Source organism: Hemitrygon akajei, chromosome 1 (assembly GCF_048418815.1).
Source record: "Hemitrygon akajei chromosome 1, sHemAka1.3, whole genome shotgun sequence".
Taxonomy (NCBI): Eukaryota; Metazoa; Chordata; class Chondrichthyes; order Myliobatiformes; family Dasyatidae; genus Hemitrygon; species Hemitrygon akajei.
This window is the reverse complement of record NC_133124.1, coordinates 81,046,586-81,334,943: the sequence shown is the minus strand read 5'-3', so window position 1 is coordinate 81,334,943 and position 288,358 is coordinate 81,046,586. Positions and strand designations below refer to the sequence as shown.

Genomic DNA, 288,358 nt, shown 5'->3' with positions numbered 1-288,358 from the left:
TCCCTACTACCACCAGACCAGACTCTGCATTCAGCAGTTCATGCTCCCCAGTTTCAACATCTTCAAAGAGGTTCCAGTATCAGTCATGTCTTCCTCTCTACTCCCCTTCCAGAAGTTCACTGAGTCATACAGCAGGGAAACAGCTGGTCTATGCTGCGATATCCATCTAAGGCTAGTCCAATTTGTGTACAATTGCTCTGAATCTTTCCTATCCACGTACTTGTCCAAATGTCTTTTAAATGTCATTGTAACAGCCTCAAATTCTTCTAGCAGCTTGATCCATATATCAAGCTATCAATCCTGTCCATCCCAGGGTTCTGAAAGAGAAGGCTGAAGAGACAGTGAAGACATTAATAATGATCTTTCCAGAATCACTAGATTCTGGAATGGTTCTGGAAGACTGGAAAATTGCAAACGTCACTCCACTCTTCAAAAAGGGAGCGAGGCAGAAGAAAGGAAATTATAGAGTAGTTGGTCTGATCTCAGTGGTTGAAGATGTTGGAGTCGAGTGTTCAGGATATGGTTTCGGGGTACTTGGAGGTACACGATAAAATGGGCCATAATCAGCATGGTTTCCTCAAGGGAAAATCTTGACTGACAAAATTGTTGGAATTCTTTGAAGAAATAACAAGTAGGATAGACAAAGGAGAGTCAGTTGATGTTGTGTACTTGGATATTCAGAAAGCCTTTGACAGGGTGCCAAACATCAGGATGCCTATAAAGTTACAAGCCCATGGTATTACAGGAAAGATTCTGACATGGATAAAGCAGTGGCTTATTGGCAGGAGGCAAAAATTGGGAATAAAGGAAGCCATTTATGGTTCGCTGTCGGTGACTAGTGGTGTTCCACAGGGGCTGTGTTGGGATCAGTTCTTTTTATGTTATATGTCAATGATTTGGATGATGGAATTGATGGCTTGGTTGCAAAGTTTGCAGACGATTTGAAGATAGATGGAGGGAGGAATAGTTTTGAAGAAGGAGAAAGGGTACAGAAAGACTTAGATGGGTTAGGAGAATGGACAAAAAAATGGCAGATGGAATACAGTGTCGGGAAATGTATGGTCATGCACTTTGGTAGAAGAAATGAAAGGGCTGACTATTTTTTAATTGGAGAGAAAATACAAAAAACTGGAGCACAAAGAGTTGAGAGTCCTTGCGCAGGATTCCCTAAAGGTTAATTTGCAGATTGAGCCTGTGGTGAGGAAGGCAAATGTGGTGTTAACATTCATTTTGAGAGGACTAGAATATAAAAGCTAGGATGTAATGTTGAAACTTTATAAGGTACTGGTGAAGCCTTACTTAGAGTATTGTGAGCAGTTATGGATCCCTTATCTGAGTAATGGTGAAACTGAAGAGGGTTCAGAAGAGGTTCATGAAAATGATTCCAGGATTGAATGGCTTGAATTATGCAGAACATTTGATGGCTCTGGGCCTGTATTCACTAAAATTCAGAAGAATAAAAGGTAACCTAATTGATACCTATCGAATGGTGAAAGGCCCTGATAGAGTGGATCTGGAGAGGATGTTTCCTATGTTGGGAAAGTCTGAGATCAGAATACACACCCTCAGAAGGCTTCATTTTAGAATGGAGATGAGGAGGAATTTCTTTAGTTAGAGAGTGGTGAATCTGTGGAATTTGTTGTCACGGACATCTGAGGAAGCCAGGTCTTTATGTATACTTAAGGCAGAGGTTGATAGATTCTTGATTGGTCAGGGCATGAAGGGATATGGGGAGAAAGTAGGAGATTGAGGCGGTGCAGAAAAATGGATCAGTCATTATGCAATGGCGGAACAGACTCGAAGGGCCAAATTGCCTATTTCTGCTCCTATATCTTATGATCTTATATCCACCACTTTTGGTGTGAAAAAGTTATCTCTCAAGTCCCTTTTAAATCTTTCTCCTCTCACCTTACATCCATGCCCTCTATTTCTTGATTCCCTTTCCATGGGAATAGGACTGAGTGCATTCCTACCTATGCCCCCATTGATTTTGTACACATCTATAAGGTCAACCCTCAGTCTCCTATAATCCAAGGAATCAAGTCCTACTGGGACTCTTCCCTTTGTGATTCCCTGATTCAATCTTCCATCCCCGCTTCTTATTGACTTTTCCTACCTTAAGTACTGCAAAATGTATCCTTTCACCTCCTCCTTTCCCACTCTCCAGTGAAGCAGCGACTCCCTTGCCCTGCTTCCATACCAGCAAACTGCATTTGGTGTTCATAAAATGGCCTCCCCTAAGTTGGAGAATACAGGCGTGGACTGGGCATGCAGAGCACACATGTTCAGTTTGTAGGAGTGTCCCTGAGCTTCCTGTTTCCTGCATCTTGAATTCTTCATCCCATTCCCACTGTAACTTAATGGTCTGTGACTTACTTCACTGTTACAATGGCCCAATGCAGGCTAGGGGAACAATATTGCATCTACTGTCTGAGCATCGTGAAGCCTTTGGCACTCAATATCCAATTCTCCAACTCTTTCATTTTTCATTGTATCAGTCACCCATCTGCGATATTAGTGTTTAGTTTTATTTTGCTTTTCTTTCTTATTTCCCTCTGGGAGTGGAGGACATGTGCACCCTGACCTGCTGGACCTATCTTCCTGCTCTGCATTTTGCAACTTCGACTTTCGTTTGCCTATGCTCTCTCGCTCTAACCATTCTCATCCACTCATTGAACAGACAACCTCACTTTCAGTTTATCCCATTGGTCACTCTGGCTATACCCTATCAGAGACTCCCCTCGTCCACCCCTCCAAACACCTCCTTGCAACTGAATGAGCTTTTGTCTCCTTCCCTGTTCTGACAATGATGTGAAGTACTAACTCTGTTTCTCTTCCCACAGACGTACCTGACCTGCTGATGGTTTCCACACCATAAACACCATCCTTTTGTAAAGTGCTTTACAGTCTCCTGGTGTTCTGAAAGGTGCTATACAAACACACATGCTGTATATGGTGGTCACCTGGTTAGATTCTCAATGTGTGCTGGTAAGATGTTCATTTTTTTCATTTAAAATGAGTTTCAGGTTTATTGTCACCGCCTTTTGTTGTGAAGTTTGTCGTTTTGTGGTAGCAGTACAGTGCAAGGCATAAAATAATTGCTTTAAGTTCCAAGAATTTTTTTTAGAACAATACTAAAGAGGAATAGCAAATTGCATTCAGAAATATGATAGCAGATGGAAAGAAGCTGTTTGTAAAATGTTGAGTGTGGTTCTTCAAGCTCCTGAACTTCCTCCCTCATGGTGGCAATGAAAAGAGAACATGTTCCGGGTACTGAGGGCCCTTAAAGATGGATGCCACCTTCTTGAGCCATGATCTTTTGTGTTTATAGCTAAGCTGTGCTAACTTAAGAGTCATGTTTACTTGTTGACCATAGCGGCAGCTTTGTCTGCAGAGTGACATTTCCAGCACTTATCTGAAGTCAAAGTTCTACTGAGCATACACGGGCCAGGAACACATCCAAACAGGTTGCATCCAGAGAGCAGATGCAAAGGACAGTAGTTCCTAGAATCTGAAGTGAAAAATAAGATGCTGGAGGAACTCAGCAGTGTGGCAGGTTCTGTGGATGCAAATGGACAGCCAATGCTTTGGCTTGAGATATATCACCAAGGCTGAAAGAAGAGTGGGGAAGTAGCCACTCTCCCCTCTCTATTCGCCTATCACCCCCTCACCTCTCCATTCTGGATATCTTTCCATTGGTCTTGAAAACCACATGAAGGTTCTAGTCCAGAGATTTTGACTGTTAATTTCCTTCCGCAGATGCTGCCTGACCCTTTGAATTCCTTCAACATCTTTAATTTTGCCCGGTCAAAGAGTGGCGATCTGCTTCTGCTAAAGCCCAAAGGCTCCAAAGAGCTTTACCTCGAGGACCTTCATATTGTTCCACTGTTATTCTTCCTCTCCACACTCCCTCCCCACTACGAATACCCTCAGCATTCCTCGACCATCCCACCCTCCCATCAAAAATCATGACAGCTTTATCGGCCCAGAGGAGGCACTTTGGTCCATCATGTCTATGCTTGCTCTAGGCAGAATAACCCTGTCTATTCTATGGTGCAACAATTAGTCCTCTGGAGAAACTCCATGGGTTTCTGTAGGGGAAAAGGACTGTTGAAGGTTTGGGTTGAAATGTTGCATTATGACTATGCCAATTGTTTGTTGCTCCAAATTCCAACACCTGTGTCTCCTACACGTTCTATTCCTTTCCTTGTTCCCCTGATCTCTGCTAATTTTCTCGCTCATTATCCATCCCATTCCCTTTTGAAAGCTCGGATAGCCACTATATCCACCATTCTATAGGGAGTGAATTCCCGCTCTCTTCTTTGACTTCTTTTCTCATATCATCCTTTTACCTTTTCAACTTCAATTTAAATCTTAATATTAATCTATTAAATTTAAAATATTAATTTTAATATTAGCCACAGGTTTCCTCAGTCTGCTGGATCTGAAAAATTCAAGAACCTGTGCACCTCTATCACATCTGGTTGACCAGAAATAGGAAGAATTTCATTAAGCTGGAAAAGGAGCAAAAAAGATTGACAAGAGCGTTGCTTGGACTGGAAGGCCTAAATTATAAGGAGAGGGCTGACATTAGAGTGGTTTGTAAAATCATGAAGGTACTGATAAGGTAGATAGCACAGGGTAGGGGAATGTAAGACTAAAGAATATGTGTTTAATATCAGAGAGGAAAGATTTAAAGGTTGAATATTTAAATGCTATAAAAGAAAGATTATAAAAGTAATTGGTATGTATAATTGTCACAAGTACTGAGATGCATTGAAAAGCTGTTGTTTGCATGCCATCAGACAGATTACATCTGAGGGGTAAGTTTATCACACTGAGGGTGGTGAGTTTATAGAATTAGCTGCCAGAGGAGTTGGTAGAAACAGGTAGAACTACAACATTTAAAATACATTTTGACTACTACATTGATAGGAAATATTTAGGAAAATGGGGCAAATGCAGGCAAATTGCATTAGCTAAGATAGGTAAGTTGGTTGGCACAGATGAAATGGGCTGAATGGGTTGTTTCCATTGTGTGTAGCTCTATGACTCTATGATTTAGCCGACCAGGTAACATCCTTGGAGAGGAAAAACAGAATTAATGACCTCACATGTGAGAAGTGATTGTATGAAATTATTGAATTTAGTGTTGAGGTTACAAGCTTGTTTTCTCCAAGGGGGACAATGTCATCTTCTTCAGTCTAACCCTGAAGCTGAAATCCTGAATGGTCTGTTCACCATTCTTGTACAATGTTCCTCAAACCTACCTCTTTTGTTCATCTGTCCTAATGTACCACCTCATTGGTTCAATATCAAAGTTTGTTTCATTATGCTCCTGTGATGTACCATGGGATATTTCACTGAGTTAAGGGTAATACATAATGCAATTTACAGTGTGTCTAATCTTAACAACTCCATTTTCAGGTTGTGTTGAAATTCACGGATTTTAAAAGCTCTTCTAATCACAAGTGGCTGATGTTCAAAGCTAATATAGTTGCAAGCCTATATGATTTACTGAAAAGCTGATACCTTAGTGAGTCCCTGGAAATTTGCACTCTGTGTTTCCTTCAGTTGTGTTCAGTCTGTGAGACTAGCAATATTCTTGTTTCCCGTGAAAATGAGCAAAAGTGCAAGGCGCTGGCTATGTCTTGGACCGAGATGTTGACAGCTCATTTCAACGGATGCTGCCCGATCTGCTGAGTTCCTCCAGCATGTCTGTACGTGTTGATTTGACCACAGCATCTGCAGTGTACTTTGTGTGTGCTGGCTATGTCTTTTTGCCCAACATTGCAATTCCCTTGTCAGGAGGTTTCAGCTTCAGCAGCCACTGTGCGTGTAATCTAGACAGACTCTCAATGTGCACTGCTCTGTCTGAGTTGCATTAAACTATCTTCTCCAGTGAAAGAGTCATGAACACTACAGGATTCATGAAGGAAGCCCTTCACCAATGAGCTTCCCAGAATCCCGGCATCTGAGAGCTCTTTCTGGAATCAAAGTATTGTGCTGTCCATTTCAAACATAGAGCAGTACTGCACGGATATAAACCCTTCAACCAATGTTCCCTCTAATGACCAGTGTGTGCAAAAATCTTGTGCTGTATAATTTTTTGCCCAGTGACAACAATATGTGTGCACTGCATTTTATATATAGAGGTGCTCATTTTAACAGCGAGCAAAACACTGTCAATAAGAACTTTGATCTCCTCTGGCCTTGATCGCTTTTGCTCTCGTTCATCTGCACTCTCACAAAACATACCGTAAGTAGCAGGCCTGTAGTGGGTAATGAAGGATTTTCTTGCTGGAGCTTTTGCACACTGTCTATACTGTATGTGATTTGCTTGCTAAATGACATATCAAAAAATCAAGTTTCCAAATATTACTCCATTTCTTCCCACTTGTAAATTCTCCAACAACTTTTGGATCACGACAATACACACAGGTAACACCAGTTTCTGTATTGTACATAAATATTACTCCTAGCTGCACATTTCTGACCTCATGAGCTTTCAGTGTAGCATTTGCTACTGTTTCATTAAGCCATTCTGCTTTAAATAAACTAGCAGTTCTTTTGCGCTTCACACCATTTGCTTCTTTGGAATGCAACATAGTGAATCAATAATTTCTTCAGTAAAAACAGTACTGTATAAATAAGCCAGTTCTAAAATCTACAGACAAGTCATCGCAAATTCCATGTTGTCAACACCATCCGCATCAAAACCAGAAAAGTAAGTGTATGATCGTGAAATATATTTCACCTGCCAAAAAGGTAGAGGGTGACAACCTTTTGTGCACAGTTTAAATTCCCTTGTGCACTAGTAGCAAAAGATGTGTGAATGCACACATGTGCACATCTTAGAGAGAACATTGCCTTCAACCCATGTCGTGCTGAATCAGTTGAATGCTTAACTAATCTCTCCCACCTATACAATGTCCATATCCCTCCATTCTCTGCACATTCATAGAACATAGAATAGTACAGCACAGGAGCAAATCCTTTGAGCCACAATGTGCCAAATCAACTAAATAAATTATTAAATAATCAAATAACTAACTAAATTAATCCCTTCTGCCTACACAATAAATCCTTCCATTTCCCTCATGATCATGTGCCTAACTAAATGTCCCTTAAAAATCCCTAATGTAGCTACCTCTACCACTACCCTAGGTAATGCATTCCAGGTACCACCACTCTCTGTATAAAAAACTTGCCCCTTGTATCTCCTTTGAACTTACCCCCTCTCAATTTAAATCAGGCCCTCTGGTATTAGACATTTCAACCCTGGGAAAAAGATACTGCCTGTCTATTCTATCTATGCCTCGCATAATCTTACAAACCTCCCTTCAACATCTGTGACTCCAGAGAAAATAACCCACATTTTCCCATATTCCCATTATAGCACATACCCTCTAATCCAGGCAGTATCCTGCTAAATCTCTTCAGCACCCTCTCCAAAGCCTTGACATCCTTCCTGTAATGGGACGACTCGAACTGTATGCAATACTCCAAATGCGTCCTAGCTAGTGTTTTATAAAGCTGCAACATTACTTCCTGACTTTTGAACTCAATGCCTTGACTAATAAAGACAAGCACGCCATATGCTTCTTTTTAACTACCCTATCAACCTGTGTAGCCACTTTCAGGGTGCTATGAAGCTGGACCCCAAGATCCTTCTGTCTCTTTCCATTTGAAGAACCAAAATGCAACACTTCACATTTGGCCAGATTAAGCTCCATCTATCAGTTCTACACCCATTTCTGCAACTGATAAGTATCTTCCGTTTTCTTTGCCAGTCTTCTATGCTTTCCATAACACCAACAATCTTTGTATCATCTGCAAACTTACTAACTCACCCCTTTACATTGTCATCCAGGTCATTTATATACATCACAAACAGCAGAGGGCTCAGTACAGATCTTTGTGGATCACCACTAATCACTGACCTTTAGCTAAAATAAGTCTCTTTGACCACTTTCCTCTGCCTTCTATGGGCAAGCCAGTTCTGAATCCAAATGGCCAATTCACCATGAATCACATGCATCTCAATCTTTTGGATGAGCCTCCCAAAAGGGAGCTTGTCAAATGCCTTACTAAAATCCATGTAAATACCATCCACAACTCTACCTTCATTAATCATCCTCAAAAAAACTCAAGCATTTTAGTAAGACATGACTAGCCCCATACAAAGCCATGCTGGTTCTTGTTGCCACGAGCGACTGTGGAGGCCAAGTCATTGGGTGTATTTAAGGCAGAGATAGATGGGTTCTTGATTAGCCAGGGCATCAAAGGGTATGGGGAGAAGGCAGGGGAGTGGGGATGACTGGAAGAATTGGATCAGCCCATGATTGAATGGTAGACTTGATGGGCCGAATGGCCTACTTGTGCTCCTATATCTTATGGTCTAAATCCTGTCTGTAAGAAAGGATGTCTATGTGACTATCTGATAGCCTCTTAAATGCCTCTGTCAATTCTACCTCCACCCCGCCTCTGGCAGCGCAAACCAGTAACCCACCACTCTGAGTGAAAAACTTGCCCTGTACAAACTCCTTTGAACCTTCCTCTTCTCACCTTAATTGATGCCCTCCAGTATTAAACATTTCAATCTAATAACTGTCTGGAAACAGATAATGATTGTCTACTGTTTCTGTAGATACTAATGAACCCGATCTTTCCTGGAATACAAGAAAAATGCAGGAATAACTTCAGCCACTGGAGATGGCCTTTACGACCTCACTAAAATCTTTGTCTCCATCATTTGGGGTGGACTGTAGGACACTCTCCAAAGATGTGGCTACTCAATGAAATGCATCTTAATATTTCACTTGTTTCATGACAGCACACAAACTATGATTCCCACTGCAGGATCATCAGCAGAGCCAGCTAAATGCTTTGGGAACTTGGTGGGTTGAGCAACATCTGTGAGCTGTCGATGTTTTGGATTGCGACACGACTGAAAGTGGAGAGGAGAGAAGGCCAGTATAAAGAGGAGTGGGGAAGCAGTGATACAGGTTCTAGGACAGAATTAAACTCATTGAAGACCAGCACCAAATAAGGCAGTATCATTGCCTTAACACTTTGCTCAGTCTTTCTCACCGCAATGTAGTACCTCAGCTCCAGCAATCCAGGTTCAATCCTGACCTCAGGTGCTGTCTGTGCAGTCTGCATGCTCTCCTGATAACCATGTGGGGTACCCTGGGAGTTCCAGCTTTCTCTCATATCCCAATGACTTGTGGCTTGGTAGGTTAATGGTCCAGCATAAATTTCCCCTGGTGTATAGGTGAATGGCAGCATTTGGGGGAGATGATGGGAATGTAAGGGCCATAGAATGTCAGTACCTGCAGATTTACAGAGACTTGATAGATCGAAGGGCCTTTTTCTGTGCTGTATAGGTCTATGACACTAAGACGACACTGAAGAAGAGCAAAGTAGCTTTCTCTGGTATGCTGTTAATTTATGTCCCTCTATTGACATCATTGCTTATGGTAACAGTCACAATGGAGACACAAGAGGCTGCAGATGCTGGAATAGAGAGCAAAAAGTAAACTGCGGGAGGAGCTTACTGGATCACACAGCGTCTGTGTAGAACAGGCATTTGATGTTTCGGGCTGAGAGCCGTCATATGTGAAAGATAGAGAGGGAAGTGTGGAGCAAGAGCTGGCAGACAGTAGGAGGATCCAGGTGGGGAGGGGATGTGATAAGCAGATGGAGGTGGGAAGAGTGGAAATAGTGACAGAGGCTGGGAGGTGATAGGAGGCAACAAAGAGCTGAAGAGGGTGGAGTCTGGTCTGATAGGAGAGGAAGGTGGAGCATAGAACCAAATAAGAAAAGTGGAGAGGGCAAATGGGAGGGAATCCAGTGAGAGGAGTGTTGTGCTTGTTGGACAGCTGGAGAGGGCAGAGGAAGGGAAAGAGACAGGAGGATAGGTGTAGTGGTCTTGGACAGATCAGGAGGAGAGAGAAAAGGACTGAGGGGTAGCAGGTTACCTGAAATTGCAAAACTGAATATACATGCCATTGGGTTATAGAGTACCAGGTGGAACACAAGGTGCAGTCTGTTATTTTATCTGTCTTACTTTGGCACAGAATCCAGTTTCTATTGTGTTCCTAATTATCACCATCCTGCATCTGCCTACACCCTCACCTGCCCCACCCCTCACTTCACTCCAGCTGCCATTTCTTTTCTCTGCATCCATACATCACCTCATTCCACCTCTCCCTCCCCTATCTGGCTTCCCCTCTCTCTGTCTTCCAGCTACCTCTGTCTCACCTCTCCATCTCCTCTCTGTACTGGCTATCAGCACTCCCCTCCTCCTTAAGTTCAAATTCAAGCTTAACTGCTATTCACCCATACATGAATACCCACAAATACTTAATCCTGATGTAGGGGTTTCGACCCAAAACGTCAACCAATCCTTTACCCCACAGATGCTACTTGACCCACTGAATTTGTATAGCAGTTTGACTGTTGCATCTGCAGCCTCTTTCAGTATAGAATCTGCATCTCAAATTATTCATTAGAGATGACAGCCACTGTATCAACAGAAAAGTGACTGTTTACTAATTGTTGCATCTGCAGCCTCTTTTAGCATAGAATCTTCATCTCAAATTGTTCATTAAATATGATAGGCACTATATGAACAGAAAAGTTACTGTTTACTAATGAACAAGTAGTAAAATATGTGCTTGAAAGGAATGTGAAGAAGGACACTATCTTGTAAAAGGCTTTGCGACATCTGGAACACTTGCGCTTTATGGTCTACCTGCTCTGCACTTTCTCTGCAGCTCTTACACTTTATTCTGCATTGTGATAGTTTTATTTTGTTTTATCACAATGCACTGAGTAATGATTTGATCCGGATGAACAGTATGCAAGACAAGCTTTTCAATGCATCTCGTTACATGTGACAATAATGAAACAATTCCAGTTCCAATATACCTTAATCCCCTTCCCAAAATTGGAAAACAGAAAACAAGCCAATATCTGGGAAACATGAGATTAAAATGCCCTAAACTGGATGTTTATACAATATATGTTGAAGTATGTCCCTTGAAATATGAATGCATTCATTATCTGTTTTAGAATCTAAGGAAATTGATTTTTATTTTGTTTTGCTTCACATGTCGGTCGCGGTAAAGTCAATTTTCATTTCTTTTCAATTGGACCAAAGTAACTGAAGTATTTAGTTGAATGTACATTGTTGTATTTAGTTGAATGTACATTTTTAACTATTTTCCGTGGTAACATTATGCTTCTGACGACTTTAGATTGCAGTGCTTCGGGTACCTTGGAGATATAATTATGCTCTCTGTCATTGGTGACAGAGTGTCCCTGACCAGATTCATTAAAGCCAGTAACTGCTTTATGCACCATTGCCTCTTCGTTAGGCAGGACAGAGGTGGAGGGGGGCAGAAGTGGCAAAGCAGGAGGAGGTGTAAAGGAGGAAGGGGAAGAAGAGAAGGGAGGGATAGATGAGGGTAGGAGGATGGGGACAGGAGGATGTGAAAATGGAGAAAGAGGGGGGTAGGAACAAAAGGAGGGAGAAAGAACAAGAAGAGGGAAATATTAGAGGAGGAAAGGGGTGGAAAAATGTGCAGATGGAGTCACAAGAGACTGCAGATGCTGGAATATGGAGCACGAGACAAACTGCTGGAGGATCTCAGTGGGTTGGGTAGCATCTGTGGAGGGAAATGGGCAGTCAGCATCTCAAATCTTGTCAAGTAAAGTCGTTCATTGTCATTTAACTAAATACATGTATATAGAAATGAGGCAAAGTTTCTCTGAAGCAGGGCGCAAAACACAGTAGTACACATAACACACATCACACATGATAACTCATGAAGGTGAGGATACAGTCTACAGACGAAACACACATAAATAACAAACTAAAGTGCATTCATAATAAATATTGCACTGGAACAGATTAATCAGTGAGTTCTTTCATTTTTACTGAAGGAGTAAGCAACATAAAGAAGTGAGGAGAAGTGGTGGGGCAAAAGCTGGTGAGTGATGGGTGGATCCTTGTGAGGAGGGGTGAGGGAGGAGGAAATAAAGAGAAGCTGGAGGTGACAAAGGACTGATAGGAGAGGAAGGTGGAGCATGGAGTGCTGAGGGATGATGGGAACAGTGGGGGAAGGGACCCAGTGATAACTCGATGGAATTGGTGCAGGTGGGGAAAGAAACAGGGTAATGGGAGGATGAGGTGAGTATTGGGTGGTGCAGGAGGAACTGGGTTAGCCAAGAAGAGAGAGAACGGGATGGGGGAGTGGGGGGAGCAGGTCACCTTGAAAGGGATTAGTCAGAGTATTAGGAGGAAGGGAGATGAGGAGAATGAGATAAGCAGGGAACAGGAGGAGAATGAAAAAAGAAGGAGGGGAAGCGGTGAGGCAGGTGAATAAGGAGGAGGAGTAGGAACTGGAGGGAGTGCGGACAAAGGAGAATGGGGAGGACGGGAAGTGAGGAGAGAGAAGAAAGGACATAAAGTAGCAGAGGGAACTTTGTAAGGGAGGAGGTAGGAGGGAAAGATAGGAGCAAGGAGGTCTAGGGAAAGGAAAGAGGTGGAGGCAGAAGAATGAAAAAGGAGAAGAAAGATGGAGGGGAAGATTGAATGAAAAGAATGAGCGGCACACAAACACATTAGGACCTTTGCAGGTCAGGCAGCATCAATGGAGGACAATGAACAACTCATAGTTTGGGCTGAGATCATTCACTAGGACTGGAAGGAAAGAGGAAAGATAGCCAGTATGAGAAGTTGGGGTGGGGGGGATGGGTGAGTGAGGTGGAGCAAGGGTTGACGGGTGAAAGGTGGACCAGTGGAGATCACAGAGTGGTACCAATGAGGGATGGTCTCACAGAAATCCTGGGATATCATTCGCCAGCTCTTCTCCAACCCTCCCCTCACCTTTTTATACTAGCTATCTCCCCCCTTCTTTCCAGTCCTGATGAAGGGTCTCAGCCTGAAATATCTACTGTCCATAGATATTGCTTGACTTGCTGAGTTCCTCTGGCATTTCATGTGTTACTCCAGATTTCCAAATTCAGCAGTCTCTCTTGAGGAGCTGGGAGGAGGGGTGAAGAAGGGTGGAAAGGGACAAGTGAAATAGGTTGGGACTTATCCATAAGCTTCCTGTAGGAATCAGCAGTGCAGTTGTTGCATTTCAATAAAAACTTGTCCCAGCATGTGTTCCAGATGGAGTTGTCACTAATGCGATGATGGACAATCTGCACCCTTAATAACTGCTGTATGAGCCAGCTACTGTTCTGTGTCGGGCAGGACCCACCACTCTCATTGCTGAGTATTTCCCCTAGCTTTTACTTTTAAACAGCAGAAGACAGCCTTCTAAAAAGAATGTGACCACTGGGTGGGGTGAAAGTACAGAAATCTCTCAGCCCTGCAATCGAAACAAATGGAACCTTCAGTACTTCTTGTTTTATCCTTCCCGGCATTCCGACTAAACTGATCGGATTAGCAGAGAGTGACCCGCTGCAGAAATGCTGATGGCAAGGGCACAGGCTGAGTTAGGCTCAAGTTAACGGGTATAAACTTGAAAAAAAAATACTTGCAGAAATGTAGAGAAGGAACAACAGGCTAAATCTGGAGAAATGCAAGCCTTTACGGTCTGTATTGCACTGCCCAAAAGGTAGGTGAAAGAAGATCTAATTTCCCCCTCGGGTGGGTACAAAACTGGCAAAACATTGAAGAAAAGAGAGATCCACTACATTGACCTCACTAAAGACAGAATAACTCATTACAAGTATATGATATTGGTATTGGCTTAATATCACATATACCATGATGTTCATATCGATCAAAACATTAAATGTTTGAATAAGGTAAAACACTAACAATAAGGAATAAAGTGCAAACTCTACCAAAACAGTAGGTGGGGTATTTGATTATGCTGGTTTCTTTTCTGAGGCAGCCTGAAGAATAGACAGAGTTCATAGAGGGGAGGCTTGTTCCTGTGATGTGCTGAACTCTGTCCACAACTCTCTGCAGTTTCCTGCATTCATGTTCATGTGTATGCATCGAGGCAGAATGTTTTCAATGGTGCATGGATAAAACTGGTAAGAGTCGACAGGGGCATGCCAAATTTATTTAGCCTCCTGAGGAAGTAGAGGCATTGGTGAACTTTCTGGCTTTGTTATCGATGTGATTGGATGAGGATAGGCTACTGATCATGTTCACAACTAGGAGCCTGAAGCTCTCAACCCTCTGAACTTCAACACCATCGATGTAGACAGAAGCATGTGCACCACCTCCATTCTGAAATCAATGACCAGCTCTTGTGCTTTCTTAACATCGAGGGAAAGGTTTTTAACATGATACCATGTCACTGAGCTCTATATCTCCTTTTTGTGCTCCGACTCATTGTGGCGGAGGTGTTACTGCCTAACCTTATGGACTGCAGTGTGTTGGTCAGGAAGTTAAGGATCCATTGGCAGAAGGAGATGAGTGTGATCTGGACTAGACATGGTGCACTGAGAGGTCTCGTTCTATGTCAATTAGTCACTTCATGCTGATCACGAAAAATAACTGAAATAGCATAAATTTAAAAAAACAAAGTCAACATTTAGTTTATTGTCAAATATGCATTTGCACTTATTGGTACAATAAAAAAATTATTTATTTACTTAGAGTATTGCACGGAACTGACCCTTCTTTCCTAACAAGCCACACCATCCAGCAACCCACCTATGTAACACTAGCTTATTTTACAATACAGGGCAATTTACAATGATCATTAACCTACTAACCAGTATGCCTTTAGCTGTGTTAGGAGACCGGGGCATCCAGAGAAAACCCAGCAAAAAATGTACAAACTCTTTACAGACAACACAAAAATTGAATTCTGAATTCTGGAATGCCCCGAGCTGTAATAGCATCATGCTAACTGCTATGCTACAGTGGCAAGTAAGTGAAAAATTTACTTGCAGCAGCATCACTAGAAAATCATTATTTATATACTATTTTTAAAATAAAGAAAACAATTAGAGCAAAAAAAAACACAAGTCCATTTTAGTACAAATTGATCAAAGTGGTCATAGTGTTGCTAATCTGTAATGATTGGAGTTCTGCTGTTTATTTCAAGAACTGAATGGTTGAAGTGAAGTATTTGTTCCTGAACCTGAGAGCGTGGGATTCCAGTTTCCTGTACCGCCTGCCTGCTGGTAGCTGCAAGAAGATAGCGTGGCCCAAATGATGGAGATCTTTGATAACCATCCATTGAAACCACGGCACTTGCTCTTTTATGGTCTTCTTTGAATAAGTGCAGTTGTTCAATGAGTGGATACAGATGGTCAGTACAATTCTGTGTCTGTGTGTTACACAATTCAACTTTCAGCCACCAATGAAGCATGTTGTGATCAAAGACATAAATGCCCTCAGGTTAAGTAATCTTCTGAACCAATCAAAATGATCCCCAAACTTAATCATTCAACCATAAGCAGACATATCTTCACGTCGGTAATCTAAGTCATGGAATTCCTTACCTAAATTCCACTCTGCATCTTCAAGCCGCTTCTCAAACCTATTTCTTAAACTACATGTTTACTAATTTTTCAATATTTTGTGTGGCTTTGGTCAAATTTTACTTAATAATGCTCCTTTGAAGTGAATTGGTTTATTTGTACTGGTTTATGTCTAGAGCAAACTGCACATTTAATTGTCCAAGCAGTTTATTATGGATTGCTATTCTGTACTATACTGTAAAACTAAAGACAGAATTACATCTTATTTAATTTGTCTTAAAGGACCTTTTGCCATCCTGAATGTGGCTTGCCAAATGGAAAACCCATGTCAAAATGCAAGCTGTCATGACAACATCATTACCTAGCATGTCATTCTGTTCATCTCCAAGGTAACTCTTTGAAGCTGTTTGCTACATCTAAATGGCATTGTCACTGTTGGCAACTGAATCATTTGACCTAACTAGCTTGATGTGGAATCTTCCCCTTCACAGGCTCTAAAGAGCCCTGTTAATGATCCTACGAAATTCTTCAGACTTTCACCAATTTCACTAGCTTGTTTCAAATTTCTTCTCCTCTCATGAGCTGCACACTCTTTATGCATCCAGCACTTGAAATGAATTACTATCCTGCAGTGCTGGCTGACTAATACAATTAGTTTATAATCTTCAGTGCCTAATAGTGATGGGGTCATGGGAGATTTTCATTGTATAAAGACAGCATATAAATGCAATGAAACAAGTCTGCTGAAGAAACATGGCAGGTAGAGCAGCATCTGTGATGAAGGGTAGTGGGGGGTGGGAAGGAATTGCTGATGTTTCCAGCTGAGACCCTGTAGCAGGACTGAGAATGGAGATGGGAGAGGTTCCTTTTTGCTTACAGACAGAGCTCAATCCCATGAGTTCCTCCAGCAATTTGTTTTTCATCTCAGATCCCAGTGGTTGCAGTGTAATGTATGGCCATATAAATGTAAGCAATTGTTTAATGGGACCATAAGACCATTGGAGCAATTCAGTCCACCAAATATGCTTCACTATTCCATCATGGCTAATTAATTATTCCTCTCAACCCCATTCTCCTGCTTGCTTCCCATAACCTTTAATGCCCTTATTAATTAAGAACCTATCAAACCCCACTTTAAGTACTGTATACCAGATACTTTCTCCTTAGTAAGTCCCTTCTGGCCTCCGACCCTCTTGAATTTCTGGCATATTGCTAATGTATTTCACAATGAAGAATGACACAAAATAATTATTGAGTACGTCTACCCTCATTACCCTCATTATTACCTCTCCAGTGCCATTTTCCAGCAGTCCAAAATCCATTCTCTCCTGTCTTTTTATATATTTGAAAAAAAAAACTTTGGTATCCCCTTTTATATAATTGGCCAGCTTATCTTAATATGTTCATTTTTTTCTCTCATTATTTATTTTTTATTTGCCTTATGTTGGTTTTTGACAGCTGCGCAATCCATTAGCTTCCCACTAATGTTTGCTATTTTGTATGCCTTTGCTTTTGTTACATTGTTTTTGACTTTCCTATCAGCCACACTTGCCTCATCCTCCCTTTAAAATACCTGTTCTTCATTGGGATGAATCTATTCTGCACCTTCTGAATTGCTGCCAGAAATTCCAGCCATTGTCATTCTGCCATCATCCCACCAGGTGCCCTTTTCTAATCAACTTTCACCAGCCCTGTAGTTCCCTTTGCTCCTCTGTAATACTGATACATCTGATTTTAGCTTTACCCTCTCAAACTGCAGAGTGAATTCTATCATATTATGATCACTGTCACCTAAGGGTTTCTTGACCTTAAACTCACTGATCAAATTTGTTTCTTCAGACTGAATATAAGACATATTGCCAGTAAAATACTGCATTACTCCTGTATAGGCCAATTGGCTCAATTGGCCATATTAGTATTTATACTCTACTCAATCATCCTCTTGTCCTTCCTAATAAACTCCTGATCTCCCAATCTACCTCACCTTGGCCATTGTATTTTATCTGTCTACCTGCATTGCACTTTCTCTATAGCTGTAACACCAAATTCTGCATTCTGATTTCTACTCACTATCTAAGTACATAGATAGGAGAGAGTTAGAGGGCTATAGGCAGGTAGGTGGGACTAGCGTGCTGGGTAACACAAAAAACAGAGGAGTTGGGCCAAAGGGTCTGTTTCTGTGCTGTAAGTCTGTACGACTGTATAACATCGATCTAAACATGCTTGAGATGATCTGTCTGGATGGCATGCAAAACAGAAGCTTTTCACTGTTTCAGTTCATGTGACAACAATGAACTAATTATTATAATAATTATTACATTAACATAACCCTTCTTTCCCCTCTCCCTCCTCAGTTGTCTATGATCTCAGAGATAACCAATGCCATTTACCCCAATCACGCTCTATGATAGTCAGTTCCTCATTCTCTCTATCCTCTGAGCAAAAAAAAAACTTCCCTTGCCAGATTTCTTGGTGATTTATTGGAAGGTGTTATAAAGGACAAGATATATAAGTATTAGGATATACAGGGCCTGATTAGGGATAATCAACATGGTTTTCTGTGTGGTAGGTTGTGTCTAACCAATCTAGTAGAGTTTATTGAGGAGGTTACCAGGAAGGGTGTTGAAGGAAAGGCAGTGACCTTGTCTACATAAAGTTTAGCAAGGTCTTTGACAAAGTCCTCCATTGGAGGCTGAGCCGGAAGATTCAGTCACTTGGCATTCTCAATTCAGTTGTAAAATAGATTCAACACTGGCTTAGCAATTGCTAGGGAATGAGAACGGATGGTTGCCCCTCTGATTGGAGACCTGTGACTAGTGGTGTACCCAGTGATTGGTATTGGGTACGTGATTGTTGATCATCTGTATTCATGACTTGAAGGATAATGTGATAAACTGTATCAGTAAATTTGCAGATGACTCCAATATCGGGAGTGTAGAGGATAGTGCAGAAGTCTGTCAAAGCTTGCAGTGGGATCAGGACTAGTTGGAAAAATTGGCTGCAAAATGGCACGTGGAAATTAATGCAGACAAGTGTGAGGCATTCTATTTTAGGAAGACAAACCAGAGTAGAACTTACGCAGTGAACTGCAGGGCACTGAGGATTGCAGTAAAAGAAGGGATGTGGTAAAGCAGATCTCTAATTCCTTGAAAATTGTGTCTTGAGTAGATAAGAGTCAAAAAGAGAGCTTTTGGCACATTGACCTTAAGATATCAATAAGATTGACAGAGTACAGAGCAATTTTACAAGGATGGTGCTGGGACATGAGGACCTAAGTTATTGTGAAAAGTTCAATAAGTTAGGATTGAGGGGAGATTTGATAGAGATGTACAAAATTATGAGGTCTATAGATGCAGGATTTTTTCACTGAGGTTGGATGAGACTTCAACTACAGGTCCGAAGTTAAGGATGAGAAGTAAAATATTTAAGGGGAATCTGAGGGGGAGCTTCTTCACTCAGACGGTGGTATGATCATGGAAAGAAACTGCCAGCAGAAGTGCTGGATGTACGTTTGATGGCAGCACTTAAGAGAAGTTTGGATATGAATGGGAGGGGTAGGGAAGGTTATAGTCCAGGTGCAGATTGATGGGACCAGTCAGAATAATAGTTCAGCACAGATTGTATGGGCTGAAGGGCCTGTTTCTATGCTGTAGTGCCTGATGACTGTCTTATACCTATGGCTGTTCCTTCCCACAATGGAAACATTCTCTCTGCTTCCACAAATTTGTAAGATACCTGTTAACCTGAGATTCATTTTCATGTAGGCATCCTCAATAAATCCATATAATAATAAACATTACAGGATCAATGAAAGATCGCCCAACTGGGGCATTCCTCCAGAGTGCAGAAGACAAAAAACTGTGCAAATACAAAAATAAATAATAATAATAATAAATAAATAAGCAATAAATATTGAGAACATGAGATGAAGAGTACTTGAAGTTGAGTCCATTGGTTGTGGGAACATTTCAGTGATGGGGCAAGTGAAGTTGAGTGAAATTATCCCCTTTGGTTCAAGGGCCTGATGGTTGAGGGGTAGTAACTGTTCCTAAACCTGGTGGTATGAGTCCTGAGCCTCCTGTACCTTCTTCCTGATGGCAGTAGCGAGAAGAGAGCATGTTTTGGGTGGTGGGGTTTCCTAATGATGGACACTTCTTTCCTGCAACAGCATTTCATGTGGATGTGCTGAATGGTGGGGAAGTTTTTATCTGTGATGAACTGGGCCGTATCCACTATTTTTTTTGTAGGACTTTCCATTCAAGGACATTGGTATTTCCATACCAAGCTTTGATGCAGCCAGTGAATATACTCTCCACTACACATCTATAGAGGTTTATCAAGGTTTTAGTTGTCAGGTTGAATTTCCACAAACTCCTAAGGAATTAGAGGTGCTGCTGTGCTTTCTTCATCATTGCATTTACGTGCTGGGTCCAGGACAGATCATCTGAAATAATAGCACAGAGGAAATTAAAGTTGCTGACCCTCTCCACCTCTGATCCTCCAATAAGGACTGGCTAATGCATATCTGAGTTCCTTCCCCTGAAGTCAATAATGAGCTCCTTGGTCTTGTTGACATTGAGTAAGATGTCTAACGTGGAGGCTGATAGGTTCTCGATTAGTAAGAGTGTCAAAAATTATGGGTAGAAGCAGGAGAATTGAGGTCAGTAGAAAAATTAATCAGCAATGATGGAATAGCAGAGCTGACTCAGTGGGCTGAATGACCTAATTCTGCTCCCCAGTCTTATGATCTTATGGTCCTATAATCAGAAAACATTCTGCAGATGCTGGAAATCTTGAGCAAAATGCAGAAAGTCTGGAAGAACTCATCAACTCAGGCAGCATCTGTGGAGGGGGCTAAACTCCAGTTCTGCACGGTGGCGTGTTCCTGCTCTTGGAGCTCACCAATCGATCGTGTTTTCAATACTTCCAGGAGTGGCCTGAAGACAGGTGCCTTCAGGTTGTGGCCTAGTGCAGCCCTGTGGACCCAATTTCTTGCTGACTTCGCAAACTGAAACATTGTGGGGAGCTGAAACAGAGACAGTGAGTGCAGCAGTCGGAGACCTCTGCACTCGAGTAATTGTTCTCTCTCTCAATGATGAGTGAGTCAGGAGAGCTTGAAATAAAAGCAGCTCTACAGAAAGACTGTAACTTTGAAACAGCAACTGTTTGTATTTCCTGTCGAGTGATATATCTCTCTCCCTCATTGCTGAGAGTGAGAGACGGAAGGATGTTGAACTGTTGGAATGAGCAGTAGTTTTTGATGGACTGTAGGCCATGGCCTCTCTTCAGGGCTTTGCTGTTGTTTGCATGGTGGGTGGTGGGAGTGCTGATGATTTCTGCTGGAATGGTGAGGGAAGGGGAAGGGTCAAAGGCACTTGTGCATGGGAGGGGCAGCAAGCTTTTGGGTTCTTTCTTTATTTCTGTCATTCATTCTTTGGGGTTTTTTTTCTGTTTGAAGGCTGTCTGTAGAGAGAAAGAATCTCAGGTTGTATATTGTGTGCATTCTCTGATATTCAATGAAACAGTCGACTATACCCTTTCAGGGAGGGAGTTGTCTTTCTGGTTTTGTTTGTGGCTTTGTAGTGGTTTATCACAACTGAATAGCTTGCTATGTCACTTCAGAGGACGGCTAAGAATCGGCCATGGTGCTGAAGTCATGTTGATGTGTACAGCAATCAACTCCAGTCATCATTAAAGGTTGTATCACCTGAATTCAAATTGTTCATATTCTGCTGTGGTGGGGTTCGAACCAAGGTCTCCTGATTATTAATGCAGTGATAACACCACAGTGCCATCACCTCCCTCTCTGCGGTGTGAGCCTCCCCTGCTCTGATGCCAGCTGCCACCAAATATCAGTTCATAGGGAATTCCTGTCACCGAGAAGTACTGTGTATTTTTTTAGGATTAACTGGTAATTATGCCATAGCCCATCATTTAAAAAATGCACCCGGACGCCTTGTAACCCAAGTAGAAAATAGTCAGGTATTTCGTCTTGAAACTAGTTTGTTAGCCACTTGAATCCACATGTTAACATGTTTACCTGGGAGAGCTGCCAACAGCACAGTCTGTCGAAAAGTGTTGGATCGCTGACAGTGATGACAAAATTTTCTGATCAAACTTTACATCTGTGGAAACCATAACCTTGCTGCCATATCTACACAGTCAAGGTGGTGAATGCAAATAATTTTGCCATTATTACTGCCACAAAATCCTGACCAATATATCCCCAGATATTCAGACGGCCCTGGAACAGATGGCATTGTGCTTCCCTCTGTCAGTTGGTACATTTCCTTCTGCCTATTACTGTGCTTTGCTCAGTTCTTCTCTCTTTTGTCCTGTCCCTTTCTCTTTGTGCTGCACTTTCTTTACCACCCTGCTCTAGGTGTGAAATTTGGTGTAACTCAATAAATTATACAACATCGTTTCCTTCTGTTCCCTGTGGAGATATGACTATGAAACTCCAATGTCGATGCTAGTACTGTTTTGAACGGAAGCATGTCTTAATATTGAGTGTATCCAATCTAATCTTACGCTGCCATTGTGACATAGCCCCAGTTGGTGCTGTAATTTTGTTTGCTATCATTCCCGAGAAAGGGGTTCCATTCCACGCTTCGTTTTCTCTGCTGTTGTTCAGTGTGAGGTGGGGGGGGCCTCCCTTCTGTTCCCAGGCTGGTGGCTGGAATTGCCCCCAATTTGTTCCGACCCTCTCCTGCCAGCCACAGAATGCAGAAGGAACTCGGGTCATTAGGCTGAGCAGGAAGCCTGACCCTGGTCTGAATGCAGAAGGTTCATCCTTTCAGCTGTGCCAATCAGGCATGTGTGTGAACACATTTACTATGGGGAGGCGGGGTAGAGGCATCCACTGGTTCAGTGATTTAAAGCAAAATTCTCTTTTTTATGTCCCTCTCCTTTTTTTATGTTCTTCAGTTGTTTTTTGTTTGGCCTGAGAGCAGCTCCACCAGCATCTGCCACCTCTCAAGCAACTGAGGGTTATATCTTTTTAAAGAACTGGCAGTAATTCAGTGGCAGAGAATGGATTCTTTCAAACTGAATGTTGTAGCCTTGTCTTAAAGTGCATGCACACACACACACACACACACACACACACACACACACACACACACACACACACACACACACACACACACACACACACACACACACACACACACACACACACACACACACACACACACACACACACACACACACATACTGAAATAGACAAGAATACACCAAGTTTGATGGCAATGTAGTCACAAGCACGCACACAGCCAGGTATACAGATACACAAATGGAAATAAACACACATGAACACAGACGTACACATACATGCAAGCATGTATAGACCCACTCTGAAACACACAGAGACAAAGGTATACTTACCTCCTCAGTGAGCAGCTTAAAATCAGTTCTTGTGCCAATGGATCAAAGCCTTGATAGGATTTACCAAGCAAGCAGGATTGAATTAGTCCTGGTGAAGTCACTGCAGGAATTCTATGCAGGGTATTGTGCTGCAATGTTCATTCAAGGGAGTTTAACATCTCTTATCTTACCACAGATATTTCTGTCGGCAGAAAGCTGCAGCAAAACATGAAGATGGTACCGAGTCTCCCACTGTCATTTTAACTACAATATACACCCTTCATGCTATGGGCAGGACATGGTTCAAGTATAGAAAGTGCTGGAAACACTCAACAGGTCAGGTAGCATCTGTGGACAGAAATATGGATTTAGCGTTTCAGTACAAAGACTTCTGATGAAGATTATCCACCTTGAAACATTATTTTTCTTTCTCTCTCTACGGGTATTGCCTGACCATCTGAGTGTTTCCAGTATTCTCTATATTTACTTTTGAATTCCATGTAAAAGGACAGAGTGGTAGAGAGAGCATATGGCATGCTTGCCTTCACTGGTTGGGCACTAAGTATAAGAGGCAGGAGCTCAATGGTTAAGCCACACTTAGAGTATTGTGTGTAATTCTGGTTCCTTATTACAGGAAGGATGAGGAGGGTTGGATAGGGTGCAGAAGATCCTGGTTAAACATTCTCTATACTGCTTGGATTAGAGGGTATTAACTTTAAGGGATGGTTGGACAAACTTGGGTTGTTTTACATGGAGTGTATATGGCTGAGGCAAGATGTGATAGAAGTTTATAAAGTAATGACAGGCACAGATATACAGTCAGAAACTTTTTCCCAGGGTAGTAATGTCAAGTACTAGAGGACATACACTCAAGGTGTGAGAGGAAGGTTTAAAGCAGATATGTAGGGCAAGTTCTTTACACAAAGAGTAGTAGTGTGCCAAGAGTAGTAGTGAAAGTAGATATGATAATAGTGTTTAAGAGGCCTTCAGATAGACACACGGTTATGCAGGGAATGGATGGATAGGGATCATGTAAAGGCAAGAAGAGATTGGGCATAATTTGGCACTGTGCTCAGCCCAGACATTATGTGCTGTGCTGTGCTGTTCTATGTTCTCTCTTCTGTTCCAGCAGGGGTTAGAAGCAGCCGACAGAGTCAAGCAGGGAAAAGCTAAGTGTTTATATTCTCAAGACCAATATGACCAGTTGTTAGCCAGCACAACGTGAAAACACATTGTGGCATTTCATCATGATAAAAATGAGGCAGATGTGAGGTTGGTCTTGATGGGCAAGTTCCTCCTTCTTCCAATTTAACACACGTGTCAGTGGTTCGGTTCTGTGGACCCATGTCTGTGAAGAAAAACACAAATATCATGGAACTAGGCCCACGACCCTAAGGAGAGATGAGGCAGGAAATGTAATCTTATCCAGCTGGGGATGTAATTGAGATAGATTGAGGTAAAACTTTATTATTGGTAACAAACAATCTGTGGAAGAGCTCAACCTTTCAAGCAGTATCTGCACGGGGGTAAGGACTTCTCAAAGTTTCGGCTCAAAATCCTTTATCAACACTAGTTCCTTTCACCCTACAGATGTTGCTTGATTCACTGAGCTCCTCCAGTGGATTGTTTGTTATGTCGGAATACAGCTTTATTATCCACTTGTTCAAAGCTAAACTTTCAAAATAAATTTAATATCGAAGTATGTATATGTTACCATGTACTACATTAAGGTTCATTTCCTTGCAGGCATTTACAGAAAAAAATGCAATAGAGTTTTTTCAAAAACTATACATAAACAGCCAAAGACTAACAAACAACTAATGTGTAAAAGAAAACGAGCTGAGCAAATAAAAATAATACTGAGGACATGAGTTCTAGAAGCCTTAAAAGAGAGTTTAACTCATATATACAATCTTATCGCTAAAGATATAAAAGGGACCTGCACTTATATAGTGCCAGTCCTGACAATGTGAGGATATAAAGCACATATTGTTGAAGGAATTGTGGAGTGAAATCACTCCTGTGCTATGAGAATTGTGATAGGAAGTTCCCTGCTGGCAAGCTCTCACAGACAGTAATATTATATGACCATACATTATGTTCTTTTGTGAGTGGAGCCACAAGATGTTCTTCTAGGTGTTAGCTTAAGGACATTATGTTCAAGAGACTCTTAATGTCATGGGTAACATGTAGGTAAGACTGGAGCCACAGGTGTAGTGCCAGATGACTGAAGGACAACAAATATGGTACTTTTATTCAAAAAACAATAAGACCATAAACATAAGAGCAGAATGAGGTTATTTGGCCCAATGAGTCTGCTTGCCATTCCATCATGTTTGATTTATTAACCTTCTGAAATCCATTCTCCCGCCCTCTCCCATTACCTTTGACACCCTGATGAATCATAAACCTACCAGTTTCTGCCTTAAGTATACTAAATATCTTGGCTTGCACAGTCATCTCTTGCAATGAATTCCACCGCCCTCTGGCTAAAGGAATTTTTCCACATCTCTGTTCTAAATGGATGGCCCTCTATTCTGAAGCTATGCCCTCTAGTTCTAGACACCCCACTATAGGAAACATACACACTACATCCACTCTATCTTGGACTTCCAAGATTCAATAAGTTTCAATGAGATCCCCCTTCATTCTTTTAAACTCCAGTGAGTACAGGCCCAGTGCTATCAAACACTCCTCAATATGATATGTTAACTCTTTCATTTCTGGGATTATTCTCATGAACCACCTCTGGACACTCTTCAATTTGAGCACATCTGTTCTTAGATAAGATGCCCAAAACTGCTCACAATACTCCAAGTGCAGTGTGACCAATGGCATATAAAGTCTGAGCATTACATAATTGTTTTTATATTTTGGCCCTCTTGAAATGTATGCTAAAATTGCTATTGCCTTGCTTCTGCCCCCCCCCCATGCCTATCTTTGTATTGTCTGAAAACCTTGCCACAAAGCTATCAATTCCTTTGTCCAACATGAAACTAAGTAGTCCCAACAATGACCCCTGCGGAACAACACTAGTTATTGGCTACCATACAGATACCTGTCCCTTTATTCCCTTTCTTTGCCTTCTGCATGTCAGCCCATCTTCTATCCATGCAAGTTTCTTTCCTGTAATACTAAGGCTTCTTATCCTGTTAGCAGCCTCATGAAAATTGAAATAAACAACATGCACTGTCTATCCAGCCTGTTAGTTCCTCAAAAGAATTCCACTGATTTGCCAAACAAGATTTCCCCCTAAGGAAACCATGCTGATTTTAGCCTAGTAACACACACAAAATGCTGGAGGACTTCAGCAGGACAGGCAGTATCTATGGAAAAGAAACGTCAGATTTTCTCTTCTTTATGATTTAGGCCTACTTTGTCATGTGCCTCCAAGTAGCCCAAAAGCTCAATCTTAATAATATTAGACTTCACCACCTTTCCAGTCACTGAGGACAGACTAACTGGCCTAACATTTATTTTCTTCTGACTTCCTCCCTCCCTTCTTAAAGAATGGAGTGACTTTTTGCAATTTTCCAGTCCTCCGAACCATTCCAGAATCTAGTGACTCTTGGAAGGTCATAACTAATGCCTCCACAATCTCTTCAGTTGCCTCTTTCAGAATCGTGGGGTATAGTTAACCTCAAACTTTCCCGCTTCAAAAACACCTTCTACTTAGTAATATTAAAGCTACTTAGTAATATTAAAGTCACACAGTTCTGCCCCCTGAGACTCACGCATTTCTGACGTACTGCTAGAGACTTCTGCAATCAAGACTGATGCAAAATACTTAATTAAGTTCCTCTGCCATTTATTTGTCCCCCGTTACTACCTCTCCAGTCTAATTTTCTAACAGTCTGATATCCACTGCTTGTATATCTGAAAAAAAACCTTTTGTATCCTCTTTTACATTATTGAATAGTTTATCTTCATATTTCATTTTTTCTTTCTGGCTTTATTCATTGCGTTCTGTTGGTTTTAAAAAGCTTCCCAATCCTCTGTCTTCCCACTAACTTTTGCTATTTTATATGCTCTTTCTGTTCCTTTTATGCTGTCTTTGACTTCCCCCATCAGCCACAGTTGCCTCATCCTCCCTTTGGAATACTTCTTTATCTTTTAGATGGATCTTTCCTGTGCCTTCCGAATTTCTCCTAAAACCTTAGCCATTGCTGTTCTGCTATCATCCCTGCTAGTGTCCCCTTGCAATTAACTTTGACCTGCTCCTCTCTCATGCCTCTGTAATTCTCTTTTCTTCACTGTAATACTGATACATCTTACTTTACTTCTCCTTCTCAAACTAAAGGTGAATTCTATTGTATTATGATCTCAGTTTCCTAAAGATTCCATAGAACCATAGAACACTACGGCACAGTACAGGCCTTTCAGCCCTCCATGTTGTGCTGACCCATATAATCCTTAAAAAGAAAAGTATTAAACCCACACTACCCCATAACCCTCCATTTTTCTTCCATCCATGTGCCTGTCCAAGAGGCTCTTAAATACCCCTAATGTTTTAGCTTCCACCACCATCCCTGGTAAGTCATTCCAGGCACTCACAACCCTCTGTGTAAAAAACTTACCCCTGATGTCTCCCCTAAACTTCCCTCCCTTAATTTTGTACCTATGCCCTCTGGTGTTTGCTATTGGTGCCCTGGGAAACAGGTACTGACTATCCACCCTATCTATTCCTCTCATTATCTTGTAAACCTCTATGAAGTCCCCTCTCATTCTTCTACGCTCCAAAGAGAAAAGTCCCAGCTCTGCCAACCTTGCTTCATATGACTTGTTCTCCAATCCAGGCAATATACTGATAAATCTCCTCTGCACCCTCTCCATAGCTTCCACATCCTTCCTATTATGAGGTGACCAGAATTGAACACAATACTCTAAGTGCAGTCTCACCAGAGATTTGTAGAGTTGCAACATGACCTCTCTACTCTTGAACTCAATCCCCCTGTTAATGAAGCCTAGCATCCCATAGGCCTTCTTAAGTACCCTATTAACCTGAGCAGCAACCTTGAGGGATGTATGGATTTGAACCCCAAGGTCCCTTTGTTCATCCACACTCTTAAGTAACTGACCATTAATCCTGTCCTCAGTCTTCTGGTTAGGCCTTCCAAAATGCATCACCTCACACTTGTCCGGATTGAACTCCATCTGCCATTTTTCTGCCCAACTCTGCAGCCTGTCTATATTCTCTTGTAACCTTCAACAACTTACAGCTCCATCCACAACTCCTCCAATCTTTGTGTTGTCCGCAAACTTACTCACCCATCCTTCCGCCTCTAAGTCCAGGTCATTTATAAAAATCACAAATATCAGGGGTCCCAGGACAGATCCATGCGGCACTCCACTAGTCACCGACCTCCAGGCAGAATACGTTCCTGTACCTTAAGCTCCCTAATCAAATCTGGTTCATTCCAAAACACGCAATCCAGAATTGCCATTCCCCTAGTGGGCTCAACCACAAGCTGCTCTAAAAAGCCATCTTGTAGGCATTCAACATATTCCTTCTCTTGGATTCCAGCACTAATCTGATTTTCACAATTTACCGGCATATTGAAATCCCCCATGACCATCACAACACTGCCCTTTTTACATGCCTTTTCTATCTGTCGTAATTTGTAGCCACATCCTGGCTACTGTATATAACTCCCACCAGGGTCATTTTACCCTTGCAGTTTCTTAACTCTACCCACAAGGATTCTATAACTTCTGATCCTATGTCACCTCTTTCTAAGGATTTTATTTCATTTTTACCAACAGAGCTACCCCATCCACTCTGCCTATTTGCCTGTCCTTTCGATACAATATATATCCTTGGATGTTAAGCGCCTATCTATGATCTTGTTTTAGTCACGACTCAGTGATGCCCATGACATCATACCTGCCAATCTCTAACTGAACAACATGATCATCTGCCTTATTCGGTAAACTGCATGTATTTGAATATAAAACCCTCAGTCCTGTATTCATCAGCCTTTTCAATTTTGGTTCCCTGCTACCTAATTCATCCTATTTACTTTAATTTCATCTTATCATCTGCCTTTCCTTCCTCACAGTCTCACTACATACTGCCTTTGCTTGTATACTGACTGTCCCAACCTTAGTGCTATCCCCTTACCAAATTAGTTTAAACCCTCCCCAACAACTCTAGCAAGCCTATCTGCAAGGCAATTTGTCTCCCTCGGGTTCAGGTGTAACTTGCCCTTGTTGTACAGGTCATACCTTCCCCAGAAGAGATCCCAAAGATCCCGAAGTGAATCGTTTAAATATTACAGACAAAGACTGACAAACAACAAATGTGCAAAAGGAGACAAACAGTGCAAATACAAAAGTAATTATAATAATTAAGTAAATAAGTAAATAAATAAATACTACTCAGAACATGGGTTGTAGAGTCCTAGAAAGTCTAGACCATAGGGTGTGGAATCAGTTCAGAGTCAAGGTGAGTGAAGATATCCACACTGGATCAGGAACCTGATTGTTGAAGGGTAATAATTGTTCTTGAAACCTGCTGAGTGAGCTAAGGCTTCTGTACCTCCTTCTCAATGGAAGCAGCAAGACTCCACCAGGCTGGTGGAGTCCTTGATGATGGATGCTGCTTTCTAGTTGCAGGAGACTTGTAGATATGCTCAGGGTTTGGTCGTTGCTTGTGACGGATGGGCTGTATTCATCACTTTTTGTAGGCTTTTCCATTCTTGGGCATTGGCATTTCCATACCAGGTCATGTTGCAACCAGTCAGCATACTCTTCACTGTGCTTCTGCAGAAGTTTGTGAAGTTTCAGATGACATGCCGAATCTGTGCAAACTTCTAAGAAAGTAGAGGTGCTGTTGTGTCTTCTTTTCAATGGCACTTACAGGTTGGTTCAAGCATAGATCCTCTGATATGATAACACCAAGGAATTTAAAATTACTGATAATCTACACTTGTAAAAAACAATGATTAATCAAAGGCAATCAATATGACTTTGCGAAGGATGATATTGTTTTACCAATTTGTTTAAATTTTTTGAAAATGTAATAATGCGAATCAATGAGGACTATGTGTTGTTCATGGAGGCTACATGGACTGCAGTAAAGCCTTTGCTAAGGTCCCGCATGGGAGATTGGTCCGAAAGTTTAGAGCACATGGAATCCAGGACAAGTTGGCAAACAGGATCCAAAATTGCCTTGACAATAGGAGGCAGAGAGTGATACTGTTTGTTATATTCATTGAAGATTTTGATATGAATGTACGAGATATGGTGAGGAAGTCTGCATATGATTTGAAAACCAGCTATTTATGCTGCAGAAGGTAGTCTGAGGCAACTGATATTGATGAGTTTATTGATTTATTATTGTCACTTATACCGAGATACAGTGAAAAGCTTGTCTTGCGTACTGTTCACACAGATCAGACTATTACGGTGCATTGAGGTAAAACTAGTTAATAGATTAATACAACACAGAAACAGGTCATTTGGCCCATCTAGTCCATGCTGATAGAATAATAACATACAGGATGAAGTGTAACAGCTAGACAGAAAATTCAGTGCAGGTAAACACAAAGGTGCAAAATCATTATGAGGTAGATTGTGAGGTCAAGAGTCCATCTTATCATACTAGGGATCCCTTTAAAAAGTCATTTAACAATGGGATAGAACCTGTCTGGTTGTACATACTTTCAGACTTTTATATCTTCTGCCTGTAAGAAGAGGCAAAGGAAGTGTGGAGAAGATAGAGAATTGGTAAGCTAGATAGATCAATGGCAAGTAGAATTTACCTTGTTGTATCATGACCATTAAAAATCATATCATAACCTCCTTGGTCTTGTATTCTAGCCCAGACTAATGGAAGTTAATGAATGCAAGTATGTCTTAAGCTTTCTTCACCATATTATCTATGTGTGCTAACATCTTCATGGATTCTTGGACTTGTGCCAAATTAAATCTGCCTTTCATTACTGCACCGTGATTAATTACCCCTGTAAATTGCTCCTGGTGTCATTGGGTAACCATAAGGATCTGGGGAGATATGATGGATTGATGAGAGAGAATTAGTCACAGGGAAGTAAACAGGGGAATGGGACTGATGAGTCTGCACAGAGGCGATGGGATGAATAGACTCCTCTATTCTAAGAACAATATGAGCAGTAGGGTAACAGTAATGTAATGGTTAAATTGCTTAGCTAGTACCCCAAGGCTTACACTATTGATCGAGAGACAAAAGTTCAAAACCCGCCACAGCAGCTGGGGAAATTAAATTCAAGCCATTAAGTAAATTTGGAATTTAAAAAGCTTGAAACAGTAATAGAGATCATCAAGCTACTAGATGGTTGTTAAAAAACTGTCTGGTTCACTTATGTGCTTCAGGGAAAAAAATCTATCATCCTTACTCAGTATGACTGACACTCAGCTGGAGGATATGGATTTCCTCTTAAAGTAAATTATGGAAATCTGGAAAAAAAAATGGAAAATACTGAAGGTGATCAACATTTCAGGCAGCATCTGTGGACAGATGGGTAGAGATACTGTTTTAGCTCAGCAAATGGAAAAGTTAGACATTTTATGTTATACTCTGAGTGGGATGATGGAGAGGGGGAACAAAAAGAAAAGGCTGGAAAGACATCCAGAATATCGTGTACAGTTGGTCACGCTGTTGTAGGAAGTATGTCATTAAGCTGGAAAGAGTGAAGAGAAGATTTACGCGAATGCTGCCATGACTCAAGGGCTTTAGCTAAGGAAGAGGTTGGGCAGGCTTAGACTTCACACTTTGGCACATAAGAGGCTGAGGGGTGATGTTATAGAGGTGTATAAAATAATGACAGACATGGATAGGATGAACACACACAGCCTTTTTTTTCCTCAGAGAAATTAAGCTAAAAACTACAGGGCATCAATTTAGGATGAAGGGGAAAGATGTAAAGGGAACCTGAGGGGCAAATCCTTCATTTAGTAGGTGATGGGCATGTAATGAGCTATCTGAGAAAGCAGTTCAGGTAAAATAACATTTAAAGTCATTTGGATAACTGCACGGATAGGAAAGGTTTAGGGGGCTATGGGCCAAATGTGAACAATGTAATCAGCTTAGGTGGGAACTTGGTCTGGCATGGAGAAATTGGGCCAAAAGGTCTACTTCCATGGTGCATTATTCTATGGCTCTGGCAAATTAACTGGTGGTGCTGGGTGAAATGTCCCAGCAAAGCATTTAGATCAGCTGCAATTGGGAATGGGCTGCAAGTGCTGGCATTGACAATGAGTTTATGCTATAAATGCAGGCAATGATTGTGCCATAAATATCCTGTGAAGAAATAAATAAAAAAACTAAATTAGCCAGATAATTTGTTTTACATAAAATAATGTTTAACAGAAAAAATACCTTTGAAGAATCAGCTCTTGCATTTTTTATATTGAACTTGAAAAACAGATGACACTTTAACCTTCTTCCAAAATGTTGCACCTTTGGCAGTGAGGTTCTCTCTCAACACTACAATGGAACATCTCTGCAGATTTTTGGGTTCAGGCTGTTGGAGATGAATGTTAGCTCCCACCCTTGGGAGTCACCTCATTATCAGAACAAGAGAGCCCAGAATAGATTGGCTATGATCACATTGAATGGTGGGGCAGACTGAAGGATGGAGTCACCTACTGCTGCTCCAATTTTCTGAAAGAGGGTTATTCAAAATATGAAATTCTCAGCAGATCTGTTGGGATATCATTACTGACCAATAATTTCATTTCAGTCATTGGATTCTTATCAGTGGGTGTAAGCTTTTAACTCAGTCCAATCAATGTGTTCTCATTTCAAAGTTCGAAGTAAATTTACTATCAAAGTATGTACTGTATAAGTCAGCATTTACTACGCAGGAGTCATTTCTCGCAGGCTTTCACAGCAGATACAAAGAAATGCATTAGAATCAATAAGAAACTACACACAAGTTCAAACAACCAACCAATGTGCATAAGAAGACAAACTGCAATTACAAAAAAACAAATAACAATTATAATAAATAAATAAATAAATAAATAAATAACATTGAGGACATAAATTGTAGATTCCTTGAAAATGAGCCTATAGGTTGTGGAATTAGTTCAGTGTCAAGGTGAGTTAAGTTATCCATGCCGGTTCAGAAGCCTGCTGGTTGAGGGGAAGTAATTGTTCCTTAACCTGGAGGTGTTGAACCTAAGGCTCCTGTACCTCCTTCCTAATGACAGCAGTGAGATGACCTTGATGATGGATATCACATTTTTGTGGCAGTAATCCTTGTAGGTATACTCAATGGTGAGGGGAGGGCTCTTGTTGTGATGGACTGGGCTGCGTTCAGTACATTTTGTGGGCTTTTCCCTTCATGGGCATTGGTGTTTCCATACCAGGCAGGATACCCTCCAATGTACATCTATAGCAGTTTGTCATGCCAAATCTGCACAAGCTCTTAAGCAAGTAGAGGTATTGCTGTGTCTTATTTGTAATGCTACTAATATGCTGGTGCCTGGACAGATCCTCGGAAATGATAATGGCATGGAATTTAAAGTTACTGATCCTCTCCATCCCCAATCCCCTAATAAAGACTGGCTCATGGACCTCTGGTTTCCTCCTCCTCTAGTCAATAATCAGCTCTTTGGTTTTGCTGACATTGAGTGAGGGGTCGTTGTTGTGGTACATAAATTAACTGGAGCTTTCCTTGAGAATGGAGGGGTTAAGGTTAAGTTAATGCAAGAAATTGGAACTGCTGATTCAGAGATGTGTGTTTGAATTCTACTGTGGCACAAAGAGAATTTAAATTAAAGTAATTAAATAAATCTTGCCTGAAAAAAATAAGCTTTGATTTATTGTGACGATGGAAGAACTACATTGTAAAAAAAAAAAATCTGGTTCACTAATGTCCTACAGGGAAGGAAATCTGTTGTCCTTACCCCGTGTGGCCTGTGTGCGCCTCCAGACCAGCTAATACAGTTGATCTTAACATCCTTCTCTTAGGTAAGTAGGGATTGACAACAGATACCACAAAAATTCCAATATCCCATATTATTTATTTATTTACTATGTTATTGGGATGTTTATTTCTGACAAAACTAGAATTGATCATCCATCCCTAATTGCCCTTGAGAAGATGACGGTGAGCTGCTGTCCTAAAACACTCATCCTTCTTAGGCATCTGAGAAAATTCTACAAGTCCACAACTATTCTTACAAACTTCAACAGACGCATTGTAGAAACTACCCTGACGGGTTGCATCTCAGCCTGGTATGGCATCTGCTCAGCTCTGGACCGACAGAATCTGCAGGGAATGGGTAACATCACAGACTCGTTACTTTCTTCCATCCAGTTCATCTTCACAGTGTGCTGCTTCAGGACATCTAACAATGTCGTCAAGGATTCCTGCCACCCTGGCCATTCCCTTTTCTCTTCTGCCTTCTGGAAGAAGATACATAAGCTTGAAACAGCAGACAACCAAATTCAAGAACAGCTTCTACCCCACTGCTGTCGACTCGTGAACTAGTCACCTCTTCCACATCTCCTACCTGGTGTTGCTGCTACATTCTCAGATTACTAACTCTACCTTTTCCATCACAGTAGAATTTCGTTTTGCACCACTACAGTTTGCACTACTGCTACTGCTACGGCTACGGTCAATTATGGAAAACTCTGAACATCCTCTACATAGCACCATCCAGAGACAGAGAAGCAGTTTCAGCGACAGGTTACTATCGATGCAATGCTCCTCAGACAGGATGAAGAGGTCAATACTCCCCAATGCCATTAGGCTTTACAATTCAACCGCCAGGACTTAAGAACTTTTTAAAAGCTATTATTAATGCTTTTTGAGATAGTGATTTAGATGCATATCATATTTTTTTACTGAGTTAAGTATTGTATGTAATTAGTTTTGCTACAACAAGTGTATGGGACATTGGAAAAAAGTTGAATTTCCCCATGGGGATGAATAAAGTATCTATCTATCTATCTATCTATCTATCTATCTATCTATCTATCTATCTATCTATCTATCTACTGTACTTTGCACCATTCCATTGTTTATGCACTCATCATTATATTTATTATTGTGCTTCTTATTACCATGTATGTTGTTTACTCTGGGAGCTTCATGCAAACATTGTAGTGTTAATGACAATAATGTAAACTAATTAACCAACCAAGATCATAAAGCCATAGAGTTCTGGAGTGTAGAAAGAGACTCACCTGTCATCCGACAGTTTATCTGCAGCCAGAAAAGATTTAAAAATCTCTGTCTGAATCCTTCTTTGCCTCCCGTGACAGTCTAGGATGCATTTCATTAGTGCTGGGGATTTATCAGTGCAGCACAGGATCAGACCCTCAAGTCCACAAAGGTTATCTACCCTTAGGCCCACTAAGACAGCTAATACCACTTCTTATGAATAGCACCCTCCCTTTCCCCCAATTCTCCAACTACAATATCCTTCTCAGTGGTTACTTCAGATGATGTTTTCATTTGAGACATCACTTACAGCCTCTGTGTCCATACACAGACTTCGGTCTGTAATGGGTTCCTCTATTCCTGGTTATTCTTTTGCCCTTAATATATTTATTAACACTTTGGGATCCTCATTATTATTTTTTAATCTAAATAGCTACTGAGAATATCTACATTCCTGTTGAGACTTGAACCTTTAACACTATTTTTCTTTATCTAATCCCAAATATCACTTGACATTAAAGGTTCCTAGGTGGCCTTACTGTTTTCCATTACGAGATCATGGGCACTATGAACTCTTACTACTTTTGATTAACTCCTTCTTGTCAGATGCAGACTAACCTGCTAGCAGTTTCTCTCAGTTTAATCTTGGTAGACAGTATGATACTGAAATTGGCTGTCCCACAATTCTGGTTGATCCTTGATGTTTTCTGTAACTACCTCAACTTCCAGGGTCATTGTCACTATCTCCAAAATGCTCACCCACTGACACTTCAGTCACTTTGCTAACTACATTCCCTAAGATTAGGTCGAGTACTGTCCCTTCTCCATGTGCTGGCTCTTATACAGACTCACTCCTGTAGTGGTGAGCTCTGCATGTTCAGCACTCTCTGGATAAAACAGATCCTGCTGTATTCCCCATTGGATTTATTACCATTTGCTTTATATTAAGGTCTCTGTCGTCATACGAGTGAGTCAGCTTAGAGGAATGACTCACCATTGATAGTTTGATCATGAGGCGTCAGCGCTAGTGAAGTCTTTGGTCACTTTTGTCTCAGTTGAACTTGCTAAGACTGTGGAGAATACTAGGTCTCTATGCCGGGGTGGTAGACTGCCCCTGCATAGTGGTGCATCTCACCAGTGACCAGGTCCAATCTTCACTTCAACTGCCATCTGCATGAAGTTTCCCCGTTCTTCCAGTGACCATGTTGTGTTCTTCTGGGTGCTCCAGGTTCTACCCATATCCCAAAGACATGTTGCTGGTGTTCTCCTACATTGTAAAGACATGCAGGTTAATTGGCCACCATAAATTATTCCTAGTGTGTAGGTGAGTGATATTAGTTTGGATTGGCATCATGGCTGGCACTGACATTGTGGGCTGAAGAAACTGTTCCTGTGCTGTCCTAACAGCTATTCAACCTTAAACAAGGAGAACAAAACTGTCAGTGAAATCTTACTAATGTTCTCTATAACTAAGCCATAAATTCCTCTTTTGTGTTAATTTCCCCTAACAATACATAATAATGTAATTTTTTGTAATTATTTTCTGTATCTGTATACCTGCCTTTCTGTGATTCGTCCATCCTGAGTATATCTGTTGGGTCTTCCTGGATCCCAAATGGGATTTGAATCCAGAACCAACAGACTCGGGTGGTTTCCTGAGCTACCACCAGCTTTTTACAGGTGGTAGAAAACCAAAGTAGAAACATTTAATAAATGAAATCCTTCTTGTATGAGCTTTGCAAGTGGGATTGTGAACTGTGAAAGAACATGAAAATTGTGTCTGTGTATATGTTCCTGTAGGTGCCAGACCAATAAATTCACGGCCTTGCATTAACTCCCTCATCCACACCCCTTCCGGGTGGTTTTCCTTGTCCTACTCCACATAAACCTGAGATTATTCTCTACTCCCCATGTCAAACTCGTGTCAAGTGTCATTCACCTATCATCCCTTGCTCTCCCAACAATGCTTCAGCAACAATCATAGACTTCTCATGTTTTCAGATTCTTCTGTAGTCTGGCCTTCCTTCTGTCCCTGTCATCTCCTACAACCCTACAAACAACCTCGTCTATCTCTACCTCCTAAACAATTCACCTTTGCCTTCAGTCCTGTAGTTCCTAATCTGGGAAATATAAAAGCACAGAGCAGGAGTAGGCTATCCAACCTTTTAAGACTGCTCCACCATTCAATACAATCATAGAGTCATAGAGTTGTACAGGTCTGTCGGCCCACTGTATCTGAGCTGACCATCGTAACCATCTAGACTAATCCCACTTGCCTGCATGGTTCAATTTTGCCGCTGTCTGTAAGGAGTTTGTATGTTTTCGCTGTAACCATGCGGTTATTTTCCGGGTGCTCCGGTTTCCACCCAACATTCCAAAAATGTACAGGTTTGTAGGCTAATTGGTCACGTGGGTGTAACTGTGTGGTGCAGGCTCGTTGAGCCAGAAAGGCCTGTAGCTAAGCTGTTTCTAAAATAAATAAATATCCCCTTATTCCCTTTTATTAAAGTACCTGTCTGGATAGCTATTAAATGTTATTGCAGTTCCTGCCTCTACCATCTCCACTGGCAGCTCATTCCAGATACTAACTAGACTTTGTGTGAATATATAGCCCTTGGATCTTCATTAAATCTCCTCTCTCTCATCTTAAACAGACACTGACGATTGACCCTATTTGTGCTTTTCATAATTTTAAATACGTCTATCATGCGATCTCTCAGCCACCTTTGCTCCAGGGAAGACAGACCAAATTTAGCTGAGCTTTCCTGATAATACCAGCCCTATAATCCAGGTAACATTTTTATGAATCTTTGCACTCTCTCTGAATGATCCACACCCTTCCCATGGTATGTGACCAGAACAACAGACAGTGCTCCAAGTGCAACCTTACCAATGTTTTGGACAACTGCAACATGACTCTTGTACTCACGGATGATCACTGATACGATTACTGTGTCCTTGGACTCTCCCCATTCTTCCTTATGCCTTTTGTGTTGAGAAATCCATTTTCCTCCTTCAAAGGTGAAGAATCCACATTCTCCACAAGTCTACCAATCTCAGTTTCACCTGCTGAGACTGAGATCATTTTCAACAATAAAGATGCCCATCTATGGTAACTGGAGAGAGGTCTCCTGACTGCTTCTCAGAGGTAAGGCCATGCTCAGCTATCAGTGACCGATGAGCTACTCTTGTGAATTCTATCTGTCCAAAGGCAGAGTGAACATGATCTACAGGGTGCAACAACTCCAAGGCAATGGCAGGGAACAGCACCAATTAAGATATATGGTCTTTGACTACGTGGAAAGCACACCCCCCCCCCCCCCCCAGATTGGTCTACCCACTGAAAGTTTTCTCCATCTTGCACCTAGAGCCATACATCACTACAGCATGAAAAAGGCTCTACAAAACAAATGGTCCACACTGACAAAGATGCCCATCTCAATTAGTCACATTTACCCATGCTTGATCCATATCCCTCTAAACCTTTCCTCTTCACACACCTCTCCAAGTGCTTGGTACTGGAATTGGCTTATTATTGTCATGTATACAAAGATATACTGAAAAGTGTGCCTTGCATATGGTTCATACAGATCAATTCATTGCACAGTGTACTGAGGAAGAACAAAGTGAATCAATAAAAGTGCAGAATAGAGTGTAGAAACCACAGAGAAAGTGCAGTGCAGTAAGACAATATGGTGCAAGATCATAATGAGGTACATTAAAAAGTCAAGTGTCCACCTTATCATACAAAACATCCATTCAGTGATAATAGCAGGATAGAAGCTGTCCTTGAGCCTGGTGGTGTGTGCTTTCAGGCTTTTGTATCCTGCTCGATGGGAGAGGGGGGAAGAGAAAATGTTCAGGATGGGTAAATATCTGAATATCATTTTTAAAAATATTGCCAAAGTACCTGTCTCCACCAATTCCTGTTCAGAATGTTCTGAGAGATTCTAATTAAATGCAGATCTTGTTCCATATGGAATGATTGGTAGATAAATTCAATGACCATTCTTCCATTTCTACTTGGGCAGAGGTTCACCACACTCTGGGTGATGATATTTCTCATATTCGTTCCAAATGTCTTATTCCATAGCATGGAACTCTCCTCTCATCACTCTCCTTATTGTTTACTTCCCTTCTGATGCTCCTTGAAACATAAACCTAATATCAAATTGCTTGTCATCTTCTGTAGATTGTCAATGTGGCTCAGTGGTGGCTTTGTTTGCCTGCATCCCTTAAAACACCTTGGGTCATTTTCTTGTAATAAAAGGTGCCCTATGAATAGAAGTTGTTCATAATCCTTCCATAAATGGCTGAACACACTGGTTTCTCCACTGAATTCTGCTGTAGCCTATAATTTGAAAGTCATTACGATCAATGGAAATGCTAGTAAACTGACCGATATTCTAATAGTCACAGTGGTTTCCTGAAATCATTGAAATGGTTTGTTGAATTAACCGAGAGCCTGAAGACCCACAGTCAATGATTCGGAAACTGGTTCCTTCCCTATGCCATCAGATTTTTGAATGATCCATGGACACATGCACACTATTTTATTGTTCCTTTTTGTTTACACTATTTATTTTTGTAATTCATAGTGCTTTTCTATCTCTTTGCAGACAACAATTTCCATGCCAGGTAAGTTAGTGATAATAAACCTGATTCTGATTCTTGGAGGCTGGATACAGAGAGAATGGTTTGCATTTACTATATGGAACATCTGTTGGAAAATGCAGTATTCTGCTGGAACCTGGAGTCAAAAAATAATTCACCTCCTGATGCAGGATTTTGACCTTGAAACGTCAACAACTCCTTTCATCCTGCAGATAACATTTGACTCTCTGAGCTCCTCGGCAGATGGTTTGTCATCCTAAAAATCCTTACAGCCAATGGGAGGAGTAGTCACTATTATAACATAACAGCAATAATGCACACTGACGATGTACAAAGGGAAAGTAATATGTCCAAGGGGTTGGTTAGGGGATTTCTACTTGTTAAAAGAAATCTTGCTGGTTGGAATATTTTCCATCCAAACAGAAGGCTCTTATTATCATTTATAAGAGAGAACATCTCTACAGTATCGACCTAAATTTAGCACTAAATGTCACATGAGTGTTCCATGATATCTGTGCTGACCACGATGCCAAACTAGACTAAACCTAATTGCTTACATTTGATCAATTTCCCACCATTCTTTGTATGTTCATGCACATGTCTGAATGCTTCTGAAGATAGAAAAACCTGAAAGCACATACCACCAAGCTCAAGGGCAGTGTCTGCTCCATTGATATCAGACTTTAGATTGGACCTCTTGTACAATAAAAAGACTCAGCCTCAAAATCTACTTTGTTAAGACCTTGTACATTATTGTTTACTTGCACTGCACTTTCTCTGTAGTTGTCATAATTTATTCTACATTCTGAATATTGTTTTACCTTGTTCTACCTCATTGCACTGTGTAATAATTTGTTCTGTGTGAATGGTATGCAAGACAAGTGTTTCACTGTACCTCAGTACATGTGACAATAATAAAACAATTCCAATTCCTACTATTATGTCTGCTTCCACCTCCCTTGCAGGTCATTCCAGATGCCTACAACTCGCTGTGTAAAAATTTACTCCCACACAACCCCTTTAGAGATCCCACCTCTTACGTGAAACCTATGCCCTCTAGTACTGACATTTCCAACCTGGAAAAAAGACACTGTCATTCTAGTCGATCAATTTTTCTCAAGATCTTCGAAACTCTATTGGGTTGCCTCACAGTCTCCGACACTTCAATGGAAGCATGCTAATTTTGTCCAGCCTCTCATTATAGCTCATAGTCTCAATTCCAGGTAAACCTCTGCTGCACCCTTTCCAAAGTCTTCAAATCCTTACTGTAATGAGGGCAATCAGAGCTGCACACAGCCCTCTTAATGTAGACTCACCATGGTTTTATACATTTGTAACATGACATCTTGACTCTCATATACTGAATGGACTCATCGATACAGGCACACATGCCATATACATTCTTTTTCATTTTGTCTACTTGTGTTGCCGCTTTCAGAGGACTATAGACTTGGAGCCCAAGATTCCTCTGTAAGGGATCTGCCATTATGCTGCTTCTCTGATGTTACGTTGCTGTGATGCTGCTGTAAGTACATTTTTCATTGCACCTGTGCATCCATGTACTTATGCATTTGAGAATGAACTTTGACTTTGATTTATGATGTGATTTATGGTGACCTCTCAAATGTCAGCCTTCGATGGAGGAGGCAGAAATAACATGGATTTGCCAATCAACACAAGAAAAAAAAAACACAACTTTGACTATTTGAATGGAGATTTGAAGGTGACCTATTTTAGGTAGTTTCAAAAGGGTGCAGAGCTTGGCTGAGAATGGGCTTCAGAGCTGTTTTCAAATAGACACTAATGACTTCTGTATCTTGAGCTTTGCTGTAAGATTCACAGGTTGATCAATTGTCTAGGAATCCTGAATGCTAATGATACATTCTCCCACAGCAACACCACCTTATTACAGACTACCATTAATATCCTGAGGTGTGCCATTATCAGTCCAAACTAAAAGTAAGATTTATTATGACAGGAGCCCATCTTCTGTCACTAAGCTAGAATCTGTTGCACGTCACCCAAGTGAGGAGAAGCTGATGTTCGGTGGTAAGTATGGATCAGAATCAGATTCATTATCACTGACTCAGATTAAGTCAAATTTTCTGTTTTGTGGCAGCAATACAGTGCAAAGGCATGCAGTAAAATTACTATAAATTACAAAATAAATAAATAGTGCAATCAATTTCAAATAATAAGGTTCATGGACTGCTGTATTCAGAAATGTGATGATATAGGAGAAAAAACTGTCCCTAAAACATTGAGCGTGGGTCTTCAGGTTCCAGTACCTCCTCACCGATGGTAGTAACAACAAGAGGAATGATTTGGGTGATGAAGATCCTTAATGATGGGATCTATCTTTTTGAGTTACTACCTGCTGAAGATGTCCTTGATGATGGGGAGGATTATGCCCATGCTGGATTTGGCTGCATCTACAACTCTCTGCGGCCTCTGGTTATCCTATGCATTGGAGCCTTAATACCACCAAGCTACATTAAATTTTTGAATGTTAAGTGGTATGAGGTAAATGGAAACTCGTAACTTGCATGTTGGCAATCTGGTGAAACGGAGGAAGTGGTTGGATCAAGCACAGTTATTTTGAAGTTCGTGGGGTCTAAAATTGATACATTCTTGAAATTGTTTTGAAGTCTTTTTATTACACACAATGTTTTGTATCCTTGATTCTACCAGCCAAAGGAATCACAGTGAAATACACTGTGACCATTACTATAAAGATTGGTCAATTTGAGATTCTTTGCCACAACTGAAATGGAATGAAATCTCCTAGAAAGCTTTGTATTTTAAGCACTTGGCAAGATTACATGTAAACAATTAGATGCTTTGTGGTCAGAGGTTCAATCACTGATGGTTTCCTTTTGTAGCTGGAAGAGGCGGCTCTGTACCATGTGTAGTAGCATTGTGAGTAAATTTGAAGAGGCTTTCTAATGCATGATGATACGAAATGTGCTTTGGATTTCTCTGAAAGTAATGACCAAAAGAAATCACTCTGAATTCACTGTTGGGAATGTGACATGTTAGACACAGCAAACCTATTGCCAGATTCTTTACTGCTCATTCTTCATTAAGCTTTTCACTGTTAATTGAGCAATAATTTTATTGTAACAGCATACATTTACATTTAGATGGAGTCTTTAAGGAAATGTAATGCCTCAGAGGACTTGACTGAAGTGATACCAGACAAAAAATTGACACCATGCTACATTAGGAGATGGTCAAAACCATATCAGTGAGGTAGACCTTAAAGAGAGGATCAGGAAAAAAATTGTTCTAGAGACTTAGGCCAAAGCTCTCAAGCAAAAGAATTGAAAAGCAGACTTCAGGACAGATTCTGTCCTGTTCTAGAATATGTTTCTCATCCACAAAATTTAAGTTCCTGATCCCCAGTCTAACTTGTCATTGCTTGTTTACCCACTCTATGGTTGGTACACTTTATTCTGTTTTCTGTGTTCCTTTTCCTCATGATCTGCCCAGATGGTATACAAAAAGCTTTTCAATGCATCATTGTACACATAACAGCCATAATAATAATAAATCAATTCAAATCTTATTCCAAAACCTATAAACCATTCCAAAAACTATAAACCAAAAAAACCTACAGGTAACAGAAATCAGGAATAAAAGAATACTGAAAATGCTGGAGATGATCACGTTCAAATTCAAGTTTATTGTTATTCAACAGTATACATGCAGTATGCATTGCCAAAGGAAACAACATGACTCCAGACAACACAGTACATGTAACTTACACACAACACATAAAGTAATATTATCACAAATAAATTAACAAATAATAAGGTGTATTTATGACACAAGTTAAAAAGTATATACTATACTGGATGTAATGAGACCTGTCTGGAGGCAGGGTGTTCAGTAGTCTCAAAACTGACAAAGTTGTTTCCCAACTTAAAAGTGCTTATCCTGATCCTATGGTCCCTCCTGCTTCATGGTAAGAGGTCAAAGAAATTGTTGGATGGATGGGAGAGATCATTGACATTGCTAAGGACCTGTATATGCATTGCTCCTGATGGATATCTCAGATGCGTGGAAGAGAGACCCTGGTGATCCTCTTAGTAGTTCTCGCAATTCTTTGTAGGGTCTTGTGGTCAGATGCAATTTGCATACCAGATGGTGATGCAGTTGGTCCGGACACTCTCAATGGTGCTTCTGTAAGAATTGGTTGAAATGGAGGTAGAGAGAGCCACACTTGACTCAATCTTCTCAGGAATTGGTGTGCCCCCATCAGCATCTGTGAAGAAGGGATCTGAGTTCACAATTCAGCTCAGTGGTCTTTGATCAGAATGGGGAAAGTAAGAAACCAAAGACATTATATGTTGCAGAGAGGGGCAGTAGTAGAGATCTGTCTGTGATCATCTGGAGAGCAAGATTGTTCAGGTGACACAATGCTTCCAGTGCTGTCTCCTTGCTCAGAGGTAATCTGCTCCCAGACATCCACAATCACATTCAGGGATGCAAGTAGGAGGTATCCGTATGGGCTGCTACTCCACACCCTCCACTTCCTTGCCCTCACCACCATCCCGACACGCCATGCCGGGCGGTCTTTCCACCTGGAGGTGAGGAGGGTCCCCACTGGAAGTCCCCTTACGAGGGGGTTCTTCCCATGCACTTGGAGGATCTTGGCTGCAGGGTGCTGCATAGAGTGGTGCCCTGCAATAAGTTCTTTAGTTTGTACATGGATCTCCCACCTGCAGGTCATTTCTGAGGGCTAGAGGAGACCGTGTACCACATGTACCTGGAGTGTGCGAGGTTGCAGCCCCTTTTTACATATTTGCGTGGGCTGCTTTTGCCTTCTGGTTGCATTTTAGCCCCACCCTATTTATATATGGTCATCCAGTAAGGAGGGGAGCATGGAGGGACGAGGATGTCCTTGTTAACTTGCTTCTGGGGCTGGCGAAAGCAGCCATCCATGGGTCTTGGAAATGGGTGGTGGGAAGATCTGCCCGGGCAGATCCTTTAGGGGGTATGTTCGTACTTGGGTAAATATTGAAGAGGAACACGCGCAGTCCACAGTGACCTTAGAGGTGTTCTGGGACCATTGGGCTCTGTGGGGTGTAAATGCTATCACTAATAGAGATGGGAACATTTTGGTTTAATGTGTATTGTCTATTTGTAGTGAATTAATTAGGTTAGTCACTGTTTTGTATATATTGTATTGCTCTGATATTTGTAATAAAGGAATTTTGTAAAAAAAAGTGAAGAGAAATGAGGGCAGTACAAGAGAAAAATTTTAAAAACATGAAGATAGTGGATGAGCAAGATACCAGAACAGGAGGATGCAGAGATCTTGGGGGATTATTGGCTGGAGGAGATTGCAGAGGTAAAAAAAGGTAACTTGAGGTAGGCAGGCAACTATAATTAGTAATTGCCTTTGTTGTAGTGGAAGTGTTCTAAGAGGTTTCCATGGGATATAATTAGACTACATGCAAGTCAGAGTTTCAGAAAACACATTAGTTGACCAAGGGAGGTTCTAGAAGCATCTTTGTAAGGAAGCTAGGGCAGTGAGACAGGATATATAATTTACTGCATGAAAACAGTAGGAAACTGGTATATGAAATTTGCCATAATTTCTACCACTCCCAAAATAGAATCCCCATTTCTTTCCTTGCAAGCTATTGCACCATTTACATCCTCCTGTTCTTTTGCATCTCCTTGAACATTCTAGCAGTTCTACAAGCTCTGCCATTCTTTTGTGTACTGAAAAAAAGGTGTGTGACAAAGCTAACCTAGCTATTTCTACACTCCTCAGCCTTTGAGATGGCTGACCATGTCATTCCCCTCCATCACTCCATCACCCTCTCTCATATGGCTGAGAAAGGACTGGTCAGTTTCCATTGCTCTTCATTCAGTAGTGGCCGATCCTGCAATAACTTGTCCTCTCCATAATGTATTCAATGATCCTTTTAGTTCCCTCCTGTCCCTCAGTAATACCATCTGAAAGCATAATATCATCTTTACATGGACACTGAAAACACCAATGCCATCCCAAGTTTTCCTGTATCCCCTCCATCTCTGAATAGTCAGACTTTAGGATTTCCTCATTCAATTGCACCTCTCTTCACTGTGCTGTTCATTTTCTGCAATTCTGCTCAGCCGTAACAAGAAGAATGTGGAAACTTTGGAACGAGTACTGAAGAAATTCAGCAGACTGCCTCCTGGAACAGAGGGTATGAGGTATAAGGAACAGTTCAACAAACTTTATAGATTATGACAGGCAGAGATAGACAGTCAGTTTCATTTTTAAATGTGAAGTACTAGAGAACAAATATGAGGGGTGATTGATAAGTTTGTGGCCTAAGGTAGAAGGAGTCAATTTTAGAAAACCTAGCACATTTATTTTTCCTGCATTTACCCACTTAGTCCAGCGGTCGTGGAGCATACGGATCCCTTCTTTGTAGAAGTCGGCATCTTGGATCTCCAAAAGTGGTCCACAGCATGGGGTGTTGATAAGTTTGTGGCCTAAGGTAGAAGGAGATGAGTTATTAATTTCAAACTTCCTGCATTTTCACTCAAAGAGTTGAACTGCATGTGCATGTAATGAGAGCTGTATAACTCATCTCCTTCTACCTTAGGCCATGAACTTATCAATCACCCCTGCTGTGGACCACCTGGAGGTCCAGAATGCTCTCGTTACATGCACGTTCGGTTCAGCTCTTTGAGTGATTGTGCAGAAAGTTTGGAGTTAATAACTCATCTCCTTCTACCTTAGGCCACAAACCTATCAATCACCCCGGCTGTGGACCACTTCTACAAAGAAGGGATCCGTATGCTCCACGACCGCTGGACTAAGTGTGTAAATGTAGGAAAAATAAATGTGCTAGGTTTTCTAAAATTGACTCCTTCTACCTTAGGCCACAAACTTATCAATCACCCCTCATATTTCAGGTAAGAGGGGGAAAACTTATAAGATACATGCAGGGTAATTTTTTTTATACAGTGTGGTGGGTGACTGGAACAAGCAGCCAGGGGACTGGTGGAAGCAGATGTAATAATGGCATTTAAGAGGCTTTTAGATAGACGCGTGTACAGGGAATGGAAGGAAATTTAATATGGCACAAACATCACGTGTCGAAGAGTCTGTTCCTGTGCAGTACTGATTTATGTTCTCTGTTCTATGTTCCTCCTTTAAAAACAGGAGAAATGAAAAAGAACCCATGAGGTTTTCACCCGCTCAATGCACACAGCTGAGCTTATCTTGTCTTCAACTCCCTGTTTGTTGCCCATGACCCTTGACTCTTCCATCCACAAATCTACTTTGAATATATTTTTGACTCACTTCCACTGTTCTTTGGGGTTGATAATTCCTTTGAGAGAAGAAATTCTGCCCTGCCTCTATTTTAATTGGGTCTTCTCACTTTAGATTTCCACACAAAGGGAAACAGCCCTTCAAAATCTTCCCTGACAAGGCCCTTCCTCATTCCAGTCTCATTTAACACTGAAGTCAGTTATAAAGCATTATAGCATAGAAACAGGCCATTTGACCCATCTAGCCTATGCCAACCAGATCACCTGTCGAGTCCTATTGACCTACACTCGGACCATATCCCTCTTAACTCTTCCCATTTATGTATGTATAACTTTCTCTTAAACGTTAGGACTGAAGCTACATCTACCACTCTGCTGCTGACTCATTCCACACTTGCACCACCCTCTGAGTAAGGAAGTTTCCCCTCAGAAATGTGTAAGAATTTATTTTCATAGAGGACAGTGAATCTTCAGAATTATCCACCTTAGAGTCATGGAGGCTACATCTCTGGGAGTACTTAATCAGGTGTAGATAAGTCGACAGAGATCATTGAATGGAGTGCTACAAGAAACTGGCACAGAGGAGGGGATGAGTTGTAGGGCAGATCCGCCTTGATTATACTGAATGATAGACCAGATTTGAGGGGCCAAATGGCTTCCTCCTGCGTTCGGTTTTGTTTGGCTGTATTCATGAGAAATCATGTATGGCTGAATGACAATTAAACTTGAATTGAACTGAAGTCTTCCGAATTTTCCCCTGAAGAGATAGAACCCAGAAAAAGGCTTTTATATTCAGTCTACACCGATTGTCAACGACTCTCTCACACTAATACTACATTATTCCAATTTAGCCTCTCACCTTCTCATCAGATTCTGCTGCTCGCCTGGGCACCTCCACACTGGGAGCAATTCACACTAAGCAGTTAAGCTACCACCCTGCACATCTTTGGGAAATGGGAGGAAACCAGAACACCCCGGGAAAAGGGACACAGTCACGGGGAGCGTGCGGACTCCACGCAGACAAAATTCAAAGTTGAATTTATTGTCAATGCACAGATACCTGCATGGAAAGGTACGCACAGCAGTGAAAACTCACTCGCAGCGGCATCACAAGCACATAGCATCTGATAAGCAGCATTCAGAAGAACACAAACATAAATTGTATGTAATGCTTTTTACAAGACCTGAGGTCAAGATCTGAACACAGGTGTCAAGTGCTGTGAGGTTGTGGCCCTCCCAGCTCTACCACAGGCACGTTATGTTTCTATAACGTGTAGTTTGGAACAAGCCCGCGGAGAAAATAGTTGAAGGGGATACAATAATATTTAAGAGACATGGATAGGAAAGGGGAGCACAAAATACTCTGCAGATGCTGGGGTCAAAGCAACAGGCACAACACGCTGGAGGAACTTAGTAGGTCGGGCAGCATCCCTGGAAACGAACAGTCAACGTTTCGGGCCGAGACCCTTCGACCTGCTGAGTTCCTCCAGCACGTTGTGCGTGTTGATAGGAAAGGGGATACGGGCCAATTGCAGGCAAATGGGACTAGCTTAAATGCAGATCCTAGTCGACATATACAGGTTGGTCTGAAGCGCCTGTTTCCCTGCTGTATAACTCTGTTACTCTATGAAATTCCTCTTCAACCGCTGCCCCAATCTGAACTGTTTTGGATTCCTTTCCTGCAAAGCCCCTTGGACTATTTCCCTGCATTATATTTGTCGAACATATTGCTCCAGGAGTCAGCCCTTCCAATGCAAGGAGGAGCTGATCTAGATGAAGGTGGGAGGGAATCAGTGTCAGTCAGCTCTGCAGGTAAACGCATCTTCTCTTTGATATGGATTTCTGTTTAGCTCCTGGCTGTAGGAAGGTAACATCAAGGGAAAGGATCAGGGTCATGTTGTAGACAAAAGACAGACATAGTCAAGTTTGTTAAACCAGTGCACCTAGGCAGGGCAAGCGGTCTTTACAACCCGGAAGATCACCCCCTCCCCGTCACCAATGCCTCTGGAAGAACGGGAAAGAAAGGGAATGAAGTTCTGGGAGCGGGCAACCTGTAAATCCCGATTAGTTATGTGACTTTGACTTGCATCCCTCAGGAGTTCAATTCATCACTTGTTCTTTGACAAGTTGTTATTTAAAAAAATAAAACTTATGGTCTTTGTGGTGGTTAGATGCATTCAAATGCAAATAACCTCCCCCTTTCTCTCTCTCTTTCAATCCTTCCTCAAGCATTGCTGATCTTCGAATCCATCTGTCTTCGAGCTGACGGACTTTCTCCGAAAGCCTTCTTTTATTGGGTCAGGGTAGCAGATTAAGGGGAAGGGGGCCCGTCTGCTTCTCGGGATCCATCTCAGAATCTCCACCCCCCCCCTCCACCCGTCCCTCCCTCCTTCAAGAAATTCTGTTTGCCTGGCTGAGCTGGTTAAAACCGTCGCCCGCTCCCACACACACACACACACATACACACAGCGGTCCAGCTTGCCGCGTAGTGCGGCTTAACACGGGGCTCAGTCCACCCGGCGCCAAGTTGCAGGCACCAAAGCGCAGCCCCTCGTCCACACTTTAGCGGACAGACGAGGCTGAAAGGAAGCCGGGCGTCCAAGCCAAACGCCTCCGCCGACGCTGTTGATACTTAGAGAGAGGCGGATAGAAGGGGGTAAGACGAAGCTGATTTTAAACCACTTTCTCCATCTATCTGACTGATGGCTTGCATGCATAAATCTCTCAGTTCCTTGCATTAGTATTCTGCTTTCTGCAGTGTGTGTGTGTGTGTTTGTGTGCGCGCCCTATACATTGACTGAAAGACCCTCCGTTGATTTAGAATTCCTCTAGATCCTCTGCCTTTCTCGGGCACCCGGCTGAACAACCGTACGCCTCTTACCCAGCTCGGATACGCAGCCATCGGCTTATTGACCCAATACAGGTGAGTGCGTGTGGGCTTCGCTCAGGAAGTTAAGTCAGCTCGGCCATTCTGCTAATCATTTTAACTGCAAACATCAATTAGTTTCCCACTACCGGGCTGTCAGTCACGGGGTGAGAACCTCTGTTAAACAGGAGCTAAATATTATTAAGAGTATCCCCTTCTCAAACATGCACACTTGCTAACTCTTGGACTCAGGGGGCAGGTGTCCTTTAACATCACCATCCGAGACTTAATGTTCCAATGGTCCGATGTGTTGCAATAAACCGAATGTAGTTGTGCCTCTGGTTGTCCGACTTGGCTAAAGATGGGCAAGGGAACTCGTATGTGATGTTGCTGTGTGAGTGTGAGTGTGTGTGTGTGTGTGTGTGTGTGTGTGTGTGTGTGTGTGTGTGTGTGTGTGTGTGTGTGTGTGTGTGTGTGTGTGTGTGTGTGTGTGTGTGTGTGTGTGTGTGTGTGTGTGTGTGTTTCTGCTTTAGATCATGCGTTAGAAAGGGTTCATCCACGCCGCAGCCTGCGAGAAATAACTCAGTAACCATATGCAGCTTCCTGCTGCAATCATTTTCTGATTTTTTAACAACATTATTCGATTCATTATTACTCCCATAGAGTTTGGAGCCCGTCTGTGCTTTGCAGAGTCTAATAATGTTGGGGAATTTGAAAGAAAGCCTTTTGGAGTGGTTTTAGAACCCAACTAGCTACAAATGGATATTTTTCAAACTGCAGCTGTCCAGACCACTTTACCTGTTTATTGTCCCTGCTTGTAATATCTGGAGAAAAGTCCTCTCAGGTATTTCTGACACTGAATAGCCTCTAGGACAGTCAGCAATGTCACCCGTTCCATTCCCCTCAATTCTTCCACTACCTTTCCAATTCCTCTTCGAGATTCCAGATTGATTCTGATTGATAGAGGCAGTGGGTTTCAGGTCATAACTAATTACTGTACAGGCACAAAATGTATACAAACTATTTCACTAGAGAAGTGGCTATTCATATGGCTTGTGTTAGCCAGGTGCTGTTCCACTGGTTCACAGAGGAAACACATGTAATGTTCTGTATTGACTTGATTGCTTTGTTTGTGTTGTGTTATCAGTGTAGTGTTTGCCTGCTGCATAGCTATCAAACTGGTCATCTGGACATGTAGGCTGTTCTGCACAGTGTGCACATGAGATAGTTATTTCTGGAGAAGTTTTCACCCATGATTTATTTTGGACCTCATGTTGCTTAGACACTGCCTGGTGTGGGAGTATGGCTGGTGAAAATCAGCCTCCATGGGGTATAAACTAATATCAGTTTTACAAGTGGTAATGTGTTGACTGATGTACAAGGCAGTTGGTATGTTTTCTAATGTCCAGAAAGCTGCATTTATGAGAAGTATTAGTTTTTGCTTGGGGTGTGCTGGTACAGCAATCAGCCAAGTGTGGGATTAGGCATATAGGAAAAAGGGTCTCTCTGTTCAGAAGGAAGGCTGAGGGGGTGGCCTAATACGGGTCTTGAAAGCGTTGATGCTTTGTATGGCATGGATGCAGAGAATGTTTTCACTTGTGGGAAAGAATACAACCAGAGGCTGTTGATACAGGATGGTTATTGAGAAATTCACAGGGAGTTCAGAAGTCCCAGCCCATCCAAAGGGTGGAGGGAGAATACTTTAAGAGGGAGGCGGAAATTTGTAAAAGGGAGAAGGGAACAGAGTGTTGAACTGATAGAATGAACTGAGGAATAGTGCTTCATATGGACTGTAAGTACCAGCATGAACTGCTTGGGCTGAATGGCCTGTTTCTGTGTTGTATATTCTTCACAGTGCAATGTAATAATGTAAGTGCTGTGCCATTTTATAAAAGGGAGATACATATAGAAGAAGGGTGTTTGATCATCTATGCCTATGCTTCCCACTCTATTCTTTGGCTGATTGACCTTTATCCCCAGGTTACCATCCCTCCAACTAGTGAAAATATTATCTGTCATCGAGAGAGCAATCCAAGAATCTAAGCTTCACCACTCACCACTCTTCCCGCTTAAGGCTCCTTATGTATTTCTGCAAGTCACTTCTTTACCTTCTCTTTAATTTCATCCAGAACTGAACAAAGCACAGTACTCCAGCTGGTAAATTGATAAATTGGTTTATTATTGTCATATACACTCAGTGGCCACTTTATTAGGTATAGTAACCACTGAGTGCTTGTTCATGGTCTTCTGTTGCTTCCACTTCACGGTTCAATGTTCAAGTTTAATTGTCGTTGAACCAAATATGAGGACCCATGAATACAGCCAAACGAAGCAGCAGTCTTCCAGGGTCAAGGTGCAAAACCCAGTACCAACAGTCATACACGGCAGAAGGCACATATAGCACATATAAGACAGCAGAAAGCATCCAGTTGCACAAAACGTATATATAATATAGCCCAGCTCCCTGAGTCTATGAATGTTATGGCAAGCGCTAGCCCTACAGCAGTCTGCAGCAGAATGCAATCCAACTTGTTTTCCACCAAGTGAACACTGGAGGGCAGCACCCAATCCAGCAGGGACGCTATGCCACACCACCTCCGGCATCACCTCTCCTGGACGGCTGCAACAGGTGACAGTGCCGCTTGAGGCCTAGTCTGTGCTATAACTGAAGCCATGCAGCTCCCCCACCACTGGTCCTGCCAATAAACCAATGAGCCAGACTTGATTCTACATTACCAGTGTCTTGTGATTAAAAGAAAAATGTGCAAAGCAATCACTCCCCGTTAAACTGCACACTGCCCTTGCACACTGTTCCCTTTTTTGTCACATTGAACCAGTCTGGTCATACTCCTCTGACCTCTTTCAGTAACAAGGCATTTTTGTCCACAGAATTGCTATCCACTGGATGTTTTTATTTTGTTTTTGCACCATTCTTGGTAAACTCTAGAGTGTTGTGTGTGTAAGTTCCAGAAGAACTACAGTTTCTGAGAAAATCAAATCACCCTATCTGGCACCAATAATCATTCCAAAGTCAGTCACTTAGATCACATTTCTTTCCCATTCTGGTGTTGGACCTGAACCTCTTGACCATGTCTACATGCTTTTTCACATTGTGATGCATTAGCGAGCAGGTGTACCTAATAAAGTTGACACTAGGTGTATACTGAGGTACAGTGAAAAACATATTATTTAATTTTTTATGTTTTATTTTAGTTTACATTTTAGAAATATAGCAAGAAAACAGGTCCTTCAGACTTAACGAGACTGCGCTACCCAAATGATACCCATGTGACCAATGAACCTACTAACGCCTATGCCTTTGAAATGTGGGAGGAAACCGGAACACCCAGAGGAAACCCATGTGATCAGGAGGAGAACATACAAACTCCTTACAGACATCAGCAGAAATTAAACCCAGGTCCCTAGCGCTGTAATGGGTTGTGCTAACCACTGTGCTACTGCGCTACCTGTGTTTTGTATGCCATCCACTCTTACCAATGTCACTAAGAAGGGCAAGAACTTTAGCTCCAGCCAGCATTTATCCCTCAATTGATATTAGTGAAAAGCAGAACAAAGGAATTCAACATTGCTATACATAGGAGTTTGAACAACACACACAAAATGCTGGAGGAACTCAGCAGGCCAGGTAGCATCCATGGACAAAAGTTAGCAGTCAACATTTTGGCCCAAAACTTCTTCATCCCTGATGAAGATGGTAGAGTTTGTCATTGAAACATCAGGTAAAATCGATACTTGTACCTGTCTGGAAGCCGAGAAGAGTTTATTCAGAATATCCACACATTCTAGTGACCATATAGGAGGTAAAATTAACTTTGTATATTCTACCTAGAGCTGGTAGAAAGTGAGGAAAATTGCTGTTTAGATAACCAGAGCCAATAGGTTATAAATACAATTTGATAGACAAGGGTTCAGCAATTAGTACAGCAGTTAAAAGGAGAAGATGTGCATCAAAATAAATCACAGTACAATGATCGGGCTGGAGGCTTTGACTGAAGAGGATCAATTCATAATCATTATTAAAATGTGTGGCTGCAGTGACGGAAACAAGTGACAGTTGAGTAAGAGAGTACCAATCTTACTTCTGCTGAACAGACCCCATCTGCAGTTCTGGCAATCTAATCATAGGAGGAATATTATACTTTGTACTGTGCAGTTTGGCAAAGGTGGCACCTCAGGCTGAATCCTACAGTGTCTTGTTAACAACAAGCAGCTTGGAAGAGAATCAAGAGGAGATGGAACTTTTAATTCCTTCTGCATAGAGAAAAGAGGTGGATGTATCCAGTTCACCATTCCCCATATATAGAGCCTTGGTCAGGTAAAACTATCGCTGTCCAAAGAAGTGAAAATTTTAGGTAGGATGTTTCAAAAACTTAGTGGAATAAATAGTTGGAAAAATCCTGATCTAGATCTGATCAACGGCTGAAAGCTAATGCTGGAAGGTGAAGTAAAAGTGCTGGTAATTTTAATAGTTTGTAATTAGTAATTGATTTATTACTGTTGTATGCATACATTTATGGAATGATGGAATGAGCTGCTGGAGGATGTGGTTGAGGCAGATGCAATAAATCGGTACAGTAAAATTTTTTGTTTTGCATGAATTTTACAGACCGTTTCATCACAAAAGTGCTACGGGATAGTACAAGGAACAAGCAGTAACAGAATGCAAAATAAAATGTTACAGTTGGTGTTAGTGCTATAGTTTAATCTTTATTATGAATAAATGAGATTGTTATCCTTGTAGAAGGGAAAGTTGAAGGAATCTGGATTGGGTGTTCAAAATCATTAAGCATTTCTGGTAGAAATAGATTCTTCAAATTGTTGCTTATGCAATTATTTTGGGGGATTCTGTCTATTGAATCTATGCTGGCCCTGAGAGGTTTCTAATAATGCCATTGTCCACTTATTTTCCTATAAACTATTCCTTCTCGTCTTCCTTCTAAATATCTAGTATTCCAAGAACCCACCTCCTTAATCTTGGTGTGGGTTATAGCAGCCAGAGTACCTTCATATCTTTAACATGTGTGAAGGAAGTGAAGCAGTTTCCAAGAACCGAAATGGCCATAGCCACTGAACAGACAGAATCAGAATCAGATTTATTATCACTGACGTATATTGTGAAATTTGTATTTTTGCAACAGCAGTGCACTCCAATACAAAATGTTTACTATAAATTGCAGTAACAATATAGAAGAAATAAAAATCGTGCAAAAAGAGAACAAAATAAGTGAGGTAGTGTTCATGGGTTTATGTACCATTCAGAAATCTGATGACAGAGAGGAAGAAATTGTTCCTAAAATGTTGAGCAAACACGAGGAAATCTGTAGATGCTGGAAATTCAAACAACACACACAAAATGCTGGTGGAACACAGCAGGCCAAGCAGCATCTATAGGGGAAGGGTCTCGGCCCAAAATGTCGACAGCGCTTCTCCCTATAGATGCTGCCTGGCCTGCTGTGTTCTACCAGCATTTTGTGTGTATTCCTAAAATGTTGAGTGTGTATCCTCAGGATCCTGTATCTCCTCCCTGATGTTAATAATGAGAAAAGGGCATGTCCTGGATGGCGAGGCCAGTATCGAGCCCGGGTCACAGGGACTGTGCGAGAGTTGCCCTGTCTACTGTCTCCACTTCATCAAACTTTAACGAAATTAGGTAAAAATTTCAAGGCAGCGCAATGACAGGCAATTGTTCGACTTGGTCAGCTCTCAGCTGTGATGCTGTTTGAATGTGTACTGCTTGACAGGTAGAGAAAGTGGAAGTAATAATAACTTTCAAAGCTTGGAAAAGAATTGGGATGCAGGGTGGGGGAAAGTGAAAGTAAATGAAACTGATTGGTTTGACTTTCAAAGTGCTGAAACTGGTACGATGTGCCAGTTGATCTCTTGAAGTACTTTGTTGCTTTACAATGCAATAAAGGTCAGTAGCTGAGGATGAAAGGTGTTCCCATATGTTATGATGGAAACTTACTTTGTGACCTGCAATGTTATCAGATCCCGAGAGCTGAGTTTAACTGCCAGCCCAAGCTGTTCCATTATGAATGCGAGGGTCATGGAGTAATAACAGGCCCTTGGGCTCAATTAGTTCATGGCATCCAAAATATCCATTTAAGCTAGTCCTATTACCTGCACTTGGCCCATATCCATCTAAACCTTTCGTCTCCATGTACTTGTACAAATGTCTTTTAAATGGTGTTCCGTACTTGTTTCAATGACTTCCTCTGGCAATTGATCCAATATGTAGTGAGAAGAAGTTGGCCCTCAGATCCCCTTTAAGTCTTTTGCCTCTCATCTTAAATTCTTTGCCCTTTAGTTTTTTTTAATTTCATCGGAATAAACGTTTGAATGCATTCTGTCTGTCTTTGCCCCTCATGATTTTATACACATCCATAAGGACAAGCCTCAGCCTCCTGCACTCCATGGAACTAAAGTCCTAGCCTGCCCAAACTCTCTGCATAACTCAGACCCTTCAATTCTGGAAACATTCTCATCAACTTAATGACTCTTTCCAACTTAATGATATCATTCCTATAACTGAATAACCAAAGCTGTACACTATTCTCCAAATGCAGCCTCACCAAATCTTGCAAAATAATGTACCAACTCCTACACTCGCTGATCAAGGCCAATGTGTCAAATGCTTTCTTCACCAGTGTTGCTTAAGGCTCAATCATTCTGTGAAGTGGGGACGGCTGTGCTCTGGAAGGCATAGACTGTTTCCCACGTTTGAAGCTGATGTACTGACAGCACGGTGAATAACTGGGCTAGGAGAGGGGATCGGTGCATTTATCGACATTGTGCTGCTGCCACTGAATGACTTATCAGAGCAGCAATGACGGAGATTCTTAGCTCCGATGTACAATACAGAAGGAAGCCATTCAGCTTATTGTCGTGTCTGGAAAGTTGCAGCTGAGCCTAATCCCTTCTTCCAGCACTGAGTCTATTGCTCTGCAGGTCATAGTTCTTTATGTACACATCCAGATACATCTTAAATCTGGTGAGTGATTCTGCCTCTACCAATATCCTCGGCAATGGATTCCATACCCATATCTTTCCACCTTCTAAATCCTTTTTAACTTCTATCCTCTGCTTTCTCACTAAGCTAAGGGAAGTAGCCTTTGTCCAGGCCCACCATTATTTTACACAAGTCAATTAAGCCCCTCTTCAGGCTCCCTTTGCTCCAAAGGACACGACCTTAGCCTGTCTGGTCTTTCTTGACAGCTGACATTTTCTGCTCCAGGCAATATCTTCATAAGTCTCCTCTGCACCCCCTCCAGTACAATCACTCCCTACCTGTAACGTGGTGACTGGAACTGAACACTCGCTAACTCAGAGCAAGGAAATAATAAAAAGGTTGCAAAAACAATCTGGATATAAATATAGATGATATTTTCTGAGACCAGATATTGTGCACTTCATGGAAGTATTTTGTCTTCCCTAATTAACCAATAAGATGACTTTGTATAATTCTATAGAACAGAACAAAAGCCTTCCCTCCATAGATACCTTAGTTAATGACAAACATAACTGGAAACTTATAAAATTAAATAACAATATCACACCATATCTATCAGTGATGCAGCAGTTAGTGTGAGTGTGTTAGTATTGATCTGCACCTGGTCTTAATGTGATATTAATTTGTCTTCATGTTCATTTTTTTCTGGAGAGATCAGAGGCTAAAGTAGCCCTGTTCCTACTGCATTACCTTATGTCTAGAACTGTCTTGCTCTTTCACATCTTTTGAGTGTGTACATGTATGTGCATGTCATGTTTACATGTGTGTATATGTTTGTGTGTGTGTGTGTGTGACCATGAATTGCAGAGGCTGACTCCAGTATGTTTCGTCCATTTAAAGGGATCTCAAGCAAATACTCAGGACAGTTATCACTTGGAGTCTGCAGCCCAAGTTGTTGCTGTGCCATATGGCAGGGAGAATTAATAGTGTTTGATCCCACTGACTCAAGCTAGTATAGTTGTACTCTGCTGATATCTTTTGTCCTGACCTGTCGCTAAGTCAGGCAAATAAACACTCACTCTCACGCAAGGGAAGGCAACTTAATTTCTTACAGTAACAATGCTGTAACAATCTCTCTCCCCTCTCCCCCTCTCCCCTCCCACTTCCCCCCTCCCCTCTCCCCTCTCTCTCTCTCTCTCTCTCTCTTCTTCCCCTCCCTGGTATGGCACAGTGCTCATGGTATAGTCAGAAGAATATTTGAAAATATTGCTGTAAAATACTAAACAATCACCTGTGAAAATGAATGCAAATATTGATTTCTGATCAGTATTTCCCCTGGGATCATTATTTACTGATGGAATTCTATCTTGTTTACCATAACATTGGAGAGGGATAGGAACAGACAAGTTAGGAAAGCGTTTAATTGGAATAAGGGGAAATATGAAGTTACCAGGCAGGAACTTGGAAGCATAAATTGGGAACAGATGTTCTCGGGAAATGTACAGCAGATGCATGGCAAATGTTCAGGGGATATTTGCGTGGTGTTCTGCATGGGTATGTTCCAATGAGACAGGAAAAGCATGGTAGGGTACAGGAACCGTGATGGACAAAGGCTGTTGAAAATCTAGTCAGGAAAAAAAGCTTACGAAAAGTTCAAAAAACTAGGTAATGATAAAGATCTAGAAGATTATAAGGCGAGCAGGAAGGAGTTTAAGAATGAAATTAGGAGAGCCAGAAGGGGCCATGAGAAGGCCTTGGCGAGCAGGATTAAGGAAAACCCCAAGGCATTCTACTTGTATGTGAAGAGCAAGAGGATAAGATGTGAGAGAATTGGACCAATCAAGTGTGACAGTGTAAAAGTGTGTATGGAACGGAAGAGGTAGCAGAGGTACTTAATGAACACTTTGCTTCAGTATTCGCTACAGAAAAGGATCTTGGCAATTGTAGGGATGACTTACAGCAGATTGAAAAGCTTGAGCATATAGAAATTAAGAAAGATGATGCGCTGGAGCTTTTGGAAAGTATCAAGTTAGATAAGTCACCTTGACTGGACGAGATGTACCCCAGGCTACTGTGGGAGGCGAGGGAGGAGATTGCTGAGTGTCTGGAAATGATCTTTGCATCATCAATGGGGATGGGAGAGGTTCCAGAAGATTGGAGGGTTGCAGATATTGTTCCCTTATTCAAGAAAGGGAGTAGTGATAGCCCAGGAAATTATAGACCAGTGAGTCTTAATTCAGTGGCTGGTAAGCTGATGGAAAAGATCCTGAGAGGCCGGATTTATGAAGATTTGGAGATGCATAATATGATTAGGAATAGTCAGCATGGCTTTGTGAAAGGCAGGTCGTGCCTTACGAGCCTGATTGAATTTTTTGTGGATGTGACTAAACTCATTGATGAAGGTAGAACAGTAGGTGTAGTGTATATGGATTTCAGCAAGGCATTTGGTAAGGTACCCCATGCAAGGCTTATTCAGAAAGTAAGGAGGCATGGAATCTAAGGGGACCTTGCTTTGTGGATCCAGAATTGGCTTGCCCATAGAAGGCAAAGAGTGGTTGTAGACAGGTCATATTCTGCATGGAGGTTAGTGACCAGTGGTGTGCCTCAGGGATCTGTTCTGGGACCCCTTCTCTTTGTGATTTTTATAAATGACCTGGATGAGGAAGTGGAGGGATGGGTTAGTAAATTTGCTGATGATAAAAAGTTTGGGGGTGTTGTGGATAGTGTAGAGGGATGTCAGAGGTTACAGCAGGACATCGATAGGATGCAAAACTGGGCTGAGAAATGGCAGATGGAGTTCAACCCAGATAAGTGTGAGGTGGTTCATTTTGGTAAGTCAAATATGATGGCAGAATATAGTATTAATGGTAAGACTCTTGGCAGAGTGGAGGATCAGAGGGATCTTGGGGTCCGAGTCCATCGGACACTCAAAGCTGCTGCACAGGTTCACTCTGTGGTTAAGAAGGCGTACAGTGTATTGGCCTTCATCAGTCATGGGATTGAGTCTAAGAGCTGAGAGGTAATGTTGCAGCTATATAGGACCCTGGTCAGACCCCACTTGGAGTACTCTATTCAGTTCTGGTCGCCTCACTGCAGGAAGGATGTGGAAATTATAGAAAGGGTACTGAGGAGATTTACAAGGACATTGCCTTGATTGGGGAACATGCCTAATGAGAATAGTTTGAATGAACTCGGCCTTTTCTCCTTGGAGCAACAGCGGATGAGAGATAGAAGTGTGTGAGGTGATGAGAGGCATTGATCGTGTGGATAGTCAGAGGTTTATTCCCAGTGTTGAAATGGCTTAACACAAGAGGGCACAGTTTTAAGGTGCTTGGAACTAGGTACAGAGGAGATGTTTTCTATGCAGGGAGTGGCGAGTGGGTGGAATGGGTTGCTGACAAATGTGGTAGAGACGGATTCGATAGGATCTTTTAAGAGACTCCTAAATAGGTACATGAAGCTCAGAAAAATAGAGGGCTATGGGTAACCTGAGGTAATTTCTAAAGTAAGTACATGTTTGGCACAGCATTGTTGTCCAAAGGGCCTGTAGGTTTTCTTTGTTTCTATATTTCTATGAATTCTGGGTTTAATATACGCTTAGAAATGTTATCCTACTTGGAGTCAGTTCTACAATTTTTGATATTCCCTCAATGATGAATATTTCTTTTACTCTATAGAATTCTTTGTTCATAGAACACAAATTAAATTTTCACATGTTTTGTAAGTTAGTATTTTAAATCCAGATGTATCTAGGTTTAAATTCTGACTTCAGTGTCGTACTCTGAAAAGGAAGTGATGCATCCTTTCACCCTGCAGGTTCAACTGCTCAGCTTTGTAATTCATCAAACAGTGATATTTGTTGGCATTTTGTATTCTGAAATCCATTCATATCTTGTCATAATCTGTGGTATAAAAGAACAGCAAATCTGTTAATCATATAGCTTTCTGACTGAAAGGAAATGACTTAAATACACAAACCACCTTTCAGTGCATTCCAGATGGCTTCCCATTGTGGAAGTGCATTAAGAAGGTAGTCGGAGTTGGGTGTAGAAAAGTAGGAAATATATTAGCCAATGTTGACACAACCATCTCCCAGAAGCAGCAAGGGATAATGCAGAACAGACAAAAATAAAAGGGTTTCAAAAACAATCTGAATATAAATAAGGATGATATCTAGCAGCCAGATATTTTGTACTTCTTGGAAATACTTTGTCTACTCTAATTAACCAAAACGGAGTCTGAAGCAATCACTTTATCCCAGGAATTTGGCTTCATTTTAAATACTGGTCGACGCACCAGGAATATTTCCCAGCTGAAATGCAGTTTTAGTGTCATACAGTAGGAGTCAGCCCACTTGGCCCACTATGTTCCCACAGACCAGAGGAGTACCATCCGTATTAATCATTTTTCCGGTGCTTAGCCTGTACTTTTCTGTCTGGTTGATTCAAAGTGCCAGTACAGACATTCATAAATGCTGCCATAGACCTTGCTTCCACTACTCTCTCTGGCTAAGCACTTACTGCTCTCTGGGGGAAGAGGGCATATTTTGATCTCTGCATATTTTACCTCTTATCTTCTGGTTTTATTTGATACTGGGAAAAGTTTATACTACTCAAAATGTTACATACTGTACCCCAGTGACATCCCTTCTTAACCATTCCCATTGCAGGTTGAGTAGACTCAAACTCTCCGAACACTTACTCCAGAGAGCAGAAGGGACTCAATATCTCATCCATGAAACAGCACCCATGATTAGAATCAATTTACTTGGGCTCAGTAGCACCCGACCAACACTGTCCAGCTTGTGTTGGCTGGGTTGGGTGAAAGAAGTATTTCAAGTATGTGAGTTGGGTTTGGCTCAATACTCTTTAATGCTGAAACGCATGAACCATGTCTTAGCAGACCGTAATGTTGTGTGCCCGGTGTAGAATCCACTAGACAATTGTGGTTATGGTATTGGTCAGGTTTGGTATGGCAACTGCTGTGCCAGAGACCCGCAAGAACCCACAGAGAGTTGTGAACGCAGCTCAACACAGCATGAGAAACAACCTCCTTTCAATAAACTCTGTCTACACTACTTGTTTCCTCGGTAGGTAACACCCAAAAAATTCCACCAGTCCTAGGCATTCTCACTTGATCACCCTCCCATGGGACAGAAGTTCGAAAAGCCTGAACGTATATACCACCGGGCTCAGAACAGCTTCTATCCTGCTCTTCTAGGACTACTGTGTGATCAGATGGACCCTTGACCTCTCAATCTACCTTGTTGTGCCTTGCATCTTATTGTCTGCACGGACTACACTTCCTCTGTATATTGTGCTCTGTATTGATTTTCCCTCAACACACTGTTGTAATGAAGCAATCTGTATGGATGGCATGCAACACAAGTGTTTCACTGCACCTTGGTGCATGTGATGATAATAATAGCAATTTAATTCAATTCTAGAAGCCAACTCTAGTCAATATGTCCTGATGAGACAGACCTGTCATCCCTAGAACCAGCTTGAGGACTTTGTTCTCCCATGGCAGACTGAAATCTCAATCTGAAATCCTGTGTTTCAGAGGCGGGACAATATTGTACAGCAAGGAAGAGTACCATCTGACTCATCAAGGCCTTATTAGCTCTTCGTCGAGACCCCATCAAAAGGAACAGAAAATATACTGTAAAAACACAGAACTTGAAATGATCGGGGCATATTCCTTTTAGATGCTGGCTGTGTGTTTCCTGAGCTATCCTAATTTACAGATTCCTGGCATTTGTAGTTTTGGTTATGATTCCTGTTCAACAAACCTTGAGTGGTTTGGTAGAGGAATGCTAGTGTTTAATGAGTTAACATCTACTCAGGTTTGAAGGTACAAAGAGAAAACTGCACTGAGGGAAAAAAGCTCTAATGCAAGAAGAATCTTCAATCCACCTTCCTTCAAACACAGTGGTGCCTTGTCACAATAGGTGGTCCGTGAGTGTTATTTCCTGAGGCATTGTCACAGGCTAACCTCTAATGAGACTGCAGTAAAGTAATGTCTGCTTATCATAACAGAAACAGATGAATATTATCTAGTCACCTTCCTTATCAGATTTGCATTCAGTGACCTTGGGATTTTTATTTCACTTTTTGAAAATCTACACAATTAACCTTTATAGTTTTGTGAATAATTTCCAAGGGGAAGGATGACATTTTAAATAAAAGATAATTAAGCCTTTATACTTAAGCTATTGCACACATCAACATTAATTTTTGATTTAAAGATAAAATGTCTAAGTCATACTCTACTCGGGGGGGATTTAAAAGGATACACTTCCTATTGGTGTTACTGATCACATTCTGATGGTACATTAAAAACAGGTATTTCTATTGTGTCTGAGGGTTAAAAGAATTTTCCATTCCATCATCTATCATATTCACAGAAGAACTCTGATGACGATTTTGATGATTTGTGATGGACCTGGTAACATTTTTACTGCACCATCAGAGAAAGTGGAGCTAGCATATAATCTCAAAGATTTATGTAGAAAACACAGGCTACTTGGGTCATCGTATTGAGGATCAATTGTGCACCCACATGAGCTTCCTCCCCACCCTATTATCTCATCATTTCTGCCTTGGGCTCTGTCCAGGTTTTTCTCAAGCTCATATACATTTTTACTTCAACTACATCTTGTGGTTGTAAGCTCCATATTTTGGTACTGGTGTTAGTTTATTATTGTCTCATGTACACAGAAGAGATATAGTGAAAAGCTTGTTTTGCACACTATTCATACAGATCAAATCATTGCATACTGCATAAAGTGAAACACTAACAATGCAGAATAAAGTGTAAAAGCTACAGAAAAAGTGCAGTGGAATTAAATGATAAAGTGAAACAGTAAAACAAGGTGCAAGAGTCTATTTTATTGTACGAGGTCTGTTCCAGAGTCCGGTAACAGTGGGATAGAAGATGACCTTGAGTTTGGTGCTTTCAGGCTTTTGTATCTACTGCCCAATGGAAGGAGGGAAAAGAGGAATTGTCTAGGTCAGGTAGGTTCTTAGATCATGCTGTCTGTTTTATGGAGGCAGTAAGAAGTATGGGCAGAGTCCATAGAAAGGAGATTTCCACACTGCGGAACTGTATCCACAACTGTCTGCAGTTTCTTGCAGTCATGTGCAGAGCAGTTGCCATAAAAAACTGTTATGCATCCAGGCACAATGTCTTCTATGGTGCATTGATAAAAATTCATAAGGATTGGCGGGGGCGCGGCAAATTTCTTTAACCTCCTAAGGAAGTAAATGTATCGGTGAGATCTCTTGGCCATGACATCAATGTGATTGAACCAGGACAGACTAGTGGTGACGTTTGTACTTTGGAACCTGAAGCTCTCCATGCTGTCAGTCTGTTGAACAGATAGATAGATAGATAGATACTTTATTCGTCCCCATGGGGAAATTCAACTTTTTTTCCAATGTCCCATACACTTGTTGTAGCAAAACTAATTACATACAATACTTAACTCAGTAAAAAAATATGATATGCATCTAAATCACCGTCTCAAAAAGCATTAATAATAGCTTTTAAAAAGTTCTTAAGTCCTGGCGGTAGAATTGTAAAGCCTAATGGCATTGGGAAGTATTGACCTCTTCATCCTGTCTGAGGAGCATTGCATCGATAGTAACCTGTCACTGAAACTGCTTCTCTGTCTCTGGATGGTGCTATGTAGAGGATGTTCAGAGTTATCCATAATTGACTGTAGCCTACTCAGCGCCCTTCGCTCAGCTACCGATGTTAAACTCTCCAGTACTTTGCCCACGACAGAGCCCGCCTTCCTTACCAGCTTATTAAGACGTGAGGCGTCCCTCTTCTTAATGCTTCCTCCCCAACACGCCACCACAAAGAAGAGGGCGCTCTCCACAACTGACCTATAGAACATCTTCAGCATCTCACTACAGACATTGAATGACGCCAACCTTCTTAGGAAGTACATTCGACTCTGTGCCTTCCTGCACAAGGCATCTGTGTTGGCAGTCCAGTCAAGCTTCTCGTCTAACTGTACTCCCAGATACTTGTAGGTCTTAACCTGCTCTACACGTTCTCCATTAATGATCACTGGCTCCATATGGGGCCTAGATCTCCTAAAGTCCACCACCATCTCCTTGGTCTTGGTGATATTGAGACGCAGGTAGTTTGAGTTGCACCATATCACAAAGTCCTGTATCAGTTTCCTATACTCCTCCTCCTGTCCATTCCTGACACACCCCACTATGGCCGTGTCATCAGCGAACTTCTGCACATGGCAGGACTCTGAGTTATATTGGAAGTCTGATGTGTACAGGGTGAACAGGACCGGAGAGAATACGGTTCCCTGCGGCGCCCCTGTGCTGCTGACCACTGTGTCAGACCTACAGTCTCCCAACCGCACATACTGAGGTCTATCTGTCAAGTAGTCCACTATCCAATCCACCATGTGAGAGTCTACTCCCATCTCCGTTAGTTTGTGCCTTAAGATCTTGGGCTGGATGGTGTTAAAGGCACTAGAGAAGTCAAGGAATGTAATCCTCACAGCACAACACAAACAAGATAGGATCATGTGTACCATCCCCTCCCCTTTTTGAAGTCAATGACCAACTTTTTTGTTTTGTTGATAATGCAGGAAAGATTGCTGTCAATCTATCTCCTTCCTTCCTCTAGTGGAAGGTGCCATACTTCTGATGTCATCTGAAGCAGTATATTCTATATTCTATCATAGTGTTACCTCAGGGCACTATTGGAATAAGATGATCTGCATGGATGGCATGCAAAGAAAAGTTTTTTGCTATACCATGGTACGTATGAAAATAATAAAACCAATTTACCAACTCATTAAGCCCTTATCATCTTTGTAGGTGTCCCCATATCCACTGAATAAAAGGATGGTCAGAAATTCAGAATCAAAATCGGGTTTGTTATCATCGGCATGTGTCGTGACATTTGTAAATTTAGCAGCAGCAGTTCAATGCAATACATAATATAGAAGAAGAAGAAGATATATATTATATTTTTTATATATAAAAAATACATAATATATAAGTAAATCAATTACAGTATATCTATATTGAATAGATTAATAATTGTGCAATAAACAGAAATAATATGTATTAAAAAAGTGAGGTAGTGTCCAAAGGTTCAATGTCTATTTAGGAATTGGATGGCAGAGGGGAAGAAGCTGTTCATGAATCGCTGAGTGTGTGCCTTCAGGCTTCTGTACCTCCTATCTGATGGTAACAGTGAGAAAAGGGCATGCCCTGGATGCTGGAAGTTCTTAATAATGGACGCTGCCTTTCTGAGACACTGCTCCTTGAAGATTTCCTGGGTACTTTGTCGGCTAGTACCCAAGATGGAGCCGTCTAAATTTACAACCCTCTGCAGCTTCTTTCGGTCCTGTGCAGTAGCACCCCCTGCCCCCTGCCCCCATACCATTCCAAGTGTGGCTTGTATTATATTAGTTGAATATAATTTCTTTGCTTTCTAGTTTCACTGCTTTAAGAAATGAATTCAAGCCCTTTGTTGCATTTTTGAAACCTTATTCATTTGTTTCTATTTGGAGTAATTTATAAGACCGTAATACCCTAAGACAAGGGAGCAGTATTAGACCATTCATCCCATTATGTCTTCTCTGTCTTTCAAACATGGATGATTTATTTTCCCTTTCTATCCCATTCTCCTTTTCCCCCATCCCCACCATAACCATTGATGCCCTTACTAATCAAGAACCTAACAACCTCTGCTTTAGGTATACCCAAAGACTTAGCCACCACAGCTGTCTGTAGCAATGAATTCCACAGATTCACCACCCTCTGGCTAAAGAAATTCCTCCTCATCTCTGTTCTAAAGGGACATCCTTCTGTTCTGAGTCTGAGCCCTCAGATGCTAAACTCTACCACTGTTAAAAACATCCTCTGTCTAATATTCAGTAGGTTTATCCACTGTCTATAAAACATACTCACACCCCTTGGAAGTCTTCATGTTTTATTGTTTTACAACGTTGCATTGCAGTGGATTTCATTTGGTTTTTTTGACACTGATCAACAGAAAAAATTTACAAAAAACAAAAAATAAAAACAGATCTCTACAAAGTGATCTTAATTAATTACAAAGATAAAACACTAAATGTTTTATGGCAGAAATATTCTACTTGCAGAAATATTCACCCCTCTTTACTATGACACACCAAATCATCACTGGTGCAGCCAATTGGTTTTAGAAGTCACATAATCAGTTAAGTGGAGGTCTGTCTTTGGAGACCTGTTTGCAGTCAATGTTTTTCAATTGATTGCAATAACAATACATCAGTATCTGGAAGGTCCAACTGCTGGTAAGACAGTATCTTGGCAAAATCTACACCATAAAGACAAAAGAACACTCCAAACAATTTCATGAAAAAGGTTATTGAAAAGCACAAGTCAGGAGATGGATACAAGAACATTTCCAAGTCACTGAATATCCCTTAGAGTACAGTTAAGTCAATCATCAAGAAATGGAAGGAATTGGCACTGCTGTAGATCTGCCTAGAGTAGTCCGTCTTCAAAACCTGAGTGATCGTGCAAGAAATGGACTAGAGATGGAGGCCACGAAGAGACCTATGACATCCTGGAGGAGTACAAGCTTCAGTGGCCATGATGGGAGAAACTGCGCAAACAAGACCTATTGCCCGGGTGCTTCACCAGTCGCAGCTTTATGGGAGAGTGGCAAAGAGAAAGCCACTGTTGAAAAAAACTCATATGAAATCTCAGCTAGAGTTTGTCACAAGGCATGTGGGAAACTCTGAAATCAGCTGGAAGAAGGTTCTATGGTCTGATGGAACCAAAATTGAGCTTTTTGACCATTTGACTAAATATTATGTTTCGTGTAAGCTAAATACTACACATCATCAAAATCACACCATCTCTACTGGGAAGCATCGTGGTGACTGCACCATGCTGTGGAGATGCTTCACTGCAGCAGGCTCTGGAAGGCTTGTGAAGGTGGAGGATAAAATGAATGCTGCAAAATACAGGGAAATCCTGGAGGAAAACCTGATGCAGTCTTCAAGAGAACTGCAACTTGGGAGAAGGTTTGTTTTCCAGCAAGACAATGACCCCAAGCATAAAGCCAAAGCTACACAGCAATGGCTGAAAAACAACAAAGTTAATGTCCTGGAGCGGCTAAGTCACAGTCCAGATGGCAAACCAATGGAGAATTTGTGGCTGGACTTGAAAAGGGTTGTTCATTCATGATTCCCATGCAATTTGACAGAGCTTGGGCAGTTTTGGAAAGAAAAATGGGGAAAATTGCAGTGTCAGATGTGCAAAGCTGATAGAGATCTATCCACACAGACTCAAGGCTATAATTGCTTCCAAAGGTGTATCTACTAAATACTGACTTGAAGAGGGTGAGTAATTATGCAATTATTTTGTGTTTTATATTTGTAATCAATTTAGATCACTTTGTAGAGATTTAAAAAAAAACTTTAACATGAATTAGTGTCAAAAAAGCCAAATAAAATCCATAGTCATTCAACATTGTAAAACAATGAAAAACATTTCTGGGGGGGGGGGGTGTGAGGGGTTGAATACTTTTTAGAAGCTCTGTATAGAAGAAGAAGAAGAAATTGCCTTTCAACTCACGAGAGAGCATAGGCCATCAACTTTTTTGCTGTTGATGTTTCTGTAGCAGGTAATTTTTTTTTATGAGGCCGAGTTGCTAGCTCGGCACACAACCCAGCATGGATGGAAACTATGCACAGGAACTTGCGACCCTCTGCCCAAAAGTCCTGCGCTGATGCCACTACGCCACCAGCTGGTTACTAGACACTGTATACTTTGTGTATATCCTTCAAGGATGTGTGCAGGGATAAGGGGTTGGAGAGTCATCTAAAACAAAACTACAACAAGTTCTTCTTATGTAGTGTTATATTTTGTAACTCCAATACATAAAACTAATTGAAAGAAAACATAGAGCCAGGAATAACATGTGTACTCTAGTTTCGTTTTTACTACAAGCAAGTTGTGCACATATGACGTGGTGGCATGATGACGTATGCCATTCACGTACTTTTACATATAACACATAATGAATTATTTAAATGAACAAAGCTTAATCAAACAATATACTTACAATATTACTCAAGTATTACTGAAATATTAAATGCACAACCCTCTTCCTTGCTTCACTATAAACTCCAACTCAATATAGAATATATCTCAACTATATACACAGTTTACTATATAATAAAACAACAATATCCACATCCACAGCAGAGTAAATTTTTAACTGTCCATTGAAGTCTAAAGAGTTAGTTGCTGTGGAGGATTTCTTACTGTTATGGGATAACATCTTTCTGACATGGGGGATCACTCTGCTTAGCAAGTGAGACTTGTGACTGTGAAACAATCTCAGGTTTTCTACATAATGGTTGTAGGAGTTGACTTGTGGACTGCAGGAAGTGGTTCTGACAGCTGTGGCCACCTTTCTTGTCCAGCAATTGTCTTTGCTCTCCCCAACTGATCAATGTGTTGTCTCCAGGTGACATCAGATGCTCTCTCTCCTGTGTAGGGGCGTGGTCCTATTCTATCCTTAATCTTTCCGAGTACCCACTTTTGATTGACTCTGTAGTCCCTCTCAAGGATTGCTTGTCCAGGAGTGAAATGGCAAACCTCCTTGTTTGAGGAACCCTCAATTCGATTCAACTGTTTGCCCAGCATAGATTGGGTTAGAGGTGATCCAAGCATAAGCCCAAGGACAAAACCAGAAGCAGTGTAGTTGGTGCGTTGTTGGTTGCACAGTGTGCTGCATTGTGATATGCAAGGAGGAAATTGGTGAGCTTCTGATTCAGTGTCAGTGTAGTGTGTTCTTTAGACTCTGGACAAATCTTTCTGCCAAGCAATTCGCAGTTGGGGGGTATGGTGTATGGTGCAGATGTAATATGTCTTACTACTTTCATTTTCAGGAATGACAAAGTGTTCCATAACAAACTGTGGTCTATTGATTGTCACTAAGCATTCTGGAATACCAGCCCTTAAGGAGAGGCTTCTCAACACATCAGTAGTGTGCCAACCTGTAGTGGAGGCTATTGAGAACACTTCTGGCCACTTTCAGCTGCATCCACTCCTACCAAGAAATTTGTGCCCTTAAGTGGTCTATAAAAGTCCACAAGAATCCTTTACCAGGGCAATGCAGACTATTCCCTGGTATGGAGAAGTGCCGCTCTTGGCATCTTCTGAATGTGCTAGCATCTTGAACAGTGCATGGTGAGCTCCTCAATTTTCTGATCTATCTCAGGCCAACAAACGAAGTGGTCAGACATTTTGATCACTCTGAGATGACTGGCATGTAGCCCGTCCAATGCTTTAACTCTCAGCTTGGATGGCACAACAACCCTTAATCTCTACACAAGGCAACCTTTGCCAAGAGTAAGTTCATCCTGGAGCTGGTGAAAATGGAGGAACTAGAATTTCTGCTGCATATTCCAGCTTTTTTGAGTTGCCATGAAGAGCTGAAACAGTGTGGGTTTTTTTCTGGTTTCCCTTTGGTTCATCTCTGCCATAGCAGGGAGACTTTCAATTTTCGTTAGGGAGAATACGTCAAAGGGTGTGTCCTCTTTTGAAAATTTTTCAGATATTTCCTATTCCAAGGGGTAAATGGCACAATCTATGAGCACTTCTCTTGCATTTGATAATGTAATTGTGTCCTCCAAGAAACAGAGTCCATCTTTGCATTTGTGCTGCTTCTGTGAATGGAACATCCTTCTGTAGTTTGAAAATGGACTCTAGTGGTTGATGATCAATAAACTCTCTCCCTTTTAAGTATGGTTGAAACATTTTACACCCTGAACCAAACTCAAGGCCTCTCTGTCAATCTGTGCATATTTTTTCTCTGGAGTGGTAGGGGAAAGTGATACAAAAGCCATGGGACGTTCACTTCCATCACTCATAATGTGAATGAATAAATGAATGAATTGACTATTTCTTACATCCTTCACTTACATGAGGAGTAAAAATCTTTACATTACATCTCTATTTAAATGTGCAATGTGCAACCATAGTAATCTATAATAATTTATAATAGATAGAGCAGTCAGTGTAACACTCAAATCAGCGTGAGTTAATCAGTCTAATGGCCTGGTGGAAGAAGCTGTCCCAAAGCCTGTTGGTCCTGGCTTTTATACCAAACTTCCTCAACACAGTCATAGGTATACAGGGAGTAAAGGAGGGGACTGAGTACACAACCCTGAAGGGCACCTGTATTGAGAGTCAGAGGGTTGGGGGTGAGGGAGCCCACTCTTACCACCTTCTGAAGATCTGACAGCAAGTCCAGGATCTAGCTGCACAAGACAGGGTGAAGGCCGAGGTCCTTGAGCTTCCTGTCGAGCCTGGATGGAATTATGGTGTTGAATGCTGAACTGTAGTCCAAGAACAGCTTTCTCACATAAGCATTCTTCTTCTCCAGATGTGTAAGGACAGTATGTTGAGCAGTCACTATTGCGCAGTCTATCAATTGGTAGGTGAATTATAGGGGGTCCAGTTTGGGTGGTAGCAAACTGCAGATAAAATCCTTGACCAGCCTCTCAAATCATTTGGTTATTATTGAGGTGAGTGTGACAGGACACCAGTCATGCAGGTACATTACCTAGGTCTTTTTTGGTACAGGGACAATGGTGGATAATTTGAAGCAGGAGGGCATTCTACACTGGGAGAGGAAGAGATTAAAAATGTCAGTAAATCTGCCAGTTGTGCTGTACACATCCTGAGTACTTGCCTTAGGTGCTGTCTGGTCTCGCAGCCTCGTGACTGTCCACTCATTGGAAACATCTGCGTACCTCAGCCTCAGAGATGACCAGGTTGCAGGTTGTAGTGGTGGCTTTCCTCGGAGGCTCAGAGTTAGCGACATCGAACCGAGCGTAAAAGCGATTGAGAGGCCGTGATGTATAACCCTCACCATAAGTCAAGTGTGCTATTCATTGTGAATCTTGACTCAATCTTGTCCCTGTATTGTGACATGACTGCACCTATACCATAAGGTGAGGTATCTCAGGCAAGCTTCAGTGAATGATGTGGATCATAACATCTGCATACAGTGTCAGAGGTCCTTTACCTTTTGGAAAGGCACCTCACACTGTTTTGTCTATTGCCATTTCTTCCCAATCTGTTAAAGGGTTGGAGCACAGTAGCCAGGTTTGCCAGCAACCTGTTACAGTAATTAACATGTCCTAAAAAGGAGCTTTACTCTGACACATCCTTTTGACTTGGGGCATCCATCACTGTTTGAATTTACTCAGCACACTGTGTAAATTCTTGGGTATCAATAGTGTGACTGCAGTAAGTGATATAAGCTTAAAAAAAAACACTTGTTGCAACATGCACTGAGCCCATAATCTTCTAATCTTTTTAACAGTCTGGAGATTTTGAACATGTTCCTTGCAACCCTTGTGAGTAACAGTGATGGTAACACTGAGTGCCTGGACAATCTTGTAGCTCCTGTTTCATGGCTTTCTGCCAGACTGCAGGTGTGGATGCTTCTCCAACAATAAGCTGATTTTCGCAATAAAGTTCTTTGTGAGCACTTACGGTGAGAAACACTTTGGACTCTTCCAACTCCATCTGGAGGTAGGCCTCAGCTGAATCCACTTTGCAGAAATGTTTCCTTCCAGAAAGATTCACATGATATCCACGATCCTGGGCAGAGGGTATTGAACTACTTTCAGTACTGGGTTGATGGTGACCTTAAAATCACCCCAGATCCTTTTGGCTACTGGGACCACTGACTTTTCCCATGGGCTCCACTCAGCTTTGAAAAGAATTCTTCCACCCTCCTTGCAATGGGTACTTTATTATAAGGTACCGGATGGGCTTTGTAAAACTTGTGCTTGCCAGTTTCATTTAATGCTATTTTACCCTTGATATGTTTGAGCTTAAAAACGCCATCCTTGCACACTGCTGTGGCATCATCCAGTGCCTTTCTTAATTCGTTTTGAGTTGACTCTATTGCAGGGGATGTGGAATGAAAATGGTAGATGGATCTCCAATCAAGTTGTAGGTGTTTCAGCCAATCACAGCCCCACAATGCTGGTCTCCACTGCTTTTACCACATACAAGCTCAATGTGGCTTGTAGATTGTTGTATTTCACTGTTACGGATGTCATTTCCATAGGAGTTTTTTTTTCTCCAGTGTAAGTTCTTAGTTGGATATCTGCAGGCTTCAATGCAGTATCTATGAAATATTGTTCAAACTCATTTTGTGGAATGACTGGAACAGCTGAGCCAGTGTCCATTTCTATTTTAATTAATTTGCCACTCACTTCTGGCATATGCCATATTGCTTGTCTATTGTTAGTTTTCACATGTAAATCTCAAGGCTACCTAGTCCTGTGCAACTCAAAAAATAATTCAAAAATAAATTTATTATCAAAGTACATACTGCATACGTCACTGCATATAACCCTTAGATTAATTTTCTTGTGGGCATACTCTATAACTCCATAGAATTATAGCCATTACAGAATCAATGAAAGACCTCACCAACTCGGGCATTTAACTGGTGTGCAAAAGACAATAAACTGTGAAAATAAAAAAGAAAAAATAATAATAATAAATAAAGAAGCAATAAATATTGAGAACTTAAGTTGAAAAATCCTTTAAAGTGCGTCCATAGGTTGTAGGAATATTTCAATGATGGGGCAAGTGAAGTTGAGTGAAATTAGTCTCTTTGTTTCAAGAGCCTGATGGTTGAGGGGTAGTAACTGTTCCTGAACTGGGTGGTGAAAGTCCTAAAGCTCCTGTACCTTCTTCCTGATGGCAGCAGTGAGAAGGGAGCATGTTCTTGCTGCTGGGGTTCCCTGATGATAGATGCTGCTTTGCTGCCATAGCATTTCATGCAGATATGCTCAGTGGTGGGTTGGTTGTATCCTCGATTTTTTGTAAGATTTTCAGTTCAAGGGCATTGGTGATACAGCCAGTCAATATCTCTCCACAACACACCTATAGAAGTTCGTCCAAGTTTTAGATGTCATGCTGAATCTTCGCAAACTCCTAAGGAAGTAGAGGCATTACTGTGCTTTCTTTGTATGCTGTGGACAGGACAGATCCTCTGAAGTAATAGTTACTGACACTCTCCACCTCTGATCCTATTGATGAGGACTGGCTCATGACCTCTGATTTCCTCTTCCTGAAGTCAATAGTCAACTCCTTGGTCTTGCTAACATTGAGTAAGAGGCTGTTGTTATGGCACCACTCAGCCAGATTTTCAATTTCCCTTGTGCTTGCTGATTCATCACTGCATTTGATTTGGCCAATGACAGTGGTGTCATCAGCAAACTTGAATATGGCACTGGAGCTGTGCATAGCCACACAGTCAAAAGTGTGCAGCAAGTTGAGCAGAGAGCTAAATATATAGTGTTTTGGTGTGCCTGTGCTTATGGAGATCATAGAGGAGAAGTTATGGCCAATCTGAACTGATTGGGGTCTACAAGTGAGGAAATCAAGGATTCAGTTGCACAAGGAGGTACTGAGGTCAAGGTCTTGGAGCTTATTGATTAGCTTTAAGGGAATGATGGCATTGACTGCTGAGCTGTTGTTGATAAAAAATATCCTGATGTATGCATCGTTGCTGTCCACATGTAGGGTTAAATGAAGAGCCACTAAGATAGAATCTTCTGTAGACCTGTTGCTCCAGCAGGCAAATTGGAGCAGATATAGGTTGCTTTTCAGGCAGGAGTTGATGTGTTTCATCACCAGCCTCTCAAACTCCTCATCACTGTGGATAGAAGTGCTGCTAAATGATTGCTATTGAGGTTGGTCACTGGCATAACTGAAGCTTGCTTGAAGCAGGTGGGGGGTACCTTGGACTGCCAAAGCAAGAGATTAAAGATTTCAGTGAACACTCCAGCCAGATAGCACTCATGTCATTATCATATTTTTCATCAACAGCATGCAGATTAATGCTCTTTTTGAAAATCCAACTTGCCTTTTTATATTTTCTTTATCCTGTGCAGTACGTTTATTTTTGTCAACCAGACATGCTCTTTGTATGTGTCCTCCTTTGTTGCGTTTTTTTGCAAGTTTCATCCTTAACTCTGCATTGGTCTGGTGTATGGGAGCCCATGTCACAATGGTAACACTATTTGTTTGGCCAGGCAGGTTTCTGTTTAGATGTTGCAATTTTGGTCACACACTTTCATTCTGACTGCAACACACTGTGTCGCTGTCTGCTCTTTCTATTGATACAGCAATTTCAACTGCCCATTTAAATGTTAGTTGTGTTTCAGTTAGGAACCATTTTCTGAATTCTTTCTTCTTAGATTTCATAAACTAAATGATTTCTCAGTGCATCATTAAGCCCACTACCGAACTGACAATGCTAAGACAATCTCTTCTATTCAACCATAGAAGCTGAAATAGACTTCCCATCTTTTTGATTCTATTTATGAATCCTAAAGTGTTTTGCAATCAACAGTAGTGTATGTTCTGAATGTTCCCACATTACTATCATGATATCAGCACAGCTCATTTCGGTTGGTTTGGTTGGAGCAGTCAAAGTTCTAAGCAAACTGTATGCTTTTCCATTTAGTACACAGCACAAAACTAATTGAAAGAGAAACATGAAGTCAGGAATAATGTGTGTACTCTAGTTTTTACTTTAAACGGGGCACGTACATGTGACATGGTAGCATGATGATTTACGCTATTCATGCACTTTTACATATACCCTGTAATGAATCAAGCAATATATAAAATATTACTCAAATATTAAATGCACAACAGGTTTAATTGGATCTAGTGATGACTTGCTTTAGTATTGTGGGTTCTGAGGTGACTGAGGTTAATGTGTGAAATCACAGAGACTTCCACTGAGGGGACAGAAGGATAGTAGGAAGTAAGGTGATGAGGTCCTGCAACCACTTATGATTATATGTGTGTAAAAATCCTCCTAAATGGTGTTAAGGAAGAGTATTGTGTGTTGGCCTTCATTAGTTGGGGGATTGAGCTCAAGAGCTACAAGGTAATGTTGAAGCTCTATAAAACTGTGGTTGGACTACAGTTAGAGTGTTCTGTTCAGCTCTGGTCACCTCATTATAGGAACGATGTAGAAATATTTAGAGAAGGTGCACAGGAGATTTATCAGTTTCCTTCCTGGATTAAAGACCATGTCTTATGAGGAAAGATTGAGCAAGCTAGGGCTTTTCTCTTTGAAAGAGGAGATGAGAGGCAACTTGATAGATGTGTACATGATGATAAGTGGGGATAGATAGAATGGACATCCAGCATCATTTTCCTAGGGCAGCTATGGGCAAAACAAGAGGACATAATTCTAAGGTGTTTGAAGGGAAGTTAAGGGAGGGATATTAGAGGTTTTTTTTTTACACAGAGAGTGGTGGATGTGTGGAGAGTGCTGTCAAGCTGCAGTTAGAGGCAGACATTGAGAATTGAGGACATTTAAGAGACTCTTTGGATAGTCACATGGATGAAAGAAAAATGGAGGGCTATGTGGAAGGGAATGGTTCGATTGATCTTAGAGCAGGTTAAAAAGTCAGCACCACATCACGGCCAAAGGGCTTGTACTGTGCTGTGCTGCTGTATGTTCTATGCTTTAAACTGATTGATCAACACAATTGAAAGAAAACAACAGTACTGAAGATAAAGAATACAACCTTTGAAAGAATGGAGAACATTCAGTGTAGCATTGTGAAGGAGTAAATGAATATTCTGAAGCAAGATAGGAGTAGCTAACTGAACATGCATTCTTCCACTGGCACTTAACACAGCAACATCAAAGACCAGATGGTTTTATGCCTGGAGAAGAAAACACATCAAAATAAAGTTAACTGGCCAGATCTTGCTAGAATGTGGCATTTCACAGCATGCCCTGTTAATTAAACTTTTATTTCTGCATCTTTACTGTTCAAATGTACCCTTGTTTCAGGAAGTGAGAGATGATGATGATAGCAAGGGGCCTCCCAGAAAATGACAGGAACAGACAGCTAATTCCTTAACCATTGAGAATGGAGGACTATCAGAGTGGGAAATTATTTGGGAATGTTGAAAACAAATTGTGTATAAATATAAAGAGGGAAGGAATTGAGGGCTCTAAAGGAAAGCAGAAAGAAAAATGTTAATTAAAATGTGCTATTTTTTAAAACAAATCAGAAATAACAAGTTACGGCAAGCAAGGATAATAAGCTGTTTACTGTAAATTGTTCCTTTTCTTGGCCCAAAAGTTTTGATGATACTGAATCAGAATCAGGCTTTGTAGTTACTCGCTGGTGTGAAATTTGTTATTTTGCAGCAGCAGTATAGTGTAAGACTTAAAAATTACTATAAGTTGCAATAAATGAATAAATAAATAAATAAATAAATAAGTAGCGCAGAAGAGTAATAATGAGTTTGTGTTCATGGGCTGTTCAGAAATCTGCTCAGCTCCTGTACCTCCTCCCTGAAGGTATTAATAAGAGAGCATGACTGCTGTGAATTAACAATTATCACATTGGTTAGCATTAGATTCCAGGTGAATTTCACAGACAATTGATGTACAAATCTAGCAAGCTATTTCAAATTTTATAGGGTTGTAGGTGCGGGCTTTTGGGAAGATCGGGTAAGAGTAAAAGCAGAAGTATTGACCAGAATGGTGTAAATCGAGCAGCATGTTGTGGAGATTTACATCTCATGGTTTTCCCTTAACCCCTTGAACTTGCTGTCTGGTTTGAGCATAAATAACGGCTAGTATCATTAACACACCCACATTTCTCCAAAAGATTCAACACTGTGCCAAGTTTCTAATAATGTATTTCATTTATTCCAAAAATCCTTTGAAGGCTTAATTAGAAATGTTTAACATACCAAATTTAATTGAAATTAAGTCGGAGAGAGGGAGTCAAGAAGGTGCAACAAGAATGATAAATTCATTGGAAATTCATCCCCAGTAGAGCTATGATTGCAAGCAGATTCTGGAGAAGCTTGTCAGCTATTTTTCCCAAAGTCAGGTATCTCTCATCATCTAATCTCTCATTCACTCAATAAACACATGATTAACAACCACGGTGCTGGGTGCTGGTCACCAGTCATCTAAAAAAATGTTCCTGTAATTCTTTGAAGATTCCCCTGTAGTGGAAGACTGTATAATTGTACACCATAACCAACTCAATGGGATTTCCCCCACACATCTGCTGAAATGTGGTAAGAAGTGGCGAGGGTGCCAGGCATTCTTGGAACTGTAATGAGACAGAGGAAAAGACAAGGAATTTGACAACAGAGAAGATTAGACATGAGGGATACAGATTCTATATGCTGTAGTGGGCCCGATTCTACTAGGTCAGCCTGCTGCCCAGACTCATTGCTTGCTTTTAATTGGGGTCAGATGCAACAGAGGATGTAGTGGATAGAACAGGAAACTTGTGTTCAGTTCTAGTTGCCTCATTATAGAAAGGATGTGGCAACATTGGAGAGGGTGCAGATGGGATTTAGCAGCATTAGAGAACATGCCTAATGCCTTATGAGGAAAGGTCAACTGAGCTAAAACCTTTCTCTTTGGAATAAAGGATGACAAGAGAGGACTTGATGAAGGTCTATAAGATGATAAGTGGCATAGATAGAGTGGACAACCAGCACTTCTTTTCTGCAGAGGACATCCTTTTTAGCTAGTGGAGGGAAGTTTAGGGAAGATGTCTGAGGTAGGTTTTTTACATAGAAAGTGGTAAGTGCCTGGCGTGTACTGCTGGGCGTGGTGGGAGAAGCTGAAACTTTCGGGACATTTAAGACAACTTTAGATAGGCATATGGATGAAAGGAAAATGAAGGGTTATATACTGTGTAGGAAGGAAGTGTTGGGTTGATCAAGAAGTAAGGTAAAAGGACAGCACAACGTCATGGCCCATATTGTGCTGTACTATACTATCTCCCATGTTCTAGTGCAGCATTGGAACAGGCCACGTGGCCCACGATGTTTGTAGAAAGCATAATGCCAAATTAAACTAGTTTTCTTTCATCCATATCCCTCTCTGCCTCCATGTTTATGTACCAATCTAAAAGCATTTTGAACTCCACTGTTGCATCTGCTTCCACCACCACCCCTGACAGCCTATTCCAAGCACTCAGCACTCTCTGTGTGGAAGAACTTCACAAATGTAGAATTGAAAGTGGTTGCCTTTGAATGCCTAATTTCACGTTTCCTTTGGAAGGTCATTTCCCACTTTTTCCTTGGGAAAAATACTGTATGCATTCACCCAAACTGTGCAGTTCAGAAGTAGTTTTCTGGCAGAATACCTGGAAAAGATAGATTGTCTTATGTGGAAAGTATAGGCATTTACCTGGACTAGGCACTTTACCTGCCAGTCCATTAATGTACTTTGTCATTGTGGGCAAGTTTGCTAGAGCTGTGGAGAGCGTTTAAACTAATTTGGCAGGGGGATGGGAACCAGAGTGATAGGGCTGAAGATGCAACTAGATGCAGTGCGTAGTGAGACTGTAAGGAAGGCGCAGGAAAAGTACATCACAAGGATTCTGAAGGGAGAATGAGGCAACCGTGGGTGACAAGGGACATCAAAGACAGCATAAGAGCAAAAGAGAAGGCATATAACTTAAAAATTAGTGGGAATGTAGGGTATTGGGAAGCTTTTTAAAACCAACAGAAGGCAATTAAAAAGCCAAATAGAGTAAAAAGATGAAATATGAAAGTAAGCTAGCCAATAATATAAAAAAGGATACAAGATTTTTTTTGGATATATAAAGAGTAAAAGAGAGACGGAAGTGGATATCAGTCCGATGGAAAATGAAGCTGGAGTAGTAATAGGGGATGAAGAAATTGCGACGGAATTTAGAAGTATTTTGTATCAATCTCCACTTTGGAAGGCACTAGCTGTATGCCAGAAATGTGAGAGTGTCAGGTACCAGAAATGAGTCCTGTCGAAGGGTTTTCGGCTCGAAACGTCGACTGTACTTTTTGTTTTCCATAGATGCTGCCTGGCCTGTTGAGCTCCTCCAGCATGTTGTGTGTGGTGCTTGGATTTCCAGCATCTGCAGATCTTCTCTTGTTTGTGCCAGAAGTGAGGGTTGTTCCATTAGTAAAGAATAGGTGCTTGGAAAGTTGAAAAGTCTGAAGGTAGGTATGTCACCTGGACCAGATCGACTACACTTCAGGGTTCTGAAAGAGGCAGCTTGAAGAGATTGTGTAGGCATTAGTAATGATCTTTCAAGAACCATTAGATTCTGGAATGGTTTCTGAGTACAGGAAAATTGAAAATGTCACTGCACTCTTTAAGAAAAGGAGGCAAAAAAAAGGAAATTATAGGCCAATTAGTCTGATTTAAGTGGTTGGAAAGATTTTGGAGTATATTATTAAAGATTAGGTTTTGGGTACATGGAGGCCAAAATCAACATTGTTTCCTCCAGGGGAAATCTGTTTGAATTCTTTGAGGAAATAACAGGTAGGATAGATAAAGAAGAGTCAGTGGATGTTGTTCATTTGGATTTTCAGAAGGCCCTTCATAAGGTGCCACATGTGAGCCTGATTAACAAGCTAAGAACCCATGATATTACAGGAAAGACACTAGTATGGATAGAAGATTGGCTGACTGGCAGGAGGCAAAGAGTGGGAATAAAGGGAGCCTTTTCTGGTTGGTTGCTAGTGACTAGTGGTGTTCCGTAGGGGTTGGTGTGGGATTGCTTCTTTTCATGTCATGTGTCAATGATTTGGATGGATGAAGGAATTGATGGAGTTGTGGCCAAGTTTGCGGCCAATACGAAGACAGGTGGAGGGGCAGGTAGTGTTGAGGAAACAAGGTGTCTGAGGCAGATTGGGAGCATGAGCAAAGAAGTGGCAGGTGGAAGGAAGTGTAGGGAAATGTATGGTCATGTACTTTGGTAGAAGAAAAAATGGCATAGACTCTTTTCTAAATGGGGAGCAAATTCAGAAATTGGAGGTGCAAAGGGCATTGAGAGTCCTAGTGCAAGTAAACCTTATAAGTTGAGTTAGTAGTAAGGAAGGCAAATGCAATGTTAGCATTTATTTTGAGAGGACTAGAATGTAAAAGCAAGGATATGAAACCGAGGCTTTATAAGCCATTAGTCAATCCGTTTGGAGTTTTGTGAACAGTTTTGGGACCCTTATCTAAGAAAAGATGTGCTGGCATTGGAGTGGACATTCATGAGAATGATCTCAGAAATGAAAGGGATAAAATATGAGGAGGGTTTGATGGCTCTGGGCCTGTATTCACTGGAGTTTAGAAGAATGAGGAGGATCTCCTTGAAACCTATCGAATATGTAAAATTTTGGGTAGAGTGGATGTGGAGAGGATGTTTCCTATAGTGGGTTATTCCAGGAAGAGAGTGTACAGCAGAGGGCCATCTATTTAGAACATAGATGATGAAAAAATTCTTTAGCCAGATGACGGTGAATCTGTAGAATTCATTGCCATGGATGGCTGTGTAGGCCAAGTCACTTGGTGAGACCTGACATACACTAGGGGAAAGCTTTGTCGAACACCATTGTTCCATCTGTTGCAACAGCCAAGGTCTCTTGGTGGCCAGCTATTTCAGTTCCAATTCCCATTTCCACATGACTTGCCTGTCCATGGCCTTCTCTGTTGCTGTGTTGAGGCCAGAAACCGACTGAAGGAGCAGCACCTCATATTCCGTCTGGTAATCTCCATTCTGATGATATTAACATCAATTTCTCTAACTCGTAGTAATCACTCTATGTTGTTTCCCCCACAAACCCCCTCCCATTTCACTTATCCATGTGGACCTGTTAGTCCTTCTCCATTCCCTCCCTCACCTTCATGACCTGCCCATCGCATTCACCATCCTCATTTATTCCATGGTCCACTGTCCTCTCCTATTAGATTCCATCTTCTTCAGCCTTTTTCTCTTCCACTTTTCACATCCCAGCTTCTCACATCATTCCATTTGTTCCCCTTTCCCTACCTATGTATCTTCCCCTTCTCACCTAGACTCACTTATCTCCTGCCAGCATGTGCTCCTCCCCTTCTCTCCACCTTTTTAATATGGCTTCTGCCTTCTTCATTTCCTGTCCTGATAAAGCAACTAAGCCAAAAATGTTGACTGTTCTTTTCCCTTCATAGATGCTGCCTGACCTGCTGAATTTCTCAGAATCAGAAGCAGGTTTATGTGATGTGAAACTTGTTAACTTAAGTTCAATGCAATATATAATCTAGCAGAGAAAAAAAATAAACAAGTAAATTAATTGCAGTATATGTATATTGAATAGATTTTTAAAAACAAGCAAAATACTGTATATTGAAAAAAAGTGAGGTAGTGTCCAAAGATTTACTGTCCATTTAGGAATTGAATGGCAGAAGGCAAGAAGCTGTTGCTGAATTGCTGAGTGTGTGCCTTCAGGCTTCTGTACCTCCTACCTGATGGTAACAGTGAGAAAAGGTGAAGAGACAATTTCGAATGAGGTTGGAGGTGACATCGGATGCACAGCAACTCTGGCAGGGTCTGCAAGACATTACTTCCTACAAAGCGAAACCCAATAGCATGAATGGCAGCGATGCTTCACTACCAGATGAATTCAATGGCTTTTATGCACACTTTGAAAGGCAGAACACAACTGCAGTTGTGAAGATCCCTGCTGCACCTGATGATCCTGTGATCTCTGTCTCAGAGGCCAATGTTAGGCTGTCTTTAAAGAGAGTGAACCCTTGCAAGGTGGAAGGTCCTGATGGAATTCCTGGTAAGGCTCTGAAAACCTGTGCCAACCAACTAGCAGGAGTACTCAAGGATGTTTTCAACCTTTTACCTCTACGGGCGGAAGTTCCCACTTGCTTTGAAAGGGCAGTGCCTAAGAAGAATAATGCAGGCTGCCTTAATGACTGTCACCCGGTAGCACTCACATCGATTGTGATGAAATGCTTTGAGAGGTTGGTCGTGACTAGATTGAACTCCTGCCTCAGCGAGGACCTGGACCCATTGCAATTTGCCTATCGCCTCAATAGGTCAATGGCAGACACAATCTCAATCGCTCTCCACACGACTTTAGACAACCTGGAGAACACAAATGCCTATTCATCGACTACAGCTCAGCATTTAATACCATCATTCCCACAATCCTGATTGAGAAGTTGCAGAACCTGGGCCTCTGTACCTCCCTCTGCAATTGGGTCCTCGATTTCCTAACTGAAAGACCACAGTCTGTGCGGATTGGTGATAACATATCCTCCTTGCTGACAATCAACACTGGCGCACCTCAGGGGTGTGTGCTTAGCCCACTGCTCTACTCTCTATATACAGCAGCTATACTTCATCAGGAATTTGGAGAGATTTGGCATGTCAACAAATACATTCAAAAACTTCTATAGTTGTACCATGGAGAGCATTCTGACAGGTTGCATCACTGTCTGGTATGGAGGGGCTACTGCATAGGACCGAAAGAAGCTGCAGAAGGTTGTAAATCTAGTCAGGTCCATCTTGGGCACTAGCCTACAAAATACCCAGGAGATCTCTAGGGAGCGGTTTCTCAGAAAGGCAGCATCCATTATTAAGGACCTCCAACACCCAAGGCATGCCTTTTTCTCACTGTTACCATCAGGTAAGGGGTACAGTGTTTTGTGTGTGTTACTCTAGGTTTTAATTACAAGAGTTGACAAGTGAGAAAGAATGACTAAGGTAGGCAGGGTCTGGAAGGATTTGGATAGGGTGAGGATAATTCCTATCATTGTAGAACCTGGAACCTAGCATGGTACGGTTGCATAGCAGTTAGAATAATGCTTTTCAGCACCAGTGATCAGAAGATCAAGGAGGAGTTATATGTTTACCCTGTGACTGAGTGCATTTACTCCAAGTGCTCAAGTTTCCTACCACATTCCAAAAAGATGTTCTGGTTAGGTTTTAGTAAGTTGCATGCTTTGTTGGTGCCACTTGTGAGCTGCCCCAGCACATCTTCAGGCTGCGCTGGTCATGAATGATGCATTTTGATTGATTTGATGTTTCCATGTACATTTGACAAATAATGCTAATCATTAATCTTTATCTTTAACTAGGAGCTACTGAGTAAAACTAAGGGGTTGTTGGCTAAAAATAAATTCCAGGCAATTTTTTTCTCTTAAGTTGGTTGCATGTCTTTGGAACTAAGTTTACAATCAGATCAGTCACAAGCTTATTTAATGGTTTGATAACCAGAATAATATGAATTTATATGCTTGTATGTTCCTGTGATATATTAACCCATTGTCTTGTCTGAACAGATACCATAGACCGTGTGAGAAAGAATGAAGGTGCTCCGCCAGTCTCTTGGCTAACACATAAACCAAATGGCATAGGAGCAGAATTAGGCTATTCATCATATTGAATCTACTCTGCTACTCAATCATGGCTGATTTATATTCCCTCTTAACCCTTTTTCCTACCTTCTCCCTGTAATTTTTGATGCTGTTACTAATAAAGAACCTATCAACCTTTGCTTTAAATTTACCCAGTGGCTTGGCCTCCAAAGCCACCTGTGGTAATGAATTCCACAGATTTATCACCTTCTGGCTAAAGAAATTCCTCCTCATCACTGTTCTAAAATGACATCCTAAAATTCTGAGGCTACGCCCTCTGGTCCTAGACTCCTCCACCGTAGGAAACATTGTCTCCACATCCACTCTAGTTAGGCATTTCATAATTCAGTAGGCTTCAATACCCCCCCCCCATTCTTCTAAACTCCAGTGAGTACAGGCCCAGAGCCATCAATAAATGCTCCTCATGTGTTAACTCTTTTATTCCCAGAATCATTCTTGTAAACCTCCTCTGAACCCTCTCCAAAGCCAGCATAGCTTTTCTTACAAAACTGCTCCAATACTCCAAATGTGGTCTGGCTAATGCCTTATAAAGCCTCAGCAGCACATCAAGGCTTTTATATTCTAGTCCTCTTGAAATAAATGCTAACATTTCATTTGTCTTCTTTAATACTGACTCAACTTGCAAGTCTATCTTAAGAGAATCCTGCACCAGGACTCTCAAACTTCCAATTTCTGAATTCTCTCCCCATTTAGAAAATAGTCTATGCCATTTTTCCTTCTACAAAATTTCCTTGCACTGCGTTCCACCTGCCATTTCTTTGTCCATCCTCCTAATCGGGCCGAGTCCTTCTGCAGACTCTCAGCTTCCTCAACATTTGTTGCCCCTCCATCTATCTTTGTATCATCCACAAACATGGCCACAAAGCTATCAATTCCATTATCTAGTTCATTAACATAAAATGTAAAAAGTAGCAGATCTGATGCCAACACCTGAGAACACCACTAGTCACTGGCAGCCAATCAGAAAAGCCTTACTCCCTGTGTGATAGCCACCAAGGCAGACAACATAGTTTGGGGTGGGGGCAGTGTGTGTGGTTGTGCTTGAAGTAGTTGCTGCATATCCAACACAATTGTACTTCACAGAGTATGAAGCACCTTGTAAAAGGAATTGCAACAGCCAATGCTCTGTTCTTTGGCAACGGGCATCTGATTGAACAGCACTCATTTTATGTTTTTAATTGATCATAAATAAAGGATTGAATAGAAGGTACCAAATATAGAGTTGGAAGACAGTGTCCTGTGAATGTTTGATTTAATTTCAAAATAATACAATAGTCTATAAAGTGGAAAATTGTTTACCATCCCAGGACTATACAATCATTTAACTGGGCTGAAAATATTGGATCACTGTTCGATTTGAACTTATTCCAGAACTGATGCTCCAGAAGATAATTGCTGCAAGACCAAAAGACCATGAGATATTAGGCCATTCAGCTCATTAAGGCTGCTCCGCCATTCAAATGACTGATCTTTTTTACAAAAGTCCCATTCTTTTGCCTTCTCCTGTAACCCTTATCATCCTTACCAATCAAGAGCCTATCAAGCTCTGCCTAAATTAGATCTAATAATGTGGCCTTCACAACATATTTAATTCTAATTTAAATTCAAAGACAAAGGGGATATTTTGATAAATAACTTAAATCTGTACAAATCTATATGCAAAACAATGGTTATACAGTAGATGCTTGCAGGAGATGAGACTTCATTCCCTTCCTCCCACTTTTTTATTCTGCTATCTTTCCCCTTCCTTTCCAGTCCTGATGAAAGGTCTCAGCCCAAAACATCAACTGTTTATTCATTTCCATAGATGCTGCTTGAACTGCTAAGTTCCTCCAGGATTTTGTGTGTGTGTGTTATTTTCCATTTAAAATAGTTAGAAAGTCCAAATAAGTTTCCCTGAAAATGGTGAGGAAGAATTATCACATCACTCAAGACAATGAGTTTGGGATGTTATGACTTAATTTACAAGATGTTGGTGAGGCCATATTTAGAGTTTTTGATACCTTGCTAGAAAAAATATGGCACTAAGCTGGAAAGGGTGCAGAGATATACAGGGATGTCGCTGGGACTTGAGGGACTGAGTTATGGAGAGAGTCTGAGCATTTACTGGAGTATAGATGAATGAAGAGTGATCTAACAGAGGAGTATAACATCTTAAAGGTCATAGAGTGAATGTACAGTCCCTTTCCCAAGATCTAGAGGGCATAGGTTTAGGGTCAGAGGGGGAGATTTAGATGAAACATGAAGGGTGACTTTTTCACCCTGACAATGGTCTGTATATGGAGCAAGCTACCAGAGGAAGTAGTTGAGGAACATACATTAATAATATTTAAAAGGTACTTTTACAGGTACATTGATCGAAAAGATTGAGAGTGATATGGATCAAACATGATCAAATGGGTCCACCTTTGATGTGCATCCTAGTTGACATAGATGATTTTTGTGCTGTATGACTATGAGTCCTTGGGTTTGGGAATACACTGGATGCTGGGAAATGCTTTCAGGAGTAATATTGAAAAGGAGTTGGAACTGCACAGATGTTAATGCTGCATCTTTCCAGATCCAGCGATCTAGGTTTGATTATAATGTTCGGTGCTGTCTGTGTGAAGACAGCGTATTCTACCTGTGACTGCAAATGCTTGATATTATCTCAGTTGGTTAATTGTCAGCAATGATTGACCTAAGGTGTAGATGGGTATCTGGAGAATTAGGCTAGAGGTCCAGTTAATGGACATGTGAGAGAGAATAGGGTACAGAGAAATGGGTAGAAAGATAGGACTAAGAGATAGCAGAGACTGAGAGTTACCATATGGACCAAATGACATCTTTGTGAGTAATTATGGAATGATACTGCATAAGACTGTTGGCGAGCAGCTTCAAGTTCCTGGCATCAACATCTTAGAGGAGGCTTCCTGGGTCCAAGATATTAATGCAGTCATGACGAATGCCGCTCTACTTCATCAGGAGATACAGGTGATTTAGTATGTCACCAAGAACTTATGCAAATTTCTAATCATCATTGAGGATATCTTCATGAAGCAATGCCTCAAATAGCTGGCATCTATCACTAAGGGCCCTCCCTACCCAGGATATGACCTCTTCTCTTTACTATTATTAGGGAGGAGGTGCGGGAGCTTGGAGATCCACACTCAACAATTCAGGAACAGCTTCTTGCCTTCCACCATGAGATTTCTTAACAGTGCATGAACACAGCCCTACTCTTCCAATTTTTGCAACTTTTTTATTTTAAGATTTTATAGTAATTTTTATGTGCTGCTACAAAACAACAAATTTCAGATCACATGACAGTGACAATCCTAATTCTGATTCTGATGACATTCCAGGGTATGGGGAAAACAATTATTGTTTCTTCAAATAGTTCTCACATACACAATTGTCCCCTTCTGTGCTGTAGTCTTCTGAGATTTCATGGTGCATACTTTAATAGTTTGAATCTTCCGCATCCACTGATATCTTTCAAGTTATTTTTAATGAGCATATCTGTAGATTTTTCTGCCCATACAGTGGTAACTGTTAAAGGGCTGAGTCTTAGAATAAGTCACTTTAATGGCTGTGATATGTTTGTCCATGTTTCTGTCAAGCATATCATAATTTAAGACAATTTTTTTTTCAAAAGAAATGTACTAAGCCTTGACTTGGAGTGGCTAGCTGGCTATTGGCAGTGTATGCCACTATACACTAATTCTTTGACAAACATTTTGACACAAGGGAGGGTGCCATTCAATGCAGTGTAATCCTGCTTAGGGCTCTAGGCAGATTTCATGATAATTGTTGTGTCTGTGCACAACTACATGTAACACTTACCCAACAGGCTGGTATATGTCTAGGGGAAAAGGAGATCCAGCCACACACCAACCCACCTCCCGTACACGCAGGTGCTGTGAGAATCGCGTTTATGCCTTGCGCCCGCCAATAGTATCAAACCCACAACAAATACCGGTATGAAAAACACTTTAAAGAGTTTACTAAGATTAAAAGAGTATTAGGCAATACAATATATATATATACAAGAAAAAAACAAAAGTCGCCAACTTATCAAAGTTCAGTCAGTTTAGTGCACTCGGTGGAGCTCATCCAGCGAACCGTTCGACTCCTCTTCACTTGCCCTCCCGACTTCCACGTCTTCCACCTCGGACTCCCCGGTGGTCTTCCGAGTGCACGTCCTCCTTCCTCGGTGTCTCCCTCCGGACTCCCTTCACCCCCAAGCCCGCACAACCCCTCCCCCAAGTTCCCAGCCTCACAAAACACAATAACATTCCCCATTGATTAACAAGTGAATACAATTACCATATCAGCAATTCTAAAGCGAAACAACGGCGAGAAAAACATTTAACAGACAAAGAAACATTCCTACTCGTAACAAACCAAAGAAGCCCTTTTTAGTAACATACACAGGACATTGTACATACATATCAATTAAAATAAAAGTACACACATGGAGATGTCTATATCACATTGCAGAGAGAAAGAGAACAATGAGCATGCATGGACAACAGCGCATGCACAGACAACAGATCAATATGTAGTGCCAAGGGGGGGAGAGACGTCACTTTTAAAGAAATAGATCCATACATTACACTTCCTCCCCCTTTAGATTAATGCAACATAAAACTGTATATGTAACAAAACATTAATTTTCCCTTTCATAAACCCATATTCCCAATAAGCATGCTTTCACAGTAACAGTCCATAACTAACTTCACAGTTACAGTCCATAACTAACTTCACAGTTCTAAGGTTCAGTCTTTTGGGTGACCCTCTTTTTCTTTCAGGATAGCACCTCTGGACCTGTGGAATGGCATCAGGTTTATCAAGTGTCTTGTCAATGATAACATTCTTGTTGGGCCTCTGGGCCTGTTGAGTGGCAACAGGTTTGGTACGTGTCTTTTCTAAAACAACATTCTCAGTTTCCAGTGTCACGTTGCTGTCAGTGACATCATGACAGCAACGTGACACTGGAAACTGAGAATGTTGTTTTAGACACCTAGAGGTAAATCTGGTAACTAATGTGTCTGTTTTGTTGGATGCAGTCGACTCAGGTATGTTCTTCGGTTGAGCACCCAGCATCTGGTCCATATGGCGTCTCCACGTCTGATGTCCAACATCCACTGTGTAAATCAGTGGTCCAGTTCTTGTAGCTATCCTACCAGGTGTCCACTTGTCTTCTCAGTAACCATGCGTGAGGACTTCCTATCCAATCCCGAAGCTCCTTGTTGCTTCACTTGGCACCTGGTTGAACTGTTTGGTTGTTCCCTCTGAGGTCTAGTTTCAGGAGGTCAGTGGAAGATCTCAGATTCCTGCTCATGAACAGCATTGCAGGTGTTTGATTTGTCATCAACAGAGTTCTGATACACAAAAAGGAAATTGTCCATCTTGTGCTGTAGAGAAATGTCCTCCTTGTCCATCACATTAATAGACATCATGAAGGTTAGGCTCAGTCTTTTCAGCTAACCTGTTCGTTGCCGGGTGGTGAGGAGTTGACTTGAAATGTCTGATGCCATTTTTCTTCGTAAACAGTCGGAATCTCTCTGACATGTATTGTGGTTCGTTATCACTCACAGTTTGTTCTGGTAAGCCATTTCTAGCGAAGATAGTCCTCAGAGCGGAGACAGTCTTTGCTGAGGTGGTTGATATCATTGGTACAACCTCCGGCCACTTAAATGAGCATTCACAGCAATCAGAAACATGGAGTCCGTGAATGACCCTGCAAAGTCAATATGTACTCTTTGCCATGGTGATGACAGCCATTCCCATGGATGTTATATGCCTGTTGGGGTGCATTTTGAACTTTTTGGCATCCTGAAGAGCTTTTACCCAAGTCTTAAATCTGTTCATCTATTCCTGGCCACCACATTTAGCTTCAGGTGAGACTCTTCATTGTGACTGTATCCAGGTGTCTTTCATGCAGATTTTCTGACACTCTGGTGTGAAGCTTAGAGGGAATGACAACATGAGATTCGCACATCAGCATTTTTTGACATATCGACAGTTTGTCGTGTCTCACTGAGAACTCTGGAAACATAGGGTTACCATGAGCTTGACAACCTTGCCTGGTGATTTCATAACCTTTTGATAATGTTGGGTCATCCTTTGCTTCTCTTTGTATTTCTGCATTTGTTACAGGCAACCTTTCGACCAATGCTGTGTGAAACACGTCTGCTGGGTCACAGTATGCCAACAGTAGAAGACATGACATGCCATCAGTGTTGCTGTTTTATTTGCTTCTCTATGTCATAAGAGTGGGCTCCTAGGAACAGTGCCCAACATCATAACTGGTTAGCAGTCATCACTGGAATTCCCTTCCTGGGATTGAAAATGGGCGCAAGGTGCTGGTGATCTGTCACTAGTGTAAACTTTTGTCAATAGAGGTAGTGGTGGAACTTCTTTATTCCACATATTAGACTAAGGGCCTCTCGGTCAATCTGTATGTAGTTGCATTCTGCGCTTGTCAGTGATCTTGAAGCAAATGCAATCGGCTGTTCAGATTCATCTTTCATAATATGTGACAAAATGGTTCCAATTCCATAAGGCGACGCATAACGTGTTAGTCTGATGGGCAGGGATGGGTCATAATGAGTGAGCAATTCATTGAATGTAATTAGTCTCTTTGTTTCTTTGAATGCTCTTTCACATCTTTCTGACCATTCCCACTTTGCTGCTGTCTGCAATAGTGTGTTCAGTGGGTGCAGCATTGTCGCAATGTTTGGGAGTAACCAATGGTAGTAGTTTACAAAGCCCAGGCATGACCTGAGTTACGACACATTTTCCAGTTTGGGTGCCTGTAGCACTGCTTCAGTCTTCCCTTGTGACTTACTTAAGCCATGCTTGTCAATGACATGTCCACAAAATGAGATATCATTCTTGAAAAATCCACACTTCTCTCTCTTTGCACACAAACCATACTCACTCAGCTTGGTAAGCACCAGAGTTCTGGAGGTGCTTTTCATCACTTTTGCCAGTCACACTGATGTCATCAAGGTTTCATTGTGTTCCTGGGATACCTTAGATCACTTGAACCCTTGCTCTTTGCCAAATTGCTGGAGCAAAGACAAGATGATTCTACTGGAACAGTCCCTTGTGAGGGTTGATTGTGAGGAACTTCCTGCTTAACTCCTCAATCTCCATTTGCAAATAGGCTTGTAACAAGTCAATCCATGAAAACCTCTCCCCACCTGCCGAAGATGCAAAAATGTCTTCTATTTGTGGCAGTGGATACTGCACAGTGCACAGCACTGGGTTGATGCTCACCTTGAAATCCCCACATATGCGAATGGCTCTGGCCTTCCCTTTCTTGATCACCTGGACAATGGCATGGCCCAATCTCTCCACTCAACCTTGGAGAGAATGCCAGATGCCTCCAAGCTCTTAGTTCAGCATCCACTTCAGGACGTAGTGCGTAAGGCACTGGACATGCTTTGCGGAACCTTGGTGTTGCTGTTTCATCTAGTTCAAATCTGGCCTTAATGCCTTCGAGCTTACCAATCCAAACACCTTCTCATTAGCATTAAGCAGCTGTGTCAGTCTCTGGTTAGTGCTACCATTTGGGCTGCCATTGCCTGTTGATGACACAGCGAGAGCTTTGATTGAGTGCCAGTCCAGTTGGATTTTTCTCAAACATTCATGTCCGAAAAATGCTGGCCCTCCACTTTTCAATACATAAAGCTCTAACTGCTGTATCTGGCCTCCATACATCACATTTACTATCAGTTTGCTTTGGAAGACACTTTTTGCCTGTGTAAGACTTTAGCACTGTATAGTATCTTAGAGAACAGTCTGTTGGAATAAGCCTCTGGAATTATAGACAAAGCTGAACCTATATTCAGCTTAATTTTCGGTTTTATACCAGACACCTCTGTTGTGATCCAATTGATTATGTGATCTGTTTCGGTTATACTATGCAGTTTTAGGTATGACAGTTCACTTTTACCAGACTCTGTGTTGTCTGATTCTGTTTTACATTTGGTAACTTTATGCATTTGGTTAGTTTTGTGTTTGAGACTTCCCACTCGGTTGTGCTTTCTGTCTGCCTTGCACACTCTCTCTATGTGACCTTGTCTGTGACACTTCCTGCAGACTCCTTCTCAGAACTGACAGTCATTTGCATTGTGGGAGAATTTGCCACATCGATAATATCATTGGCTTTTTGCATCATGCAGGGACAATTTGTGCATTTCACATTCTAACCTTTTCTGTAGTTCTGCTGCATCCTTTGCTGCAGTCTTTCACAATATTGCAATGGTCAATGCCTGCTGTACGATTAGGTCTCTTTTGGATATTAGCCTTTTTTGAATGTTTTGATTATACATGCCACATACAAGCCTTAATGCATCAGGAAGTCCATCTCTAAGGTCATAGTACTGGAAAATTTTGTGTTGTTCTGCAATGTATTCAGAAATGCTTTCATCTTTTGACTGGCTCCTTTTGTAAAATCTAAATCTCTCAGCTATTATGACTGGTTTAGGGCTCAAGTGATTTTGTGAAATTGTAAGAATTTCATCAAACATCATGCTTGCTGGCTTTTCAGGAGTTACTAGGTTGCATAAGAGACTGTACGTTCTTGCACCCATTAAGTTAAGAAGGGCAGGGGCTGTCTTTTGCTCCTCCACATTGTTCACAGTACAATACAATGGCAAATGCGAGGTCATCCACTTTGGAAGGAAAAATGGAAGACTGTAGCATGCCGCTGTGCGGAGGCACTTGGGAGTTCTTGTGCGTGAATAACAAAAGGTTGGCTTGCATGTGCAGCAGGTTATCAAGAAGGCAAATGGAATGTTGGCCTTCATTGTTAGAGGGATTGAATTTAAGAGTAAAGAGGTTATGCTGCAACTGTACAGGGTACTGGTGAAGCTGCACCTGGAGTACTGTGTGCAATTCTGGTCTTCTTACTTGAGGAAGGATATACTGGTTTTGGAGGCAGTGCAGAGGAGGTTCACCAGGTTGATTCCAGGGATGAGGGGGTTAGACTATGAGTAGAGATTGAGTTGCCTGGGACTGTACTGACTGGAATTCAGAAGAATGAGAGGAGATCTTATGAAAACATATGAAATTATGAAAGGGATAGATAAGATAGAGGCAGGAAAGTTGTTTCCACTGGTAGCTGAGACTTGAACTATGGATTCGGGGAAATAGATTTAGGATGGAGATGAGGAGGAACTGCTTTTCCCAGAGAGTGGTGAATCTGTGGAATTCTCTGCTCAATGAAGTAGTGGTGGGTACCTCAGTAAATATATTTAAATCAAGGTTGGATAGACTTTTGCATAGTAGAAGAATTAAAGGTTATGGGGAAAAGGCAGGTCGGTGGAGCTGAGTCCATGGTCAGATCAGCTGCAATCTTATTGAATGGTGGAGCAGGCACGACGGGCCAGATGGTCTACACCTGCTCCGATTTCTTATGCTCTTACAGTTCAACCCCTTTGATATACAACTCCCAGCCTTCATTAGCACTATCAAATTTGTCAATTTTCCTGACTGAAGCCATCACCACATTATTTTCATTTTAACTTCAGAGGGTCTTTCAATGTTACTCACACGTCCTTAGGCTTTTTCTTGCTGTTTTGTCCTGTAACTGCCAGTGCAGTTTGTGGTATTTTCTGACGTTCAGGTTCATACTCATCCCCCATTTGTTGTGTCTGTGCACAACTACATATTGACTAAAATAATAGCATGTATGTGGGAGATGGCTTTAACAGGTGTATTCACATTGAAGCGAGAGAGAGAGAGAGAGAGCAATGTGCATGCATAGGCAACAGTGCTTGAGCAGACAACAGATCAATAGGTAGTACTAAGGGGTGTGGGGTCATTGTTCTAAAAGAAATAGATGCATACATTACAATGATAGAAAGATATTTTCAATGACCTGAGTTATGCTTACAGTTTTCAACATCACTAGGAATGTTCAGTTCTTTACTTCTGTTTCAGAGAATATCTGGGAATTTGGGAAACATTCTTGATGCATAACTGGGAAGAATGTGTAATTCCAAAGTTCCTTGAATGTACTGATGTTCAGAGACATGTTAATAGCTTAATTAATTGGCCCGACTTGAACAGAGAATAATGTATAAAATTGGTATTGGTTTATTATATTCACATGTACACATACAGCTTGTTTTGCATACTGTTCATACAGATCAAATCAATACAAATTGCATTGAGCTAGAATAAGGTAGAACAATAACAATGCAGAATAAAGTGTGAAAGCTATTGAAAAAAGTCAGTGCAGGAAAACAATACAGTGCAAGGTCATAACAAGGTAGATAGTGAGGTAAAGAGTCCATCTTATTTTACAAGAAGTCCGTCCATTCAAGAATCTGGTAACAGTGGAATTGAAGCTGTCTAATGCCTGAAAGGGAGACACATATCAGAAAGGCATGTGAAAGTTGCAAATGAATGGGACTAATTGGATGGATCTTTGAAAGAACTGGTAGAAAAACAAAAGGCTGATTGGGCCCCTTTTGCATGATGTGCCCTTGTGCATCATTGGCACTCTTTATTATGCACCACGACAAAAGCTGGGGCATGTCTCTTCAGAGCAGAAAAAGCTAGAGGAGGTTTGATAGAAGTGTTAAAAATCACGAATAATTTTGATAAATGTGAGAAATGATTTGCAATGGCAAAAAGCATTTGGTGAACTGAGGATTCAGATTTAAAATAATTAGCAAAAGGATCACCAGCAGAATGAGGAGAACTTACTTCAGACTGGAGATTTGTGATTTGGACTGTATTGCCGGAGAGTGTAGAAACAGGATCAGTCATAAGTTTCAAAAGGAAATTGATTAAGTATTGATTGATAAAGAGTAAAAGCAAAGCTGTAGTGAAAGGGGAACAGGAATTATCCTGTTGTTCCTTGAAAGGGTTTCCACAGGCACAATGGACCAAATGACCTCCTTCTGTGCTCAGAGGATTAATGAAGCTACCTGGAACTGATGCTGACATATATGCACATGTGTCAGTCAATCTATGGGTGATTATAGGAATCATGTGCTTTTATTTCCTACAATAACCTTTGATGTGACACCTTGTCAAATGCCTCATGGACTTCTAGCCATTCCACTTCATCCAAAACAGTTCATTCTTCAAAGTTCCATTAAATGGTCAGACTTGATTTTCCTTTCAGAAAATAATGTTGGTTCTTCCCTGATTCCTGAAACTTAGATTTTTTCTGAGGGTCCCTGCTATGGTATCTTTAATCAGAATCAAATCAGCTTTAACATCACTGGTATATGTCATGAAATTTGTTGTTTTACTGCAGCAGTATATTGCAATGCATAATAATAAAAACTTCAAAGTAAATATATACGCGTGTGTGTGCGTGTGTGTGTGCGTGCGTGCGTGCGTGCGTGTGTGTGTGTGTGTGTGTGTGTGTGTACATACACATAGTGTAAAAAGAAAGGGAAAAATAGTAACCAACACACACAAAATGCAGGAGGAACCTAGCAGGCCAGGTAGCACCTATGGAAACGAATCCAATTGACTTTTCGGGCCAAAATGTCGACTGTTTACTCTTTTTCATAGATGCTGTCTGGCCTGCTGAGTTCCTCCAGCATTTTGTGTGTGTTGCTTGGATTTCCAGCATCTGCAGATTTTCTCTTGTTTGTGAATAATACTGAGGGAGTGTTCATGAGTTGATTGACTATTCAGAAATCTGATGGCTCTTTAATAAGAGTTTCTAATATTTCCCTGTGGCATATTCCCTATGAATTTAATCAAGACCAAAGGATTTGTCAGGCTGCAGTGCAACAACATGCTCACTCTCATTAGGTCACACAAATCACAGGATCCCTGAACTTATCATCCCTGGGAAACACACTGACTGATGGGTCACTCATTGTCTGATGCCCTTGGCCGTTTTCTCCCTGTGCCACATGTCTAATTTTCATAACCAATAAGATAACACAGCAGAATTAGACAATTTGGCCCATCAAATCTGCTCCACCATTCAATCACGTCTGATTTTTTTCCTCTTAACCCTTATAACCATTAACCCCCTTAACAATGAAAAATTTGTCAGTCTCTGCCTTAAAAACCTGCAGTACCTTGTCCCCACAGACCTCCATGTCAACTAATTCCACAGATGCACCACTTTCTGACTTAAGGAAGTTGTTCTCATTACAGTTTTAAAGAGAAAGCTATTTATTCTAAGGCTGTGCCCTGGGATCCTAAACCCTCCTACTAATGGAAACATCCTCTGCATGTCCACTTGATTCAAGCTATTTAGTGTCCGGTAGGTTTCAATGAGATTCCCTCTTCATCCTTCTGAACTCCATTGATTTTCCTTCCTCGATCAGTATTTCCAATCTAATTAATCAACTGATTGACATTGTGAGCCAAACTGCATCACTGAAATCTAAACCAATCACATCATACTAATGCAGTGCACAGAGCTGACTTCCCAGGGATTGGTGTAATTTTTTTTTAGCTTGAGTGAAAGTGCAGTTAGGAGAATTCTTTCTGAAGATGATAAAGACTTAACTCATTATTAAGATACTGTGGTTTCTGTCACTTCCTTGGCAATCGTGTTTTATCTTTTAATGATACACCCATAGCTTGGTTCCCCCTCTGGTATGTTACAACTTGTAGGATTTTAAGGATATATCTTAATTGCCATGAATGTCCACATCCCACCAGCGATATGATAAGTATAACCCAGACACACGAATGTTCAGAATACCAGTCGATGCAGATCCGTATGAAGAAGAGAATCCAAAAATAGTAGAATGGTTCCTCTAGTCAGACAACAGCAATGAAAAGAGAAATGGAGTTAATGCACACAAAATGCTAAAGAAACTCAGCAGGTCAGGCAGCATCTATGGAGAGGAATAAAGATCGATGCTTTGGGCTGAGACCCTTCATCAGGTCTTTATTCCCCTCCATAGATGCTGCCTAACCTGCTGAATTCCTCCTGCATTTTATGTGTGCTACTCTGGATTTCCATCAACTGCAGAATCTCTTGTGTTTATGAAATTGAGTTAATGTCTGGTGAAGAACTCCAACCTGAATTGTTAATCTGTTTCTCTTTCAGCAGATGCTGTCTGACCTGGTGTGTGTTTCCAGCATTTTCTGATTTTATTTCAAGAAAGGATTTTTTCCATTTTGCCTTAAATGCTGGCAAGAAAATGAATTTCAAGGTAGTATATGGTAAAATATACGTATTTTGATAATAAATTTAGTTTCAACTTTAAACTTAGATCTCTAGTAACTGTGGTTCATTTTTCAGTTTTATTATCACTGACATACATTGTGAAATTTGTTGTTTAGTGGCAGCAGTGCGAGCATTAAAAAAAATCATTATGTTACAATGAAAAATAAAGAGTGCAAAAGAGAAGCAGTGAGGTAGTGTTCATGGGGTAACAGACTATTCAGAAAGCTGATGGCAGAGGTTATTAAGCTGTTCCTAGAATGTTGAGTGTGGGTCTTTAGGTTCTGGTATCTCCTCCTTGATCATAATAATGAGGGCATAAGCAAAGTCGTGAAGATCCCTAATGACTGATACTGCTGTTCAGAAGGTGTACTCGATGGTGGCATATCTTCTGATTTTCATAAGAAGAATGTTTCTCTGTCCCAAAAATCCAAGGTTCTGATTCTTTATACTAACTCAATCTCAGATGTAAAGAAAAAGTTACAATTCTGTAGTGCACTGGGCCAACATTTGGGTAAATATGGACATAAAAATGTATAGAGTAAATAATAATAAGGAAGAAGATATGTAAAACTCTAAAAGGTTGGAGCCAACTAAAAATGATCTAAACCTGAAAACATTGATCTAATTCAAGCAAATCCCATTTGTAATTGGACTTAATTTATTTGAAAGCAAAGCATAAATAGATCAGAATTGGTCTAATTTGCTATTGAAAATGATTTTGAAACAATCTATGATTTAATAGAGATCAGAGATAAACTTGGTATCCAGCAGGGCAAAGCCAATTGTTTTTTTATTCAGCCTAGCAACCTCACTATATAATGTGTGTCTATTTCAGTGTCTCTAAGGCAATATTGTTGTATCTTGAGTCTTGGCTTTGACTGAAATGTTATTCTTATTGTTTTGTCTTTCTTATTTGGATCTTGCCTCTCAAGATGTTGCACAAAAAGTGACACTGGATGGTAAAGTAAGTTAACTGACAGGTGCTCTTGTCTTTATCTGTACCAGGTGTCCATTACACTACTTCTTCAGTGAAGTTTATTCTGCAAGAACAAGCTTCCCTGCAGCAGCCAGCAATATATTTATTATCTCTGGACTGCAGACTGACAACACTGCCCGAGGCTATTACTACCGAAACAATTGGAACTGTGGCTTGTGCTCCCAACGAAGCAACCCCCCCCCAACTCCCGACTGAAGTGAAAGAATGAAGCTAAGAGACAGACGGTTCTGCCATGCCCTCGCGATTGTGTCACTCTTCCTGGGACTTGGTATGACAAGTCAATCAGATCCTTCGCCTTCGTTGCCCAGACCCCACCTAACAAAGGTGCAGGAGGCTCACAGGCGGGTGAAGAGGGGCTGGGTGTGGAATCAGTTCTTTGTGCTGGAGGAGTACACAGGCACAGACCCATTATATGTGGGGAAGGTAAACAACCTCAACTGCTCTTCACCTTCTAAATGTGTTCTCAATCGATCTCCTAATTGGAACATTTGGCTTTGAATGGATGCTTGGGGGATATGGGTCTAAAAATCACTCATGTACTTGTCTAAGATTTCAGTTACCATTTCCCAAAAGAATTATCTCTTCTGAAATAAATGACTTCCTCTAAGCTAATTGGAGAGGAATTTCTGACACAGTGCCCTGAAAGGTGAAACATTTCAGATCCTGTTACCTTCACATTTGATGCAATGTCTTGGTGCAGAGATACATTTTGCTTCAGTTCATTCCAGCACAGAGGGAGGCCAGATCATCTATCATGCTTGTGCTGGCTCTATGTATGATTTGTCCAATTAGCTTCACTCCCCATTTTCCTTCCTCACAGTTGGATCACATTTACCCAATTTCCTTTTGAAAATTGCATTTGAACCTCAGTAGGAATTGTTTCAATTTACGAGTTACCTAGTTGAATTATTTGAGGAATCCTTCCAGTAACACAGCTTGCCCTCGACTCTTACACACCAGAGATTCTGCAGCTGCTGGAAATTTGAGCAACACACACAAAATGCTGGAGAATCACAACATGTCAGGCAACATGTATGGAGAGAATAAACAGACAACATTTTGGGCTGAGGCCCTTCATCAAGGTACATGAATCATCAACTGTTTCCTGACGAAGGGTCTTAGCCTGAAATGTGAACTGCTTATTGCTCTCCGTAGATACTGCTTATCTTGTTGAGTTCTACCAATATTTTGTGTGTGCTGTTTTTGACTCTTCACTGCTGACTTCGCAGGAAAGTGATACAACACACAAAGGGGTGTTTCAGCCCACTGAGTTTCTGCTGCCTCTTCTGAAAGATCCACCCAACTATCATCACTTCCCTGCTTTTTCTCCAAAGTGCTGCAGATACTTCCTTCTGCACGTGTTTAACAGATAGCTTATGAAGCTTATTGTTGAGCTGGGCCCACCACCATTCAGGCAATGAATTCTAGGTTATCACATCTCATTGTTTATGGTGTATCATTATTTCCCCATTGAATACTATGATCTCTGTGGCGATAAGAATTGCAAAGAGCTGTGATTAGAGAGGACAAGTTGATGATTCAGGTACTGACATAAGCAGATATGACATTTTTGAGAATAAATAGAAAGGACCAGTGAGGAAAATCTTTTTTGAGGTTCAGTATGATGTGGAACTCACTGCCCTGCAAGGATGATGGAAATACGTAAATTTGTTTATTACAAGAACTAGGAGCAGAATTGGGCCATTTGGCCCATCGAGCCTGCCCCACCATTCCATCATGGCTGATTTGTTATCCTTCTCAACCCCCTTCTTATGCCTTCTTCCCATAACCTATGATGCCTTGATTAATCAAGAACCTATTAACCTCCTCCTTAAAAATACACAATGACTTGGCCTCCATTACTCATGTTGCAAAGAATTCCATAGATTCACCACCCACTGGCTGAAGAAAGTTTTCCTTATCTCTGTTATAAATTGATGTCCCTCTATCCTGAGGCTGTGCCCTTATGACCTAGACTTCCCTACTACAGGAAACAACCTCTCTACATCCACTCCATTCAGATCTTTCAACGTTTGATAGGTTTCAATGAAATCCAGCCCACATATTTCTAAACTACAATGGGTACAGGCCCAAAGCCATCAAATCTCCTCACATGTTAACCCTATCATTCCTGAGATCATTCTTATAAACCTCCACTGAACTCAATGCCAGCACATCCTTTCATAGATAAGGGGCCCAAAACTGCTCACAATACTCAACTGCTCAAAGTACGGTCTGACCAATGCCATATAAAACCTCAGCATTACATCCTTGTTTTTGTATTCTAGCTCTCTCAAAATGAATGCTTTCATTGCATTTGCCTTCCTTACCAACAACTCAACCTGCAAGCTAACAGTCATGAGATCCTGCATGAGAACTCCCAAGTCACTCTGCACCTCTGATTATTAAACTTTCTCCCCATTTACAAAATAGTCCACACCTTGATCCCTTTTGCCAATGTACATGACCACACACTTCCTGATATTATATTCCATCTGCCACTTCCTTTCTCATTCACCCAATCTGTCTAAGTACTTTTGCTGACACCCTGCTTCCTCAACACTCTGCCCTTCCACCTATCATCGTATTGTCCTTAAACTTGGCCTCAAAGTCATTGATTCCTTCATCCAAATCATTGATATAAAAGGTGAAAAGAAGCAGTCTCAACAGCAACCCCTGCAACACAACACTAGTCACCCACACCTAACCAGAAAAGGCCCCCTTTATTACTGGTGTTTGCCTCCTGCCAGTCAGCCAATCTTCTACCCATTCTAGTAATACCATGGGCTTTTATTTAGTTAAGCAGCCTCGTGCAGCACCTTGTCAAAGACCCTCTGAAAATCCAAATAAACATCATGCACTGTCTCTCTTTTGTCTATTCTGCTTGTTAATTACTCAATGAATTCCAACAGATTAGTAAAGCCAGATTTCCTGTTTGGAAAACTGTGCTGACTTTGGACAATTTTATCGTGTGCCTCCAAGTACCCCAACACCTTATCCTTAATAATAGACTTCAACAATTTTCAAACCACTGAAGTCAGGCTAACTGGCCATATTTCATTTTCTCTGCCCCCCTCCCTCTTAAAGAGTGTAGAGACATTTGCAATTTTCCAGTCCTCAGGAATCTTGGAATGGCCTAATTTTGCTCCTATATCTTATGCTCTTATGGAACTATTCCAGAATCTAGTGATTCTTGAAAGATCTTTACTAATATCTCCACAATTTCTTCAGCTACCTCTTTCATCAGCTCCAGGTGACTTATTTACCTTCAAAACTTTTCAGCTTCCTGAAGCACCTTCTCCTTTGTACGTAATAGCAACGATCTTCACTTCTGCTCCCTGAGACTCTCACATTTCTGGCATTCTGCTAGTGTCTTCCACAGTGTATACTGACACAAAATACTTGTTAAGTTCCTCCACCTTACTTTGTCCACCATTACAACATCTCCAAAGTTTTTTTCCCCAGTGGTTCGAAATCCACTCACATCACTTTTACTCCTATATATCAGAAAAATCTTTTTGCATTCTCTTTTATATTATTGGCTAGCTTACCTTCAAATTTCATCTTTTCTCTCTCAATGGCTTTTAAGTTGACTTCTGTTTGGTTTTTAAAAGCTTTCCCATTTTCTACATTCTCACAAATTTTTGCTATATTATATGCCCTCTCTTTTGCTTTGATGCTGTCCTTGACTTCTCTTGTCAGCACAGTTGTCTCATTCTCCCTTTTGAATACCTCTTCATCTTTGGAATGTATCTTTCCTGCACCTTTTGAATTTCCCCTAGAAACACCAGCCATTGCTGTACTGCAATCATCCCTGCTGGTGTCCCCTTCCAATCAACTTTGATCAGCTCCTCTCTCATCTCTAATTCCTTTTACTTTGCTGTAATACTGATACGTCTGATTTTAGCTTCTTCCCCTCAAACTGTAGGGTGAATTCTATCATATTCTGATCACTGGCTCCAAAAGGTTCCTTTACCTTAAGCTTTCTAATCATATCTTTGTCATACATAACATCCAGTCCAGATTTGCCTATCCCTTCATAGGCTCAACAACAAGCTGTTCCAAAAAAAATCTCGTCAGTAATCTACAAAGTTCCTCTTGGGATCCAGCACCAATCTACCTGCATATTGAAATCTCCCATGATTATCACATTGCCCTTTTTACATGTCCAATTGTAATTTGTTGTCCAAATCGTGGCTACTGTTCAGAAGCCTCTATATCATTCTCATCAGAGATTTTTTTTTAATCAACAGAGCCACTCCACCCCCTCTGCCTAACATCCTGTCCTTTCAATACAATGTGTATCCTAGGATGTTAATCTCACAACTATGGTCTTCTTTCAGCTACAGCTCACTGACTTCCAGATCATCATACCTATTAATCTCTACCTGTGCTGCAAGATCATCTACCTTATTCCATTTACTGTGCAGCTTCGCATATAATACCCTCAGTTCTGTATTCACCAACCTCTTTTGCTTCTGGCCCCCTGTTGCACTTTTTCAACCCCCTGACTGCAATTTTGCCTTTCTTTCTTTCCATCTGCCTGACCCTCCTCATAGTCTCAGTAAACACTGCATCTATAGAACCATAGAACACTACAGCACAGTACAGGCCCTTTAGCCCTCTATGTTGTGCCGACCCATATAATCTACTTGTATATCAACTGCCCCATCTATGGCCCTATCACTCCCCTATCTATCCTCCAGCTAAGTTAGTTTAACCCTCCCCAACAGCTCTAGCAAACTTGCCTGCAAGGATATTGGTCCCTTTCAGGTTCAGGTATAACCCATACTTTTCTCTCAGAAGAGATCGAAATGATCCAGAAATCTGAAACCCTTCCCCCTGCATTCATTCTTCAGCCACACATTCATCTGCCAAATCATCCTAATCTTACCCTCACTGGCACGTAGCATGAACAGCAATGTAGAAATTACTACCTCCGAGGTCTTGCTTTTCGGCTTTCTGCCTAACTCCCTATATTCCCTCTTCAGGACCTCCTGCCTTTTTCTACCTATGCCACGTGAACAGAAATTAATGTTGTTTTGTATGCCATCCATACAGATCATTTCATCACATCTGTGCGTCTGGAAAACAATAACAGAATGCAGAATGAAGTGTAACAGTTCAGAGAAAGTGCAGTGCAGGCAGATAAAAAGGTACAACGCCATGATGAGGTAGATTGTGAGATCAAAAGCCCATCTTATCATACAAGTGCACCGTTCAATAGTGTTATAATAAAGGACAGAAGCTGGCCTTGAGCCTGGTGGTATGTGCTTTCAGGTTTTTGTATTTTCTGCTTGATATAAGTGTGAAGAGGAGAGAATCTCCAAGGTGGATGGAGTCTTTGATTATGCTGGCCTTTTACTGAGGCATGAAGAAGTGTAGACAGAATCAATGGAGGGAAGGCTGCTTTTTGTGATTTGCTTTGCTGTAGTTTCTTGTGGTCTCAGGCAGAGCAGTTGCCAGACCAAGACCGATGTGTCTTGATAGGATGCTTTCTATGGTACATCTGTTAAAAACCTGTGAGAGCCAATGAAGAACATGCTGAATTTCTGTCAATCAGTGTCTTCCAAAGATAATTGAACAGGCTGGGTCTTCTGTATGAAAAAAAGCACGGATCTGATAGGTCAAAGGGTCTCCTCTGTGCTGTAAGAATTTCAGTGTTCTATGATCCTTTAACCAATCACCTTAACTCCCTGTCTTACATAGAACATTGTACTGGAACAGCTCCTTTGGCCCACTTTGTCTGCGCTAACCATTGCCAAGTTCAACTAATCCACTCTGCCTCTGCAATGTCTGTATCTCTCCATTTTCTCTAAAATATTGCTGTTCTATCTACTCTACCACTTACCCTGGAAATATGTTCCACTCTCTGTGTAAAAACTTGCTTTGCAAATCTCCATTAATCCTCCCTCTCACATTAAAGCTCTGCCCTTTAGTCTTTGGCATTTCCACCTAGGGAAAGACACTCTGATTATCTATCCTATCTTTGCCTTTTATAGTCTAATACACTTCTGTCAGCCCTCAGCCTCTGATGCTCTGGAGAAACCAATCCAACTTTATTTTAAGCTCTCTTCTGGTTTCCAACCTCCAGCTGTCGCAGTCAGATTCTTCCCATTTTCTCTGCTGACACCCTTGAAGGTTTTGAACTCTTCTTTTGAACTTTTCCTTCAGCTTTCTTTCAATCAGGAGGATAACCCCAGCCTCTGGTCCCCAAGTCCAATCTCATTTCTTTGCAGTTAAGGAGAATGACTGGTGGGTGACTTTATTCAGGTATGTAAGATTGTACAGGGACATTGTGGTAGATTTTGTGATGTTTGTACTGATGAATGACTTTTTTTTTTGTAATTCAAATTTTTATTATTATTTATTCTTATTTTACAAAGCAGCACAGCATATCATAGAGCATATCATAGATACATAGAACAGTACAGCGTATTTACACAGCCATCCCATGACAGGAAAACATATAAAACTTAGAAACAGAAAGACCTCTGACTGAGCAGTCATATTAACAAGATGAAAGAGGTGGTCACAGAGTCATGGGGTAAAACAGCAAGGAAACAGGCTGTTCGGCCCATTCATTCATGCCGACCAAGACGCCCATTTGAATTAGTCTCATTTACCTATGTTTTGTCTGTGTCCCTCTAAACCTTTCCTATTCGTGCCATTTAAAATAAAGGTGTGCAGGAACTCCTTCTGGCAGTGGATAGTGAATCTCTGACAGAGGAGGAACTGAGGCCTGGGGCAGTTCAGCCATGAATGGTAGGGCAGGATTGAGGGGCTGAATTTGCCTACTGCTCATGTACTTCCTGTTAACCACAAGAGATTGTGCAGATGCTGGAAATGAAGAGCAATACACACAAAATGCTGGGAGGAGCTTAGCAGTTAAGGCAGCACCTATGGAGGGAAATAAGACAGTTGACTTTTTGGGATAAGATCCTTCTTCAGGACTGGAAAGGAAGGGGGGAGATGCCAGAGTAAAAAGGTGGGGGGAGGGGAAAGAGGACTAGCTAGAAGACGATAGGTAATGCCAGGTGAGTGAAGTCCTTTTTACTAACGTTACAGTAAAACAAAATTACAGGTAGTTGAAGAAATCAATGTTCATGTAATAATAGTATCCACAATCAAACTAATTGTGCAGATGCAGGAAATGAAGAGGAATATATACTGCATTCAGTCATTAATTAGGACAGTGAAACATGACAAACTTCTATGAATGTGTGCTAGAGAGTATATTGACTGGTTGCATCACCACCTGGTATGGAACTATTTTCTAAAACTTCGGACTGGGTAAGTGCAGAACATTAAACGTAAACCAAGGTGCAACAGAGCTGGTAGAATATAAACCAGTACAGCAGGATACAATACAATTGAAGGTTGAATAAGAAACATGTAAGTATCTGGGAAATTAACAAGCAAAGAAAATAGATCATAGTGCCATAAAGGAAAAAACTTATGACAGAATTTACTTGAAGGTTTAAGGAAATCTGCCGAACAGACCTCAATAGTAAAAATATACCAAAGACAATAAACCCTCTCGCTATACCAATATTAATATATTCTTTTGGCATAATATCTTGTCCAAAACAGATCTGGAAAATTTATACAACAATAAGAACTGAAATGTCAAATTTTAGAGAACACTATGCACACTTGAACACACTTAGATTAACACTACCTAGGACAGAAGGATGAAGAGAAATAACAGACATTAAAAATTTACACCACAGTCAGAGAAAACTTCTGAGGTTATACTTCCATCAATGAAAACAGGATTCAGCACTCCATGCCAGCATATGCAATTCTGATAAGAAGAGCACACCACAAAACTTAAATGAAAGCACAACACAGAAAAATGAAGAGATTATCACTACAGAAGAAAAAGTTAACCAATGGAAGAGCATGAGCCTCCATGGAAGAAATCCCCATGATCTGAGCAGACCAGATATGAACAAGGAAACATCAAACTACCTGGCTCAGAGTTGGAGACCTCTTCAAAGAAATTGAAAGGTTCCTGTAGCAATGCAGGACCATGTGGTTAACACAAAAAAATTATGGAAAATACACAACAAAAGATCAACAAATTTAAGATGATAAATGCAGAAATGTCATGAGAAACAAGAAACAATCCAACACATTACAGGATCCTGTAGCAGTTTAACTCAATCTGATTACTTACACAGGCACAATCAAGTGGCAAACATCATTCACCAAAACCCTGCTTTAAAATACAAACTCATAAAAGACACCATTCCTTACTATAAATACAAGCCTGATCCAGTTTTAGAGTCTGTGTCCTACAAATTATACAATACAGTATTACAACTGATCCATTATTACAAATTGGACAATCCATAATAATCATCCAGATAGAATATTGCAGGATAAACAAGCAATAACAACTTACTTAATAGATAAAACCATTGTAAGCACACATAACACACAGAAATCAATAAGTGAAAAACACGAGAAATGTGCTGAATTAAAAGAAGAAATTGAAAGACTATGGAAGAGGAACAGATGGATGTTCCAATATATATATATCTATAACTCATATTATCCTAAAGTCACTACACATGAGCATTATTGATGTAATATTCATGTAAATCTTCAGAAAGCCACAAAACCCAACTAAACACCACTAATATAGTCTGAAAGTTCCTAGCAATTGAGAAATGAGTGTGCTTGGCTCTGACCGTGCTTCAGGTTCTACCAGCTTAATCTGAGAAAAGATAAAATTAATTATAATAGTACAAAGTGCAAAGTAAATATATTATCGAAGTACATACATGTCACCATATGCAACCCTGAGATTTGTTTTCTTGCTCAGTAAATCCTAGAAACATAATAGAAGCAATGAAAGACTTCACCCCACAGGATGGACAAACAACCAATGTGCAAAAGACAACAAACTCTGTAAATACAAAAATAAAACACACAAATTATAGTACTAATACTAATAGATAAATAAGCAATAAATATCAAAAACATGAGATGACGAGTCCTTGAAAGTGAGTCCATAGGTTGTTGGAACAGTTTAGTGATGGGGTGAGTGAAGTTGAGTCAAGTTATCCCTAATGGTTCAAGAGCATGCCGGTTGAGGAGTAATAAATGTTCCTGAACCTGGTGATGTGGGGGCTGAGACTCCTGTACCTTCTTTCTGATGGCAGCAGTGAGAAGAGAGCATGACCTAGGTGGCAGGTGTCGTTGATGATGGATGATGCTTTCCTGTGACAGCGCTCCATGTAAATCTGCTCAATGGTGGGGAGGGCTTTACCTGTGATGAATTGGACTGTATGCACTTTTTGTAGGATTTTCCATTCAAGGCCTTTGTTGTTTCCATACCAGGCTGAGGTGCAGCCAGTCAATATACTCTCCACTCCACATCTATAGACGTTTGCCATGTTTCACTGTACTGATTAATATCTGGATGCAGTATATATTCTACTAGCTTAATTATGGGTACTATTAGGTAAATATTCAATGAGCAAGAGTATGCCAAGTGATGTGATATGGATAGCTGCAGACAATCAATGCTTCTGACTTAGACTGAAATCAGCTATGGAGAATTTTTAAGAATTGAAACCTTACATAATTTAGGGGTTGCCTGTATATTCTGTTCAACCTGCAGAAGTGTCAAACTTGTTTAATTTGAAAATATGTACGGTTTATAAAAATACACTTCTTTATTGGAATCACAATTGTTTTATTTTTGTTAAATGTACTAAGGTACAGTGAAAAACTTTGTTTTGCATGCCATCTTTTCGAAATAGAGAGTGGCTAAATGCTTGGAGTGCACTGCTGGGTGTGGTGGGAGAGGCTGATACATTAGGGACATGTAAGAGCTCTTGGATAGACACGTGAATGAACGATAAACAGAGGATAATAGCTGTGTTGGAGGGAAAGGTTAGACTGATCGAGACTAGGTTAAAATGCTGGCACAGCATTGTGGCCAAATGGCCTATTTGGTGTTGTACTGTTCCATATTCTATGTTCTAAACCTCAAGTCCATTGAGTATATTAAATATAGCTGCTCTGATTCTGATCAAGTGCAGGTAATGGCTGATGTAAAGGGTAGATATTCAGTTACATGGATTATTATCCTCTCTCCCAGGGCACTTGGGATCTGTACGAGAGGGATGGTTAGTGCCTAATTTGGAGGGAACCAATATCCTTACAGGAAATCTGCTAGTGCCATTTGGGAGGATTTAAACTAGTGAGGCAAGGGAGTGGGAACCAGAGAAACAGGCCAGCAAGTGAAAGTGTTGATGGAACGATGTGGGACAGGAGATGTGGGTCTAATAGGAAGGGCCGACAGCAGTAAGTAAGTGAACATGGTGAGACTGATGGTCTGAAATGTATTTATCAGAATCAGGTATAATATCTCCGGCATATGTCGTGACATTTGTTTTGCAGCAGCAGTACATTGCAATACATAATAATGAAAAAATTATAAATGGCAGTAAGAAATATGTACAGTGGATTCAGGTTAATTGGGATACATCAGGACCAGTATATTTTGGCTCAATTCAGAGGCTGCCTCAATTAGCTGATTTCATGGAAATAGTTAAAAAGATATAAAAAGACAAACTACCATTTAATTGAGTAACAAATTATGTATTTAAATGAAATACAGAACAAATTAGAACACTGACAAAACTACTATGGTACTGTAAAGCTGTGTATTAGTTCCAACAGTTATCGACAAAAGAATTGATCCAGTGTACGCTGCTGTGTTCTTTTGATTGACTGTAAATGAACAAAATCAGTGCAGCCATGTGCCGATAAGTCCATTATCTGCAGCCTAGGGCAGATAATAAACTGCCTTCAAACAATGCTTTTGACGATTGCTTCCTTCAAATCTTCATTTTCATTTTAACATTCAAGATGATTGTCAATACCTTCAAATTTTTCTTCGATTCTAACTTGTTGAAGTAGAGAAATCATTTCATTTTCACTTAAGGCCAATTTTGGCATCTTAAAGACTGAATGCTTGGAAATACAATGAGCTAGATAGTTTTGAATTGTCTTTCCGCTTATAACTCGCCAAATATCATTGACAAAAATCACTGCTTTTTGAACACAAACACATGCAAATGAGGCTATTTAGAAACTGTTCACTTTAAACAAGTTGTACTGTCCAACAGCCATACAACATAGTGCAAAAAAAAGAGAAAATAAAAAGAAAAAAAAATATTGAGGTGGTATACATGGGTTCATTGTCGATTCAGAAATCTGATACTGGAGCAGAAGAAGTCGTTCCTAAAAAGTTGAGAGTGTGTCTTTAGGTTCCTATGCATCCTTCTTGTGGTAACAATGAGAAGAGGGCATGTCCTGGGTGAAGGGGATCCTTAATGATGGATACCACCTTTTTGAGGGCCAAAGGGCCTGTTTCTCTGCTGTTCTGTTCTATGTTCTTATCAGATAAAAAAAGTTGTATCTCTTTCAATGCAAAGCACTTAGAAGGCTAATGGATTGGGATATGTAGAAATGATGTTAGAGGTGGCCATGTTTCACTCTGTTATTCCTGAGCTGGCAATGGAGTTGTTGCCAGCAAGTTGCTGCAGTAAATGACCACTCACCTGAATCAGTTGCCTGTTGAATGTAATATTTGATTTAATGAAATGGGATGTCAGAGGTGAGAGTGAGGGTGGAGAGTGATACCAAACTGGGAGTGACCAAAGATGAATTTTGACACAGACACTTTTCTTTCAACTGTGGACTGGGGTCTGGTAGACAGACTAGTGAAGAAGCTTCTTGGCATGCTGTCAGTCAACGCACTGAGTATAGAAGTTAGGATGTTATGTTGCATTTGTACAATACATTGATGAGGGTGCATTTGGAACACTCTGTTTAGTTTTGGTCAACCTGCTAGAGGTGAGATGCCATTAAGCTGGAAAGAGTGCAGAGGGGACTTACAAGGATATTGCTGGGACATGAGGGACTGAGTTATGGAAAGCAGGTTGGGACTTACTTGTTGGAGCATAGGAGAATAAGGGGCGGTTTTATAGAGGTGTATTAAGTCATGCGGGGCATAGATAAGGATGAATGCACACAGTCTTTTTTTTCCAGATTTCAGAATTAAAAACAAGAGGACACATGTTCAAGGTGAGAGCTGAGAGAATTATTAGAAATCTGAGAGGCAGCTTTTCACCAGACAGTGGTGAGTGTATGGAATGAGCAGTCAGAGGAAGTGGCTGAGGTAGGTTCATTAACAACACAGAACATAGAGCATAGAACAATTAGCACAGAGCAGGCTGTTCAACCCATGTTGTTCTACCAACCCTTTAACTTACTCCAAGATCTATATAACCCTTTGCTCACACATATCCCTCCATTTTTCGTTTAACCATGTGTCTATCTAAGAGTCTCTTAAATATCCCTAATGCATCTGGTACATGGCTAGGATGTTCATCTGGACCAAATACAGCCAAATGGAAGTGCTTTAGATGGGAATCTTTATCAGCGTGGACCAGTTGGGCCAAAGGGCCAGTTTTTGTGCTGCTATGACTCTACAGCAGGCTGGGGAACATCAACAAATGGGTCAACTTTCTGGGAGAAGCTGTAATTAAAAAGGTAGAGGTGCGAAGGAGAGACTGTGAATGGATAGGGTGTCAAGGGAAGGATGTTTGGGGGTTGAAGTTCTGTTAGTTTTTTTGTGTGGGGAGGGGTTGGATTTTAGGGGGTTGGAGGTCCTGTTCCATATTGTGCAGGTGGAGGGAGGTTTTGGGGGATCGGGATGCCGTTCTTTTTTTGTACAGGAATGGGGGTGGGTGTTGATGTTTCTCTCTGAACGACTTTAATGTTCTTTCTTTGTTTCGTGACTATCTGGAGAAATATAAATTCCAGAGTTGTATATGGATACATGCTTTGATCCTTTGAATTCTCTGACATGACTGCCATATGGAGCAGAGAAGACAGAATGGCTAATTATATGCATGCAGGTGAGCAATGAGGCAGGAAGTTTTGGAACTGAACCTACTGGAGTGGGCATCTCTGCATCAGTTGGCTTTTCTAGTGATAGACAGCACTGAGGATGTAGAAAGCTTTGGCAAAAGGTTAGGAATGTCTTTGCTTTTTAAATCATACTAGCATTTAAGTAATGTGCCAACAGTTAATGAAATGGCCTATTTAATGTGAAACTTATTGCCAGAAGAAAATCATCAGAATAAATGGTAGAGGTTCCTTTTTCAATATTTCACAGGAATTGGATGTCACTGTAAGGATATCATTTATTGCCCATTCCTATCCAACCAGCCACTAAACTGTGTGGCATGCTGGACGGTTCAGGGTTGAATTGGTTCTGGAGTCCTGCACTGGCCAGGCTTTGTAAGGAGAGTAGATTTCTCTCCCTGCAGGGCTGTAGTGAAGCTGAACTTAGTCATCATCACTGAAAGCAAACTGTTATTCCAGATTTATTTATTAAATCCTAACCATGGACTTTTTGCTCTCCTCCCATCCGGTAGGCGCGACAGGAGCACCTGCTCCCGCACCAGCAGGCACAGGAAGAGCTTCTTCCCTGAGGCTGTGACCCTGCTGAACCTCACACTACGGCACTAAGCAGTATTGCACCCATATTGTACTGTCTCTGTACTTTTATATTTGTGTGCTGTAGCACTTACTTTTTATTCGCAGTCATTTTGTAAATAGCACTATTCTTTGCATTTCTTGTTAGATCCTAACTGCATTTCATTGGCTTTGTATCTGTACTTGGCACAATGACAATAAAGTTGAATCTAATCTAATCTAAATATCTAGTCAGTGATGGGATTCAAATTATTGCTGTAATTGAAGTGGTAATTGGCAAATTGTTTTACTGTTGTCCCATATACTGAGGTACAGTGAAAAACTTTGTTTTGCATGCCATCCATTTCATCACATCAGTACATTGAAGTAGTAGAAGGGAAAGCAATGACAGAATGCAGAATGCAGTGCTATGGTTGCAGAGAAAGGGCAGTGCAGGCAGACATTCAGGTGCAAAGGCCACAAAGTAGATTATGATGTCAAGAGCCTATTTTGTTGGATTAATCAACTGCCCAGTAGCCTTATAAGAGCAGATATTAAGCTGCCCTTGAGCCTGGTGGTCCGAGCTTTCAGGCTTTTGATCTTCTAGCCGACAGGAGAGGAAGAGAAAAGAGAATGTCTGGGGTGGGTTGGGTCTTTGATTATGCTGTCTACTTTACCAAGGCAGTGAGAAGTATAGGCAGAGTCCATGGAGTAGAATCTAGTTTCCATAATGTGCTGAGCTGTGTCCACAACCCACCGCAGTTCCTCGTAGTCACAGGCAGAGTGGTTGGCGTACCAAGAGCAAGTTGTAAAAGGACATCAAGGAAGACGAGATTAAGAAGACAGACTGTTGAGGTTAAATGAAGATGGTGTGAATTATAAACAATGTCTGGACCTGTTCAACTGAATAGCCTGTTACTGGTCTTATTACATCTTGACACTTCCAGCTAAAAAAATTGGGAAGTGTCATTGGTTCAAATGCTGGTTAAAGTCGACATTCCAATCTTGTGATTGGTCTCCCTTTCAAAAGTAATTCACTAGGTGTTAAACCCTTGGGATGTTGAGGACTGATATAGATGCTGTGCAAGCATCATCTTCTCTTTATTATGGGATTTAAACCGAATGCTGAAGTTAAAAATGGTCACTGATGCCAGTATACATTCTGGAAGTTGTATGATATTCAATACTGATGTGTCAAACATCCTACACTATATCTAACAGAAATGTACTGGAAGAAAAATAATCAAAGTGACCACACGGCATGTGGCACGCTGCCTCACGACACCAGAGACCCATGTTGAATCCTGACCTTAGGTCCTGTCAATGAGGAATTTGTACATTCTTGCTGCATCCATGTGGGTTTCTCTCAGGTGCTCTCGTTTCCTCCCATGTTCCAAAAATGCCTTTAGGTCAATTGGCCGCCATAAATTGACCCTAGTGTGGTAGTGAGAGACAGAATCTGAGTTAATTGGAATATGAGGCACAGCTTCCGAATAAAGGTACTCTCCTTTAAACAGAGGTAAGGGGGAATTTCTTCAGTCAGAGACCGGTGAATCTGTGGGATTTGTTGCCACTGAGAGCTGTAGCATACAAGTCAGTGGGTGTATTTAAGCCACAGACTGATAGATTCATGATTGGTAAGGGATTTAAGGGTTATGGGGATAAGATATGAGGACTGAGTTGAGAAAATAAAATCAAGCATGATTGGTGGAGTAGATTTGAATCGCCTTGTTCTGCTCCTATGTCTAATGGCTTTAAGGAATGTACAGAGAATAAAAGAAAATAGGGATTAAAATAGCATTATTGTAAATGGGCTAATGATGGTCAGTGTAGACTCAGGAGGCTGAATGGCCTGTTTCCTTGCTGTATATCTCACTGACTCTATGCATAAAACAGGCTGTTGTTGTGCCATCATACTTCAATGATCACCAACCTCATGTGAAGATAAAGACAGCAACTCTCACCCGTATTTCCGGATTGATGCACTTTTGATGGGATATATTATTGGTGCTAAAATCATAGCATTAGGAAATTCTAGGCTCTTACTTCTTGGAGGCAATTGGTATCTTAGCACAACTTTCCCTGTCTGTTCCTTGCTGTAGTCCTGTCCTTTACTATTATGTTTTTCCTCCTCCGTCAGGTTCTCTGCATTCAAGTCCTTTATCCCGGATCCTAGTTCTGCCCAGTGTGACCTTCAGAGCAGCTGTTAGCAACATTCAAAGTCCTGCCACTCTTGGGTCAAATGAATATGAGTGCCCCTGGTGTAGAACCTCGCTCAGGAGTTGTACTTTGGCTAAGAATGCACTAAGGTGCCACCTCTGGGGACAATAGTCCTTCTCCAACCTGGCGACACAGGAAACTGCAGATAGTAGGATCTAGAGCAAAGGGCAGGCTGCTGTCAGCAGGTCAGACATCATCTGTGGAGGCAAAGGGAAAATGTCCAGATGCAGAATCCCCACCCAATATGTTTGCCTCCACAGATGCTGCCTGACTTGCTGACTACCTCTGCAGCTTATCTACTTGTCTAAACTGGCTCTGAAAAGACATTGAAGATCATTGCTAAATTTACTTGATAGATGGGGATGGATCGATAGCTAGAGCATATTGCACAGCCACTGATATTGATTCTTAAAAGGTATTCAATGTTGACAAAGGACTGGTAGCTGAAATTTGTAATTCAGAGTCAATTATTGATCTGTTTAGGAAATAGTTTGATCAGCAGGAGGCAGGGAATAGGGATAAAAGGAGGTAGTTATCCTTATCAATCAATCAATCCTTCAAGACTTGGCTAAGGTGGAGGGGACAGACTTAAAGAGTTGGACGACAGGTTCGGGAGAGATGAGAAGAAATATTATTTTACTGAGAGAGTAGTCTTGATGAAGAACTTGCTCCCTTTGAGTTTCAGGTAACGGAAGTAGATCAGGGCTTTTCAAGTGTGATTAGATGGGCACAAGGGAAAGTAACATGTAGGCACTGTCTCAAAGTTGTGTGGGTGCATCACTATGAAGTAACTGAAATGCTCCTGCACATGTAGCCTTTGTTTCTGTGCAGTTCGCATTTTCTTTTATATAACGTTAATATAATTTTAAAATCTGTGTTAATACAATTTTGAAATACCCTTTAATTAATCATGTTAATGAATATAATCCATATTCTAAATAATAAACATACCACAACTTTCACTTGAAACATTTCAGGACAGGGGTTCCCAACCTGGGGTCCACGGACCCCTCGGTTTAATGGTAAGGCTCCATGACAAAAATGGTTGGGAGCACTGATTTAGAGCTTCAACATATTTGCATTGTCAATGTTTCAAGTTACAGTACTGTTACAAGTTGTAAGAGCAAACACAGTATGGAAGCCGACAACTAATAGACCACCTGATGTTGCAAAATACATATAACAAAAAACATATTTAAAGTGCCATGGAGTTTTCAGGCTATGTTAGAATTTCCAGCTCAGAGCAACGGTTGGTCTGCACAGCTGGAAAAAGAATTTGGAAGGAATGTTGCATGCAGGGTTATTGGAAAATGGCATGTGAATGCGACTGCTGGGATTACTCAACATGGAAACACCACAGTCTCAATGGGACAAATGGCCCCTTTGCCACAATACTTGTGTAATTCTGAGTTGGAACAGGTTGCTTACAAGTGATGAAAATGTAGAAGTCCAAGGAAACAAATTGAAGTACATAAATTATTGAAGTGTCATGGACAGGTGCAGGAAATAATCAAAAGGCTAATAGAAAGTGGGCCTTTGTATCTGGAGGATTGGTGAACAAGAATAAATAAAGGACAAAAGCAGTAACAAATACCAGGAAATTACACCTGGCAGTGTCATTGTATGAATCTTATCACATTGGCTCAACTCATTATGTTAATGTCGAAGTTAACCAGCATATTTCAAATGGATTATGGCATCCAGGAAACCAGAAGAGAGAGAAATTTCAGGTGGGCATGTTAATCATTTGTACAATAACAATGGCTGACAATCACGTCTAGCCTTACCAGTGTTGATATCTTGACTAAATTCGATAGACAACTCAAAATGAACTTTAATTAAAGGGAACTTCTGTGATTAAATCTAATCTATGTTGGCTTTGTTCCCTGTGAGTTGATATTTCTAACTAACAATTGGTTTGTAATTAAGCCTATCGACTTTACAGAACATATGCATTCCAGCTGAGTCCTTTTTGCCCTCCTTCATTAGACATAAGTGAGGTACCACAAGACTGAAAGTTAGCTAATGTTGTTCACTTGTTTAAATAGAGCAGCAGGGATAAGCTAGGCAAGATTGACTGGTGAGCCATAAGAGAGGACGCTTCCCATGGTAGGAACAGAGGGGACAGCCTCAGAACAGAGGGTCATCCATTTAGAACAGAGATGAGAAGGAATTTCTTCAGCCACAGGGTAGTGAGTCTGTAGAATCTCTTGCCACAGGTGGCTGTGGAGGCCGGGTCATTGGGTGTATTTAAAGCGCAGGTGGATAGGTTGTTGATTAGTCAGGATGTGAAACACTATGGGGGCAAAAGCGGGAGAATGGGGTTGAGAAAGAAATAGATCAACCATGTTGAAATGGCAGAGCAGACTTGATGGGCTGAATGGCCCAATTCTGCTCCGTTGGCTTATGGTCTTATGATCAGTGGTAGGGAAATTATTGGAGAAAATATAAAGAAAATTTTTAAAAAATTTTATTTTGAGGTACAGCATGGAATTGGCCCTTTGAGCCGTGCTGTCCAGCAACCCCATTGTAATCCTAGCCTAATTACGGGACAATTTATTATAACTAATTAACCTACCAACCAGTATGTCTTAGGAATGTGGGAGGAAACCGGATCACTTGGAGGAAACCCACGCGATCACAGAAGAATTTACAAATTCCTTACAGGCAACAGTGAGAATTTAACCTAGGTTGCTAGTACCGTAAAGCATTGTGTGAACCACAACACTACCATGCCTCACCCAGTACGTTCCTAAAGGCAGAAGCCAATCAGAGATAGTTGGCATGGTTTTGCGAGGGAGATCCTGTCTTCCATGGAGGTAACTAAGATGCTGGGTAAAGGTAGAAGAATAGACGTTGTCTAAGTGGATTATTGTATGACTTATGCCGAAGTCCCAGAAGGTTAAGGTACATAGGTTTCAAGGTAAGCTGACTTATTGGATCTAAAGCTGACTTGGTAATAAGTGGCAGAGGGTGGTGGTGAAAAATTACTTTTCTGACTGGAAGTCTGTGATCAATGGAATCAGTATTGAGACTCCAGTTATTTACTATGTAAATTCTCAACCTAGATGTGAATGCAGGAGGGATGATTGGCAAGTTTGTAGATAACATGTAAGTTGGTGATTTTGTGCATAGTGAGGTAGCTTGGCTATGACTACAGCTGGATATGCTCAGGTGTAAAATTGGGTGGATGTTGTCGATAGAACTTAACTTTCACAAGTCCAGTACACTTTCCAAAGTCAAATAAGATCAAGACATTCGGTACATAGTAAATGATAAGGCACTAAGGAATATCACTAAACAGAGGGTCATTAGGATTCCCTGGAAGTGGCAACAGATCAGTGCTTAAGGTAAATGACATGCTTGCCTTCATAGTTTGGGAACAGAATATTTAAAAAATGGGATGTTATGTTGCAATTTTACAAAATGTTGGTCAGACTCTACCTGGAATATGTGCTGTGAAACTCCATAATTTATGATTTCCCCAGTACCCTGCTGTGCCTGCAACAGTTGTTCAGAATTCAGAATGTTTGTCCAACAACCTAACCATTGTGCTACCTCTCCTTAATAATTCAGGCAGCATGTTGTGTAGGTACAAGGGACCCCAGGTGCTGGAATATGTAGAACTCAGCAGATCAGGCAGCAGCTGTGGAGGGAAACAGATGACAGACGTTTCAGGTTGAGAATCTTCGTTTAGAGAGGGTGCTCGCTCAGTGTCCCCACCAGTTGTCTGCGCTGTGAATGGGTTTGGATGCTGGTCTGGAGTGAAGTCACTGCCTATGGGTTCCAGCATTCCTTTCCCATCAGGCTTAATCAACTCCATTTTGAAATCACTGCACTCTGAAATTCAATGTGGATTCACATTCGAAAGTGGGGCCTCGGCCAGAGCCATGAGTCAGCCGGCAGTCTTGTCAGTACATAACGTCTCATGGTTGGTGCTGGGTTAAAAAAAAATTGAGTAGAAGTGTTGCTGTGCAGATGGAACGCTTAGAACCCAGCCCTCCACTCATTTAAAGCCTTGCATTCTTTTCTTTTCTGAGGTTTGCGAACTATTAGAACACAACAACTATTCTTCAACTTGTTAAAATGCCTGATCTGTGTGAATTTTCCTTTATTGTGGCTGTCAGACTCTTCAACTCATTGCAATTATTTTGTGAGATAAAGGGCATTACTCAACATGCTGAACCTGACAATTAAAAGAGAAAATATTCCACCATGTGGAAATTGTAGTGGAACGTTAATGATTATTCAGGAGGATTTTTATAGTGAAATAGACTCTGCCTGGTGATGTGAGACACTGAGAAGCTAAATGGTGACAGCAATAGATGGTGAGCTGCAGGCTTCCTAAGCTCAATATGTGTTGCTGAGGCCACAAGGAGTAGTTACAGCTCAGAAACAGTCGGGAAAGAGAGGAAGCTAATTATTGTCACTCTACAAATATCTTGAGGAACTCTCTAGGAAGGTGCAGGAAGGACTTGCTGGAATGGTTCCAGTGATAGGGAATTGCAGCTGAACGTTGGACTGGAAATGTTGCAGTGGTCCTCCTTAAAGCAAAGAAGGTTGGGAAGAGATTGGAAGGAATTCTAATATGATTAGGGAAAATCTGTTCCTTATAGCAGACAGTTCAAAGACAAAAGGACACAGAAACAAGATCTTGATTAAATGATGAACAGGGATGTATAGAGAAGATTTATTTAGCCAGTCAGTGGATTCATAGGCCAGTATCAAAAGGAATATGTTAAAACACCAAATATAAAGGCATTTATCAAAATATACAATACTTTTGTCATGTCTTGGATGATAGTCATAAATGGATGTGATTATTTTTTACTATATCAATGCAACTGTTGTGAGACCAAAGACAAAGTCAAGTTTATTGTCAGGTGCAATGAAAAACTTACTTGCAGGACCATCCCAGGCACATAGCCACAGATAAGCAGCATTCACACACAAAAAATACAAAATAAACATAAATTCCACATAATTCTTAATGATTTTGTAATGTATGCATTTATTTCTTTTAATGACCCCCCCTTAGCACTATGTGTGATCTGTTGTCTGCAGATGCATGTTGAACTGTTGTCTACGCATTTCTCTCTCTCTCTTGCTGCAATGCGAATACACCAGTTAAAGCCATCTATTGATATGTAGTTGCAAAAACATGACAGATTTTACACAATTGATTAGAATTAAAAATCTGTCAATTTATTGCAAAGTGATTGAATTAACCAGCATAATCTGAATCACTAACTTAGTATAGTGCTAAGAACCAAGTGATTCTATATCCTATTCAATGGTAATTATGAGAAGATGGCAAACCAAGCACGGTGGGGATTTATGATGATCAATCGTGTTTTCTTGAGCTAGTGCTATAGTAGATACTACCAATGCCAGCACATCTGAGTGGGCTGAGAAGTGGCAGATGGAGTTCAACCCGGAGAAGTGTGAGCTGGTACACTTTGGAAGGACAAACTCCAAGGCAGAGTACAAAGTAAATGGCAGGATAATTGGGAGTGTGGAGGAGCAGAGGGATCTGGGGGTACATGTCCACAGATCCCTGAAAGTTGCCTCACAGGTAGATAGGGTAGTTAAGAAAGCTTATGGGGTGTTAGCTTTCATAAGTCGAGGGATAGAGTTTAAGAGACGCGATGTAATGATGTAATGATGCAGCTCTATAAAACTCTAGTTAGGCCACACTTGGAGTACTGTGTCCAGTTCTGGTTGCCTTAATATAGAAAGGATGTGGAAGCATTGGAAAGGGTACAGAGGAGATTTACCATGATGCTGCCTGGTTTAGAGAGTATGGATTATGATCAGAGATTAAGAGAGCTAGGGCTTTACTCTTTGGAGAGGAGGAGGATGAGAGGAGACATGATAGAGGTGTACAAGATATTAAGAGGAATAGACAGAGTGGACAGCCAGCACCTCTTCCCCAGGGCACCACTGTCAAAATGAATCCAAACTCAGGTTGGAGGAACAACACCTTATATACCGGCTGGGTAGCCTCCAACCTGTTGGCATGAACGTTGACTTCTCTAACTTCCGTTAATGCCCCTCCTCCCCTTCTTACCCCATCCCTGACATATTTAGTTGTTTGCCTGTTCTCTATCTCCCTCTGGTGCTTCCCTCCCCCCCCCCCCCCCCAACCTCCTTTCTTTCTCCCGAGGCCTCCCGTCCCATGATCCTTTCCCTTCTCCAGCTCGGTATCACTTTCACCAATCACCTTGCCAGCTCTTAGTCTCATCCCACCCTCTCCGGTCTTCTCCTATCATTTTGCATTTCCCCCTCCCCCCACTACTTTCAAATCTCTTACTATCTTTCCTTTTGGTTAGTCCTCACGAAGGGTCATGGCCCGAAATGTCAACAGTGCTTCTCCTTATAGATGCTGCCTGGCCTGCTGTGTTCCACCAGCATTTTGTGTGTGTTGTTGTTAGCATAACATCCTTGTTTTTATTTTCTAGTCCTCTGAAATGAATGCTCATACTGCATTTGCCTCCTTACTACTGACTCAACCTGAAAGATAATCTTCAGGGAATCTTACAGAAGGACTCCCAAGTCTCTTTGCACCTCTGATTTTTGAATTTTCTCCCCATTTAGAAAATAGTCCCTGCCTTTATTCCTTCTACCAAAGTGCATGAACATAGACTTTCTTATTCTATATTCTGTCTGCCATATGTTTGCCCATTCTCCCAATTTGTCTAAATTCTTCTGCAGATTCCCTGCTTTCTTAGCACTACTTGCATCTCCACCTATCTTTGTATAGTTTGCAAACATGGTGAAAAGCCATCAAATCTTTCATCAAAATTATTGACATTTAACATGAAAAGAAGTAGTCCCAATACCAACCACTAGTCACCAACAAGTAACCAGAATAGGCCCTCTTTATTCCCACTCTTTGCTTCCTGCCAGTCAGCCAATTGTCTGGCCATACTAGTATCTTTCCTATAATACCATGGGCTCTTCTTTTCTGTTAAGCTTCCTCATGTGTAGTACCTTGTCAAGGACCTTCTGAAAATCAATAAACAACGTCCACTGTCTCCCCTATATCTATCCTGCCTGTTATTTCCTCAAAGAGTTCCAAAAGATTTGCTTGGTAAGATTTCCCTTTAAAGAAACCATGCTGAATTCAGCCTACTTTATCATGGGCCTCCAAGTACCCTGAAACCTCATCCTTAACAATTGACTCCATCTTCCCAGCCACTGAAATCATGCTAACTGGCTTATGATTTCCTTTATTTTGCCTCCCTCTCTTTTTGAAGAGTGGAGTGACTTTTGCAATGTTCTAGTCCTCCAGAATCATTCCAGAATCAAGAGATTCATGAAAGATCATTACTAATGCCTCCAGGGCCTCTTCAGCTACCTCTTTCAGAACCCTGGAGTGTAGACTATCTGGGCAAGTGACTTATAGTATCTACCTTCAGACCTTTCAGCTTCCTAAGCACCTTCTCATTAGCAATAGCAGCCAATAAACAACATCCACTGATTCTTCTTTGTCTATCCAGCCTGTTATTTCCTCAAGTAATTCCAATGGATTTGTCTGGCAAAATTTCTCCTTCAGGAAACCAGGCTGTCTTTGGACTAATATATCACGTGCCTCAAGTACCCCGGAACCTCATCCTTAATAATAGACCCCAACATATTTCCCACCACCAAAGTCAGGTTAATGGGTCCATAATTTCATTTTTTCACCCTCCCTCCCTTTTTAAAGAGTGACATTTAGTATTTTTCAGTCTTCCAGGACCATTCCAGAATCGAGTGATTCTTGAAAGATTTTTACTCATGCCTTCAGAATCTCTTTAGGTACCTCTTTCAGAACCCTGGGATGCAGCCCATCAGGTCTCGGTGACTTATTTTCCTTCAGACCTTTCAGTTTCCCAAGCACCTTCTCCTTAGTAATAACAACGACACTCACTTCGGCCCTCTGACGCTCTTGAATTTCTGGCATACTGCTTGTGTCTTCCATAGTGAAGACTGATGCAAAATATTTATTAAGTTTATCTGTCATTTCTTTCAATCCAATTCAAGTTTAATTGTCATTTAACCATACATGAATTTTCATGAATACAGCCAAACGAGCCAGCATTACTCTGGGGCCAAAGTGCAAAAAGGTTTTTGCCACACAAGGAAAGTGACCAAGATGGTCACTCGCTACTGGACTGTAAACCTCCTTCAGCGTAGGCAGCAGTACAATGCGCAGTTCCTTCATTTTTCTGCCAATGAGCAATTTGCTGATGGGGTAGACCTGCAGTACTTTAAGTTCTTTATGTATAGCAAGTTCTTGCAATCATTATAAATACATTTGAACAGGACAGAGTAGCTTTTGTTGATAACCATAGAAGCCACTGTGACTGAACACTGCTATCTTACCAGAAAAGTCCCCCATTATTACCTCTCCAGCCTAATTTTCAAGCAGTGTGATATCAACTGTCACCTCTCTTTTACTCTTTATATTTCTGAAAAATCTTTTGGTATTGTTTTTATATTATTGGCTAGTTTACCTTCATATTTTATCTTTCCTCTCATGATTTTTCATTGCCTTCTGATGGTTTTCAAAAACATCCAAATTCCCTAAGTTCTCACTAATTTTTGCAATATTATATGCCATTTCTTTTGCTTTTATGGTGTCTTTCATTTCTCTTGTGAGCCATGCTTGCCTCTTCCTCCCTTCATCTTTTGGAAGTATCTCTCCTGCATCTTCCAAATAGTCCCCAGAAACTCCAGCCATTGCTGTTCTGCCATCATCCCTGCTAGAGTCCCCTTCCAATCAATTTTGGCCAACTATGTTCTCATGCTTCTGTGATTCCTGTTACTCCACTGTTGCTGTTGCTGATACAACTGAATTTATCTTCTCATTCTCAAACTGCAGCGTGAACTCTATCATATCATTCTATCATCTACCTAGAAGAAACCTTAAGCTCCCTAATCAAATTTGGTTCATTACACAACACCCACTCCAAGTATTGACTTTCCCCTCATGGGCTCAACTGCAAGCTGCTCTAACTTGTAAATGTTCTACAAATTCTCTCAGTTGGGATCCAGTACCAACCTAATCTCTCTAATCAACCTGGTATTGAAATCCCCCTTGACTGTTGTAATATTGCTTTTATTATATGCCTTTTTCCATTGTAATTTATATCCTATATCCTGGATACTATTTGGAGGCCTGTATAAAACTCCCATCAGGGTCTTTTTCTCCTAGCAGTTTCTTAACTCTACTGATAAGGATTCTACGCTTTTGGATACTATGTCTACTCCTTCTAAGGATTTGATTTGATTTTTTACCAACGGAGCCACCCCACCCCCTCTGCTTACCTGCCTATCCTTTCAATGCAATCTATATTCTTGGATGTTAAGCTCCTAACCATGATCTTCTTTTAGCCATAACTCAGTGATGCCCACGACATCATACTTGACAATCTCTAGATGCAGTGTAAGATCACCTACCTTATTCTGCATTCTGTGTGCATTCAAATATAACACCTTCAGTCCTGTATTTATCACCCTTTTCAATTTAGCCAGCATGATACACTTCAAATCATCCCACTGACTGCAATTCTGTCCTTCCTCACAGTCTCACTACACAATGGATCAACTTGTATACCAACTGCCCCATCCTCAACCCTTTCAATCCAGTTCCGTCATCCAAATAATTGACAAATAACGTGAAAAGAAGTGATTGATCCCAACACTGACCAGTGTGGAACACCACTAGTGACTGGAAGCCATCCAGAAAAGGCACCATTTTTCCCAATCTTTGCCTCCTGTTGTTCAGCCAATCTTTTATCCATGCTTGTCTCTTTCCTGTAATACCATGGGCTCTTATTTTATTTAACAGCCTCATATGTGGCACCTTGTCAAAGGCCTTCTGAAAATCTGAGTAAGTGAATTTGACTGATTCTCCTTTGTCAATCATGCCTGTTATTTCCTCAAAGAAGTCCTCTTCTTGTTATTGCCATCAGGGATGAAGTACAGGAGCCTAAAGACCTGTATTCAATGTTTAAGGAACAACTTCTTCCCTTCTGCCATCAGATTTCATGAAAACTTCCACACTATTCCTCTTTTGCAGAGTATTTATTTATTTATTGTAACGTGTAATAATTTGTTTTGCCTGTACTGTACTGCTGTAACAAAATAACAAATTTCATACCTAATATCGCTAACAACAAACTTGATTCAGATTCTGATTCTGAATTCTGTTTATGCTGCAAGAAGTTTTCCAGTATGCCTCTACAAACATATAGTTGTGCAGGTGACAATAAACTTGTCTTTGACTTTGATGTAATATGGATAATACCCCATATCAAAGTAAATTTGATATATTTTTAGATGGGACAGATCAGAGTAAAACCAAATATGTACGATCAATATTCTTGAATGTAAATGAAATGTAATTTCATTTGGTGTGATTTGGCACTGACTGAGGAATGGACTATTTTCAATCTAATTCCATGCTGTGAGAAAGGGTTAATTAATAATTATATTGTATATGAGTCCTAAGGATCATAACATAATAGAATTTTACATGAAGTGTGAAGATGATGCAGTTCAATCTTGAAACCAGATTATCCAGTCTAAACCAGCAGAGGAACAAACAAACAAAAGCACATCTGGACAGCAAAGGGATGGGCCACCTTTCAGTTCACCTACTCAGCCTGATGAATGTGTACAGTAATTTATTTTTTGCTCCAGCTTCCAGCATCCACAGTCTCTTTTGCCTCCTGTAAGCTGCAAGGTGGCATGTTGGCTGGGAATGAAGCTTAATTGCATTAACAGAGGACAGGCAAACACTGAGAGAAATCTGCAAATAATATACATTTTCCTTTAAGGCCCAAAAACACAATAGGGAAAGTGTTCCATGCATGGATTGCAGGAACAATCAAAGATAATGCTAGATCCAAGGAAAGTGTATAAAGTTGCTAGAAGGGAAAAAACAGTAAGCAAGAGGTTAGCAAGAAAATTATATGGAGACTTCAGTAAAAAAAATTACAAAAAAAACAGAATGTGTGAGTAAACCAGAAAGAAACAGAGACCTGGACTTCAAGCTTCAATGTGTAAAGAAACTGGAAGAGATTAGTGGTGGTAAATGGGTGCCTCCTATATTCAGAGAAGGGAAAACTTTAATCAAGGAAAAGGGAGAGGAATTAAACTATTATCTGTCTACCTTGAAGAAAGACTGGTGTAAATAAGAATATTAAGGAAATGAGCTGCATAAAAATGTGAAGGAATTATTAAGTCTGAAAACTGGTAAATCCATCTCCCAGAGTTTTGAAAGAAAGAGCGACAATCAATCTGCCCAAGGAACTCAATGGGTGGAGCAGAATCAGCGATGGGTGGGGAACCTGGAGCAGGATCTTGACTTAAATTCCTTCTCTCTCCTCGACCACAAACACTGTTCAGCTTGCTGAATTCCGCACGCAGATTGCTTGATGCTCCAGATTCCAGGATCTTCAGTTGCTTGTATTTCCTTTACAGAAAGAGAATGTTCGGGTTGATATTGTTCAAAGCTCTACAGATTTTGTGGCACTTGTTGTAGGTTGTAAGGTAGCCCCACACTGGATCCATGCTTCCATGCCCATTTTGTTTTATATGAGCCAGTAATTCATCTAGATTGTAAGTACTGTGAACATTTAGATATGGTTGCATTAGTTTTGCTATTTTAAAGCCTCACTATATTTTGACCCCATTTACTTTTTCCTTTGATTTCTTTTGCCCTTTGATCTTGCTTGCTGCCTCTCCAGCTTCCAGTTCCTGTTTTGTTTATCTCCCAGCAGAATTCCCTAGGAGGAGCCCATCTCTCTACTAGGCATGTTTAAACCCTCTCGAGCAACACAGAAAAAGTGTGAGGAACTCAGCAGGGCAGGCTGCATAGACAGACAACATTTAGGTTCCAAACCATAAGACATAGGAGCAGTATTCGGCCATTTGGCCCATCAAGTCTGCTCTACCATTCAACCATGGTTGATCCCTTTTCCCCCTCCCCAGCCCCACACCCTGGTCTTCTCACCATAACCTTTGATGCCATGTCCAATCAAGAACCTATCAAGCTCTGCCTTAAATACACCCAACGATTTGGCCTCCACAGCTGCCTGTGGTAACAAATTCCACAAATTCACCACCCTCTGGCTGAAGAAATTTCTCCACATCACTGTTTTAAATGGACACCCCTCTATCCTTAGGCTGTGCCCTCTTGTCCTAGACTCTCGCACCATGGGAAACATCCTTTCTACATCTACTCTGTCTTGGTCTTACAACATTTGAAAGATTTCAATGAGATCCCCCTTTATCCTTCTAAATTCCAGTGAGTACAGATGCAGATCTATCAAACGTTCCTCATATGATAACCCTTTTTTTCCTAGAATCATACTTATGAACCACCTCTGAACCCACTCTAATGCGAGTACTTCATTTTTTTTAGATGAGGAGCCTGAAACTGTTCACAATACTCAAGATGAGGCCTCACCAGTACCTTATAAAGCCTCAGCATCACATCCCTGCTCTTGTATTCTAGTCCTCTGGAAATGAATGGTAACATTACATTTGCCTTCCTCACCACCGACTCTACCTGCAAGTTAACCTTTAGGGTGTTCTGCACAAGAACTCCCAAGTCCCTTTGCACCTCAGGTTTTTTGGATTTTTCCCCATTTAGAAAATAGTCTGCACATTTATTTCTACTACCAAAGTACATGACCATGCATTTTCCAATATTGTACTTCATTTGCTACTTTCTTGCTCATTCTCCTAATCTGTCTAAGCCCTTCTGCACACTACCTGTTTCCTCAACACTACCTGCTCCTCCACCAAGCTTCGTATCATCTGCAAACTTGGCAACAAAGCTATCTATTCCATCATCTCAATCATTTATATACAGCATAAAAAGATGTGGTCCCAACACCAACCCCTGTGGAATACCACTAGTCACTGATGGCCAACCAGAAAAAGATCCTTTTATTCCCACTCACTACCCCCTACCAATCAACCTGTGTTCTGACCATGCCCGTGACTTCCCTGTAATACCATGACCTCTTAACTTGGTAGGCAGCCTCGTGTGTGGCACCTTGTCGGAGGCCTTCTGAAAGTCCAAATATACAACATCCATTGCATCCTCTTTATCCATTCTACTTGTGATCTCCTCAAAGAATTCCAACAGGTTTGTCAGGCATGATTTTCCCTTAAGGAAACCATGCTGACTTTGTCCTTTCTTGCCCTGAGTCACCAAGTACTCTAACATCTTCTCAACCACTGAGGTCAGGCTAATTGGTCTATAATTTCCTTTCTGCTGCCTCCCTCCTTTCTTAAAGTGTAGAGCGGTATTTGCAATTTTCCAGTCCTCTGGCACCATGCTAGAGTCCAATGATTTTTGAAAGATCATTACTAATGCTTCCACAATCTCTAGCATTACTTCCTTCAGAACCCTAGGGTGCAGTTCATCCAGCCTGGGTGACTTATGTACCCTTAGCTCTTTCAGCTTTTTGAGCACCTTCTCCCTTGTAATATTAATTGCATTCACTTCTCTTCCCTCACACCCTTTAACATCTGGCATACTGCTAATGTCTTCCACAGTGAAGACTGATGCATCTCTCTTTTATATTTTTACACACTTGAGAAAGCTTTTACAATCTACTTTGATGTTATTTGCTAGCTTGCTTTCATATTCCATCTTTTCCCTCCTAATGATCCTTTGAGTTGCTCTCTGTAGGTTTTTAAAAGCTTCCCAATCCTCTGTCTTCCTACTCATTTTTGCTTTGTTGTATGCCCTCCCTTTTGCTGTTACATTAGCTTTGGCATCCCTTATTTGCCACAGTTGTACTATTTTGCCATTTGAGTATTTCTTTGTTTTTGGAATACATCTATCCTGCACCTTCCCCATTTTTCCTAGAATCTAATGCCATTGTTGCTCTGCTATCATCCCTGCCATCATCTCCTTCCAATTTATGTTGGCCAACTCCTCTCTCTACCACTGTAATTTCCTTTACTCTACTGAAATACTGCTACATCAGACTTTACCTTCTCCCTATCAAATTTCGAGTTGAACTCAATCATATTGTGATCATTGTCTCCTAAGGGTTCTTTTAACTTAAGCTTCCTAATCATCTCCAGTTCATTACACAACACCCAATCCAGTATAGCTGAACCCTTCGTAGGCTCAACGACAAACTGCTCTAAAAAGCCATCTGGTTGGCATTCAACAAACTCATTCTCTTGAGATCAATTACCAACCTAATTTTCCCAATTGACCGCATGTTAAAATCTCCCATGACTATCATAACATTGCCCTTTTGGCAAGCCTTTTCTATTTCCTGTTGTAGTCTATGGTTCACATCCCAGCTACTGTATACAACTGTCATCGGTGTCCTTTTACCTTTGCAGTTTCTCAACTCAACCCACAAGGATTCAACATCTCCGGATGCTATGTCACATCTTTCTACTGATTTGATGTGATTCTTTACCAGTAGAGCTACACCACCCCCTCTGCTTACCTTCCTATCCCTCCAATACAATGTGTAACTGTGGACATTCAGCTCCCAACTACAACTATCCTTCAGGCAAGGTTCATACATCATACCTGATGATCTATAATAGTGCAACAAGATCATCCACCTTATTTTTTTATACTCTGTGCATTGAGATATATCACTTTGACAACTGTATTTGCTACCCTTTTTGATTCTGCAACCAATTCACAGCACAGCAGCTGAGGACCAGATCTTAGAGTAAGGACTCACCATTTGAAGAATCTCCACTCAAAACGTGCAATGTCCATTTCTCTGCAAAGATACTGCATGACCGGCTGAGTTTCTCCAACTTTTGGTGTGTTGTATCTGCTCCCTCTTTTGTCTCCATTAAACCCTCTTCAGCAGCACTAGCCAACCCTCCTGCATGGATATTGATCCTAGCCCCACCTAAGGGGGAACCCGTCTGATCGGTGAACCCGCCTGATCTAATCTGCCACAGAAAGTGTTCTGATCTCTCTAGCCACACATCCATTTGCTCTGTCCTCCTATTCTTGAACTCATCACATGGGACATATCCTGAGATCGCTTCCTGTGAAATCCTGTTTTTTAATCTCCCTCCTAATTCTCTAACATTGCTCACAGACCTTCATCCCTTCCTCTACTCTGTCTTTGGCTTCAATGTGCACCACAGCTTTTGGTTCTTCAGCCCTGTTCTTAAGCTACCTTGCAACCCTTCATTGACTGTTACAACATAACATCCTGCAGTCACATCTGCAGCCATATGAATATATGTCTGCTTCCCCTATACTTACTGCACTATTTATCCTTTTCCCGTGTCCCTGTAAAGTTGAGCCACCCATTGGTTCTGTGGCTCTAGTCCTTGCTTCACATTGCAAGGGAGTACAAGACCATGAGACATAGGGGCAGAAATAGGTCAATCAGCCCAACGGGTGTAATGTTAGATTTATTTACCTTCCCAACCTTATCATCCTGCCTTTACCTTCGAATGCTTTACGGATCAAGGAACCTATCAACCTCGCTTTAAATATATCCAATTAATTGGCCTTCATAGCCATCTATGACAATGAATTACATGGTTTCTGCACCCTCGGTATAAAGGAATTCATCCTCATCTCTGATCTAAATGGGCCGTGGAGTGAACGCCCCCGAAACATGCTATCCATGAAAGTCTCAATGCACATGAACTTTAGTGATGTCAGCTTTGCTCAAGCTGTGAAATAGTTCAAGATTCTTTAGCCAGATTCTATGGCACTATAATTCTTCATAATGCAGTTATGACTCACTCTGTGATGCACCCTTTTTAATAAGCTTCTTGCATTCAGATGCATTGACTCCCAAGGTGAAAAACAATGAGCAGCCAATTCAAAAACAAACTTTCAACTAGAACTTGGCAGATAAAACAATAACTGAACAGTGGGAGGCTTTTAAAGTGAATGAGTTTCAGATACAGTCGAGGCACACCATTTAGAAGAATAGAGAAATATAAAACAGATGACCATTGGGTCACACAGTTGTAGTGCCACCATCTCAAAGCTCCAGACAGCCACGTTCAATCCTGACCTAAGTGCTGACAGTGTGGAGTTTGCATGTTTTCCTTGTGCCTATTGCTTTCTCCCACATGCTAAAGACATGCACATTAGTAGGTTAATTGCCTGCTGTCAATTGCCTGTAGTAGGAGAATCCAGGGTAACTGCTCAGAATGTGGAGAGAGTGAACTAGGATTAGTGTAGGATCAGTGTAAATGGCTGCTAGTTGGTTGGACTCGATGGGCCCAAGGTCCTTTTATTGTTCTGTATGACTCTGTGATCAGAAGACAGAAAGTTAATCAGCATAAGAGAAGAGGGCATATGATAGTTAACTCCAGTGACAGCCAGACTGGTGGTGGGCAGTTGAAGATTCTGCCCAGGCTAAGTGCCTGTTCCTCTACTAGAGTCATGGCCATGCCCATATGTTGCTGGGGAAGGAAAACACAGTGTCCTTATCCATGGGCTCACTGATGCCTTTCAGATCTGGTGGGGTGTTCATTTGAATAAACTATATATATATATATATATATGTATATACACACACACACACAAATATATATCTCTCTGTCTAAGATAGTGTTGAGGTACGCCCTCCATTGATTTGCAGCTCAGATTAAATTGGTTTTTTTTAAATTATTTAATTTTTTATATTTCATTGTTATTTAGGTTCATAAGGATGGCTTTGGGAACAGAAAGGGAAGTTATGGGTCAGGTTAGCTTTTAGGAACATTGAAGTGGAGAATTAGAGATAAGGCTGGAGTCTATGTCTCCACTCCATGTTCAAAGACCAGCGATGTGGGCATGAGATATTCATTGTTGGATGTCAGATGTAGGTCAGGCTGAGAGGGCAAGGGCCCACTTGGATTAGCAAGATGTCATCTGTTTCCTGAGTTAGAGTTCAATGTGGGCAGGAGGAACAAGTTCTCATGACACCCTAGGTTTGCAAATTGACGAGACTGGAGTTTGAGGCCTAGTGTTTGGTGATCAGCATATCCTGGGTTTCATGTCAAGGATTCAGGCCTGAGATAAAATTTGTTACCTTATGGCACCAATACAGTGCAAGCTATAAATATTTCTATAAGTTATAAAAATAAGTAAATAGTGCGAAAGAGAAACAGTGAGGTGGTGTTCATGTGTTCATGGACTGTTGAGAAATCTGATGGCAGAGGGGAAGATGCTGTTCCTATAATGTTGAGTGTGGGTTTTTGGTCTGTTGTACCTTGTCCATGATGGCAGTAATGAGAAGAGGATAGTCTGGTGTTGTGACTGTCCGTAATGATGGATGCTGCTTTTTTGAGTCATTGTCACTGGAAGAAATCCTCGATGTTGAGAGGCTTATGCCTGTCATGGAGCTAGTTAAGTCTATACCCTTTGAAATGTCTTTCCATTTTGTACATCAGAGCCTCCATATCGGGGTCTTGAGGTTATATCCCTTAGCTCTAGAATAACCTACCAGTAGAAACAACTTTCCTGTCTCTATCTTATCTATTCCTTTCATAATGTTATATACTTTTTTATAAGATACCTTCTCATTCTAACAAATTCCAGCAAGTATAGGCTCAAGCAACTCAATCTTTCTTTGTGGGCTAACCACCTCATCTTTGAAGCAACCTGGTGAACCTTCTTGCCACTCCCTCCAAAGCTGGTATATCTTTTCTTAAGTAAGGAGATCAGAACTGTATGCATATTGCAGATGTGGCTCTAGCAGTATCCTGTAAAGCCCTCGCTCTTAAATTCAGTCACTCTGACAATGAAGCCCAACATTTTATTTGCCTTCTTTGTAACCCATTGTACTATAAATCAAGCTTTTGCGATCCATGCACAAGCACTCCAAATTCCCTCTGCATAAAAGCACACTGCAGTCTTTTACTGTTTAGATAATAAACAGATCGTCTGTTTTTCTCCTTTCAATTTGATGACGAATGTTATACTCCATCTGCCAGACCCTTGGCCACTCACTTAACCTTTCTATATCTCTCTGCAGATTCTCGGCATCCTCTGCACAATTTGATTCAATTGTGTCATCAGCAAACTTAGATAAGCTACACTTAGTCCCTCTTCAAATCATTTACGTATATTACGAACAGTTGAGGGCCAGCTCTGACACCTGCAACACTCTGCTCTCCACTGACCACCATCAATTTGTCCGAACTCTCTAGCTTCTATTGGTTAACCGATCCTCCATCCACGCTCATACACTACCCCTAGCTCCATTTATCTTTTATGGATAAATCTTTTGCTTGGCACCTTATCAAATTTCTTCTGCAAAACTAAGTTTCCAAGATTCACCTTTTCCCCTTGATCCACTGCACTCATTATATCCTCGAAGAACTCTCGTAAGTTTGTCAGACAACAGCTGCTTTCCAGAATCCATGCTGGGTCTGCCTGATGTAAGCACCTCCATACAGATATCTTGCTATTTTTTCCTTAATGATAGCTTCAAGCATTTTCCTGACTCCAGATGTTAAACTAACTGGCTTATAGTTATCTGCCTTCTGCATACATTCTTTTTCATTGTGACATTCACTGTGTTCCATTCTGCCACGACCTGGCCAGGTTCTAGAGAATTTTGTTATATTATCACAAATGCCTCCACTATAACTTCAACCATTTCTTTGAGTACTCTGGGATGCATTTCATCAGGACTTGTTTATCTTTAGGCCAACTAGTTTGCTCAGGACTGCATCTTTTGTCATAGTGATTGTATCAAGGTCATCACATCTCATTAAATCCATAACATATCTCTTTGGCATGTTAGGCATGTTCTCTAATCTGAAATCTGACATAACATAATCATTCAAAGCCTTGGCCATTTCTTCATTGCCCAACAGTAATTCTCCCTAGCAACACATTAAAATACTGGAGAAGCTTTATGAGGAAGGGTCTTGGTATGAAATGCTGACTGTTTACTCTTTTCCATAGATGCTGCTGGCCTGCTGAGTTCCTTCAGCAATATGTGCTCTTTGCTTTAGATTTTACTGTGTTAGTAATTCCTCCTTCTCATCTTCAAAGAGACCTCCGCTGACTTTACGTAGAACATAGAACAGTACAGCACAGTACAGGTCCTACAGCCTACAATGTTTTACCAACCTTTTAATCTACTCCAAGATCAATCTAACACTCTACCCCGCTCCCACAGAACCCATAACCTTCCATTTTTCTCTATGTGCCTATCTAAATGTCTCTAATGTATCAGCCTCTACCACCTCCCCTGGCAGTGCATTTCATGCACTTACCACCCTGTATAAAAAAATCTACCGCTGACATCTCCCTTAAACTTTTGTCCACTCACCTCCGGTATTAGTCATTGCTGCCCAGGGAAAAAGGTGCTGGCTGTTCATTCTGTCTATGTCTCTTATAATCTTTTGCACCCCTATCAAGTCGCTTCACATCCTCCTTCACTCCAAAAAGAAAAGCCCTAGTTCAACCTTTCTTCATAAGACGTTCTCTAATTCAGGCAGCATCCTGGTAAATCTCAAGTACACCCTCTCTAAAGCTTTTACATTTTTCCTATAATGAGGTGACAAGAACTGAACACGATACTCCAAATGTGGCTTGACCAGAGTTTTATGGAGCTGCGACATCACCTTGCAGCACCTGAACTCCATCCCCTGACCAATGAAGGCCAACACACCACGCGCCTTCTTAATCACCCAATGAAAGCACAACTTTGAGGGCTCAATGGACTGGTCAAGCTATCTTTTACCTGCATTATGTAATTCCATAAAGCTGAATAATTATAAAAACAGATCTAGTTACAAAATCATTTACCATCTGTATTTTTAAAATATTTTGTAGTATTTCTCTTGTATAAAATAGAAAAAAAACATACAGTAAAAATTTCCTGCAGGAATTTCAAGTCTCTGGTGACATACCAAATTTCCTCAAACTTCTAATGAAATAGAGCTGCTGGCTTATCTTTTTCATGATTGCATCAGTATGTTTTATCAGTAATGTAGTATTGTCATAACAGGATACTGCTATCATTGAATAAAGCTCCTTTGAAAAAGGAAAAATAAAGTGAGACTGGTTATAGAGGTTAAGATGGAAAAAAAAGGAATAAGGGACCAAAGGGAAAATATGGGAGGAGGCTGGCATCAAACATTAAAGAAAATCCAAAATTACTTCTTAGGCATATGAATGGGGAAGGACTTGTAAGGGAAGAAGTGAGGCCAATCCGAGACTAGCAAAGAAATCTACAGAGGGAGGAATGTCCTTCACATCAGTCTTCACCAGGGAAAAATAAGCAGCTGGAGTCATAGCAAAGAATGTGTAATTGAGATTCTGTACAGGGATACGAATTGATATAAATGAGTGTGAAACAGAGATGCTGCAAGTCATATGGATAGACCATCAAGTCCAGATTAGTTGTATCCTGAATCATTGAGGGAAGGAGGGAGAAAGATTCAGAGGGCCTGGCTGCTATCTTCAAAACTTCTAGTTTCAAGAGTGGCCTCCAAGTGCAAGAAAGTTTAAAGAATATATGTTTGTTCAAACAATGATGCATTACAGACCAGTGGTTTAAACACAGTACTGGAGGAAATTCTAGACACAATAAAAAGAGTTAGAACTGCTAGTTACTTGTTAAGTGTGGACCAATTTGAGAAAGGCAGCCAGGATTTGGTATTGGTTTTGGTTTATTATTGCCACATACCAAGATACAGTGATAACTCCGTCTTGCATAATGTTTATACAGGTCAAATCATTACACCGTACATTGAGGGAGAACAAGTTAAAACAATAACAAAGCAGAATGAAGTGTAAAAGTTACTGAAACAGTGCAGGACAGCTGAACAATAAGGTGAAATAATGAGGTAGACTGTGAGGCTGAGAGTCCATCTTATCTTACAAGAGGTCCATTCAAGAGTTAGTAACAGTGGAATGGAAGCTGCCCTTCAGCCTGGTGATAAATGCTTTCAGGCTTTTGTATCTTCAGCAGGATGGGAAAGGGAAGAAGAGAGAATGTTTGGGATGGATGGGGTCTTTGATTATGCTGGCCGCTTTACTGAGGCAGTGAGAAATGTAGACAGAGTCCATAGAGGGAAATCTGGTTCCTGTGATGTGCTGAGTTGTGTTCACAGCTCTCTGTAGTTTCTTTTGGCCATGTGTAGAGTAGTTGCCATACCAAGCTGTTATGCATCTTTTCAGAATGCTTTCTATGGTGCATCACGTTCAACAAACCGGGTAAAGCTTTATTGATGATATTTCAGAGAGGGTTGGCGGATTGGGGAGTTGTCATATGAGGAGGGACTAAGTAGACTGAGCCCAAATGCTTCAGAGTTTTGTAAAAAAAATTGCTGATCTTACATAAATTCCTTACAGGGCTTGACTGGATGGAGGTGGAGTTCAATTTTTTTCCTAGCAGTGGTACCTAGAACCAGTTGGCCATAATCTTAAAGAAGGAGTCATTCACTTGGACATAGACATGAGATTGATGTTGACAGGAAGAGTCATTAAGTCTATTTTTTACGCCATGGGCCAATATTATTAAACAAAGAACAAAGGGTCCACGGATCTGGGGTTGAACCCCAGATCTATAGTATGCCCATGTGGTACCCCTCATTTCTTTTTACTGGCTATTTCTCCTCTCCCCTTTCAGTCCTGTATCGACCCAAAACACTAACTATTCTGCTATCCTCACAAATATGCCTGACCCACTGAGTTCTTTCTGAAGTTAATTCCTCCAGTCATTAGGGTTCACATTTGTCTGTTTTTGAGATGTTATTCCTGTATGTTGGCAAAAGACTGAAGCAGTGTTGAGTTTCATAGGACAAAAACAGAAAATGCTGGGAACACTCAACAGGCCAGACAGCATTTGTGGAGGGAGATATTGTGATATTTTTCAGGTCTATGACCTCTAGTCAGAAATGTGAAAGAGAGAGATTTACATGGGTTTCCAGTATCTAACATTCCCAAGTCTTACAATGAGTTGCAGACCTAAAAAGGAAACAGTTTCTTTCTCCACAGATGCTGCCTGACTTATTTTGTATTTCTAGCTGGCTTAATTTCGGAATCCACCATCTGCATTTTTGTGATTTTTGTTTAATTTCCTGGTCCCTGGTATGGCTGTGGGAAATGGCTAACCTGTTGTGTAAGAAACAGCACACCATCATGTAGAAACTTATAGATAGCGAAATTACTGCAAAGTAGCCAACATATTCGGAGATCACACCTACTCTGGACATTCTCACATCCCCCCTCTCGCACTGGGCAGAAAATACAAAAGCCTGAAAGCTCCTACTACCTGACTTAAGGACAGTTTTTGCAATGCTGTTTTGACATTATTGAATGGTCACCTAGTATGATAAAATGGATTCTTAATCACATGGTCTACCTCGTCATGGCCTTAGTGTCTGGCTGCACTGCACTTTCTCTGTAACTGTTACACTTTATTCTGCACTCAGTTATTACCTCATTGTACAGATGAGATGAAATAAGGTGATCACATGCAAAACAATGTTTTTCATCAAGCCTTGATACAGTGTTTTGGTGAAGTTATGGCAGGAGAAATAGGCGATCTTAGCAATGGTGCAGCTTGAAGCTCATTTCAAGATCAAAGGTAAAGCCAACTTTGCCAAAAGGCTGGGTTGCTCAGGTCAAGAGTGGCCAGGACACAGATTGGATGGGGTTGGAGAGGAGGGTTGTGGCTGTACTCATCAGTGCATTATGACCCATGATACCCACATCAAGAAAGATTTATTTATGAGATGGAAGAAGTTCTGCAGATGCTGGAAATATTGAGCAATATACACCAAATGCTAGAGTAATTCAGCAGATCAGGTGGGATCCATGGAGAGGAATTATCCAGTCCGTGCTTTGGGCTGAGGCTCTTCATCAGGACCTGCAACAGTCCTGAGGAAAGATCTCAGTCTAAAACTTAGACTGTTTATTGTTCCCCGGCATTCTGTGTGCATCACTGTTTGTGAGGTGAAATGTTTAACCTGCTTGCAAGTTGAGACTTTGAGATTTTGCTACAGAGTGAGCGTTTTAGTCAATATTACATTATTTACAAGAAGGAACACTGAAGGAGTTTGCTGTCCACAGTTTATATTGATACAGGGAATGGTAGTTTAGAAATTAGAGCTTTTCCTTGCTCAGATTGCAGGTAAATCTGTTTCTTTTTCCCAAGTTAGATCATCATCTGTGCTACAACCAGATCTGTGATCACAGATATAAGTTGGCAGATATAGGTGCAACTTATGACTATCGTTTATTGACCCTAACAGAGAACAGACTCCACAGCGAAGAGACATGAATTACAGGGACCCGTAGGTGACACAAATCTTTCACCCACAGCCTCTGCCAGGCTCTAATTGCTCAGTACCATGTATTGTATATGCGGAAACATCACATACCTGTGTCCCAGATCCATGGTATGTAGTGGTTAGTGTGACACTATTACAGCTCGGGGCATCAGAGTTCAGGTTCATCTCAGACGTATTCTGTAAGGAGTCTGTACATCCTACCCGTGGAATGCTTGACTTTTCTCTGGGTTCTCGGTTTCCTCCCACAGTCCAAAGTCATACCAGTTAGTAGCTTAGTTGGTCATTCTAAATTCTCCCATGATTAGGCTAGGGTTAAATTGGGAGTTGTAGGCCATGCAGCTCAAAGGGCCAGAAGGACCTATTCTGTACTGTATGTTAATGAATGAATGAATAAACAAATAAACACATAAATAAATAAGTATGTTCACCAGCTTGACAAGTTTGTTTTTATAATGGTGTGGAGCAATCACAGCATGGGCCTCAATCAGAGACAGTCATGACACGCTGGACATCGCCGCTTACCCCTACCTAGGTTTTCCCTTATCTCCATGGTGATCTTTCTGCAGCTGCATATAAGAACAAGAACAAGAATAAGCATCTTGGTTGACATTGACAAACTGGGCCCATTTCCATGCTTCATTACACTGTAACTCCATGACAGTGACAGTATATCCCTCCGTGGAGGTCAGACCCAGGTGTGGTCACACTAGGGTTTAGTAATTAGAGCAAGAGTCTTCACTTTTCAGATTCAAGGCTTTTAGCAGTAAAAGCCAACATACTGTATTAATTTCTAGTTGTTTGCTGCCTCTGGAGTGAGCAGCATAACAATGACACGGCAGCTGTAACTTCCACGTTCAGTGGCTTTTGGGAGCCACACATATCCCATCTTAGCATCATTTCTGTGCCTCAAATGCCACAGCTTTGAATGTACTTTATTCTTATGTTCTCAGGAGGTCTTTGTATCACACTACTAAGTGTGTACTTAAAGGTGATGAAATGCAATTTCTAAGCCAGCACATTATGTTCTGATTGTCTTCTGACTCATTCTGCACAGTCCTGTGTGTTCATGAAGTCAGCGTTAGGCAATGCTTCACACTTGTTCCAAAGACACAAGGAGAGTGGAATGCACACACAAACTAGTGAGTTTGGACCAGAATGTGTCACCAGAGTGAGTTCAGGGTTGTCACTGGAATGAGATCTGGAGTGATAAATAGGTGTCACACACACAGAATGCCAGAGGAATTCAGCAGGTGAGGAAACATCTATGGAAGTGAATTGATTGTCAACATTTCAGGCTGAGACCCTTCATCAGGACTGGAAAGGAAGGGGGATAATGCCAGATTTAAGAAGGTGAGAGGGAGAGGAAGGAGGATAATCTAGAAAGTGATAGGTGAGTCGGGTTGGGGGAGGGGCGATGAACTATGAAACTGAGAGGTGACAGGTGAAAAACGAAGGAGGACTCTCATAGGAGAGGAAAGTGAACCATGGGAGAAAGGGAAGGCGGAGAGGCACCAGGGGAGGGAATTCATAGGTGAGGAGGTAAGAGGTAGAGTGGGGCATAGAAGAAGAGGGAAGGGAGGGGGGAAAATTAACTGGAAAGAGAAATCAATGTTTGTGGCATCAGATTGGAGGCTACCTAGATGGAATATAAGGTGTCACTCCTCCAATCTAAGAGTGGCCTCATCATGGTAGAAGAGGACTGACATCATAGACTGACATGTCGGAAATGGAATGGGGATAGAAATGAACATGTTTGGCCATCAGGATATTCTGCTTTTTGTGGATGGAGTGGAGGTACTTGATAAACCCGTCCCTCAAGTTACATCAGATCTCACTAATGTAGAGGAGGCAGCATCAGGAGTACCAAACACAGTAGATGATGTCAATAGATTCACAGGTGAAGTGTTGCCTCACCTGGAAGGACTGTTTGGAGCCCTGAATGGAGGTGAGGGAGGAGATGAATGGGCAAGTGCAGCATTTCTGTCAATTTCAAGGATATATGCCAGGAAGGAGATTAGTAGAGAGGGATGAATGGGCAATAGAGTCATGGAGCGAGTGATCTCAGAGGAGAGCAGAGTGGGATGGGGGCAGGTAAAGAGGTGTTTGGTGCTAGGGTCCCGCTAAAGATTGCAGAATTTGTGGAGAATGATGTGTTGGATGCAAAAGCACATGTGGTGGTAGGTGAGGACAACAGAAACTCTATCCCTGTTAAGGCAGCGGATATCTGGGAAATGGAGGAGATGTTGTTGAGGACAGCTTCAATGGTGGAAGCCCCCTTTTTTGAAGGAGGAGGCCATTTCTGATGTTTTGTAAGTGAAAGCCTCATGCTGGGAACAGATACAGTGGAGGTGAAGGAACTGAGAAAAGGGATAGCATTTTTACAGGAGGCAGGGTGGGAAGGGGTACAGTCAATATAGCCATGGGAATCAGTAGGCATATAAAAATGTTAGTAGACAGATCATGAAAGAGAAGCGGGGTGTCATTAATGAACCAAAACCTAGTGAATGTAAGGGCAGGTGTGTCACAGGACGCAAGAGATTTTGCAGATGCTGGGAATCTTGAGCAATACACATAAAATGGAGCTCAGCAAATCAGACAGCATCTATGGAAGGATATAAACATACAACATTTTAGGTTGAGATCCTTCATCGGGATGGAAAGGAAAGAGACAAAAGCCAAAACAAGAAGGTAGAATGAAGGAAAGGAGAACAAGCCATTAGGTGACAGGTGAGACCAGGTGAGGGGAAAGGTGAGTGGCTTGCAAAGGGGTGGAATGATGTGAGAAGCTGTGAGTTGATAGGTGGAAGAGGTAAATGGCTGAAGAAAGAGGAATCTAATCATAGAGCACAGGAGAATCAAGAGAAGCAAGTGAAGAACCAGAGATCATGAGCATGGAGAAGAGAAGAAAAGAGGTGAGAGGGCCACTAGAATGGGGGGGGGGGGGTAAAGGGAAGGGGGAAACAGAGGGGATTGGTTCCTGGAGGTCAGAGAAATCAATGTCCATGCTATCAGGTTGGAGGATACCCAGATGGATTATGAGGTATTTCTCCTCAGACCTCACAGGACTCACAAGAGAAGGGTTAGGTGTGAGGAATGTATGTGCCTTATAGAGTAGTACATGTTGAGGCCCTGAAGAGAGAATATAAGTGGTCAGGTAGGAAGCCAAAAAGCAGGACTTCAAGGGTAGTAATCTCTTGATTGTTGCCTGTGCTATGGACCAGTGAGGGTAAGAATAGGAGAATTTGGCAGATGAATGCATGGCTGAGGAGCCGGTGCGGAGAGGAGGTTTTCAGATATCTGGATCATTGAAATCTCTTCTGGGGAAGGCATGACCTGTACAAAAAGGATGAGTTACACCTGAACCTGAGGGGCCAATATCCTTATGGGCAGATTTGCTAATAGTGTTGGGAAAAGTATAAACTAATTTGGCAGGGAAATGGAAACTGCATTGATACAACAGAGGATGGGGCGGTTGGTATATGAGTAGATGCAGTGTGTAGTGAGACCATGAGAATGGACAGGCAGATGACAGGGCAAATGTAGTTAGTGGGATGGGATGACGAGTGTCTTTAAGCTAAATAGTAGTTCAGCAGTTTGGAAAAGTGAGGAAAAGGGAAAGTGAAGGAGACTGCAGGACAGAATATAGAAGTCTTCAGAAGAAATAAAAAGCCAAAAAGTTTTGAAAAGGTATGAAAATTTAACTTCTGGTACATAGGTGTAAAATTGAAAAGGGTGATGAATATAGGACTGAAGTTGTTACATTTAAATTCATGCAGTATATGGAATAAGTAGATGATCTTGTAGCACAGTTAGAGATAGGCAGGTATGACGTTGTGGGCATCGCTGAGTTATGCCTGAAAGAAGATTACACTTGGGAGCTTAACATCAAAGGATACACATTCTATTGAAAGAACAGGCAGGTAGGTAGAGGGGGCGGGGTGGCTCTGTTGGTAAAAATTAAAATTCTTAGAAAGAGATGACACAGGATCAGAATATGTTGAATCTTTGTGAGTAGAATTAAGAAATTCCAAGTGTAAAATGAGTCACATAAAGAATTCCCAACAGTAGCCTGGATGTAGGCTACAAATTATAACAGGGTATACAAAAAGGATGTAAAAAGGGCAATGCTATGGTAATTATGGGGACTTCAATACCCAGGTAGATCGGGAAAATCAGCTAGGTTCTGGATCCCAAGAGCAGATATTTGTAGAATACCTACTAGATGTCTTTTTAGAGCAGGATATATTACAGTCCATTTAGGAAAAGGCAATTCTGGATTGGGTTTTGCTTAATGAACTAGACTTGATTAGAGTTTAAGGTAAAGGAAGCCTTAGGAAGTGGTGATCATAATATGATAGAATTCACACTGCAGTATGAGAAAAATAAGATGAATCAGCATTACAGTGAAGTAATGGGATTGACAGGGACATGAGAGAGCAGCTGGCCAATGTTGACTGGATGATGGCTGACTCAATAGCTAGAGTTTCTGGGATCAATTCAGGCGCAGGATGGACACATCCCAAAGAAGACATATTCTAAAGTCAGCATGAGACAACCATGGCTGATAAGAGAAGTCAAAGACAGCATAAGAGCAAAAGAAAGGGCATATGATAAAGTAAAAATTAATTGGTAGCTAGAGGATTGCGACGCTTTTAAAAAACAACTGAAGGCCACTAAGAAAAACAATGAGAGAAAAGATGAAATATGAAGGTAACCTAGCTAATGATTTAAAAGAAGATATCAAAAGTTTTTTAGATGTATAAAGAGTAGAAGGGAGGTGAGAGTGGAGATTGGACCTTTAGAAGTGATGCTGGAGAGGCAGTAATAGGAGACAAAGAAATGGTGGATGACTCAATAAGTATTTTAACTCAGTCTCCACTGTGAAAGACATCAGCAGAATGCTGGAAAGCCAAGAGTGTCAAGTGGCAGAAATGAGTGTAGTTGCTATTACTAAAATGAAAGTACTTGGGAAGCTGAAAGGTCTGAGGGTAAATAAGTCACCTGGACCAGATGGTCTACACGGCAGGATTCTGAAAGAGGTAGCTGGAAAAATTGTGGAAGTATTAATATTGATCTTTCAAGAATCACTAGAATCTGGAATGGTTCCAGAGGACTGAAACATTGCAAATGTCATTCCACTCCTTAAGAAGGGAATAAGGAAAAGACAGGGAATTATAAGCCAGTTAGCCAGACTACAGTGATTGATAAGATGTTGGAATCTATTATTAAGGATAATATTTGGGGGTACTTTGAGGCATATGATAAAATAGGCTGAAGTCGGCATGGTTTCCTTAAGGTGAATTCTTGACAGCGAAATTTGTTGAAATTCTTTGAAGAAATAACAGGCAGGATAGACAAAGCAGAATCGGTGAATATTGTTCACTTAGATTTTCAGAAGGTCTTTAACAGGATGCCACACATAAGGCTGCTAAACAAAATATGAGCAGATGGTATTATAGGAAAGATAATAACATGGATAGAAGATCAGCTGACTAGCAAGAGGCACTGAATGGGAATAAAAGGGACCTTTTCTGGTTGGCTGCTGGTGATTAGTGGTGTTTTGCAGAGGTCGATGTCGGGACCACTTCCTTTCACATTACAGATGATGGAATTGATGGCTTTGTGACCAAGTGTGCTGACAATACGAAGCTAGGTGGTAAGGCAGGTAGTGTTGAGGAAGCATCGAGACTGTAGAATGACTTAGACAGATTAGGAGTCCAGGCAAAGAAGTGTAGGGAAGTGCATGGTTGTGCACATGTGAACAATAGCTCACTATTCCTCTTCTGCATTATTTATTTATTATTTTAGCAATGCTTTAGGACATTTTTGGAACAGGTTCTTCCTTTCCATCATCAGATCTTTGAATGGACAATGAACCAGCCCATAAAAGCTACCTCCTCATTTTTTTTTATGTATTGCACTTTACTACTGCCACAGAACAACACGTTTCATGATAATTATCAATGACAGTAAACCTGATTCTAATTTGGATTCTGAAGTGCAGTGTAGGTAGACAATAATAGAAGGGTAAGAGAATAGTTGGAGAATTAAAGTTGTATGTTATTCAATATATGTTTAAAAATTGTCACTGCAATGCCTTTGAGTAAAAGAACATCAGTGAAAGAGATACTTGATGTTCCAGACAATATCAACCCTCTGGGCAATCTTTGAAGTTACTGATCACTATGTGAAGGCATAAAATTAAAATACAGGGCAAAATCAGCTGTTTCATAAATCTTGCCTCAAAGTAATCTAATTGAGAGCTTTGCAAGTCACTCTCAAATCTGGCCCCATTGTGAAGTCTCATTTGTGAAGAGCGGTTTACACTTAACCTTGTCAGCTTTACGGAGATAGTCAGCTCTCGTACCCGACGCACGATGCTGTGGATTTCCAAAGCAGTAAAGAGGGACTGATGCTGTATCGGTGGGTGGTGATTCTGAGACAAGATACTTCCTGCTCTCTTGGGAGGTAGCAATAGATCCTTCAACGACACTTCAGAGAGGAGCAGCGAGCTCTGTTTGTGTCCTGACCAGCGTAGAAGCCCTCACCAAACATTACAGGAAAAGTTAGCACATTGCTCTTCATGGGATTTGATGTGCATGGGTTGGTTGCTACATTTTGTACATTGCATCTCAATGGTATTTAATTGCCTGTGAAATGCTGCAGGATCTTCTGAGCTCATAAAAACGACATATAATGAGACTCTGATATTCCATTATCCGATTATACGGAAATTACGATGGGGTTCCCGATCTGGCTCATTGCATTCTGTTTTACATATTCCTATTAAATTCATTAGGGTCCTACTTTCCACATTCCCTTTGCACTCACCATGTTATGTTTCATGCCTACCCTTTAGCTGGAATGGGGTCCCATTTCCCATATTCCCTTTGAACTCACTGGGTCTTGTTTCCCACAGGCCCTTTAAAGTCACCAGGTCTCCACTTCCCACACTCTATTTAAACTTTCTGGGATCATGGGGAGATCACTGTGTAACTTACAAACATAACATTTTTTAAAGTGTGCTGAGATGAAACATCCAATAATCCAGAAAATCTGTCAGTCTGGAACCACCAAGCCCCAAGATTATTGGATTAATGGAGTTTTTCAGTAAGTGTAAAACTTTCAAATTTTAATTTGAACCAGTACGTAATCTGTTATTTTCATTGAAATTCCTGAACATGTTCAAATCTAAGAAATCTTACATGGTGAGATGTAAGGTGAGTTTATTGTCATATGCATGAGTACATGTATGCACAGATGCAATGAAAAACTTACTTATAGTAACATCATGGACACAGGATATGAGATCTACAGCATTCACAAGAAAAACCCAAATTATGCGTAAATTTTACAAGAAAGAACACAACTTTGAAGTCCCCCTTTAGTGCAAAGTGATCATGGTGTTGCTATACCTATGTAGTGATTAGGGTAGTGCAAGTTGTTTAGAAAATTGAATGGTTAAGGGGAAGTAGCAGTTCTTGAACCTCGTGCTGTGGGACCTCAGGCTTCTTTACCTCCTGCTTGATAATAACTGCAAGAAGATGGCATGGCCTGGATGGTGGAGATCTTTGACGATGGACATTGCCTTATTGAGGCAGTGCTTTTTGTGGATGTCACTAATGGTGGAGAGAGATGTATCTATGAATTATCCAGTACTCTGCATCTTCTTACATTTCCGTCTATTCAAATTGCCATACCAGACCATGATGCAACCAGACAGTGTGCTTTCAACAGTACAGCTGTAGGATTCTTTTAGCGTGTTTGATGGCAAACTGAACCTCCTTAACTACTTAACCACCTAAGAAAGTAAAGATATTGGCATGCATGCCTTCCTTGTAATTGCATCCATGTTCTAATATCCAGGACTTTTGGACACATTGTCTACCGACAGAAGAACATGTCAGCATGATGGTGTGATGTTGCTGTGTCCTGAAAAGTCCTTATATTGTATTTATTTCCCACCAGCTGCACTCTGATGTCGATCGGGGAGACGGCTCCATCAAGTATGTGCTTTCAGGAGAAGGAGCAGGTTCCATCTTCATCATCGACGAGAGCACGGGAGATATCCATGCCACCAAACGACTGGATCGTGAAGAACAAGCCTATTACGCACTACGGGCACAGGCTGTTGACCGGCTGACTAACAAACCCGTTGAACCCTTATCAGAGTTTATCGTCAAGATTCAAGACATCAATGATAATGAGCCACGGTTTCTGGATGGACCATATTTAACCAGCATCCCTGAAATGTCTCCTGTCGGTAAGTTCAGGGAGCAGCCTTTTTACCTTCTACTCATTTCTCATGTCCTTCCAACAGTGACACAGACCTAAACAAGCAGGACACAGACTCCCCATCAAACCCTATGAACGGCATCACCTAACAGTAGAAAATCACGGGGGTTAGGGTATGCTCATTTGGTCTAGCAAGTTTATTCCATCAGTCAATGAAATACATAACCCAAAATCATACGCCTCCATCAATCTACGTTTCTGAACAGTCCATAAATATTTTCACTATTCCTCTTTTGTGCTATTTATTTTTAAATTGTAACTTATTTATCTTTTATGTCTTGCACTATACTGATACCACAAAACCACAGATTTCATAATATATGTCAGTGGTAGTAAACCTGCTTCTGATCCCTCTAATAGATTTGGTCAACACAAATATACTTGCGTCAAATTCAAAATTCCCAGTGGATGTGGAACCAATTGCTGATTGTTAAAAGGAATTTCAAATTTCTAGCAGCTTCCAAATGCAGAAGTACTTCTGCACCTCACTCCAGAGAGACCTGGTTCCTTCATGATAGGCTACATCACTGACCCAAAAAATTTCTCTTTATCTACCTTAATTTATGTTATGTTAATATAGCTATGTTAATCACTTGAAACTGATTAAACCACCTTTCCATTTCTAAATTTTCAACTTGCATAATCTCACTCCATCCAGTGTTATGTCCTCCCCAATTCTCAAGAAACACTCCCACTGATGCCATTATGCTCTGACTAGGAGTTTTTTGTTGTTTTATATGACATTTATCTATTCTAGAGTAATAGAGTTTATAGCAGGGAAACAGGCCTTTTGGCCCACTCATCCATGCCAATCAAGGTGTCTTCCTGAGCTAGCCCTGAAGAAGTGTCTCAGCTCGAAATGTCAACTGTTTACTCCTTTTCATAGATGCTGCCAGTCCTGCTGAGTTCCTCCAGCATTTTCTATGTGTTGCTTTGGATTTTCAGCAACTGCAGATTTTCTCCCATTTGCCTGTGGTGGCTATCTTGTTTCAAATCTGTGTTTTTGTAATTATACCCATCTGTACCACTTCCTCTGGCACCTTGTTCCGTATTCCCACCACCCTCTGTGTGAATGCCTCTGAGATCCCCTTTAAATCTTTCCTCTTTCGCCCTAAAACTAATGCCCATAGTTTATGCTCCTGGGACAAAGGCTGAGGACATTCATCTTACCTATATTCCTCAGGATGTTATAAACTTCTGTAAGGCCATGCTCAGCCTGCTACTCTCCAGGGAAAACAGACCCCGCCTATCCAATCTCTTCTTATAATTAAAGCTCCTGTTCATTTTTACCACTACTCCTGTGAATCTTTTCTGCACCCTTTCTAGCTGAATGACATCCTCCCTATACAATTCTCCCAGCACTCCAAGTAATGGCACACAATACACCAAGTAAATGCACAAAATACTCTGAGAAATGACATTCAGTGCCCGAGTAGCTTCACACTATACTCTATGTAACTGCACAGAGTACTCCAAGAGCTAATTTACAGCCGAGAGGTTAAGAACTTTTTTTCCTTGGTTTTAATTGACAGGATGGGATTAATGGCATATACAGGTGACAATTAGCTGCAGCTTCATAATCTACTGCATACACTTGAGTGCCCTTCATCTGTCTATCCAGCCAGGCACTCTTCTTGTGACACAATGAAATATTCAAAGTTTGCAGGATTCACATTAAATCTTCAGTCTGCATTAACTTGTGCTGCTGCTTATTCAGAAAATTCAAAGCTTGCAGTAAAGTCATTCAACATCATGAAAAATCCAGAAGAGTAAGAAGCAAAGGCACCCGTTCCAACAGTAACATTGATTAAAAGCATTTTTGGTATTGCAATTATTCATTTGAAATTACAATTGATAAAATATCTACTTATATTTCTTCTATGAAACATGAATATTAAACCTTGTTTCCATCACGATGGAGCAGGATTGATGGTCACTGAATCATGCTGTAATATCTTTGGTATAAATAATTGATAAGTTAATACAATGATTTTAAACTGCTGAGATTAATTATTAATTTATTAACTTATCACATGTTCAATGGCTTATCTTTTATTTTCTGTTTGCCTGACATCAGACATATCCTGAGGTGGTCCTATGGCTCAGTGCACCTCTCAATATCACTGCAGGTCTGGGGGAATAGTGCGCTGTAGGTGATATGTGTGGAGCTCCCGTATATTCATAGAACAATACAACACAGGGCCAGGTTCTTTGGCTCACCATTTCTACATCGACCATGATGCTAAATTAAGCTGAATCAATTCTGCCTGCACATGTTCTATATTCCTCCATTTCCTGCATATTCACAAATATACAGGATGCAACTGCCTCTTAAACACCACTATTGTATCTGTATCCACCACTCCCCGACAGCCATTCCAAGCACCCACCACCCTCTGTGTAAAAAAACTTGCCCCTCCACTTCTTTAAGAATTCCCTCTCTCACCTTAAATATATGACATCTAGTAGTTAACATTTCTACCCTGGGAAACAGGTCTGTCTGTCTACCTGATCAATGCCTCTCATAATTTTATAAATTTTCACAAGGTCTTCCCTCCGCCTCCAATGCTCCAAAGAAAACAACTTAAGGTAGTTCAACCTCTCCTTATAGCTCATACCCTTCATATAGCTTCATATCCAAGAAGTATGCTGGTAAACAACTGCTGCATCGTCTCCAAAACCTCCACATTCTTCCTGCAATGTTAGGACAAGGACTGCCCACAATGGCCCATTCATTGTTTTATATGATTTCTCCCTGTTTAATTTGTCTAATCCCATCATAATCTTGTTCACCACTATTCCATTGTGTGTCATCCTCCTTTTGCTGCAAGAAGAACAACCTTAGCTTTTCTAACCTTGGAGCTGAAATCTACCCATCATAGAGTCATAGAATCATAGAACACCACAGTACAGAAACCAGACCTTCAACCCATCTAGTCCATGCCAAACTGTTATTCTGCCTAGTCCCATAGTCCCTAACCTGGACAATATTCCTCCGTATCCCTCCTGGCAACGTACTTATCTAAACTTCTCTTAATTGTTGAAATTAAACCTGTATCCACGACTTCTTCCGGCCGCTCGTTTCGTACTCACACCACCCTCTGAGTGAAGAAGTTTCCACTTAGATTCCCCTTGAATATTTCACCTTTTATCCTTAATTTGAGACCTCTAGTTCTGGTACCACCCAACCTCAGTGGAAAACAGCTGCTTAAGAGAGGGTTGTGTATGCTTCTCATAATTCCCTGGAACGATTGCAATAAATCCTTCCTAAAGTGATGGGCCCATACTTGAAGCAGGACTCTAGCTGTTGTCTAACTTGCATTTTATACAGGATCATCTACCTCATTGTTGTCTGCCCCAATGGCACTTTCTTGCTAACTGTAAGATTTTATTCTGCACTCTGTTATTACTTCAGTGTTCTGATGTGATGAAATGATCTAAATGGAAAGCATGCAAAACAAGGTTTCTCACTCTACTTTAGTACAAGTGACAATAATAAACCTGCTTACTGATTTACCAGTCACAACTGTAGTACAATGTTATGAAGACTAGTATCCCACATGCTTTACTAAGCACTCTTTGAACATGTGTAGCATTTTTCTAAGCTACATGCATTGAACTGCCAGGGCCCTCACAAACTACTCCATTAGATCAGCCATTCTCAACGGGGGCCATATGGCCCCCTTGTGGGCCCCTTGAAGGGGGCCGCCGACTGAAAACTGTAAGAAGGGGAGCCCAAGTGTTTATGGGGGCCCTGGTAACTAAACCGATGAAATATCCAAGCAGCAACCTTCATTGCAGTCAATAGTTTCCCTCCTATTTATAATATCTTTCCAACACATCATTTGAATTCGGTGCAGCTGGTAAATTCATTGCTTTTGAATTCATTTTGAATCCATTTGAAGTACAACCCACCCAAGTTGAGGCAGAAATTCAAGAGAGTTTGACTGATCTTCAGAGTGATATAACTGCACGTTGTCAGTTCAGTCAGTTTCAAAAAGATTTTTGGATCAAGAGTGATCTGCCGAATAAATTTACAACACTGTGGGAAAAAGCCCAAAAATTTTTTATTGCCTTTCCCTCAACATATTTGGTTGAGAGTGGATTCTGCAAGGTAGTTTCCTTGACAAAATCCAGGAACAGAACTGATATCGCAACAAGAGGTGACCTCCGACGGTCATTGTCTAACTTGGAGCCCGATATAATGAATCTTGCAGAAACGCACCAAGCTCAAGGATCGCATTAGGCCTGACAGATGTTTACTTTCATACAGTCTTTTTTTGAGTTTTGTCCAGTATGTCAGAACATTCAAGTTTTCTTGGTGTTCAATAATAAATGATTTTCTGTCTATCTGTTCGTGTTGTATTGCTGTTTGAAAGTGGGGCCCTAGAACCTGAGAAAAGCTCCTAAGGGGGTTGTGGCCAAAGAACGGTTGAGAATCACTGTATTAGACTACAGTCATAACATTAAAGTAGTCCCATCAGTCCATCAAATCAGTGCTGACCATTAAGTACCCGGTTAATATTAATCTCCAGAAATGCCCCATCGAATAGCCTTCCCCACCATTTATTAGGGACTATTTACAGTGGCAACTTAACCTATCAATCGTCATGTCTTTGTGGGAGAGAACCAGAACACCCAGAGGAAATCCATGAGGCCCCTGGGTTAACATGCAAACTCCACGCAGACAGCACTGGAGGTCAGAATTGAGCTTGGATCTTTGCAGCAGTGAGGCAGCAGCTCTATCTGCTCATAAATGATTTAGATGAAATTGTAGATTAGTTGGTTGGTAAGTTTGGTGACTATATAATAGTTGAAGTTGCAGACAGTAAAGAACATTATCAAAGCACGTGGTAAAACATAGATCAATTACAGAGAAGTGGCAGATTGAATTTAATCTGGGCGATTTAGGAGACCAAATGTAAGGGGAAAGTAATGGGAGGACCTTTAAAATCATTGATGTACAGAGGGATCTACCACCCCTTGAAAGTGGCAACTTAAGTAGACAGTGTGGTCAGGGCTTAAAGTATAAGAGTCAGGAAATCATGCTGCATTTGTATAAAACTTTGGCTAAGCCACACTTGTAGTACTGTGTATAGTTCTACAGGAATGACGTGGAGACTTTGGAGAGGGTTCAGAGAGATTAATCATGAAGAATGCTGTTTGAATTAAAGAGTATTAACTGTAAGGAGAGATTCAGCAAACTTGGAATGTTTTGTTTGGAGTGTTGGATTCTGAAGGAAGACCATGTATAAGTTTATAGTATTATGAGGTATAGATGGGGTAGTTAGCCTGTATCTTTTTTCCCAGGGTTGAAATGTCCCAGGGCATAGCATTAAGGGCAAAGGGGGAAAATTTAAAGGAAGTATGCGTCACGTTCTTTTTAAACAGAACATGGAAAGCACTGACTAGGGTGGTAGTGCAGCAAAATGAAAGTCAATCTTGAGTTCATTGCTGATTGCACAAGTACATGTATGCACAGACACAACAAAAATCTGCAGCAGCATCAAAGGCTCATAGCACCAGAAAAGCAGCATTCACAAGAAAAAAACATAAATTATGCACAATTGCTACAAGAAAGAGCATAATTTAAAAAATCAAAATCCAGTTTAATGCAAAGTAGTCAAAGTGCTTATAGTATTGCTATACTGATGAGTGTTGTGATATTTCAGAGGCTTTTCAATAGGCACATGACCATACAGAGGATCATGAGCAGGCAGCATAGACCATGCTCAGCACAACATCATGGATCGAAGGTCTTGTTGTTGTGCAGTACTCTTCAATGTTCTATATTCTTACTCTAAGGGTATATTGAATCTCATCTGTGAGGTGTCTGCCTAATCGTCCTGCAAGCCATAACTAGCATGTTACTGTTACAAGGAAAACTTTGACAGTAGAACTTTAAAACAAAAACTTCAGGCCATCTCAAAACTTTCTTCCCCCAGGCAGTTAATCTGATCAAATATTGTTGTTATCTCCTCCAACATATACACAAACTGCTGGAGGAACTCAGCAGACCAGGCAGCATCTATGGAAAAAAGTACAGTCCACATTTCAGACCAAAACCCTACCTGATGAAGAGTTTTGGCCCGAAACGTCAATTGTACTTTTTTCCATAGATGCTGCCTAGCCTGCTGAGTTCCTCCAGCATTTTCTGCATGTTGCTCGGATTTCCAGCATCTGGAGATTTTCTTTTGTTTGTAGATACCCTCCTCCCCCTCTATCTATTACTTCATTAAGTGCACTGCATTGTAAACATTTCAAAGCACCTTTTATAATGCTGTTTACATTGTAAATACAGAACATGCTGATATCTATTCAATATTTATGCACATTTTATTCCTTATCTGCACTTTAACCTCTGTAAATGAATATGAGGGATAAAGTTGATGAAGATTTTGTATTGAATTCACCAATGTGTGATCCACTCCATTCCTGAACAGGGACCTCAGTGATACAGGTGACAGCCACTGATGCCGATGACCCCACCTACGGAAGCAGTGCCAGGGTGGTCTACAGTATCCTGCAAGGACAGCCATACTTCTCGGTGGAGCCAAAGACAGGTGACCCCATTCCCTATCCATCAGCGGAAGTTATGAACATTGCAACTTCAGTTGTGATCTATTGCCTCAGCCAAAGTAGCCTGCTTTGTTCTGTCTTGTCTTTCACTGTGCTCAGTACTAGTCGCAGATATTTTACAATGGACTTGATGATTGGTTATTCATTGCTAGCATCCAGTGGTAAATCCAGTCAGGAATTAAAATAAATCGTCTTTACTCAGGGAGGTGGGAGACAGTGGAACTCTCTGCTGGAAAGTTATTCATGAATGACTGCAGATGTTGGAAATCTGGAATAAAAGACAAAGGAACTGGAGGGGCTCTGAACATAGAGCACAGGAACAGGCCCCTCAAACCATGATACTGTGCCAGTCCTGAGCTACAAGGGCATTGATTCCTGAAAGTGGTAACACAGTTCAATAGGGTGGCACAGCATATAAGAACAGGGATATCATGTTACTTGTACAAGATATTGGTGACTTAGATTTGAACACTCTGCTGTAGGAAACAGAGGTAATCTTATAAGAGGTGTATAAAACTATGGGGATCATAAAGAGGGTGAATGCACACAGTATTTTTACCAGGATTGGGGAATCAAGAACTGGTGGATTAAGTTAAGAGGGGACTTAATGGGAACCTGAGGGGCAAATTTTTCACCCAGAGAGTGGTCAGTAAATTGAATGAACTTATTCATCTGTAGTGAGTGATTAGGGGAGGTTTGTTGCCAATATTTCAAAGGCACTTGGGCAGATACATCAATAGGAAAGGTTTAGAGGGATATGGGCTAAATGCGGGCAAATGGGGCTGGCTTAGATGTGGATCTATGTCAGTATAGACCAGTTCATTGATGGCCTGTTTCATGCTGTGTGATTCTAAAACTCTGTATCATTCTCTCCATATTAGATAGAGTGAGTCTCTTTCCTCTAGTCCTTCACCCTTTCACTAGCCTCCCACTATCATCTCTGTCCAGGCCCCTCATTGTATTATCTGCTACCATCAAATCTCCCCTATTCTTCTATGTTTTCTAAGAATACTGTCCAGCTTGTTTCATCTATCCTAGTCCCTTGTGTGAGAACCATTCTCATATTTTTCTTCTGGAATCTCTTTAAAGCCTTTATGTCCTTCAATGTGGACTCTCTCTAAAGCCTTTATGTCCTTCCTGCAATGTAGCAACTAGAACTGAACATAAGAACCTGTTAAAGGCAAGGCAATTGTCTTATAAGATTCAGCACATCTTCCCTCCTCTTCCTTAATAGCATTATGCTGTCTTGACCTGTCATACTGACTGTCCATTTCCCTTCACAAAAGCTGTCTGACCGGCTGAGTGCCTCCACCAGTTCTTTTTTTTTGCTCTAGATTGCAGTATGTCTGGTCCCTTGTGTTGCTATTGCCATCTGTTTCAAACAGACTTGGTGACTGAAGCTCCACAGCCCTCTGGGGAAGAGAAATTCACCATCCTCTGGGTGAAGAAATATCTCTGTCCTAAATAGTCTTATCTGAGGTTGTGACCACAGGTTCTGAGCTTTCAGCCCGGGATAAAAGTGCAGAATATAGAATTTTGCAGCAAAGGAACAGGCCCCTCATCCACAATGTCAAGCGTAATGCCACACTAAACTAATCCCTTATTCTGTACATGATCCACATCCTTTCATTTCTTGTACTTCACATGTCTAGCAAAAACCATTGTATTGTATCTGTTCCAGGCACCTACTACTCAATTTGTAAAAAAAATTACCATACTTTTCCTATAAATTTTGTTCCTTTTGCTTTAAAGCATACACTTGACTATTTGACATTTCTACCTTTGGAAGATTTTAACTGTCTACCCTATCCATGCCTCTCATAATTTTATGAACCTTTATCTGGTCTCTGCTCAGCTTTTGCCCCTCCAGAGGAAAACTAAACAAACTTGTACAATTCCTCCTTATAGCCAGCATCTACCCTGTTGACCCCTGTGAGGATTTTGTGAGTGTCAGTGGGAGTGGGTATTTTTCTAGGTCTGTGGAATGAAAAGGTAGGATGGACATCATTGGATTGTTCACTAGAAGAGCTGGCACAAGCACACTGGACAGAATTGCCCCCTTCTGTCTTATGAGAGTTTGAGATTCTGCAGAAGGTTGACAAACAATATCCAGTGTAAAAACCCTACAACTGTAAAGTGATGGATCCTTCTACTACCTAACTTGGCTGTGTGACAGGAATCGCATTTCATCTAGAGCTGTTCTCCACCTGTTATGCTTCAAGCTCGGTTATAGACACCAGCTGAAACTTACAATGGTTTCCCAGTCACCATCCTCTTTCTCTGACAATCAATAATTCAGGTCAGAGGCTGTGTTCATTCAGAAATGGGGCACAGGTGAGAGCAGCAGTTGGATTAATGGCCTCTTGAGAGTTTCCCACATTAATACCCAATCTAAACCTGGCCAGTTCGAACTCAACCTGACCCCCAGGATTTATGATTCCTTCCACATCAGACTGGGCCTGGAGGAAACTGAGGAACAGTATGCCCAAAGTCAACACTGAGCCAAGCATGAGGTACACATCTTGAACAGACAGAAGACATGGGTTGGAAAACATGTGCTGTAATCCAGGAGACAAACTTGGGTAGCTTTCTCTGGAGCAGCGAAAGTTGACAGGAGAGCAATAGAGATTTAAAAAATTATGGGAGGCATAAATCAAATAGGATCATTCGGGAGGCTGAAGGGGTGATAGATAGGACATAGAGTACAGAGTGGAAGTTACACGCAAGGTGCAGGACACAGGAAACTGTGTGACAGTCAGGAAGGGGAAAGGGGTTAAAGATCTAGTTCAGAGTACCCCTGTGACCATATCCCTTAACAACAGGCACATCACTTTGGATACTCAGGGGGGAATAACCTCACAGAGGAAAGTCACAGTGGCCGGGTCTGCTTCTGTGACTCAGACGGGAAGAGGGAAGAAGAGGCATGTTGTGGTGATAGGGGATCCGTGAGTTAGAGGAATGGACAGGAGGTTCTGTGGGTGACAACAAGATTCCTGGATGGAATGGTATGTTGCCTCCTGGGTGCCAGGCTCTGGGATAACGTGGATTGAGTCACCAGCATTCTTAAATGGGAGGGTGTACAGCCAGAAGTCATGGTCCATGTAGGTACCAATGACATGGGTACGATGAGTGATGGCGTTCTGCATAGGCAGTTCAGGGAGTTGGGCAGGACCAAGGGAGTTAAAGGGCAGGACCTCCAGGGTTGTGATCTCAGGATTGCTACCTGTGCCACATGCTAGTGAGGTGAGAACCAGGAAGATTCTACAGTTTAATACGTGGCTAAGGTGTTGGTGTAGGAGGGAAGGCATAATATTTTTGGATCATTGATCTCTTTTCCAGGGACTTGTACAGAATGGACGATTTACACCTGAACTGGAGGGTGTCTAATATCCTAGTGGCAAGGATTGTTAATGCTGTACGGTAGGGTTTAAACTAGAGCTGCAGTGGGGCTGGTAACCAGAGTTTCAGAACAGAAAGTGGAGAGGTTGTGGAGGCAGATGTTGCTAAGACCTCAAACAAAGTCAGGAATCGAGAGGATGAGCATGATGCCACAAAAACAAAAAGGGTGATTACAGGACTGAAGGTGTTGTATCTGAATACGTGCAGTACACGGAATGAGGGAGATGAACCTGCAGCACAGTTGCAGACTGGTAGACATGATGTTGTAGGCATCACAGAATCTTGGCTGAAAGGTTATAGTTAGGAGTTTAATGTCCAAGGATACACATTGTATTGAAAGGACAGGCAGGAAGGATGAAGGGGCATCATTGCTCTATTTGTAAAAAATGAAATCAATCATTAGAAAAAGGTGACATAGGGTTGGAAGATGTTGAATCATCCTCAATAGAACTGAGGAACTGCAAGGGTAAAACGAGACTGATGGGAATTGTATACAGACCCCCAAATAGTAGTAAGGACGTTGCCTACAAATTACATCACTATCATCGCTGGATGAGGTGCTGGCTGAGGGGGCGAGGGCAGAAGCAGTCTTAGCACCCCCCCCACCCCCCGGTGTTCCAGCATCGCCACAAGCCTGAGGCAGAGGAGCCTGTGGGACAGGTCTGACCCTCGCAGCACCGACCTCGCTAAGGGCCATGAAACGATCTCGGCTACCAGTGCGGTGAGGCAGGTCATTTGGCCCGGGACTGCCCCACACTGGCACCACGCCACAGCCCGGTGCAGCGATCCGGAAACACTGAGTGGGCAGCGGCACTCGAATCCACCAACAGAATCTCTCCATTGTGGGCCATATGTGCGAAGAGCAAGGCTTTTCCATTGGCTTCGTGGCATTGGTGTACACGGGGTCAACCATCACTACATGATGAACTACAACAATTGTTCATCCCAGTTTGGCAAAAGAATAAACCAGGGAAGGTAGTGCACCCGTGACTGACAAGGGAAATTAGGGATAGTATCAAGTCCAAAGAAGAAACATATAAATTTGCAAAAAAAAGCGGCACACCTGAGGACTGGGAGAAATTCAGAGACCAGCAGAGGAGGACAAAGGGCTTAATTAGGAAAGGGAAAAAAGATTATGAGAGAAAGCTGGCAGGGAACATAAAAACTGACTATAAAAGCTTTTATAGATACGTGAAAAGAAAAAGATTGGTCGAGACAAATGTAGGTCCCTTACATACAGTCAGAAACAGGTGAATTGATCATAGGGAACAAAGACATGGCAGACCAATTGAATAACTACTTTGGTTCTGTCTTCACTAAGGAGGACATAAATAATCTTCTGGAAATAGTAAGGGACCGAGGGTCTAGTGAGATGGAGGAACTGAGGGAAATACATTTTAGTAGGGAAGTGGTGTTAGGTAAATTGAAGGGATTAAAGGCAGATAAATCCCCAGGGCCAGATGGTCTGCATCCCAGAGTGCTTAAGGAAGTAGCCCAAGAAATTAGTTCCTGAGGATTGGAGGGTGGCTAATATAACCCCACTTTTTTAAAAAGGAGGGAGAGAAAAACCGGGGAATTATAGACTGGTGAGTCTGACATCGGTGGTGGGGAAAATGCTAGAGTTGGTTATCAAAGATGTGATAACAGCACATTTGGAAAGAGGTGAAATCATCAGACAAAGTCAGCATGAATTTGTGAAAGGAAAATCATGTCTGACGAATCTTATAGAATTTTTTGAAGATGTAACTAGTAGAGTGGATAGGGGAGAGCCAGTGGATGTGGTATATTTAGATTTTCAAAAGGCTTTTGACAAGGTCCCACACAGGAAATTAGTATGCAATCTTAAAGCAGACGGTATTGGGGGTATGGTATTGATGTGGATAGAGAATTGGTTGGCAGACAGGAAGCAAAGAGTGGGAGTAAACGGGACCTTTTCAGAATGGCAGGCAGTGACTAGTGGGGTACCGCAAGGCTCAGTGCTGGGACCCCAGTTGTTTACAATATATATTAATGATTTAGACGAGGGAATTAAATGCAGCATCTCCAAGTTTGCGGATGACATGAAGCTGGGCAGCGGTGTTACCTGTGAGGAGGATGCTAAGAGGATGCAGGGTGACTTGGATAAGTTAGGTGAGTGGGCAAATTCATGGCAGATGCAAATTAATGTGGATAAATGTGAGGTTATCCACTTTGGCTGCAAGAACAGGAAAACAGATTATTATCTGAATGGTGGCCGATTAGGAAAAAGGGAGGTGCAACGAGACCTGGGTGTCATTGTACACCAGTCATTGAAGGTGGGCATGCAGGTACAGCAGGCGGTGAAAAAGGCAAATGTTATGTTGGCATTCATAGCAAAAGAATTTGAGTACAGGAGCAGGGAGGTTCTACTGCAGTTGTACAAGGCCTTGGTGAGACCGCACCTAGAGTATTGTGTGCAGTTTTGGTCCCCTAATCTGAGGAAAGACATTCTTGCCATAGAGGGAGTACAGAGAAGGTTCACCAGATTGATTCCTGGGATGGCAGGACTTTCATATGAAGAAAGACTGGATCGAATAGGCTTATACTCACTAGAATTTAGAAGATTGAGGGGGGATCTTATTGAAACGTATAAAATTCTAAAGGGATTGGACAGGCTAGATGCAGGAAGATTGTTTCCAATGTTGGGGAAGTCCAGAACAAGGGGTCACAGTTTAAGGATAAAGGGGAAGCTAAAAGGCTTCCAGCTCCAACAAGGACCGAGATGAGGAAAAACTTCTTCACACAGAGAGTGGTGAATCTGTGGAATTCTCTGCCACAGGAAACAGTTGAGGCCGGTTCATTGGCTATATTTAAGAGGAAGTTAGATATGGCCCTTGTGGCTAAAGGGATCAGGGGGTATGGAGAGAAAGCAGGTACAGGGTTCTGAGTTGGATGATCAGCCATGATCATCCAACTATTTGTGCAGGCTCGAAGGGCCGAATGGCCTATTCCTGCACCTATTTTCTATGTTTCTATCACCATCATCCGTCCCTGTGTCCTTCCCAACACGGACCAGGAGCAACCCCGTCTGGGTGGACAATGACAGCGGCTCAGCTGTCTATGGTCTCCGGCAACTGTGAAAGGGAAGAGCTGGCTGCACATGACAGTGGAGCAAGGGCTATGGCTCGCTGATACCCGGGAGTCCTGCGTAATTAGCCTGGACCTGTGGTCCTGCTGCGGGGCCTGTGTGGATGTGTCAGGGTCAACGCTCTTCCTCGGCGCTGAAGCCATGTCTCTCTGGCAGGGCAGCTCCAGCAGGCAGACCTAGCAGGGACAGCAGCCACCACTACCGGTCTCACAGCGGCCACAGAGGTGCTGCGCACCCCTCAGCAGCCCAGCGCAACGCAGAGGGACCAAGAGCAAGCGACAGAGACAGCCGGCAACGAGATAGATCTCCGCACCATGGACCAGCAACTGGCCTGGGTGAGGGGACGGCTGAGCATGGGACAATGGCCGAGTGAGCAGAGGTTTCCGTCCTGGTTCCAGAGACCAAAGCTCTATACTCGCAGAGGGGGAACACTGGAGATGCGCGATGGGGTGCTGTTGTCCAAAAGTGATAGACATCCCCTGCAGCTGGTGGTCCTCTGGGGACTCCGTGCTACAGAGCTGCGGTCGGTGCACAGGGTGGTGGGGGCTGGCCATTTCAGAGTTGCAAAGATGTTGAGCAATCTGCGAGAACGCTTCTACTGGCCAGGGTACAGGCTGGATGTGGAGCTGTTCGTGCACCTCTACAACACTTGCAAGTCCCAGAAGGGGCCAGACTACCAGTCTAGAACACCAATGCAGCTGGACATGGTGGGGGCTTTTGGACTTTGTTCTGAACTCTGGGGTTTCCAAGGATGACTGCCCCCTCGGTTGAGGGCAGTATGATGCTCCGGGGGGGTGGGGGTGGGGGGGAGGTCTGGTCGACAGCCTGCCTCTGTATTTTTAAGGACCAGCACTGTTTATTGCTCTTGTGCTAAAATGCTTTTGTGGGGTTATGGTGGGAAATTCAGGTTGATTTATTGTTACATTTTAGCTTGGGTTATGCAGTTATTCGCTTGTGTATTTGTGGGTCACCCTAACTGTAACTGGGATGAGTGATGGTCACCTCCCCCGTCTGTATGAGACTAGTGGGGTCTCTCTCCGGGTAATGGTGCCTGGTGTGTTTTGTATTTATTTGTTTTCTGTTGTTGAGTTTAACAAGCTTCCTGATCTGTCAATATGGACTAAATGCTTGCCACAATATAAAAGTAAGGGTGTGATATTGAGACTTTATAAAGCACTGGTGAGGCCTCACTTGGAGTATTGTGAGCAGGTTTGGGCCCCTTATCTTAGGATGTATTGAAACTAGAGAGAGTTAAAAGGAGGTTCACAAAAATGACTCCAGGAATGAATGGCTTATCATATGAAGAGGCTTTGATGGCTCTGGGCCTAAATTCATTCGAACTCAGAAGGATGAGGGGTGACCTGATTAAAACCTATCGAATGGTGAAAGGCCTTGATAGAGTGGATGTGGAGAAGATGTTTCCTGTGGTAGGAGAGTGTAAGACCAGAGGGCACAGCCTCAGAAAAGTAGGGCATCCTTTTTGAATGGATATGAGGAGGAATTTCTTTAGCCAGAGGGTGGTGAATCTGTGGAATTCTTCACCATAGGCAGCTGTGGAAGTCAAGTATTTATGTATATTTAAGGCAGGGGCTGACAGATTCTTGATTGGTCAGGGCATGAAGGAATATGGGGAGAAGGCAGGAGATTGGGGCTGAGAGGAAAATTGAATCAGCCATGATGAAATGGCAGAACAGACTTAATGGGCCAAATGGCCTAATTCTGCTCCTATATCTTATGGTCTTAAGGTACGGTAGAGAGAACATACCTTTTTCCCAGGCTTAAAATATTGATAGTAGGGAGCATGCATTTAACATGAGAGAGGGTAAGTTCAAAGGAGATATGCAGGGCAAGTTCTTTTACTACAGAGAGTGGAAGGTGCCTCAGTTGCCCTGCCAGATATAGTAGTGCAGATAGATAGCTAGAGGATTTAAGTCTCTTAGATTGGCACATGAATGTGCAGAAAATGGAGGGAAATAAATTTGTACAGGCAGAAGGGATTCGGTCAGAACCAGGATCAGGTTTAATATCACCACATATGTCATGAAATTTGTTGTTACATGGCTGCGGTAGATTGCAATACATAATATTAAAACCGGAATTACAGTTAGAAGTATATATATATATATATTTTAAAGTTAAATTAAATAAGTAGTCCAAAAAATAGTGAGGTACTGTCCATGGGTTCAATGTCCATTCATAAATCTGATGGGAGACGGTAAGAAGTTTTTTCCTGAATCATTGAGTGTGTGCTTTCAGGCTCCTGTACCTCCTCCCTGATGGTAACAATGAAAGCAATGCATGCCCTGGGTGATGGGGGTCCTTAATGATGGATGCCTCTGTGTTGAGGCATCGCTCCTTGAAGATGTCCTGGAAGCTGTGGAGGCTAGTGCCTGTGATGGAGCTGACTGCATTTACAACTTCCTGCAGCTTATTTCGATCCCATGCAGTCCCCCCCAGCCCACACACACACATATAAGATGGTAATGCAGCCAGTTAGAATGCTGTCCGTGTACATCTGTAGAAACTTGTGAAAATCTTTGGTGACATACCAAATTCTGAACTCCTAATGAAATATAGCTGCTGTCCATGCCTTCTTTGTGACTGCATCGATATGTTGGGCCCAGGATGGATCCCAGTGATGTTGGCACCCACATACGTGAAACTGCTCACTCTTTCCACTTCTGATCCCTACAGGTAAATGAGGACTGGTTCATTCCTTCATTTATTTTTTAACAATTTTTTGTCTTACTAAAGTTGAGTAAAAGGTTGTTGCTGCAACACCAGTTAACTGGTTGATCTTTCTCATTCCTGTGTGCCTTCTCATCATCAACAAACTTATAAATGGCATTTGAGCTGTTCCTAGCCACACAGTAATGAACAGAGCAGTATCTGAGCACATGTTAATTATCAGCGAGATGGAGATGCTATTTCCGATGCACACAGACTGTGGTCTTCCAGTGAGGAAGTCAAGGATCCATTTACAGAGGGAGATACAAAGGCCCAGGTTTTGGAATTCTTTGATCAGACCTGTAGAAATGATGTGGCGGTGAGGAAGTCCACCCCTCCTACAAATGACCAGGTGCTGTGTCTCACCTTGGCCGATGTGAGAAGAACCCTGTGCAGGGTCAACCCACGGAAGGCCGCTGGACCAGACAACATCCCTGGTAGAGTGCTTGGAGGATGTGCAGACCAGCTAGCAGATGTTCTCACTGACATCTTCAACATCTCCCTGAGCAGCGCTACCATTCCAACGTGCTTCAAGGCTGCCACCATCGTCCCCATGCCAAAGAAGTCATCAGTGTCCTGCCTAAATGACTACCGTCCCGTTGCACTTACATCCATTATCATGAAGTGTTTCGAGAGGCTCGTCATGAGGCATATCAAGACCCTGCTGCCCCCATCATTAGACCCCCTGCAGTTTGCATACCATTCCAACTGCTCAACAGATGACGCCATTGCCATCACCCTCCACCTGGCCCTAACCCACCTGGACAAAAAAAGACATATATGTTCGGATGCTGTTCATAGACTTCAGTTCAGCATTCAACACAATCTTCCCTCAGAAACTGACTGGAAAGCTGAGCCTACTGGGCCTGAACACCTCCCTCTGCAACTGGATCCTAGACTTCCTGACTGGGAGATCTCAGTCAGTCTGGATCGGGAGCAGCATCTCCAACACCATCACACTGAGCACAGGGGCCCCCCAGGGCTGTGTGCTCAGTCCACTGCTGTTCACTCTGCTGACCCACGACTGTGCTGCAACACACAGCTCGAACCACATCATCAAGTTCGCCGATGACACGACCGTGGTGGGTTTCATCAGCAAGAACGACGAGTCAGCTTACAGAGAGGAGATGCAGCGGTTAACGGACTGGTGCAGAGCCAACAACTGTCTCTGAATGTGAACAAAACAAAAGAGATGGTTGTTGACTTCAGGTGGGCACAGAGCGACCACTCCCCGCTGAACATCAACGGCTCCTTGGTAGAGATCGTAAACAGCACCAAATTTCTTGGTGTTCACCTGACGGAGAATCTCACCTGGTTCCTCAACACCAGCTCCATAGCAAAGAAAGCCCAGCAGCGTCTCTACTTTTTGCGAAGGCTGAGGAAAGTCCATCTCCCACCCCCCATCCTCATCACATTCTACAGGGGTTGTATTGAGAGCATCCTGAGCAGCTGCATCACTGCCTGGTTCGGAAATTGCACCATCTCGGATCGCAAGACCCTGCAGCGGATAGTGAGATCAGCTGAGAAGATCATCGGGGTCTCTCTTCCCGCCATTACGGACATTTACACTACACGCTGCATCCGCAAAGCAAACAGCTTTGTGAAGGACCCCACGCACCTCTCATACAAACTCTTCTCCCTCCTGCTGTCTGGGAAAAGGCACCGAAGCATTTGGGCTCTCAAGACCAGACTATGTAACAGTTTCTTCCCCCAAGCTATCAGACTCCTCAATACCCAGAGCCTGGACTGACACCTTACTGCCTTATTGTCTTGTTTATTATTTATTGTAATGCCTGCACTGTTCTGTGCACTTTATGCAGTCCTGGGTAGATCTGTAGTCTAGTGTAGTTTTTTCTGTGTTGTTTTTTTACATAGTTCAGTCTAATTTTTGTATTGTGTCATGTAACACAATGATCCTGAAAAAACTTTGTCTCATTTTTACTACATACTGTACCAGCAGTTATGGTCAAAATGACAATAAAAATGACTTGACTTGATATTAAACACTGGGCTGGAGTCTATAAACAGCACCCTGACATAGGTATTCGTATTGTCCAGGTGAACCAAGGCCACATGAAGAGCCAATGAGGTCGTATCTGCCGTAGTGGTGAATGGCAATTTGCAGTGGGTCCAGGTCCTTGCTGAGACAGCAGTTAATTCTAGCCATAACCAGCCTCTCAAAGCATTTCTTCTCCATAGATGTGAGTGCATTCGTACAATTGTTGCCCTTTTGAAGTAGATGGGAATTTCCAGCTGTAGCGGTGAGAGATTGAAAATGTATTTGAATACACCTGCCAGCTGTTAGGCACAGGTTTTCAAAGCCCTACCAGTTAGCTCATTGTGGCCTGTCGCCATGTAAGCACTGATACTCTTGAAACATAATCTGATGTCAACCTCCGAGACAGAGCTGTAGCTTTATTCTCCCTTTCAAAACGTGCATAAAAGGCATTGAGTTCATCTGGGAATGAAGCATCACGGCCATTCCTGATGTTAGGTTTCGCTTTATAAGAAGTAATGGCCTACAAACCCTGCCAGAGTTCATGTGCATCCAATTCCACTTCTAACCTTGTTCGGAATTGTTCTTTGCTCTTGATATAGCCCTCTGTAAGTCGTACCTGGCCTTCTTGTATAGTCCTGGATCACCAGACTTGAATGCCACATATCTGGAGGTCGGTGACCAGTGGTGTGCCTCAGGGATCTGTTTGGGACCCTTAGTGATCTGGATGAGGAAGTGAAGGGATGGGTTAGTAAGTTTGCTGATGACACAAAGGTTGGGGGTGTTGTGGATAGTGTGGAGGGCTGTCAGAGGTTACAGCGGGACATTGACAGGATGCAAAACTGGGCTGAGAAGTGGCAGATGGAGTTCAACCCAGATAAGTGTGAAGTGGTTCATCTTGGTAGGTCAAATATGATGGCAGAATATAGTATTAATGGTAAGACTCTTGGCAGTGTGGAGGATCAGAAGGATCTTGGGGTCGGAGTCCATAGGACGCTCAAAGCAGCTGCACAGGTTGATTCTGTGGTTAAAAAGGCATACGGTGTATTGGCCTTCACTAATATTGAAATTGAATTTAGGAGCCGAGAGGTAATGTTGCAGCTATATAGGACCCTGGTCAGACCCCACTTGGAGGACTGTGCTCAGTTCTGGTTGCCTCACTACAGGAAGGATGTGGAAGCCATAGAAAGGGTGCTGAGGAGATTTACAATGATGTTGCCTGGATTGGGGAGCATGTCTTATGAAAACAGGTTGAGTGAACTTTTTTCCTTGGAGTGATGGAGGATGAGAGGTGACCTGATAGAGGTGTATAAGATGATGAGAGGCATTGATCATGTGGATAGTCAGAGGCTTTTCCCAGGGTTTAAATGGTTGCCACAGGAGGACACAGGTTTAAGGTGCTGAAGAGCAGGTACAGAGGAGATGTCAGGGGTAAGTTTTTTACTCAGAGTGGTGAGTGCATGGAATGGGCTGCCAGCAATGGTGGTGGAGGCGGATACGATAGGGTCTTTTAAGAGACTTTTGGATAGGCACATGGAGCTTAGAAAAATAGAGGGCTGTGGGTAAGCCTAGTAATTTCTAAGGTAGGGACATGTTCGGCACAACTTTGAGGGTCGAAGGGCCTGTATTGTGCTGTAGGTTTTCTATGTTTCTATGAAACTCCTTGTTCATTCATGGCTTTTGATTTGGGTATGTAATGCATGTCCTCATAGGCACACACTCATCCACACATAATTTTAATGAAGTCAGTGACAACTGTGGTGTACTCATTCAGACTCAAAGATAAATCCCTGAGTCCTGTAAGCACTCCTGTACCTTCCTTGTCTGTAGCTTCTTGGTCCTTACTACTGGTGCTGTGGTCTTCAGTCTCTGCCTATAGGCAGATAGGTGATGAGACTTCCCAAAGTGTGGGTGTGGGATAGCACGGTAAGTAATTTTGATGGTTGTGGTCTTGTGTGTTAGCTCCTCTGGATCCACAAGTGATATTTTGGTAATAATTATTTAGAGACTTTTTCAAAGTGGCCTGGTTAAAATCCCCCAAAATGCTGGGGAAAGCATTAGGATGCACTGTTTCATGCCTGTTGATTATGTCGCTCAGCTCGTCTAGAGTCTGTTTCACACAGGCCTAAGGCGGCAGATAAAATGGATGACACTTGATTGCTAGGTGTTCCAGGTCATGTGAGCAGAAATGGGACAGCACTGCCATGTTTGTACACCATAAGGAGTTGATCATAAAGCATACTCCACATCCTCTGCCTTTGAAAGACTCAGCAGTCCTATCTTGGCGGTGAATTGTGAAGCCAGAGAACTGTATCACTGCATCCGGAATGGTGGAGGATATCCTGAACTCCGTGAAGCAACAAATCACAACAGGTCCTAATATTCCTCAGCTACAGCAATCTTGCTCTTAGATAATTGATCTTATTTACCAGAGGCTATATATACCAGCAGTGTGGTCAGTAGTGGTAACTAGAACTCTTCTTTCCTTAAACAAACTTTTAAACCAACATGGCATCCTCTCTTCTGTGATCAGAGACTGCCATCTGAGATTCATTATTTGTTTAATTATTTTGGCAAAATAGTCCACCCCTAACAGGCGGATATCACTGTCAAATCATGGCACTGGGTTAAACTTCTTTGTGGTAGAATATGGGCATGTTGATCAAATAATATTACAGTTCTCATGTTTTTACACAAGATTATGTTTGTCAGCCTGGAGTACAGTGTCAAGCATTCCTAAACTCTGAAAGCACAGGAAGATGCCATTGCAGCCATTAATCCATAAACTTGGATTAATGTAAATAGGTGGCTGATGGTTGCTATGGACTGCATGGGCTGAAGGTCCATTGCTCAATCTCTCTATGTGAGAAGCATTCCCAAGCCCAGATGACATTCCCATCCACTGCATACCACTTACCCATAATCAAATTTGAATTGACAGCTGAGAACCAGCCACCCATCTCAAGTGGTTCCTTGTCCTGCCGAGTAAGTATCTAACACAACCCAGCTGAATGCAGCTTCAGCAGCACCAAAGAAGCTTAATACCACCCAGGACGTAGTAGCCCACTTGATAGGCACACCACTCACAACCAAATACTTTGATTTATCTCATGTCTGTTGCTTTGAATGGGCCGTGATCTCTTGCAGTGTGTTTCACTGCTTGCTTTCTGTCACGATATTTTGCATTGAAGATGGACATCAGAATCAGCATGCACATGATGCACTGTGCAACTCAATGAAACATCGCTTTAGGCTAATGTTTCATCGAGGTACCGTCGCTCTGGTGAGCTGAAGCCCAGCCATTCTCCCAGCTGAACCCATGGATCTGTAATGAGTTGTTTAGGACTATATTAACCCTAGAACGAACAATGCTAAGTCAGATATATGATTATTTTCACATCCATTAGTGTGTGATGCACTTGTTAACTGTAAAGCATACGGGGAGGTTGTGAAAAACATGATATAAATGTCTTTTCTTTCCCCTTAACTTTCAAAAATCTCAGCCCTGAGAAAGTGATTCAAAACTTAACCAGAGAAGGGAATTTCAACACTCTTAGAGTGAATAAATTTCTTCTCCTGGTTAAATGGCCAATCCTATGTCCTGAAATGCTGGCCTATTACACCAAAATATCAAGGCAAGTTAAAGCAGTCTTGAGGTTTGGAATTCCGTTCCTAAAATTAAAATGAGAAGTCTTAGAGTTATGCACAGAAATGGTCCTTTGACCCAACAAAAATACAAAGATCAAAGTTGAAATTTATTATCAGTGTACATATATGTCTCCATAAACTACCCTGACATTCATTTTCTTGTGGGTATTCACAGTAGAGCCAAAAAAATATGGTGGAATCAATGAAAAACTATACACAAATGAAAACGGACAAACAACCAATGTGCAAAAGAAGACATACCATGCAAATACAATAATAAATAAATAATTAAAATGATATTGAGAACAATATTACCAAATGTTCCCTGACCTGGTCCTATTTGCCTGTGTTTGGCTCATATCCCCCTTAACCTATCCTCTCTCTCAACGTCAGCAAGACCAAGGAGTTGATTATTGAATTTAGTAGGAGGAAACCGGAGACCCATGGGCTAGTCCTCATCGGGGAATCAGAAGTGGAAGGGTCAGCAACCTTCAATTCCTTGGTGTTAGCATTTCAGAAAACCTGTGCTGGACCCAGCAAGTAGGTGCAATTACGAAGAATTTACGGCAGTGCCTCTACTTTCTTAGAAATTTGTTAAGATTTGGCATGACATCTAAAACTTTGACAAACCTCTTTGGATGTGCAATGGAGAGAATATTGACAGGCTACATCCAAAGCCTGGTATGGAAACACCAATACTTTTGAACGGAATATCCTACAAAAAATAGTGGATAAAGCCAGGTCTTTCACGGGTAAATCCATCCCAAACATTGAGCATGTCTACCCAGAGCAGTTTTGCAGGAAAGTAGCATCTATCTTCAGGGATCTCCAGTACCCAGGGCATGCTATCTTATTGCTGCTGCCATTGGAAAGAAGGTACAGGAGCCTCAGGACTCACAGCAACAGGTTCAGGAACAGTTATTACCCCTCAACCATCAGGTTCTTAAACCAAAGGGGCTAATTTCACTCAACTTCACTTGCCCCATCACAACTTATGGACTCACTTTCAAGGACTATTCATCTCATGCGCTCAATACTTATAGCTTATTTATTTATTATTTCTTTCTTTTTGTATTCACACATTCTGTTGTCTTTTCACACTGGCTGAACGTCCACATTAGCGTGGTCTTTCATTGATTCCATTTTTATTCTATTATTGATGTATTGAGTCTGCCTGTAAGAAAATGAATCTCAGAGTTGTATATGGTGATATATATGTACTTTGATAATAAATTTACTTTGAACTTTGAATTCAAAGACATGGATTTTAAGGAGTCTCTCAAAAGATGGGAAGTAGGAAGAAGAGTTGGAGAGTAAGTGGTAGATGTGGATACAACTATGGTGTTTAAAAGGCATTTAAGCTATCAGGCTATTTGGCTCTATAATGAGTCAACCTATAGCCGGTAAAGTAATGACCCCCTCCTGTTAGACTGTTTATGGTAAGTTATTCTTTATTCTTTCTACTTATTTTCTAATATTTATAACTGTGCACTTATATTGTTACTGTGACACTAATTTCCTTTGGGATCAATAAAATATCTGTCTATCCAGCTATTTTGACAGGTACATAGAGAGTTCAAAGTTCAATGTAAATTTATTATCAAAGTACATATATGTCAACATATACAATCCTGAGATTCAATTTTCTGTGGGCATAATCAGTAATTCCAAGAAACAAAATAGGATCAATGAAAGATTGCACCCAACAGGGCCAACACACAACCAATGTGCTAAAGACAACAATGTGCAAATACAAAAAAAACAATAAATTACACTGTTGTTGTATACAGCAATGAATACAGAAGTGAATGCAAAACAACAGAAAGGTATAAAGGTTGTAGTTCAAACTAAATGTATGCAAAAGGAAATGTGGAGTTGCAATACTGGAATGACGAAAAAGTGGAATTACGAGTACTGGAATGAGGCAGCAGCACCAGGAAGAGAGATTTAATGAGGTAAATGCTCATTCCTTGCTTTTTAAGTGAAACGTACAATTATGAAATCTCATACCTCATAGTTCTAGTGGGAACCCTCAACAAGACAGGGTAAGAGAAAAGATAAAGCTCTCCAATGAGTCATGGAGACCCAGGAATCGGGTTATCAACTGGTGCTGAGATTTTATAATTTGCGTTTAATCTATGTTGAAGGTGAAGTAGAACTTGCTAACTGCTCCTGCTGACTGCACACTATTGGAGCCCAACGCTACTAATTAATTATTAATCATCTTATCAACACAATGTCTAGTTTTTAAAGGGAAACTTTTTACCACTGACTGCAAGTGTTCATTATCCCTTCAGCAGAATCATTAGGAGCCCATTGGTGCTTGAGTATAGCTTGACAATGAATGGAAGATAATACATCAAAATTGGAAAAGTGTTTATAATTAGAAGGCCTCAGAAAAAGAGTTGTCATCTGATGTTTAAATTGAAGAGGAAAATTACTGATCTGAAACTTGTCTCTAACCACAATTCTTCTGTAAAGTATGGCTTCCATCTCTCATTAGTAAATGATGGAACATCTTATGCAGATGAAATATATATCTGAAAATCTGCTACGCTATATTTTTTAAGGGAGGGATGAACTACAGCTGGGGTGTATTCAGAAGTTAGACCTGAACAAACAGGAGTGGAGGACCTTTGTTGCTGCCCTACATGCCACGAGGCATTACGGGCAGTAAGTAAGTAATAGTATATGGGGGAATTGAAGGTGGGGGATTATATGGGAGGCAGGGTTTAAGGGTCGGCACAACATTGTGGACTGAAGAGCCTGTACTGTGCTGTACTAGTCTATGTTCTATGTTCTAATAGGAGTCCTATAGTAAACATGTCTTGTGTGCATTGATTGAAGATAGATCTATGACCATAAACTGTTTTGGGATATCAAAACAAGTAAAGAGTACAGAGATTCAGATCAATATTTTGCATAAAGATTGGAAACTGCTGTGACTTTTGCTTCATAGAGAAAGGAAAGAGGACAGAAGGAGTGTTGTGTATTTCATATTTCAGTAATATTTGAGTAATATTATAAATATGTTTGATTATGCATTCCTTGGTGTTCACATAATTCATTACAGATTATATGTAAAAACACATGAATGGTATATGTCAGAACGCCACAGCATCATATGTATATGGCTCACTTAAAGTAAAAATGGCACATACACATTATTCCCTGCTCTGTGTTTTTCTTTCAACTGGTTTTCTCCTTTGACTTTCCCAAGCAGAACAGGGTAAACATAAACATCTGTAATTGTATGGAAGACGGGAGGGATTAAATGGTGCATGGTGAAAGAGGGTATTCAAACAAAAGATAGACCAGGAAGGATTGTAATCAAAGTAGCAAACCTGCCTCCCCTCTGTCCTTTTCTCTCTCAGAATCAAGATTAGAATTAGGTTTATTATCATTGACATATGTTATGAAATGTGTTGTTGTGTGGCAGCAGTACAGTTCAAGACATACTGTAAAATATTACTATAAGTTGCAACCAATCAATAAATACATGAATAGATAGATAGATACATAAATGAAGTGAAGGATAAATAGCTAGGTAGCGTTCATGGGTTCATGCACCATTCAGAAATCTGATGGTGGAGGGGAGGAAGCTGTTCCTGAAAAATTCAATATGAATTTCCAGGCTCCAGTGTCTCCTCTCTGATAGTAGCAATGGGAGGAGAATACATCCCAGGTGGCAAGGGTCATTATTGATGGATGCTGCTTTCTTGAAACACGGCCTTTTGAAGATGTTGATGGGGGTGCTGTGGGTGGGGAGGGTTGTGCCTATGATGGAACTGACTAAATCTACAACTCTCTGCAGCCTCTTTTGAACCTGAGCATTGGTGCCTCCATAGTGATGCAGCCAGTCAGAATGCATCTGTAGAAGTTTGTTACAGTCTTTCCTTCTCCTCCTGATCTACCCAGATCCTCCTGCACACACGCAACCACACTCTCTCCAGCCCCTATCATGCGAACTTCCTCTTCCATCCACTCCATCTGCCCATCATTCACATACTCCTCCCACTGGGCCCCTTCTCCTGTTCCCATCTGTCATCCACATCTTCCTTATTCGATTCCATGCTCCATGTTACTTTACTGTCAGATTCCATTATCTGCAGCCTCCAACTGTCATCTCCCAGCCTCTATTGTTATTTCCACTCTCCCCTCCTCCATCTCTCTGTCACCACCTCTCAGCTAGATCCATCACTTGCCAGCTCATGCTTAGCCTTTGCCCCTCACCGCTTTATACAATCGCTCCTCGTTCTTTCAGTCCTGATGAGGGATCTCAATATCAAATGTTGATTGTTTATTTCCCTCTCATGATCTGCAAAGTTCCTCTAACAGCTTCTTTAGACTCCATGTTCCAGTACCTTCACTCTCTTGCATCTCCAAGTCAATATCTGACATATTAAGTTGGGAGTGCTCTTTAGAAGATGAGATACCATTCCTCAACTAACAGCGGGCTTTATTAGAGAGAGATAGAGAGGGAGTGGTGACCCGAAATTCAAGATCATCCTTGCGCATTGTGCATTTTGTTTGATCTCACAGTGTAGAGCAGATCACACTGCAGGTCACCCCTACTGCTGTTAATGTGTAAACACTTCCCTAGGATACTGACTCACATTAGAAGTGAACCACAATTCAAAGTGTAATACAGTAAACAATTGCCAGCTCCAATCTTTCTGATCTCTCTACCCTCCATCTGCGCCAGGAAACACGAGAAAAAATATTTTTATTACTGGAGATTATTAAAGATTTTGCAGCTAAATTGTATAAGATTCAGAACATTGCAATGTGACTGAATAAAGGAAAAATGAATTTGTGTCCTTTACGTTATTTCATTTTATCATTTAATCTTTCAAAAGTCATAGCATTCCGTGATCATCATTAAATGTGTGGTGTTAACTAAGTTTGTCTACGAACAAAACTCAGGAATAACTAATTCCCTTTCTAATTATTTTGACCGCAGAATTGTCAAGCTCAGCACATCATTAAATTGACTGAGATTATTCATCTCAATAAAACGAAGTCTGTCACTCTCACAACAATATTTTATACAGAGTTCAATTTGACTTTGGCTGTTAACATTCTTATTTATAGCCTAGAAGTTCAGCAGAGTGATATAATGGCACAGCTTCTTAATTTGCGTTTGTTTCTAACACTTCCCACTGCCAATTTACACAGAGGTGCATTTTACACAGGTTAAATCTCTTTAAATCGAGGGCTGAGTGAATCAGAATGAAGTGGGTCTCTATATGGTAATATCAGATAGAGTAATTTCAAGAGTCATTTGTTCCAAGATTGGTATTGCTGCTGAGATTACATATTCAGTTTTTTTTAAATTACTCTAAGATTAAGTTAAATAAAACACATGGAAGCCTTGACTCTCTAAGTGGAAGCATTAACAACAATGTTGAGGAGGTTGTGCTTTATAAATAAGCTGGGTTTATTGGCTATCTATGAGCTTCACATTTTAGGATGAGTGACTTTTGGGTCAATGCACGGGAGACTTTCTGGTGTGACCAGAGAAGGTGGTGTTCTTAAAACTAAAGCGAAGGTTAAAAGGACATTTAATGGAGATGCACAAGTGAAGTAAAAAGTTTGGTAAGGCAATGTACAGTTGATTTGGGATACAGCCTGCTCCAGGGTTATAAGCACCCAACTTATAGCCACACATTCATAGGAATGAGCTTCCATGATATGATATTCAAAAGTCTGACGTACATAGAGAAGTTTGTTCCTATAAATGATGGAACTAGTATTCTCTTTCTCTCCACTTTTAGTAATTGTTCTTTCTTATCAATCTTATGTGCTTTTGATGACATTAGTTGCACCATGTGGAGGTGTGGTTGCCACTTTCAGTGTATTTTCTGACATGGGGCAAAACTGACTCATGGATGTTGGTAAAAACAGAACAGAACAGAAATCTCTTGATCCTTATTATTATTAAAACTGGTCAAGTTGGAATTACCCAGGAGGAGCCATATTCTACTGTAGCTGCAAGGAAAAGGTATTGGTGCTGGGGGAAGAGGCAAAAGGAGAACCATTAATAGTTTGTGTAAATCGAGTTCTGTTAATTCTGTAAAAGTAGAGCCTGCCTGTTACCATGTGACAGTCTGTATTGATAATCCACAATACTGCAAATGATGTACATGTAAAATAAGCTCAGTGCTAAGTAGTCAGTGAGCCTTACTCCTTGTCTCTGTCCTCAGATTGTACGGCATGTTTCCAACATTTTCTATTTTATTAGAGGATTAAGACAGTTAGAAGCAGACAAAATGAAATCCCTTTTTAAATGGTATATTGTTGTGATCTGAAAATAAATTTGGTGTAAATATTCGAAAGAAAATTGGATATCTACAGTACTGTGCAAAAGTCTTAGGCATATGAGGGGTGATTGATAAGTTCGTGGCCTAAGGTAGAAGGAGTCAATTTTAGAAAACCTAGCACATTTATTTTTCAACACAGTCCCCTCCTACATTTACACACTTAGTCCAGCGGTCATGGAGCATACGGATCCCTCCTTTGTAGAAGTGGTCCACAGCTGGGGTGATTGATAAGTTCATGGCCTAAGGTAGAAGGAGATGAGTTATACAGCTCTCATTACATGCACATGCAGTTCAACTCTGAGTGATTGTGCAGAAAGTTTGAAGTTAATAACTCATCTCCTTCTACCTTGGGCCACAAACTTATCAATCACCCAATCCTGTGGACCACTTCTGGAGGTCCAAAACGCCGACTTCTACAAAGAAGGGATCCGTATGCTCCACGACCGCTGGACTAAGTGTGTAAATGTAGGAAAAATAAATGTGCTAGGTTTTCTAAAATTGACTCCTTCTACCTTAGGCCACAAACTTATCAATGTAGAAAAAATCTGCAAAGGGAAGATGCTTTCAAAAATAATAAATTGTAAAGTTTCTAAATATAAAAAAAAACTGTAAAGAGCAGTAAACAGTAAAGAACTAAATCAAATCAATATTTGGAGTGATATTCTCCTTTTCTTTCAAATCCATCAGTTCTCTTAGGTACACCGTCATGCAGTTTTATTAGAAAGTTGTTTGAAGCAGCTTTGAAAACTTGCCACAGTTCTTCTGCAGACTTTGGCTGCCTTGTTTGCGTTTGTCTCTCCAGGTGTTCCCAGGCAGCCTTGATGATGTTGCGTTCAGGGCTCTGTGGAGGCCATACTGTATAAAACATCTAGGGTTCTTTAAGACTTTTACACAGTACAGAGATGTGGAGAAAGAACAGGGGAACTATTTGAATTGCCTTTTATCTAGCAGAAGCATATAGTAGATTTCTTGAAATTATGATTCCATAAAACATTACATAAACATGATTGACAACTTCAAGCAATCAGTAAAATTTGGGTTTTGTTTTGAACATCGTTGTGTATAGCTTCCCCCCAGAGAGAACCAACACACTGAGATGAATGCCTGTTTGTTCGAGACATATGGAGAACTATCATTGATCTTTCTGGCTCTGTCTTTCAGGAGTCGTTAGAACAGCTCTCCCCAACATGGACAGAGAGGCCAAGGATCGCTACCTGCTGGTTATCCAGGCGAAAGATATGGTTGGACAGATGGGAGGCTTATCTGGAACAACATCAATCACTGTTACTCTCAATGATGTCAATGACAACCCACCACGCTTCTCTCGTAGTAAGCAAACTTCTAACCCTTTACAGATGATTACTTACCCAGAACTGCATCATGATATTTTACTTGGTTGGTCAGTGAAGGCTAAATTTCTTTCATATTTTAATTATTAACCATTAATATGTTGCACTGGAGGTTATGCTCAGATTAACTTTTCTGAAGTGTAATTCATTTGAAATTTGCAAAAACTAGCTTAAAAATTTTAAGCAAAATTTGTATTGAGCTGTTGCACTAATGATGGGACAAGGTCTGGGCATTAAACCTGTGTGAGAGTGTTGGCCACAATGGGAACAGATCTACTTCTGTACTAACACACAAAGGAATGATGGGAGTCAGAGAATTAGGCAGCATCTATGGAGGGAAATGGACAGCCAGTTCAGGAGCCTGGTGTTTGTAGGGTATTAACTGTTCCTGAACCTGGTGATGTGGGAGCTAAAGCTTCTGTATGGCCCAGTTGATGGTAGTGGAGAGAAGAGAGCATGGCCTGGATGTTGGAAGTCTTTGATAACGGATGCTTCTTTCTTGTGGAGGCGTTCCAAGTAAATGTGTTCAATGGTGGGGAGGGCTTTGCCTGTCTCTGGTCTCACCACTTACTATCCCCTCATTATTCTGGCCACCTCCTCTCTCCACGCTCAGCTCCAATGTAGTGACTCAATGGGAAATGTCAACAGTCCTTTCCTCCCACAGTTGCTGCTTGACCCACTGAATTCTTTCAGCAGATGTTGCTCCATAGCTCGAGGGGCTATACAGTCAACTCCTTCTCCTCATTCTTTTATGTATGGATTGTGATTGTGGAAGGTGATGACATTTTGGTGCATGTGTTCAATAGATCCTCTGTGTTTGTAAACTGCTAAGTAACCAATAGGAATGATTGTGTTCAGTTTTTATGAGTTAATCAGATTTACTGCTCAGCCAAGTTTAACAAATAGCATCTTACAGTGTGTATGAGATTACATTGTCCCATAGCCATTGAAAGACAATCACTTTTTCCATATTCTAACCTACTGCATATTCGGGCTTCATTGAAGCTAATAGTGCGGGAGCCACCTCATTTAGTGGTGAATATTATTTATGTTATTTCGTTACAATGCAGCACTCCCATACTCCTGGGCTGGAGTGTCAGCCTAGGTTTTTGGTGTTTAAATCTTCAGAGTGGGATTTTAAACCAACATGCAAACTGGTGAATGTTACCAATTGACACTGGTAGCAGGAATTCCTCACAGATGTTGACCACAAGTAAGATAAGAAATAGTTCTGCAAATGCTGTGGATTTGCACAACATAAGGTAACACTTTCTATATTAATAGTTAGTTTGTATATCTCCTTGATATGCCTTATGCCAACTTTATGACTGTAAGAATGTTACTTTTTAATCTAACAGATGATGATGAGCACTTAAGGTGCTCCAAACATCTAATCAAAATACATAGAATGTGATTTGAGAACGATATTGCACAGATGAAGCAAATCGGTCCTTAACAACTGAAAATGCTTCAGGAGGGTGTTAGAAGAAGAGCTGGAGGAGGGAAGTTGTGGAAGACTGTCCTTAGCTTTGATGGGAGGTTGGATAAACTTAGCTTGCTTTCTTTAGAGTCTTGGAGGCTAAGGGTAGATAAACCTCATAGAAGATCATAAATTTATCAGAGATATAATGAGAAAGATAGAAAGACAGAGACTTTTTTCTAGGGTAGAAATGTTAGATACTAGATGACATTGCTTTAAGGTGAGAGGTGGAAAGTTAAAGATGTGCAGGGCAAGTTTTTTTTCTAATATAGAGAGTGGTAAATACCTGGAATGCATTGTCAGGGATAATGGTGAAAGCTGCTACGATAGTGGTGTTTAAGAGGCTTTTAGACAGATACCTGAAAATCCAGCGAATGCAGGGTATGGACCCTGGGCAGGCAGATAGGTTTCATTCAGTTTGGCTTCACCATTGGCACAGACATGGTGAGCCATTTCTATGCTGTACTGTTCTACTTTCAATATTTTATGTTCTAACCCAGCCAAAGAAGAAAACATTGGAAATACTCAGCTGGCCAGGTGGCATCAGTGGAGAGAGAAAAACATAGTAAGTTGTTCAGATCAAAAATTATAAGAAGCTAAAGCGTTAATGCAGACACAGAGGTAAAAGTGGAGGAATTCAGAACCACCAGTTCAGAATACAGGACTAACAATTTAAGACAAATTACAAGTGACATCTTCCTGCTACATTAGAGCCTTTCCATTTCATTTGTCACTCAGATAGGCCCACTGATGATGTTATAGCATCTAGGCTCACTGTTTTCTGTCCCCACTTAAAAAATGGTGCCTCATCTGCCAGGATGTTGTTTATTAACTTCTGCTTGGCACTTAATATGATCATCTCCCAGAAGCTGGTGGGTAAACTGTTCTCGTTGAGTCTCAGCACCTTTCTCTGTAACTGGACCTCAGGCTACCTGACAGAAAGACCACAGTCAGTCCGTGTTGGCAGCAACATCTCTAGCTCCATCACTCTGAGCATGTGCCCCCAGGGCTGCATTCTCTGCCTGCTGCTGTTCACATTGTTGATACATAACCGGACAGATAGATTCAGTTCAAATTCGATGATGACACACAATCAACAACGACAATGAGACAGCATTCAGAGAGGAGATAGAGTGGTTGTTAGAATGGTGAACCACAAGACTCAACATGGACAGGACTAAAGAGATGATTGTGGACTTTGGGGAGGTACATGCTGACCCTCCTCACTGTATTTACACAGCTCCTACATGGAGAGAGATAAGAACACGAAGTTTCTGAGAGTGCACATAATGGACAATCTCACTTGGCCCCTCAACACCACCTATTTGGTCAGGAAAGCTCAGCTCATCTTTAGCTCTTGAGAAAATTAGAGTGAGCGAAGCTCCCTCACCCCCATTCTAACTACAGGAGCACCATTGAAAGAGTTCTGACTAGATGCATCGCTTGTACAGGAATTGTAAGGCATTTGACCATTGCTGGACTGCTGGAGGATTATTGGAGTCTCGCTTCCACCCATCCAGGATATTTACCAGGAGCACTGCGTATCCAGGGTCCTTGACATTATCAATAGTCCTCCCATCTGTACAACAATCTTTATGACCCCCTACCTTTAGAAGGAGGTACAATAGTATTAGGACAAACTGTTAGGATGGAAAACAGCTTCATCCCCCAGGATATGAGACTACAGGACTCCCTGTTACCACCCAGGTCTCACCAGATACAAAGCACCATTAGTATTCGACTCTAATGCCCTTCCCTTGGACAACATTGGTGGCGTGGAGAGGGCAGACTTGCAGCTTGGGCAACTGTCGGTCTTCCATAAAAAAAACCTGGCCCAGGCTTGCGCCCTGGAAACTTTCCAAGTTGCAAATCCATGTTCTATCAAGACTAACAGAGGCCTACACAGTATTACACTACAACTTTTTTTAACTTGTGTCATAAATGAACCTTATTATTTGTTAATTTATTAATGATAATATTACTTTATGTGTTGTGTGGGAGCTACACAGTATATACTGTGTTGTGCACCTTGGTCCGGAGGAATGTTGTTTCATTTGGCGGAGTACATATATGACTGAAATGACAATAAGCTTGAACTTGAACTTTCCAAAGTGGGTTGCGAACTTTCAGAAAGGAGAATTGTGGAGAGTGAATCATCCTGCTCTATTCGCTTTACTTTTCTGACTATGAGGCTAAGCACAGCCACAATGCCACATTTAAGTTTGCTGATGACACTACTGCCATAGGCCAAATCAAATTAGCATAGACGAGGGAGATTGAAAATCTGGCTGAGTGATGCCACTACAACGACCTCTCATTCAATCTCAGCAAGACCAATGAGCTAATTATTGACTACAGAGGTCCATGAGGCAGATCTCATTGCAGGATCAGAGGTGGAGAGGGTCAACAACATTAATGTTATCGTTTCAGAGGATCTGTCCTGAGCCCAGCACATAAGTACACCTTTGAAGAACTCATGGTCACACCTCTATTTCTTAATAAGGTTGCAAAGATTCAACATGACACCTAAATGTTTGGCAAACTTCTTTAGATGTGTGGTGGAGACTATTCTGACTGGTTGCATCATCATGGACTCCCATCGTGTAAGCTGTGCTCTCTTCTTGCTGCTGCCACCTGGAAGTAGGTACAGAACTCTCAGGATCCACACTGCTACATTCAGAATCAGAATCAGAATCAGGTTTATTATCACTGGCATGTGACGTGTAATTTGTTAACTTAACAGCAGCAGTCAATGCGATATGTAATCTAGCAGAGGAAAAAAGTAATTATAATAATAAATAAAATAAAACATGATAATAAATAAACAAGTAAATCAGTTATGTATATTGAATAGACTAAAAAAAGTGCACAAACAGAAATACTGTATTTTTTTAAAAAGTGAGTTAGTGTCCAAAGCTTCAATGTCCATTGAGGAATCGGATGGCAGAGGGGAAGAAGCTGTTCCTGAATCACTGAATGTGTGCCTTCAACAGTCAGAAAAGTGCATGCCCTGGGTGCTGGGGGTCCTTAATAATGGACACTGCCTTTCTGAGTCACTTGTCCCTAAAGATGTCCTGGGTACTTTGCAGGCTAGTGCCCAAGATGAAGCTGACTAGACTTACAACCAGTCCTGTGCCGTAGCACCTCCATACCAGACAGTGATGCAGCCCATCAGAATGCTCTCCATGGTACAACTATAGAAATTTTTGAGTGTATTTATTGACATGCCAAATCTCTTCAAACTCCTCATAAAACATGGTTGCTGTCTTGGCTTCTTTATAACTACATCGATATATTGGGACCAGGAACAGTTATCACCCCCCAACCATCAGTCTTTAGAACAAGAGGGGGTAACTTCACTTGACCCTCACTGAAATATTCCTACAATGTATGGATTCACTTTCAAGGACTCTCCATCTCATGTTCTCAATATTTATTGCATATTTATTTATTTATTGTCTGTTTTATATTTGCACAGTTGTTATTTGTTTGATTCAATGGGTGCTTTTTCATTGATTTTATGGATTTATAGAGTATGTCTACAAGAAGACAAATCTCAGGGTTGTATATGGTGACATGTATATATTTTGATATGGTTTTTTTTTTAACTTTGATTGCCTTTAAGGCTGTGACATATTTTTGAAATATAAGGGAGTGAAGGGTTTATGGGAAACGGGTAGAAAGGTGGAGCCTAAGATCAGTAAGCCAATGATGGGCAGGATAAGGTTGGTGTCATAGAGTTATACATTATGGAAAGCAGGCCCTTCAGTCCAGCTGATCCATGCACAATACAAACTAGTCCATTTGCCAGTGCTTGGTCCATATCCTTGAAAATATTTCCTATCTACGTACCCATAGACATATGGGTACATACCCATACCCTTTTGAAAGTTGTTATTGTACCTTCCTCAATTACTTCCCCTGGCAGCTGATTCTGCATGGAGGTATAGGAGGTACCTAATAAAATGGTCTCTGTGTATGGTCAAGGTCCTCTGCTTCTGTAGCCCATCCACTTCAAGGTTTGATGTGTTGTGCGTTCAGAATTGCTTTTCTGCACACTATTGTAATGCGTTGTTGCTTGAGTTACTGTCAGATTCCCATCAGCTTGAATCTGTCTGCCATCCTTCTCTGACATCTTTCAGTAACAAGGCATCCACTCACTGGATGTTTTTTTTTTGTTTTTTTGCACCATTCTCTGTAAATTCTAGAGACTGCTGAGTGTGAAAATCTCCAGAGACCAGCAGTTTCTGAAATACTCAAACCACCCTATCTGGCGCCAACAATTATTCCATGGTTAAAGTCACTTAGATCAAATTTCTTCCCCATTCTGATGTTTGGTCTGAACAACCAACTCTTGACCATATTGTTTTTATGCATTGAGTTGCTGCTGCACGATTGGCTGATTAGATACTTGCATTAGTGAGCAGGTGTAAAGATATACCTAATAAAGTGGTCACTGAGTGTAGATACCACCCTTAGTGTTAAAAATGTTGTTTGCTCAAATTCCTCATCAATCTTTCCCCACTCACCTTAAACCTATACTCTCTAGTTTGTTTCCCCTATATATATATAGTCTCCTACTGCTCTGCAAGTCTGGAGAAGGAGTTACTAGTTACAGGATGTAATGCTACTTTGGTGTACATGTTAACACTTTCAACAGAAATCCTGAACATTCATGAATAAATGAATAATAATTGAAAATGATTAAACTCAACTTTTTACAGGAAGAGATATTCAGATTTGGTGTGCTGTAGGTTCAGAATCAGGTTTAATATCACTGGCATATGTCATGAAATTTGATGACTTTGTGGCAGTAGTACAATACAATACATAATAATATATAAAAAAGAAAAATAAGTCCATCAATTACAGTAAGTATATATAAGTATATTAAATAAGTCAGTTAAAAAATAGTGCAAAAAACTGAAAAACTGAAATAATAAAAAAGTGAGGTTGTGTTCATGGGTTCAATGTCCATTTAGTAATCGGATGGCAGAGGGAAAAAGGCTGTACCTGAATCACTGAGTGTGTGCCTTCTGGCTTCGGTACCCCCTTCCTGATGGTAACAATGAGAAGAGGGCATGTCCTGGATGATGGGGTCCTTAATAATGGACGCTACCTCTCTGAGACACCACTCTTTGGAGATGTCTTGGATACTATGCAGCCTATTACTCATGATGGTGTTGACTAATTTCCCAACTTTCTGTAGCTTCTTTCAATCCTGTGCAGTAGCACTCTCCACCCCCCCCCCCCACCCCCCCATACCAGATAGTGACACAGCCTGTCAGAATGCTCTCCATGGTACATCTGTAGAAGTTTTCGAGTGTTTCACATGACAAACTAAATCTTCTCAAGCTCCTAAAGAAACATAGCCACTGTATAATGTAGACTCCTGCTACTAATGTCCACGAATTTCTTTGAGCTTCTGTTGTCCATACTTGTACTGATTTCACATGCAGGTCTTCCAGCCACCCGTAGACCTCTCCTGAGAAGGGCAATTTTGGGATTGCAGTTGAGTCTTTGCTGAAGATAATAATCTCCATGGATTGCTGCCTCTGTGATCTCTTGTCCATTCATCTCTCCTCCCCACTACTCTCCCTCCTGGCAGTTATCCCTGCAAGCAGCCAATGTGCTACTCCTGCCCATTCCCCTCCTCCCTCACCTCCATTCAGGACCCCAAATAGTCCTTCCAGGTGAATCTGCTGGGATCGTCTACTGTGTCCAGTGCTCCAGATGTAGCCTGCCACCTCTATACTGGTGAGACTTTTTGTAAACTGGGTGACTGCTTCATTGAGCACTTTTGTTCCATCCACCAAAAACGGAGCTTCCCAGTAACCAAATATTTTAATTCTGATTCCCATTCCCATTTCAACACATTGGTCAACGGCCACTTCTTGTGTCACGATGAGGCCACCCTCAGGGCAGAGGTACAATACCTTATATTCCTTCTGTGGGGACTTCAACTGATGCCATGAATATCAATTTCTGCTTCCAGTTAAATAAAATCTCCTCTTCTTCTATTCCCCATTCTAGTCTCTTGCCTCTTCTCACCTCCCTATCACCTCCTCCCTTGTGCCACTCCTCCTTCCTTTTCTCCTATAGCCCACACTCCTCTCCTATTAGATTCCTTCCTTTCCAGTCCTTGCCCTTTCCCTCCCACCTAGCTTCATCTAACATCTTCTAGTTATCCTCTTTACCCTCCCTCCAGCTTTTTATTCTTTCTTTTCAGTCCTAAAGAAGATTCTTGGCCCGAAGCATTGACTGTTTGTTTATTTCCATGGATGCTGCCTGACTTGTTGAGTACCTCTAGCTTTTTGTGTGTGTTGCTTTGGATTTCCAGCATGTGCAAAATTCTGCATGCTTATTCACAAAGATGTTATGGAGGAGCATATAAATTCATGATGGGCATTGATAAGGTAAACTGTAACAGATTCTGCCAGTGTTGGGGAGCCTAAATCTGGAGACCATAGGTTTAAGGAGCAAGCGGAAAGATCTAAAGGGGGCCTGAGAGGCAAATTTTTCACACAAGAGTGTAGGCATATGGAACAAGGAAATGCTAGAGATGGGAACAGTTACAACAAAAAATAATTCAAATAGGTTAATAGATAGCAAATGCTTTGAGGGATACGGGCCAAGTGCAGGGGAACAGGATTAGCTCGCGGTCTGCTTGGATAGATGGGGCTGAAGAGACTGCTATATACTGTGTAACTGTGACTGAATTGGGAATTTATAAAATCGAGCAAGAGAAGATACTAAACCACCAGGTTGTTATCCAACCCCAACTGCTTAATGTTCTGCAGGGAAGGAAGCTTTCCCTCTACACCAGGTCTCGCCTGTCTTTGACTCCAGATTCACCAAATGATTTGACACTGTCACCTCAGCCAGGGGTCACTGGGGATGGACAGTAATTCTGCCATTTCCAGTGACATGCTAATCCTGTATAACAACAAGCAGCAGGCCCAATCATAAAGTCATATAGTACAGCATCCTACCATGTTAAAGCTGACCATAAACCACCCATCGGCATTAACCATTCAACCCAAAGAGATTTCTCCTGTTCTGTGTGCCTCAGGGAGTTTGAACGTTAACTGCTCCCCAGCTCGCAAACTGAAGATTTATTAACCATCTTCAAACGCAATATTTCAACTAAAAAGATCCGTCCAGTGGGACGTCTGCATCAAGCATTTTCACATTGGTAATAATGGACAAGTTGGATTTCAAACAACTGATTATGTACCTTGAAGCTTTGATTTGCCTTCAGGCAAGTTCACCTACTGTTCCTTTGGGATTACCCTCAGAAGAGCAATTGACTAGACTGGCCTTCACTTTACTGGAGTTTAAAAGAAAGACAGGTATTGCCATTGAACATTTTGAAATCCAAGAGGGATTAATAGGCTGGGTTGTCTAGGCCAGAATGAGAGAGATAATTTTTTAGAGTAAGGAGTGGATATTTAGGTCTGTGATTGAGAGAAACGGAACGTAGAAGAGTACAGCACAGGAACAATACTGCACAGAATGTACTACTAGGGTGTTAGTGTTAGTGGTGGTAAACATCCTAGAGACATAAAACCATGAAACCATAAGACATGGGAGCAGAATTAGGCCATTCAGCCCAGCAAGTCTGTTCCACCATTTCATCATGGCTGATGATAGATCCCACTGAACCTCACAGGTCTGCCTTCTCACCATATCCTTTGATGCCCTGATTAATCAGGAAACTGTCAACTTCTGCTTTGAATACAGTATACCAACAGACATGGCCTCCATTGCAGACTGTGGCAGAGTATTCCACAGATTCAGTACTCTCTGGCTAAAACAATTCCTCCTTACCTCTGTTCCAAAAAGTCACCCCTCTATTCTGAGGCTGTGCTCTCTAGTTCTGGATACCCCCACCATAGGAAACATCCTCTCCACATTCACCCCATCTAGGCCTTTCAACATTCGGTAGGTTTCAATGAGATCCCCCCTTTGACATCACATTCTTCTGAATTCCAGTCAGTGCAGGCCCAAAGCTGCTAAATGACAACACATCCTTTCTGACATAACGGACCCAAAACTGTTGACAACACTCCAAGTGTGGCCTGACCATAGGGGTTCCTGGAAAGGTGCATGAATATAGGAGGATGGACAGATATAGACATTGTATAGGCATAACAGATTATATTAGTTATAGGTTTAATTACTGGTTAAATTAATTAAACACAACATAGTGGATACTTCGACACAAGATGTCTGCCACACGGGATACTAAATTAATCTAAATCTTCTGATTCCTTTCTTCTCTACTGTCTAAAAACCTTTTAAACACTACTAATATATCTAATTCCTTCACCACCCCTGCAGCCTGATCCAAGGCACCCACCACTTCTAATATAATTGTTTTTCCCCCTCACCTTAAATGCATCTCCCTTAATATTTGACTTTTCCACCCTGGGAAAAAGATTCTGACTGTCTCCCCTATCTCTGCCGCTCATCACTATATGAACTTCTATCAAGTCTTCCCCTCAGACTTTCCCACGTTATTCCAACCTTCTCTTATAGGTCTTAAACTCCTTATAGCTTATACATCTCTTAGCTTTTTCTTAAGTATGAAGTAAAAGGATGCCATTTGAACCATCTAGTCCATGCTGGCTCTCAAAACATTCTCCACTTTCCCATTCCTTCACATAAATCCCTGTGACCTATTGTCAGTTACATGCCCATTGACACTAGAGGTAACTGATATGCGGTGGGAAGGAAGTGTGAATGTAGTAGCAGTGACTGGAAGGTAATAAGCAGGGACACAAAGTCTACAAGTGTTGGAATGTGATAGGGAAGGAAGGCGAAACACACAAAATGCTGGAGGATTTCAGCAGGTCAGGCAGCATCGATGGAAATGAATACAGTCGACGTTCCAGGCTGAGATGTTGACTGTCTATTCACTTCCATCGATGCTGCCTGACCTGCTGAATTTCTCCAGTATCTTGTGTGTTTTGCCTTGGATTTCTAGCATCTGCAGAATTTGTCATGTTAGTAACGTAGGTGATAATGGTACCATTAAAGGAGAGATTTCAGATTACTGTCATATACACCAGGGTGCAATGAAAGTCTTTGCTCACATAAAACTCACCAAGTTGAATACATGATAATAATAAATACGGCAATGAGCACAAAATAGAATTATAGAGGGAGTGTGGTGCAATCTGAAGTGGAGCGAAAAGAAATTCTGAAGTGACAGTAATGGAACAAGAGAGTGAGGTAAATTTAAGAGTCTAAGAACACTGCAGCACCTCTGGGAAGGTTTATCAGAGAGGTAATTAATAGCAGTGGGGAAGAAGGAGTCTGATCATCTCCTGTACCTCCTCCCAAAAGGTAGAAGAGAGGAAAGGGAATGGTCAGGGAGGCAGGTATCTTTGATGATACAGTGAACCTTCCTGAAGCAATGAACTGTGTAGGTGGACTGGATGGAAGGAAGTGATGAGCCTGTGATGGACTGGGAGATGTTCACTACACTGGACAAATTCCATCAGTCCAAAGCAGAGCTGTTGCCGTGCCAGTCTGAAATGCAACCCATCTGTAGAAGTTCAAGAGGGTCTCCCAGGGCAAGCCCAAATTTCCCAGGTGTCCATAATTTGCATTCTCGGTCCCTGCATTAGTGTGTTGGGCAGATAAAGTGCAAGTGGAAGTAACTGAGGGAAGGGATACAGAGGGTGGGTAGAATGAAAACGTTGAGGGGGAGGATCAGCCATTTTTGATCTCAGACATTGAAAGTTCTTCTCCCTCCCCCACAGATGCTGATTGATCCTCTGCATTCCTCCAGCAGACTACTGTCTGGAGAAAGCAAGTTGGTCGAATCGGCCGAGTGTGAGTGTGTGTGGAGATGAGCACATTGAATCAGCCATGCCTGCAATGAACAGATTATGGAATTAATAGCATGGCTGAGAGCTGTACCCCTCCAAATCCATGAGCAGTCTGGTTTCATAACTGGGTCGAGGCTTGTTGGGATGAGGGTTTGTTTAAAAAGTGGATTAATTTATCAATTTGAAAACAGGACTGTCCTGAAACCTCTGTTGGTTTGGCTCCTTAAAGAGGAACCTTATAAAACTCACAATGGATTTACTTGCTCTCAACAAAAGCCTGTGTCATGAATACTGAAATAGAAAGACATTTTTTGGGGATTTTTTACCTTTCAACAGACAATTGAAAAAAGACCATCCTAACCTGCATTTTTTAATGACCTTTATTGATGTAAAATGTGCCAATGCACTTCAGAACAACATAGAACTTAGAACAGTATAGTACAGAAACTGACCCTTCAGCCCACAATGCTGTGCTGGCCTAATTAAACAGGTAAAATTAACAGCCTAATTAAACTAATTCCTTCTGTCTACTTAAAATCCATATTCCTACATTCCTGCATATTCACATTCCCATCTAGGAGCCTCTTAAACACCTCTCGTTACCTCCTCCACCTCCCCAGCAACATATTCCAGGCACCCATCGCTCTCTGCACAACAAAAATGCCAACAACTCTCCTTTGACAGTCCCCTCTCTCGCTTTAATTGCATCCCTTCTCATAGTAGACATTACAACCTTGAGGAAAAGATACCAGTAAACAGAAAGCTGAGGGGAAGGTGTGTAGCAAGAGCTGCCAGGCAATAGGTAGATCCAGGTGAGAAGGGGTAATTGGCAATTGGGGGAGGGGATAGTAGACTTTAAATGTCAAAATCATATCGATTCCACCATTACCTTGTTCCAGACACCTGTGTAAAAACCTTGACCTGATCAAAAGGGCATCTTGATCAGCATGAAGGAATGGACTGAAGGCTGTTTCCCCATGCTCTATAATTCTTTAAGACTCTATGGCAATCCATAAACATCTTACAGTTCATGAACTATTCAATAAAATTAGCATGGAGTCTGCAGGACAGTTTTAGCAACTGAGCATCAAACATGCAGATCCATGGAGGCACATGCTTTCTGGATAATTTAATGTTTATGCTATTCTAAGAACCACAATCCTATCTTCATTTGGATGGATTGGAAGTGGTTACACTAATCAAAAGGTCTCCTCCCAGTGAAGTAACACAAATGAATGTGTTATTATCCTGACTTGTATGTACAGCACGTCTCTACACATACATATGCAGCATCTGCGGAATGGAAGGGCTAATGGTAGTAGAAACTTGGCTTGCTTTCTATCACATATGGATATAATATATGACATAGGCTGGAACTAAAATGAGTTCTGGCTTCTGCCCATTATCAAGCTCTGCTGATACAAACCAGAATTAGCAAAGGTGTAGAAAAAGTTAATGATTTATGGCATAATCTCAAAGCTTGTTCAAGCAATTCCTCTCAGTGATTGCAAGCAGCCATTTTGTTGAAATTCATTCCTTTCTGGCAAATCCTGCATTTTATGTTATCCTTCCTCAATTTTTATCAAAATGTGGGTTTAAAAATTACTGTGGAGGAGAGTTATTCTAATGTCTTTGTTCTGAATATTCTGTCACATTTTCAGCCGGGCAGATAACGACACCATATTTCCTTTCAGTATATTTAGTGGGTTTTTATAATAACCTGATTGTGCCATGGCTGTTAAAGGCATTTAAGCTTCTTTTCAATGGAAAGTTTCTGAATTGCCATAAGTTAACCACAATGCTGCTATAGAAACCTTGAAGTGGTGTGTATAGTTTTGGTTGATCTGTTCGAGAAAGGGCATGGTTGAACTAAAAATAATGGATGGCATCTGCTAGTCTCGTGAGACCAGGGTGCAGACCTCGGCAAGGTTGTATGGAAGACCGGCAGCTGCCCAAGCAGCAGATCTCCCATTTAAGCATATAACAATTACAACACGGAAACAGGCCATCTCAGCCCTTCTAGTCTGTGCCGATGCTTACACTCACCTAGTCCCACTGGCCTGCACTCAGCCCATAACCCTCCATTCCTTTCCTGTCCATATACCTATCAAATTTTACTTTAAATGACAATACCGAACCTGCCTCTACCACTTCTACTGGAAACTGATTCCACACAGCTACCACTCTCTAAGTAAAGAAATTCCCCCTCTAGTTACCCTTAAAATTTTGCCCGCTAACTCTCAACTCATGTCCTCTTGTTTGAACCTCCCCTACTCTCAATGGAAAAAGCCTATCCACGTCAACTTGATCAATCCCCCTCATTATTTTAAATACCTCTATCAAGTCCCCCCTCAACCTTCTACGCTCCAAAGAATAAAGACCTAACTTGTTCAGCCTTTCCCTGTAACTTAGGTGCTGAAACCCAGGTAACATTCTAGTAAATCTTCTCTGTACTCTCTCTATTTTGTTGATATCTTTCCTATAATTCGGTGACCAGTACTGTACACAATACTCTAAATTTGGCCTTACCAGTGCCTGGTACAATTTTAACATTACATCCCAACTCCTATACTCAATGCTCTGATTTATAAAGGCCAGCATAACAAAAGCTTTCTTCACTACCCTATCCACATGAGATTCCACCTTCACATGAGATTCCACCTCGCCTCTCCATGCCACCGATGTTGTCTAAGGGAAAGGCAAGGGCAAATACAGCTTGGCACCAGTGATGTCACAGGAGTTGCCAGAGAGAGGTTGAAGGCAACGTCGGACTGCCTTAGGGACTCCAGCTCTGGATTTGTCCTCAGGGTTTATTCCCGAAGCCTTTCCCATGAGTGGGTATGGCCACAAGGCAGCGGAGGTTTGAAATCAGAGTTTTCCCTCACTTAGATGGACTGCCTTCCCAGGCTGACGAGCTCCATCTACCCGAAGCACTGGTTTTCAGGCGCCAGGACCCGCCTTCACCCCTTCTCCTGTCAGTAAAAACAGTTCCGCCAGGCTTAGAGGCTAAGCCACACGAGAAGGCCAAGAGTTGGACTTGGTTGTCAGAGGTTATTTGAGGCGCATGCCATGAGGAGCACTTTTAGGTAGTGGGAGCTTATCCCCACTACCACTTCTCGGCTTGACAACCTTGGAACCGAACTAAAAAATAACACTGAGTCAATTTAAGTGGATGTTGCCAGGACTAGACATCTGAGTTACTGCTGCTAGAGGTAATGATTGAGGCAGGTATAACAATCTGACTTAAGATCCATGGATAGATACATGGAGGGGCAGAGCTTGTAGAGATATGGACCGAATGCAAGGAATTGCAACTTGTTAGGGTGGCACCAAGGTAAGCATAGACTCACTGGGCTGAAGGGCCTGTATTTCTGTTATATTGCTCTATGATGCTACAAATTTGATCTCCTTACTAATAATCAACTTCAAGAGTGCTATTGATTCAATCCCAGAGAAATAAATGGTACAGAATCCTCCAAAGATACAAAGCAGTAGCTTTGATTCTCAACAAGTCAGATGACCACCTGCTGTCTTAGTTAGGATGTTAATTATGAGCTGCCATCTATATGGTATTGTTGCAAACTTGTTATTTCACATCAAAGGCTTTGCTGACACTAAGTGAAACAGCTTCACATAGCTCAACCTATTAGAAGGTATAAAGTAATCTGGATGTTTAATTTTGGCATGTTTTCTCTATTTTCATTTTGGTGAGCTAGATGTCACTGGCAAGACAAGCATTTATTATCCATCCACAATTGCCCTTGGGAAGATGGTGTTGAGGTGTCTTCTTGAGCCACAGCATTCCTTTAGGTGAAAGCGTTTCCAAAAACGCTCCAGGATTTCCAACTATACAGTACAGACTCAGACCATAGGCTCACAACATCTGTGCCAAGCATCATTTAGACCAAATTCAAAGTTCAAAGTCAAATTTATTATCAGAGTACATACACGCCACCACAAACAACCCTGAAATTCTTTTTTTGTGGGTATACTTAGCAAGTGAGGATGAAGAAACAGCATTATATTTCCATCAGGTTGGCATGAGACTCATTCATGGGGGTAGGAATTTAGAGTGGCTGGTTTTCCCACATCCTTAATACTCCTTTCTTCGTTCTGGTGGAGGTCAGGACTTTGGAAGGAGCTATTGGAGCAGTTTACAGATGGTACACACACCAGTCTCTGTAACGCGATTGTGGAGTGGATGCTTATTGAGAGTGAAGGATGGAGTGCCCATCAACCAGGAGGCTCTGCCATCGGTGGTGACACAAGAACCCGAAAATGCTGAAATCTGAGGCAAGAGGCAATCTGCTGAGGAACAGTGGGTCAAGCAGCAACTGTGGAAGGAAATGAATTGTTGACATTTTGGGTTAAAACCTTGCAGTGGGACTCAGATTCAAGGTATTTGACCCAAAAAGTCAAAAGTTTCCTCACACAGAATCAGAATCAAGTTTATTATCACTTACATATGTTGTAAAACATATCCTTCACCATTGCTGCTGCCCTCATCCGCATCTCCTCCATTTCCCGGACATCTGTGCTCACCCCACCTTCCTGCTGCCTTTACAGTTCCTCTTGTCCTTTCTACCACCCATGAGACTCACATCCTCTGCCATCTCCAAAGAGATCCTACCACCAAACATTTCTTTACCTTCCTCCCTCTCTCCACTTTCCACAAGAATTGCTCCATTCTTGATTCCTTAGTCCCTTCATCTCTCCCCACTTATCCCTGCAAGCAGCCGAAGTCACCTCCTCCCTCACCTCAATTCAGGGCTCCATTCAGTCTTTGTAGCTGAGGCAACATCAACTGCAAATCTGCTGGGATCATCTATTGTATCTGGTGATCCCATTGTGGCCTCCTCTGCAGTGCTGAGACTCGTCGTAAATTGGAGGATTGCTTTATCGAGCATCTCTGCTCCATCTGCCAAAAATGGAACTTCCCAAAAGTCAAACGTTTTAATTCCAATTCTTTTTCCTACTCTGACATGTTGGTCCATGGCCTCCTCGTGTACCATGATAAGGCCACTCTTAGGATCGAGGAGCATCTGGGTAGTTTCCAACCTGATGGCATAAATATCGATTTCTCCTTCCATTAAAAATATGTTTCCCTCCCCCTCCCCTCTTCTTCCATTCCCTTCTCTAGCCTCTTACCTATTCTCACCTGCCTATAACCTCCATCTGATGCCTCTCCTCTTTCCCTTTCTCCCATGGTCTGTTCTCCTATCAGATACCTTCCCTTTCCCTTTCCCACCCACCTGGCTTCACCAATTACCTTCTAGCTATCCTCCTTCCCCTCTCCCCAGCTTTTTTAAAAAATTCTGGAATATTCTTCCTTCATTTCCAGCCCTAAAGAAGGGTCTTCGCCTGAAACATTGAATATTTGCTCATTTCCGTAGATGCCGCCTGAACTGCTAAATTCCTCCAGCATTTTGTGTGTGTTGCTGTAGATTTCCAGCATCCGCAGAACTCCTTGTGTTTATGTTCTAAAATGTGTTGTTTTGTGGTAGCAGTGCTGTGCAAGATATAAAGAAGTATAAGTTACAATAGGAAATATAATAATTAAATAGTGCAAAGAGGAATAGTGAGATAGTGTTTATGGGTTTATGGACTTCTCAGAAGTTTGATGGAAAAGGGGGGAGAAGCTATTACAAAAATGTTCCTTGTGCATCTTCAGGCTCCTGAACTTCCTCGTTGATGATAGTAATGAGATTATGCCCTCTGGTTCTAGACTCAACCACTATAGAAAACATCTTCTCCTCAACTGCTGTGTCCAGGCCTTTCAATATTTGATAGGCTTCAATGAGTTCCTGCCTTGTTCTTCCAAGCACCAGTGAGCACACACCCAGAGCTATCAAGCACTCCCCACACATTAACCCCTTCATTTCCAGAAACATTCTCATAAGCTTCCTCTGGACCCTCTCTATTGCCAGCACATCTCTTCCCGGATTAGGGACCCAAAGCTGCGCACAATACCCCGAGTGTGGTCTGACCAATACCATACAAAGCTTCAACACCACATCCTTGAATGCCAACGCAGCATCAGCCTTCCTCACCACCAGCTCAACCTGCAAGTCAATCTTCAGGGAATCCTGCACAAGGACTCCCAAGTCCTTTCACACCTCTGATTCCTAAATTTAGAAAATAGTGAAATGTGTTGTTTTGCAGCAGCAGTACAGTATGATACGTAATAAAAAACACTATAAAATACAATAAAAAATATAGGGAAAATAGTTAGGTAATGGACATGGGTTCATTGTCTATTCACAGCTCTACATATATAAGTGCATTAAGGCAGTACAAAGGGGAAAGCAATAATAAAGATGATGGGAACAAGCACAACAAGCTTTCCAAAACTTGCCACCTATGGACCTCTGAACAGAATGTAGTGTTATGGTTACAGAGAAAGTGCATTGCAGGCAGAAAACTAAGTTACAGAGGCCATGCCTAGTTTGATTGGTAGATAAAGAGATCATCTTTATTGTATAAGGGGTCCATTCAAGAACCTTCAAACAGCAGGGTAGGAGCTTGGGAATGCAAACCTGGTGGTACGTGTTCTCGCACTTTAGTATCTTCTGTCCTATGGGAGTAAGGAGAAGAGGGAATTTCTAAGTTGAGAGGTGTCTTTGATTATGTTGACCTGAGGCTGAGTATCATCTATGAACATGGACTGGTGGAGCAGGCTGGAGGAGTTGTATAATTTGCTCCTGCATCACTTATTTTTGTGGACTGGTCATTCAAGAAAGTGGCAAAGAGGAACTTTTATCATTGTCATCCTGGATATAGGATCTGCTTTTCAAGGATGCCATCATGTTCCCAGCTCAGCTGTATAGATGGAGTTAGATGTGGAAGGCATAAGTAAATCATTATCACATTGTGTACTGAAATAAAAACAGAAACTTCTGAAAACACCCAGCAGATCAGAGAGAGAAAAAAAGAAAATAAGTTCCTAGTTCTCATGAAGAATCTTGGACGAAACTCTTTTAACTCTCTTTTATTTTTTAACCAATGCTGCCTGACTGTTGAATGTTTCCAGCATTTACTGCTATTTATTTCAGAGTTTCAGCATCTACAGTTTTACATTGATTTGTATTTTCCCAGTGTAGACTGGCTAGACCAAGTGTTTGATTTTTGTGCTGTATATTCTTTGTAATTCCATGTGTTTGGAAATTCTCAAAAGGGCTTTAGACCAATAGCTAATGGCTTGGGGAAAGAGCATGTTTGAGAAATTTTAAAGTGCTGGCAAAGATGTGGGTAGAAGAGGGCACGACATGCCCTCTTCTCATTGTTACCATCAGGAAGGAGGTATAAAAGCCTGAAGGCACACACTCAGCAATTCTGGGACAGCTTCTCCCGCTCAGCCATCTGATTTCTAAATGGACATTGTACCCATGAACACTAGCTCACATTTTTTCCGTTTTTTGCACTATTTTTAAATCAACTAGTTAACTAACACACACACACACACACACACACACACACACACACACACACACACACACACACACACACACACACACACACACACACACGCAGACACGTTAACACACGTTAACACATTTCACGACACATGGCAGTGATATGAAACCTGATTCTTGGTGCTGTTTAATTGAAAGTTGAGAACAGTTGCGTGGTGGCATGGCGAGAGGAGCAACTGCACCATTCTCAGCATAAGGACCATTTACATATGGTGGAGTAATGTGAGTGCATGGAGTCTCTGTCCCAGTTACACTTCCTCTCTCTCCTCTGCCACCAGAAGCTGCATAAGAACACGTGCAAAAGCAGCCAAGCAAATTTCCTGAGCTGTTGGCCAACTGAGAGGCTCTGAGGAAAACAGAATAAACAGCAGCAAGTCCCAAAGGCAGCAGCTGCTGCTGCTGCAGTCAGAGCAGGGTCATCAACCTACCAGGTCTGCAAGTCCTATGCCCTTATGGAACTGGAAGTTGATGCCCTCACAATCCATTGGCTCTCAGTGGGTGGGATAGTTGCCCGCTATGCGGTCCCTAAATTTCTTCTCCTCTACCCCATTTCATTATTTAAAATAACCCCAGCAATCTCTGAAGTTTGGCCTGGACTCACAGCAGGATGAAAACACATGTTCTGCCACAGCCTGATTCCAATGCGTGGGAGCAGAGCTGACAAAACATTCCTTCTCTGATTGGCACATTGGTGTATTTTAGATGCTTTTGGGAATATTGATTGAAAGGATAAAGGTGTAAAAGAAAGAAAAGGAAAATAAACAGACTCAAAATCAAAATGAAGTCACTTTGATTTACAAAGGTGAAACTGTATGTAACATGTCGAGTTTTATTGGTAAAAGGCAATTTGAGCTAAAGGAATAAAAGTGAATTATACAGACTTCTTTCTCATACAGTGATTCTGCAAAGCAAATTTCTTTTCTAAATTTGCTCACACAGTAAACTTTTACCTTTATCATGAGTTAAAACATACTGTGTACAGAAAGGACATGATTGCTTTGGAGGGGTGCAGAGGGCATTCACAAGCTCAAGGGAATTATAGTTATGGAGTGAGACTATCCAGCTGGGATTGTTTTCTTTTGGATGAGTAAAGAGTTCATTGAGGTGGGTAACTCTCTAGTTCTAGTTCAAGTTCAACTTTAATTATCATTCAACCATACATGAATTTAGCCAAACGAAATTGTGTTTCTCTGGGGCCAAGGTGCAAACCACATTACCAACAGCACACAGCACACTACACACTACACATTGCACATAGCACAAATAGAGCATATGTTTACAATTTCAGAAAAACATTCAGCTACAAAGAAAAAAATAACACTGCCCAAGCCCCTGAGAGGCATGACTGTAGATGATCCTGGACCAGTTTGATCTTCCATGCAGATCAGCACAGAATGAGCACTGGAAGGCAGCACTGTGGAATATTGAAGAGGAGCCCTGACGGGAGGGCCAGCACCCAACCCAGTACGGATTCCAGCGCACCCAGCAGAGGTCCATGCGCTCGCCCACACTGCCTCAGCTCTCCTTCTCTGGGTGACTGCAACAGACTTCTGCATCCAAGGTGACCCCACAGCGTAGGCATAATCCTCGTTACAACTGAAGCAATGCAGCTCCCACACTGTAGATCTTGCCAATGAACCAGTAAACCAGACATGCTGTATTCTACGTTACCAATATCCAACACAGCCTTGCAGTCGCAATAAAAGCACCCAAAACAATCACTTGCTCCACTTGTTGGATCACACATCATCTCAGCACAATGGTGTGCAACAAGTCTAAGTGACAACTCAACAACGGTACAAATAAGTCCAGCACTATTGCTATCGAGCAACTCTGTGTGATGGGATAGTCTTGCAGTACTTAATGTTCTTAGTATCCAGCAGTGACTTGCATTTGTAAGAAAGACATACAAGGTGAATAAACGTTCCTTTGATTGAACCTGGAGTATCCTCTGCGTCCGAGTGTGCCTCCATCATATCGGAAATCTACTTCTTCCTCATCTCCAGTCACCAGTCTCAGTCACCTGGAGTGAAGGAGGTTGAGAGGTGATCTGATGGAGACATGTAAAATTATGAAAGACATAGATAGGGTATATCATGAGTGTCTGTTTCCCATGTTAGGAGTGTCCAAAACTGGAAGACATAGCATTAGAGTGAGAGAAGGGAGATTTAAAGGGGATCTGAGGGATAAAATTTTTCAAAGAGCATTTGGTATCTGGAATAAACTTCCATACACATATTAGTTTCTTGTCATATACACCAGGGTGCAATGACAGAAGAGATGTTGAAGCCAAGGATAGTAACAACATTTAAGAGGCATCCAGAAATAAAGATTATTTTCCTGTTGGGGTGAGTAGAGCATTTGATGATGCATTGTCAGTACCTGCAATTCACCAGTGGGTGAATATTAAACAAATAGGATGGGGGTGCTGAAAGAATGGAAAAAGAGTCACTAGTCATAAGCTAAAGCACATCTGTTAATCATGGCTACAACAGCAAATATGAAATCTGTGTGTACAGTGGAAACATCTTTTCTAAAGTGCATACAAATAGTTGATAAAGTTTAGTAGAGAGAAATATATTAGCTGATGCACTTTGGCAGGAGGTAGAGCACAATGTAGAGTTAATGACAACATTTGAAAGGTGCGTAGGATTGGAGAGATTTTTGTGTACTGCACAAATCTTTAAAATGGCAGCACTTGTTGAGAGAGTAAACCATATGGGATCTTTGGATTTATAAATAGAAGCATGGATACAAAAGCAGGGAAGTTATCGACAACTTGCATTAAAAAATAACTCATTAGACCACAACAAGAAAATTATATCCATTTCTGAATAGTTTTGGAAGGACATCAAGGACTTGTATAGAGTTATGAGCAGAGAAAGTTTAAAAATTGGAAGAGGTTTAATAGAATAAATAGGGAGATACAATTTTTACTGACAAGAATGTAACATAACCACATAGATTTAAAGTAATTGACACAAAAGCAACTGAAGGTGATGAATTTTTTTCACACTGTGGGTTGCTATTCCAGAAGTCTTGCCTAAAAAAACAATTTGAAATAGATTCTAAAGTAACTTGTTAGAGTTGTGGGAAAAGTGAAGGCAACTCTAATCAGGTTACAAGTTGAGTCGAGTGCAGATCTGGTCACTGGTAATAATTGACTCACAGATTATAGATTACAGACAAAGGCTAAATACGTTGAGCTTCAGCAGTAAGAAGAAAAGGTGATGGGAGCAGACACAGCTAGCTCTCCTAAACATGCCACCGATGAATCACTGAACAAGTCAATGACCTTCCTCTGCTATAACCATTCTTGACTCGTGGTGTCAAAATCATGGTGGATGAAACAGAGCTCCGTGCTGTCACTGTGAGAAGGCTGTGGAGATGGTGAGGGGCTGTTAAAAAGAGGGAGTGGGGACATGATGAGGACAGTGTGGGTATGGGGTAGGGGTGGGAGTGAGAAGGGGATGTGGGTGTGTTGGGTGGGTGTGGGGAGGTGGCATGGAGAGCTTGTGGAGGGGGTAACAAGAGGGTGAGTGGAGGGGTGAGGGTGAGTCAGTGAATGAGGGTTCACAGTATGGACTCAGTTTCATGAACTTACATCTCATGGGAGGCTGTTTGAGAGGGGTTGTGGGGAGGCAGTCGATGGTGTGGGTGGGGGTTCAGGGTGAGGGGTCAGTTAGAGAGTGTGAAACGGGTGTGGAGAGGGGTACGGGTGTATTTGGAGGTTGTGGGGAGGAAGTTGTTGGTGGGAGGGGGAGAAGGGTGTGGAGAGGAGTTGTGAGAGCATGAGGAGGTTTTAGGAGGGCGGTGAATGGTAAGGGGAGGGTGTTCAAAGAATGGGGTGGGGTGAGCACATGTGCCATTACAAAGAAAGCACCACAGTGCCTCTGCTTTCCTAAATGTTTGTGAAGATTTGGTGTTTCAATTAAAACTTCTATGGCAGTGGAAAGTATATTGATTGGTTGCATTGTGGCCTGGTATGGAAACACCAAAGCTCTTGAAGAGAAAAGCCTGCAAAAAGTACTGGTTACAGCCAAGTCCGACATGCATGAAACTCTCCTCACCATTGAGCGCATCTACCATAGGGCACTGACACAGGAAAACAAGGACCCCCACCACCCAGGTCATGCTCTCTTTTCACTGCTGCCATGAGAAAGGAGGGACAAGAGCCTTAGGATCCACATCACCAGCTTCAGGAACTGTTATTACCCCTCAACCATCAGGCTCCTGAACAAGCAGGTAGAACTTCACTCACCACAATACTGAAATGATTCCACACATCATGGACACACTTTCAAGGACCCTACAACTCTTGTTCTTGATATTTATTACTTAGTTATTTATTGTTATTATCTGGTGTTTTGTGTTTCTATTTTCATTTGGACAATTTGCTGCTTTTTGCACAGTGGCTGTTTATCCATCTTTGTCATGTGCAGTTTTTTAATGATTATATTGTTTTTCTTTGTATTTACTGTGAATGCCCACAAATGGATCTCAGGGTAGTTACATGATGATATATTTGTACTTCAGTAATAAATGTACTTTTAACTTTGAATTTTGAGTGGGGAGGTTGAGGGAGAGCTTGTGGGAGGGTATAGAGAGTGTAGAATGAGGGTTAATGGTACAGTGTGGGAGTAGGGAGTATGAGGAATGCATGGGGAGGTGGTGTGAAGAATGTGCAAGTTTTGCGTGGGTGAAGGGCTGGTTGTGAGGTGGCTAGAAAGTCTGTATGAGGGTATGGGAATAGTGTGGGAGGGTGGGGGAAGGTATTCAGGGTGGGGGTTCAGGATTAATAGAAGGTGTGGGGGAAGTGTGGGGAGGATGGGGAGGGGTTGATGGTGCAGGGTGGAAGTGAAAAGTGTGAGGAGGTGAGGGGGTGAATGGAGGAGATAGAAAATGTATGTCAAAAAGGCAATGTTATGTATATAATGGGAGATTTCAGTATGCAGGGAGATCAGGAAAATCAGGTTGGTGCTGATTTTGGATCCTGAGAGGAAATTTGTAGACTGCCTATGAGATGGCTTTTTAGAGCAGCTTTGTTTGAGCCCATTTGGGGTTCAGCTATTCTGGACTGGGTGTTGTGTAATGAACTGGATTTGATGAAGGAGCTTAAGGTAAAGGAACCCTTAGGAGACAGTGATCATAACATGATAGAATTCACCTTGCAAATGGAGAGGAAGAAGCTAAAGTCAATATTACAGTGGAATAAAGGGAATTACATAGGCATGAGAGAGGAGCTGGGATGATGGCAGAGCAGCAAAGTCTGTAGTTTCTAGGAGCAATTCAGAAAATTCAGGACAGATACATCCCAAAGAAGAAGTACTCTAAAGTAGGATAACATGATAGTGACTGACAAGTGAAGTCAAAATCAACATAAAAGAAAAGCCTATAATAGAGCAAAAATTAGTGGGAAGTTTGAGGGTGGGAAACTTTTAAAAACCACCAGAAGACAGCTAAAAAAGTCATAAGGAGGAAAATGGTGAAATATAAAGGTAAGCTAACCAATAATATCAAAGAGGATAAATTTCTTTTTCAGATATACAGTATCAAGAGTAAATGAGAGGCACAAGTAGTGCATTTTTTGTACCATGCATTGATGCAGCATGTTAGGATACTCTCTACTGCACATCTGTAGAAGAGTGTGAGTATTGATTGTGATGTCCTGTTTTCTTCAGCCTCCTCAGAAAGGAGGGACATTGGTGAGCTTTCTTGATTGTGTAGGATGTGCTCTGGGACCATGAGAGGTTATGTGAGATGTGCACTCCAAGGAGTTTGAAAATGCACTGCTGTGCCAACGATGAAAAGAGGATTGTGAGTGGTGCGAGTTCAACCAAATTTGATACCCATCTTCTTTATCCTGTTGACTTTGAGGAAGAGGTTATTTACCTGGCACCAGGCTTCGAGCTCTTCCCCCTTCTCTTTGCAGGCCAGCTCAGAAGTTGACAGAATTATTAAAGGATCCCAAAGGGCAGAGATCAATGTTGTTGGGAGTAACAGTAGAGCCCAAGTTTCAGAAGTGAACTGGGAAAACGTTCCTCCTTTCCACAGGCAGTGGACAGTACTTTATTATCTGCTAATTTTAAATCAAAGACTGGATGTTTCTTTTTGACAAAACTTTATGAGAGAAATAGTAAATTTGGCCACAAATCAGGCCTAAACACAAGAAAGACAAAAGAGCCCTTTAAAGATCTTTGAAAAGTTAATCAAGTAGCACAGGGTGTACTGCAGAGTGTGTTTAGGAGAATGATGGTTCTAACTGTCTTCCCACAGGGTTTTATCAATACAACGTGCCTGAGTCTTTACCTGTGACTTCCACTGTCGCCAAAATAAAAGCTCTTGATGATGACATTGGCCCAAATGCTGAGATGGAATATAAAATCATTGATGGTGATGGATACTCCGTCCTTCAGATTGCCACCGACAGGGAGACTCAGGAAGGGATCATAACTCTTCAGAAGGTAAGTCTGTTCATACTTCACTGAAACGCAAGTATAAAAGTTTTTTTTTGATTAAAATGAATGCCTTTGGAGAGTGAACTGAGATTGAAAAGCAGAACCAGATTCATTAAAGATGAAATTTGAAAGTAAGCTAGCCAATAATATAAAAGAGGATACAAAAGGTTTTTTTTCATATATATAAAGAACAAAAGAGAGACGAGAGTGGATATCGAACAGCTGGAAAATGATACTGAAGTTGAAATGGGTAACAACGGAAATGGTGGATGAACTTAGTAAGTATTTTACATCAGCCTTCACTGTGGAAGACACTAGCAGAATGGTAGAAATGTGAGAGTGTCAGAGGACAGAAGTGAGTGTAGTTGCTATCACTAAGGAAAAGGTGCTTGGGGAGCTGAAAAGTCTGAAGGTAGATAAGTCACATAGACCATTTGGATTGCACTGCAGGGTTCTGAAAGAGGTAGCTGAAGAGATTATGGAGGCATTAGCAATGACCTTTCAAGAATCACTGGATTCGGGAATGGTTTCAGAGGACTGGAAGATTGCAAATGTCACTCCACTTTTTAAGAAGGGAGAGAGGCAGAAGGAAGGAAATTACAGGCCTGTTAGCTTGACTTCAGTGGTTGGGAAAATGTTGGAGTCTATTATTAAGGATGGGCTTTCAGGGTACTTGCAGGCATGTGACAAAATAGGCCAAAGTCAGTACGGTTTCCTTAAAGAGGATTTTTGCCTGACAAATCTGTTGGAATTCTTTGAGGAAATATCAGGCAGGTTAAACAAAGGAGAGTCAGTGAATGTTGTTTACTTGGATTTTCAAAAGCCTTTGACAAGGTGCTGCACATGAGGCTGCTTAACAAGATAAGAGCCTTTGGTATTACAGGAAGGATATTAGCATGGGTAGAAGGTGGGCTGACTGGCAGGAGACAAAGAATGGGAATAGAGAGGCCTTTCTGGTTGGCTGCTGGTGACTTGTGGTGTTCTGCAGAGGTTGGTGTTGGGATCACTTCCTTTCACGTTATATGTCAAAGATTTGAATGAAGAAATTGATGGCTTTGCTGTCATGAGTGCAGATGATATAAAGATAGGTGGAGGGGCAGGTAGTCTTGAGGAAGCAGGGTATATGCAGAAGGACTTAGACAGATTGGGATAATGGGTAACAAAGTGGCAGATGGCATATAGTGTAGGGAAATGCATGACCGTGCATTTTGGTAAAGATTAAAGGACTATTTTTTAAAAGAGGAGAAAATTCAAAAATCAGAGGTGCAAAAAGGGACTTAAGAGTTCTTGAGCAGGATTCCTTAAAGGTTAATTTGCAGGTTCATTTGGTGGTAAGTAAGGCAAATGCTATGTTAGCAATCCTTTCGTGTGGACTAGAATACAAAAGCAAGGATATAATGCTGAGGTTTTATAAGGCAATTGTCAGACCACACTTGGCGTGTTATGACCAGTTTTGGGTCCCTTATCTAAGAAAGGATGTGCTGATATTGGAAAAGGTTCAGAGGAGGTTCATGGGAATGATTGGGAATAAAAGAGTTTTCGTATGAGGAGTGTTTACTGGTTCTGGGCCTATATTTGCTGGATCTTAGAAGAATGAGGAGGGGATCTTATTGAAACCGATTGAATATTGAAAGGCCTAGACAGACTGGATGCTTCCCATAGTGAGCGAGTATAGGAACAGCCTCAGAACAGAGGGATATGCATTTAGAACAGAGATGAGGAGGAATTTCTTTGGCCTGCAGTTGGTGAATCTGTGGAATTCACAGCCACAGACAGCTGTGCAGGCCAACTATTCAGGGATATTTAAAGTGGAGGTTGATTGGTTCTTGATTAGTCAGGACATCAAAGGTTATGGGGAGAAGACAGGAGAATGGGGTTGAGAGGGATAATAAATTTGCCATGATATTATGGTGGAGCTGACAGATGGGCCAAATGGTCTATGGTTTTATTATCACTGTCTTATGATGTTGTTTTATAGCCGTGGTGCAGGGGAAAGACATAAAATAACTATAAGTTACAAAAATATAAATAGTGCAAAAACAAAGTAAAAAGAGGATAGGTTGAGCAAGATAGGGTTTTCCTCTTTGGAGCAAAGGATAATGAGAGGCAACTTAATCAACATGTGTTAGATTATAAAGGACGTGGACAAAGTGGACAGCCAGTGCCTTTTCCCCAGGCTAGCAATGGTTAATATTAGAACATGTTTGAAGACATATTTTAAAGTGGATGGGGGAATATTTAAGGGAGATGTCAGATACAGGATTTTTACACAGAGTGGTGGATGAGTGGAATGCACTGCTAGAGGTGGTGGGACAGTTGACAAATTAGGGACATTTAAGAGACTCTTAATTGGCATTTGGATGAAAGGAAACTGGAGGGTTATGAACTGTGTAGGAGGGAATATTTTGATTGAAAAGGTGTAAAGATTGGCTCAACATTGTGCGGCAAAGGGCTTGGACTGGGCTGTATTGTTCCATGTTCACAATGTAGTGTTTATGGGTCTATGACTCATTCAGAATTACAATAACAGAGGGGAAGAGGCTGTGTCTGAATCATTGTGTGGGTCTTCAGGGTCCTGTACCGCCTCCCTGAGGGTAATGTAGCTCCTGAATCTGGCAGCAAGCCCTTGAGATGCAAGTTTTCCCCATCTTTGTCCACCAATGTGTCCAGTGTGACTCAGTAATCTAACTATTAAGGCCTGATTTAAAGGCAGGATTTGCAGACGCTGTCCCATGGGAGCTGTGGATTCTTTCCCTACTCTTCTCACTCATGCCGTTCCTCTTTGAAGGAGGTGTTGTGAACAGAAGTCACAACACTACTGAGACTGCTTGGTGGCTTGTTCACCTTAGTTCTTATCTAAATCTGTTTTATTGAGGCATGCTTTCAATATGTCTTGATCAAGTTCAAAGTTGAGCTTATGTTCATATGCACAAGTACATTGAAAACATTACAGGCACTTAGCATCAGATAAGCAGCATTCAGAAGAATTTCACTCAGAAGGCTTGAGGAACTCAGTAGGCCAGCAGCAACTATGGAAAAAAGTACAGTCTATGTTTCAGGCCGAAACATTGACTGTATGTTTTTCCATAGATGCTGCCTGGCCTGCTGAGTTCCTCCAGCATCTGCAGATTTTCTCTTGTTTGTGATTCACAAGAACAATTCATAATGAAAGCATAAATTAAACATAAATTATGCACAAAATTACAAGAAAGAGCACAATAGAAGATAAAAGACCATTTTAGTACAAACTGATCAAAGTATTTATTGTGCTGCTAAACTGTAGTGATCAAGGTTGTGCCTGCTGCCTCTTGAACTTGCTGGTGTAGGACTTCAGGCTTCTGTACCTCCTGCCCAATGGTAGCTGTGAGAAAATGGCATGGCCCAGATGGGTGGGTATCTTTGAAGATAGATGATGCATTGCCTCCTGTAGATACTGTAGATGTGGGGAGGGATGTGTCTGTGTTATATTTGGCCAAGTCCACTTCCTTTCCCTTTGTCTGTCAAGTGATCCGTGGCTAGGGCTAAGTTTGTTTGGGAAGTTTTAAGTTGGGCATGTCTAGCGGAGTTGAAGCTTGACATTGTCATGGTCAAAGACACAGATGATGGTGCTTTACCATCTGTATTGCTTTTGGAATATCAGATTTTTTCTCACTGCGGCAATGAAGTCTATAACAAGTTTTAGATGACAGATTACACGTTAATTTTCAGCACTGTCGCATATAGTTACTATCTCTTTTGTTGCTCACTGGTTTATCAGTTACAGCACAGCACACTGGCTGATTTCCAGTTTGTCTATAAATCTATATATAACTCATATTGCCGATGGCAGTCTGACCCTGCCTTTCCATCAATAATCCTACATCCAAACACTGTAGCAAATCATCCAATTATAACCTGAAATGTTTATCATGAAATCTTAAGCACCTCAAAGGCTGAGGCATCCAGGAAACTAGTCAAGGACCTTGACGTGTATCTATATTGACATTATACAGAATTTACAATCAGCAGCAAGTCAATGGATCTTGGACTGATTTTAATGAAGGCTGTGCATTTAGATCTAGCAATCACATAGCATGAATTTCCCCTATGCTTATAAATGTTTCTATCATGAATCAGTTCAAAGAAATCATAGAATCCCCTTTATGTCTATACTTCTCACTGCTTCAGTAAAGCAGCCAGCATAATCAAAGTCCCCACCCACCCTGGACTCTTCTCCCACCTCACATCCAGCAGAAAAGACAAATACCTAAAAGTACATACGACAGCAGGGTCGTTTCTACCCTGCTGTTATAGAATTATTGAATGGTTCCCTCATATGAACAAGTGAACTCTAGACTTCACAGTCTACTGTAATATGATCTTGCATCTTACTGTTTACCTACATTGCACTTTCCCTCTAGCTGTTGCACATTATTCCACATTTTTGTTTTACTTTATACTACTTCAATGCATTGTGTAATGATTTGATCTGTGTGAAAAGTATGCAAGATAAGCTTTTCACCGTTTCTTGGCTCATGTGACAATAATAATAACCCAATAAACAGCTGTGATGTCATCTGTCTGAATAGCTACACTATCATTTTGAAAAATTCTCAAAGGCATCAGACCCGAAGGGAAAGTGATGATGCAATTTTTAATTAAAATAAAGAATGCTGGAAATGGCAAGCCAGGAAGCATTTGTAAAGAGAGGAACAGGGTAAAAGTTTCAGGCTGATAAAGATTTTGGGCTTTTTCATTTCAGGCAGAGGGTTTGTTCCTGTGCTGTACCATTCTTTTTTTTTGTTTTTATATTAGATTTCCAGCATCTGTAATATTCTACTTTATGAAAGTTAAAGGTCATCAATTTAAACACAGGACTTCTTTAAGAAATAAAACCCTTTATTCTCTCAAAGTTATTCTCTGTAGTTTTTATATTTTGATGTTTATTTAATAGGAAGACTTACTCTGCAGAGGACTTTAATGTTTGACATTATTGCTTGTCTTGGGGGGAGGGTGGCTGGAGGTATCCTCACAACTTTTAAGAAGCATTTAAAAACAAAACATTTTTGGCTCAGGACCAAGGACAAGGGATCAGTATAGACAGGTGCTTGAGCTTTAGTGTAGACATACTAGGCCAAAAGACCTTTTTGAGGCATCTTCAAAAGACGATGCCTCAAAAAGGCAGCACCTATCAAGGGCCCCTATCACCCAGAAAATGCTCCCTTCACATTGCTATCAGTAAGGAGGAGATAAAGGAGCCTGAAGAGAAACACTCACCATTTTAGGAACTGCTTCTTTCCCTCTGCCATCAGATTTCTGAATGGACAACTAACACTACCATGAAGAGTGCGAGTGGAGGCCAGACCTCTAATTTTTTCCACATCCCTGTCCCTAAACCATAACCTAACCCTGATCTCCACTTTCTGCCTCCAAAACCATTCTTATGAGCTGAAAAAATAACTATGTCTGAACCATGATCTCAACAGAGACCACAGCTTGGTACTATCTTGACAGGATAGCCAAAACTGAATACAATATTCCAAATTCACCAATGTCTTGTACACCTGCAAGACATCCCAGTTTCTTTACTCATGGCCCTGACTGCCTGCCTAAAGCCTTCATCACCACCCTGTCGACCTGCGATACCACTTTCAAAGAAATATTTACTTGTACTCCTAATTCTGATAAAGAGTTACAGGCCTGAAACATTAACACAGATTCCACTTAACTAGCTGAGCTTTGCAGCATGATCTGTTCTCATATCAGTTCAGAAGGGACTTGCGGGTGAGCAAACTGCTAGTCTTCCCTGTGATGTCCTGTGAATGAGTAATAAAACAAAATGCGTTAAAATATAAATCCCACTGTTGAGAGGTACCAGCGGGGAACTGCATTTTGCAGCAGCAACTTTCATTTGCGGTTTGCCGCCCATTCAGAGTTTGTGCACAGGAATAATGAGTTGTTCCGGGTTGGATGGGCACAGCCATCTGAAGGCAGTAGGCTCACAGATTAATGGCAAATAAAATTGCCTTACAAGGACGTCCTGTCAAATTAAGTATTATTTGCGTCAAGCTGGATGACAGAAGAATTGAAGCTGATCCCCCTGATTGATTTTTATTTTGCCAAATCTTAAATGCTGCCAAGTTAGAAAATAAAAGATGAATTCGGAAACCGTTAGTCACCAAAGCAGCTTTTTAAGGCCTCCAGAACACAGGATTAATGTCTAACCTGTCCTAATGAAAGCACAGACTACATTAAGAAGGACATATATTTGGATTAGGTGCTGAAAGCTTTTGGCAAGTAAGGCTTCTATTGTGTTTGATTTGTTGTCCTTTGCAAGATGCTTTTCAGCTGAGTCATAGTTTGCTCATGCTCTTCAGTTGCACTGTTCAACGTCACCTTGAGTGAAGCCACTCTTCTGCTCTGGAGATCCTTCATGCAGAAATGACAACAGCAACTTTCACCCTATTCATGGCTTCACAGTGGTGTTACCCAATAAGTGTTACTGTCAAGCCATTTAAGGAGATATTAGGGCATTTGGCAAAAGTTGGGCCGAACTGGTAGTCTTTTAGATGCATCTTAATGGGAGAAGGAGGAGGGTTCGTGGAGGGAATTCCAGAGCTTGAGGTCCAGGCCACAATAAACAGTGGAACAATTATGTTCAAGTGTCAGGTCAAATCAAATTGTGCTTATTGTCACATGCTCATGAATGGTGAGGTAAAGGTACAATGGAAGCATGCTTGCAGCAACGAGATCGGGATGTGGGCATAGACGACACTCAGAATATAAATTATACAAGACAGTTAAAGGAAAGAGACAAAAAGCCTGTACAAAATCCTTTTTGGAAAGTATACACAATCAAATTAACATCTACCGTAGTCTATGCCAGTCCAATAACTGGTCCCAAAGGTTCAATTTCTGAGGTAGGGTTAGGGTTGTGCAGGTTGATTCAAGAACCAGATGGTTGTAGGAAACTAGCTGTTCTGAATCAGGTGGAATGGGTCTTCAACTTGCGTTCCCCCTGCCTGATGGTAGCAATAAGAAGAGGACTTGACCCTGATGGTGGGGATCTTTGATGATAGATGCTGCCTTCTTGAGGTATTCCTCCTGTGGGTACTGTCAGTAGTGTAGAGACATTGGAGAATAATAGGATCTATAATTCCCTTCCTGAACCTTTCTCCTCCCTATACTGTTTCCTTTTTAAACTGTGACATATTTTTGTGTGACAGGTTGGAAGCTAGGATGATTTTCCAGTCTAAAGGCAGGGTCAGACTTATCCACGATTCCCCTTTGCTGAATTCCCATCAGTGTCAAAGGTCGCATATGGAGATTGCCCAACTGATGACTTCCTGGAAAATCTCCACCACTCAGGGCTCCTAATCCTTGGCCTGAATCCCACACTTTAGGAGAAGAACGTTGTTTGGGAAGGGTTGGGGATGAAGAAGGGGGAAGGTTACTAAAATCCTCTCGACACTTGTGTTTCAAGAACAGGTTTGACTTTGAGAGCAGCTGGTGTACAGAAGTTGGTGAAGATTGCTCAGTGTTGTGGTACGTCCAGACTGCTAGGAGAAAGGAAGCTGTGTTTTTCAATCATCCGACAGCATAGAATACTGTGGGAAGCAGATGGACTCTTTGCTAGGGAAAAGATGTTGCCCAGATGGCCAGACTGTGTGAAGCTAGACCTTGTGTTGACTGACATGCAGCGAGCAATACTTGTAGCTGAAGTGAATACAAGGGCTGCAGCAGGATGTTGATGGAGCGAGGCGAGCTAATTGTCAGTCCAACTGTGCAAGGTTATTTTAAAGCCATGCAAACATTGGGAGTATTCCCCAAACCACTAAAGACAAAATACACTAACAGCATCATCATATTGCTGGCTATAGAAGGTGGAACATATGACTTTAAAAGCTTGAGGAAACATCATCTGTAAGCATCGTATTACTTTAGACAACTGTGAGGGGAAATAAATATTAAATCAGCTTTGAGCAATTAATTTAGTGTTCCTATAATTTTTTTTGGATCAAAAGGATTGAGAGGAAACTCATTCTGTCTGAGGATAATCCAAGTTTTATTGACTGGAAGATTAGCCAGAGCATTTATTTATTCACCATATCTAATGTCGTGCTCTTATTTAGGAAACACAGCAAAAATAGCCAGGGAGCAAGCATTATATCAGTGTTGGGATATTTATTGAGGGGGAGCATGAAAGACAGGATTTATTGCAAGAGCTAACACATGGGATTGAGGATGAGCAACCTATGGTTACAAAATAGTCCTGGTGAAGGATGTAGTCCCAGCAGGTGGCATGGTGGCATCAGTGCTGGACTTTGGGGCGAGACGTCCGGCTCCCTTGCACGCTCTCCATCTCTGCTGGTGATCTCTTAAAAGGAAAACTCACCCGACAGAAGGCAACCACTACCGTGACTTGCTACGTACATAATTTCCCAATATGTCAGCAGCGTGGAGGGAAATCATCCACCAACTGGAAATTCCAGATGCGACCTGCTGACGATGACATAGGATGTAGAGGATGGAAGTGGAGGGGTGCTTCTCAGATCAGATATCTGTGATCAATGGTGTTCTGTAGTGTTAGAGCAGTCTTTTTGGATTTTACAGTTGAGGTCAGAAGTTTACATACACTTAGGTTGAAGTCATTAAAACTCATTATTTAACCACTCCACAGATTTCATATTAGCAAACTATAGTTTTGGCAAGACGCTGAGGACATCTACTTTGTGCATGACACGAGTAATTTTTCCAATAATCGTTTACAGACAGATTATTTCACTTTTAATTAACTATATCACAATTCCAGTGGGTCAGAAGTTTACAAACAAAATCAAATGAAATCAGCCAGGACCTCAAAAAAAAAATTGTGGACCTCCACAAGTCTGGTTCATCTTTGGGAGCAATTTTCAAATGCCTGAAGGTACCACGCTTCTCTGTACAAACAATAGTACGTAAGTATAAACACCATGGGACTACGCAGCTGTCATACCGCTCAGGAAGGAGACACATTCTGTCTCCTAGAGATGAGCATACTTTGAAGCTAAAAGGGCAAATAAATCCCTGAACAACAGCAAAGGACCTTGTGAAGATGCTGGAGGAAACAGATAGACAAGTATTTATATCCACAGTAAAACGAGTCCTATATCGACATAACCTGAAAGGCTGCTCAGCAAGGAAGAAGCCACTGCTCCAGAACCACCATAAAAAAGCCAGACTACAGTTTGCAAGTGCACATGGGGACAAAGATCTTACTTTTTGGAGAAATGTCCTCTGGTCTGATGAAACAAAAATTGAACTGTTTGGCCATGATGACCATCGTTATGTTTGGAGCAAAAAGGGTGAGCCCTGCAAGCCAAAGAACACCATCCCAACCGTGAAGCATGGGGGTGGCAGCATCATGTTGTGGGGGTGCTTTGTTGCAGGAGGGACGGGTGCACTTCACAAAATAGATGGCATCATGAGGAAGGAAAATTATGTGGATATACTGAAGCAACATCTCAAGACATCAGCCAGGAAGTTAAAGCTCAGTCGCAAATGGGTCTTCCAAATGGACAACGACCCCAAGCATACCTCCAAAGTTGTGGCAAAATTGCTTAAGGACAACAAAGTCAAGGTATTGGTGTGGCCATCACAAAGCCCTGAACTCAATCCGATAGAAAATTTGTGGGCAGAACTGAAAAAGCATGTGCGAGCAAGGAGGCCTACAAACCTGACTCAATTACACGAGTTCTGTCTGGAGGAATGGAACAAAATTCCAGAAATTTATTGTGAGAAGCTTGTGGAAGGCTATCCAAAATGTTTGACCCAAGTTAATTAAATTAAAGGCAATGTTACCAAATACTAACAAAGTGTATGTAAACTTCTAACCCACTGGGAATGTGATGAAAGAAATAAAAACTGAAATAAATCATTCTCTCCACTATTATTCTGACATTTCACATTCTTAAAATAAAGTAGTGATCCTAACTGACCTAAGACAGGGAATGTTTTCTAGGATTAAATGCCAGGAATTGTGAAAAACTGAGTTTAAATGTATTTGGCTAAGGTGTATGTAAACTTCTGACTTCAACTGTATATGATGCCAGAGGCCTTTGGCAAATTATCATTCCAGTTTAATTATCATTGAACCATACATGAATATAGCCAAACAAAATAGTGTTGCTCTAGGGCCAAGGGCAAAACACATTACCAACAGCACACAGCACACCACAGATAGTGCATAACACAAACAGTTCAAATAGTTACAATTTCAGAAATCAAGTGGTCACAATGAAGAAAAAAATACCAGTATCACCAAGTCCCTGTGTGGAATAACTGGATAGGTGGTAAATTGTCCTGGTCCAGCATGTTTTTTCCCACAGACTCAACATGGGACAGCAGCGAATGAACAACGGACAGCAGCACTGAATGAATACTAGAGAGCAGCACCGAGTAAACGTCTCAGGGCAGCAATGAGTCAATGCTAGTGGGCAGCTCCGCTTCAGCATCTACACCCCAGGGCACTGTCATAGGTGACAGTGATGCTTCGGGCCAGGTCTAGTCCTTACCACAACTGAAGCAATGCAGCTCTCCCACCACCAGAATTGCCAATGAACCACTGGATCGGGCTTGTAGTGTTCTATATTACCAATTTCCAACAGGGTCTTCTGATTACAATCAAAACATCCAAATCAATCACTGACACCCTGCACCTTCTCAGCACAATGATACACAACAAGTCCAAGCAACCACACAACAATAGAATGCAAAAAGTCAGGCTCTATTACTATCGAGCAACTTGCTGATGGGATAGTCCTGCAGTACTTGATGTTCTTAGTATCCAACAGTTACTTACAGTCATAAATAAAACATAGAAGATGAAGAAAAGCACCCAGAATGACTGCTGGGTCTAAATGTGCTGCCATCTTAGCGGATGAACTGGAAAATGATGTAAAAAGCAAGGCAGTGTTTTTCCTGATCTCCAGACCAACATTTATTCCTCAAGTTGGTTGTCACCAATGCATCAGCTGATTGTCAGACAACTGACTATGGAGGCTTGCTCTGCACAAAATGGCTGTGTAGGTTCCTCTGACTCAGTAGTTAGGTATTTGCAAAGTACAGCAACCCACAAGCTATGTCCATTTTTAAATTTGCCTTTACACAATTCACAAATGTGAGATACAGAATAAACCTGCTCCGTTGGAGTTTAGGTGAAAACGATAATGAAATAAACTGTTCCTTTTCAACTCATATTTCTTGACACATGTACGAATGATGTGGCTTCCTGTTATGGAAAATCGTGATGCCCACCGTTTTTCACAGAATGTAGACTCCTTTCCTTATTTCAGAGAGTAATTCTACTTAGTTGATAATCTGATCTTTGGGAGAAATTGAAAGGGAGATCAGAGGCACTATACAAAAGTAAATCTATACATTTTATACCTGGGATTAGAAAGCACGAACTGATAGAGTAAAGGTGGAACCAAGTTTAGGTTTTTAAATGAGATCAAAACTTGGATTCCATGCTGCATACGTCAGAACTGTATAATTGTTCTGCTTTTGTCAATTTTCCCAAGTCCAATTTACTGTGGTAATAAAATTAAAAAAATATAGTTCAGCACTCACTCCTGATAGAGAAGATCACTTTCTGGTAGGTAAGGTTTACAGGGATCTCAGTCAATCTATCTATTGGAAGAATGAGTGAGGATTTTATGGAAACATATAAAATCATGAACAGGATAGATAAGATAGAGGCAGGAAAGTTGTTTCCACTGGCATTTGAGACTATATTTTGTAGACATACCCTCAAAATTTAGTGGAATAGATTTAGGATCGAGATGAGGAGAAACTACTTTTCCCAGAGTAATGAACCTGTTGAATTTTGTGCCTGGCAAAGCAGTGGAGTCTACAACTGGAGTGACAAATGGATTTCAATGCAGATAAGTGTGAGGAGATGCATTTTGGAAAGTTAAACAAGTTTAGGGTTTATACTATGAATGGAGTGCAATGGAACAGAGGGACTTAGGAGTAGAAATGTGTAATTCATTGGAAGTGGCATCAGAAATAGATAGGATCGTGAAAAAAGATATTTTGTCCACTGTCCTTTTCTACCTCCTACCCTTCCAAAAGCCTGACTGTATGTGTAGGCCCATTGACTTTGCCTGCTTCTGCCCCACTGAACTTCTATCCCTCTTGTTTCAGACCCTTCCCATCTAGATCCTTGACACTTTACGTGCTCTTGATCTCCTCAATAACTTTTAATTCCCTGGCTCTGTTTGCTGCATTTTCGCTCTGGATGTCCTGTCCCAATATACTTCTATTCCCCATAAAGAAGGCCTTAAAACTCTCTGCTTATTTCTCAACAAAAGATGCAACCAGCTCTCCTCCACCATGAGCCTTCTCTAACTGGCAGAACTGGTCCTCAGCCTCAACAATTTCTCCTTTGGCTCCTCCCACTTTATCCAAACTCAAGGGGTAGCCATGAGCACCCACGTGTGTTCCAACTATGCCTGCCTTTTGTTGGCGATGTAAAACAGTCAATGTCCCAATCTCAACACCTCATATTCCGTCAAAGTAGACTCTAAACTAATGGTATGAAAATTGATTTCTCCTTTCGATAACTTTTCCCTCCCCTTCCCTCTTCTATTCCCCACTCTGGCCTCTTCCTTAGTCTCCTCACCTGTCTATCACCTCCCCAAGATGCCCTGTCCTTCTTCCCTTTTTCCCATGATCCATTCTCCTCTCCTATTAGATTGCTTCTTGGGTCTCGACCCAAAACATTGGCTATTTATTCATTTCCACAGACGATGCCTGAACTGCTGAGTTCCTCCAGCATTTTGTATGTGCTGCTCTGGAGTTCCAGCATCTGCAGAATCTGTTGTGTTCAGTACACCCACTTTCATCAGTCAGGACATTGAGTATTGAGGCTCGGATGTTATGTTGCAGCTGTGTAAGTTGTTGACGAGGCCGCACTTGGACTAACTGTGTACAGCTTTTGTCAAAAATGTCTAGGAAAGACGTGGTTAAACTGGAAAAAGTGCAGAGATTGATGAGGATGTTGCCAGGACTAAAGGGCTTCAGTTATAGGGAGAGATTAGTCAGGCCAGGTCTTTTTCCTTGAAACATAGGAGAATGAGTGGTGACTTAACAGAAATGTTTAAAATTACGAGAGGCATAATTAAGGTGGATGGTATGTCTTTTTTTTGAAGGAGGGGAATCAGAAACTGAGGAGCACTGACATCTAGTGAGGGGAAAGAGATTGAAGGGGGTCCTGAGGGGCAATGTTTCTCATGTAGAGGTGTTAACTATATGGAATGAGCTGCCGGAGGAAGTGGTTGAGGCAGATACAATAGTATGACTTAAGAAGCACTTAGATAGGTATATGGAAGAGCAGCATTTGGAAAGTTATGGGCCGAAGTTTGTTCTGTGTCTCTATGATTTTAAACACTGTCAAATGTGGCTAGCTTAATCTATACGAATAGCATGCAAAACATAATTTTTCACTCTATGTCAGTATATATGACAATCATAAACCAATATACCAATTTGCCAATTTAGCATCTTTGTCAGCATTTGAGCGGTCAAGCCAAAGGGGTCTGTTTCTATTCTTTATGACTCTATGAATCCCCATGAAAGAGAAAAGCTTCTGCCATTCTGCTGGGGCTGCCTTCTTACTTGCATGGCTTTATGAGATATGTGTAAGGAAATTGACACACTTGCATCCAATGATGATGTGCAATAAACTTAGAAACTTGGTCAAGATGAGGCTAAAGGCATTGGGGAGTTGTCACCTGGGCAACTTTGGTTGATGCCTAAGTAGAGGAGTGGAGGGAAAATTACAAATAATAACATTTTTATTAGTCCCCGCAGATGGAAATGTATATCAAGTCTGCAAAATTTAACCCTTAGGATTACGTTACTAGGGATGATTATGAAGACTATCTTAGGGAGAATGAATGGAATTAGAACAGTTAGTTTATTCTGCAATAAATGAAAAAGAAGCTGTAGGTTCTGGAAAAGTGAAATAAAAAGAACAGTTGCTGGAGATAATGGAAACACTCAGTATGTGAGCCAGCGTCAGTGGAGAAAGAAACAGTTGAAAACATTTTGTGTGAACCAATGTTTTGTGTCTTTACGTGACTTGTGTCTTATGATGACAATGTTTTTGTGCCATAAGTGAATTACTTCCTGATCTCTCTTTGTTCATCGTTCTCAAGTTCAAGCTCAAGTTCAGTTTATTACAATTCAACCGTACACATGCATACTACCAAACAAAACAATGTTCCTCTAGACCGAAGTGCACAACACAGTACCTACATAAAACTTACATATATATCACACAAAGTAATATTACCACTAGTAAATTAACAAATAATAATGTGCATTTAACACTCAAGTTAATCCATTTCCTTGATCTCTCACTTTTTATCTCTGTGCATTTCCCTGAACTATCTTGCTCTCACTATCTCCTGCACTCTGTTCATTTATCTACATTTCTTTCTTTCTCTGTCCATTTTTCTCTGAATACCTTTGCCTCTCTACCTCTTTGTCCTGGACTCAAACAGATAGGAGAGAGTTGCACAGTTGTTTAGCGGCTTGTGTAAGCCTATTTACAGTGCCAGTGACCCAGGTTCAATTTCAGTGCTGTCTGTAAGGGGTTTATATGTTCTCCCCATGACCACACAGGTATTTGCCAGGTGTTCCAGTTTCTTCCCACATTCCAAAGATGTACGAGGTAGTAAGTTGTGGCATGCTATGTTGGCATTGGGAGCATGGCAAGGTTTGCGGGCTGCCCCCAGCATATCCTTGCACTGCATTGGTCAATGTCACAAACAACACATTTCACTGTATGTTGCAATGCATATATAACAAATAAAGCTAATCCCTCAATATCTTGTCACAGGTGGGACTGAGAGCTCCCAGATCTGAACATAAGGAATAAAAGGAGTAGGAAGAGACCATTCAGCCCAACAAACTCATGCTGCCTTTTAGTAAGATCACAACTGCCCTGATCTTGGCCTCAACTTCATTGTCCTTCATTCCCCAAACTCATGACCAAAATTCTGTCTGATTTTGCCCCGAATGACTGAACCTTTACAGTCTTCTTTAAAGTTTCACAAACTCTCTCTGAGAAGAAATTCCTCATTTCCAACTTTCACGGGGAGCCTTTAATTCTGAAAATCTGCTTCTAGGTGTCAATATCAACAATGGGGCAAACATCCTCCTAAGACCATAGACCAATTGCTGCTCCTTCCTTCATATTCATGCAAAGATGGAGGTCTTAATAACTAAATCCTGATATCAATATCAGTGGCAGAATGTCCATAGTGATACTCAGTCATGACAGATGCATTCAGACAAATACTTAAACAGGCAATGTATGGAATTATATGATTGTAATCCTAATGCAGATCAATGATGTAATGCCCTGGTTCATATTTATACTGTTATGCTGTATGTATTTCATTTAGTAGTTCTGTAAGAGCAGTCTGTTCTGTTTTCATACTTGTTTGGGTTATTGTTGAAGATAGGAAATGAGGAGAATTGTGTACCATCCAATTAGGATGGTTGAATTAAGGGGAGGTTTCTCTTGTGAGGTACACTAAGGTTGGGCTTGGGGGTTTTGGCACGACAGGATATGAAGAGAGAAAAGGTCGTAGGATTCGACCTGAAGCAGGATCATGATTCGATGAAGCCAATGCCGAGATCGATTGAGGATCAGTGACTATGGAGAAACTTTGTGCTCCCACTTGTGCACATTTGACTGTTTCATTAAGATGGACCCCTTTCTTTTTTTGTTCTTTTCTTTATGAACCCTTTAGTCAAATTAAGATTCATAAACGTCATCTTTTAATCATATGTGGTGTACGGTCTGTTATTTTGTGACTCTAATTTGCAACAGGGTAACACATTACACAGCATCCACACAAACAGGGGTTTGGGGTGGGACAGCGCCTCAATCTCACAAGTTTGGTGGGGCTGGAGGTTGACTTACCCAGGCTTACACAGCCAAGGAAACCGGGGGTTTCATGAGATTAGTTGAGATGTAGAAAAAGGTTGGCATCAATGAATTGGGTCGAAGAGCCTGTTTCTGTGCTGAATGACTCTTTGAGAAGTGGCCATAAATCTGAGCATACATATGATTTCAAAGATTCAAAGACTGGTCACTGGGCCCCAGAGACCTGATCCAACACACAGTATGAATAGGGATAATATGACTGTATCCTCAACTCCATGTTCCCTCTGTCCCCAGTAACCTTCCACCCCCCCTTATTGTTCAGGTATTTGTCTAGAGGTATTGAGTCATAGAGCACAACAGCAGAGAAATCTTCCCCTCAGCCAATCTAATCCATGCTGGGGAGTGGGAGTGGGAGAGGGACAATCTGTGCTGGCCTAGTTTTCTGCCTAGTCCCACCCATCTCCACCTGGACCATAACCCTCCATATCTCTTTCATCCATGCACCTATTCAAAATTCTCTTTAAAGTTACAATTGAACTCACATCTTCCACTTTCCAGGCAGCTGTTCCACATTCACACAATCCTCTGAGTGAAGAAGTCCCCATCAGAATCCTCTTAAATATTTCAGCTTTCACCCTAAACCTATGACCTCTAGTTCTGGTGTCACCCAACCTGAAGGGAAAAAGCCTGCATGCATGCATCTTTAAAAAAACATTTCAATACTGCTTCCATGACCCTTTAAGGAAGACGCTACCAAAGCCTCACAGTCTTTGAACAGGACAAATTGCAGCTCTTATTTTTAAACAGTGAGCTTTTTGCTTCCAGATTCTCCCACAAGAGGAAACACCCTTTCCACATCCACCCTGTCAAAAGTCCTCCAGACCTGATACAAAACCTCAGAAGGGATTAGCCTCCTAGTAACAGCCGAAGCAGAGATAACAAATTAAGGCAGCACTGTGGGTCTGGGCTACCGTAGAGCTGCTGCCTTGCAGTTCCAGAGACTGGGAATTGATCCTGACCTCTGATGTTGGCGTCTGAGTGGACTTTGCTTATCCGACCTTTGACACTGCCAACCTTCCAGGTGCTCTTGCTTCCTCCCAAAGTACATGCGAGTCAGAAAGTTAGTTGGCTATGTTGATTGCCCTTTAGTATAGGTGAGTAGGATGGAAGTTAAGGTAAAGTTAGAGAAAGAGACATTGGGTGGGAGAGGGAGGGAGGAGGGAGAGAGAGGGGTAGAAGTTATGGGGAGAGGAAGGAGAAAAGAGAGTGGGGAAAGGGTGAGAGAAGAGGGAAAAAGAGATGGAGAGAAGGAGAGAATGAGAGGGAGGAGGAGAGAGAAAGGGGGAATAGTGAGAAAGGAAGGAGGAGGGAGGGGAGGGAGAGGGAGTGGAAAAATGGAAAGAGGGAAAGAGAAGGAGGGAGAGAGGGGAGAAAGACAGAGAATGGGAGAGGAGTGAGTCTTTGGGGATGGAGAGGGCAGGGTAAGGAGGGGGAAACATATTACTGGGAAATAAATGGGCGAATGAGATTAATAGAATTTCTCTGAGAGCCTGGATAGATTTAATGAAGCAAAGAGTCCTCCTTTTAGGAAACATGAAAATAATTAAATAACTATTGGCCTGGTCTAAAACCACAAATAAATAATTCATTTGGAACTTCATCCATTTGGTGAGTTGTCAGATCAGCACAAAGAGCAAGTGTAACAAAGATGGATGTGGAGAGAAACACACTGCAAACACGTTGTGAATGTTTCTGCCATTTAATTATGTGATGGGATTTACACGTCAGCACCTGATAGATGTGCCTTGGTCCCTGGATAGCTGCCATTCTCTTAATAAGCCCACACTATGCTGAGTTAATAAATAAACATATGTACAATTTCCAATCATTCACAGGAACTGGATTTTGAAAAAAAGTCAAGTTACAGCCTGAAGATTGAGGTCACCAATACACATGTCGACTCACAGTTTGAGGCACTGGGACCCTTCACCGACACGGCTACAGTGAAGCTCGTGGTTGAAGATGTGGACGAGCCTCCTGAGTTCAGCTCACTGCTATACAAGATGTCGGTGTCTGAAGCAGCGAGGGTGGGCACAGCCATTGGCACTGTCTCTGCTCATGACCCAGACAAGGCAAACAATCCCGTAAGGTATGTGCACACAGTTCCTGGTAGGGAGGGATCGGCTCCTTGCTTTCATTCCTCCCTGAAAAATTTGCAAAGGTGCAAAGGTAAACCCAAAGCTCTCCACAGACAGTGGAGTATTCCTACCAGTCCAGGCACAGCAAGATGTCAGAACACACCAATGATTGTCCATGGCTATATCACCTCCAGTTAATGCATAGAAAGATCCCAGAATAATCCAATGTGTTGCTCACTAGGCCATCCCCTCCGATGTATGCACAACAAGCTTTCGGGACATCCCTATGGTTGCCAAAGGAACAAGCCCCATCCAATTCACACCCAGGAAGTTCCCAGAATACTCCAGTGGATTTCTCACTAGGCCATCCCCTCTGATGTGTGCACAACAAGCTCTCAGGACAACGCTGTGATTGCCATGGGAACAATTCCCATCCAATTCACACACAAGAAGTTCCCAGAATACTCCAATTATTTTGCCTACTGGAGTATTCCATCAGTTAATGCACAACAAGCTACCAGAAAGCACCAGTGGTTGCCCACTGCTTTAGTGAGGTCGACTGAGGGACACATGCCCAGATGCTGAGGAAGAACACCCCTACACATCCTTAGAGGACATGGACTCCTTCACACTCATCGGCGTGGAGAAAGGGGACATCATATTAACAAACAGAAGCACCCTCAGCTGTTTAGAGATTTGAATGCTCTGGGAAACTGGCGCAGAAGAGGATTGAGGCCAGCATTGATCAGTCATGATCACATTGCAGAACTGAGATAGGAGGCCCAATGTTTGCTGATCTGAGGCCAGAGTTTGGAAGCTGGAGGCCCAGAGGTGGCCTGTCTCTGTCCGGGTGGGAGGCTCAGAAGGGGGTTCGTTTTGCTGTTGTTGCTTGTTGTATGTGTGCTGTTCTGCTGAACATTGTAGGCATGCTATGGTGCCCCCAGCGCATCCTCAAGTTGTGTTGGATGTTACCATAAATGACACATTTCACTGTACATGTGGTCATTAAATAAATAGCAGGGCAAGCTTGAAGGGACAAGTGGTCTCCTCCTGCGCCGCGTTTCTGTATTTTTGCTTTTAGCAATATCAGTGCTTGGTACACAGCATCTCAGAGAGAGGTCCATTGAGATCAAAGCTAAATGACATCTCCGCTGACAAAGCAGTTAATGCATGTCTACGGCAGCTCCCTGAGTCATCACCAGCCATTGCCCATGTGAACCATTATACTAACTGATCTACCAATGACTGCCTGAACACCTATATCAGGTTCATAGAAACATAGAAAACCTACAGGACAATACAGGCCCTTTGGCCCACAAAGCTGTGCTGGTTCAGCTTTCATTAATTGTACAAATCGGGTCTTGCTCACTATCTGATCCGTGGTGATTAGTGCTCAGTATCAAGGCTCCAGGGACCTGTGTTTGATTCTGTCATGGAGTGCAGAGAGCTCCTTAGAGTCATCCAGTTGTATATTCCATGGTTCACGGTCCTCTCCTAATAGATTCCTTCATCTTCACCCCTTTACCTCCTTCATCTATCCCATATATGTCAAACTCAAGGCCCGCGGTGGAATTATCTTTGGCCCGCGAGATAATATCTAATTACTATTAAAGCTGGCCCCAGTAATCGAAGCGCCTATGGCGTATGATATGGCTAATGCTGAGTTTATTCAGGTACCAGGTTTTCAGGGTTTTTAGTGTTTATTCGGTTTCCCTGGCTTATTTCCTGAATATCATTAATGAATAAATTTTTTTTCTATTAAAGCTGGCCCGCCGGTATATTGCATGCACCACTAATACTAAAAAGTTGCTTTGTGAAATGGCGTTTCTGTGTGACATCACGAGCCATCTCAATGCGCTCAACCTGCAGCTTCAGGGGCGGGGTCGTGTGATCACAGACATGTACGCTGCAGTGAGGGCTTTTAAAACCAAGCTGCGCCTGTGGGAGACGCAGATGCAGCAAGAAAACTTGAGCCATTTTCCGTGTTGCCAAACTATGAAAGAGCAGGTTTCTACCGCAGTGTTCCCACGTGCAAAGTTTGCTGAAAAACTTAGCATACTTGGTGCCGACTTCACATGGCGATTTGCCGACTTTGAAGCCCAAAAAAGCAGGTTTGAACTGCTCAGTAATCCATTTGCAGCTGACGTGGAAAGCGCACCAACCAACATACAAATGGAGCTGATTGAAATCCAATGTAGTGACACACTCAAGGCAAAGTATGACTCGGTGGGCGCTGCACAGTTTCTACGTTTCATTCCCGATACAATGCCCCAGCTGCGTACCCAAGCTGCTCAAATGCTCTCTATGTTTGGCAGCACATATCTGTGTGAACAACTGTTCTCTTTGATGAAGATAAACAAAACATCACACAGGAGTCGTCTTTCTGATGAACACCTTCACTCAATTCTGAGGATTTCCTCAGCTCAGAGCCTGACTCCAAACATTGATGAACTTGCATCCAAGATGAGATGCCAAGTATCTGGCTTAGACTAGTGTGAATCACAGAGTGTTGGCCTCTGGAAAAATGTTTTCATTAGAAATTACTCCGGAAAAGCTGCAGATAAAGCCATAAGAAATAAATGCAACTGATTTTTTTATTTATTTAATGTTCAATGTTGTTTTTGTAGGCAATAACCTAAGCTTTGTTAGTTCCAGGTTAATATGTGTAATAAATTCATTTCAATAAGTTTTGCAATAAACGCTGAACCAGTCCGGCCCTCGATTTGTACCGATTTTTTAATTTTGGCCCACTGTGTATTTGAGTTTGACACCCCTGATCTATCCCCTCCCAGCTTCTTACTTCCTCCTCTCACCCCTGTTCAAACATCCTCCTATTTCATACCCCTCCCCCACTCACCCACCTTCCTCCTCACTTGGTCTCACCTATCACCAGCCTGCTTGTTCTCCTCCCCCTCCTCACACCTCTTTATTCCAACCTCGTCCCCTTCTTTTCCAGTCCTGATGAAGCGTCTCAGCCCGAAAAGTCGACTGTTAATTCCCCTCCATAGATGCTGCCTTACGTGCTGAGTTCTTCCAGCATTTTGTGTGTGTGTTTTTTCTAGATTTTCAGTATTTGCATTCTCCTCAGTGCTGTCATTTATTTACATTATGTTTGTAGTCTTCTAAGTCTTGGCAATTTGGGTACTTGTCCAGATACTCATTAAATACTATGGCAATATCTATCTCCTCCTCCCCTTCAGACAATGCCTTGCAGATCCTATCCACTGTCTATATGAATAAAAACCACAAGACCCCCTCTAAACTTCCTCCTTCTCACCTTATTCCAACACCCTCTTGTGTTAGACACCTCAACCATGAGCTATAGGGTCATGTAGTATCAAAATGTAAGCTTTTCTATGCCAACCAAAATGCCCAACTAAGCCATTCCCACTTGCCATCTTTGGCCTGTATCCATCTAAACTCTTCCTTTCTTTAATATACCTGTCCAAGTATATTAAATGTTGTTTATGTATCTGCCTTAACCACTTCCTCTGGCAGTTTATTCCAAATGTAGACCACCTTCCAAGGATTAAAGATTCTTACTACTTTATCTATCTCTCTCTCAGTGTTGATTGGTGCTGGAATATGTGGCAACACTTGCAGAATGCCCCTAACACATCCTCAGATTTTGTTGGCTGTTAATGGAAACATTGCATTTTGTTGTATGTTTCAATGAGCACGTGATTAATAAATAAATGTAGATGTAAATTTAAATCTAAATCACTTCCTCCTTCTGCTTTCTCTTCTCCAGCAAAAACAAATCTGCCCATTCCATTTATCCAATGCAGTCAATTTTCTGGGGTATCTCTTGTGCACCCTTTCCAGTGCAGTTATGTCCTTCCTATAGCATGGTGACCAGAAGTGTCCTGTATATTCAACACCAATGTGTCTTCTCATGATTATGTAGACTTCTTTCAGGTGCTCTAATTTCCTCCCACATCCCAAAGATATGTGGCTTGGTAGCTTCATTGGCCACTGTAAATTGGCATTCGCGTAGGCAAGTGGTAGCTGATCTGAATGGCAATAATGCGAAGGGATGTTGAAGGTTGGCATATACTCGATGGGCTGAAAGGTCTCTTTCCATCCTCTATGATTCAATAATTCTACCACCAGAGTACCACTTCAAGAGAAAAATCAATGGGGAAACATAAAGAAAATTAACCACTATAGCCATAAGTTATAAAACTGATGGGGCAGAGAAAAAAAGAGAAATTGAGCCATGGCCAATACTAATCTAATTGTGTAACCAAGAGTTTTATTTTTATTAAATTTGGACATCATTATCTGGTTAGAAATTTACTGCCCATTCCTAATCAGGCCCCTGAACTGGATGGCTTACTGGGCCATTTCAGAGTGGAGCTAACTGCAAACCGCTACAAAAGTGAAAGGAAAAACTAATTTTATGTGGCAGACACCGAAACAAAATGTTAATAATAACAGTAACTGCACACCCAGCTTGTGTGTGATTGTGTGATTAATTACACAATGTCACAGATTCACCATGTAGAACAAATAGCTGTCTTACTTATTACCACAGCCAAGAGGATAGCCATACTTGGGGCTCAAGAGAAAATAGATACAATGTTCATAAAAAGGAAATAACCTATTATGGGGTAACAAGATCATTATTTTTCTGAAGGATGTTTGCATATGATACAAGTTTATAAAATTATCAGATGCTTTGGAAAGGACACAGAGATACAGAAGAAGTTTACAGGATGCTGCCTGGATTAGAGGGTACAAGAAAAAGGAGAGGTTGGTCAATCCTGAGTTGTTTTCCCTGGAGTATCGGGGGTTGAAGGAGATCTGACGGAGGTTCACAAAATTATGAAAGGTACTATACATATAGGGTAGCTGATCTGATCCTTTTCTCCAGGATCAAAATGTTGAAAACTAGAGGGCATAGCTTTAAAGTGAAAGGGGGAAAGTTAAAACGAGTTGTGCTGGGTAAGGTTTTTATGCAGAGAGTGGTGGCATGCACTACTAGGGGTATTAGTTTAAGGAGATGTGATAGTGACATTAAAGGGGCTTTTAAGTAAATACAGGAATCTAAGGGAATGGGGATTGGTTATGGGATTATGTGCAAGTAGAAGAGATGAGTCTAATTTGGCATCATGTTTATCACAACATCATGTACTGAAGGGCCTGTTCCTGTGCTCTAAGACCGTATGACATAGGAGCAGAATTAGCCCATTCAGCCCATCGAGTGCTGTTCTATGTTCTATGAGTTTATGCAACAATCAGTGGTTGTATAGTCCTGACCAGCAGCATTATCCATTTAACTTCAAATTCATTCCAATAATTACTCCTTTGCCCTCCACTCCAAAAATGATTTCAGCGGGATATTATAATATCACCACTCTTCAGATTATAATCCAAATATTCCCTTCTACTTCTCCCTTATAACCTGATCCAACAAGGCTTATTGCTCGGACTAAGGACCTAAGGAATAATTATATGTGGCCGATTCACTCTCCATAAAGGTCATTTGATGGCACCTCCAACAAAAGTTGGCAACCCAGTCTACACCAAAAACCCAATCTTAGATACCTCTCTATGGATGGAATTACTGCATGCTGTTTAGATATCCAACAAAGAAAGCCAAAGGGCTTTGAATAAACTGAAACACATATATGATCCAAGACTAATAATCCTTTCTTGATTTTTTTTTCATCTAGATATTCCATAGATCGCAACACAGACTTGGAAAGATACTTTAACATTGATGCTAACACAGGAGTTATTACCATTGCTAAATCACTGGACAGGGAGACCAATGAGGAACACAACATTACAGTGCTGGCGATGGAGAGTCGTAAGTGATTTCAAGAAATTCTTTAAGGAGAGAAAGTCTTGTGATCCCAGCTTTAATAATGATAGGATGTCTCAAAGAGCTTTGCAGCTAACCATATAGATTTTAAGGGGCAATTTAAAATTATATACTAAGTGTTTGAGGGAGAAAGCAAGACTGGGGTATTTAGGATTTAAGAATTAATTATACCAGTGGAATTCCATTTTCATTCTGGTGGCCCTCTTATCCCTTCTCTTACCCGCCTTCCCTCATGACCTTCCCATCACATCCCTCTGGTCTTCACCTCCTTCCCTTTATTCCATGGTCTATCATCTTCCTCTATCAGATTCCTTGTTCTTCAGCCCTTTTACCTCTTTCACCAATCCTCTCCCAGCCTCTCATTTACCCCTCTTCCACCTGCCCATCTTCCCCCTCAACTGGTCTCACTATCGCTTCCTCCCCCTACAACCCCACCTTCTTACCCTGGCTTCTGCTCCCTTCCTTTCCAGTCTCGAAGATAGGTCTTGGCCCAAAACATCGACAATTTCTCTCCACAGATGCTGCTGAGTACATCCAGCACTTTGTGTACGTTGCTTTTGATTTCTCAGATAGCAGGTTTGTCATTTGAGGAGAGATTATGTTTTAAATAGACGAGGCTTTTACACTCCTGAATTTAGAAGAGCAAGACATGATCTCATTGAAACATTTAACATTGTTATAGGGCATGACAGGGAAATGCAAAGTTGATATTCCCCTTTTCTAGGGTATACAGAATCAGGTGTCACTATCTCAAAATAAAGGGATGGGATGTTTAGGGCAGAGATGAGAAAAGTTGTTCTTTCACCGAGATGATGGTTAATCTTTGGAATTTTTCTTCCTGAAGTATGAGGCTCAGTTCCTGTGTACTGTATATTTAAGGCGGAGTTTGAAAGCATTTTAGATATTGAGTGAATCAAGGGCAGGAAGGTGGTACTGTGGTGCAGAACAGCGACCTGCTTCAAGTCCTTAGGGAGAACATGACTGCATATCCATGGAATGATGCCGTGGGATTTTTCCGGTCTCCCTGAGAAGGGAGAAGTGTGGAGTGATTTGCTGCTTCGTACTAGTGACAGCACAGTAAATGTGTACTCAAATCCATGGAAGTGGAGTCATTGAGGGAGTAATCCAGTCATACAGCACAGAAACTGGCTCCTCAGCTCATTCTGTGCGTGCCGACCAAGATGCCTGCAGAGCAAGAACCTTGTCTCTCGAAACCTCATGAATGCTTTTTATCTGATGCTATGTGCCTGCAATGTTACTGCAAGTGAATTTTTCATTGCACCTATGCGTGCACTTACTTGTGTTTATGACACTAAACTTAACATTGACTTTGACTTTGAACCTTTTTTATCCATGCAAGTTGTGGAGTTATAGAGCACAGACAGTTTCTTCAGCTCACTGGCTATGTCCTTTCACCAACAGCCCACTTTCACTAACCCTACACAATTGCATTTTAATTCTCCTCACATTCCCATCAACTTCTCCTCCCGACGTCCACCCTCCACCCCCAGATCCTACGACTCACCTACACATTAGATGCAACTTACAGTGGTTGTCCGATGGGATGGGGAAGGAAAATTGAGCACCCCACATGGTCAAAGGGAGAACATGCAGATGGCACCACAGGTTAGGGTTGAATCTGGGTCTCTGAGCATAGGGGCCAGCAGCTCTACTGGCTGGGTCAATGAGCCTCCCTACAGCCCACAGACTCTGACAATTTCCTGCTTTATGAATGGAAAGCACTTTGGTTAATGAACAATGAAGCCAAATTCAAGTCCTGATGCAGCATTTTTACCCAAAATGTTGACCACTTCCTCAACCCTCCAGATTCAATTCATATACTGTCATGTCAGTCCATGGCCTCCTCTACTACCACAATGATGCCAAACTCAGTTTGGAGGAGCAGCACCTCACATAGCCTCCAACCTGAAGGCATGAGTTTCAATCTTTCTGTCTTCCAGGATTTATCCCCCCCCTTCTCTCTTTATCAGTTCCCCATTCTGGTTACCCTCTCACCCCTACACTTCCCTCACCTCCCTCTGGTTCCCCTCCTCCTTCGCATTATTCTATGGTTCACTTTCCTCTCAAATTAGATTTCTTCTTCTTCTTCGGCCCTTTTCTCTTCCCTCCATAATCTCCATACTTCTTACTTTATCTTGCCTCAGCCAATGCTCCATCTTCCCTGTCACATGGTCTCACCTATCTCCTGCCAGCTTGTACTCCTCCCCTGCCCCCAACTTCTTTTCCTGGTTTCTTCACCATCACTTTCAGTCCTGATTAAGGTCTTGGCCTGAAACATCATCTGTTAAATCCCCTCTGTACCGTATAGCCTACAATATAATAAGGGACTACACGTCGTTGAATGCACTATTAGGCGCAAATTGATCATGCGTTATTAGGTGCATATTGATCTGTACGTGTGTGTTAACATTCGGATTCTGCCAGTAAAGAACCATGAAACTTAGTTCCCATATCCAGCGCTTTTATTAATAGCATTGTTGTATAGCCAGGCCACACACCCAACATCCTCCATTGATGCTGCCTGACCCACTGATTTCCAGCAGGAAATAGTTTATTCCTCCAGATTCCAGCATCTGCATTCTCTTGTGTTTAAAGTTTGTTGCAATAACTCACCGTCTTATTCCCAGTGTCAGAGTTGGACAATCACTTGTGTGAATGTGCCTGCTGCTGTCACTGTGACTGCATTGCCACTTTTCACTCCTCACAAAATCCGGCACCTATGACTGAACTTCCTACAGTTTTCCAACAGGAGATATTCTGGAGAAACAAGAGACCACAGATGCTGGAATCTGGAGCAACATATACGGTGCTGAATGAACAACAGAGCATAGATAAGATGAATGCGCTTAATCTTTTTCCCAGGTTTGGGGAATCAGAAACTACAGGGCATAGTTTTAAGGTGAGAGCGGAAAGACTGAATAAGAAATTGAGGGTCATTTTTTTTTACACTAAGTATTGTACCTCTGTAAAATGAGTGGCCAGAGGAAGTGGTCGAGGCAGCTACAGTAGTAAGCTTTAGAAGCCAGTTCGACAGGTACGTGATTTGGTAAAGTTTACATAGAAGATCAAACAGTACAACACAGAATGGACCCTTCAACCCATAATATTTTGGATGCCCTCTTCTAAAATCAATCTAACTCTTCCTTCCTATATAGCCCATAACCCTTCCTTTTTTTTTTCATCCATGTACCTATCTAAGAGTCTCTTAAATGTCCCTAATGCATCAGCTCTACCACTATTCCCAGAAGTACATTCCAGGCACATAAAACTCTGTGTAAAAAAAACTACTTCTGATATCTCCTCTGAACTCTCCTCCACTTAAATGAATGCCATTGCCTCCTGGGAAATAAAGTGCTCATTGGTCACTCAACCTATGTTTCTTAAAATCTTATACATCTGTGTCAAGTCACCTCTCATCCACCTTCACACCAAAGAGAAAGGCTCTAGCTCACTCAATCTTTCCCTATAAGACATGTTCTCTAATCCAGGCAGCATCCTGGTAAATGTCCTCTTCACCCTCTCTAATTCTTCCACTCCTTCCTATGATAAAGTGATCAGAACTGAACACAATACTCCAAGTGCTGCAAATGGTGGGACCTGATTGGAAGGTGGAGCATGGATCTAAATGAATGTGACGGGGTGACGGAGGGTGCAGCTGATGTGGGAAATATTCTGACTGAGCCCATGGCAGGTTGGACCAGTTACAGATGCAGTAATTCTATTCATTCTAATCAAGAGGAATATGCAAATTTCCCACAAACTTACAACTTTTTTGAATTAATTGATTTGGATTAAATCATTAACTTAGTTTTTGTAAGGTATTTTAATTATTTTCAAAAATGTATTTTTTAAATTTTTAACCATGTTTAAATTTTTAATAGTGGGATTAATTTTTAACAGCTTTATTTTATTTTTGATTATTTGTGAATATCACAGGTTTTTACCAATTATTTTCACTATTCTGTTTGTCATTGCCTCTGGGGCTTTGGCTTAACCTGCTGTCTAAGGATCTTTGGGGCTAGCTCTTGCTGTTGATAGTGGAATGACCGTCAGTCAGGAGTTAGGGCTTATAGGGGCAGCCTCATTTTGCGTGTTGTTCAATATGGCTTTAATGCAACTTGAAATATCAGGAATATATTATAAACTTGTCAATAAAGAAAATAATCTGATGATGCAATCTGACTCAGTTTCTGAGCTAAGAATTAACAGAAGTTCATATCTGATTACAATTTAGCCAAGCAGATTATCTCCATTTGATCTACGGTGAAGCCCTTTAAACATTTACACAGCAGCAAGAGTGAGATATGCATTATGGTGCATCAGGCACAAATATGCACAGGAATTCCTCGATGAAAAGGTTTGAGGAAGAAATGCTAGTTCCAGACCATATAACTGTTTCATAGAACATTGAACTATACAGTACAGTACAGGCCCTTCAGCCCATAAAACTGTGCCCACCTTTTAACCTACACCATGATCAACCTAACCTTCCCTTTCAACATAGCCCTCCACCTTTCTTTCATCTATTTCAGTTTATTGAAAGCACAACAAACCATCGTAATGAACTGTTGTATTCCTTCTGCTGACGATGTTCTGACAGTAATGTTGGGTAGGAAGTTCCAGGAGGTAGATTCATATAACCATATAACAATTACAGCATGGAAACAGGCCGTCTCGGCCCTTCTAGTCCATGCCGAACGATTACTCTCACCTAGTCCCACCAACCTGCACTCAGCCCATAACCCTCCACTGCTTTCCTGTCCATATACCTGTCCAATTTTTTTTTTAAATGACAAAATCGAACCTGCCTCTACCACTTCTACTGGAAGCTCATTCCACACAGCTACCACTCTCTGAGTAAAGAACTTCCCCCTCGTGTTACCCCTAAACTTTTGCCCCTTAACTCTCAACTCATGTCCTCTTGTTTGAATCTCCCCTACTCTCAATGGAAAAAGCCTATCCACATCAACTCTATCTATCCCCCTCATAATTTTAAATACCTCTATCAAGTCCCTCCTGAACCTTCTATGCTCCAAAGAATAAAGACCTAACTTGTTCAACCTTTCTCTGTAACTTAGGTGCTGAAACCCAGATAACATTCTAGTAAATCTCTTCTGTACACTCTCTAGTTTGTTGACATCTTTCCTATAATTCGGTGACCAGAACTGTACACAATACTCTAAATTTGGCCTCACTAATGCCTTGTACAATTTTAAAATTACATCCCAACTCCTATAATGCTCTGATTTATAAAGGCCAGCATACCAAAAGCTTTCTTCACCACCCTATCCACATGAGATTCTACCTTCAGGGAACTATGCACCATTATTCCTAGATCACTCTGTTCTACTGCATTCCTCAATGACCTACTATTTACCATGTATGTCCAATTTTGATTAGTCCTACCAAAATGTAGCACCTCACACTTATCAGCATTAAACTCCATCGGCCATCTTTTAGCCCACTCTTTTAACTGGCCTAAATCTCTCTGCAAACTTTGAAAACCTACTTCATTATCCACAACGCCACCTATCTTAGTATCATTTGCATACTTACTAATCCAATTTACCACCCCATCACCCAGATCATTAATGTATATGACAAACAACATTAGACCCAGTGCAGATCCCTGAGGCACACCACTAGTCACTGGCCTCCAACCTGACAAACAGTTATCCACCACTACTCACTGGCATCTCCCATCCAGCCACTGTTGAATCCATTTTACTACTTCAATATTAATACCTAATGATTGAACCTTCCTAACTAACCTTCCGTGTGGAACCTTGTCAAAGGCCTTACTGAAGTCCATATAGACAACATCCACTGCTTTACCCTCATCAACTTCCCTAGTAACCTCTTCAAAAAATTCAATAAGATTTGTCAAACATGACCTTCCACACACAAATCCATGTTGACTGTTCCTATTCAGACCCTATCTATCCAGATAATTATATATACCATCTCTAGGAATACTTTCCATTAATTTACCTACCACTAACGTCAAACTTACAGGCCGATAATTACTAGGTTTACTCTTAGAACCCTTTTTAAACAATGGAACCACATGAGCAATACGCCAATCCTCCGACACCATCCCTGTCTCTAATGACATTTGAAATATTTCTGTCAGAGCCCCTGCTATTTCTACACTAACTTCCCTCAAGGTCCTAAGGAATATCCTGTCAGAACCCGGAGATTTATCTACTTTTATATTCTTTAAAAGTGCCAGTACTTCCTCTTCTTTAATCATCATAGTTTCCATAACTACCCTACTTTTTTCTCTTACCTTACACAATTCAATATCCTTCTCCTTAGTGAATTCCGAAGAAAATAAATTGTTCAAAATCTCCCCCATCTCTTTTGGCTCCGCATATAGCTGTCCACTCTGATTCTCTAAGGGATCAATTTTATCCCTCACTATCCTTTTGCTATTAATATAACTGTAGAAACCCTTTGGATTTATTTTCACCTTACTTGCCAAAGCAACCTTATATCTTCTTTTAGCTTTTCTAATTTCTTTCTTAAGATTCTTTTTACATTCTTTATATTCCTCGAGCACCTCATTTACTCCATGCTGCCTAAATTTATTGTAGATCTCCCTCTTTTTCTGAACCAAGTTTCCAATATTCCTTGAAAACCATGACTCTCTCAAACTTTTAACCTTTCATTTTAACCTAATAGGAAGATAAAGATTCTGTACCCTCAAAATTTTACCTTTAAATGACCTCCATTTCTCTATTACATCCTTCCCATAAAACAAATTGTCCCAATCCACTCCTTCTAAATCCTTTCGCGTCTCCTCAACGTTAGCCTTTCTCCAATCAAAAATCTCAACCCTGGGTCCAGTCCTTTTCCTTCTCCATAATTATATTGAAACTAATGGCATTGTGATCACTGTACCCGAAGTGCTCCCCAACACATACCTCCATCACCTGACCTATTTCATTTCCTAACAGGAGATGCAACACTGTCCCTTCTCTAGTTGGTACCTCTATGTATTGCTGCAAAAAACTATCCTACACACATTTTACAAACTCCAAACCATCCACCCTTTTTTACAGAATGGGCTTCCCAGTCTACGTGTGGAAAATTAAAATCTCCCACAATCACAACCTTGTGCTTGCTACAAATATCTGCTAACTCCCTACAAATTTACTCCTCCAATTCTCGCTCCCCATTAGGTGGTCCATAATACACCCCTATAAGTGTTACTACACCTTTCCTATTCCTCAATTCCACCCAAATAGTCTCCCTAGACGAGCACTCTAATCTATCCTGCCAAAGCACCGCTGTAATATTTTCTCTGACAAGCAATACAACACCTCCCCCTCTTGCCCCTCCGAATCTATCACACCTGAAGCAACGAAAACCAGGAATATTTAGCTGCTTATCACACCCCTCCTGCAACCATGTTTCACTAATAGCTACAACATCATATTTCCAGGTATCAATCCATGCTCTAAGCTCATCCACCTTTCTTACAATGCTCCTAGCATTAAAATAGATGCATTTAAGAAACTCTCCACCTCTTATTCTCTGTTTATCCCTAACGGTGCAAACAACTTTATTATCTTTTTCTTCCTTCTCCCCTACATCTTCGGTCTGAGCGCTCCCCTTCTCTGTCACCTGCCTATCCTTCCTCACACACTGTCTACTAGCTTTCTCTATTGGTGAACTAACCTCCTCTCTCCTAGTCTCTTCAATTTGATTCCCACCCCCCAACCACTCTAGTTTAAAGTCTCCCCAGTAGCCTTCGCAAATCTCCCCGCCAGGATATTGGTCCCCCTAGGATTCAAGTACAACCCGTCCTTCTTGTACAAGTCACACCTGCCCCAAAAGAGGTCCCAATGATCCAGAAACTTGAATCCCTGCCCCCTGCTCCAATCCCTCAGCCACATATTTATCCTCCTTCTCATTCGATTCCTACTCTCACTGTTGCGTGGCACAGGCAGTGATCCCGAGATTACTACCTTTGCAGTCCTTCTTCTCAACTCCATTCCTAACTCCCTATATTCTCCTTTCAGGACCTCTTCCCTTTTCTATGTCATTGGTACCTATATGTACCATGACCTCTGGCTCCTCACCCTCCCACTTCAGGATATCTTGGACGCTATCAGAAACATCCCGGACCCTGGCACCAGGGAGGCAAACTACCATCCGGGTCCCCTGACTGCGTCCACAGAATTGCCTATCTGACCCCCTAACTATCGAGTCCCCTATTACTACTGCCTTCCTCTTCCTTTCCCTATCCTTCTGAGCTCCAGGGCCGGACTCTGTGCTGGAGGCATGGCCACTGTTGCTTTCCCCCAGGTAGGCTGTCCCCCCCAACAGTCCCCAAACAGGAGTACTTTTTGTCAAGGGGTACAGCCACTGGGGTACTCTCTAGTACCTGACTCTTCCCATTCCCTCTCCTAACTGTAACCAACTTGTCTGCCTCCCGTGGCCCCGGTGTGACCACCTGCCTGTAACTCCTCTCTATCAACTCCTCACTCTCCCCGACCAGACGAAGGTCATCGAGCTGCAGCTCCAGTTCCCTAACATGGTCCCTTAGGAGCTGCAGCTCGGTGCACCTGGCGCAGATGTGGACGTCTGGGAGGCTAGGAGACTCCAAGACCTCCCACATCTGACACCGAGAACAACAAGCTGCCCTCACACTCATAATTCCCCCTTTTCTCAAATAACAGGAAAAATTGAAACCTAAACCTACCTTGCCTCGCCCGTCTCCGCCTAAGCCCGTTGAGCCCAAGCCCTTAAGCTTTCACTTGGCTCCCAGCTCACTCTGCTGCCTGCAAAGCGACGCTGTGATTCAGTGATGATGAAGGAATAACCAAGTCAGGATGGTGTACCGCTTGGAAAGGAACCTGCTTGTCGTGTGTCTGCTGCCCTTGTTCTTCTTGGTAGTAGATGCCGTGGGCTTGGGAGGTGCTGAGTAACTGCAGTGCATTTTGTAGATGGTTCACACTGTGTGAAGGGATTGAGTGTTTAGGTTGGTGTATGAGGTGTTCATTAAGTGGGTTGCTTTGCCCTGGATAGTGTCAAGTTTCTTGAGAATTGTTGAAGCTGCTTTCACCTAGGGTGATGGAGAGTATTCCACCACACTCCTGACCTTTTGCCTTATAGATTGTGGAATGTCGGATGGTAGGAGGTGAGAAAGACTGCTTCCTACCTGCTCTTTTAGCAGTGCAATGAATGGGGCTCATTCAGTGGCGTTTCTTGTTAATGGTATTGGTATTAGTATTGGTTTATTATTGCCACAGGTACAATGATACAGGTAAAAGCTTGCATACTATGCATTGAGATCATATTATTACATGGTGCATTGGGGCAGAACCAGGTGAAACAATAGCAGAATGCAGAATAAAGTGTAACATCTACTGAGAAAGTGCAGTGCAGGTAAACAGTAAAGTAGGTAGGCTTCCGTTACTCTCGATAGACCATGGATTTGCACCTTGGAAAGTTTCCAAGGCGCAAGCCTGGGCAAGGTTTTTGTTTGGCAGTGGCCAAACTGCAAGTCTCCCCTCTCCACGACACCAATGTTGTCCAAGGGAAGGGCATTAGGACCCATACAGCTTGGCACCGGTGACATCACAGAGCAACATGTGGTTAAGTGCCTTGCTCAAGGACACACACGCAGCCTCAGCCAAGGCTCGAACTAGCGACCTCCAGACAACTAGATGAACACCTGAACCACTTGGCCACACGCCAACCCAAACAGTAAAGTACCAGATCATCACAAGGTAGATCTTGTCGTACTATAGTATATCTTATTGCACTAGTGAACCATGACTCAGCAGTGGTAGTGACATGGAAAGGCAATGATCAGTGGTTTGTCTCTTTCTTTTTATAGAGATGTTTAGTGCTTGGCGCTTCTGTGGTGTGAGTGCAAGTGGCCGCTTATTGGTCCATGTCGGATTGCCATCTATGTCCTGCTGTATACAGCCATCCATTACTTTATTTGCTGGAGAATTTATTATATCAGCACATGCTCTTGCAAGTGAGAGACAGTTTCTTGGTTCATGCATAACACTGAACCTATTTGACTCATTGTATATACCACTGGTGACAAAAATAACAACAATTTCATAATTAAAGATTAATGATCCCTAAGATATCACTTTGAATATTGACGCAGCCACACATTATTTTATCATGGAAAAGCTAGGAGCCATTAACAAGAAGCAAATTCAAGTCGAGAATGTACCATGGTGAGAGGTGAGAAGATTAGGATAACTACAGTGTTGCTTTCTCTGTAATGGGAGTGTGAACAGAGACACAGGAAATTCTGCAGATGCTGTAAATCTTGAGCAACACACACAAAATGCTGAAGGAATTTTGTTTTAAGATGCTTGGAAGTAAGTACAGAGGAGATGTCAGGGGTTAAGTTTTTTATGTAGAGTAGTGAATGCATGGAATGGGCTGGCGGCGACTGTGGTGAAGGCAGATACAATAGGGTCTTTTAAGAGGCTCCTGAATAGGTACATGGAGCTTAGGAAAATAGAGGACTATGGGTAACCCTAGATAAATTTCTAAAGTAAGTACATGTCCAGCACAGAATTGTGGACTGAAGGGCCTGTATTGCGCTGTAGGTTTTCTATGTTTCTATGAATTCAGCAGGTCAGTCAGGCCGAGACCCATCATGAGGATCAGAGTCCTGACTAAATCTGATTGCCCTGAACCTTGACAAATTAGCTCAGCTGAAATTATCGACTATTCATTTTCCTCAATGAATGCTGCCTGACCTGCTGGGTTCCTGTAGCATGTTGTGTGTATTGCTGAATGTGTGAACAGACTAGCTCTGCTGGGTAGAAGCTAGTCAAAGAGTCGAGTGTAGATTGGAAATACAAATGCAGTGACAATATTTAATGGCTGTTTCAGTTAGCTTCTGATACAATATGAAAAGATGTTTAAGGATTCTTACAACAGCATCAAGGTATTGAAGCTTATAACCACTTAAGGTTGCCCTGTGTAAACCTCAGGCAGCGCCAACAATGGTATGATGCATTGGTGAAAGCAGCACTGGGTGATCGGGTAATTCCTGCAGAAGTGGCATCTAAATTAATAAGATTGCTTGGTTGACCTGATAGAGTCAAAGAGCATGGAGTCAGGTACTTCAGCTTAACTGGTGCATACTGACCGCTTTATAAACATACAATCAATCTATGTATATAAGTTATCTTATGCATTTCTAAGTATTTATTGTGTTTTTATATTATTATTGAATTCTTTATCTTATTGTGTTATTTTTTGGGCTGCATCAGAGCCAGAGTAACAATTATTTCATTCCTTAAATTGTGTACCAGAAATGACATCAAACAATCTTGAATCTTGAATCCTGTACTTGCCTCATCCACTTCCTGTGGCAGCTTGTTCCATACACTGAACACTCCCTGTAGTGGCTCGAGGTTTTCTATTAGATCTCTCCCCTCTCACCCTGAACCTATGTTCTGTAGTTTACCCCTCAGTCTCCAACACTCCGATGAATAAAGTGCCAAACAGCTCAAGCTCTCTCAGTAACACAGTCCCTTGAGTCCTGGTGACATTCTCTTAAATTTCCTCTGCACTCTTTTCAGTCTTACGCCCATTTTCCCTATGGCAATATTACATAAAGTTACATATTTCAACTGTGATGTGACCAATGTCTTGTATAACTGCAATGTATTATTCTAACTTTGATACTCCATGCCGTACTGATGAAGATCAGTATACTAAAAGCCTTCTTTGCCACCCTTTCTGCCACCTTTAGGGAACCATATACTTACATTTAGAAGTCCCTCTATGTTATAAAATTCTCTTAAACAGAGCAGTAGATGATGAACTTTGCACCCTGCTCTGATCTCAAGGTTTATTTGTAGTAGTAATGTTCAGTTGACTTCTGTCACTCACTTGAACTCAGCACGTTGTCAAAGGACAGTCAGAGTCAGGTTTATCGTAACTAACATACTGTATTTCATGAAATTTATTATTATCTGACGGCAGCACCGTGCTCAACAAAATTAGTAAATAAATAATGTGAAAGGGGAATAATGAGGTAATATGCATGGATTCATGTTAGAAATCTGATGGTAGAGAGGAAGAAGCTGTTCCTAGTCTCTGCCTCCTCTCGGGTAGTAATGAGAAAAGAGCAATGAATGCCATCTTCCTGAGGTACCACCTTTTGAAGAGATCCTCAGAGGTGGGGTGGGTCACACCCATGATGGACCTGGCGGTGTCAACAATCTCTGCAGCCTCTTTCAAACCTTTACATTGAAGCCTTCATACCAGGTGGTGATGCAACCAATCACAATGCTGTCCACAGAATATCTGTAGAAATTTGCTGGAGTCTTTGGTGACATACCAAATCTCCTAGCTCTCAATGACGTATAACTGCTGCTGTGCCTTCTTCATGATTTCATCTGTGTGCTGGGCCCAGGATAGATCCTCTGAGATGTTGTTGCCCAGGAACCTGAAGCTGCTCACTATTTCCACTGAAGATCCCTCAGTGAGGTGTGGTGTGTGCTGTCCTGACTTCCCCCTCCTGAAGATCACAAGCTGTTCCCTGGTCTTGCTGATTTCAGTGCAAGGATGTTGTTGCACATTACTCAGCCAGCCAGTCCACCTTGCTCCCGTACGCCTCTTCATTGCCATCTTCAATCAACATTACTTGGTAATTAACATCACCATAAGGTTAAACTTTAGGACAGGTAACTACAAGTTAAACTATTCCTGGAGCAATATGGTGAGGGATCCACCAGTGGGTGTGCAGAGTGGATAATTATGTATACTGACCATGGAGAAAGAAGATGTGTGAAGACTGTAATACTTCACTGATGAAGTATTTGGAAGAGGTCATTAACACAATTGAAGTGAAGTAAAGCAGATATGCTTTGTGCAAAAAAAACAATATCAGGGAGATGTATGAGGCATTTTTTTAACTGAAAGTGGTAAGTTCTGTAGTTGTAGCAAGGGATGCAACAGCAAATTTTAAGAGACTTTTAGAGAGGAGCGTAAACATGCAGGGAATTTAGGGATATGAATCGTGCAGGTAGAAGAATTAATTTACACATACAGAACTTTGGGGGAACTCAGCAGTTTAGGCAGCATCTATGGAAGGAAGTAAACAGTAGGCATTTTGGGGCGAGACCCTCTATAGATGCTGCCTGACCTCTGAGTTCCTCCAGCATCTTGTGCATTTTGATCGAGATTTCCAGTGTCTGCAGAATCTCTTGTGTCAGGGATTAAATTAATTTGGCATCGTGTTCAGCACAGACATTGTGGGCAGAATGGCTTATTCCTGTGCTCTATTTTTCTATGTTTTATGCTTTGATGGATGTCAAAATTAATCAGTAGTGGACCAGTCTAAGATTGGAATACTATCTGGACTAAAGCAGAGAGAAGCTACAAGAACATGTAGGGCATAAAGAATAGGAATTGGCCATTCAGCCCCTCAAGTCTGCTCTGCCATTCATAAGACCATGATTAATCTTTGATCTCAGCACCACGGATCCTACAATATATCCCTTGAGTCCCCGTTGCAGAAAGGGGAACAGGGATTTGGTACATCCAGTGTGGAACTGGAATTGCTTTATTATTTATCACAGGCATTAGGATACAGTGAAAAGCTTGTCTTGCATGCTGTTCATACACATCATATCATTATACAGTTCATTAAGGTAGCACGAGATAATGGAATAACAGAATGCAGAATGAAGTTAACAACTACAGAGAAAGTACAGTGCAGGTAAACATTAAAGTGCAACGTGATAATGAGGTAGATTATGAGGTTAAGAGTTCATTTTATTGCACTAAGGAATCATAAAATAGCCTTAAAACAGTGAGGAAGAGACTGCCTTTGAGCCTGGTGGTATATACTTCCAGGCTTTTGTATCTTCTGCCTGATGGAAAGGGATGAAGAGAGAATATCTTGGGTGGGTGAGGTCTTTGATTATGCTGAAATCAAAATGTCTAGACAGTCCATGTAAGGGAGATTGGTTCCCATGATGTGCTGAGCTGTGTCCACAACTCTTGCAGACACGTGCAGAGCAGTTGCAATAACCAGCCATAATGGATCAGTTAAGATGGTGAATGAATAAAAATTGCTGAGAATTGATGAGAGCATGAGAAATCTCTTTAGCCTCCTGAGGAATTAGAGGCATTGGGATTTTTTTTGGTAGTGGAATCAATGTGGTTAGACCAGTTCAGTCCATTGGGAAGAGTCACAACCGAGATACACCAAATGCATTGGAAACACTAAAAGTCATAAAGAGCTGAGGTTACACCCAAACTCCTTACTGTACCCCAGGTGTAAAGTGTCCCCTCAACCAGCAAAGTGGAAGGGATCACTGATCATAATCAATTATTGACAGAAGCACAGTAATGGGTTCCTGGAGTAACTGAGTTAAACCAACTTTCAGCTAAAAATATGCTCAAGTAATTGCTCTTGTTGGAAGAGCAGTCTGGCCTGTAATTTCATTTGAGTGTGGCCCCAGGGTGTATCTACCAAGGATAGCACAACGAACTGAATTTGAAGTCATTTAAGTGGAATTTAAAGTAATTTCAACTAATTAGAGCAACGTTAGAAGAATGATGAATGAGCTTCAGCTGGCAGTGGTCGATGTGGCTGCAGATATTGAAGGCGGGTTAATGTGCTTATGATTGCTGTATACCTATGACTCTAGGTGAAACTAGATGGGTGACCCACCTTGTGGGCAGGGCTTATTTTGAGAAGGCTGGCATTAATGTCAGTGCAAAAGTGCTCCAGTTACTGGCCCAGGCTACTATGAGAACACCGCCCTAACCTAAAACTTGTAACACTAAGATCGATAAGGCAGAGGGTGCATGAACCCTCTGAGAGTGCATGTACTTTCACCACCAGCTGAATGTCCTCCACAGAATCATGCATGGAAAGATAGCAGCAGTGTTTCATTGAGAATTGGAAATGGTTTAGCATTGCAATATGCTCTGAAATACAGTGAAAGTCTTGTCCCACATACTGTTTATACAGATCAGATCATTACACAGTGCATTTAGGTAGTACAAGGAACTAGAATAACAGAATTCAGCTAGTTGAAGTGTGGGGCAGGTAGACAATAAGGTGCTAGATGATAACTAGGTAGATTGCAAGGTCAAAATCCCATCTTATTCTCCCATCTCTGCTCCCCAACATGGCTGTTGCAGTATCTTCATCAGAAGGACTGAAGCAGCTCAGAAGGCAGCTCACCATTTTCTCGAGGGCAATTACGAAGAGGCAATAAATGCAGCCCTTAACAGCAATGTCCAGAGGCTCAAATACACAACAAATAAGTAAGGATTTCAGGAACCCTTGTTTAAAAGTGTTACAGGCTAGACTTACACTTCTTGTGCTAGGTCTATTGTTGTCACATGTACAGTGAAAAATTTTGTTTTACAGATCATCCATGCAGATCATTTTGCAATTTATGTACTTCGACATAGTACAAGGGAAAAGCAATAACAGAATATGGGATATGGTGTTACAGAGAAAGTGCCATGCAAGTTAGAAGAAAAAAAGATAACAGTGAGACCTAGATGACTAGTAACCACCCATTTATTCTAATCCTGCATTAATCCTATTTTTGATTCTCCTTACATTCTCTTCAACTCCCTCAGATTCTACAACTTAGCTACACTCCAGGGGGCAATTTACAGTGGCCAATTGAACTGGCAATCTGCATGTTCTTGGGATGTGGGAGAGAAAGCCAGTACAGAGAGAAAATCTTCATGGTTAGAATCAGAATCAGGTTTATTATCACTGACATGTGATGTGAAATTTGTTAACTTAGCAGCAGCAGTTCAATGCGATACATAATATAGCAGAGAGAAAAAAAATAAAAATAATAATAAATAAACAAGTGAATCAATTATGTATATTGAATAGATTTTTAAAAACGTGCAAAAACAGAAATACCGTATATTAAAAATAAGTGAGGTAGTGTCCAAAGATTCAATGTCCATTTAGGAATCAGATGACAGAGGGGAAGAAGCTGTTCCTGAATCGCTGAGTGTGTGCCTTCAGGCTTCAGTACCTCCTAGCTGATGGTAACAGAAAAGGGCATGCCCTGGGTGCTGGAGGTCCTTAATAATGGATGCTGCCTTTCTGAGACACCACTCCCTGAAGATGTCCTGGACACTTTATAGGCTAGTGCCCAAGATGGATCTGACTAGAATTACAACTCTCTGCAGCTTCTTTCAGTCCCGTGCAGTAGCCCCTCCATACCAGACAATGATGCATCCTGTCAGAATGCTCTCCACGGTACAACTATAGAAGTTTTTGAGTGTATTTGTTGACATGCCAAATCTCTTCAAACTCCTAATAAAGCATAGCCGCTGTTTGCCTTCTTTATAACTACATCAATATGTTGGGATCAGGTTAGATCCTCAGAGATCTTGACACCCAGGAACTTGAAACTGCTCACTCTCTCCACTTTTGATCCCTCTATGACGGATGTGTTCCTTCATCTTACCCTTCCTGAAGTCCATAATCAGTTCTTTCATCTTACTAACGTTGAGTGTCAGGTTGTTGCTGCGACACCGCTCTACTAGTTGGCATATCTCACTCCTGTACGCCTTCTTGTCACCACCTGGGATTCTACCAACAATGGTTGTATTGTCAGCAAAGTTGTAGATGGTATTTGAGCTATGCCTAGCCACACAGTCATAGGTATATAGAGAGTAGATCAGTGGGCTAAGTAAACACCCATGAGGTGCGCTAGTGTTGATTGTCAGTGAGGAAGAGATGTTATCACCGATCTGCACAGATTGTGGTCTTCCGGTTAGGAAGTCGAGGATCCATTTGCAGAGGGAGGTACAGAGGCCCAGGTTCTGCAACTTCTCAATCAGGGTTGTGGGAATGATGGTATTAAATGCTGAGCAATAGTCGATAAACAGCATCCTGATATAAATGTTTGTGTTGTCCTGGTGGTCTAAAGCTGTGTGGAGAGCCATTGAGATTGTGTCTGCCATTGACCTATTGTGGCGATAGGCATATTGCAATGGGTCTAGGTCCTTGCTGAGGCAGGAGTTCAGTCTAGTCATGATCAACCCCTCAAAGCATTTCATCACTGTCGATGTGAGTGCTACCGAGTGATAGTCATGCAGACTCCGCCAGAGATGCTGTGCATCCGATGTCACCTCCAACCTCGCTCAAAATTGTCTTCCAACTCATGAAATAGCCATCCGCAAATCATATCTGGTTTTCTGGTACAGGCCTTGGTTGCCAGATTTGAATGCCACAGATCCAGCCTTCAGCAGACGATGTACCTCCAGGTTCATCCATGGCTTTTGGTGTGGGAATGTACAGTAAGTCTTTGTAGGCACACACTCATCCACACAGGTTTTAGTGAAGTCAGTAACAACTGCAGCATACTCATCCAGCTTCGAAGATGAATCCCTGGATACAGTTCAGTCCACAATTCAAAGCAGTCCTGTAGGCGCTCCTGTGCATCCCTTGTCCATGCCTTCTTGGTCCTCACTGCTGGTGCTGCAGTCTTCAGTCTCTGCCTATACTCAGGGAGTAGAAGTACAGCCAGGTGATCAGACTCCCTGAAGTGAGGGTGTGGAATAGCACGGTAGGCATTCTTGATGGTGATGTAGCAAGTGTCCAGTGTGTTGTTTCCTCAGGTATTGCCAGTGATCTTTTGATGGTAATTGCTTAGTGATTTTTTCAGACTGGCCTGGTTAAAATTTCCCAAACGATGATGAAGGTGTTAGGGTGTGCTGTTTCAGGCATGTTGATCCCATTGCTCAGATCATCTAAAGCCTGCTTGACATTGACCTGAGGTGGAATGCAAACTGCTACCAAAATGACCCCAGAGAACTCCCATGGTAGGTAAAAAGTTTGACACTTTACTGCTAGATATTGCAGGTCTGGTGAGCAGAACTGGGACAGCACTGATATATTTGTGCAGCAAGAAGAGTCGATCATGAGGCATACTCCTCCACCTCTGCTTTTGAGAGACTCTATAGATCTATCCTGATGGTGTATAGTAAACCCATCGATCTGAATCACTGCATCCAATATGGAAGGGGTTAACCAGGATTCCATTAAACAAAGGACACACACGGTCCTACTGTCCCTCTGATTCAGCACCCTGGCTCTGAGATCATCGATTTTATTCACCAGAGACTGTATGTCCGCCAGCAAGATAATCAGTATAGGGAGTTTAAAACCCTGTTTCCTTAAACACACTTGTAACCCCGCACTACACTCGCACTTCCTCAGAGGTGGCCTCCGTGGGCACTTCCTACTGCAATCAGTGTTGCAGCGATTGTTCTTTTAAACACTAGAAGTCATCTTTGTTAACTGCACTGACCTTGGAAGCAGTTGTGCTTTTTAGTTGTATCAGACTGAAATGGGAATATTTAATCGTATCGATTGAGAGTACTGCTGCTACTCGTGTCATGCCTAGGCGCCCCGGAGAATGTGTAGACTGCACATTGAGAGCACTGGAGTTTAGGATTGAACTAGTGAGAATGCTGAATAAAGTTTAGTAAGCTTTTCACTATCTGGGTGCAAGAGATCTACAAACTCTTTGTCATTGCCCAGTGAAATGCCTGGAGAACAGCCTTGAATCAATTCAAGAATTAACAGAAAATCTGTGATATCATATGTTGTGTTGAATTATTCTTATGCTGACATGCTTTAAAATCAGAGTTGTCCACAGCTCTGTGCATATGTTCTTACTTTTTTGATGATTTTCTCTAATTTATTGTAGTATTTTAGACTTCTGCTTCTTTTTGAACATTTGGCCTTCACAGCTGTAACAGAGATGAAAGCTTATTGAACACTTGGTGTTCTCAGCTGTAAATGATATTAATGCTTTCATCTGTGAGGCAGGTAGTCCTGAGTTCAATTCTTATTCCAGGCACTTGCTCAGATAGAATCAGGATAACATGCAGAACTGAGAGAGTCAAGCACTGTCAGAAGTCTTTTGGATCAGTTGTTAAGCCTATGCTCTATTTTTTCTGTCAGTTCTATGCAAAGGGTCGCACAGCATTTGTTTGAGGAAGTTCTCCTCAATATCCCTGCCAGCATTTATCCCTCACAAATTAACCTGGTATTATCAAATTGCTTTTGTGGGAGTTTGTTGGGTGTAATCTGCCTGGCATATTTCTTATAACACAACAGACTGGCCTGTACATGAAGACATCCTCCAAGCTGATATAAAAATTGTTTTAAATTAGAAACGATATAATGTTATTGGTTTATGATTGTCACATGTACCAAGACACAGTAAAAAAAAACTTTGTTTTACACACAATCCATACAGATCATTTCAAAACATCAGTGCATCGAGATAGTACAAGGGAAAAGCAATACCAGGATGCAGGATATCTTGTGGCAGTTATAGAGAAAGTGTTGCGTCAGTAGACCATAAGGTAGAAGAGGCACAACAAAGTAAGTTGTAAGATCAAGAATTTATCTTCATCATGCCAGAGTCCTATAACATCAGGTTAGAAGCTGTCTTTGAGCCCAGTGTAATGAGTTTTCAAGATTCTGTATCTTCCCTGATGGGAGATACATGTCTGAGGTGGGTGTGGTTTCTGATGAGTTTGGCTGCTCTTATGAGGCAATAGGAAGTGTAGACTGAGTCCATGGAGGGGTAGTTGGTTTTCTTAATAGACTGGGCTGCATTCACAATTTTCTGCACTTCCCTGTGGTCTTGGGCAGAGTGGTTGCCATACCGAGCAGTGTCACTCTGAGACATTAATCTTTCCTTGTCCTTCGAACAGAGAATCCTGCACAAGTTGGAAGGGGATCGGTTCACATTAGCTTGGTGGATGTCAATGACAACGTCCCTGAGTTTCCAATGGAATACGAAACATTTGTTTGTGAAAATACCAACCATGGCAAGGTAAGGAAATTATCTCTCAATCACATAATAGTCTTTGGCAAAATAAACTGGTTTGGCTTTGCCCATCTCTGATCTCTCCTTCTTATAATCATCTGATGTAGAGGACCAGCCTTGCTGGCCTTCTCAATTTTGGATTCTAGCAGTGCGGCTGAGTGGCAACGGGAACTATGCTGGAAGCTCCATGCATAAACTTCACAGAAAGCTGATTAAATCTCATCCTCAACAAAGCTGTAATGGTTTTCATATGTAATGGTTCTTAAACGTATCATACAAGAATACATAGAGACAATTCTTTAAAAGCTATTACCATAGAGTAAATAATTAAGTAATAAATTCATAAAAAATAAAGACTAACAGTAGCTTAAAACACAAATAATAACATATAATAAAATAATTAATAATAAAGTACCTGTTTTTTTCTCTTTCCATGCTCATCAAATGCTCTACAATACTCCCTGAATATTTGAAGTGTTGTGCTCAGTTTTGTTCACCCTGCTATCAGACAGATGCCATTAAGCTGGAAAGAGTGCAGAAGAAATTTACGAGGATGTTGCGAGGACTCTAGGGAGTTATGAAGAGTAGTTGAGCAGGCTGAGACTTTTTTCATTCATTAGAGAATATGGAGTCATCTGAGAGAGTTGTCTGAAATTATAAGGGGCATAGATAGTGTGAATGCATGTAATCTATTCCCTGGGGTTTGGGAATCGAGATCTAGAGGGCATAGGTTTACTGTCAGTTAAGAGGTGAGATGTAATAGGAACCTGAGAGATGGAGGGTGGTTAGTGTATGGAATGAACTGCCAGAGCAAGTGGTTGAGGCAGGTACATTAACAAAATTTAAAAGACACTTGAATAGGATTAGTTAAAGGCATATGAGCTATGTGCATGCAAATGGAAATAGATTGAACAGGAACATTGGTCAGCATGGACCATTTTGGCCAAAAGGCCTTTTTCACTGCCGTACGGCTTTATGGCAGGAGTGGGATCTGAGAGGTGATATCCCCGAGCAGGGCTGGGCTTCATTGCCCATGAGACTATTTCAATATCACCTACCCAATCTGCTTCAAGGTCTTGATGGAATTGATTACAGTTTACACAGGCTGTGGTTTGATAAATTGAAATCAGTGCCGTCTTATCCCTCTCTGCTAAAGTCTCATCTCTGAATCACTCCTCTGTTAGTTCATGGCCTCTGCTAGTCCCTAAACACAAAGTTCTCTGGGGAGAGCTTCTAGATTACCATTACCCTGCCTCCTGCAACACCCATTATCAGAGTGTCTTAGAATTTTAGATTCTATCCTCTTTGTTGTAGTCTCCTCTCACCAGAAGAAATCATTTCTCTGGATCAACTTTACACAACTGTAGGATCAAATGGAAAAAATAGGGCAATTGGCCCTTTAAGCTTCCAATTCTGTCAGTGTCCAAAAATGTACAGAGCACCACAGCCCTTGAATCCTTATCTTCTATTTGTTTTACAAGACAAGGGCATTGCTGATAACCCATCATCTTACACATCTCCACTATATCACCTTTTAATCTCTGCCTTCTCGGAAGCAAGCTATCCTCATAGCTTTACACTTTAAAACTTTCAAACTTCTGCAGTCAGCCTAGAGGACAAATCGGCCTCCCTCCTAATTGGTTTTATCATTAAATACTTCCCAGTTCAAACATATCTATTCAATTTATTTCATGGTAAGAAGGGGCAAAAAGCTATACAGCACAGAAGAGAGGACCTTCAACCCAACTAGTCCATGCCAACCAAGTTCCTACCTGAGCAAATCCCATTGGCCTGCATTTTGCCCAAATCCCTCTAAACCTTTCCTATTCATGTACCTGTTTAAATGTCTTCTAAATTTTGTAATGTACCCACCTTTACAACTTTCTCTGGCAGCCTGTTCAAGATAACAACCACCCTCCCCCTGTCTGAGAAACTTGTTCCTCAGATCCCCTTTAAATCTTTCCTTTCTCACCTTAAACTTACGGCTTTGAGAGAAAGACTGTAAAAATCAATTTTGTCTATGCTCCTTATGATTTCATAAACTCGTATGGGGTCACCTCTCAGCCTCCTTCACTCTAGGGAAAACAATCCTAGCCTTTCCAGACTTTCCTTATATATTTCAACTCCTCCAGTCCCAGAAATATCCTTTGAAATCTTTTCTTTACTGACCCATTATCAGCAAGAGTGTGTCAGTGATGGCACCAGCATTGGCTGAATCAGAAATGTGTGTGCTAAACTCACACAGTTCTCCAAAAAAATTATGCAGAAAGGTTCCCATGATCTGTGCATTTGTCTACAGACAACAAACGTGGGGCGCTGGAAAACCACTGCAGCTTTCAATCCTTGTCATTCAATGACTGCTGGATCTTTTACTGCTTCACAAGATCACAAAGAGGTATAATTAGATTAAATCATAGGGGTCTGTGGATATGATAGTAATTTAAATTAAGGAATATTCATTTGAAGCAAATTAAAAATTAACTTGCCAAGTGAAAGATGAACTTGCAGCTTTAAAAGAAATCAGGAAGCTTTTATTTGCTGTGATCGCAATTAGAATAAAAGGAATCTAGAATATAGACCATGAAAGACCATTCAAAATTAGTTATCATGACAGTTCCATTATATGCCCAGAAAATCCATTATACAGCAATTCTCCACACGTAGGAATGAAGATAAATATTATAAGCTTAATTTAATATTCCCTGTGCAATGAAAGTAAGACCTGATTTAATATCAGGCCTTTTATGACCTTTAGACCTTCCGAGGCATTTCACAGTCAAATTAAGTATACTGGGTGTGCAGACATTGTTATAATGTAGAAAACAAGAAAGATCTTTTACTCAAATCTGTATCCTCAGGTTATGAACCCTTCCACTATGGGAGCAGCTTCTTTTTGTTTATTCTACCAAAATTCTTCATCATTTTTTCATGATCTTCAGTTCCGCTTATGTGCCAGGGTCAATGTTTTAGATTTGTGGATCATTGGGATCTCTTCGTGGGAAGCATGACCAGTACAAAAGGACGAGATACACCTGAACTCAAGAGGGACTAAAATCCTTGTGGGTATGCTTGCTAGAGCTATTGGGGAGGGTTTAAGCTAGTTTGGCAGGGATATAGGAACCAGAGTGATAGTTCAGAGGATGGGGCAGTTGGTGTAAAGGTAGATGTAGTGTGTAGATAAGGCATAATTTCAGTCAGTTGGATAGGTTGAAATGAGTTAATGCAAGAAATATCAGGAACAAGGGTGATGAAATTAAAGCATTGATCAGTACGTGGAACTACAGCATTGTGGCCATTGTAGAGACCTTGCCGTCACAAGGGCGTGAATGGCTGCTGGACGTTCTGGGGTTTAGTCAGGGGTGGAGGTAAAAGGGGTGGAGGAGTGGCACTGCTAATCAAGGACAGTCTCACAGCTGCAGTAAGGGGGGACATCATGAAGGATCATTCATTGAATCACTGTGGATGGATGTTACAAATAGGAAGGAAGTAATCCCTCTATTAGGAGTATTCTATAAATCCCCCCCCCCCCCAATAGCAACAGGGTGTCAGAGGAGCTGATCAAATTTAATATCAGAGAACGTATACAGTCTACAGTCTGAAATTCTTACTTTTTGCAGACATTAAGACCCCAAAACCCCTCCCTACCTATGCACAAGCAGCTGCCAAAGTATTGAGTTCCCCCTCCCCCCAATGCAACAGCAAAAGCACTGCCCCCCCATGCAAGGAATAGCAAAAGCCCTCAAAGAAACCTTGATCTAGAGTTGATCAAAAACTCCAGTCCACAACCCAGCATTTTGGTATCTCAGACGGGCTCTCTGTCACCAATAAGGGAGAGAGAAAGATCACTCCAGCAACAACAAAAACAAGAGACCAGCAACTCGCTGGTCCAATGTTTCAATCTTCTCTGTTACTTCCTTGAGCCCGACTAGAGGACTGACAGGCTCTCATGGGGGGGGGGGGGGGGAAGAAAATGAGAAAAAAAGAAGAAAAAACAGTGGCCTTCTTCCAACAACACACACAAAATGCTGGTGGAACACAGCAGGCCAAGCAGCATCTATAAGCAGAAGCACTGTCGACGTTTCGGGCTGAGACCCTTCATCAGGACTCGTGTTTGACCTTCTTCCAACAGCAGCTCACACTGCCTGCTGTCCCGATGTTTCAGTCTCCCACGACACATCGGCAAGGAACCAGCCGTCTACGGAGCGGCACTCAGAAGGTGCACGCCTTTCGGTCCCCTCCTAGAGATACCAAAATGCCAGACCAAACAGCCGTTGCAAATACCCACCGCTTACAGAGAACCAGAGTTTGAGCTGTAGCTGTAGATATTGGAAAGGCACAAAAATAAATGTGTTGTTATCATGAGTGATCAATTTCCCTAATGTTGATTGACACCTCCTTAGTACAAAATGCAAGGATGGGGGCGGAACTTATTAGGTGCATCCAGGATGGATTCCTGGCATAATAAGCAGGAACTTGGGAGTGAAAATTAGAAATGTATGTACTCAGGGGAAATGCACAACAGTAACGTGGAGGTTGTTTAGGCAGCACTTGCATGGGGTTCTGGATAGTATATCCTTTTGAGGCAGGGAAAGGATAGAAGGGTGAAGGAAACAGGTAGTCAAGAGGAAAACAGAAGTATACTTAAGGTTTAGGAAGCAAGGACCAGACAGGGCTCTAGAGAGTTAAAAGGTAGCCAGAAAGGAGATTAAGAATGGACTTGGGAGAGCCAGAGGGGGTCATAAGAAGACATTGGTGAGCAGGATTAAGGAAAAATACAAGGCATTCTACATGTACATGAAGAGCAAGAGGATGACCAGAGTAATAGTAGAGTGATCAAGGATAAAAGAAGAGTCAGAGGTGATAGGGGAGGTCTTTGATGAATACTTCGCTTCAATTTTCACCATTGAGATGGACCTTGATGAATGTGAGGACTGTATACAACAAGTTGATCTGCTGGAAGATGTCGATGCTAAGAAACAATACTAATGTTGAAAAACTTCATGATAGACAAGTCCCCAGAGCTGGATGGGATATGCCCCAGGTTATTATGGGAGGTGAGGGAAGAGCTTGCTGCATCTTTGGTAATGATCTTTGCATCCTCACTGGCCACAGGGTGCCTTACCAATAGATTTGAAGGAGGCAAATGTTATGCCTTTGTTCATGAAAGGAAGTAGCGATAATCCTGGGAATTACAAAACAGTGAATCTTCTGTCAGTGGTTGGCAAAATATTGGAGAGGATTCTGAGAAACAAGATGTGCAACTATTTGGAGAAGCATAGTCTAATTAGGAATAGTCAGTATGACATTGAGAAGGGCAGATGATACCTAGCAAACCTGATTACCGTAAATTCCTTGAGGATGTGACAATGCACATTGATGAAAGTGGAGCAGTGAATGTGGTGTGTATGGATTTTAGTAAGGCATTTAATAAGGTACTCCATTAGGCTCATTCAGAAAATCAAGAGGCAGGGAATCCAGGGTAACTTGGCTGTGAGGATCCAGAAATAACTTGCCGACAGAAAGCAGAGGGCAGTGGGAGATAGTGCATATAGATTCTGCCTAGGGGTTGGTGAGCAGTAATGTTATGCAGGAATCTGTCATGGGATCCCTGTTCTTTGTGATTTTTATAAATTACTTAAAAAGAAAGAACATCCAAAAGTTCCAATGCACATCATGTGAACTGTGAAAGTAGATCAAAAGCCTGGTTACAGCAACCCTTAGAAGGATAACAAGAGATGGTCTACCTAACCTATTATGCCTGTTCCATCATTCTATGGCTGATGTGTGACTAAACTCCTTAAAGTAACCCTTTCCCCTGTTCCTTAAAAGCTTTGATTTCTTAAAATCTCTAAATCCCAGAGTTATTATACTTGTCACTACCTCATTAAAGTAGGCAACATAGTCAAAGGTCCCACCCACCCTGGTTGGACGTTCTCTCTTCTGTCAATATAGAAGGTGAAAAAGCCCAAAAGCACATACCACCAGGCTCAAGGACAGCTTCTCTCTCTATTGAACAGTTCAATAAGATGGACTCTTGATCTCAAAGCTGTGGCCTTCTCACTTTATTGTTTGCCTGCATTGTACTTTCTTTGTAACTTGTGGTGAACTACATATACCTGTCTGGACTGCTCCTGTGGCTCCTCCCACAGACCCCTGCTGACTGCTCCTGTGGCTCCTCCCACAGACACCTGTATAAAGGCGATTGAGGCCTGAGCCCGGCCTCATTCCCTAGGATGTAGTGTTGTTCATTCTTCCAGTCAATAAAAGCCGATATCTCGCTTCTTACGTCTCAGAGTGAGTTATTGATGGTGCATCATAACTGTAACACTTTAAGTTCAATTTTAATTATCATTCAACCACACATGAATACAGCAGAATAAAATAGCATTCCTCTGGGGCCAAGTTACAAAATATACAATGTACACACAGCACATTCCAGATAGCGAGCAAACATACAGTCAAACAAAAGAAATATATGGTCCAAGTCCCTGATTGACATGTCCCGCGAACTGATGTTGTCCACATGTGAACTCTATTTCTTTGCAGTCTGTTGTTTTCCCTTGCACTACTTCAATAATGAAATGGTCTGTGTAGGTAGCATATATAACAAAGTTTTTTAGTTTACCAATTTACCAATTTAAAATTAACATTCAGGAGAGAACCAATGGGTGCTCAGGGAAGAGAATTCTGTTTTCTTGCCATTCTCTGACAGCTTTCTCACTTCCTCAACAACTTGGCTCTATTTTTTAAACCAGCCACGGAATAGAGTTCTCTCTCTCTCTGCCACACTGATCTACAAAAAATGTGAATGGAATCTCCATTTCACCTTCTTAATTCCGAGAAGTGCATCCCCAGTTTCTGCACATAAGTTATTCCTGAAAATCCGTATGATAAACTACTCCTAATTATGGGTTTAGTGGGATGCTGTTTGGAACAAAGATTTATTTTTTCATTTGTAGAAGTCATGCTCGCAAGGTTTAAAAAGTGATTTAGTTTTGTTCAAGAATTACACATTCGTCATGAATGGTCTGATTTCCAATATGCAAATAGAACACAGCACCTCAAAATGGAAGCTGTCTGCCAAATGGTAACAATCTAATTGATCTCACTGAGGAGAGCTAAGATTTTTTGATTACGCCAAATAATAGTTCTGGCTAACAAATGTAAATCTGTGAAAGTTTCTGAATAAGTAAATAAGCTTATGCATAGGGCTGTCACATCAGTCAATTTGGTTGTCTGTAGAAACAGTACATTCATAAAATCACTCATCTATGGGTTACTCATACCCATTCCATCTCTGTGAATAAATTTTAATTAGTTCCAAACTACTTCCAACTAATCTACTATAAGTGAGAGGAAGGTCAAATTTAGGATCAACGCTGGAGTTGAGACCAAAACAGAGACTAAGATTGGCATTGCTGTGCAGGGGTGTCAATGATGAACTTTCCAGCAGTTGTTCATAGAAACTCCTGACCAGGACACAGGACAGGAATAATCAGTCCACTGTGAGATGATGTTTTCAGGTGAGAGGAAAGAGAGAGATTTAATAGGAAATTTAAAAGTTAAATTTAAAAGGAGATTTAAAAGTTGCCCATGGGACAACTTTTCCATCCAGGAAGTGATCAGTAAATGGAATGAGGAAAATGGTTGAGGCAGGTACAATAAAAAGGTACTTGGACAGGTACAATAAAAAGGTACTTGGACAGGTACATGGACAGCAAAGAGTTTAGAGGGGTGTGTGCCAAAAGCAAGCTGACTGGGATAGATAACTTGGTTAATATGGACAATTTGTACCAAGGGCCTGTTTCCATGGTGTTTAACTCCATGACTATATTGACTGTTAATTTCCCTCAAAACAAACCTGACTCACTAATTGGTATTGGTTTATTATTGATTATATGTTCCAAGATATGGTGAAAAGCTTGTCTTACATACTGTTCATACAGATTAAATCATTACACAATGCAATGAGTAGAACAAGGCAAAACAATATTAGAATGAAGTGTAACAGCTGCAGAGAGAGTGAAGTGCAGGTAAACAATAAGGTGTGAGATCAAGCGTCCATCTTATTGTCTAGGGAAACATTTAGTAGCCTCATTGCAGAGGGTAGAATCTGTCCTTTACCCTGGTGGAATGTGTCTTCAGGCTTAATGCCCTCACAGAAACAGGCCTTTCAGCCAACCATGCTGACTCTCAAAGCCTATCTATATTTGGTCTGGTGCCGTCATGTGCTTGTCATGTGACTCGTGCTTGTCTAGATGCTTGTATGTGGTGAGACTACCTGTCTCCACCACCCACTCGGACAATGTGTTCCAGATTCCAACCACCCTCTGGGTAAACATGTTCTTAAGGGAATGAAATGAATAAATCAACTTAACCTGATTAGGCCAATATGTCACCCCCATACCCACCCAAATGACCTGCTCCTCGATGCTCTTTGAAATGCTAGGTAAGCTACCTAATCTCAGGGGGTAACAGGGGGTGGGCAAAAAGTGCTGAAGAACAGAATGAAGCCATAACAAAGATATCCTGAAGGCCCTTTTTAGGCTGGCCTTCAACAGTCAGGGTATTGAATCTTGAAGTTGTGATATTATGTTGGAATTGTACAAGATGTAGGAGAGGTTGCACCAGGAGTATTGTGAGCAGGTTTGGTCACCTTACTGTAGGAAAAACGCTGTTAAGCTGAGAAAAGTACAAAGGAGGTTTACAATAATGTCTCCAGGTCATGAGGGGCTGAGGTATATAGAGAGGTTGGGCAGGTTAGGAGTTAATTCCTTGGAGCATAGGAGACTGTGAGGTGACCTTATTGGAATGTATAAAATCATAAGGGACACAAATAAGGTGAATGAACAGTGACCTTTTCCAGTGTTGAGAATCAAAAATTAGAGTGAATAGGTCTTAGGTGAGAGGAGAAAGATTTAATCAGATTCTGAGGGGCAATGACTTCACATAATGAGTGGTATCTTTATGGAACAAGCTGTCAGAGGGACAGGCCGAGGCAGGCAAAATAACAGCATTTAAAAGTCATTTGGATACGTATGCAAATGAGAATAGTTTTGTAGTTTATTGGCTAAACACAGGCAAATGGAAGTAACTTAGATTACCACTTTTCTTAACATTGATGAGTTGGGTTAAAGGGCCTGTTTCTATAATGTATTAGTCTTTGACTCTCTATGGTACTGTGACAAGAAGGCTGAGAGAATTGGGAAGGATAATACATTGCTGATTGAATGCATTGGCAATTTTCATCAGGCATTTATATTTATCTCCAGCTGTACATATTCCATAAATGCAAGCTCTTCCTTACTTCTGCCCAGTTCATCACTCACATTATTTCTGTTCACTGGTCTTTACTGTTCTTATCCCACAACCATTCAGTTTTACCAGCTGGTAGAGACTCAGCTCCTACCCCAACCCTGCTACTGCCTGTGTGAAGTTTGCCTGTTCCACCTATGACCATATGTGCTTTCTCAGGGTGCCCAGGTTTCCTCACACATTCTAAAAGATCTGGGTTGGTAAGTTAATAAGCAACTGTAAATTGCCCCTAGTATGTTAATGAGTGGTAGAGTCTGGTGGGGAGGGGTTAGATGGTGATGGGATTTTGGTGAGAATAAAGTGGGTCAGGGTAGGAAATGGGTGCTTGATGCTCAGTATGCTCAATTCCTGTGCTGTGATTTTCTAAATCTATCCTTTAATACTGTCTCTATGAGTCTACAGTACTTCAAGTTCCTGGTAATAACTCTCATAATGAACAACCGTGTCTATCTTTGTTCAAGTTTTTAATTGACACACTCACCAACTCTTTTTGTTGATTGGACATTTCACTAATTTAGAGGACTATATAAATGCAACCTGCAGTTTCTGGCAAAGATCCTGGCACTGTAAAATTGTAAGACGCTCTTAAGGATTAAGGATCTGTTGGTTTATTATTGTCACACCTACCGAGGCATGGTGAAAACCTGTTTTGCAGACCATCCATACAGATTATTTCATTACAACAGCACACTGAGGTAATACAAGTTAAACAATAACAGAGAGCTGTATAAAATGTTAGAGATATTGAGAAAATGCAGTGCAGGCAGACAATAAGGTGCAAGGCTGTGATGAAATAGATTGTGAAGCCAAGAATCATCTGTATCAGGTGATTGGTCACTAGGCTTATAACAGTGGGATAGAGCTTTCCTGAAGTCTTCTATTAATGGCACCATGCCATCAATTCCATATTCTGTATAATATTAAGGTAGTGTATTGTCAATAACGAGCCACTGTATGATTATAGTTGATGTCACTGCAACAAAGAAAGCAGTGAATGGCAGTGGACCCTTTGAAGGAGTGAGGATTCGATGGAAGATGGTCAGAAATGTATTTCTCAACCATTGAAATGTATTTAGTAAATTACAAGACTCAGTAGGTATTGTGTGAAGAAAGGATGACTGATTGTTTCCTCATTCTATGCTTGACAACATCTTTATCTTACGATATTCATGGCTCTTCACAAGTGTTTGGAAATGTACATTTGTCTAACGAGGATATCTTGACCTTCTGAATTTGACCTGGTATGTCGAATTGCTTCAGCCAGGCTTCAAGTCCAAAATCAATTCTGATCTTTTACTGCAATTACAGGTAATACAGAAGATCAGTGCTGTGGACAGGGATAAACCACCCAGTGGACATCACTTTTATTTCTCCCTTGCTCCTGGGGCTGGTAGTAACCTTAACTTCACGGTGCAAGATAACAGAGGTATTTATTTATATACTGCTAGATTAATGCCTGTGTATTTCATGGTTTATGACCTTTCTCTAATATGTTTACCACTGAATTTTGGTTAAAAACCACCCTGTCTGCTGTATATTAACGACGGAGTAATTGGTCTCCATTGTAATTTATATATTGATTAGCTGTCGGGCCAAAAATGTTGCTGTCTTAATTATTGCAAATGCCAAAGAAAGGTGGTCTCTTTCTACAATTTCTGCTCCCTGACTTGAATTTGGTAGAACTCCTGTCACTGACCCAGAAGCCCAGGACTTGAGCAGTAAGTTCAAGCTGAATTCTGAGGGAGTGTCATATTGTCAGAGGCGCTGGCATTTTTTAAAAGGAATTGTCCTGGATGATGTGACAATGATCCTTTGGCTCAATTTTCCAGAGCAAGGAAACCATCTTAGTATGTATTCCTCAAGCGTAAAATCACAGAGTGATTATAGCCCAGAAGGATGCCATTCAGCCCATTGTGTCCATGCTGGCTCTTTTGCAGAGTGAATCACTTGTTGCATCCAGCTCCCAGCCTTTTCCCCATTTCACTGTGCTCTTTTATCATGCAAGGAGATATCAAGACAGTTGGCAAAATGTTGGTCCAAAGGGGTAGGCTTTAAGGTGCGTCGTAATGAGAGATTGTAGAGGGAGTTTGTGGAGGGAATGTCAGCAGCTATTATAACAATGCAGTGATTAGGTACAGGTGTCAAATCAAGTCAAAGCAAGTTTATTGTCAAAGCACAAGCAGAGTGAGGTGCATGTATAATTAAAATAATTTCTAGCAGCAGCATTACAGGCATGTTGATTCAGAAAACACACTGAATATAAATTATATGTGAATTATACTAGATAGTGAAGAAACAAGCCATAAGTTAAAAAAAACACAATCAGGGACAAGTCTATAATAGAGGAAGAGGCAGTCCATGGTGTTCCATTGCTGAGGTAGGTTTAAGCAGCATATACACTGAGTGGCCACTTCAATAGGTACACCTGTACACCTGCTTGTCAAGTATCTAATAAGCCAACCATGTGGCAGGAACTCAATGCAGACCTGGTCAAGTGTTTCAGTTGCTATTCAGACCAAACATCAGAATAGGGAAGAAATGACTCTAATTGTTGCTGCCAGACAGGGTGGTTTGACTATCTCAGAAACTGCCACAGGGATCAGTGCTGGGTCCATTGTTATTTGTCATCTATATCAATGATCTGGATGATAATGTAGTAAATTGGATCAGGAAATTTTCTGATGATACAAAGGTTGGAGGTGTAGTGGACAGTGAGGAAAGTTTTCAAAGCTTGCTGCGGAATCTGGAGCAGCTGGAAAAATGGGCTGAAAAATGGCAGATGGAGTTTAATACAGACAAGTGTGAGGTATTGCACTTTGGAAAAAACCAAGGTAGAACACACAAGGTAAATGGTAGGGCACTGAGGAGTGCGGTAGAACTGAGGGATCTAGGAATACAGATACAAAATTCCCTGAAGGTGGCACCACAGGTAGATAGGGTAGTAAAGAGAGCTTTTAGTACATTGGCCTTTATAAATCAAAGTATTGAGTATAAGAGTTGGAATGTTATGGTGAGGTTGTATAAGGCATTGGTGAGGTCAAATTTGGAGTATTGTGTGCAGTTTTGGTCACTGAATTACAGGAAGGATATTAGTAAGGTTGAAAGAGTGCAGAGAAGGTTTACGAGGATGTTGCCGGGACTTGAGAAACTGAGTTACAGAGAAAGGTTGAATAGGTTAGGACTTTATTCCCTGGAGTGTAGAAGAATGAGGGGAGATTTGATAGAGGTATATAAAATTATGATGGGTATAGATAGAGTGAATGCAAGCAGGCTTTTTCCACTGAGGTTAGGGGAGAAAAAAACAGAGGGCATGGGTTAAGGGTGAAGGGGGAAAAGTTTAAAGGGAACATTGGGGGGGGGGTTTCTTCACACAGAGAGAGGTGGGAGTGTGGAATGAGCTGTCAGATGAAGTGGTAACTGCGGGCTCTCTTTTAACATTTAAGAAAAGCTTGGACTGGTACATGGATGAGAGGTGTATGGAGGGATATGGGCTGGGTGGAGGTCAGTGGGACTAGGCAGAAAAATGGTTCAGCACAGCCAAGAAGGGTCAAAAGGCCTGTTTCTGTGCTGTAATGTTCTATGGTTCTATGCTGATCTCCTGGGATTTTTATTCACAACAGTCACTAGAATTTACAGAGAATTGTGCGAAAAATTAAAGAAAGACAACCAGTGAGTGGCAGTTCAATGGACAAATACACCTTATAAACAAGAGAGGTCAAAAGTGGCCAGACTGGTTCAAGATGTCAGAAAAGTCAGAAAAGAATATGGTATTAATGGTATGACTCTTGGCAGTGTGGAGGATTCGAGGGATTATGGGGTCTGAGTCCATAGGACACTCAAAGCAGCTGCGCAGGTTGACTCTGTAGTTAAAAATGCATATGGTGTATTGGCTTTCATTAATCGTGGAATTGAATTAATGAGCCAAGAGGTAATGTTGCAGCTATATAGGACCCTGGTCAGACCCCACTTGGAGTACTGTGCTCAGTTCTGGTCGCCTCACTACAGGAAGGATGTGGAAGCCATAGAAAGGGTGCAGAGGAGATTTACAAGGATATTGCCTGGATTGAGGAGCATGCCTTATGAAAACAGGTTGAGTGTACTCAGCCTTTTCTCCTTGGAGTGACGGAGGATGCAGATGACCTGATAGAGGTGTATAACATGATGAGAGGCATTGATTGTGCGGATAGTCAGAGGCTTTTTCCCAGGGCTGAAATGGTTGCCACAAGAGGACACAAGTTTAAGGTGCTCGGGAGCAGGCACAGAGGAAATGCCAGGGGTAAGTTTTATATGCAAAGAGTGGTGAGTGCTTGGAATGGGCTGCTGGCAACGGTAGTGCAGGTGGATACGATAGGGTCTTTTAAGAGACTTTTGGACAGGTACATGGAGCTCAGAAAAATAGAGAGCTATGAGTAACCCTAGGTAATTTCTAAGGTAAGGACATGTTTGGCACAACTTTGTGGGCCGAAGGGCCTGTATTGTGCTGTAGATTTTCTATGTTTTTTCTATGTAAAAGTGACAGCAACTAAAGTAACCATGCAGTACAACAGTGGTGTGCAGAAAAGCTTCTCTGAATGCACAATATGTTAAACTTTGAAGTGTATGGGCTACAACAGTAGAAGACCCGACCAGGTTCAACTCCTCTGGCCACTTTACTAGTTACACTCCTGTACCTAATATAGAGGTCTCTGAGTGTATATGTCCAATTACCTCTTTAAAACCACAATGTAACCTTTCTCCATCACATCTGCGGGTAGTGGATTCTAGATTCCATCCCAACACTACATAAAAGAAGTGTCCTCTTGTAATACTCTTAATTCTCTCCACCTATATTTTCTAACTGTGACTCTCCACCAATGGAAGAAGCCTCTCACTATCCCCACTGTGTCCTGACATCTTTGTATATAATTCCATCAGATCTCTTTGCAGCCTTCTTTTCAAAGAAAGTGGACCCAGCCAATCAATATGAACTAGTCGGGTACATGGTAGGAAAAGTTTAGAGTGATATGGCCCAAACGTGGCAAGTGGGACTAGCTTAGGTAGGCATCTCGGTTGGCATGAATGAGTTGAGTCGAAGGAGCCATTTCCATGCTATATGACTTCCTGACTCCATTAGTAAGACACATAATATTATATTGTGATCTGTTAGAGTTTGTTGTGAACAAATTTGTTGAGTTATTTCCCCTTACTGCAATAAAAGGGGAAAACCACTTCAAAAATACTTCTGTGTCTCGAATGACCAGAAAGGGAAGTATGAGGTGCCATATAAATGCAGATCTTTCTTTATCTCTCTTAGTCAGAGGAAGATACAATATCATAGGTACAGACTTTTTTTTATTGCTGTTCTTATATAGTTGCTAAGTTATGGTGTGATAAGAAATTGACTGAAGGTGACCCTTTTGAACTAAACCGAAAAGTTAGGCTGACTGGAAGAATGAAAAGGTATTTTATTTCCTGGTAACTCTGAAAATGATTCTCTAAATCAGGTTGAAAAGCCTCCAAAAGAGAGTGACCTCTTTCTAATGTCATGCATTTTACATTCTGATATGACAGCAGGACAAAAATGTTTTTTTTTTGCTTTGTTAATGGCTTTTTGGTGCAAACATGTTGTTCATTGTGGGACTGATCAATCAAAGAGTGAAGATGCTGGAGACCCGTGTCACTGAACAACACGTCCTTGTGTCATGAAATGATGGATGATGACGGGTGCTCCTCATAATTAAGCAGTGTTGTACTCAAGGGCATGCAGAGCTACTGAGGAAGGCAGGATTGAGAATGGGAGTGCAAAGACAAATTTTATGGTGTCCATTTAAAATGAATACAGCTGAAAGAAAAAGGAAGTGGTTAACAGTTGAATATATCATATTTAGCAGTTCATTGTATTGTGACACTGAGATATGAGTTAGAATGTTAAGCAAAGATACACCTTACTGACAGAGACTGACACATAATAGGTATCCATTAGAAACAAGGGAAGAGATGCATTTATGTAATGCTTTTCACATCCTTACTTTTGAACACACTGTGAGTTAAAGTTAAGGTGTTGAAGTTTTGAAAGCAGTTGGTGACATCCAGGCAGGTCAAATAGATTGCCTCAATCTCACCTTGATATACTTGTTTGGGGCTGGAGATTAAAGTGTTGCTCCTTGACCAAACTGAACATCAGGCTTGTATCATTGATTAACTGTACACACATCACTCCACCATTTGAGCCCAAACTGCCTCTTTATTGACTTGTTGTCTTTGGCTACATACTCAGCTTGAATCTCCAAAAGAAAAACACTCACTATTTTTAAAGTGGATTCCGAAACAGTGACATCACAAGATCAGGCACACTTCTTTCTTTAGACCATTCGGCAATTCCATGATGGCCTATTTGTTCCATGTTACACAACCCAATCCCACGAGGTCCAGCGTGGCATTGGGTGGCTCTTCAGCCAAGCATTTGTTGCCTACAGAAGCCACTGCAGATGCCTGAATCTGGAACAAATAAAAATAGAAAACACAGCTCTGAGTTCTTTATGAGTGTTTAGTAGTAGATATGTTATCATAAAACCCTTGTAGCGATTGAATTAGTTTTGAAGTGCAGAAAAAAAAACTTTTGCATTTCTTATTGTCTAAAACTCCATTGGTGAATTCACTGAAACATCCAATAGGAGCATCAGTCACGAATTCCTTCTCCAGAGGCTGGGTGGAAGGTGAAGCTCCGTGCCGTAGGTAGAGATTGAGATGATGAACAGAGGTACATTTAAGAAGCTCATTTCATGAGAAAGCCGACAGGATGAGGCTTGACAGGCTGAATGGCCTCCTCAAATGCAGCACAGCCGAGTGAGAGGAATTTCAATTGGAACATAAATAGAGTTTATGTTAGTTGTTGTACATGATGCTGGTGAGGCTGCACTTGGAGTATAATGTTAAGTTTCAGTCGCCCTAGTAGAGGAACAATGTTGTAAAACTGGAAAGAGTGCAGAAAAGATTTACAAGGATGTTGCCAGGATGCAAGGGTCTAAGTTATAGGGAGAGGTTAAGCAGACTAGGACTTTATTCCTTGTAAAGTTGGAGACTGAGAAGTAATCATACAGAGAGATGTCTAAAATCATGAGGGACATAGATAAGGTGAATTCACATGGTTTTTCCCAGAGTTGGGGTGTAAGTTGAAGGTAAAAGGGGAAAACATTTAAGAGGAACATAAGGGACAGCTATTTTGTACAAAGGCTGGTATCTATGTGGGATCAGCTACCAGAGGAAGTGGTTGAGGTTGATACACTATCAATATATAATAAACAATGGACAGGTACAGTACATGGACAAGAAAAGAGAGATATTGTCGAAATGGGACTAGGTTGGTTGGGGCATGGAGCAGTCAGGGACAAGAGTCTGCCTATGCTGCTTGACTAATGTCAATAAGATGACCTCTCTTTTAAATGAAGAACATAGATTCAACATATTCAGAGAGCTTAAATAGGTTGGGTCTTTATTCTTTGAAGTTCAGAAAAATGATAGGTTGTTGTTCATGAAAAAGACAAGATCCAAAGGACCATGGCAGAGTAGATGAGATGTTTTTACTAGTGAGGCAGTTTCAGTCAAGGGGACATAGTTTCAGAATAAGGCACTGATCATTTAAAACTGAGGCATTCAAAGATTTATTCTCGCAGAGAGTGGAAAGCCTTCAGAAACATCACCCAAGAGAGTTATTGAAGCTAGTTTATAAGATGTATTTAAAGGTAAGGTAGAAAAAATTTTGAATGATAGGAGGATTGAAGGTTATGGGGAACTGACATTGAAGATAAGTTGAGATTGTGGTCTGTCAACTTAGTCTGTCAGGACTAGATAGGGATGATGTGGAGAGGATGTTTCCTGCGCTGGGGGTATCCAGAACTAGAGGGCACATACTCAAAATAGAGGGGCGACCTTTTAGAACAGAGGTAAGAAGGATTATTCAGCCAGAGGGTAGTGAATCTGTGGAATGCTCTGCCACAGACTGCAGTGGAGGCCAAGTCTGTGGGTATATCTAAGGTGGAAGTTGATTGTTTCCTGATTGGTCAGGGCATCAAAGGATATGGCGAGAAGGCTTGAGTGGGATCAAGTAAGAGGTTGAGTGGGATCCAGGATCAGCCATGAAGGAATGGTGAAGCAGGCTCGATGGGCAGTATTGGCTAATTCTGCTCCTATGTCTTATGGTTTTATGCTCTAACAATGATCTGGTAGGTCTGGTGACCTACTCTTGCTCTTAGCTTCTGAAGTTCTTGGATCTTTACTTAGGGATTGACTACATTTCTGAAGCACCTTACTGGTTGTAAAGGTTTCAGTGTGTCCTGTCTGATCACTCCAGCTCTGAATATGATCAAATGTTTTGGGTGCTTTTTTTTCTCTGCCCTGTGAAATTCTGTACAGCTATATTTGGAACTGAAATTTCAAATTGGAATTGGCATTGGTTTATTATAGTCAAATGAACAAAGGTACAGTGATAATCTTGTCTTGCATACTGATCATATGGATTAAATCATTACATACTGCATTGAGGTAGAAGAGGGTAAAAAAGGATAAAGTGTAACAGCTGTAGAGAAAGCAGGTGAATAATAAAGAGCAAGTTCTTAACGAAGTAGATTGTGAAGGTCAACCATTCAATTTATCGTATTAGGGAACTAATTACTAATCTTATACGCAGTGTGGTGGAAGCAGCTCTTGAACTTGTTGATTCATGCTTTCATGCTTTTGCATCTTCTGCAAGGTAGGAGAGGAGGGAAAGGAGTACGATCGAGGTGTGAGGTCTTTGAGTGTGCTGGCTTTGTACTGAGGCAGTGAGAAGTATAGACAGAGTCCATAGAGGGGAGGCTGGTTTCCATGTTGTGTTGAGCTGTGTCAATAACAATTGTTCTCCATTGACAATAACCTGTAGATAACACCGCCGTAATCTTAACGAAGAGAGCTGACTTCAGCCGACATGAGCAGGCTGTCTATTTCCTGCCCATTGTGATTGTGGACAACGGTGTTCCAGCACTGAGCAGCACCAACACTCTTACCGTGCGAGTTTGCAGTTGCGACGATGAAGGCGTGGCCCACTCATGCAATGCTGAGGCCTTTGCCCTTCCTGCTGGCCTCAGCACCGGAGCTCTCATTGCTATCTTGGCTTGTGTGCTGACTCTGCTGGGTAAGTGGATCTATCAGTAATGGAATTGGTTTTATTATTGTCATGTGTTGTGAGATACGATGAAAAGCTTTTCGTCTGCATGCCATCCAATCAGATCATGCCATATGTAAATACTTTGAGGTACTACAAGGAAAAGCGGAATGCAGAATATAGTAAACACAAGTGATTCTGCAGAATCTGGAAATCTTGAGTAACACACACAAATACTGGAGGAACTCAACAAGTAAGGCAGCATCTATGAAGGGGAAAGAACAGTTGGCATTTCAGGCTAAGACCCTTCATTAGGATTTGTTGAGTTCCTCTAGCATTTTGTGTTTATTGCATGCAGGAAATAGTGTTGAAGCTATAAGGAAGTACTTGCAGCAGCATCACAGGCACATAGGACTAGTGATACATTTCGGATCAAAACATACATGAACCATAAATTATACAGGTAGATAAATAGCTCAATTGGTGTGTCACTGTCCTGCAAGCATCTGGAGTGAGAGCATTTGTCTGTGGAGAGACTGTAAGTTAGATGAAGTCCCAGCTCAGTCAGTACTGGCAGCACTTGCTGGATAATTAATGCTGACTTTAATGGCATTTATCATTATTAGTAGACATCCAGCAACTTGAAGTGGGCAAGACACAGCCAGCAGTTTTTAATTGGCACTGTGTGTGCTGTTATTTCTGCTGCTCCACTGTTTAGAAAATCAGATTGCTGGGAACATCCTTGAAGGACAAGCTTGTTCTAGAAAAGTGCAGAGAAGATTAGCTTGATTAATTCCTGGAATAAAGCATTTCCTTAAGAGGAATAGTTGGGTCTTTACTCTCTTGAGTTTGAAATGTTTCACAGAGTAGGTGGAAGTCATTGAGAGATACAGCTCAGAAACAATTCCATTAGTCCAGTGAGTCTGTGCCAGACATCATCCACCTGTTTATTCTAATCCTCTGTTAATTCCATTTATTATTCTCCATGGATTTTCATTAATAGTGTGAAATATTTTATAATGAAGGAATTACAGGGTAATTATTGACACAAAGATAAGGGGGCATAAGAGACTGCAGATGCTGGAATCTGGAGCAACATTAAAAATTATGGAGGAACTCAGCAGGTCGGGCAGCAACTGTGGAGAGAAATGGACAGGTGACATTTTGGGTTGAGGCCCTTCATCCGGACTGAAAGAATAGAGGAAAGATAACTAGTATAAAGAGGTGAGGAAAAGAGGGGTTAACAAGAGCTGGCAAGGATTGGTAGATACTGATGAAGAGGAGATGATTGGTGGGGAGGGAAATAATGACTCCTGCCTTTCACCCCTCCTCTCCTGGACACACATCACACCTGCCAGTTCTTGCTTCACCCTGCCTCTCAGCTCTCTATACTGGTAGTCTTCACTCAACTCTTTCAGTCCAGAGGAACAGTCTCAAACTGAAACAGCAAATATTTCCCTCCACAGGTCTGTCCCAAACACAAGGGAATTTAGAACTGGGTTAAGGGGATGGATAGCCTCAGAATAAGGGAGTCCCCAGGAAAGGCATGTCTCCCCTCAGAGGATCATTAACGTTTGGGATTCTTTACCCCAGAGAACTGTGGAAGCAGAGCCATTAAAAAAAAGTCAAAACATATTGAATTATATATGGATGGAAATTAGGGGCAGCAAGGATTATGAGCATCTGACAGAAAAGCAGAACCAATAATAAAGATCAGACTGACCATGGATTTATTGAATGGTGAAGAAGGCTGTGTGTGGACAACTTATGATGAGTTTTACATAAAGCTCATTCATAATGATCAATTTCTCAGCCAGGGATCAACTAAGACAGGTTGGTGCTCCTGTTCTTCACATCCCTTTCCCATTTCTGTTACACTCTGAGGCAGATTTCTGGCCATGAATTACTGAGGCAAGATGTGATTACATTAGTGCTGCCCTGTGAATGCTAAGTGTGTGAATTATATGCCTCCACATTACACAGCGAGGAGTAAAGACTGGTTGTGGAAAGGTAATTACAGTTGTGCTTTTAACAGAGAATCACTCAATGTCTAAGCATATCCAGTTTCCATTTGGAACCTCTGAACTGTGATTCCAGATGAGATGAGATGAGATGAGATAGAGGTGATGAATTTACTGCCGGAGAAGCAAACCAGTTGGCCATTTTGGAACTAAGATTGGTATTGGTGTTGGTTTATTATTGTCACATGTACCAAGATGCAGTAAAAAGCTCGTCTGTTCATAGAGATCAAATTGCACAGTGTATTGAGATAGAACAAGGTGAAATAATAACAGTACAGAATAAAGTGTAAAAGCCACAGGAAAAAGTGCAGTGCAGGAAAACGATAAAGTGCAAGATTTACGAGGTAGATTCTGAGGCTAAAATTCCATCTTGCCTTATAAGAGGTCCAATCAAGTTTCTGATAACAGTGGGATAGGAAATATCCTTAAGCCTGATGGTATGTGTTTTCAGGCTTTTGTATCTTCTGCCCAATGAGAGAGGGGAGAAGAGAGAATGCCCAGGGAGGGTAGATCCTTCGATTATGCAGGCTGATTTACTGAGGCAGTGAGAAATACCAACAGAAAGCAGAGAAGGGAGACTAGTTTCTGTGATGTGCTCAGTATATCCACAACTCTGCAGCTTTTTTCAGATATGTGTGGATGCTTCCCATGGTCATCAATAAAAATTGGTAAGGGTCGACAGGGGCTTGCTGAATTTCTTTATTCTCCAGTGAGTAGAGACATTGGTGATTTTCTTGAGCATGATATCAACGTGGTTGGACTAATACAGGCTAGTCATGATGCTTACACCTAGGAACTTGAAGCTCTCAATCATCTCAACCTCATCATCATTGATGTAGAAAGGAGCGTGTGCACTGCCCCACCCTTTCTGAAGTCATATTTGATAAGGTTCATTTTTGTTAAGGAAAGGGATCTGGAACTAGATGCTGTCAATCTGAAACCCTCAAGATGAGCCACTGAGTGTATTGAGGTAGATTTCAGGAAATACTGGCTGGTAAGTCTGACATCAGTAGTGGGAAGGTTATTGGAAGGTATTCAAAGGACCAGATATATGAGTGTTTAGGTAGACAGTGACTGATTAGGGATAGTCAGTATGGCTTTGTGTGTGTGTGGTAGGTCATGTCTTTTTTGAAGAAGTTACTAGGAAAATTGATAAAGGCAAGGCAGTAGAACTTAATAAGGCATTTGAAAAAGGCCTGCATGCAAGGCTGATCAAGAAGGTTCAGTCGCTCTGTATTTAAATGCGGTAGTAAATTGGATTAGACATTGACTTTGTGGGAGAAGCCAGAGATTTGTAGTAAATGGTGGCCTCTTTGCCTAGAGGTCTGTGACTAGTGGTGTACCACAGGGACCGATGCTGGGTCCATTGCTGTTTGTCATCTATATCAATGATATGGATGATAATATGGTTAACTAGATCAGCAAATTTATGGAGGTGTAGTGGACAGTGAGGAAGACTATTAGAGCTATTAGAGCTTGTAGTGGGAGTTTGGACGAGCTGAAAAAAGGGCTGAAAAAATGGCAAGTGGCATTTAATGCATACAAGTGCAATGAGTTGCACTTCAGTAGAACTAACTAGGGTAAGTCCTACACCGTGAACGTTAGGACACTGAGGAGTGCTATAGAACAAAAGGATCTGGTAATACAGGTCCATAATTCATCAAAAGTGGTGTCATAGGTCGATAGGGTCGTAAGGAAAGCATGTGGTATATTGGTCTTCATAAATCTAAGTACTGAGCACATGAGATGGGATGTTTTGTGAAGTTGTGTAAGACATTGATGGGTCCTAATTTGGAGTATTTTGTGCAGTTTTGGTCACCTATCAATAGGAAAGTTGCAAATAAGGTTGAAAGTATACAGAGAAAATTTACAAGGATGTTGCCAGGACTGGAGGACCTGAGTTATAAGGAAAGATTGTATAGGTTAGGACGATATTCCTTGGAACATAGAAGACTGAGGGGAGATTTGATAGAGGTATATAAAATTATGAGGGGTATAGATAGGGCAAATGTAGGCAGGCTTTTTCCATGGAGTTTCGGTGGGACAACAACTAGAAGTCATTGGTTAAGGGTGAAAGGTGACAAGTTTAAGAGGAACATGAGGTGAAACTTCTTCAGTCAGAGGGTTATGAGAGTGTGGAACAAAGTGCCAGCACAAGTGGTGTATGTGAGCTTGATTTCAACTTATAAGAGAAGTTTGCATAGGTACCTAGATGGTACAGGTATGGAGGGATGTGGTGATCCCAATATAGATCAATGGAAATAGACAGTGTAAATGGTTCAGCATGGACTAAATGGGCCACAGGACCTGTTTCTGTGCTGTACTGTGTTATAGGGATCAGCCATGTAAGTGAAACCAAAGATCAAACAAGCTGTGATGTTATTATTTGGCAAAAATTCTGATAAAAAAAACAAAATTTGGTGACTTTAACTCAAGGCATGTCCATTATAATTGATTTCTCAGCGAAGGTGCAATCTTGCATCTCTTTACAGGTGCACAAAGCTTTGATTTGGAGTACAATGTGTAGTTCTCTTGGTCAAGAGGTAAAATATGATTAAGGTAAGGTGAAATGCATTTAAGGTGAAAGGATAATTTCAAATGTGATGCACAGGATTTTTTTTTTCCATTGGGATTGTTAGGAGTCTAGAATTATGGTGGGGAGGTAAATATGACAGAGGTTAACTCTTAGATCAAACATGAGGAAATCTGCAGATGCTGGAAATTCAAACAACAACAAACACAAAATGCTGGTGGAACACAGCAGGCTAGGCAGCATCTATAGGGAGAAGCGCTGTCGATGTTTCGGGCCGAGACCATTCGTCAGGACTAACCGAAAGGAAAGATAGTAAGAGATTTGAAAGTAGTGGGGGGGAGGAGGAAATACGAAATGATAGGAGAAGACCGGAGGGGGTGGGTATGACAACATACGTATGTACATACTGTATGCATGCGTACATACATTTGTACATGTACATTGATAATTTTTACTTTGATGTTCCTGTGCTGTATTTCTCTGCTTTTCAATGTTACCTGCTCTTTGTTCTATAGAGAGGGTGCAGAAGATGTCCATGTGGATGTTGCAGGGATTGGAGAGCTTGAGTTATAATGAGAGATTAGATAGACCTGAATTATTTTCCCTAAAGTGAAAAGGCCAAAAGGTGACCTGTAGAGGTCTATAAAATTAAGAGAGGCATGGATAGAGTAGAGGGTGCAGTTTTAAGGTAGGAGGGGAAAAAATGAAAGGGGATCTGATGGATAAATTTTTCACAAAAGTTGTGGTAGATATGTGGAACATGTTTTCAGACAAAGTGATAGAGGCAGGTACAATTGTAAAGTCTAAAAGACATTTGAACAGGGATAGGCAAGTTTAGTGGGATATGTGTCAAACACAGACAAATGGGGTTAATATAGTTAGGCATCTTGTTTATCATGGATAAATTGGGCCAATGGCACTGCTTCTGTGCTGAATAACTCTGAATGTCAATGTCTATGAGACCCCATCTTCAATTAGAATTGGAAATGGTTTATTAGTGTCACATTTGCTGAAGTACAATGAAAATCTTGTTTTCCATACTGTTTGCACAGATGAAATCATTGTACAGAGCATTGAGGTAGTACATGGTAAAATAATAACAGAATGCAAAATAAAGTGCAACAGCTACAGAGAAAGTGCAGACAAGAGAAAATCTGCAGATGCTAGAATGCAAGCAGCACACATAAAATGCTGGAGGAATTCAGCAGGCCAGGCAGCATCTGTGGAAAAAAACATAGTCAATGTTTCAGACCAAGTCCCTTCGTCAGGCAGAGAAAATGCAGTGTAGATAGACAAAAAGGTGCAAGATTGTAAGGCAAATTGTGAGGTCAAATCCATCTAATCACACTAGGGAACCATTCAATAGACTTATAGTAGAAGTTGTCCTTGTGGTAGATGCTTTCAGGCTTTTATAACTTCTGCTAGATGGGAGGAGGAGAAGAAAGAATGTCTGTGTGGGTGGGGTCATTGATTGTGCTGTCTGCTTTTCTGAGCGAGAAATGTAGACAGAATCCATGGGGGGGAGAAGGTATAGTTTCAAAGGGTGAACTGGCCTCCTGATGCAGCACAATGTGACTTATTTTCACTTTTGTCCCACAGTCCTCGTTCTGTTTATTGTGACTCTCCGCCGACGTAAGAAGGAGTCGTTGGTATTCGATGAGGAGAAAGACATCAGAGAGAATATCGTCCGCTACGATGATGAAGGCGGGGGTGAGGAGGACACTGAGGCTTTCGACATGGCAGCTCTGAGGAACCTCAACTTCATTCAGGATGTGAAAACCCGACGAGACGTGACGCCAGAGATCCAACTGTTCTCAAAGCCACCCCACAAGATGTCCCCCGAGAACATCATCTTTGGGGAGTTTATCTGGGAGAGGATGAAGAGTGCAGACACTGACCCCAGCGCCCCTCCTTATGACTCACTACAGACCTATGCTTTTGAGGGGAATGGCTCGGTGGCAGAGTCACTGAGCTCCTTAGAGTCCATTAGTTCAGCATCAGACCAGAACTATGATTACCTCACTGACTGGGGACCCCGGTTCAAAAAGCTGGCGGACATGTACGGCAGTCCGAAGGACAGTGCAAACTCTTAATCACACTGGCTAAACAACAGCACTGATTTTGTATTCTTGTCAGTTGCAGGACAGTGTCGGAGAAACAAGAAAAAGTAACAGGGAACCATTTTTTAAGAGTCTTGCTTTGCCTCTTTTTAGGTGGTAACTGCATCATTTGAATTCCCATGGAAACCATTCAAAGCAACCAATTCATGAGCAGTGTTTGAAATTTCTCAATATGAAAGTGTTGGATAGCCACAGTGCTGGGTTGCAAACATTATCTCTTCTGATTTGTACAGGAGAGTTTATCTTTTTGATTTGTTAGGCATTGATCTATTTATATTAATGATTCAAACCCTTCTCTTACATATTCCAGCCTTGACACTGGGACATTGTAGGCATGGGGTTTGGTGGGATAATTCTTTCCTTGGCTAGAAGAGGCGAGAGGGGATGAAAAGCCTCCTTCTATGCTGTAAATTTCTATGGGAATAAATGCTTTTCTTTCCCCCTTCAACTCCTGAATGTATGGATGAAATAAAGCATGAAGGAATTTAATTATAGTAAATTAACAGAACATTTTTCATCTCCATTAGACACTTAAGAATTACAAGGAATTGTTTTTTACTGGGCTGATATGCTTGGTGGGCTGCTTGGCCAACAAAAAGAAGAATAATAAAAATTGTTTCTAAATGTCAAAATTGGAAACTTCATCGTATGTCATAATCTGTGGGAAGAAAATTCTGGTGCAGTTTTGTAGACAATCATTATTCCATGGTTCAGTAGATTTGCTTCCATTTGTATATATATGAATAATAAAAAATGGGTTTTGTAATAGGATATTAAAAAGTGTCATTACAATTGGTCATACCTGTATAGTTTTCAATAAAAGAATGTAAATGAATATAGTTTATGTACCTAGTTCATCAGTGTGCCTTCATTTCAATTTATACCGTTCCATTAGGTTTTTCCCATGTCTTTATCTTTAATATTTCCACACACCTAGCTTTTCCCTTTGGGTGGAAAAGTTCAACAACTGGAATTGGATTACCTGCAAATGTCTACTTTAAGAATGGGTAGAATTGGATAGAACCTTAAATTCTGTCCTGATGCTGCGATTCGACACAAAACATTGACTATTCCTTCACCTCCACAGATGCTTTTTGAAGTCTCTCGTGTCTCCATAGAACTCTCAAAGCATGGATGAGGTTGTGTGGTCCATCTTGCCCTTATCAGCTCTTCATTTTTAAGTAACTGTTGAGTTTCTGATTGAATATTAAACCTGCTTCCATCAGAAAGCTCATAAAAAAACACCTCTTGGTCAACTCTCTTGTCCCAGTTTCTGAACGTGTTCAGCAATTCCTGCGGGTGAACCTTTGACACCTGAGTATTTGGTACATAACTTTGTGAGTTGCTGATACAATTCTAAAGTCCTCCTCAAGAAAACTAATGGTAAACAGGATTTTTGTCTGGTTTGCACTTCAACATTGGTTGTTGGGATCTTTCAGGAAAGTAGTATTGAGACATAAAACAAGCACAATCTTAAGGAACAATGGAGCAGTCTAGACCTTGCCTCAGGGGGTGTAAAGGATGTATGATCAGTGCTAGAATTGTTAGTTAGGTCCACAGGCTATGAACAGGGGGGAAAAAAATCAACAAAATGAATTTCCACTGAACATTTCCAGGCCTTTCCATTCAGATATTTCCAGAAATTAAGTGAAATGGGCCTTCAGTTTAACTGGTCCAGGCCAACCAAAATGCCCATCTGAGCTAGTCCTCTATGCCTGCATTTGGCCCATATCCCTTTGAATCTTCAGTATTTGACCAAGTGTCTTAACATTTTTAGTGTACCTGCTTCAACTGCTTCCTCTTGTAGTTCATTTCATATGCAAATCACCCTCTGAATGAAAAGGTTTCTCCTCAGGTTCCTCTTAAATCTCTCACCTCTCATCTTAAATCAATGCCTTTCAGTCCTTGATATGCCAATGCTGGTAAAAAGATTGCAGGCATTCATCCTAGCCATGCCACTCGTGACTTCATACATCCTTACAGGATCACCCCTTTCTTTGGCTCCATTGAATAAAGTCTAGCCTGCTCAACCTCTCTTTATAAATCAGTCCATGAGCGTTATTGAACAGAGGGAGCTTGGGGAAGAAGTATCTAGTGTCATGAAAATAGGAGCTCGAGTAGACAAAGTATTGTGAATGGTAAATGGCATAATTTCCCTCATTGCCAGAGGCACTGAGCATAAGATCTGGGAACTATGTTACAAAATATTGGGTAGGCTGCACTTGGAGCACTGTGTGCAGATCTGGTCACCACACAAGAGGAAGGACATGATTAAACTACAGTAGGTGCAGAAAGGGTTCACAAGGTTGTTACCCGGATTGGAAGTCATTTTATTTGGAGATACGGGCCCTTCTGGCCCATCAAAACTGCATGCCACTCGTTTACACCCATGTGGCTAATCTGTATATCTTTGGAATGTGGGAGGAAACTGGAGCACAGGGAGAAAATCCACACAGTCACAGGGAGAATGCACAAACTGCATACAGATGGTGGTGGGAATCGAATCTGAATTGCTGGCACTGTAATATCGTTATGCTATGCTACTCTAAGGCAAAGCCCTGAAGGTCTTGAGTAACCAGGAGAGAGTGGAAAGTATAGATCTATTTCAAAGTTCAAAGTAAATTTATTATCAAAGTACGTATACAGTATGTTACCATATACTACTTTGAGATTCATTTTCTTGCAGGCATTTACAGCAACAAAATTTTACAGAGAACTATATATAAACAAAGAGTGACAAACCACAATGTGCCAAAGACATATTGTGCAAGTAAACATATCGATGAGAATATGAGTTGTAAAGGCTTTTGAAACTAAGTCTGTGGATCAATTTTCCCTGGTGCAAAGGATGCTGAGAGGTGATAAGATAGAGGTCTATTAAAATTGTGTGGTGCACAGATAGGGTCGATAACCAGTGCATGGTAGGGGTGCCTAAACAGAAGGGCATAAGGAAAAGATTTATTTGGAGATCTGAGTCGTAAATCTTTCATAAAAATATAGAGCTGGTATTGGGAATGAGCTGCCAGAGGAGATAGCAGAGGCAAGACAGTTAAGAAGTACCTGGACTGCTACTCATGTAATAATAGAGAGATATAGAATTCAGAATCAGGTTTATTATCACCAGCATGTGTTGTGAAGTTTGTTAATTTAGCAGCAGCAGTTCAATGCAATACAGAATATAGAAGGAAATAAAGTAAAAATAAATAAGTAAATCAATTACAGTATATGTATATTGAATAGATTAGAAATCGTGCAAAAACAGAAATAATGTATATTTTGAAAGTGAAGTAGTGCTCACGGGATCAATATCCATTTAGGAATCGGATAGCAGAGGGGAAGAAGCTGTTCCTGAATCACTGAGTGTGTGCCTTCAGGCTAGTGACACAACCACTACCCTATGGCAACCCCCAATTGAATGAAGACGAGGAGGAATTTTCTCCGTCTCTGTGTTGCTACTCCTCTAAGATTCCTCCCAATTAATGAGTTCTGCAAAAGTAAGGGTGAGGACAGTTTTCAATCGGCTTCCAGCACACAAAAACAACAGTAGGAGTAGGCTACTTGGCCCTTCAAGCCTGTCCTACCATTCAAATATGACCATTGGCTAATCTACCCTAGGCCTTAATTTACTCTAATGTGCCAGTTCCACATAAACTTCAATTTGTTAATTTTTCACAAAGTTAAACATATCTGGTGATCCAACCTTGTCAACTTTCCGGGACAGGCAATTCCAGACAATTACTACTTTCTGAAAGGAAAAGTTCATATATATCTCAGCTTTAAATGACTGTCTACCTATCTTACAGCCATGACCGCTTGTTCAAGATCTACCCACTGGTTCCAATCCTCAAATCTATAAGGATGGAATAAAAAGCATACTTTATGTGGTATTTTTTTGCTCCAAAGCACTTTACAGACAGATGTGAGGTGTAGTCAATGTTACAATGAAAGGAAACTGGCAAACTTACATGTTTAGTCAAAGGTCAAAGTTGTGTTTACTGTTGGATATGCAAGATTCACATATGCACAGGTGCTGTGAAAAACTTGCTTGCACATAGCGTCAGATAACCAACATTCTCAAGAAAAACAATTAAACATTTCATATACATTTTTTACAAGAAAGAAGCCAATTGAAACCAAAAAAAAACAGCGGTCCTTCCTAAAACAAAGCGGATTTAATGGAATTACGATATTGTGGCTATTACAGAGGCTTGGCTGTCACCAGTGCAGGAATGGTTGTGGGACGTTCCAGGGTTTAGATGTTTTAAAAGGGCCAGGTAGAGAGGCAAAAGTGGTTGGGGAGTGGCACAGTATAATGTAACAGCTGCAGAAAGTGAAGGCCAACTATTGAATCAGTAATGGGGCTAGAAGTCAGAATAAGGAATGGAGCAATCACTCTATGGGCATATTCTATCGCCCCCAGCAACAAAGATACTGAGGAACAGATCAAGCAGCAGGATTTAGAGAGATGTAAAAATAACCGGGTTGTTGTATGGGTGACTTCAACTTCCTTATTACGCTTCCTTAGTGTAAAAGGTTTAGATGGGGCAGAATTTGTTACGTGTGTCCAGGAAGACTTCCTGATACAACATGAGGATAGCCTGACTAGAGGAGAGTCCATTGTGCACATAGTACTAGCAATGAACCTGGTCAGGTGACAGATGTCTCAGTGGGTGAGCATTTTGGAGACAGAGGCCACAACTCCGTGATCATTACCATAGCCTTGGACAGGGCTAGGAGCAGACTGCATGCAAAAGTATTTAATTGGTGAAGGGTGAATGGCAATGCTATAAGGAAGGAACTTGGGAGCAGTTTGGGAACAGACGTACTCAAGGGAATGCACAATGGAAATGTGAAGGTTATTCAGGGAGCTCGCATGGGGTTCCGGATAGGTTTGTCCCTTTGAGACAGGGAAAGGTTGGTAAGGTGAAGGATCATGGTTGATGAGAAATGTGAACATCTAGTGAAATGTAAGAAAGAAGCGCAGCTATGGTTCTGGAAGCATGGATCAGATAGGGATTTTGAGAGCTATAAAGTAGCCAGGAATGAGCTTGTAAGACCATAAGATATAGGAGCAGAAGTAGGCCATTGGGTGCTTGCTTAAGAGACTTTGGAGAGCTGGAAGGGGGCATGAGATGGCCTTGGTGAATAGGATTAAGGAAAACCCCTGGTCATTCTCCTTATTCTTGAAGAATAGGAAGATGACCAGAGTGAAGGTAAGATCAAACAGCGATCAGCGAGGGAACATATACCTGCAGTTGGACGAGGTAGGAGAGGTCCTTAATGAATCCTTAGCTTCAGTATTCACCAGTGAGAGGGCCATTGATGAACGTGAGCACAGTGTAGAACAAGCTAATATGCAGAAACATGTCGACATTATCAAATTCTGGAAACCTGAAAAACATCAGGATAAAGAAGCATAAAGATATACCCCAGGTTGCTACAGAAGCGAGGAAGGAGATGGCTGCACACTTGCGATGATCTTTGTATCCTCACTAGCCACAACAGTAGGAATATCATAGAGTCATAGAACACTATGATACAGGCCCTTCAGCACATCTAATCCATGCTGAACTATAATTCTGCCCATTCCCATTGACCTGAATGTGGACCATAGCTCTCCGAACCCCTCCCATCCATAGACTTATCAAAACTTCTCTTAACTGTTGAAATTGAACCTGCTGGAGCTTATCCATATCACTCGTCCCTTCTTTCTCCTTAGGCTCAAACCTCAGGCGAAGAAGAAAGCATTGAGCTGAGAAACATCTGATATAAACATTGCCATTGAAAGTTGGGTGTAGACAATAGCTCACTCTGTAGGCTGTGGGGAGGCCACCTGAATGATGTCAGCTTTCACTGGTAGCTGTTGTCCCTGAGTCTTCGTGCAAATGGGCATCACGGTCTGCCTGACTGAGTGGGGATGAAAGGTTGATCCTGTCATTTACTGATTTGAAAATGAAAGGAATGGGAGGAGGAGGAATATATGGGAAGACAGGCCTGCAACAATCTGCTGGAGGCATGCAGTAGGTCAAGTAGCATCTGTTGGGGAAATGGAATTACCAATGTTTCAGGTTGAAATCCTGCATCCGGACGGAGAGTGGAAATGTGAGATGCCCCGTATAAAAAGGAGAGTGGGAGGGCTGATTGTGGACTGGGACAAGGTGAACAGTGGTGGGCTGATAGAGCCTGATGTAGGAGAGGGAAGGATAGATGGTAGGTGGTGGCAGAAAAGAAAAAAGAAGCAGATAGGAGGTGGAGGGGCAGGAAGGTGGAGGTGGGTAGATGGGAGGGGAAGTTAAGGCTGTTTCCTTTAGTATGACAGCGGTAAGTGTTGGAAACACTCAGCAGGCCAGTTAACATTGTTGGGAAAAAATACAGTTCATGTTTCAAGTCAATGTGTCAGAACTGGCAAGGGGGAATTTTACTTAATGATGCCGAGGTTACATGAGAGAATTAAAAGATGTACTCTTGACACTTGAATAAACCTACAAGTGTGGTGGTGCCTGAATAGGAGCCGGGCAGCAAATCTTACAGATGAGGTGTTCTTTGTGAAGGAATCAAGGTCAAAATGAAATATGAAAGCATTGTCCAAGGTCATGAAAAGCCTGGTATAAGTAGATGGAGAAAGATTTTTAATACTGTATAAGTGTTTGTTACTATCTTGAATCCATTATCAAAACATGGGGAAATAGATTGAATAAAATGAACACTGCAGGTGCCAGGAGTCTGAAATAAAATTAAGTGACAACATTTACATTAGACTAATGTTATTTGATTACAGCTCCACCTTCTGTACCATAATTCCTAGCAAACTCTTCTCCAAATTCCTAGGGCTAACCTTCTGCAATGGGGTCTTGGACCCCTGACCAATAGAAAACAACTAGTAAGGATAGGCATCATGATCATCCTCAACACTGATGCTCCATAAATCTGTGTTCACAGGCCCCAACTCTACTCTTTGTACGTTCACAACTGTGAGGTCAGATTCTGCTCTAACTCCTCCTACAAACTTACAGGTGACACCACTGTATGTGAGCTAATCACAAATAATAATGAAATTGAGTACAGAAAAAAGATAGTAACATGGTACCCATAAGACCATAAGATATAGGGACAAAATTAAGCCATTCAGCCCATCGAGTCTACTCTGCATTTCTATCATGGCTCGTTTATTACCCATCTCAACCATATTCTCCTGTCTTCTCCCTGTAAACTTGGATGCCTTTACTAATCAAGAAACTATAAACCTCCACTTTAAATAAACCCAATGACTTGGCTTCCACAGATTCACCCCCTCTGGCTAAAGAAATTCCTCCTCATCTCCATTCTAAAGGGACGTCCTTGTATTTTGAGGCTGTGCCCACTAGTCATAGACTCCTCCACTATAGGAAGCATCCTGTCCATAACCATTCTTTTTAAGCCATTACTATATTCGACAGGTTTCAATGAGATTCCCCCCTCATTCTTCTAATCTCCAGTGAGTACAGGCCTGGAGCCATCAAATGCTCCTTGTACATTAACCCTTCGTCAGGAAGGGTCTCGGCCCGAAATGTCGACAGCGTTTCTCCCTATAGATGCTGCCTAGCCTGCTGTGTTCTACCAGCATTTTGTGTGTGTTATTGTTTGAATTTCCAGCATCTGCAGATTTCCTCATGTTTGCTCCAATACCAGCACATCTTTTCATATATAAATAGCTTAAAACTGCTCACAATTTCCAAGTGTGATCTGAAAAATGCCTTATAAATCCTCAGCATTACATCTCTGCTTTTATATTCTTAACATTACATTTGCTTTCCTCACCACTGACTCAATCTGCAAATGAACCTTTAGGGAATCCTGCACAAAGATTCTCAAGTCCCTTTGCACCTCTGGTTTCTGAATTTGTTTCCCATTTAGAAAATAGTTTACGCCTTTATTCCTTCTACAAAAGTATATGACCACACAAATCCACACCATATTCTAATTGCCATTTCTTTACCCATTATCCTTCTGCAGACTCCCTGCATCCTTAACACTACCTGCCCATCCTGAACAACAACCTCACCATTAGCAAAACAAGAGCAGGTCATTGATTTCAGGAAGGGTTGGTGCACTTTCCATTTACATCAGTGATGCTGAAATCGAGACGGCTGAAGTCTTCAGGATCCTAGGAGTGCACAATACCAATAGCCTGATCTGGTGAAGCCAAATAGACATCACCACTAGTTACCACTTGTACATAAGGACACTGAGATCTTTTAAAAACATCAACATTTCCTGATATATCACCAATTTAAAAAGAAACACTCTACTTCTCTAGCTTATGCACCAAAGTGTATGGTCTCACATCTTTCTACATTATATTTGAGTTTGCACTGAAAAACTTTGTCACATTTCCTTAGAAGTCTTTTTACATATTTCTCCCTACTCTCAGACCCATTCAGCTTTGTATTATTGGCAAGTTCAGTAAATTTGACATTTGGACCTTTCAGTTAAATTACTCATAAAGATCATGAGTAACTATGGCCCATACCCTAATCCCTATGTTACTCTTCTAGACACAAGAACATGAGAACCTATCACCAGTCCGGTTTCAACCTGAAACTCTGTCCACCCATTTCCCTCCACGTCATGACGCTGCTCCACCAGCTGAGATCCTCCAGCAGTCTGTTTGTTGCTCAACACTTAAAGGACAGTTAGACAGGTGCATGGAGAGGAAACATTTACAGGGATGTGGTCTGAATGTATATAAACGAGATGAGCTTAGTCAGCCAGGATGAGTTGGTCTGCAGGGTATGTTTTCATGCTGTACCTCTATGGCATTTTGATTCTATAAATTAAGCTCTATGATGGTTACATGAGCTGAAAGCGAGTATCACGACTGGCTAAAGGAGCCTCGAGCTCCCGATTGTTACTAGCAGATGAAGAGCTACCCTTGTGCATCAATGTGAAGTTGCGTTTGATCTTTTTCTTGCATGACACTTCACTGCAGTGCAAGTTAGAGGGAGATAAACCAAGAGGCAGATTTGAGAAGATGAAACAATAGAACCATGATCGGAGTTAAAAGAACAAGCAAAATAAAAAAAAAATACTGTTCGAATTTAATTCCCTCTGCAAAATCATTGTTACACCTAAAAAGATATTTAAAAGATAAAGACACCTATCCATGATTTTTGTACTTATTGATAGCACGCCACATCACAATGTCAAATAACATTATCCATTCTTCCAAATATACTGTATGTGCCTTTTGATGTTTAAATTGTTTCCAACTTCAGTCTGATTAGAAAGTTTCACTGAGTGGGAGAGGAGACAAGAACCAGGAGCAAAGTACCAGAAGATGACTAAATGATGAGAAAAATACATTTTCATTGATGAAATAATGAGTTCCTCTGGCAATAACTCTTTATTAAATCCTTCTTCACCTATTCGATGGAGAACAAATGCTCGAAATAAAATGTAAGTTTTGTTTTCCAATTTTACTAAATTGTTAAACTGGGATAGTTTGTAAATTATCCCAGCAGTCTCCTTTCACCATCTACAAAGGAACTAATGCTTCATTAGTGAACACAAAATCACAGTTGTAACCTATGGTTATCACACAAAGACAAATGCAATTACACCAGCTTTCTACATCAGTGTGAAATCACATCAGTACCAGGTCACAGAACAGGACTTCTGCTCTGATTGATTTTAGAAGCAGACACACAACATGCACAAGAAAAATATAAGTTAAATATAAACTATACAAAATTATACAGGAAAAAACTCAATTCGAACGGAAAAAGTCGATTGCAGTGTCATAGTGGTCAAGGTGGTTATAGTGTTACTAAAATGAGATAGCAATCAGAGTTGTCTAGATCTGAATAGTTGAAGGGAAGTAGCTGTTCTTGAAATTGCATCATCATGTAGTGGTGGCTAAGGACAAGAGGACATGTCGGTACAGGAATGGAAATCAGAATTGAAGAGTATTGCCAGAGGGAAGCTCAGCTTTTGGTGAATGGAGCAGAGGTGCTAAATGACGTGGTCTCCTAATTTATAATAGGTCTCATCAATGAAGAGGAGGTCACATTGAGAGCACCGGATACAATAGACAAACCCAGCAGATTTGCAGGTGAGGTGTTGCCTCATCTGGAAGGATTGTTTGGGGCTCTGGATAGAGGGGATGGAGGAGGTAAACAGGCAGATGCAGCACTTCTGCCGCTTACAGGGATAATTGCCAGGAGGTAGATTTGTGGAGGGACAAGTGGACAAGGAAATCACAGAGGGATCGATCCATGAGTAGGAGGGGGGAGTAAAGGTGCGTTTGGTGACAGGATCACTTTGGAGACAGTGGAAATTGCAGAGAACAATGTGTTGAATGTGAAGGCTCATGTAGTGGTGGCTAAGGACAAGAGGAACTCCATCACTGTTAAGGTAGCGGGAAGATGAGGCGTGTGTGAATGTTCAGGAAATGGAGGAGATGTGGGTGAGGGCAAGATCAATGGTGGAAGAATAGAAATAACATTCTTTGAAGAAGGAGAACATCCCTGATGTCCTGGAAAGGTAATAATCATCCTGGGAACAGATGAGGGAGAGAAAAAGGAAATGAGAATGGAGAGTAGTATTTTTACAGGAGACAGGGTGGGAAGAGGTATAGTCAAGACAGCCATGGGAATTGGTAGGTTTATTAAAGATGTCGGTTGATAGTTTGTCTCCAGAGAGTTTGTTCCTGTGCATTGGAGCCTCTCTACCAGGTGATGATGCAATTGGTCAGAATGCTGTCTATCATGCATCTATAGAAATTTGCTCGAGTCTCGGGTGACCTACTGAATCTGCTCAATCTCTTGTTAAAATGTAGCCGCTGATGTGTCTTTCTCACGATTGCAACAATACGTTGGGCTCACTTTATACCACCACCCTCAGTATCCAGAAGTTTCGCTTAGTTCCATATTTATTAAGCCGTTCCCCTCTGGTTCTTGGTTCTGCATGGCTTCACCCAATCTATGGACTTGATACAGGATGAACCCAGTCCTTACTGAAGAGTGGAACAGACTTGAGATGCTGGAGGGCCTACTCCTACTCCTCATCTCTCCCTCATGCCAATTCCAACAGAAAAAAGCACCGCAACATTAGCCATGACCTGCGTAAGCACCTTCTGAAGCAGGGCGAAGTTGGTCAGACTGCAATGCTTCAAAGCAGAGCCTCACTTAACAGGCAAAATAATATTGCTTTAACTTAAAATATTTCTTAATGTGTTGAAGAAAGGCAAAGTTTGATTAAGGCACAAATGTATTACAAAGATATAAGCATTCAAAACCAAAGGAGCAACCCACTGTCCATGAATAATTCAATTTTATAATAACTTTTCCATTTTAAATTGAATTATTTCCCTCTTAACCTAGCTAACAGGGCAGCGCAATGGCGCAACAGTCACTGCTTCTGCTTTGCAACTCCGGGGATTCATGTTCAAACCTGACTCCTGCTGCTGTCTGTGTGGAGTTTGAATGTTCTCCTTGTACAAGACATCGGTGAGGTCACCATTAGAGTATAGTGTACAGTTTTGATTACCCTGCTATAGGATAGATGCCATTAAACTGGAAAGAGTGCGAGGAGATTTGCAAGAATAATGGCAGCACTCAAGGGACTGAATTATGGAGTAATGCTGAGCAGGTTAGGATTTTACTTGTTGGAGTGTAGGAGACTGAGGGGTCATTGTATGGAGGCAGTGCATAGACAGGGTGAACATACGCAGACTTTTTCCCAAGGTTGGGAAATCAAGAACTAGAGGGCATAGATTTAAGGAAAAAGTGAAACGATTCAGTCAGAACCTGAGGGGCCACTTTGTCACCCAAAGGGTGGTCCTTAAATGGAATGAGGTTTGCTGGCTTGGGGCCTGGACAGCTTCAATCATTAAGGGAACAATGAATTCAAAATTGATCATGATGTTTTACAGGATAATCTCAGGGTAGTAGTCCATCACCTGAGGCTTAATAGAAGTTGAATAATGCAACAAGACAATGATCTAAAAGACAAGAGTGAATGTGGCAGTCAGTGGTGAGTGGAGTGCCGCAGGGGTCGGTGCTGGGCCCGCAGCTGTTTATCATTTACATTGATGACTTGGAAGAGGGGACTGAGTGTAACGTAGCAAAATTTGCTGATGACACTAAACTGAGTGGAAAAGCAAATTGTACAGAGGATGTGGAGAGTCTGTAGAGGGATATAAGTAGGTTAAGTGAGTGGGCCAAGGTCTGGAAGATGGAATACAACATTGGTAAATGTGAGATCATCCACTTTGGAAGGAATAGTAGAAGAGCAGATTATTATTTAAATGGTGAAAGATTGCAGCACACTGTTGTGCAGAGGGACTTGGAAGTGCTTGTGCATGAATCGCAAAAAGTTGCCTTGCAGGTACAACAGGTTATTAAGAAGGCAAATGGAATGTTGGCCTTCATTGCTAGAGGGATTGAATTCAAGCACAGTGAGGTCATGCTGCAACTATACAGGGTACTGGTGAGGCCACACCTGGAATACTGTGTGTAGTTCTGGTGTCCATACTTGAGGAAGGATATACTGGCTTCGGAGGCAGTGCAGAGGAGGTTCACCAGGTTGATTCCAGAGATGAAGGGGTTAACCTATGAGGAGCATTGTATTTTCTCCGGAATTCAGAAGAATGAAAGGGGATCTTATAGAAATATTCAAAATTTTGAAAGGGATAGGTAAGATAGAAGTAGGAAAGTTGTTTCCATTGGTAGGTGAGACTGGAACTAGGGGACATTGTCTCAAGTTGCCTTTAGGATGGAGATGAGGAGAAACTGTTTTCCCCAGAAAGTGGTGAATCTGTGGAATTTTCTGCCCAGGGAAGCAGTCGAGGCTTCTTCACTAAATATATTTAAGATACAGTTAAGTAGATTTTTACATAGTAGGGGAATTAAGGGTTATGGCGAAAAGGCAGGTAGATGGAGCTGAGTTTACGGATGGATCAGCCATGATCTTATTGAATGGCGGGGCAGGCTCGATGGGCCAGATAGTCTACTCATGATCCTATTTCTTATGTTCTTAAGTTCTTATCTGCATTAATACAGCTGAACAAAAGAGCCTTCTTCTGGGGCTGAGATGGAAAACTTACACAGCACATTCAAAATAGTGAGCAAAAAAAAAACAGTCACTCAAAAAAACATATATATATATATATATATATATATATATATATATATATATATATATATATATATATATATATATATATATATATCCCAAGTCCCTGAGCGACATGTCCTGCAACTTCTCGGCAGTGCACAAACATATGCATGCAATCCAGCATGTCATTTCACTGATTGAACACTGGAGGGCAGCACTGATCGGAGAGGCCAGCTACCAACCAAGTACAGACTGCATCTGTCATCTCCTCTGCAGGTCAGCAGCAGCAGGCAAGCCCTCAGCTTGTGGCCGAGTCCGCAGTACAGCAGAGGACGCACAGCTCCCGGTCAGTTTGTCATGCCATGAAACAAGGGAAACGGGCCTGCAGCATATTACATCATCAATGTCCAACAGAGCCTTGCACGAGATACATCCAAGATAAATACACTCCACACTGCCTTTGCACACCAACTCTGGTGCCTTCAATGCCTTTCTGTAGCAGGCGGTATCATGGTTTGCACTCAGTCCAGCACCTCTGTCAATGAGGAGCTCACTGATGGGGTACACCTGCAGTATTTGAAGTTCTTGGGTCCACCATTGCCTTTCGAACTTACAAAAGACAGTTAATAAAGAAAAAAAACTCAGGTATAAATCAGGTCCTCAAGTCCTTGTAACAACTATGTAAATTTTCTCTTCACTCTTTCAAACTTACTGATATTTTTACTGAGGTAGATGACCAGATCTATGCACAATGACTTAATTTGGCCTTGCCAACATCTTATACAACTTTGATAAAACATTCCTACTCCTGTAGTCAAGTTAAAAAATGGTAAATTGATGAATTGGTTTATTACTGTCACATGTTCTAATACACAGTGTAAGACTTTATTTTGCATGTCGTCCATGCAGGTCATTTCACCTCATCAGTACATTGAGGCAGTTTAAGCAATGTAAGAGTGTAGAATATAGTGTTGCAGTTCCAGGGAAAGTATGATGCAAACAAACAATAAGGTGCAAGACCATTTGAGTTAGATTGTGATGTCAGTAGTCTATCTTACTGTAGAACAGGTGGTAAAACAATCTGGTAGAAGCTGTTCTTGAGCCTGGTTATAAGTGCTTCAAAGGTTTTGTATCTTCTGCTTGATAGGTAGAGGGAGGAGTCAGAATGATTGGGGTGGGAATGGGTCACTGGTAATGCTGGGTACTTTACTGAGGCAGCAAGAAGTGTAGACAGAGACCAAGGAGGGGGAGGCAGTTTCCTGTGATGTGCTGAGCTGTGTACACAACTCTTTTGCACTTTCTTGCAGTCTAGGGTAGAACAATTGTCATACTAAATCAAATATGGAGCATCTCTAAAATTTGTAGTGGTTTATTTGAAACATGCTGAATTTCTTTAGACTCCTGAGGAAGTAGAGTGGTCAGTTTTGTGGGCTGGGTCAGCTTCAGAAGGAAATACTTATTTAACACAAATGATCATGGAAATTCAATATTATATGAATGCAAGTTTTCTGGAAATTTCACAATCTGTTTTTTTGGTTTGCAACAAAATTAAGCAGGATAGACTATAGGACCATTAGACATAGCAACAGAATTAGGCCACTTGGCCCATTACCTCTGCTCCGCCATTCCATCAGGCGTGATTTATTATCCCTCTCAACCTCATTCTCATCCCTTCTCCCCCTAACTTTTGACAGACAGACATACTTTATTGATCCCGATGGAAATTGGGTTTTGTTACAGTTGCACCAACCAAGAATAGAGTAGAAATATAGCAATATAAAACCATAAATAATTAAATAATAAGTAAATTATTCCAAGTGGAAATAAGTCCAGGACCAGCCTATTGGCTCAGGGTGTCTGACACTCCGAGGGAGGAGTTGTAAAGTTTGATGGCCACAGGCAGGAATGACTTCCTATGATGCTCAGTGTTGCATCTCGGTGGAATGAGTCTCTGGCTGAACGTACTCCTGTGCCTAACCAGTATATTATGGAGTGGATGGGAGATATTGTCCAAGATGGCATGCAACTTGGACAGCATCCTCTTTTCAGACACCACCGTCAGAGAGTCCAGTTCCACCCCCACAACATCACTGGCCTTACGAATGAGTTTGTTGATTCTGTTTGTTGGTGTCTGCTACCCTCAGCCTGCTGCCCCGGCACACAACAGCAAACTTGATAGCACTGGCCACCACAGACTAGTAGAACATCCTCAGCATCTTCCGGCAGATGTTAAAGGACCTCAGTCTCCTCAGGAAATAGAGATGGCTCTGACCCTTCTTGTAGACAGCCTCAGTGTTCTTTGAACAGTCCAGTTTATTGTCAATTCGTATCCCCAGGTATTTGTAATCCTCCACCATGTCCACACTGACCCCTTGGATGGAAATGGACTCTCTGACGGGGTCACCGGTGCTTTAGCCCTCCTCAGGTCCACCACCAGCTCCTTAGACTTTTTCACATTAAGCTGCAGATGATTCTGTTTGCACCATGTTGCAAAGATTCCCACCGTAGCCCTGTACTCAGCCTCATCTCCCTTGCTGATGCATCCAACTATGGCAGAGTCATCAGAAAACTTCTGAAGATGGCAAGACTCTGTGAAGTAGTTGAAGTCCGAGGTGTAGATGGTGAAGAGAAAGGGAGACAGGACAGTCCCCTGTGGAGCTCCAGTGCTGCTGACCACTCTGTCTGACACACAGTGTTACAAGCGCACGTATTGTGGTCTGCCAGTCAGGTAATCAATAATCCATGACACTAGGGAAGCATCCACCTGCATCACTGTCAGCTTCTCACCCAGCAGAGCAGGGTGAATGGTGTATGTACTAATCAAGAACCCATCAACCTCTGCTTTAATTATACCCAATGACCTGACCTCCAGAGCCGCCTGTGGCAATGGATTCCACAGATTCACTACCATATGGCTAAAGAAATCAATGTTCTAAATGGACATCCCTCTGGTCTGAGGATGTGTCCTCTGGTCTTAGACTCACCCACTATAGGAAACATTCCCTACATACACTCTCTCCAGACCTTTCAATGTCTAATAGATTTTAATGAGATCCTCCCTCATTCTTCTAAACTACCTTATTCTATTTACTGTATGCATTTAAATATTACCACTCTCAGACCTGTATTCATCACCCTTTTCAATTCCTCCTTCACCCTGTCCAACTCATCCCACTGATTGCAATTTTGTTCTAACATTTGCCTGTCCTTCCCCAGTCTCACTACACACTGTATCTACTTCTATAACAACTGCCCCACCTCCAGCCCTATCATTCCGGTGCCCATCTACCTGCCACATTAGTTTAAACCCTCTCCAGCTCTAGCTTTGCTCACCAAGGATACCGATCCCCCACCCCCAGGTTCAGATGTAATCCATCCTTTTCGTACAGGCCATACCAGCCCCAGAAGAGATCCTAATGATCCAGAAGTCTGAAACCTTGTCCCTGCACCAATTTCTCAGCCATGAATTCTTCTGCCAAATCATCCTCTTCTTAATCTCACTGATGTGTGCACAGACAACAATCCAGAGATCACGAAACTGGAGATCTTGCTTTTAAGCTTTCTGCCTAATTCCCTATATTGTCTCTTCAGGACCCCCCATTTCCTACCTATATAGTTGGTACCAATATGTACCATGACTGCTGGCTGTTCATCCTTCCCGTTTAGACCCAGTCTGAAACATCCCTGACCCTGGCACCTGGGAGGCAAAACACCATCTGGATTTCTTTTCATATCAATAGAATTTTCTGGCTGCTCCTCTAACTATGGAATTCCCCATCGCTACCGAACTTCTCTTCTCTCCCCTCCCCTTCTGAGCCACAGAGCCAAACTCAGTGCCAGAGACTTTCTGAGTGCATCTTCTCTCTGGAAGATCATCCCCCAACAGTGGTATACTTACTATTGAGGGGAATTCAACTGGGGTGCTCCACTGGTTTCCTATTCCCTTTCCCTCTCCTGACAGTCTCCCAGGTTCCTCCCTCCTGCAGCTTAGGGGTGACTACCTCCCTGTAGCTCCTGTCTATCACCTCTTCATTTTTCCAGATGGGCCAAAGGACACTGAGCAGCAGACCTAGTTCCTTATCACAGTCTCTAAAGAGTTGCAGCTCAGTGTACTTTGTGCAGATGTAGTTATCTGGGAGACTGGAGGTCTCTCAAATTTCCCACATGTCACACGAGGAACATAACCAATAACTCTGGATGCATTCTCAGCTCACTAGCTATGTACTAAATGATCCTCCGCCTGTGCTTGCCCAAGTCTATTCCTGCCCGAGACTATTGAGTCAGAATCAGACCACTATAACACTGCCCTGCTCCACAAATGGCTGCTCCACTTACACCTCCTTTCTTTTTATTGGTTCAAATAAGACTCACTAACAATGAGGCATGCAGTTTTCAAATGGCTCCCACCCTGCAAGATGTTGCCCTTTCACTCACTACTTCAAACAATGACTCCAAACACTATGACTTTAATTAGACTAAAGGAAAAGACAGCCAATGAGCAGGAGCCTCAAGACCACACGGTCACTGGTAAAGAAAGTTCAGGGTGGCTATTGTTATCAAATTTTCAACCAGTGATCTAGGAGCGGGTGGGTGGGGGGCAATGTTGGAATAGCTACATTTTATAGCAAGCATACAGGTAAGTTCAGTGTACAGCATTTACTTTAAAGGAATCTACTAGCTGCTAATCCTGGTCAATACCCAGAGTCTGGATTGACACCATCTTACTGCCCTCTACTGTGCCTATTGTCTTGTTTATTATTTATTGTAATGCCTGCACTGTTCTGTGCACTTTATGCAGTCCTGGGTAGGTCTGTAGTCTAGCGTTTTTTCTGTGTTGTTTTTATGTAGTTCAGTGTAGTTTTTGTACTGTTTCATGTAGCACCATAGTCCTGAAAAACATTGTCTCGCTTGTACTGTGTACTGTACCAGCAGTTATGTTCAAAGTGACAATAAAAAGTGATTTGACTTGACTTGATGTGACTTGATCTATCAACATCAGATGAGTTATTGATGTAATGAGGATATTGCAAGCAAGACCAAACTATGTTGCCCACTTCTAATTGTTCTTGTGAAAGTGGAGTTGGGCCGCCATCTTGACCCATTGCAATCCTTCTGTTGAAGGCCCCATTAAAGAGGGAATTGCACACTTTAGGTTCCATGACAATGAAAGATAGAATCAGGATCAGCATTATTGCCATTGAAGTTTGTTGTTTTGTGGCAGCAGTACCACGCAGGCATAACGAATGATTTAAGTTACAATAAAAATAAATAAATAAATAGTGCAAAAGAGAAAGAGCAAGGTAGTGTTCATGGGTTTATAGATCATTCAGAAATTTGATGGCTGATGAAAAGAAGCTGTTCTTAAAACATTGAGTGGGCATTTTCAGGCTCTTGTACCTCCTCCCTGATGCTAGTAATGAGAAGAGAGCATATCCTGGATGATCAGGGTTCTTAAAGCATTGCCCTTTGACAGTGTCCTTGATGCTGTGGAGGGTTGTGGCCATAATGGAGTGCACTGAATCTACACCACTCTGCAGCCTCTTGCATTGACACAGTACATCTGTAGAAACTTGTTGGATTCCTTGGTGAGGTACCAAGTCTTGTCAGACTCCTGAAGCAGTATAGCCACAGGCATACCTTTGTCATGATTGCATCAATATGTTCTGCCCAGGATAGATCCTCTGAGATGACAACCTCCAGGAAGGTGAAACTGCTCACTCTTTCCACTGCTGACCCCTCGGTTAGGGTTGTTATGTGCTCTCTCCACTTCCCCTTCCTGCATTCCACATCAGCTCCTTGGACTTGCTGATGCCGAGTGCCAGGTTTTTGCTGTGAGATATGTGTCCAAGTCTGGATGATGTAAGTCTTGACGGGGAACATGCAAGTGGTGGGATTCTCATGGATTTGTTGCTCCTCATCCACTGGGCTATGGTCATTGTGGGTGTGGGGTGGGTAGCTGTGAGTAAGTGTAAGCAGGTGAACAATTGCAGATGAGACACATTGCACCCACAGTGGAGGGTACAACTGCTTCGATTACAATTAAATAGTACAGCTTATTCTCAGATGTTCAGATCTAGAGGTGACTGCTCTTCCTGAAAACTGGTGCAATAGTAGTTGGCAGATCTTGGAATTAATCACACTCTTTTGGGAGGAATCCAATTTCAAGGCCCACATTCTTCCTGAGAGCCAACATGATCCAACTTGGAGATCAATCTTTTTTTTTGCAAGTTATATTAACAGGAAATATATTAGTTCCTGGCCAAGGTATGTTCTCCCTGACAAAAATTAGCAAAGTGATTTACCAGTCTGGAAAAAAAAAAATTGGTTAACCTCAGAGTGCCAGATTCTTTCTTCAATGTCAGCAAGTTCAACTTAATGTAATGAAAAAATTGCTCTGGTTTGAGCAGATGGAATGGAAATATTTGAAAGGAGCTTTAAACAGCTACTTAACTTTCAGTCAATAAAAATATGAAGGGACCTAATTATAGGGAGAGGTTGGGCAGGCTAGGACTCTACTCCTTGGAGTGTGTGAGACAGAAAGGCAATCTGATCGAGCTGTACAAGATCATGAGGAGCAGAGAC

The 288,358-nt window shown here is 41.5% G+C and overlaps 1 protein-coding gene across 2 annotated transcripts; it reads left to right on the top strand.

Moving 5' to 3' along the window:
• Positions 1-49,342: 49,342 nt before the first annotated feature.
• Positions 49,343-269,525, top strand: cdh7a (cadherin 7a). 2 transcript variants are annotated; one of them, XM_073046472.1, is made up of 15 exons: positions 49,343-49,542; positions 49,708-49,809; positions 79,652-79,797; positions 97,041-97,143; positions 98,163-98,577; positions 145,117-145,411; positions 151,887-152,006; positions 174,383-174,550; positions 199,638-199,825; positions 217,637-217,890; positions 223,558-223,694; positions 243,459-243,580; positions 254,198-254,315; positions 261,786-262,037; positions 268,161-269,525. In XM_073046472.1, the coding sequence occupies exons 5-15, from the start codon at positions 98,359-98,361 to the stop codon at positions 268,652-268,654; spliced, it is 2,367 nt and encodes a 788-aa protein (XP_072902573.1). In that variant the 5' UTR covers positions 49,343-49,542; positions 49,708-49,809; positions 79,652-79,797; positions 97,041-97,143; positions 98,163-98,358; the 3' UTR covers positions 268,655-269,525. The 2 variants fall into 2 exon arrangements, with proteins under 2 accessions (XP_072902573.1, XP_072902565.1); XM_073046464.1 differs by lacking the exon at positions 79,652-79,797 and having other exon boundaries at positions 97,038-97,143.
• The last annotated feature ends 18,833 nt before the right edge of the window (positions 269,526-288,358 follow it).

Bases quoted from the DNA above. Each gene is read 5' to 3' on its own strand.
- cdh7a (XM_073046464.1), top strand. From the start codon at position 98,359: ATGAAGCTAAGAGACAGACGGTTCTGCCATGCCCTCGCGATTGTGTCA. The intron at 217,891-223,557 runs GTATGTGCACAC...TTTTTCATCTAG, and splicing joins AAGGCAAACAATCCCGTAAG to ATATTCCATAGATCGCAACA. The intron at 254,316-261,785 runs GTATTTATTTAT...AATAACCTGTAG, and splicing joins CACGGTGCAAGATAACAGAG to ATAACACCGCCGTAATCTTA.